Below are 225,988 nucleotides of genomic sequence, written 5' to 3'. Positions count from 1 at the left end.
ACACCAGTGCCTCCCACTCACCCTGTCATCAGGTCTGTGCAATCTGCTGGTGCAGCGCTTAAAGTTTGGGGTTTTAGCTTGTCTCAGCAAGTTTATGGAAAGCCATCAAGAGCCTCCAAACTAAACCAAAGCTGTTGAGGACATGATTTCAAATGTCTGAGCAGCTTAATTGGGTCCTATTGCATGCTTGTCACTGGATCCGCAGTTTGGGTGATGTTTAAGGCCATTAGAGGGATTAGCACCATGTTTATTCTGGGCTGAATGGGACAATTTAATTTCTCTTAAATGTGCTACCCTCCCTGGGGTGTTTTCTCACATGTAGACACTCTGCTAGTGCAGCATCAAAACCCTGCACTCACTTTTTACTGTTTTTTTAATTAAATTAGACTTACAAACAAGTGTCATACAAGCGTAGCGCTATGAACAAAGAACAAGTGCTGCAAATTCCTGTAGCTTTCAGACGTGTTGCTTGTAACAGGCACTGAGTGGTGAGGCAGTTAAAAGGGTAGTGCTTCCTCATGGTGGGCTGAAAAGAAAAAAAAAGAAGTGTTTGTTTTAGCGATGATGCAGCACCCTTTTCTCTCCTTTGCCCTCCGCATGCATCTCAGGGGAGGTATGTGAAACTATGCCAACTGTTTGCCCCGAGGCAGGATGCTCCACTCCTGCTCCCTGGAGAAGATCCAGTTCACACTTAAAATGGCACCTTGGCTCCTCTGGATGCCCCCCCCTACCAAAGCTCTCCTTACAGGGATCCAATGAGCATCCCAGGAGGATCCCAAGTGGCCCAAGACCCTGCAGCACTGCCTTGCCCTATACTTTGCTTTTTCTAGTTACATATTTTGGTGTAGATTGGCAAAACGGGGCCCACTGCTTTTAGCTCACTCTTTCCTGAGGCTGGGTTTTGTGGGAGTGGTGGATACATGGCTTCCCTATACTAAAAATCAGCTTTTCCTCTGCATGTGCTGAATTAATTTTAATTCAGAGCAGCCTGTCCTTGCTCATTTATGCAAGCCACTCCAATCTTTGTGCCAGCACAAGGGAGGGAACAAGCAGCTGGGAGCGGAGGAGGCTTCTTTTGGCAGAAGTGCCAATTTCTGCCAGTTTAGAGTGGTTACAAAACCCTGGGTGGGGCTTTGTGATCAATCGCATCTGATCTGAGGCCACCCAAAGGGAGGAGATCTGCCATCTCTGCCTGTCTGGTTCCCAGCCCTTTCCCATATGTGCAAGACTTTGCAACAAGAGAGAATGTGGGGGTTATTTTTGCAGTGTTAGGGTTTCAGGGGAGGTTAATAATGGCCAGGCTCCCTGATTGCTTTGTATTTTGAAGCTTTTGCCACCATCTGCACAAAGGGGTTTATTCCTACAGGCTGGCTCTTCCCCATATTCCGCTACTGAATTGCTTTAAAAGGCCACTAAACACACCATAAATAATTTACTAAATCTACCTTTCTGAGCAGGCAAATCATGGGCTTGCCCCGGGGATGTTATTTGATCAGAGCTGGGACAGGCATAGCTCCCTAACTGCAATGGGAAGTGAGACGTCCCAAGGGACAGCTTCTATTTTAAATAATTTGAAGTTGATGATTGGTTGCTTTTATAAAGTTCCCATCATGGGAGTGTTTAGAAGGGAATAGCGTTGTGCTGGTACAGCTACTTAGCTCAGCTTTTTTTTCCCAAATTGTTTAAAAAATTATCTTAGTCTGGATTTTTATCTCCTTTGCAGACTTGAGGTTCTGTTATGGTTTTGTTTAAAGTTACAAGGTTTATTCCCTTAGGGAAGGATGAAATTGCTCAGAAAACAGACTCCTTAAGGATAACGTCCATGTAAATGACATTCTCTGATTGTGCACTCAATTGGGTGGATACAATTTGTGAATACTCCTGATTTGTGTTGGTAACAAGGGGCCATCTGACTTTCAGGATGGGACGTGTGCCCAGTGGGTACAGTTCAGGTCAAAGAAAGTAATTTAGGGGATAGGGACTAGGATCAGACCTAAGAAAACTGTCTCCTGCTCTTGATTTGCCCCTCGTTTCCAGGAGGAATTGAGAAACTCCTCCTCCAAACGTGAACCGCCCTGAAAGCTGTCCATGAAACATTACAAAACATAACTTGCAGAGCCACTTATGCCTTTTTCTTGCTTAAGTAGAAGGTGCAAACTCCTGTGCCCAGATGATGTCTCAAAATTACCCTGACTGCAGCAGCTATTTTGCTTTGCTGCTGCTGCAGCCTTACCGGCACATCTAACACACAACAAAGGCTTTAAATGCGGGACTAAACTTGCCTATTCTTGCAGGAAGCTGCAAACATCTAGGATTGCCTGCCCTACCACAAGTTAACCTCTGCAGCTTTGGGACTAGTTCTGCAAAACATTTTAAACAAGTACAGCAAAAATATGAGAAAAAAGGACTTGCAAGGCTGACCTGTGTAATTAAAGTTTCCTTGCTGGAGGTGGTTCTATGGGGTCACCAGGAGATTGTCCATCTCGTGTCTGCAGGTACAGGCTGTGGTGGTGGTGGTCTCTGGGCAGATACTGGTGATGGGAGAGGGCAGAGATGGGCAGGGGAGTCTGGCTGGGCAGGGATCACAGGACGGGGGCAGGGGATGGCTGGATAAGGCTGGGATAGCCCAGGTTGGAGACAGGGGATGGGGGAGTCAGACCAGTTTGGGATGGGGGCAGGGGATAGCTGGGTGAGGCTGGGCAGTGGACAGAGGATGGGGACAGCTGGACCAGGCTGGGCTGGGGGCAGGGGATGGCTGGACAAGACTGGACAGGGGATGGGGACAGCTGGATGGAGACAGCTGGATGGGGCCGTGCTGGGAACAGGGACAGCTGCAATAGCCCAGGCTGGAGGCAGGAGAGGGGAACAGTTGGACCAGGCTGGGATGTGGGCAGGGGATGGCTGGATGAGGATGCAGAAGGAACAGGAGATGGGAACAGCTGGGCCAGGCTGCGCTGCGGAGAGGGAGCAGCCAGGATAGGCCAAGCTGGGGACAATAGCTGGGGACAGTTGGGACAGAATCATAGAAATCATAGAATCATTTAGGTTGGAAAAGACCCTGAAGATCAATGAGTCCAACTGTAATGCTTACAAGCAAAGTGAATATCACCACCCCATCAAAGTGCAGAGAAGTTTGTCATGTCATTTCCTGTGTGGGTCAGTTTGTTACTCTTGAGCTTCACACACTTCACTTTTGCAGGAAAGTCCTCTCCTGTATTAAAATCCTTCCCAGTTGTGAATTCAGTTGTAGATTCTACACTTTTTGTAGATTTGGCACTCTTACTTGTGATGATGAACAGGGTATTATACTTCATTTTGTTATAAACGATAACAATTAAAACAATTTTATTTGGGGTTCAATCAATTTAGGTTGAGAAACAATAAGCAAAAACAGCGCTGGGCGCGCAGAGAACTCAATTAGTTCCACCGCAGGCACACCTGAGTCCTAAAAGCAGTGTCTTTTATGCCCGGATCTTGGCCAATCTCTTCTTGCCAGATGTTCGTCCCGCTCTTTCCCCACTGGGTCGCTAGGGTACACCTTCTCCTCCTATTGGCTCTCCTTTGGCGTGCTTTTTCAAATCTCAAGGTCTTTGTCTCCTCCGGCGGGCTTTCGCTGGCCTGCCTTCCTTATCTCCCTTGGCGGGCTTTTCCAAGCAGCGATTGCCTCAGGGGAAGCCATCACATTGTCTCAAAGGAGAATCACACGTGCCCACTCACCACAACTGCGATACAGGTCCCAGATTTACACAGAGTACAACAATTGCACTTATCACACCACATTCTATTTTTGACATGAATCATGACTGCGTTTATCACAATTTTAATTAGGCTGGGTTAGGAAATAAATGTGTTTTACTTACTGATATTGCTTTTCCCCCCATTTATTTTGAAATGCTATTGTCTTTATTTTCAGCAGGCAAAATGTGAAGTATTGTTGCAAATCCTGACTTTCTTCTGTGGTTTAGATTATAAGCAGCTGCTCAGAGCCAAGGCTTGTGGGGTTCCTTGGAGCTGCTGAGTTACAGGTGGCCTGCTTTTCTGCAAACACCACGTAAAGAGCTGTGTAAAGAGTGGCAGCTGCATTCAGTGGGCAAACCTGGAGGTAAAGTGGCATGCCCAGGGTTACCTGGGGCATCGCTGCTGGAGCCAGTGCTGGGACCAAGTAAGTGGTTTGACACCTGCTTCTGCTCTAATCACAAGCCTTATTTCCTTTCTTTGTCCTTAGTTTTTAAGCACATGGCAATTTTTGCTTAATTTTAAAGTTCTTGTAAAACTTGGTGATGGCACATTGATGTAAGCATGTGCTGGATCAGCATCTGTTCTGTTGTGTATGTAGGTGCTTATGCAGCTGTACGTGTTTTCCATCTATAGGCTTCTGCAGCCCAAGGGAGAGATCCTCCCTCCCTGAGTGCAGATATCATGGCTGAGGACAGTATGGGGACAGCCACACTGGGCTGGGGACAGGAAATCATAGAACGGTTTGAGTTGGAAGGGACATTAAAGACCATCTAGTTCCAACTAGCTGCTATGGGCGAGGACATCTCCCACTAGACCAGGTTGCTCAGAGCCCCATCCAACCTGGCCTTGAACACTTCCAGGGATGGGGCACCCACAGCTTCTCTGGACAACCCGTTCCAGTGCCTCATCACCATCACAGTAAAGGATTTTTCCTTCTATCTAGTCTGAATCTACCCTCTTTTAATTTAAAACCATTCTCCCTTGCCTTCTCACTCAGGCCCTACTAAAAAGTCTGTCCCCATCTTTCTCATAGGCCCCCTTTAAGTATTGAAAGGCTGCTCTAAGGTCTCCCCAGAGCCTTCTCTTCTCCGGGCTGAACACACCCAACTCTCTCAGCCTTGATAGTAGAGGTGCTCCAGCCCTTGGACAATTTCTGTGTCCCTGCTCTGGACCTGCACCAAGAGGTCCATGTTCTTTTTATGTTGGGGTCCCCTGAGCTGAATGCAGTGCTCCAGGTGGGGTTCTCACCAGAGCGGATCAGAGGGGCAGAATCCCCTCTCTCAGCCTGCTGGCCACACTGCTTGGGATGCAGCCCAGAAGACAGGTTTTTAGGCTGCAAGCACACATTCTTGGGCCATGCTGAGCTTGTCACCCACCAGCACCTCCAAGTCCTTCTCCACAGGGCTGCCCTCAATCCATTCTCTGCTCAGCCTGTACTGATGCTGGGGGTTGCCCTGACCCAGCTGCAGGACCTTGCACTTGGCCTCACTGAACTTCATGAAGTTTGCACGGCCCCATCTCTCCAACCTGTCAAGGTCCCTCTGGATGGAATCTCTTCCCTCCAGCGCGTTGACCACACCACACAGCTTGGTGTTGTCGGCAGACCTCCTGAGGGTGCACTCGACCCCACTGTCCACATCATGACAAAGATGTGGCACAGCACCAGAGCCAGTACTGACCCCTAAGGAATGTCGCTCATCACCGATCTCCACTTGGTCATCGAACCATTGAGCGCAACTCTCGTAGTGTGACCATCCAGCCAATTCCTTATCTATCGAGTGCTCCACCTGTCACATCCATGTCTCTCCAGTTTAGAGTGAATGATGTTTGGTGGGAGAGCATTAAAAGCTTTGCATGGTGACAAAATGGGGACAGCTGGATTAGGCAGGGCATGGGACAGAGGTTGAAGAGAGCCAGGCCAGCTCAGGCTGGGGACGGGGGGCGGCGCGAGCCGGCGCCAGCCGTGAGCGGAGGCGCTGGGCGTTGGGCCGGAGCCGGGGCCGGGCTCAGGCCCCGCCGAGCCGCGCAGGCCGTGGCTGCCCCCGTTGCTAAGCGACGGCCGCCGCGGCTGCGGGCGCCACGTGACGCTGCGCGCTCACGTGACCGGCCAACGGCCGGCGCTGGGTGATGACGTGGCGGGGCGGGGGGTGTGCGGGAGCGCTGCGGGGATGGAAGAGAGGGAGCAGCTGTGGCGGCAGATCTGCCAGCTGCAGGGTACGGCCGGGCCGGGGGAATGGTGGGGCGGCTGCTGTGAGGGGACACCGAGTCTTGGGGGAGAAGAGGGCGGGTTGTGAGGGGAACAGGGGAGGGGGAAGAGGGGGAGGGGCGGGCTGTGAAGGGAGCCGGAGGGGGAGGGGCGGGTTGTGAGGGGACCCGGGGGAGGAGGGAGGAGGGGCGGGTTGTGAGGGGACCCGGGGATGGGGGGGAGGGGCGGATTGTGTGTGGGAAGAGCGGCGTGTTGTGAGGGCTCCCGGTGGGGGGAGGGGCGGGTTGTGAGGGGACCCGGGGGGGAGGAGTGGCGGGTTGTGAGGGGACCCCGTAGCCTTCTGGGGGGGAGGGGCAGGCTGTGAAGGGGACTTTGGAGTCTGGGGGGAAGGGACAGGTTTTGACGGCGGGCCTGGGAGTTTTGTGGGGGAGGGGAACGGAGAGGAACCCGGAGTGCCGGGGAGGGGAGGGCTGAGGCTTGGTAAGGGCCCAAGAGGTGGGAGAGGGGAGAGACCCCCGAGTGCTGGATGGGCCAAGGCAAGGAGGGAGGAGAGCACCGGAGGGGTTCAGAGGTCCCCGCGGTAGGGAGTTCCCCCATGTTGCTCGTTCTTATAGGGCCTGTGACCCTCCTGGCTGGGGGCTGGAGGTGTCCCCTCCCCCATGTCCCCCGGGGCTGGTGGCACAGAGGTGGGATGTGCCCCTCGCCCTCTGTCCCTTGACTCCTCGGCAGGGTGGATGAGTGCAGGGGGGATATATTTGCGTGCCCTTTCCTACCTCTGGTGAGCATCAGTGCTTATTCTTAGCACTCACTCACTATTTATAGACCCCAAAGTAATTTTCCTTCATTAGTAAGGCTGGAAACTGCTTGGGCCTTGTGGGGGATCTGCCTCTGTCCAGGAGCTCCTACGTGGCAGGGGTGTAATGAGAGGGAGGAGAGCATGGTCCTTGCCTTTTCCAGGAGGGATCTGCTGACGCTGCTCTTTTGCTGGCTCTGTGACCTCTTGTGTAGAAAAAACTTTTCTATACTGACGTATCCCTAAAATATAAGTATTAAAAATCCTTTGATAATCCCTTTTGCTGAAAGGTTTTTCCTAAACACTGAGGCTTAACAAGTGCAGACCCTCCCTAATTGACATGTATGTATTATACAAACAACTTTGTTAGTAGAGCAAAGCACCGGGGAGGTGGAGTGGCTTGGCAGAAGGATGTGCAGTGACTCAACAGCAAAACTGGGGCTGCCTCGGAGCCTCCTCATTGCTGCTTTGAAGTAGAGCAATGAAGCTGGTGAAGGGTCTAGAACACAAGTCTTATGAGGGGTGGCTGAGGGAACTGGTGGCGTTTAGCTTGCAGAAAAGGCTGCTCAGGGGAGACTATCACTCTCTACAACTGCCTGAAAGGAGGTTGTAGTAAGGTGGGGGTCAGTCTCTTCTCCCAAGTAACAAGTGATAGGATGAGAGGAAACAGCTGCAAGTTGCTTGTGGGGGGGTTTAGATTGGATATGAGGAAAAATCTCTTCCCTGAAAGGGTTGACAAGCATTGGAAGAGGTTGCCCAGGAAAGAGGTTGAGTGACCATCTCTGAAGGTATTTAAAAGATGTGTAGATGTGGTGCTTAGGCACATGGTTCAGTGGTGGGCTTGGCAGCATTAGGATTAATGGTCAGACTGGATATTAAAGGTCTTTTCCAACCTAAATGATTCTGTGAGTCTATGCTTTGTGTTTGGGGCTGGCAGTGGCTGTGCTGGACTACTTGCAGGCACTCAGAGACTGTTCTGAAAAGATATCTGGAAATAAAATTAACATTTTTTTTAAAAATTAGTCTCCAAAACCAATAATTCACATGTCTGTTTTGGCACATAAAAAAGATTGTTTAAGGGGCAAAATGTGGCTGACAGCACTAGTGCAGTGTGTTAAGGGTGTGTTGGTGAATGTGATTCAGACCTGCATTGAGCTCTCCTGCAAAATCACTTTTGTTGCTGACTTTTGTGAGGATTGAGGGAGATACTTGTTTTAAGTTTTTCCTTCCAGCACTGCTTATGTGAAATGTGGCCTGCGCAAGACTGTGTGGAGTGATTGTCCTCATTGCAGCACAAGGAAAACCAACGTTGTGATGGTGCCAAACTCCTGTAGGAATGGTGATTAACAGTCCCTGTCTTCTTTTCCTTAGGTCTCATAAATGACCATAAAAACACACATGGGGATGCACCACGGCCGCTGCCACCTGCACTGCCGAGGTGGAACAACCCCCACCAGCCTGCCTTCAACAGGAGGGGGGCATTTTCAGCCAGGTACCCCCAGCAGGCTTCCAGGGATTTCCAGCTGCGCCAAGGTCACTCCTGGAGGAAAAAATACTCTCTTGTCAACCGGCCGCTGGGATCAGCATGTGAGGTTGGAAGTGGTGGAGGTGCCAGCACATCTTGGGCTTTTGGAAGCCATGGGGACAGCCAGGCATCTGAACCACCAGAATCGTCTCCGGAGAGACATGTGGACTTAACCACAGATGGTAATATAGTTGTGGGGATCCAGCTGCCACAGAGGGCTGGCCCATTTGTAGATATGAAAGGCTTTGCTGATGTGGGTTCTTATTGTGAATTTTCTGGGCTGAAAACGGTGGTCAGTGCTCCAAGTGACAGTAAAAATGTGCAGAAATCTTCATACACAAGCCGAAGTGAAGAGAGAAGACCCTCTCTCTCAGTTTCATTTAGTTCATCTCACCGGTTTGTGAGTTCAGCGTACGTGAGCATGTCAGATAAGCCTAGAATGGTGCGTCTGTCTGGTGACGTGGCCAGGAGCTCCCTTGCCTCCTGCGGAAGCACCAGTGAAAGCGCTGTGACACTGAAATCAGAGCCACAGCAGCCTTTGGTGTTGCCAGATCGCGAGCCAGCTCGGCACTTGGTGCAAAGGAAGTCAGAACCACCAGCTCCAGGGCAGTCTAGTTGTGAGCAAGTCAGAGATGCTTTCGGAGAGCCGAAGCTCCTTGGAAATGGCAAGACATGCTCTAGATCTGCTCAGGCTGCGACTTTGGTGGTTGGGATGACTCCAGTGATGAGCAGTTTTTCTGTAGTCCCCAAAGCTGCTGGTCTCCAAAGAGTTGCCTCAGTATCCATCTCCAGCAAAGCTCCAAAGTTCAGGAAAACTAATTACACGTGGGTTGCAAACCCTGGCAAATGCTCTTGTACTGTGAAGAGGTGGGTCAGCCCTAGAGCTTCTGAAAGTGCTAAGAAGGTTGCTGGTGGAGCGGACAGAGGTGCTAAACTATCACCAAAAGCAGAATTGGGAGTAAAGCTGAAGAAATCGGGACTGCAGTCTAAACTAGGTGTTTCTCCCAGCAAGTATAAGTGGAAAGCCACCAGCCTGCAGACCTCACCCTCCACCTCCAAGTCAGCATTCAGGTGGCGATCTGAGGATCAGATAAAGCCTCCAGCTCCAAACCTCCCTCGAGCTGGTGCTGCCCCACCACCTCAGAGTGCTGCCGCTGTTGGTCTTGGTGGCGCAAAGTCCTCTGGTGATGCTGTGCTCTCCAGTTATAAAGTGAAGAGTCGGACAAAAATCATCAAGAGAAAAGGAAACTCGGGGTAAGTTGTTGGTCATCTTCAGAGTGGTGTCGTCACACTTGTTGGGTTTTGTGTTGATTGGCAAAGTTGTGGCTATAAGTGAAATTCCAGTGAGCACTGTAAACTGGAAGGGTATATGTATGTGCCTTTTGCTTTTGAAGTGTGGTGACTTTGTTCTGTCTGGAGGCATCCTGCTTTCCAGGGTTGGAAGGCTTCAAATTTTAATTGCTTTTGCAGGCTCTGTAACTATGACTTCAACCTTTGAAACAGAGCTGGGTTTTCTTCTTAGCTCCCACCCCTGTTCTCCAAAGACTTCTGCAGCACTCACGAGACTCCTCCCTGACCTGAATAACAGACTAATATTCCAAGGGAAGGAAAGAGCTGTCTCGATTTATTTTCAAACTTGCATAACCTTGTTGCATTGGGGGCTGGGGAAAGGAGAAGTGGTTTGAATTGCTGTATCATGTACTATCTGTTCCTGTAAAGCATTGTGCAGACCCTGGGATGGAGCAGGGATGGGAGGTGAGTTGTGCACGCTCTACTGTAGAAGAAGTGCTATCTGTGCTGCTCTGCTGGTACTTTCATCCCTTGGGTGCCATCCTTTTGTGCTATCCACCAGTAACCCAAAGTGTCCTCCCTGAAGGCTCTTGTTCTTCCTTCTCCTTGTCAAATCAGTGACAGATCTGTGGCTGTCATAGCTACCTTGGGAGCGTGTGGTGTGCCAGATCAGCAGATACTCCTGGGGTATTGTGGAGCAAGTTCTTCCCCCTGGCCATGTCTGATAGGGACAGAGTACAATGGGACGTTTATAAATGAAGCTTGGCGGAAGGAAAAGGTGTGTGGGCTGAGTTATCTGTAAAAAGGTTTTGCACCAGGCTGGGAGTCCAGAGGAAACAGATAAGAGATTGGGACCAAACTTTCTCTGAAAGCAGGTGTGTCGTGGAAGTGCTGCAAGGGCTTAGTCACATTGTGCTCCCGGTGGGAAAGCTGTGTTTCTCAGCAGGGCCGTATGCAAGCCCAGCCTGTGCTGCAGGGAAGGGATAAACAGGAGGAGGTGAGGGTTGGTGGCACAGCTGTGTGACCTCTATACCACTGAACTTAGAGATACCCTCAGTGTAGCGGACACGTGGTTGGCTCCTTTCTCACTACAACAATGCCAAGCTTGAGCTCTTGAAAATTGAGGGCTGTGGCCTAAATATTTTGAGTGATGCAGTGAGCTGGTAAACGGCAAAGACTGAGAATCTGGTGCCTTGATTCCTGCTTCTATTTTCAAGATCCTCTGCTCAGTGCTTCATCACAGGTTTCCATCCCTTCCTTGCCCTCCTGGTTTGCTGGGTTATGTGGCTGTGGGTGGATCATTCTGGAGCAAGGTGCCTGGAGAAGCTGGGGTTGTTTGGGATTTTTTGGCAGTTGGGGAGATGAGCCCCCCCCCCATCTTGCTAAAGACCAGCACAATTAGAGAAGTGATTGTCCCCCTGTACTTGGCACTGGTGAATCCTGTGTTCAGTTTTGGGCCCCTCACTAAAAGAAAGACATTGAGGTGCTGCAGCGTGTCCAGAGAAGGGCAACAAAACTGGTGAAAAGGTCTGGAGCACAAGTCTTACGAGGAGCAGCTGGGGGAACTGGGGTTGTTCAGTCTGCAGAAAGGAGGCTGAGGGGAGACCTTATCACTCTCTACAACTGCCTAAAAGGAGGTTGTGGTAAGGTGGGGGTCAGTCTCTTCTCCCGAATAACAAGAGGAAACAGCCTCAAGTTGCACGGGGGGAGGTTTAGATTGGCTTTTTCTTCAGAAGGGTTATCGAGCACTGGAAGAGGCTGCCTAGGGAGGTGGTGGAATCACCATCCCTGAGCATATTTAAAAAATGCATAGTTGTGGTGCTTGGGGACATGGTTCAGTGGTGGGCTTGGCAGTCCTGAGTTAGCGGTTGGACTCGATGATCTTAAATATCTTTTCCAACTTAAAATGATTCTATGAGTCTATCCTCTCACCCACATCCGCTGAGCAGAAAGCAAAAGGGAATGAGTCAAGTTAGGCTGTCAAATACCTCATTTTCCATCTGTGCTTTGCCAGAAATTCATTACACTTGTCTATTTACTTGCAATTTTCTGTTCAGTGCTTCTTAGCACCCTTGGGTAGGGGACCAGTGTGGAGCTTGGTGATCCAGCTTCTCCTCTCAGTGCTAGGAAAGGGGACTGAGTACATTTTGGTCACCTCTCTCCTTTCTTCTAACTGTGTGGTGTTCCCTTTCACAGTTCCCTGACAGATAAGAAGAACAGCTCCTCACCCACCGTGCCTCTGAAAAGCCACTTCCATCTCAGGAAGAAAAACTCTTTGCGGGGGAAACCTTCTGTGCCACTGAAACGCTCCTCTCCCAAGGGCCTGGTACAGATCTCCAAGCACAGGCTCTGCAGGCTGCCGGTCCCTGGGATGCAGGTCTCTACCAAGGAAGGTAGGAACAGCTGTCCCAAGGGATGACAGTGCTCGCTGACTGCGAAGTGGTTCCAGGGGACACTCTTGGGTTTGGAAGTGAGTTACAGAGTCCTCCAGGAGATGTATCTGCTATTGTCAGTCCTGGACCAAACACTGAGGAGAAGTTTGGGTGGAGTAAAAAAATTCTGCCTTACCTCAGAGCTGTCTTGTGCTTTGACATCTCCTGACAAGGCCATTTTAAAGTTGCTTCTTGCTTTTAATGTGGTTTTGCTGGACTTGCAGGCATCGTACAGGAAGGTGCTCAAGGAAGGAAGAGGGTAGCAGAGGCAGTAATACTTCTGTGAGACTAATCTTTCTTTTTGCACTGGGTAAAAGCTTGTGCATGCTGTGAGACACCCCTCTAGCAACTATAGACCTACCTAATGCACCTGTTTCCCAGTTCCATGTCTGTGGGCATCTAGGTTTTGTATGAAATTTGCTTAAAATAGCAATAATCAGAGGAATACCATGTCCATTTTGTTTACATCCATGTGTGCTGGCTTGGGCTGGCAATGGTCAGAGTAGAAATCAGCTACACCTACGCGTGCGTGAAATGTTTTCGTGATGTTTCTGGCTCAAAGTCTGATTCTGCTATTCAGTGGCCATTTATGTGGACAAGTGGCTCTGCTCCCCTGAGATTGTTTCCTCAAATGTATTTGAAGCATGTTTTGTTCCTGTGCTGTGCTTGTTGATGTACGGCAAGGTGGCCAGTGACATTGTGGGTAGGCATTGCTTGAGTTGGGAGGGCTGTTAAGGCCGTGATGTAGCTGTGAGCTACCTCCAAAAGTAAAAGCTGTTGAGCCTCTGTTTTCAGGAAGACAGAGCAGGAAACCACAGAATTTCCACTAGTGAGTTTACATGTGTGATTATAATTAATTCTTATTCAGACAAATCACTGCATTGAGATGTTACTGTGTTTTGATGGATGAAAAGACAAGAATGGGGGGCTTGCTGTTCAGGAAAGGGAAAAGCTTTTTGTGAGAGGAGAATAAAGGGATTTTTCCCTTCATGTGTGTGTTTGAAGATGGATTTGGAGGGATGGGAGGGATGCTGGGAGCAGAATTTTCATTCTGGTGCTTTAGGAGGCAAGCAGTGACTCACGGGAGAGGCTTAATGGCAACTATCAGTATTTGAACAGTCCATTGATATTTTTGCCATAATTTACTCAAATTACTGCTAAAATTTTCCTCTGACAAGTTCTCTTACAAAACTATTCTGTATTTCCTCATACATTTGCCACCTTCCAAGAAGATCTTGGGTTCAGGAATAATTAATGCAAAACTAATGGGAATTTATTAAACTAGAGGAGTTTGGTGGAAAGTTAAATAAACATAGGCTTCCTAACTAGAATAAAAATGCTACCATCTGATCTCAGTGCAGGTTGTGAAGAATATGATTTCTCTCAAAGGTCTCCCTTGACAGACACCTAAGTAAAAGGCAGTTTGAAACACACTGTAAAGGGCAATAAGGAGAATAATATGTGCATTTGTGCAGTTGCATTGATGATCCAGCATTCAAGCAGTTGCCTGGCTTTGGGGCTGAATCTTGCTCCATTTAAGGATGTCAGCCAATCCTTTTGGTGGCTGGAAAGGCACAAAGACTGCACCTCCAGATGCTGTGTTAGAAGTTTTCATGCAGTATGTGAAGGCAGCATGTACTGTTGGAGGTCTTGGTCATACTTGCACTGTGGTTGCGCTTCTGTGATCTTTGAAATTAGAGGTGGTGGATATAGCATGTGGCCAGACCCAACTGTGATGGTGATGTGGGGGCAACAAGGCTTTTCTTCCTTGGGTGATGTGTAGAAGGAGGGAAGCAGCCCTTCAGTCTCCCCAGAACTGTCCACTGGCTATTCTGGGGTGAATTTAGGGCTCATATCTCACAAACTACTTGATGGGGACCTTTCTCCAGTGTGGCATATCCAGTACAAGTAATTGAATAAATCTTCATGCTGTAAAGCTCTTTTTTAAAGAACGTACTGTGCTTGCTGAGAGCCTGATGCTAACACCTCTACAGTAGGCTTTGGAGAGACAGAGAAATTTGGGGTTGCAAAGCATTTTACCTATGAGGAAACTGAGACCCTGCTGGTTACAGGGATATAAGCTGTTCGGGTGATCCAGGAACAGACCTGAGGTTAAACCAGATCCTTGTTCTCTGTGTGGCTTCATGTTTACACCTGGATTTGTGCAGAGCAGTGGCCTCGCTGTAGTTTGGTCAGCTGTGTGTGCCATTGAGGAGATCACAGTGCTCAAGCTGCTGCCTTGGGAAGGCTCCTAGCACCCATCTCGCTTGACTTGGCAAACATCTCTTCTTTTTAGAAGCTCTCAGTAAAAACATAAGCCCAGTGAAATGAAGCTTTCACATAGGTTAAGAGTATACAAAATGGATCAAAATCTTCTGCCCCCCTGGAAGCCTGAGTGGCAGCTGCCAAAAGCCTGTGTCTTTTGGGAATGTATTCTGAGTTCTAGCTCCTTGGTTGAAGGTAATGTTCCCATACTGAAAAAAAAAAATATAATTTTAAACTGCACAGGGGTGAAAATATGTAGATAGAGTGGAAATACAGTTGTGCTCCTGGCTTTGTTCAAAGTAAAGTTGGCAAATAAAGAAGTCTAGGAAAGTAGGGGGGAAAAAATGGAATATGTGTCTGGAAGTGACTTTGGGAGAGTGTATAGTTCATTGACCTGTTCAAAAGTGGATCAAACTATCAAACCATTCCTGACAGATGTAGCCAAACCTAGCACAGCCAAAACCCTGACTTCGGAGAGTTGTGAGTTGTCTGCATTGAAGTGACTATGTTGTTTTCTGGCTTGCATCTGTGCACTTCTCAGTCTTAGCTCAGAGATGTGGAACCTGGTATCTGCTTTAATAAAACTTGGTGACCATGCCTTGTGGCTCTTTTTCTTTGCAAACTGCAGTACCTGCTATAAAAAAAGTGTCTTGATGTGGTTCTTAAAATGACTAGAAGTAAATATCCTGCCTGCCTTTTCTGGTGCGTATATCTGGGTGTGCACATGTGAGACTACTCTTCCTCACTTCATGAATGCCACAAATACTTTTTGCTGTGCCTCGCTGTGCTAATGGGAGCACGGACACTGATTCTTTAGATGGTGAATTAAAAATGCTTCCTCACCGTAATTATGAAATGGCTTCTAAATTTCTTTCTTGCTTTCTGTGGTGGAGAGGAATTATACTCTGGTGGATGAGGCATTATTTGGACTGGAAAAAGGACTATCAAGTGGCACTGGGATCCATTCACTGGAAGCTCTAAAAGAACTCCTTAGGCTGCTTTTCTCCTCCCCAGGGAGGAGGGTATAAGGTTATTTCTGCTGTGTTTGCTGCTGCTTTGTCCAGCCTTTCTGCAGAGCTGAATTAAATACATCTTTCTGCTAGGAGGACTTTGTGCAGTTGAGATCTCTTGCTGGGTATATTTCCTGTTGACATGGTGACTATGAGAACTTGGCTGCACATCCCCTTCCTGGAGAGGCTCTGTAAGATACGACACAGCAATGTAAGTTTGAGAATTCTTGTCATCTTTTCTCTACTGTGCTTACAGGCTTTCCCCTTGCTGCTGGGACATAGAGTGCTAAATGCTGATATCATGTGGGTAGATGGTTGCTGGTAATCTAACTTCTGTTGTACTGTTATCTCAGGGGATCCCAAAGGACTTTATTTGCTCTTTCCTGTGCCATTGGCTGCTCTGTGAGGCAGCTGCTGAGTGATGCACATTTGCTTTGCTTCTCCAGTTAGAAATTCAGCAAGAGTCTTGACTGCTTTAAAATTGCCAAATGAATTTTGGCAGGGTTGGTGCTGCTTGCTGGGCATCCAGTTATGGCGAAGGACTAGCAAGGTGCCTGCCCCACACATACTTTCCTCTTAGCAGCAGCCATGCCTGTAGCATGGAGGCCAAGCAACTTATGTCCAGCAGACCTTGACCCTTCATGTTTACCTTCATAATTAGCCTGTGGATTTGCTTCCTTTGATTGGAATTGAGTTTATAGGTTTGAATCCTTTATACCTTAAGGCTTTTCTTTTGAGAGAGGGTTAAATCCTAGGCAGTGTATTTTAGCTTAATGTGTTGAACTCTTCTTATGCTCTGGATTTTTACAGCTGTTGAATTATTGCTGGACTGTTCCTACGTGCATTAGGATTCTTTTTTTTTTTTTTTTTCCACAGGGAGACATGTAGGGTCTAGTATGAAAAAAGGTTGTTAGATGCTGGATGGGGCAAGGATATTTTCAAGGCAGCATTTCGAAGTCTGATAAGAGAGTGTAGCCACAGATAGGGCTTGGAGCAGCTCGGACATCACTCACGTTTTGTGCCTCTAAACATATAATTACATATATAGTGGGTGTCTTCTGGTTTCACAGCACTCCTGTAGTGAGCTGGGAATAAGTCAAGGCTTGTGGGTTCAATTCCTGCCTCTCAGGTTATCAGAGAGATTTTGAGAGGGTTGTTTTTATTTCTCTTTGCTTGTGCAAAGTGGGGATATTAATCAGGTGGTAGATTTTAAGTCTTGCCATTTGTTACTGAGAACCTCTGGGAGCAGAGTAGGGCACAAATGGAGCAGTGAGACTGATGTTCAGTCTCTGGCTTGATGTTGAAGCAACACCCATCGCCTCTCTTGCTGGGAGCAGACTGGTGACAGTCCTGGGCCAGCTGAGTGGCTTACCTCTGATTAGTTTGTCATCTTGAGTCTGAACATGCACAGTTTAGCTAACAAACAGATCAAAAAGCCAGATGGTTCATGCTGGGCTCATGATCCTGCTGGATGGATGTGGTTGTGCTGGAGCCTGGATCCAGTTGGTGCTCATGCCAGTGTGGTGAGCGAGCATCTGGCATGTCTGCATTCCCAGGGAGCTGTGGGATCCCATGTCGGATAAAACCTGTGTGTGTCAGGGCTGGGGACAGAAGGACAGCTGGGGACTGTGCCTTAAAGGTGCACTGCAGCATGAGTGCAAAAAACTGGGTCAGCCCCTTCCTTCCCTGCTGATGCAGGTGGCATTGTGACACAGCTTTGTTGTTTCCTTGTCTGTCCTGTTAAACAGGCTCTTGGGATACATGGCATGAATTCTGCAGTACGTACTGAAGTCATTGGTCCTGCCTTTCCCAAGCATGTAACGCAAAGACCTGTCAGTATCCTGACTCTACAATTCCCTTTTTGGATCCAAATGGACCCGTTTGATCTTGCGCAGCAGTGCGGCTGTGCCAGCCACTGCTGAGACTCGGTTTCAGATTGGTGTTTGTGATGGTCTGTATTCAGAGGCACTTGGCTTCTGTGGGAATCGCTGTGTTTTCGTTTAAGGATCAGTGGTCATACTAGCAACAAAATGGAAAGTGGCAGACTAGTAGCAGTTCTCTTGGGATTATTTGGGCTGCTCTCATGATGAGTGTGATATCTGTAGCTGTTACCATTTAACTCCAAAATACTCATTTGGTTAAATGGAGCATTTAATAACTGGTCAGAAATTGGGATGTGTCCCAAATGGAAGTTCCTCAGATGGGGTGGTAGAGTGGTGAAGCATTTCTAATGCAGTTAGCGGTCTGTTCATCCAGGTATTTTAATGCAGATCTTGCGCTGGGACAGAATGCCTGTGTAGGATGAGCTCAAGCGCTTGACCAAAGCAAAGAGGAATAGAAAATGTTCTGTTGCTCAGTTTAGCCAAATTGATGTTGATAAAACAGCCTTTAGATGTTGTACTTCTTGACCACTTAGTACTTAATATTAATGTGCCATTAATATTAAAGACTGCCTTTTTCTTTTTATTCCTTTTTCCCATTTAACTTCTTAGGCTCTTTTTAGAGGGAAGGAGAACTGGGAGATAACTATTTTGCCAGGAGCTGTGACTTCACTCAGGTAACATGTCCCTGCTTTGGGCATGGTTGTGAATCTGATGAAACTCATCCCCTTGTTTGAGCTGGCTTCACAACTTCTGCAATGGGGTCTGCTTCATCTGGCACCTGCATATTTCAGACCCCTGTCTGAATGTCAGGTTTCATATATACATTTATCTATAGAAGTGGCAGATCAGGCTGTCTCACTTGCCTCTGGTGTAGGCAAGACAGTTTGGATCTGAAGATAAGAGGGATAAAAGGCAGCAGTTACTTCCCTCCTTATCCAGGGAAAAGCTGGAGGAGCAACAAAGATCATCAGGCTGCTGAATGTGGTCCTCAGACCACTGGTGCCTCTGTGTTGCACAGAAATAATACAGCCTGTTTAAATGCAAGCTGAAGTTAACTTTGATTCCTATTTCTTTTCTTCAAATTATATATTTTTATATATTATGTATTTTATTGTTTTTATTTTAAATTACTTGCTATAATTGGAAGTGCTCTTACAGCCTGAATTTTTAATTCCTGTATTAACTGTGTGGGAGTCACAATGGCGAGATTGCTGGACTGCCCTTGTACTTGAAAGCCCTAAGCTGCAATCCTCTTTCTGGATGCAAGAAGCAGGGGGAGGCGAACTGGTAATTAAGATGTGGGTGGAGTTTTCATGGATGGCAATTCCCCCAACCATCTTATTTTTGGCATCAGAACCAAAGGATTTGATTTGGAGAATAAATACTGGGCTTTTTGTCATTCGCCTAGTAACTTTCCTGCCAATAACGTATGTTGTAATTATGTTGTCTAAATGGCAAATGTCTATCCTGAATTGACTTTTTGTTGCTTATTTGTTACAGCAAAAGGGCAATACAATCAAACTGTGGTGCGTATGCTGGGACAACACAGTTTCCTGCAGTGTTTTTTGGCCACGTGCTGTCCAGTTTAGCTTGGGCAACCTTTATCCACTTTCTCCAAACTGGTGATAGTTTTTTTCCTGAAGGTGCAGGGGTGTGATCTTTTTATCACTGGTTTTAAGGGAAAATACCAACTTCAGAGTGAGGTTTGACTGATCCAGATGCAGCAACAGCGGGATAAGCCTGCTCCTCCAGTGCTACGAGTCCTGTGCCAGCAGTGCGGATGTGGGAATGCCCCATTTTCCAACAGCCATTTACTCCCAGTTCTAGCTGGTCACTTATTTGACATCTTGCAGGATGAAGCCCTTTCTCAACTCTTGTTTTTGATGAAAGACAGGTGAGCACTTGCAGTTGTGAACCTTTCCTCACCCTTGCAAATAATCAATGCTGTTGCCCTCCTTGGCTGCTGCAGCTCTTGTGCAATGCTGCTGTGCTGGTAAGTGTTCACCCTGCTTGGGCATTCGGCATGATGGTGCTGCCATTTCTTATTCCCCTGGCTTTTTCTTTGGGAAAAAACTAGAAGTGCTTAAAATTAAGATATTTTTTTTAATATACTTTTTAATTTTTTTATATATACTTTTTAATTTTTTTAAGATTTCTTTTAATGTCAAAGATATGGCAACTCTATGGATGGGGAACTGCACCATGCCTCTTCGCTGTGTGTTTGGCACAGGAGCAGAGAATGGGATTTCAGGGAGTCTCTCGGGCCACCCTTCCTTCCCTGCAGCCCTGCAGAGGGCACTCGTGCCCCTCGCATCTCCCCAGTCCACCTTTTTCTGGTTATTGATGGCCTAATTTCGTCTTTATGTGAAAGAAAGCAGATATCAAGTAATTTGCAGCAATAACCTGCTAATGCTGGGCCAGTATCAAAACTCCCATGTTCATTTCAAGTGGCAGATAAAACACTAATATATAATTATCCTTGCAAATTGGATTGTTTTAAATAACCAAAAGGCTATGGCCAGGAGAAAACTATCCCATTTCCCTTGAGTTACTATTGCAGTGTAATTGCTGCGTTCAATCAATTTCCTTGGCATTAGAAATTCCATCACAATCAACATTAAGCTTTATTCATTGTGATGGCTAAGAGCCGGGCCATTTCTCCTCTTTTCCTTAACTGGCAAAATTAATCAGGGAAAAGATTTTAAACATTTACCCGTGCGAAAGAGGTCAGCTCTGCCACTATATTGCTCAGCAGATAAGGGGGCTAATAAAAAGAAAATTGAATTACTAATGATCGCCAGGAACAGAGTATATAAAACCTGGCAATCGCCCGGTTCAGGAAAAAGGAGAATCAATTTTCTTCGGACAAGGTGCGCTCATTTTTTATTTTGGCGCATATTATCAGCAATTTAATTTGAAAGCGCATAAACAGGAGGAAACAGTTAGAAAATAATGAGCCTGAAGGTGTAAAATGCTGCAGGATATATGCTGTACACAATTTATTTGGCACAACAGATAATCACTTTAATTGAATTCAAAACTGCATTGTTCAGCAGCAGTGCGGGCTGCCCGCCTCGCCCGAGGGGATTGCAGAATATTACAAAGATGCCAGTAAGAGGCTCCTCGATGTCTTTTCCCCTCTGTAATGTCCCCTTCCAGGCAGGACTTCTCAGCCGTGTGCCCGGGATTGCTTAGGCACAGTCACAGCTGGCTGAAAGCAGAAGATGGAGAAAGTGAGAGGCAGATTTCTCTAGGGACCCTTCTTTATTGTATTGCTATGTATATTTGTTTCTTAAATAATTTGATGTTTGCTGGGTTTGATGGTTCAGTGTAAGATCATTATGTAAGCATGAAGCGCTGAAACCAGTCATGTTGTCTTCTGCCTCAAGTGAACTTATTTTGCTGTGTCCCAACTGAACCTCCTGAGTTAAAAGGCTAGCTACCTCCTGCTTGTAGCGATCTCCTGCTTTGCTTATCAAACTTGTTTTTTAGTAGTAGCTTTTGGATTATGCCTGGGAGAGGTGGGTGGTGGGACAGAAGCTTTTGCTGCTGCAGGTCAAGCACAACTGCCACGCGAGGAGCTGCACTGCGAGGGGTGTCTTTCCAACTGTGCCACAGAGGTTCTTCATCCTCTAATTTCTTTTGTTCTTTGGGTTTGGAGAGTGGAGTGGACTTGTGCCGGGGTGGGAATAATACTGTTACTCAGCACTTTGTTCAGAGCACTTTGGAGGCATTAACTAATGAAACGGTGGTTTGGTGAGGTGGCACAAGAAGAGGCCACATTGCCATCCCTGCTGTACACGTGCCTTGGCAAAGAAAGCCAAAGAGATGGGGAGCTGTGGCCACGATCTGTCTGTGGCCATGCAAATCCATGGCCAGAGCAAGAGTGAATTGTGAGTGGATCCTTTGTTGCACCCACTATGTACGCAGCTAGGAGGCTATTTTTTGTGTTGTCTTCCTTCAAAATACTCCTTTCCTGCTTATTTTTTGCTTTTCTCATGCTCCAGGTTGAGGTAACACAGCAGTTCTTGTTACCAGCTTCTTGCTTGTCCTCTGTTGCCACCACCAGCATTGAAGCTGACTTCTGTGAATGTGCTGAATAGAAGGAAATCCTGTTTGTGTTTGCTTCTTTCCAGAGAGAGATTGGGTTTTGTAAGACCCCCTTCACCCTGCCATCTGCAGAAGAATTTCTAAACGCCTTAATTTTAGTCAGTGATAGTCACTTTCCAAAAAATTCCCTAAACCCTACATTCTCTTTCTGCTTGCTCAGTAACATGAGCCGTGCAGTGTGAGGGTGTTGGGACGGGCAAGGGGAAAAAGGCTGGCGGCAGAAGTGGAAGGAGCTGGTTTGCATTACTCGTGCCCAGGCAAGTGCAGAAAGTAAACGGGGTGTAAATGGTGAGGAGTAAGTTATGGCTGGCATCTGAATGCTCAGCTGCTGTTAATTTTATTGACACTGGGTGTTTGTATCCCTCTGGCAGCTTTGAAAATCTCAGCAATGGGTTTTATACCCTCTTCTATTTTTTTTTTCTTCTTCTACAGTGAAGGCCAATCAGGAAATATTTTGAATAGGGAGATTCTTGTTGGGCCATTGTAGTCTGGGATTTATATTTTTTTAAGCTGTATTCCTTTCTTTGTATTTTTTTCAGTGAATTGTACAAGGTGTTGCTGGTGACATCTCAGATTACGTTACATATGAGTTAAGCTGGTGCGACGTCTCTGTTACATCTTATTAGAAGGAGTCAGAGGTGGTGATCCCTGCCCTCAAAGGAAGCCCTAGTATCATGCATGGCTCAGGACCCCTTGGAGTTCCTCACGTCTCTTCTTCTCTGCTCCGTCATTAGTCTCATCTTTCTGAACAGGTCCTTCCTAGCTTATCTGAACCCTTCGCAGGTTTGCTGCTCGAGGCCAGAAAGGCTAATGCCATTACACTGTCATACGTAGATTTGACCTTGTCCATAAATCATTAGGTTGTCAGGTCTCTCTTCTCACTTTTGCTGGCTTGTCCTTGGGAGCCAGGCGTGGAGTGTGCCTGATGAAGTGGCTGTTCACTCCTTCGCAGTAATTGGGAAAAGTTCACATACTTGGCTTTTTGCCGGCACCAGTTACGTCAGTGTTCGTAAGCAACAGTTTTGGGTTTCTGGCTTTACTTGGCATTTACAGGTGACTTGTCCCAAGCTGCAAGAGGAGCTGTAGGCAGCCAGCAGCGGGGATTCTGTTTTCAGAAACCTCTTTTAAAAATAACAGGCTGCTTTGAGTGAGGGAAGTCAGCCTTGCTAAATGAGGAGGTGTCACCGTGTAGACAGCCTTCTCCTCAGTGCTCAGCTTGAGCACTCCAGCATTTCGATTTGGGGTCAGGGTAAAACAGTGACTGCAATAGGGGGAACATCCAGAGTGAAATGCATTGAGAGACATGATCTGGAGGTGATAGTGTGCCTCTAGATAAAGATGAGTGTAAGGTGAGACCTGCAGGTAGACCTCTGCCAGGGTAGAGGTGCAGACTGAGTGATGAGGATCTGGGGAACAGCAGACAAGGCTTATAAAACCACTCTGCTCTTCACATAGAGTTGCTTTAAATTATTCTTAGTCTCTGTCCATTCTTTCTCCCTTTTCCTGCAGCATTCAAACTGCATGCTCAAATTAATGTAGAAAATCACCTCTCAGTACCACTTTTCCCTATTTCAGAGACTCTCCGGTACCCATGTCCTGTGCCATTTGATTGTGGTATTCTGTTAGTAGCAAGCAGCTTTTTGGGGAGTAGTCTAGTTATACACTAATATGAAAAATATTTGGCTTTGGGGATGCATGACATCCGTTCATTGGCTGTGACCCTTGACATTTTCAAGTCCATGGGGGGCTTTTCTAAGAATTCAAACCTTTCAGGGACAGTGCAGTGCAAAAAACAAACAAACAAACAAAAAAACCCCAGAGCAGTGGGTCTTAGCACCGTGGTATGCACTTCTCACTCGTTCCCCTGGGACTTGCGTCATGCCACTTCTTGGTGAGTGCCTGTAACCTGTTGCTCCAAATAGCACATCCTTAAATCAGGGTGGCATTGTGTAATTTCAGTCACTGGTGCTTTCTTGTTGAATGTTGGATGTGTCGTCTTGCTGTGACTTTTTACGGTGAAGCCTTGTATTCATTGCTGGAAGGGCAGAGAGTTGTTAAAAAAGAGTCTTATTTTTATAGTTTGTGCTACTAGAAAACAGGCTGGATGCTGTTGCACTGACTTCATGAATGCATAGCATGTAATTTCTGTGCTCTTTGGGATATTTTTTTTGTTTGTCGTGTTTGAACACTGCAAACCTTCCTTGTAATTTTGAGCTAGATTAGTCCCTTGCTTGTCCCTAGCAAGTATTCACGTGGACGGATCTGTTTGCATGTGTATGTTCAGGCTGCATAGTGAAGCTTTTAAAATAGTTTTCAATCCATCTGGCTCTCCCTTGTGCTCTCAATTGTGCTGGATTTCGGTGCTCCTGCCTCTTATCCCCTTAGTTGTCTTTCCTTGGGCTCTTAAGGTAAAAATAAGGAAAATAAAAGTGGGCATTTAAGGCACTTAAAAGAAATATGAATGCCTCTGTAATCTGAAGCTTGACAGTTGGGGCTCTTTCCTTTTTTCTTTCTCCTTTTGCTGTTTCCTTTCACCTAATACACAAACTGGCTGAAGATATCCCCGGCACAGTCACAGTTGAAATTACTGGTATTTCCTGTGCTGTGAACTGATGCCTGAATGGATGATCAGAGTATCTACACAGTGCTGTCAGGACTCCCCAGATCCTGCCCCAGCAGATGCTCAACTGGCTGTAAAACCTGGGCAGGTTTCTCTGATCTGCTTTCTGCTTCCCATTCTTCTCCAAATCCCTGTTTACAAGGTTTTTTTATTTATTTTATTTTATTTTGCAAACACTTCCCATTTGATTTTCTTAGTAACAACTCACAAGCTTTGTATGGCGATTCCTCTGTATTTCTGCTGAGCCGAGTTAGAAGCCATTCATTCAAGGACTTGCCTGTTCACTTTTTGTGCTCTACAAAGCGATATAAATGAGTAACAACCCTCAGAATATATAACATGCATAAGTGCACATGGGGTAAATGCTTCATGGACTTGACAACATCTCATGAGTCCTACAAAACTGTACTGTTGCAGCAGCATTTGCGGTTTCAAGTTTCTGCTTTAGTTTAAGGGATGGGGAAACGCTTCTACTTCACTTGGCAATGGGAATTTTGCTATTGCCTCTGGGAAATTTGAGTTTGAGGAACGTTTCATCCTCCCTTATGCCTCTGTATAATCCACACACGTGTGTTTTTTGGTAAACTTCTATTTTGGATTGTGCTTGGAGTTGTTTTGAATAGTATCAAGGAAGGGTGTTGTGTGAGTGTATAGACAGGGCTGGTGAGCTGTGGGTCCAGATCAGTTCTCAAAACCGATCCTGTGTTCTATTAGCCCTTAAGCCTGCCCTTGGGGCTCTCTGATGGAAAAGGGCATGAGCATACTTGGAGACTTAGTGTGGGCTATTAACTCCTGTATTGGTCACAGTGGCCAAGTGTGTGCTGCTGTTGTTCACTGTACTGGCAAATGTCCTGGGATATCTTGTTCTTGGGTGGGACAGAAAGTGATGGGCAAGTGTGTGTTTGTGGATGTGACATGCACTACAACTTTGTTTTTTCCATGAAATACCTTCCCAAAACGTGTCTTGTGAGGTCTCTGTGTTAAAACAAACAAGTTGGTGTGTATTGGCACCCCATTTGTAGCCTGGGTAAAAAGCAAAGAGCTCTCCTGAAAAAAAAAAACAAAAAACAGTAACTGCTGAGCTTATTGAAAGGTGCAAGACTGCTGTGTAACGGGTAGCTTCTGGTCGTAGGAGAGCAGCAGCCACATTCTGTGGAGAAATAAGTGAAGGTCTAGCTCAGGAACTGTGTTGAGAAGGTCCAGTGTGGTGCCAGCTGTCTTGGGGCAGCCTGCCTTCACTGGAGGGGCTGTAGAGCTCTGTGGGCCACTGGATGCTCTGGTGCATCTCCTAGTAACCTTGGCTCTGAGCTTTTTGGGGTGACGTACTTGAGTGAAAGGGCCCAGGCAGAACAGCTGCAAATACTGCTTTTTGAAAAACAAAAGAGATGAACTCTCTTTTCTTCTTTTGAAGATGATGTTTGAGGAAGAGACCAACCTCTTGCCCGAAAGGTGTTCTTTCTCAGCTGGGTCATTGTGATTGGGTTGATTGGTGAGCTTAATCTAGTGATGATGACTTTGAAATGGTTTCTTTGTGAGGTGGTTGTTTGCTTCGTTATTGGGAAAGCAAGATACTCAGTGTGGAAGTATCTGTTATCACGAGAAGAATCAAAAGGAGATTTGATGAGGGAAAAGAGTTCATCAGAGATACCACTCTGTGTATATATATGTGTGTATGTGTTTTTAAAATAAGATTTACTCTACTGTCTCAACGTTAACTGGGGCATTTTACAGTGCTCCCCTTCTGTGAGCTTCCACGATCCATCATTTCCCTGCTAGCGTGCTGTAGCGGCTGTTAGATTTTACTATGCCAAACACTGTAAAAGGGCATTAGAGCAGTTAAATCTGAAGTCTTGCTTTCATAAGGAAAAAGAAAATGCTGAATTAGGCAATGGAAAAGGCAACCACAGCGATACTTTAATCTTGCATAAATTATCAGAAGAGTCAGAGGCTAGCAATTTTATGTATTGTTATAGCTCTGCTAATTAATTATTCCAGAATAATCGATGTTTAGAGGAACCAAAGTTTGGTCCTTTTCTGTCTTAATGAATATTTACTTTCAATATGGCAGCTGTTTTTTTGTTTTTTTTTTTTCTGCTGTGGTAACACTTTAATTTTACCCACCCAACAATGGGGTTAATGCACTAGCTTTCCTCAATATGTACAATCTAAATGATAACCAGATGGGGAAATATTACTCCACAAATTTTCTGTGGGTCTAACTCAGCATTGGCTTTGGAGTGAGATGTTCCAGATGTCCAGGGAAGGCTGAGTCTCCACCATGACTATATGAAAGATGACGTGCTCTAAAGAAGCAGAGGAAAAATTATTTAAGAGGCTATAAAATGGTCTACAGATTGAGATGAAATTTGCTGAGGAGATCTCTGCAACTGGAACGAGTAAGTTGATATTTTTTAAAAATAGATGGTGAAATTCTGGCCCCATCGAAATTGTCTGGGCTTAAACGTCTGCCCTTATGCTTCGTGGTATATACATTTTAAACCCTAATGTTTGCTCTGGCTTGTATACTGGGGCTGGAGTAACCATGTGTCACGAGTTTGTATCTCTGTTAATAGATAGATAGGGAAGTGGGCAGGGGAATTTGGTAAACTGTGTTATATTATCATTGCTATGTTAACATTCTGTTAATCTGACAGAATTTATGACATCTATTAAATTTCTGAGTTAGGGATCAAACTAAAGACAAATTCCACTTACAGAAAACTGAAGTATAAACCTTTCAGAAGTGGAACGGTGGGACTTGTGTCATTTAAATAATTTCTTCATGGTTGGATTGTTTTCTTAATGTCATGTTTTGTAAAGGGTAAGTAGAAAATCACAAGACAAGAAGAGGTCTCTACCAGCTCCTAAAAAATGTTTTGCCATTTTAGCATGCTTTCTTCATGCACTTTGGTATGGCTGTGGTATAGCATGGTATGGCACTGAAGAGGGACTACCTTGCAGAAGGGTGGTGCTGACCATCTTGGAACACTTCCTTGCCTCATCCTCTTCGTCAGAAAGAGGAGTGAGACAGCTGAGGGATGCCTGGAAAAGAAAAATACAGATGGGAGAAGAGGATCAGGACTGTTATTGTTGAGATGTAATTAAGTATTTAGTATTTAAATAATGTCTGATGTTTGCCTATAATAGTTAAGTCAGGACACTTGCTTTGGAAAAGTATATTGAAAATAGTACTTCGCTGTGCATTGCAATGTAGGGAGCAGTTGAGCCTGCGGCTCGTGCTGATCCAAGTTTCTAGACTTGGCAAGCTATTACCAACTTTGTGCCTCATTTTGAATATTCTCTTTAATAGAAAGATATTACCTTCCTCTGAATGGTGGAATTGCACAGAGCTACACATCGTGTTCATCTCTTTCTGGAGAGTTTGGACTCATTGTTTGCAAAGGACTTCAGATCCCTGAAAGTGCCCTTGAAAGACTTCCAGTGCCCTGAAATGGAGCTTAGGGAACCTGTAAACACTGGAGTCTCAGTGTCCTTGGATAGCATGCCCCTGACCCAGTGCCCTGGGAGGCAAATGGTTCAGTAGTGGCTTTGCTAAAAAGGGTCTGGGGCTGTGTTGGACCCTAAACTGAAAGCACCCAAAGTGTCCTCTCATTACAAATAGAACATACTGGATTAGTCTATATTAAGAGGAACATGTCCAGTAGATTCAGAGATGGTATTAACCCTCTTTGTGGCACTAGTGGGGCCATACCGGTAAATGGTGACTGGTTTTGGGCATCCCCATTCAAGGATGTGAAGAGATGGTCCAGGAGGAGAGAATTTTGGGATTACCTTGGGCACGTGACCTAAAATAAGAGGTTGAGGGTGCTGGGCTCATCTCAAGTAGCTGTGGAGTGTCTGTTCTTGGAGGTATTTCAGATCTGGGCAGATGAAGCTGTGACTGTCCTGATTGGGTGTTCGTGATGCTCATTCTTTGAGCAGAGGGTTGTTAAGGTGGAGATCTCTGGAGATTCCACCAACCATTTCTGTGATTCTGGGGAAGTGACTTATGGTATCTGCTACAGTGCTGGAGTTTTCAGTCTAAGCACCAAAATCCCTATGCAGCTTACTAGGTTTTGCAATGTTTGTGACTGGCAATGTCAAATTCAGCCGATAAAAACCATCCAATTCCTGTCTAACTGTGAAGAGTTTATTGCTAAGGTTCATGCAGAATTGCCACTGTGTACTCACTTTGCACTTGTGTCCGGAAGGACTTTGCAAACTACACAAATGCCAGAGATGTGGTGCCAAAGCCCTTTTATTAATCTTTTCTGAAAAGAATGAAAGTAGTTGTAAGAGTCTCAGTATTAGGAGTTGATTCTGAGCACCGTCATGAAAAAAGAAAATTGCCTTTGCAAATGATGATGGTACCATGTTCTCAGGTGTGAAGGTAAGGACTGAAGCAAGAACAAATGTAATGACTTTATTTCACTGCTTGAGAGGACCTTTAATCTCACCAGTAGGTCTATGTTAACCTGGAGGTCCCAGACCACAGCAAATGAAGATCTTTTTTTATGGCTTCAAACTTCTGTTCACAAAACTGAGTGTTCCAGTTAGCACGATTGCCTTGCAGTAGCCCTGCTGTGGCTAGGGCTTGCTTTATTTTGCTTGTGCTGTTGTTTGGTGCCATTATTCATGCAGTGCCAAGACTGCAAACTACCCTTTAGAGTCATGAAAATGTGCCAACCAATTAGTATAACTGATGTTCTGGTGATTGAAGGAGTGTGGGAAAAGAATGATGCAGAAGAAATGCTGGCTAACAAGCAATGATGTTGGCTTGCGAACAGGTAGGATTTGCTGTGATAGGCTTCTAAAGATTGTGCTTAAGCTAAAAGATACTGTAAAGAGAATAAAGGACCATCCATGCCTTGTTACAAAAGCAGTGTGTCCCCAAGCTTTGAACTGGTGGTCCATCGAATAGCTGTGTGACTAAGTTGAAAGTGTACCTGTGCCTGGATTGCACAGCTTGATGCAAATTTGTCTTTACTTTCATTTATAAAAAGCACTTACCCAAGTGGATGATGCAGTGGCAATGTACACTTGCAGCCCAGAAAGCCAATTATATCCTGAGCTGCATCTAAAGCAGTGTGGCCGGCAGGTCGAGGGACAGGAGTGTCCCCCTCTACTCCCACTCCGGTGAGACCACCACGAAGCACTGCGTCCAGTTGTGGGGCCTCCAGCACGAGAAGGGCATGGTCCAGTTGGAGCCAGTCCATAGGAGGGTCATGCAGATGATCAGAGGGCTGGAGCACCTCTCCTATGAGGACAGGCTGAGAGAGTTGGGGTTGTTCAGCCTGGAGAAGAGAAGGCTCTAGGGAGACCTTATGGCAGCCTTCCAGTATCTAAAGGGGCCAACAAGAAAGCTGGAGAGGGGCTTTTTACAAGGATATATAGTGATAGGACAAGGGGGAATGGCTTTAAGCTAAAAGAGGGTAGATTTAGATTAGGTGTTAGGAAGAAATTCTTTGCTGTGAGAGCGGTGAGGCAGTGATGAAACACTAGGACTTTGGAGTTCGAGATTGGATCCAGCACAGCTGGTTGTCCATCAGCTGTGCTGTGGTCAGGGTTAGCAGGCAGATCTGGATGAAAGAGCCTCAAGTTTTGCCTCTGCCCTCCATTCTCACCATGAAGGTGGTGAGGTACTGGAGCAGGTTGCCCAGGGAATCTGTGGGTGCCCCATCCCTGGAAGCGTTCAAGGCCAGGTTGGATAAGGCTTTGGGCAACCTGGTCTAGTGGAAGGTGTCCCTGCCTGTGCCAGGGGGCTTGGAACTAGATGATTTTTAATGTTCTTTCTAACCCAGGCCATTTTGTAATGCTGTGAAAATACTCAAAATTTCATTAGGGGTGAATGCTTTTCATGTGGCTTCACTGCCAGGAGTGGCTCTGCATTGTGCTGGTAACAGCTGTGTTCCTCCTATGCTGCAGACAGCCTTTAAGTGTGGAGAGAAGTCACCTGCTGCTGATGGCTCAGAGTCTTTCCATTTACCCTCCTGGGAAAAGCAGGAAAGGGCGATGGATTCTGCATTATTCCCCGGAGAGGTTTGTGCATGGTTTATGTGGGAAAGCGGAAGAAGGGCAACATACCTGAGAGCGTGTTAAGTAAATGCTTCCAGTGTTCCGGAAACTGATTTTTCTTGTTCTAGGCTCTTTGTAGGGGTACCAAAAAGCTGCCTTGCTTTTTCTGGATTTTGCAAGGCTGTGTGTAACCTTTCTTCTGGTGCCAGAGTAGCCTGAGGATCACTGTAGAGCCTCGGCGAGGATGTGGAAATACCTCTTAATATGTGGTTTTCTGCTCCCCCTTCCCCAGCTATTGGTATGCGGCGCATCCATCCCCTGTTTCCCGAGTGTCCTTCCATGCTGTTGCCCGTTGTTCATGAGGAGTTTTGACCTGAAAGATGCTGTATGTGCCTCTCTGAGATGAGGGCTGGTTCTTGCTGAACCCTGCTACATCACAAGCCAGCAGGGATCCTGCCCCTTGCTGCTGCTTTTGGACGTTGCTGAGATCAGCAATTAAAAACGTGGCTCTCCATGGGCAGATCGGGCTTTGCTGTTTCTTTCCAGAGCTTGGGAAACATCTGCTTTACGGGTTTTATTTTCACTTCTTAGTACATCCATCCCCTCCTCAGCAAATTTCAGGGTCGGCAAGGATGTGTGCTGCAGAGGACAGGTGAGGACAAGGCAGAGCCGTATGTGAACAAACACTTGTTGAGCTGAAGGAGTTAGAAAAGTCAGGACGTACAATGCCAGTAAAGTGATCTCTGCTCCTGAGCAATTCCTCCCCCTGTACCAAGGGGGTGCTCATCCCCAGTGACTCTCCCACTGTCACCACTTTCTTTCTGGGGCTGGACAGGGTGTGGGTGACATGCCATTGCCTGGACATAGCTTGGGGAAAGCAGGTTTGTTGAAAAGTGTCCTAAACTTGATACCCGTGTTTATCTCTTTGCAGGCCCTGCCTGGCCCCTCTAGATAAACAGGTGCCAGTGCACACAACTGCCAACAGCCACTTCGCTGCCTGAGTAACACTGAGAGCAAGTTGTGTGTACGTAGGGTGTTATTCCTGCCTCCCTTTAGGGCTGGAGCATCCCGAGCATCCCTACGCAGGCTGTGATGCTGGAAACAGCCCCAGGACCTGGAGTTAGCTCAGGGAGGCTTGTCCTGGAGGTATCCATGGCTGCTGTCACTCAAGGGCTTGCAGGGTCTTTATTTTGGAGCAGTTACTTGCACAGGCAGGCTGTCAGGCCTGTCCAAACTGGGGGAGGCAGTGTGTCAGCTTTCTAATAAGGATAAAATCTCCTTGCTGTACTGAAAAGATCTCGTATATGGCTCGAAAGGGTCCTCTGACTGACAGCCCTGAGGCTATTATAGGACAGTAAAAACTCCTCTGTTAGTGCATTGTAATCCTCTGTAAAATGGGTTGTTTGCTTCCCTCTGTTTCTAGGCACATGTAAGACAGCCCAGCTGCTTAAACTTGTTGGTAACTTAAAAAAATACCATTCTGTGACTATTATTTTGCTTTATTTCTTCTGTCCATGCCCTGTGAGGTTCCCTGCTGCCTCTCCCTGTGCTGGCTGAGCACTCATGTGGCTTGCCTTAGCATGGTGAAGCCACAGCACCTCTCTCAGGTGCTCTCAGCATTTGCTCGCATTCCCTGAGGTGAGCTGGCAGAGGAAAAGTAATGCCCTGCTGCGGGGTTGTTTAGTGTCTCGACTTGAAGACATTCCTGAATGAAACCCTCTGAATTCCCACCTGAACACTGTGGTAGGGACATAAAGCCCAGTAATAAAACGTAATGAAGAATACCAGCATGAAATCAAGATGTTAAACCTGTGCTGGTGACAGGCAGTAAATCTGCAGCTTGATGTTTTCCTTTGCTTTTTAATATATATTAAAGTGGGCAGCTTGTTTTATGTCTTCTTGTCTCATGGGCTCTTAAGTAGAGCAGTGCTCAGTGCTGGGTGAGCAGGTCTTTTTCTGTTCCCTTCCCTCTACTCTATACCTTGCAACTTTGGTCTCTGACTTCAATGATTTTCCCTCTTGGGACTTATGGCTTTTGGAAGAATTGCTCTATGGCTCCTCTGTATTTTAAAGGCATCGGTGTGTGGGAGCTTTCCTTGTTGCTGCGTGCCAGCTAAGCTGCAAGCTTCTTTTCAGAGCAGTGAATGGCGTTCGATGTACTTTGTGACCCCTTGCACACTCTCTTTATCTCAAAGCCTGTGCTAAGCAGTAATGGTTGGGAAATGTGGACATGCAACTTGATTTCTTTTTCAGGGTAGTTCAGGGTTTGGGTTTTTTTAATTTCTTAATGCAGTCCCAGATATTTCAGGCTTTCTGGTAATACGTGGTAGGAAACATCAGTTCGGATAGTTTTTCTCTAATACGTGCTGTGTCTTTGTGATTCCTGGACAGTTTTACCTTTAAACTGAAGGGACATTTTTCTCTTTATTATGTTTCCCATAATGGACATTCAATGTGGATCCACTTTCTGTTGCGTGTCAGTAGCTGTGTGTGCCGAACACATTGCTGAAAGGCTGGTTTCATACTAAGTGGTGTGGGAGAGGACCTTGCCTTTCCCACTCCATCCTCTAAAAAGAAAAATAGCCCGGGCATCACACCAGCCACTTTGTGTGTGCTGACACTTCCTTTGTCCTGTCCTCTCTTCTTGAAAATATTAGTGCACATCCTGGGCTGCTTGGCTGCCTAATGCCTTGCTTTTTCTCTTTTAAATATTCATGTGAGCAGAGTGGCTGGGTTACTTAATGGAGCAGCATGGTCTTTCGAATCCGAAGCAGAAGTGAACTTGTTGTCAATAGCTTTTAAAAACTTTTCACTAATCCGGCTGATAGCCTGTCAGATTGACATATTTCCCCTCTTTTAAAGTTTAAATGAATTCTAGTGCAGGAACAGTTGCTGCTTACAAATGTGGCCTTGATGTGCTGCATTGGGAGGACAGCCTCCATAAAGGAGAGGAAACTACTGATCCCCACTAGGAAGGAGATTTTCTGCTGTCGAGAGGATCACTGACATGCCTGAGGGATTTTTGGTGAGTTGCTTTACCTGTACCCTGGACAAGAAAGTAGTCAAGGTAGTAAGAAAGCAATTCAGAGGAAGAGAAAGTATAGTTGAATGTATATTACAAATATCTGCAGTGGTGTGTTTTAACGAACCCTTGACTGAAGAGGGGACTGAGCTCTGGGGCTGTCTTGTCTTGTGTAAACTCCCTGGAGAAAAGTAACTCATCCTTCTTTGGAGAGAATTTTCCCTTTGCTTTCTTCCATCGTTTCTCTCTGTGGGGTCTTGAGATGATGTCCATGCTGACAGATTGTCCGGTTCCGGTGATGTCTCTGTACAGTGTAAATGAGATGCAGTATTTTTGGGGGCATTTAAGTGCTCTCGTAGCATGAGCAGTCATGTCCAGCTCTCATTTCTATCCAGATTTACAGTTCTCTGTATCTTTTTGCAGAAGGTGAGGGTCTTCAGCACCTCACTCCCTTTTTAAGGGTAAAACCCTTCAGCTTTTTCCGCTGTCACTAGGAATTCACTCAAGGTATCTGCAGATCGAAGGAGCTGAATGCTTTCTGTTTTGGTTGGGTTTTTTTGCAGCTTCAGCACTAGCCACAGGTTCTCTATTGGCTCCACTCACCAGTCACCCATACCTTGTTGTATAAGTAAAAGATTTAACTCTCCTGGATTTGTCTGATGAGTGAGAAGAGTAACATTATGGTGTAGAATAGTAAAAAAGGTTGGGATGGACCTAGTCTCTCCCCAGGCTGTCTAGTCTCTCCCCTGCTCAAGGCACAGCCACTGATCTACATCATTCCTGCCCGGTGGGCATCTCACCATATTTGAAAGACTTCTAGTGATGAAGCTCCACATTGTCTCCAGGTAACTTACTCTAGTTCTTCTTTGGCTGTCACAAATGCTTTTTGAGCCGAATGGAGGTGAAAGATTACAACTGGCTTTCTTGTTTATGTATCCCACTCTGAAGTTTGCCTTTGTGCAACTGCATGACCTTGTCAGAGCATGAGCAAATGCTGAATGACATAGTGACAGAGGATTTTCACTTGCTTTGTTGTTTGTTAGCACTTCCTACGCAGCTCTCATGGCAAAGGAAAACTTTTGGGAATGGCTCAGCACTGGTGGCCTGTGGTGGTGCAAGGGCTGAGGCACCAGGTTTTAGATCCTCAGATAGCTTCAGAAAGTTTGGAGAAAGGATGGGGGGAGGTGAAGTTAGAGGGATTAATAGGAATTAATGCTAATAGGTGTTTGGTGTTTTATTCTCTAGATTACTTGTTTTAACTGGCTTTAAGCCTGGCTTTTATCCACTGGTTTGCTGGGGGCCATCTCCTGTGCCTCTGGGCTACAGAATTGCTGCGGTGGCAGTACCGCTTAGCGTGTGTGACTGGTCATGCCTGGGATGTCAAAGACCAAACTGATTTTTTCAGCTCCAGGGAAGGATTTCTCTTACATGTGCTGGTCAGATAATGTGAAGAAGAAACCGGCTGTGGGCTGTAGCATTCGGACCTGCTCCGGGGAGGTGTAACAGCCTCTCGTTTTGCTGTTTCCCATCACAAGAGATGTTTCTGCAGGTGAGGAAATAGTCTCTGTGACTTTTCCTTCTTCTGAGCATGCTGGGCATGTTCCTCTAAGTGACTGAATGATCAAATGCGTTTTATTCTTTAAAGTCATCAATTCTTGCTTCTCAGAAAGGATAAAGAGAAGCCACTGCAAGGAGCTAATGAGCCTAGAAAAAAGGATACTGAAGGAAGAATCATCTCTTCTTGTCAGACAGGACTATCTCAGGGAGGACCAGAGTTTGCTCATGGCTCTCTAACTTTTGGCGAGTCATGTAATCTTCATGCTTTATTTTTTTCCTGCTTCTTTGGGAAGGCATTAATAATACCTTTACAGTAGAATTGGGGCTTTATTCAGTATTTGCAGCTTGCTTTGAGGTGCTCTAGAATATTGCTTGCATTATTTAAGAGTAAAATAACATGCTGAAGGAATGTCAGAAATTTTTCAGGGAATGTTTTCATTTCTTACAGCTCTGCCAGCCAGTCTACTCCCACTGCATTCAGGTCACTGGTAGGATGAGGGCTGGAAGTCTGACTCTCCTGCTATTAAAATAGCTTGTAGATTTAGGAGATCATGCCTGACACATGGCCTGGAGAGCATAATTTGACGTGGCAGCTGAGTGAAAAATGCTGGATGTGATTTTTATTTTCAGTGCATGCAGATGCATGAAGTTTGGTGTTTGTGTTTTGGTTTTGCTTTTTTTTTTTTTTTTAAACAGCAAACCAGAAACAAACCACAAAGGAAAACAAACCAAAACCAAAACCTACCACCCCACTCCAAAAGAAAAAAACAAACCAAAAAAGCAAACACTAACCAACAACAAAGCTTTTATATTAAAATCAGCTGGGGTCAAAAGGGGATTCAGACATGACACTAGAAGAGCGAGGGGGATTTCTTGTCCCAGTTCTGTAATTCTTATGGCCTGAAGAGGTCTTCTCTGCCATTTGGTAATACTCTTAAATTTGAACACCAAACATCCCTGTAAGACCCAGGGAGTGTCCTTCAAATACATTTAGAGTTGATTAAAACCAAACAGCCTTCACTGCCACTGGACGGACTTTTATAGACGATGCTGCAGGCTGCATCAGTGGAGGCTAACAATTCCTGGCTGGTGGTGTTGCAACTAATTTTCAAGCCACTTTCAACCTAATTTTCAAGGACAGAAGCAGGCATTTCAATTACCTGAATAATTGGAGGGAGGGGGAAAACACTTGTGTGGGGAAAGGACCCTGATAGAGCAGGCTAAGAGCCAGGACACTGTTATTAATATGCACTTCTTCTGCTGATTCCCTCTGTGACCTTGGGGTAAATGCTTTTAATGGTGTACCTCGGTTTTGCTGCCCGTGTGATGGGAAGAGCAAACCCTTGCACCGTGAGATCTGGGCAAAACAATCACCTATGGAACAACTGTTGCTGATATTCTTTGCTAAAGATTTTGCTGTTTGCATCTTGGCTAGCCAAAGAAGGTTTTCTGTAGGCTCCTTACTAGCTCAGAGGGTTTTTGAGGCTTTATTCCCTGGTGTGAACCTGATGCCAGGTATGATGCTCTACTGCAAAAGTCAGAGGTTTGGAGTTCAAGAGTTCATCCGTTATGGCTGGTTGTCCATCAGCTGTGCTGTGGTCAGGGTTAGCAGGCAGATCTGGATGAAAGAGCCTCAAGTTTTGCCTCTGCCCTCCATTCTCACCATGAAGGTGGTGAGGTACTGGAGCAGGTTGCCCAGGGAATCTGTGGGTGCCCCATCCCTGGAAGCGTTCAAGGCCAGGTTGGATAAGGCTTTGGGCAACCTGGTCTAGTGGAAGGTGTCCCTGCCTGTGCCAGGGGGCTTGGAACTAGATGATCTTTAATGTCCCTTCCAACTCAAACCATTCTATGATTCTCCGGGCTGATGGATGGGTTGAAGGCTATGGTGATGTTCTTAGCAAGCAGAGCAGTTCCTTTTCCTAAGACTGTGTGGTTATGTGGTGGAGGAAAGAGTTAAGCCTGGTCTTTCTGCCCACCTGGAAGACAATGGTAGGTTTACAGGACTGCCTGGGGAATGCTGAGGTTGAAAGGAGATGCTGAGCCAAGCTAATCTGAGACTTGTGCAACTTCAGATTTAGTCTTCAACTCCACAGCATCTAAATGAAACTGGCTACTCCTGTGGGAGCTGACTTCCCTGTGCCTTCCGTTTCTGAAGACTGGAAGTACCTACAGTGCCCTGGGTAGGGTGCTGTGAGGTCCAAAACCAGTGCACGGTTTCTAAATAGTTCACTTCCCTCTAAGGCTGGTCTGGATTCACACTTGTGTTGCTGGAAAGGGACTTAATTTTCACGTAGTCTTGTTGAGAGCAATCGGGTCATTGCAGGGACTTTTTTCCCCATCCACTCTGAGCTCTCCTGCCCTGGTGGTTGGAGAGTTTTGTTGATTACGCAAGTTATTAACTTGCAGAAGATACAAGGGAAACTATTTGCAGAAAGCTATGAGAAATGTTCAACTGATGGGGTTTTCTGCTCCCTGCCTGCTCCCCCCTGCCCTCCCCAGGGGCTGTGGTGTACTGGCAGTCAGGTAGTGCAGCTCAGCTCATGCACAGTAAGTCATCGACCATGGTATTTCATTGCCTGACTCGATGGCAGGAGAGGATTGGGATGAGTAATCTTTTGTTTTAAATCCTGCAGTTTTAAAACTGCAATCTGAAATAGCTATAACAGCATAAAACCTTATGTGCTGGTCTCATTTAAACCTGGATTGGGTCTATATGGGAGGTCCAAAGTCTTAACATGAGGATAAACAGATTATAACTGTACCTGCATGAAACATAGGTGCATGCCAGCTCTGAAAGCGCCAGTGCTCTTAGGAATTGGGCCTGCAAGCACTTGCTGACCTGCTTCAGCCTGAACGAGCTGGCTTAGCATAGACGTGGTATTTAAACAGTCTCAGTTATCGCGGCTTATATTGACAGATGCTGATTAAGGGGTGCTCATGTGAAGGGGAAGGTAATTTCAGATGCAGGAGGGATGGTGCTGGTTGGTAGCTGGGAACAGACAGCTGTAGCTGCTTGCAGGTAGCAAAGCAAGGTCTGAAAAAGATGCTGAGCCTGTTCCTGGCCTACTCCTGAAGATGCTGCTGCAGGGGAGAGTTTGGGGTTCCTTTGCCTGGTGTTGGCCGCTGAGGCTGGAATAAACACAGTTACATCAGACATGTGTCCATGCTCCAGCTCTGTCTGCTAAAGAGCTTAATGTTCCCCGTTTGTTTTTGTACTTGTCTGATCTCAGACAATATCAACAGATGGACAGAGGTGGTGGAGATGATAAGTTTCTAAAGGTTTCATAGAAATCTGCTGGGCATGGATAAGTAGCCTGATGGGACCGATTAGTACCCTGGAAAAGCAAAGAGCTGTTGCCCTTCTCTGTGGACTGCCTGGTCCACTTAGGTCCAGCATCAGGTCACCCCGTGTCCAGCCAGCATGCCTGGCATGGAGTGTTGGGGTGAGGTATGCTTAAGAGGGGCACAGTGGGTGCTTGGAAGGGACGCATCTATTTTGAGGTTACTAAATGCCTGATATTCATCAGACTCAGGAACTCATTCCTCTGTGCTCTTGCTCCTTCCTGGGTCCCCGCTTGTGGGTGTTGTACCTATAGGTCTCTGTTCCTGTAGGGTCAGAGGGTTGTTGGGGAGATAAAGCAAAACAAAATGGGGAGAAAACTAAAGGGTTGTGGGGATGGCAAAGGGGCATGGATGAGGGCCAAAGAAATGGGGAACTGGAGGCAGATAGACAGTGGCAAGTGTCTGTATGGGCTTTCAAATTAACCTGGAGATCAAGCTGGCCCATGGGCTCACCACCAGTCCTGGTGAGAAGGACTTCCTCAGAAGCATGTTGTGCTTGGGTGAGGAAGGGATGAAGTGTGCATGAGCTCCTGGATGTGTTTCTGAAGAGTGGTTTTTAGTTATGTTGGTGGGGATGTCCTGCAGGCTCCTCAGCTGGTGGTGTGATGGGGCTCTGAGAAGCAGCTCTGTGGGGCTGGAGGATGACCAAGGACTTTGGACCAGTGCTGGGGTGAGCTTGGTGAGGGCTGTGTCAGTGAGAAAGAAGAAGCTAAGGATATCGCGTGAGCAGGTTTTTAAGGCGTGAGAAGAAACTTGGAAGTGTTGCACTTCAAGAGAGGTGATCCTCCCTCTCTACTCTTACCCTTATGAGGCCGTGTCTGGAGTACTGTGTCCAGTTCTGGGCTCCTCTGTTCAAGGGAGACAGGGAACTGCTGGAGAGGGTCCAGTGCAGGGTGATGAAGATAATGAGGGGACTGGAGCATCTCCTTGATAAGGAAAGTCTGAGAGAGCTGAGAGAAGACTGAGAGCAGATCTTATCAATGTCTACCAGTATCTTAAGGGCAAGTGTTAAGAAGGTGGGGCCGGGTTTTTTTCTGTGGAGCTTGGTGACAGGACAGGTGGCAACAGGCACAAACTGCAACATGGGAAGATCCATCTGAATATGAGGAAAAACGTCTTTATGTTGCGGGTGACAGAGCCTGTCAGGCTGCCCAGAGAGACTGTGGAGCCTCCGTCTCTGGAGACATTCAGAACCCACCTGGACAAGATCCTGTGCAGCCTGCTTTAGTAGGGGGTTGGACTGGATGATCTCCACAGGCCCCTTCCAGCCCCCACCATTCTGTGATTCTCCAAGGGGTTGCAGGTGTGAGTAGGGGAGCCCAAGCAGAAAGGGAAAGCATCAAAATGTGTGTTGCTTTTTTCCTCTAACTTTCTCTTGCATTTGGAAAGTTTGCTTTGGAGGCAGAACAGGGGAGCAGCATTCTTCCAGTGTGTAGTGGTGTTAATTGTTTTTTGTTTGAAATATTTACTGGATGGGAACATCAGTGATGATCAACTCTCCCTCTAAGTGCACCTGAGGAGCAGGCATTGATGGGTGACATTCCTGAGCAGCTAAAAGTCTTTGCAGTACAATTAACAGTGTATTTTAGAAGTGCTGACATAGAAATAAAAAGCTTTATGTATTGGTCTAAGTCTTGTCCAGCTCTTCTGTTTTCTTTTGGTTTCTGTGGAAATGTTTCATAAAAAGCTTTATGTATTGGTCTAAGTCTTGTCCAGCTCTTCTGTTTTCTTTTGGTTTCTGTGGAAATGTTTCATGTGAACCATTTAATATTTTTTGATCTTGGCAAGTTTTCTTGTTAAGGCTAGTTCATCTAAAATACAGTGCGAGGTGTTTTGATAGCTGTAGAAGTCCATAAAAAATATTTTCCAGCTTATTTGTCAGTTGTAGTGCCAGTGAGGCAGGAGAGGAGAGAGATCCTTCCTAGGTGGTGAAGATGAAAGATGGATTTGATTTGCTTCAGGCTCCTTGGCAACATTCATCACTATCGTGTTATCCAATCCCTTTGCAAGGGCTAAAAATTTTCTCTCAGAATTTGGGAAATACTATTTTAATCTGTTGAGCAGGATCTGACAATAGGTGGGATCTCTTTGTCCCAGTATGAGGAGGTATGTTTTTTAGGGGCTGGTATGTGTTTGGTACATGTGCTAGCCCTTGCAAACAGCTGAGCAGTACCAGAGGGCAACTGTGACCCTGGAGGTGCTGAACTGTGCATGACCAGATGCTGTAAAACAAATGTGACAGGCAAGTGTGCACCTGAAGACATGGATACCTCTTAGAAAAGCATGTTGAAGGAAACTGTAGTCCTCTCATTTCTCTTTTAGTTTGCAAGTGTAGCTTTTTTTGTCCTGGAGTTCAAGGTTTCCTAATTTTCTGAGAACCTGGCTCTGTAACTCTACTAATTGCTCTAACACAGGGTTGTATTTTGCACAGATCCCACAGCTGCAAAGTGTGTGCAGCTGTTTAAAGCAAGCAAGTCCTTGCTGAGAGGTGCTGGAAGCTTGGTTTTATAGGGGCTGGGCACTGAGTTGACATAGAGGAATGATGTGCTGGGGGTGATGGGGGTGAGCAGGCAATGCCACTGCCCAGCTGACACCAGGGAGGAGCACCGCTCAGGCTGCACCCATCTCCAGTGAGTGCATGTGCCTTCTCAAGACTGAAGGGGTGGGTACCAAAAGCGAGGGCCTGGCCGGGGAGGGGGGATCCTTGGAGCAGATCTCCTTCTTGCAAGGCCCCCAGGGCTTTTCTTGTCTGTGCCACCTGGCCCGGTGCTGTTGCACTGCCTGAGTTGTTTTCAGCTCTGGTAAGCTTGCTGCATGTATCCAGCATGTTCCTCGGGAATGTGGTAACCCCATTCCTTGGGAATACAATTTGAGCTATGACATAATCCCTGGAGCAAGTGAGGAGCCATTAGCAGCTTCTTCCTTACTGCAGTTGGTGGAGCAGAGCTGCGCGTCTTGGGATTCTGCTCATTCCTGGATATTTTCTCATGCTCCAAACACTAACAGGTGGCACCCTTCACCAGGGAATGGGTGGGGGTGAATTATGTTTTAAATCATTCAGCACCTCGGCATGGCTTCCCCTGTTTGTCTGAATTATAGCGTTGACCTCCAGAATTCATTATGAATATGCCCTTAATGTCAGCTCAAACTTGAGACTGGAGTGCAAGAGGAGAACCCTGTCGTGGAGCATGACATTACCTACGTCCCATCAGCTGTCTGAAGGAACCCATCTTGGCTGTCTGAGGAAAGACAGAATTGGGATAAACGTGAATGAGAAGGAAAAGGAGCTTGAGATGGTTGCAGCTAGAATTACAAGTTGCAAGTGTTTAAAACCATTTATGGAGAAGAAGGTCTGGGATCACGTGCAGTGTGCTCTGTAATGATGGGTAGGGTTAAACACATTTAGGTGCCGGTCTCCAAGTTGATGTGCTGTCCTGCAACACCTTATGTGCCTGTTAAGGTGTGGATCCAGGGGTCTGTGCTTGCCTCTTCTCTGTGCCCCCATGGTGAGCACCACCTCTGCCTGTCTAGCTTTTGCTTTGACAAATCAGGCTAAAAATAAATTACTTTAATTAGAAATGGTAGTGGAGGATCTCAAAGCATTTCACAGGGAGAGCTGCTGGGTTGAAAGCAGAGGTGTGGTGTGGCATCAGGAAGGGAGATGGGTTGCAAGGAGCAACACTACTATTTTCCTTTTGAACTGGGAAACAGTTGAGCTTACATAGTCAAAATGCTGCTTTTCTCAGCTGTTCCTGCTGCCAAACGGTCTCTTTCAAGAGAGAAATCCCATTTCTCTGAATTCCCTTCTCTGGAAGCAAATACCCATTTAAGCCCTGAGAATCTGTGTGCTCAATCCGTTATTGCCCCATTCTTGAAAGGTTTTTTTGGTTGGTTCTTCCACAGAACAAGAGAAGAGGGATGAGATTTATCTGATTGTTTTAAAGTTTATCACTAAACCTCTTGGCCAGTGGGTCTCAGCTCTGTGCCCAGAGAGCAGCAGGTTGCTTGGGAAATGCATATGGGAAGTAAAGAGCTTAAGATAAAGGTCAAGGAGAAGAGTCAAGTGAGATATCCATCTGTAGTATGCTGCCTGCCCAGGTTTGCTGCCTGCGGGACGCTTCCCTGAGTGGTACCCTGGTAGTGGAGCATCACTGGGAGCTGGCATAGACAATGGGAGGTGGAAAGCAGCAGTGCCTCTGCTAATATTCCCTCCCTTGCTATCTCTTGGAGAGCTGCCTCTGTGGGTGAAAGGAGGGGGAATGGATTAAAAATACATAATTAGTGTAGCTAGAGCTCTGCTTTAGGCTCCAATGTGCATTAATTAGTTGTCCTCGCAATTGTTGCATTGTTAGGAGAAATAAACTCATTAAAAGCTTTTTGTTTTGTGTTTGTTTGGCACCTACTGTGATGGGATCCTGGACAATGACCACAATTCCTCTGCGCACTGATATTGTAGGCAGAAAGCACTAGTGAAGGATGGCAGGCAGGACTGCTGAGAGCTGCAAGCAGCCTGAGTGATCCTATCAAAGTAATTCCACCATAAAGTAGACCTAAAAACCTTGCTGCCAGGACCAGAGTGATTATTTTTATTTTTGTGTGTGTGTGTGTTCGTTTTTTAGCGTCTAGCAAGGCCTTTTAAAACCTTTTAAAAAGGTGATGCATATGGGGAGACAGAACCATCTAAGGATGCTGCCTCGTATTTGTCACCTTCCCCTTTCCCTGCCTGCATTTCTTGGAAGAATTTGTTCGTAACTTGTAAAGCTTTACATGAAGCTCATCTACCTTCTTTAGAGTTGGAAAATACTTACATCTGTTCTCTGATTTTAATTCCGGCTCTAAAGACTGTCCCGGGAAGTTTTTCCTGTTGCTCCCTAGAGCATCCCCAGCTCCTGCCTTGCTGGTGGCAAAGCAGTATCATGTCATCACCCCTCTGCACAGGCTGCCTGAATTATGACTATTGTGGTTTAAAGAGAAATATTAATAGAGCATCTCCCTTTTAATACCGTACTTCTCCCTTAGTTTTCTTTCTGTGAATGTGCTCGTGTTTGTGCGGGTCTCTGCGCTGTCCCTGCAGCTTTCTGAGCTGGGTTTTGGTGCTGAGCAGTGTGATGGGCCCGGGCTGCATGTGTGGTGGCAGCACCTTCACCCCTGTTAAATGCAGTTCATTATCTTTGTTTGCTCCCAGATCCTTTCTGCTCCAGGTCACTGCTTGCTTCCCTCCCTGACACCTCCCAGGGAGCGCTCTGCCCGGTGAACAAATGAAACCGTATGTTGTTGGCTAACTGTTGGGGGGACAGCCGCTCGCTTGGAAAGCTATGAGTATTTTGCACCTATAGTGGGAAAGTGATATGCACTGCTTTCTCAGGTCTTGTGGGATTTCAGGGGATTTTTGTGTGGAGGGGGAGCAGGGGTGCAGCTTGGTGGAAGCAGTGTTGTCTCTGTGGGTGCTTGCTGTGACTCCTTTGGATGCTGCCGGTTGTGTTGCAGCCAAACTTTGATATCTGTAGTAGTCTGCCCTATGTAAATATCTGTGTCTGAATTTGGTCCTGTGTGAACAAAATGTCATGTAAATAATTATTGTGATTTACTTATTCATTACTTATTTCCAAGTTGCCAGTTTGGCAAACTAGGAAACTAAAGCCCTTGCTTATGCACAGGATGGGTAGAGAGAGGTGAGGGGTGCAAACTAGCACATGCTGGAGGGTCAGCTCAGGCATCAGCTCCCCCGAAACTGATGTGATCTTGGACAAGACACTTGTGGCCAGATTTTGAGGGTATGTTGATATCTAGTAAGCCTATCAAAGGAGGCAGCAATAAAGATTTAGATAATTACCTAATTAAGGCAGTAAGGTGGTGTCCTAACATGTGTTCAATGCGCTGAGACAAGGAGGTTGCAGGAGGCAGCAGATGAAGGCTGTCCTCCTGGAGGGATGTATTTAAAATCTGTGCGTCAGCATCTGAGATAATAAAAAAACCTCGATTTCTTCCACAAATTCCTGGCTGGTCATGCTTTTAATCCAGAAGTTTGCTTGCTGAAAGGGCTACATGCATTCACCCTCTGCACAGGCGGAGGGTGTGGGCAGGGAGGTAACCTGTGGTCACACATGGATGGGGACAGAGCCAGAATTAGAATGGGCATTCCTGCCTCTCAGTCTTTGGTCATACAGCTCTCCTCTCTCTGGCTCCAACTTTGCCCTTTGTTTGGGGAGTTGAGGTTAGGCAGTTTAGACACTCAAATTACAAGTTTTGCAGCAGTTTGAATGATACAGCTAAGACCTGGATGCAATCTGCAGTAGACTTTTCTCTGCGTGGGTCAGGCAGTTTGGAGGCAGGGTGGTTCGTGCCCTTTCTGCTTAGGTGAAGTTCGTGGTACACCAACCAAAAATATCCTCTGCCCTGGGATAAAGAGCCTTCTCTACCTGGTGACGTGCAATTTAGTAGTATATTGGATTTTTATCAGGACTTTTTAGTGCATAACGAATTTGAATCAAACTGAGGCTTGCTTTGGTGCTGGATGACTGCCAGGGCCCCTGAAAGGAGTGTGCTCATGGGTGTTACTTGCTCAGGGGTTAAATTGCCACAGGCAGACCCCCGTGATACTTGCCTTACCTCTTGGTGCTAACTCTGGTCCCTTTCCAATGCTGTGGCTGTGACCCACATCTCATAGTCCTTTGCAGGTCCTTGGTCCTCCCAGGGCTGCTGCCTCCTTTTTGCTTGTTCTAGAGCAAAAAGTTGGTCAGTGAAGGGCTGCTCCAGCAGTTTGTCAGGATATTTTTCCTTCAGATTTTCCTGAACAATACTGTAGTCCTAAATAGAGATGAAGGAAACGGAGTTTGGGCATATTTTTTTCCTCTTTGAGGGTGCTTGAGCATCCGTGGGGGAAGAGAGCTGGGAAGGGATAAGGGAGTGTTGTGGCTCAAAGTATTCCTTGCGTTTTTGTTATTTATATTGCTGAGGCAGCGTTGGTGTTGCAGATACACAACCCAGAGCATCCTTGTCTCGGAGCATTTACAGGTTTGAACTGTGAAACGGCAGAGTACAGATGGATGTGGCAGGTACAGAATGGTGGTGTAAATCCTTGTAGGAGAGGCCAGGCCTTTCTCTTTATTCTAGCAGTACTTAAAGTAGTTACAACTCTTTCTAATTAAGATATTCCTGCCCCCTCCCTTCCCCCTGTGCTATTCTATATATTTTTTCCAACTGAAGTTGTCCTACATTCATGGATGCTGTTTTCTATAGTTTGTATGTCACAACCAGTAAAGAACTTTTCAAGAACATCACACATAGATTTTTTTGAGGTGACACCTGTGGTTCTTACTCTCTCGAGATGACACTTGTACATCTTCAGCAGTGGCCTGGGATAGTGGCTGGCAGTGCCACTGCTCTGCGCAGGTCTGCTCGTCTGCAGTCACCCAACTCTGGTGTTGAATTGGCCCATGGGGAGTGAATGAGGAATGTCCTGAACTGCTCCTTCACAGGGCTGTGTTTTGGGTTCGACTCCTGGAAGGTGGTTTCTGCAGGCTGTGGTAATGTTTCAGCTGAAATCCTTAGTGAAAGCACCTGCTCCACCCATTGCCTTTTCCCTTTTCTATCTCTTGCATCTACATATAACAGCAAATGCTTCCAGCAAGAGTGATGAAAATTACCAATTAACTGCGTGTGAGAAAGTGAGGGAACGCCAGCTGTGAGCAAGCCACTTCTCTCTCCCCAGGCTCACAAGTAACCCTATCCCCTTCCCAACTTGCCTCCCAATGTCCCAGAGGATGCACCCGACCCAGGTGGGTGTATCATTAATGGGGGAGAACGGGAAGAAGGCACACGAGTAAGAAGGGAGACAGGGAACAAGAGAAACTTCAACTGAGGGTTTATTCTGATGCACAAGAGCTATCTTTACTCATCTTGGCTCAGGACAGCACTTCCATTTGTAAAGCCCCTACAGAAGCATCCAGCTTGGCATCTGACTCATGACAGGCATGTCAGCCCTGGCTTGGCCTCCTCGCCACAGCTTCAGGAAGCTTCTTGCTCCCTTCACAGGTGCCTTTCCAATTTTAAGATTTGGTTTGAATGCATAGAATTGATGGAATTTGTAATTGAAAGCTATAGTCAGATGCAATTACCGTAAATTAAAAAAGCATCCAGGGCTGGCACAGAGAGCTGTTGGTGTTGGGGGCCTGGAGACTGGGGCTCTTGAGGCCAGCAGGGAGTAGTGTGGTATTAAAAAGCGATTCGATGCCTGACACCTCCCTTGGTAATTTTTGCTGTGATGATCTCACCCCAGTCCTCTTGTTGATTTGCCACTTGGCTCATCTGATTCCTTGTGTCTTGACCCCCTCCCCCCTCCTTGTCCATCAATCTGCATGGGCTGTGAAGGGTAATTAGTTGCAGGAGCTGTGTTGGAGGGCATGGTGTTACTGCTACAGCTGTGCTCCCTTCTCCCTTTCCCTGCTTGCTATCGGGTTGGTGGCACTGGCTTTCATGCAGGTCTCCCTCAAAAATCAGAGCTAGTGGTGGGGAGAATCACATGAGGTCGTGCCACCAGTGCCAGTTTGGGTGCAGACATGTCCCTGCGGTGCTCAGAGCTCCTTTTGGGCTCCTGAGCTTGCATGCAAGTCTGCTCCATGCCTGAAGGTGGAGGAGTTTCTCCTTAGGTTTGGACCTTGATCTGCTCCCTGCTGGATGTCTCAAGAACTGGCCTAAGGGTCTCTGCTCCCTTCCGTTGGCTACTTCTGCCTTCTCTCAAGTAACCCTTGAAGATCCTTCTTTTGAGTTAGGAATGGGCTGTTTCCATCCTGCTGTGCCTTCTTTCACCAAAAATTTCTCAAGGCTCTTGGCACTTCGGGTTGCCTGTGGACTGAGAGTTTGGGGCGGAATTGGGCCAGCGTGTCCAGGTATCCCAGCTCTTACTCTCATTTTACCATGCAGATACATTCAGCACGAGATCAGCCTCACCATCAGAAATAATGCTCTGGAGGGACTCCTTTTTCCTTTCTTCACTCTCAGTGTGTCTGCTGGAGACGATTCTGAGGCTGGACGTACTGGTCCAGTTTGGGTACTGGCTGCTTAAAGCTCTTCCCCCTTGCTCCCCAGAGTAACAAGGACTGCTCAGGTGCCCTCTCCCAAAAGCATGTTACCAAGCCCTGAGAGGCAGTTCTCCCAATAACGACCTATACCTGCAAACCTCCCCTTTTTTGGGAGCCTAATCCAAAGCTCTGAAACAAATGGGAAGCTCTCAGTCAGCATCCGCAGCTGTCTGTGTGCTAAGCCTGGCAGCTTGTGATGAGCTGCAGCTTGCAGGAGGCAAGCGAGTGGTGTGGGGTTGTTTTTTTTCCCTCCCCTTTTGCCCTAGGGAATGCAACAGGGCTGGACAAATCCAGGTGTCTGATTAGCCACGCTTAATTAAGAGCCCGGTATTCTGGAGTGAGCCTGATGGATTCAACAGGGCTCAGCAGAAGGGAGCCTGGAGGAAAGGCTCAGCTCATCGCCCACAGGCACGGCAGATCTGGACTGCCCAGCCCTTTGGGATTACCGTGTCCCTGATCTTCCCAATTTGATGTTTCCTTCGGAATAAGCAGTAGTGAATGGTTATCACGAGAGGTTGGGGAAGTGGCAAAGCACAAGTTATAGCTGGCAGTGGAGCGGAACGTTTCTGTGCCCCATGGAAAGTGTGGCTGTGTTGGCTGTGCACTGGTTTGTGATTTGGGGTACAACAGGGTTGCTGCATGTGCAAATACAGTGATTTTTTTTTTTTTTGGCTTCTCAAATTGCACCAGGAAAACACTGTCTGCCCTGCCTGATGGTGCATTTAAAGAGAAGCAAACACCCCCCTCTCCAGCCTCGAAAGCCCCTCTGTCAGTCTCCTGTTGGGATATTCGGTTACTGTTCCTGCTTGCTGTAAAGCTTCTCTGTGGTGCTGCTGTGTGCCCCAGCCCCTCCCCGGGATGGGAGCCTTCACCTTGGCAGCTCCTTCAGGCAGGAGCAGCTTCTCTGCATTTTATTTCTCTGCCTCGTTGACTCCCCATCTGTTTTCAGCTGCTGGCTGCAAACGTACCTATTCCTTTTGGCATTTGCCTCTTTTTCCCCTTTCAGTTTTTGTTTTAATTGTAGCCATGTTGTTTAACTCAGCATGTTTCCAGTGCTGAAACACGGAGCAGCAAGGAAGAGGTTTGTGAAGGGGAGGGGTGGGCAATGAAGAAGCACTCCCGGGGTTCGCTTGCTGGGAGATGGGCTCAGCTGCCCCTGAAGGCAGAGGGGCTGCATTGGAGGGGGTCAGCCCAGGGGACAGCAAGAGTACATCCTTAAAGGCATCATTTTTTGGATGATTTTTAGAAGTACATGGGCTCAGCCCAGCAGCACCAGCTTCCCCAACCACTCTGGGGAAGTGAGCTTAACTCCTTGTATGTCTCACTCCAGCAAAAGCAAGAAGGGGTGTTTTCAGTGTGTTCCTTGGTTTGGGATCAGTCTGGGGTTTAATTACACATATACTAATTGGAAAGGAAAATTCCGAGCAATACATAGCTACCCACAGCCTGTTCTGCAAAGTTTTATATTCATGTATGCCTTTCTCCCCTTCTCTTTTCAAATTCTTTATGTATAATGTATTTTATAAAGCATATTCAGGCACAGGCATGCAATCTACAGAAGGAAATGGCCTTTTTTTTCTTCCCTCTTTTTTTCCCCTTCGGATTTTGAAAAGCAGATCCGAAGCCCGGCACACACAGACCCTCGCATGGCGTAGACCCTCACGGTGCCGGGACTTGGGGCCGTACCCTCTAGGGGGCACGATGCACCCGTGTTTGCACCACGCACGCTGCCGCCGTTGCTGGTTTTGCAGAGAAGGATGGTTGTTTTTCCTTTTTTTTTTCCATAGGAAATAACAGTAGGGAAATGAACTGAGAGTTACAAGAAGCAGCAGATTATCCATGTGTTCAGCGGGAATAGAAGCCTGGCCAGAGCTGGTGGGTTTTTACCCATCACTGATACTCTTAGTAATTTTTGCAGTGATTTAAGATGTGAGGCTTGCAAATGCTTATGTGTTTGGTTTTAATCTGTCCTGGAGGTTTAAAAATTGCCCATAAAGCAGCTGCATTTTGAAGCATGGTTGTTTTAAACCAGCAGAAGTATGAAGGACAACTTTTAAAAAGCCATGTGCTGCCAAATTAAGGATGTGATTGTTTAAAAGTGCTCCTGCCCCTGTGAGAGCTTCGGCTCTGGTGCAGTGAGAGATGGGGACAGGCAGCTACATCGCTTGCACAGGAGACCTTGAAAGGCTCTGGCTAGTCCAGTGTTTTTAAGACAGGCAGCACATGTGTGATTTCTGAGCTGGCTTGATGGGACTTTACATCTTTCTTTTAAAGACAAATGTAATTCAACCCTTCTAGTCCCAATAAAGTGAGTCCTTAACCAGGCAACGCTTAGGACCTCCTCTTTGGTTAAACACCCGTGACTCACTGTGCATCCAAGATAACTTGGGGTCTGTGTTGAGGGTCAAGAATTTAATTTAAACAATGTGTTTTGTGGTTTGGTTTTTTTTAAGTTTTTTTTTTTTAAACTATTACGTAGCCTGTATTATTGAGCTGCTAGGCATGAGAGCTAGTAGCATTAATACGCAGAGAAAATTACTCTATGCATGGTAAAAACCGTTCTGAAGTAAATCCTGTTTTCCAGTGCTCCTGTAATTACCTCTTGCCTTGCTGTGTCTGATTACTGCATTACAGATAGAGTTGCGTTGCTTTTGTGCTGCCTCTGTGATGTTTCTATATGGAACACTATATGGTGCTGATTTCTGCCCCGTTAATTGATTCCTAATACCAGTGAGTTGACCGGTCACTTTTATTTGATCGTATTATTTCAATAAAAGCCGGCACCCTGCCTTCCCATGTGTTCGGGAGTGTCACTTAAAGTTGTCACTCTGTCTTCTCTACTAGACCATGATTAATTGTTTGCTGCATTAATTGCTGTACCAGGCAGACAAGAGATGGTGTGGCATCTCCGGACCCAGCAGTGAGGAGGCTCCGGTGCCGTCTGTACAGGATCAGTACTTGAACACAAGAGCAGAACAGCAGAGAGGAAGGCTCTGCTGCTTAATTAAATACATCTTTGCCAATCGGTCCCTGCCGACCTGGACTGCCTCAGATTAAGATGGCAAATAGCTGTCTTCGTGCCAGAGATATTTAGTGACTCTGAGTTAACGGGCTAGCAGAGGGCTGGCAATTGTTCCTGCTTGTCTAACGCCGCCTGCAATAGCCCGGCAAATACAGTTGTGTGTGGTATAATTCCCACAGGCAAATCAGTGGCGTACAGGATGGTGCAGATAAACCTGGGTGTCTGGACATCTTGCTTTCTGGGTCTGTAATTAGACAGCAGTAACGACGCTGCTGGAAACAGCCTAGGTCTTTGTTATCCTTGTGAACATTTTGACAAAGGTGCATTCCTGAGTAACGAGATGCACGTAAGAAGGGGAAGATATGCAGCCACCTCTTTTCAAGGGCAAAAAAGTGGGATTAAAAATATTAAAACAGTCTTAGAAGTATAATTTCAGTAAGTAAATTTAGCAATTATAAATTTAGGAATTTTTTATAGCATAAAATTCCTTCAACTACAAAACAAAAAGCAATCCCCAAAACTCCTCTAAACCCTCACTTTTCCATGAAGCATCCTTTGGTTGGGATTTTTTTTTTTTTTTTTTTACTTCCTTTCTCTTTTATACTTTCCCATGAGGATTTTGTTCTGGAGAAGAGGATAGCGAGGCACAAAACTCTGCTCGATCCCGACACTGCTGCATCTGCCTCCTCTCTGATGCATCCTTCTTGACTTTTTCTGCTGGTTCAGTTTTTCTCCGGCTAGTAATCGTTTTAGCAGATGGTGGGATAAAGTGATGCTGACCAAGAAATTACCTGTAAGATGAGAGCAATGGTGCCTTTATCCATCACAAAACACCGAAAATCAGTTTTCAGCACTGCTTGGCTAGTTTAAGGAGGGCATGGAGTTATGGAAAGGGTGGGAAAAGCTTTCCAAGCTCTTTCCTGGGACTGTTTAACAACATGAGGGTTTCTTGGGGAAAAGGCAATAGTGGTGATATGAGACTGCTGTAGTAGCAATTTAAATTGGTTTTGATGATATGCTGCAGTGCAGTGTATGTTTCCACAGGGCTGGATGCTTCCATGGCTTCAGGCACTAGGTACTTAGTGTGGGAGAGTGAGATCTCTGGGAGATTCCCAGAGGAGCAGGACAGACCCTTTGGGATGTGCTGTCCTACCCAGTGGAGGACTCTGTGGAGCACATTTCTCCCATGATTTTAGCACCAAAAAGGGAAGGAGGTGAAAGAGTATTGCATGCGATTAATATTTGCCCCCCTCCTGCCCTGTGCCCCTTTTTAAAGGATCAGCTGGGCACATGCTGCTGTGGGTAGATGAGTCTGCTCCCATCTTCCAGGTGCCTGCCCCAGGCTCAGCAAAGCACGGTGAAAGCTTGGGCAGCAATGGCGGTAACGGGGCGTGAGTGGTGTAGCCAGTAAGAAAGACACTTGCCGGCTCACTACATTGCGAAGTAATGAAGTGGAAATGAACTCCCTGCCTGGTGAGGGGAAGGGGGGGGGGAGGATTAGCTCCTGACAGCGGCACTCGGCTGTGGAGATTGATGGGATGTGCTGACGTCGGGTACCAAACACGACCATCTCACTTTGGCGAGCAATTAATCTAGAGGTTCGGTGATCTGTCATCCTCTCCCGCTCCCTAAGAGCTGGGAAATTTGTTAGGAGAGTTTGAAAAAGAGCTTCTACCTTGCGTTTTTTGGCTGGCCACTGCCTCCCCTCTCTCCTTCACCCTATGGGGAAACAGTTGAGGCAAGATGCAAAGGCATCTTCTAGCTCTGCTTCACTGAGGCAGGTTCAGGGTGCAGAGCTTTTTTGTGGGACCCCACATCTCTGAGAATGTGCTTGGGCATGTTATAAGTGATACATGTGAGTCTAAATGTGCTCAAGCACTTGGATGAATCTGCATGCGTAGGAACTGCTTGATATTTTAAAAACATTTTTTTTACTATTGATTTTTTTTTGAAGCATGGGGCTGGAGTGGAAAACGGCTAAGGAAATATATAATCTCCCAACTTTTTACTGTTCCCTTTCCCTTTTGAGGTAGCTGTTGGGGTGTAGTACAGTCATTCTCTGCCATTCCCAAAACATTTCACGGACCCCTGAAGATCTACAGACAGCAGGTTGAAATGATGGGATGAAACATCACTCTGCAAGGTATCCCCCTAACTCCAAACCCAACCAGCTCCTTGTCCGTGGAGACATGCTCCTTCCAATTACACATAGAGTTTGACATCTCTTTTTCACTCTGCACTTGCCGCAGCCCTTTGCAGGGCATTTTTCCAGCCATTGATTTAAAAATATGCATTTAATCTGAAGGCAGGAAGGTTGGTGACTGCAAAAGTGATGGCTCAACTGTGCTCCCAGTACCAGGCTTGTCTGCAGGGTGAATAGCTAATGCATTAATCCGCTGTGCTGGTGAGACCGGGGGGGATGATTTAAAAGCAGCCAGCCCACTGCTCCGCTTAGGACAGTTGAAGAAATGTCAAAGCAGCTTTGGAAGAAGAAAAAGGTTAGTTTGGGGTTTTTATTTTTGAGTTTTATCATTGCTTCTGCTGTTGAGCCCTTTGTCTGGTATAGGAAGAGTCTATTTGTCTTTCTGCACCCCAATTTTCTTGTCTCTTAAGTGGGGAAAACAGTTCTGGGAGGTTGAGGACTGATATTAAAAAATTCCTCTGAGATATCTGAAGGGGAGGACAAAGTATTCTCCATTGCACTTATCCTTGAAAGATACAGTGAGAGAAGGTACCTTGGGACAGTAAAAGCTTTGAAAATAATGTGCAGGTGTGGAAAGATTGCTGAAAACATAAGAAACGGAGGGGGGAAAAAAGAAAGAAAAAAGTTGGCCCTTAAGTTCAAATATCACTTTTAAACTAGCAATGCAGGGTTGATGCACAGGCGCTACCTGAGCACACATGGCTTTTTGAGACCAAGATCTTATTGACCAGGAGTGGATTTAATGGCACCTAACGTATTGGTGGCTATTAGGGACCGCAGAGGCATTGCCTTGCCTGTTCAGTTGTTGCCATGGGCAAGCAGGCAGCTGCCGGCACTGAGATGGGTGCCCCAGGTGATCACTGACTGAGTCTGTGTGGTTTTTGCTGCCATGCTGAAACGCTGCCCCTGACTTTCTCTTTGTGTGCTGGGATGAATCCTGTGATTTTTGTGCTGCAATGCTTGAGAGCCTTTCTCAGTTTTTTTTTGGGTAGCAATTTGATTTTAGGATGGGACTGAGGGGAAAGATGTTGAAGGATTATTGATGTGGGATTAATTTCTCATGTGGTTTTTGGTCCCAAGTTAAGTTGGCACTACCTTTTAATCTGCATTTCAGCTTGGCAGGGGCTAAAGCACCTTTAAAACTCAGCTAGAGGTTTTTCAGTGCAGGTTTGCAGCAGAATTAAACCCAAACTCTGAGTAAGGATCCAGATTAACCATGTTTTAAGGGCAAAGCCTGAGCGGTGGAGGGCACAGCAATCCCTAGAGCCTGTGGCTTGGGCTGGGGCTTGTACTGGTATTGATAAAAGGGCAGCACAGTCGTTGGTCCAGGCTTCCTGCACACAGTTGCTACAAATCCAGAGGCACAACTGGCATGCCACGTTAATGTCCCAGCGTTTAACCCCCGCCCTCAGTAGGCAAGGATGCCTCACAATATTAATAGCTGTACAGTTTGTGAATTTACACGGCTGTACTGAAACCTGACACTGGCTGCTTTCCCACATGTCACCCTGCAGATGGACAGAATTACTTCAGAGAGACGCTGTGAGCCTGAAAACCCAACGCTGCTGTTTCCAGTGCCGCTGCTGTTTCCAGTGCCGGCAGCCCTGATGGGAAGTGAAAACTGCAGCTCTTTTGTTTACATCCCCTTTAATCCTCCCTCCTCTGTTTCAGACCCATGCATGGTCAGGGGAACGGATGTTAAATTGGAGCAAGGAGAGTCCTGGAGATGAGGACATCAGTGATGTCCTCTGCTGTTTTTTTCTACCATGGCTTGCAGCAAGTTGTCTTGGCCACCTGCTGCCTCAGTTTCCCCATCTGATCAATGAGGCTATTGCCTTAATATGCTGAGAATAAAGCCAGTAACATGCTGTAAGCTGTTCTGGTTTTGAAGGCAAAGGAGCCTGCCGGGGTGAAAAATCAGCTCCATGTGTTGCAAAGCAGTGTGGTACTTCAAGGTTGAGCCCTCCCTGCAGCCGGGAGGTTCCTTTCAGCCTTTGTAGCTCTGATTTCTCCTGCCTGCGATGGAGGCAGCGCTCCCTTCGTAGACCCTCTTTTCCCAAGTAGGTGCCCTGTTCTCCATCCCTTGCTCTGGGTTCTGTTCCCAGAGGTGAGGGAGGACCATACCCTTCTTCCTAATCGCTCCACTTAATTGCTCCCAGGATGCCCTGTGCTGCATGGACAGAAGAATTTCTCCTTCCTTCAAGAAAAGGCAGCTTTCTTCAGGGGAGCTGGAGCGCCGAGAAACAAGTCTATGTTGGAGATGGGTACAAGTATCAGGTGGCTGAAATGCTCCTTTGTAGTAGCAGATGGGTGGGTTGACACCTCCATGTGGCCCCTTTGCTGGGTGCTTGTTTCCTGCGTGGGTTCCTGCAGTGCAGCTGTCCCATGCGATTGCTCCCTGAGCTGTTCTGTTTGCTTCAAACCTCCTCAAGCTGCAAAGCCCATGAGGTCCTCCAGCGCTCAGCACTTGGGCTCTGTGGGCTCTGCTGCGGCCTTTCTGAGATGCCACCATAGCCACGTACCTTGGTGGTCCTGAAGTTTAAAAGGAGATCTTAACCTGCATCTTGAGTAATTGCTATTTATTGATCTCTGGGCAAAGACACCCCTGCACACAAAGCCGGGGTGGAAGGTTGCTTTGCCTCCAGAGGTACTCCTTAGACATTATCTCTGCAAATTCATATTAATTTTCCTTTTTTTCTTTCTCAGCTGGCTCTGCAAATCGCCATGTAACAAGAACTCAGACCTACCTCAGCTTTTATGCCTTTGCTGCTGTACCATTAATGCTGAACTGCTTGGACTTTGCAGTTTTAAATGTTGTGTGATTGCAATGCCCCCGTAATAATTAGACACCATTAAGAAATTGTGTGTGTTTTAGGGTGATTTCAGAGAACATACCATCTCAAAAACGCAGTTGCAAGAATGGCTGCTGAGTTTGCAGAAACCTGTTACTACTGCCTCAGCCAGAGGGAAGGGTTTTTGCTCTGGGAGAATTGCTCGTCTGCTTGGGGGAGCGCTGTCAACAGTCCTTGCCCATATGGCATCAAGGGGAGGGAAGCAAGAGCCATTTTGCAGCTGGGCAAAAACTTATTGCATGCCCACGATGGCGGTAATAGCAGCTGTCAACCTGGTCGTGGCTGCTCTCAAAAGCTGTGATGATAACTTCACACGGGTTTCCCTTCGATGGGAGCAGGACGAAAAGGGTAAGCCTGTGTGGAGGATTGCATTAGGAAAGCTGGCTGGTGAGGGCTTCCTTGCAGAGTGCTCCTTAGGAACCTCATCATTTCCCATATTTTCCCTATAAACTTGGCAAATGGAGGGCCAAGCTCTGCTATTTTTTGCTACTTACTTTGTATTGCCTTGTGCCCTGCTTCTCTTTATAGAAATAAGTATGCCAGAGGTGTATTTTGTCAGTGCTAAGTGTTGCCATTGCTTTGCGTCAAATGTGGTGCAAATTACTGAACCCTGTATTAGTAATTGCTTCCCAGCTTGTAATAAATTTCCATGTAGCTAAATATTGATATTCCACTCCAGCTTTATTGATAGGCATCCTCCTGGGCTGCCATATTGTTCCAGATTTTATGAATATGAAAAATCAAAGGTGGTTTATTATTTTAAATAGCTTCGAGCTGGGTTGTATTGTTTTATGTCTGAAACCACTTGCGTTAATCAAGGGGGAGGTTTGGGCTTTATTACTCTTGTCATCTGAGAGCTTTCGGTACGTGACATTATGATACCGAGCAGAGGTGGCGAGCTTGCGCAGCTGAGATAACGGATGGTGTTATCCATGCGGGGATGCAGAGCGATGCTGATAAGCTGCATCGCAAGTTAACAAAGAAGTTCTTGAGCTCTGAAGGGGGCATGGATGTTTTTGCCCACATGAGACCAGCTTTTACAACTTGCTGGGAGCCTGCAGGCACCACGTACTGTTTTGTGTCATCCTTGCCTTGAATCTGGAGGAGCTGCTGGAGGGACTGGCAGATCTCTGGGTGCAAACGAAGCTCTGAATGGAAGGTGCTGCTCCCCAGGTACCTGTTCCGGCATGCCTTGGGGCTTCTTGCTGAAGCAGCTGGTGATTCTGCGGGCACCCAGGCGTCTTCCCTTCTGATGTCTGCACCTAGCAGGAAGGGAAAAAACTAGAGGCAGAGGGGAAGAGGAGGAATCTGCCTTGTGCTACTCTGCTCGCTCTTCCCAGCCTCTAATTGCTTGAAGACATGGCACTGGTGCTGTCTGTTCCTGGGAGCCACTGCCCTGAAGGAAGCACATTGCTTCCCCAAAGAGCCAGCTGATATCTGGGGACCTCTCTGCTGCTTCTGGGACTTACATAGGTACATCAAGAGGAGAAAATCATCTCCAAGAAGCATTTTTGCAAGGTTTTGCTGAGCTTGTAGGAAGATTTTGCTTAATTGAGTGTCTTTTGTTATTCTCTAGTCTGTTTAGCCCCCTCTGGAAGACTAGCTCGTTGGACTGGAGCTTACAGAATGAGGAGTTGGGGCAGACACTGGGGACAGCATGCTCTTGCAGAAAAACAGGCAGCTGGAACATGTCATCCCAGTGCTAGAGGTACAGCGGTGTTGGTTTTGCCTGCCATCTAAGGTGCAGTTTCTGGGCTACCCCTAGGTCTGGCCTAACTGAGCAGTTTTGCTTTGATTGAAGGTCAAAACTCTCTGGCAACCTTTTCCCTCCGGTAGAGAGACAGCAGGCAAAGCCCAAGCTGGGGTGTTTTGGCTGGCAGACAAATCAATTTGACCCTTGTGTCTGTCTACCATCAGGCATGACTGCCCAAGGAAGATTTTTATGTGAGATTGTGTCACTTTCTGCCTTGAATGCAATAAAGCTGGTGGTAAAGTTACCATGCACTTGGCTATTTTTAATCAAACCTGACTTTTTAGTGAGCTGGGCTGCCGTGCATCTGGTTCCCAAGTGCAATGGCGGCTCTTTGAGCTCTTTTAGCAGCCACCGAGGTGTAATTCTCATCTTTTTTTTTTTTTCCCCCCTCTCTGTTAATTGTTATGATTATTTTTAAAACTTGGCTGCTGATAAGGGGACTAGGTAGACACAGTGGCTAAGTTTTGTTACAGAACCTGCTGTTGCTAAAGAAGTTGTTTTTGCTGAAGGCTTGCATCAAACTGCTGAGTCAAGACAATGGCTTGATGGGATAACATCTTCCCTGCTACCTTCTGTTCAGACCCTTGAGCCCCATTTGCCTGGGTAAAGACACTGAGTTTCTTGGAAGGAGGCTTGTGTTAAAGGAGCCCTCAAACAAATATGGCAAGCTCTTGCTTGTGGAGGTGGCATATGTGTCTATAGTTTGAGGATTTACCCCAGATCTATGCATGACGTACCCCAAAGCTGGGGGGTGCTGTAATGCTGCTGCAAGTTGGTCCCCCATATTGACCAATACTTGGGGTCCACAGAAAACGGCAAGTGGTTTGACTTCTCCACTGATTTTGGGGCTGATCAGTGCTTTCCTCCCAGAGATGACACCTTGAAGCTCAGTGCCTGTGGTTAGCTGCTCTTCACTTGACTTTTCAACCAGGGGTTTGGCCAAAAGGTTATGCTGCTTGATGGAGCCATCCATGCTGGCTGTGCAGAGAGGCTTTGAGGGGGGGTGCACGGGGCTTACACAAAAATAGTTACGCATCAGACTGAAATCATTAATGCCCGTTGCCCACGGAGACTAATTAAGGAGGGCTGCAGCTGTTTTTGGAAGCACTTTGTGGGGATTACACAGTGAGCACATGCTGGAGGAGCTCTCGGAGTGTGAAACATTAGGCAAGGCGTTTCGTGCTGCTGCGTGTGCAAGCACTGTGCCCCGAAGAGCTGGCGGGGGGGCTGCGGGGAGAGTGGGACAGAGTTTCCTGAACTGTTTGCTTGGAAACGGTTTTGCTTTTGTCCAAACAACAGGCTGTGAGTGGTGACAGCCCAGCTTAGGTACTGACAGATCATGAAGCCTGGACATGTAATGAAAAAGGCTAATAAGGTTTCCCCCCTGCCTCCCCCTAAAAACCTCCTGCCTTTTCCATTTGCCATGTGCAGGCACTGGAGCCAGCAGCCCTGTGCGTGTGGTGGGGCAGCTCAGGGTGTTGCGGCTTTGCTGTGCTTCACTGGTGTCTGTGAATACCTCATGGGAAAGACCTCGTGTTTGCTGTTGCACGTCATCTGCCCATCTGTGTTAGGACAGTGCCGAGATATCTGTGTGCTCAAAGTGGGGGGTAAACAAATCCACCTGAGCTGGTTTTGCCCCTGGAAAGTCAATGCCTCATGCCTGTGGTGTAATGCCAGGCTGCTTCTCCACGCCACTGGCTGCAGCTGCCATTTGAAGCCTCTGTTGCATGTTGCATCTGAAGAGGTATTTCTTCACCTGCAGTTGCATCTCAGCAGGGCTTGGCTGCCATCCCAGGACCGTCTGGGACTGTGCTCCTGTGGCAGACCAGCTTGTTGGTCCTTGCAGTCCTCTGACACCTTGGTTTGTGTACCAGCAGGTGGTTTTGCCTATCTTAAAAGGCAAAGAAATGTTGTGTGCTGAACTTGTGAGTTCTGTGTCTGAAGAACACTCTGCTGGTACTTGAGGACAAGGGACTATTAAAGCTGCCTGGGTATTCAGCATAGTTTCCAGTTTCAGTCACTTTATCATAGAATCGTTTACATTGGAAAATACCTCAAAGATCATCAAGCCCAACCGTTAACCCAGCACTGCCAAGCACACCACTAAACCATGTCCGTAAGTCTCATCTCATCTACACATCTTTTAAACACCTCCAGGCATGGTGACTCTACCAATGGCCTGGGCTGCCTCTTCTGATGCCTTTCAATGAAGAAATTTTTTGTCTTAGTAGCCAATCTAAACCTCCCCTGGCACAACTTGAGGCTATGTCCTCTTGTCCTGTCACTTGTTACTTGGGGGAACAGACTGACCCCCACCTGCCTATGGCCTCCTTTCAGGCAGTTGTAGAGAGTGATAGTCTCCCCTGAGCCTCCTTTTCTCCAGGCTAAATACCCCCAGTTCCTTCAGCCGTTCTTCATAAGACTTGTTCTGTAGAACCTTTACCAGCTTCGTTGTCCTCTGGACACCGTTATTTTAGAGCCAGAGTAATGCAAGTGCCCTGCAGATCACCCAGGCATGCTTTTGAGGGTGCTCTGCCTCCCAGCTCAACCCTGGCTCCTTGTTGTTGTTACTCAGTTGCTTTGTTGGTCTGCAGAGGTCCCTTTCATCCATCGTTCATCTTGGAAGCATTAGCAGCACCTGGAGCTTTGCCGAGCCTGAGCTGGGCCCAGCAGCATGTGGCCATTGTTCGCCCATCCCCCCTCCTGGCGTGCAACTCCCGATGGATTTAGCTAGCCTGCAAGGGCACAACTCAGCCTCATTTCGAAGGGTGGCTTATGTTTGCTGGAAGCCCTCTGTCCCATCATGCTTAAATTGTGTTGTACAAGACTTCCTTTATTCCTCCTCTTCAATTATCTACTTGTGTATCTTGACTTGCATAGGATTGTGTTTTCTGCACATGAGATGTCCTACGCATTTAGTTCTCCAAGACCACTGGTTGCATTGGGTTATTGTAAAAGAAATGATGAGGATGTTTTGTAAAAACTTGTACCAAGTTGCTTGGGACTCCTGAACTTCACCTGAAATCTTTCATTCCTTGATTTTAAACCCTTGCAAAACAGCACAGGGTTTTTCATACCGGCTTAGATCATAAGGCCGTATGCTTTGGCTCTGTGCCTGAGTGATAGCCAGTGCACAGTTCTTCTGGGAGCTAACGTGAAAACTTTGGGAGGTGTTATGAAGTTGAGAGTCGGGTTTGGAGTCCAGCTATTCACACGCCTTGGGTGAGCTGCCTGGTGGCATGCACAGAATCCCTATAGCATTGGGGATTACAATGTTATGGTTTGCACGTGGGATTTGCTGTGAGCTCCTGGTTCTTTTTATAGAGAGACTATTCTGGGGGAATTTCAGTGAGGGGATTTCTGACCTTTGAACAAGAAGCCATCACGGCGTGGAGCAGTGCAGAAAATCTGAAGTGACTTTACTTGGTGGTCCTTGTTAGAATTCAGCCCTTTCCTGGTCTAGGATGTTGCTTGTTGGGGGGATTGTCATTGCTGTATGCTGCAGATGTGCCAAGAGGTCTTTTGGTGGGGTCACCTCTTGGTGCATTTGCCTTGCATCTTGGCATTGTCAGAGAGGGTGCAAGAGCCCTAACGCCTCTAGGAAATTGTTCTCCTGGAGCTTGCCAAGAGAAGTGCCTTCAGGTGTACCTGAATTGGTAAGAGTCCTTTGCAGAACAGTTATGCTACAGGCCAGGGTATTTGGGAGCATGGATTTGCGTATTGATCTGATGGGACTGGCGGTAAGTCTAAAAGAGGTGATAGAAGATGAAGCAGGAAAAAAAGCATGGGGAGGGTTATGCAAAGAAGTAACCTAAGTGATGGAGTATTTTATTAACTAATAATACTCGTCACTGATTGTCTTTATGAGACTGTGCAAACATTAATTAAGCTGCTACCTACCACCTGTGAGGTAGGTAAGGAGGAGTACTTGGGTTTATGTGCCGGAGACCCCAATGAGTTTTCATGATACTAAAATCTCCAAAAAGTCGGAGAGCACTGAGGAGTCCCATGGGTTTTGGCTGGGCTCTTTGCCAACATCTGCACGAGATGCCCCAGGTGATGCATTGCCTTCAGATTGCCTTCTGATTTTTAACCAGATATGGGACTGTTGGTGTAGTTAGATATTTATGAACCATTCGAAGGTCAGTTTTGAAAACAAACCCACAAATTGTATGGTTTTCTTTTCAATTATAAGCATCCACATTTTGTACCAGAATGGGATGTTGGCATGACAGCTTACTGTGCTTCAGCAAAGCTGCCTTGTTCTGGGGGGATGCTGTAGCGAGGCTGTGAAAACTGGTTTCATCAGGGTGGGAACTGGAATATTGTCTGAGCTGAATCAAAGCCACAGGAGCAAGGTGGTCCATAGGGTCCATAGGAGCAAGGGTCCATAGATGAAGAGAAAAGGAGGGCTTGTTCAGGACTCCTGGGGCTGTGTGGCCAACAGGTCAGAAATTGCATGTCAACTTCTTCTAGTGGCTTTTTGCAGGAGGAGGATGCTAAGGAAAAGTATGGCAGGCAAATAGTTTGGCTTTTCCCATATTCACTCCGAACTGGAGCTAACACTGATGTTATCAGGAGAATTGTCCTCCTCCTTACAGTATTGTCTCTCTGTCTTTTGGTAGGTGGGAGATAAGGTAAGGAGTACGAAGCTTCCTTGGGAAAGGTGGAATAAGGAAAGTATTTAAAGCTTTTTAGGAGATCTCATGCTGGAAACATGCATGTGTTTGCCTGTATGATGTTCCCATTAAATCTCTCTGGAAATGGAAAATGTAGGGGAAGTGATACTGCAGTAATTCAATGGATCTTATTGCTGCTGTTTAAATTTTGTGCATATACCCATTCTCTTGGCTGTCAACAAATGTGATGAGGCTGTGCTGCTTATAATACCATGACAGTGCCAAAAGGCCCCAGGTGGGATTTGAAGAGGTACCGTGTCTCAGCCAAAGTGGAGAGAAGACCTGAACAGGCTGTCATGGTCATCTTGGCCATTGCAGTGTGCAAGTGCTGCATGGGGACATCCTGGGGAGCACTTGTCAGTACCGCAGCAGCACATCTTCCATGACATCCCTCTGCATCACCCAGGCAGACTGCAAGAGGATCTTCTGGCCTGAAGAGCTGAAACCACCTTTCATGAGCTTGGTGAATGTCAAGAGGCCAAGGATTCAAGTCATATTTTTGGACTGATACATATGAAGGAGAAAGGAGTTTGTTTTCATAGAAAGATCTGGAGAAGGGAAGACCCGAAATAACTGTGCTGTGAACTGGGACAGTTTGTTGCTGGAACAGCTAGGTAATAGTAGGAGGCTGGTCTGGGAATGTGGAGAGTGTCACTCCTGCCGTGGTGTCAAGTTGTTGTTTGTTAGTATTTGCCTTTGCAGCCAAGTTTCTCTTCTGACTTTTTGGATGAACTTGGTGTTAAAAGTTGGAGGGTAGGACTTTCAAAAGCAGGTCGCTGGGGGGTTTGCTCACTTGCCTCTCACAAGCTTTTTAGGAAGCTATAGCTGTACTCACTGATAGGTTGTCACTGAATGTAAGATGTCCCACCTTCTGTCTTCAGTCTTTTACTTAACTTCACGATTTGAAAAACACAGCGGACAGTCACAAAATAGAAAAAAATAATCCAGCAGAGCTTGAGCTGAGCCCATGCTGGGGAGCAGAGGGCTTTCTTGGATCTGCTGCTTTAGGTGCTGCTGATTGGAGTGGTTCCTCACCAGTTTCTCCTTCCAGGCGGTTGTTCCCAAACCTGCTTCTTCCCAAATGCTGAGAAAAAATAACTTGCTAATAATGATTAAGCTGAACTGGATTGTCTTACACAAGGCCGGCAGCAGATTGCAAACACAAACAGTTATGTTATACATCTTGTACAGATTTGTCACGGCAATGTCCTAGTACTGGTGAGATGCAGCCAGAGCATCTCACCATGTCCCATGCTGCTATCCTTGCCACTGAGCAGGGCTTAGCTACTCCTATGGGTCCAGAGACTGAAGAGACACTGCTGCTCCAAACTGCACTGTGGAGGCAGTTTTCTCCCAAAAGGCTGTAGAAAGGCTGGTTCTGCTACCTTTGGTATGGAGGGTGTGTGGTGTAAGGTGCTCCTTGGCTTAGGAATTGCCCTCCCCTTGTAAATTGTCAGAGAGAGAGAGAGGTTTGAAAACAGTATTTAATGATGAAATGGAGACCTGGCTGTTTTACGTAAGATTCTTGCAGTTTTTTCTCATTGGCACTGTTATAGGTGGTATTTCTGGCCCTACTTTAATTTCTTTTCATGGATCGAATGTTCATCGGACTGGGAAGTTGACACCTTGGGCTTCTGTCCGTGTGACCTTTCCCCAAGTGCAGTAACGGAATAGCAAGGAAAGAAGGGCTTTAAGGAAAGACTCCTTAAACTTAAATGATCTTCATTTATCGATTTAACCAACACACAGAGAAACTGTTTGCCCTCTCCCTATAAAATGGGTCAATATTTCTTGACCTGCTTCAAGAGAACAGTGAGATCAGAGGATGCTATCATTTCTCTTTGGAAATGCTTTTTTATTTTTCCTTTTTGGTAGTCCTTCCTTTTCAAATTGTCGATGCTGTCCCTCTGCAAGGCATGGTAGAGCTGGGTGCTTAGGGACGTGGCAATCAATGAGGCTACCGTGCACTTAAGTGCATGCTGCACTGCCTCTGTGGAAGGCAGTAGGGCTTGGTACCAGGATGGGGCCTGACTCAGACCTAAACAAATCACGGGAGCATGGCTGTTGGTGTTAGCAGGACTTGCCTTCACCCATCTCTTTGGACTTGAGCAGAGGTTTTGCTCCATGTAATGTGGAACATTGGCTTTTTGGCTTGTGCAGGGTGCAAAGAAATAACAACCCTCTGAAAAGCAGTAGTTGTGCCTGTTCTTTATAAATGGTCACGGTTTTTTTCCTTCTGCTTGTCTTGCTTCTGGGGGAAATTGAGCATTGTCTGTGGCTGCCCATACTCCTGTCCTCCTTGTACCACTTCCTTTAGTGAAGAAGCAGGAGGAGGGAGCTAGCTGGCATTCATCTTCCCTCCATCATCACAATCTGATGGTAGCACATGTCCTGGGTCAGGATACAGGCCCTTGTCCCTTGCAGGCGAGCGTTGTGCTCGAGGATGCGGGTTGGTGTGACTCCTTGCATGGCTGGGAGCTCGATCCAATGGCCTCACATGGTAGTTTGGGAACCACCACCGAGCTGTGACTCCGGTGGGTATTATTAGAAATGATGTGGTCACACTTCAGCCACAGAAACGTCTCTTGGCATTTGAGTACTATTCACTGTAAAATTATCCCCCTAACACAGAGAGGGAAGCACGGTTGCTTGGGTGGTGAAAGGAGACCCAGAGCTAGCGGTGGTTTCAACTCTGGATTTGTGCCGGGGAGTTTCCAAGGACACTGCATGGTGAACTGGGCTTCCATGCAGCTTGCGTGATGTATGGAGTTACGCAGGACTCATATCTGGAGGATTTATTTGTAGATGGAGGTGGATAGTAGCTGTTTCTCCATCCAAAATATGTATTTGGTTTAATAACAAACAAGAGCACATACCCTTTTCCCTGAGACTACAGAAAAACCCCTGTAGTGCTGTCAATAAAAAGATTACCTGACAGCCTTGGAAGAGAAATTAAAATTTATCAAATATTACCACCTGTCTAGGATGGCTTGTCAAACTCAGAGGCAGGAGAAGCAAGATTTCTTGTTCTTCTTTCCCTCTCCCACGCTGACATCCCTGGGTGATCCCGAGGATGGTACAAGGAGAACATTCTGCTCACCTGTCACTCAGGGTTTAGAAAATGAGGTGTTTATTGGAGACAGAATCTAGGCAGTGCCAGAGGTTTGTAGTCACAGAAGAAGATGCTATTTCCTTCAATGTGTGCTGTAGGAAAGGCTGGGATCACTGCTCTGGGCTGCAGGGATGGATACCTGAACAGAAAGCACTCTTGATGGAGGCTAGAGATGGGGTTATTGCCATGTCCAGTAAAACAACATTTGTTTCCAACTGCAAATGGAAACTTTTCTTCTCTATTTTGTTAGCAGCTTCAGCTATAGCAAGATTAGTTGGGACCAGCTGTCTTGGAGGTCTGAGCTTTCCTTATTGCAGTGTCTCTAACTTTATTGTTGATTTCAGGAGTCAAGAAGGCACCTCTTTGCTACCTTTCCTAAAAAGCTGGCTTGGGGTTGTCTTTGTGCCTTTATGCTAAGGAATCATGGCTGGAAGGACCTTGAATCAAAATTAATGCACAATCTCATGTGGTGTGGTACTTATTTCAGATCTCCTAATGAGGAATGGCTTGCTTGAGCCACCCAAGTAGCCAATGGAAATTTCTTTCTTGTAATCCTCCCTTATGTTTTCAATACCATAAATTTAGATGACCATAAGCCCCATGTGGTCTTCAACCAAGCAAAGGTCTGGTCATCATGTTTCTGTGGTTTAAGCTCCCTCTCATTGCACCCACCTCAAAGAGGGCCGTTTATTTGGATCAGACCCGTGAGAAGTTTTCATCTCTGGTGCAGGAACAGTGAGTTTGGCTCATTGGGTCCCACAGGACCTGGTGGTGTCAGTTCCTGCAGCTCTGACCATGGGATGGGGTGGTGGGGTAGAGTTTGGGTGCCTCTCAGTGCCATGTAGCCCCACACTGAGCATCCAGAGCTGCATGTCAATGGAGTGCAGGAGGGTCCTTTCTCCTCTAGTACAGATGAAACCATGGTCTTTGGGGAGGTGGAAGAAGTGGATGTGTGCCAAACTCACCCAACTGTGCACTCAAATGGGCAATCCAAGCAAATAAACCACACACACTGATGCTTGTGCATAGCTTAGGCTATGAAAATACTTTATAGTAACTTGACAAATCCTGTAGCTGCTTTAAGCAAATTAGGGTGTTTCTTTAAAGCAACAGCAGTGTTCTTCCTCCTCCCCTCACCCCTCCAAACTCTCCTGAAGTTGTAGTATAAGAGTTAACACATGTATTTAATGCTGCTTGTGTGCAGGTGGTGGCATTTCTGAGTCTCTGGTGGCAAGCCACACATGTACTACTTCCAAATAACTGATGGCAAAGTGGCCCCAACCTTGGTTTTGAGAGTGGAGTTTCTGAGGAGCAAAATCCTTGCTTACCATGTAAGCTGGATTTGGGAGCAGCATCTATCCCCAACTTTGTCTATTGGAAGCAGCTCAGATAAAAGGGTTTTTCCCCAGTGAAATGAAAACTGAGTTGGAGAGAGGTCTCCTTGGTGAACATGCAAGTGGGGATGTTGAGAGAGGTGGGCAGACACAACAACAAACTAGTCTTTGTTCCTTGGGAGAGAGCTCCTCCTCTTCAACCCGTTTCCCTTGGAACAGCTGAGTCCCTCCCTGGCTCTTATCTTCTTCCCTTCGTGCCTCTTTTTATGGCTCAAAAGTAGCTTCTCATCACCCTTGGACTATGGTTCCCTTTCTTTATGCCATTGGGAATTCAGTACCACATCCCCAGAGTGTCACATTCACTCGGGACTGTGCATTTGTATTCTAGAAGACTTCTCTTTGGTGCCAACCCATAGTTTTGTCCAGTCCTTCTCTGGGAGCAAAATGAACTGAACTGATGGATGATGTGTTAGATGGAAACAGGTCCCAGTGCAGTTTATTGGCTGCCTGCAGCAGCAGACATCTGCATGGACAGAGATGCTGGCAGTACTTACATCTTATCTCTGTGGTTTTTTTGGGGGGGATGGTGAAAAACAATGCAATCTCAATAGCATCAAGTGGGCACGAATACTTCCTCCATTATGATACTGCAGCCGGAGATGCTGGGTTTTCTGCTTCTTTCCCTAAATGCAGAACTTTGACCCTAGGGAAGAAGGGAAGGACTTCACATGGATAAACTGATGCTGAGCTGGCAGTCTTGCATGTCGAGGGTGCCTTGGGCTGCTACCTGCCTCCAGGATCAGCGTTGGGTGATTTCTGCCTGTCATAACCCCCTGATTTGTTTACGTGAGCATTTCCATGCAAGGATGTGCTCTTGGAGCATCATTCTGGTGTTAGGTGCTAGTTGGGATGATCTGAGTACGGCTTATGTGCTAGGAGATGTGTGAGCTGGAGGAGGCATGTTGGTTTTCCCAACCAGGGAAACACCCTACAAACAATAAACTTCCAAAAGTCACTTTGAAGGTAACGAGCTGGGATGGAAAAGGCACCTAAGTGAAGGTGCACACTCTCGTCTTCTTCCTTCCCATCCATTCTAGGCTTTGTAGAGCAATGGGTAAAAGGGGGCGGGGGGGGGGGGGGGGGGGGGGAACAACCCACCCACAATAATCTATAGCAACTGTCACCCAGCAAACTACTCCCATTTCATACAGATAGGTTAGGTGTCAGTGCACGATCGATGGCTCTCGTACAATAATTATAAAAACTAGCGGGTTGTGTTGCTTGAGTGAGTTTAAGAAGAGTAGGGTCTCAATCTTTCCTCTAATAGGGCTTTGACAGTCCGCAGCGCAGAGGCTTCGTCTTAGTCTGACAGTGTTGTCATTAAACACCAGGTAGCGTGGAACAACAGAGAACACGGGTTCGGAGCGCCAGGGAACATGCGGCTTTGACAGGAGTTATTTGTCATCAAGGAGCTGCCCAAACTCCTCAGCCTGCAATACGGACGGCTGCTTAAAGTGACTTATTGCCCCTGTCTGTGGCTGCAGTTGTGATTTGATAATCGGTAAATGTTTGTCAAAGATGAATTCCCTCCCTGATTCAGTGCTGTGCTGGAAAAGCAAATGAAAAGCAGGGAAAAACATATTGAATGGATTAAAGACTGGGGCAGGATGAGGATGACAGAAACAACAGGTTTCCCAGCTAATTTGCCCTCCTTCCTTTAGGGAGGTAAAGCATCAAGGCTCGGGGTGCTGCTGCTTTGCTGGTGTGGTGGGATAGAAGCTTGCTGTCAGCACGGGCATGGGGGGACTGGGAGAGCTGCATCCATTACAAGGGTGGTTTTTGCAGGTTTTGCAGTTCCTGGAGCTGCAGGATGCATTCCTGTGCTTGGTCTCAAGGAATTGCAGATGGGTGGGGAGCAACGGTCATGTTCTCCTTTGCTTAACCGCATCGTGGTGTCTCTGGCTTTGGCTCTGTCCTTCTTTTGCTGGTCACTGTCCTGGAGGTCTGAAGAGTAGTTTTTTGGTAAGGAGAGCAAAGTCTTAATTCTTTCTTTCCACCCATGTGGTGCTCATCAGACCTTGGCAGAAACTTCCTTTGGCAAACATGTGTGCGCATACTCAGTGGGTGCAACAAGTTGAAACCTTTTGTTTCTTGTTCAGATGGATTTGAGGCCTGCCCGTTGCCTGCTTTATACAGGAGTTTAGAAAGGAGAATTAAAAGGACCTTAAAAAACTTGCTGCCTGCAAAGTTTTCCTCTGTTCTCACAGAGTTTATACAAGTTTCTCTGCTGATGCTGGAGTTAGGTCAGGGTCTTTTTAAATGGATAGTTAGCAAAGGTAAAAGCTGGGTGGCCTCTGGTTTGATAAGTAGCTTTGAGGGTGGGGGAATACCTAACAGATTCAAATTTCTCCTTGTTAAATTAAAAAAAAAAAATAAATTAAGTCAATCCTAAAGCATGAATGCAAATGGATTTCCAGCTCGACAAGTGCTCCCTGTCGTTTCCTGAGGCAGAGCCACCTCTCTGTGCCACAGCAAGGCATTAACACGAGATCCGTGAACCCATTTGATTATAGCTGGGGTTTTTCTAGTGTCTGAAGTGCTGAAAACGATCAAGAGCAGGAAAAGTGGAGTGATTTATTAGACTCATAAAAATTCATACTTTGTTATTCCAGTCGTCTTCCATCTGCAGCTTGTTAGAACGAGAACCCCTGGCAGCTCCTGCCGCGAGGCCGGGGGGAGGAGGGCATTTATCAGCCTTCCTTCTGCCATCCCGCTCTCATTTAGAGAAATGGACCTGGCTCCTGGAAACACATTAATAATCATTCACTGAAGGAAGGGGGAAAAAAACCCCACCACCCTCTTTTGTTATAATAATAAGGTTTGTGTTTGAACAAGGTCCAATACTCCAGAGACCCACTCAGGCTCTTTAACATGGGCTGTAGCCAGGAAAAGTGTTTAGTGGATTAAACATGACCACCTCTCGCTGGTCCCATCAGGGAGGTGGATAACATGGTGTCTCCCTATCCTTAGCAGGCTCATCTGTTCCTCTGGCATTTGGACGGGACCACCCTGGTGCTTCTTGGCAGCGGGGACGGCTATGCAGTGGAGCTGAGTACCAGTGGGTGAACCCCAGGGTAGGGATGTGTTGCTCACCCACCAGCTGCTGAGAGTGGTAGCATGGTTTCAGGATCATGCACCTTCTTGTGTTACTGGGAGGCAGGTGAACAGGTGATGTGTCCACCTGTTGCCAGCAAGACCTTCTTGAAGTCCATCCATCTCTGCCTCTCTCTGTATTTTCTGATCAGAGAGAATAAACCTAGATATTTGCTAGTGTTTCTGTTGCAGATTAAATATTGATACTAAAATTGTAGAACTGAGTCAAAGACACTCTGTTCTGCCCATTATTCTCCATGGCATCCCAGATCACCTGGCTGCAGATGCTGGTGTTGCTCTGAAGCCTGCTGACCCAGACTTCTTTGGAAAGCAATATAGCTGAACCTTGCGTGGGTAATCAGGCAGGCTCGTGGCAGCAATTTGGGACAATGCAGGTAGCCATCATGGGGATATATATTACTGTCACTCACTGATGTGTCTGACAATGCTGTAGCCATCAGCTATTTGCTACAGCTTATCCAGTGTTTGCAGATTTGGCTGCAGCCAAAATTAATGTGAAAATCACTGAGCATCTCAAGGAGGCAGGGAGCTGTGGAAGAAGCACTTGGTGGCTCCAGAAGCATGGCCAGACTCTGGGAAGTGATTTCCACCTTGCCTCACTGCACTTTTGATGCAGGCTTCAGTGTGACAGTGGTCCTCATGGGGCTGGCCTTATCTTTATGGACAGAGGAATGGAGATACGACCGCACATGGCTGTGTCCCAGTCCTTCCCTGGAAAACTGGAAAACTTAATCCTTAAACACAATCCTACCGTGATTGTGAGGGATGCAAAACCCTGAGAGCAACCAGATGGTTTCCTGCTAGCTGGAGGTAGGGGAGTGTAGCCGTGATGTATAACATGCTGACAATTGGTGTGTAATGGGCTACCAATCATCAGTAGAGATCTACCTGTATTAAATCAGCGTTAGCCTTTCCAGGACCAGGAGACATACATCATGAATCTTCAGCACTATGTGCAAGATTTAAATGCCTAATTTAGTATGATAAAACTCCCCCGTGGTTTGGTACAAGGGAATGGTAGTGACAGTGTCACAAGCAGAAAGTCTTTTGCTTGTTAGGTTTTTGTGGTGTGCTGGTTTGGCTAGCATAGGGCTTGTGGCAGCTCCCGAAAGCAGCACCAAGGACTTTGTGCTGCTCTTCTTGCCAGATCTTGCAGCAACGCACTGTGTGACACCTTATGTTCGGCAGCCCCAGTGAGTTGTTAGCAATTACCTTTCCTAAATGGAGATGCTGGCCCTGAACATCTTTAGTCTGGTGCTGGCAAAAACCCCCAAATGAAACCAGACTCAATAAACCTTTATATGCAGCATCTCAGCTGTGGATGGAAATGGGGACAGGAGGCTGCAGCCTGTGCCTGGGATGGGAACAAGCAGACACTTGCTGTGCTGCTTGCAAATGTGCAGTATTCCCAGCACGTAGCAATAAAAGTTTGCATTTCCCCCTGTTCCTCTTAAAAAAAAAAAACACGTCACCAAAAAGCCAACCTGCTGAACCACCAGAAGTATTACATTCAGGCGACAGATGATTAGCTGTGACGCTTTTCTAAAAGCAACACCAATATTGGGTGGGCCACATTGGCAGATGGGTCACAGAGGGCATGGGTGGAGGAGACAGCAGAGGAGTTAGGGTGGATGAACCAGATGGGTGGGTTGATCAGAGCCTGGTAGACAGGCTGATCAGAGAGGCAGATGAGCTAATTTTCTCAGTGTGAATGTGTGTAGAGATGTACAGTACAGAGGCAGGAGTCCCAGCTCCCAGAGATGCACAGTGATGTCTTTTACCTTGTGCTTTACCTTGTGCCGAGGAGGTACTGTGATCCTGCTCCCTAATCTCAAGAAGGGATTACCAACTCTGTGCAATGCTGGGTGGTTTCCTTCTAATGAACTTGTTCAGCATTCGCTGCAGCAGTGGACTCAAAAGCCTTTTGCAAGGCTGATCCTGAGTGTCTTTTGCAGCAGCGTTTTTCCAGGGAGCATCTTGGAGCTCTCCGACGTTCATGTCTGCTTTGCTTTCTGCTGCCTCCCTGTCTCTCCTGTCACACTTGTTGCTGATGTTTCCTCGCTGCTAGTATTCTCTTTGCTATGCTATCCCCTGCTTTTCCAGATGTTCTCCTCCTCGCTCCCTTTCTCTTCTTTTTTCTCAACAGCCAAGGGATTGCCTGGTTCCCCTACGACGTCTCCACACATGGTGGGACTTGCCTAAACCTTTGGATTATTTCTAAATAGGGAGTGAGAGATGCTGTTTTCTTTCCTTGTGTTGTGCTATAAGCTTTGTCACTGTCTAACAGCCTTTAAAGTAATCCCAACGTAAACATCATCTACATTCTGCTTCAGAGCATCTCAGTGTTCACTTGGATTAGTATGATGGGTCCTGGCCAGCAGCTGGAGAAGCTTTAACCATTGCCACGTCCTGTGGGTGGTATGAGATGCTGCACAAGCGATGCTGCTGGTGGGTTCTTGACGTGGTGAAGTACATTGCATCTGAAGAGGAGGCTCAAGGAGGGTCTTGTCAATGTCTGTAAGTACCTGAAGGGAGGATGCAAGGAGGACAGAGCCAGGCTATTCTCAGCAGTGCCCAGTGACAGGACCAGAGGAGACTCCATCTGAACATCAGAAGACAGTTCTTCACTGTGAGGGTAATCAACCACTGGCACAGGTTGCCCAGGGACATAGTGGAGTCTCTGTCCTTGGAGATACTCAAAAGCCATCTGGACATAGTCCTGGGCAGCTGGCTGTAGTTGGCCCTGCCAGAACAGGGAGTTGGACCAGATGATCTCCAGAGGTCCCTTCCAACTTCAACCATTCTGTGATCTCTTTTCAAATAATTTTTTTTTGGATTCACTAATCACAAATCAACCACATTTTGAGAAAGTAAGCAATTAAAAAAAAAAAAAGGTTGAACAAGTGGGAAGATAGGGACAAGCTACTGAAGAGTCCAGCTGTTGTGATGAACATGAAGCTTGTTCTCCAGCACTGGAATTTCTTCAGAGCAACACTGCCCAACCCTACCTGCTGGTGACAGTGGATCCAGGCCCATACCAAGGCACATGGGTGTCAAAATGTATGGAGAAGATATTGGAGAAACGTGGAAGCAGCAGTCACCCTTCTGCCCTGTGATGGACACCACTGCCAGGTCTATCACCTCTCATCCATAGGTCCGCACCCAGGCAGAGGTGGCAGGATCAGCATGGGGTTTTGCTCTGGGGAGGTGTATGAGGCCAATGAGCTCTCCCCGGTCTCGGTGCAGGGGTGTGCACCCCCTTATTCCATACCATTTACATTGTGCCACACTTTCCAATGCAATCTCATTAACACTATCACCCTTCCCATACTTTGATATAATACACAGACATCATTCACCTAGTCTATGCACCACCCCTGTAAAAATGTCTATAAAATGTCCACAAATGTCCACAGAATGTCTACAAAATGTCCATTGAGTTTGTTTAGTCTATGAACACGATCTCTTATGGTGGTCACTCAGGAGAAGAGGGGTTGAGTGTTTTATGGGGTTATCAGGCATCAAAGCCAGCTCAGGTTGGGTCACCGCTGCACTTGCACTGCTTGTCCTCCAAAGGTTCAGGTGGTTGCTGCTATAGTCATTCCTATAACGTGAAAGTCAAATCATGGGTTAGAACAATTTAAAGGTATATCCATTACAATCTCCAGCCCTGGTCCTTTCGGACCACCCCATAGGGTTTAACATTGCAATGAACTCCTCCCCTTGCCCCTGCTCTGGCTTGGACTTACCCACAGACTGCAACCTGCTCCAGGTGGAGCCTCAGCTACGAGTCACAGTCTCTCCAGGGGTATCCCTGCTGCGGCATAGACTCATCCACAGCCACAGTCACTTCGAGGTGCATTTGTTGCAACATGGCCTTATCCGTGGGCCGTGACTATAGACCTGTTCCAGTGTGGCCTTACCCACAGCCACAGTCCCTTCAGAAGTAAATCAGCTCCAGCATGGCCTTATCCCTGGCCACAATCCCTTCAGGGCTGTACCTGCTCTGTCTTGGGTTTATCCACACACTTTGAAGTGCTCCAGCATGACCTCACACACAGCCACTGATGCTCCAGGGTGTACTTACTGCGGCACAGACTGATTCACAACCACAGATGCTTCGAGGTGTACCTTCCCCAGCGTGGACTTGTCCTTGGGCCACAATTCCTTCAGAGGCATACCTGCTGCAGCACAGACACAGCCATGGCCACAGACACTCTGAGATATACCTGCTCAGCCTTGGACTTAGTCACGGCTACAGGGGCTTTGGGGTATCCTGCTCCCACTTGGACTCATCCACAGGTCACAGTCCCTTTGACTTGAGTTCACACTGGAGTTCCAGCCTGTCCAGTACAGCAGCACAGAAACAGCAGCGATGCCCTGGCCATCTGGCAGCCCCAGCGCATCGCCATGGCTGTTATCACAATGTTCCTGGGCACAGCACAGGGAGATGATAAGCAGTACAGCAAGCAGCAAAAGCAAGAAGCAGCCACTAACGAGCATTAGACTAATATACAGTAAGGCAAGCAAGCCCCATGGTAAGCACAGAAACCTGCCCCTGAATAGCTAAACAGCAATAAAACATTCCAATCAAATCTGTTGTTACCTTGAACCCTTCGTGCCCCACGTTGGGTGCCAAAAAGGACTGCCATGGTTTAACCCTGGCCGGCAACCAAGTACCACACAGCCGCTTGCTCACTCCCCCTCACCCAGAGGGATGGGAAGGAGGATTGGAAAGGAATGTACAACTCAAGGGTTGAGATAAGAACAGTTCCATAGTTAAAGCCAAAGCCGCGCATGCAAGCAAAGCAAAGCAAGGAATTCATTCACCACTTCCCATGGGCAGGCAGGTGCTCAGCCATCCCCAGGACAGCAGGGCTCCATCATGTGTAACGGTTACTCGGGAAGACAAATGCCATAATGCTAAATGTCCCCCCCCTTCTTTCTTCTTCCCCCAGTTTATATACTGAGCATGATGCCATATGGTATGGAATACCTCTCTAGCTAGCTTGGGTCACCTGTCCTGGCTGTGTCCCCTCCCAATTTACTGTGCCCCACCCCCAGCCCTCTCGCTGGCAGGGCCCAGGAAACTGAAACATCCTTGATGTATAAACATTACCGGGGAACAACTAAAAATGTCAGGGCATTATCAACATTGTTCTCACATCATAGCCAAAACACAGCACTGTACTAACTACTAAGAAGAAAATTAACCCTTACCTCAGCTGAAACCAGGACAAGGGAGAAGGTGCTTGGCCTGACTGTGTGAAGAGGCAAGAAGGGTTGATGTTCAGCAGAGAACTGGAAAGTTTTTAAGAGTCATGATGGTTTTGAATTGGCTCTTGAGTTTCTCAATGAACCATGAGCTGTGTTTCACTGGTGATGATGAGGTTTGCTTTGACATCTGGAAAAAGCCATGCAATCAAATGTTATTCCAATTCCTATCATGGAAAGATTTTGTTCCTTTCCTGGTGTGTGCTTCTGCCATTCTCTGAGTCAGTCTGTTGCCAAAAAATCCTGATGAAAAGCTCCTAATAGTAGTTGATTGGGGGAAGTGTTATTGCTTGGTCTGTGCCCTGCAGCTGGGAAAATGAAATTGTTCTCATGTTTGTTTAAATTTCATAATGAATACCTTTGACTGACCACTGCAGCCTTTCTTGGGAAGGTGGACATGGTTGCTGCCATGACTTGAGGAGGAAGAAGTAGGCAGTCTGATGAATGGGGAGAATAACGTTGTTCTAATATGAAAATAAACTTTTTCTGAGAGCTTGGTAGGGTTTGGTTTTATTTGCCATTTCCAGAACAACAGGATGGGGTTGGTGTCCTGCGACTCTGAGCTTGTGTGTGATGAGAGCACAGGAACAAGGCTTTGACGACTCGTTGGGCCTAAGCCAAGCTGGGACGTAACTTTTAATTCTCCTTTAACCATGTTCAGTGGTATTTCCATGCTGAAATGTTTATTTTCTGGAAACAAGTTTCCCCAGAGTTATCTCTAGACTTCTAATGAATTAAAGTTAAAAGTTCTAATGAACGATGTTAGCTTGGTGAACTTGTGATAATTGTTGAATTATGCAATGGTTTGGAAGGGACCTTTGAAGATCATCTGTTCCAACTACCCTGCCCATGGCAGGGACATCTTCAAGTTGATCAGGTCACTCAAAGCCCTGTGCAACATGGCCTTGAATGCTTCCAGGGATGGGGCATCCACAAGTTCTCTGGGCAACATGGTTCAGTGTCTCACCACCCTCAGTGTAAAATATGTTCTTCTTTATGTCCAATCTAAATCTACCCTCTTTCAGTTTAAAACTGTTACCCCTTGTCCTGTCACTACAGGCCTTGATAAAAGGTCTCTCTCCGTCTTTCCTATAAGCTCCTTTTCTATACCAAAAGTCTGTAAGGAGGTCTCCCCAGATCCTCCTCTGCTCCAGGCTGAGCCCCCCCAGCTCTCCCAGCCTTTCTCCGCAGCAGAGGGCTTCCAGCCCTCGGACCAGCTCCGTGTCCCTCCCCCGGCCCCGCTCCAGCAGGTCCCTGCCTGGCTTGTGCTGGGGACCCCCAGCTGGACGCAGTGCTCCGGGGGGGTCTGAGGACACACGAGTAGAGGGAGAGAATCCTCTCTCTTGACCTGCTGGTCACATCACTTGATTTTTCACTTGAAGCTGGGCAATGCTTTCCCCATTGCTCCCACTCTATATTTCCAGGAAACAGAAGTCCTGTTCTTTTTGTTTAAGGAATTTTGGGTACATACCCAAACACATGCAATTCATTTGAACGCTATATGTGGCTTTTAATACCTTGCCTGCTAAAATGGGTATTTCCTTACAGTTAATCTCTACCAAGTGCCACCATACCAATGCAGTGTGGTGCCTGATGGATTGCGTTAACTTTCTTTTCCTGTGGTCCATTCAGCGTAGAAGAATTAGTGAAGCAGATTTGCTATTAATTCCCCAAATGTTCCCAGCTGAAAGTGGCTGCCGTGCTAAGCAAATACTGCAAAGGGTTTGGAGCCCACTAAAACATTTCAGCTGCAAAGCCTGTGCTTCTCTTGTCCTCTGCGAATTGTACAGCCTGAACAGCAGTCTTGCTTGGGGTCACAGGTAAAGCACTTTTGATCAATTGGATTTATTTCCTATTAAGCAGCAGTTCATGATCATAAACCATCGTTTACATTCTGGCATAAATAGTCGTCGCTCTTGAAAGAGCTCAGAACTGAATGAGTTGAAAATTAAATTCCCCTCTTAAATCGAAGGATGGTCCTTTTGGAAGCTGATTCCAGTAGCAATATAATTAACCTCTTGCTGTGCCATTCTGTGTGAGCATATTGAACACGCTCTGTGATAATCATCTCGTAATACTGGTGTCTGCTTTCACACTAAATTCGTAACAGTATTACAGTAATCCCAAATCCTTTTGTTAACTCTAGGGACTTGGCCAAGTTGGTAGCCAGAATAGAAGGCATTGGAGCTGTGCAGCTCAGGGCCGACATCTTGCAGGTTCTTCTGGTGTAATGGGAAACACTAACAAAACAATTTGCTTTTGGGTGTAGGAGCTGTGGTGATGAAACTTGATTCAAGTTCACCCACAGATTTATCCTCGTTGCAAGGTCATTATAATCTGTTAGTAAAACTCTTGAAAGATCCATGCATGAGTTGGGTAGGTCCACAACTACTTCTGGAGCTGCACAGCTTTTTTTTTTAAGCTCACTGGAGGCAGGCTGAGCTCTGCTGGCTCTTTGTGACTCTTAGCTTTAATTTGCGGGACCTTTCCTTTTCCTTGCAAAGTATGCAGTGTAGTTGCTACTATACACTTTCTGCTTCTGTGTCCAGTCCTCAAACCCAGCTGCTGCCCTCTTCTTTTAGTCCATCTTCTCTCTGTCTTTCTCAGTTTTTTCCTCCATTTGCTGTGTCCTTCCCATCCACAGTATTTCTCACCCAAGGAAGCATGTGGTGTTTGGGACAGGGACATCCCCAGGGGATTTGGGTGCCAGGGTTGCTCTGCTATCTCTGTACCCAATGATAAGGAGAAGTCTCTCAAAGAAAACAAGGCTTGGTGGAAGGATCAGTGTTTCTTTACATCTCTCTGTGTATACCATGGTAGTTCACCCTCCTGGTTTCAGGGAGGATGCTGTGGACATTGCTATTTTATTGGTAGCTGGCATCAGTGTTCCTTTTCATGACACTCCTCAGCAGCCCTAAACGTGATGCCTGCGGCATGGGACTGGCAGGTTGTGCAGGCACAACACAGCTCACAGCATCCGAATCAGCACAGAATCATGGAATCATAGAATGGTTTGAGTTGGAAGGGACCTTAAAGATCATCTAGTTCCAACCCCCTGACATGGGCAGGGACACCTTCCACTAGAGAAATTTGCTCAAAGCCCCATCCAACCTGGCCTTGAACACTCCCACGGATGGGGCATCCACAGCTTCTCTGGGCAGCTTGCTCCGGTGTTCCACCACCCCCATCGTAAAGAATTTCTTCCTAATACCTGATTTAAATCTTTCAGTTTAAAACCATTTCCCCATGTCCTGTCACTACAGGCCCTTGTAAAAAGTCCCTCTCCAGCTTTCTTCTAGCCTCCTTTAGGTACTGGAAGGCTGATGTAAGGTCTCCCCAGAGCCTTCTCTTCTCCAGGCTGAAAAACCCCAATTCAGCCTGTCCCCATAGGAGGGGTGCTCCAGCCCTCTGATCATCTTCGTGACCCTCCTCTGGACTCATTCCAACAGGTCCCTGTCCTTCTCATGTTGTGGGCCTCAGAGCTGGACTCAGTATCCAGCTGGATGCATGCTATCCTTCAGCTGCTGTTTGCAAAATACCTGCTGCTGGCTGCAAGTCCGATATTGGAAGAAGACAAAGATGCTGCCCATCTTAACAAAGGAGAGCAAAACTTAAACTAAAACCAGATCCAGCCATGGAGATGTGCTTGCAGAGCTGGCTCAGATCTCCCTGGTAAGACTCCAGCTGTTTGTGTCACTGCAAACCCCATAGTTCCTCAGCTCGGTGCTGCTCTCAGTCTCAATCATAAGTGCTAAAATATTTGGGATTGTGTTTTCTTTTAAAAAATAATGGAATCCCTAATGTGTGAATGGCACAACGTTTTAAAATTCACTGTGTTAAAGAAAAAAAAACACATGGCACATCCTGTCTTCAAAGTGCCTTGCGAAGTTTTGTTGCAGACCCTACAGCAAAGCCATGTCTTTGTATGTTATTTGGTTTTCCCCACAAGAAATTGAATTTAAGGTAGGCCTCAACCAGACCACCTATTTCACAGCTGGGAAAACAGCAATGGGAGAAGAAGGTGGGATGTAGGTTTTTTAATTCTGGGACTTTTAGCTTTCCTTCTGTTCCCACAGTGTGACATTGCTTCTCTTTAGAGATTAATTTTATGGCAGAAATCAAGATCTCAAGTCCTTCACTAATGAATAGTCACTGAGAAAGCGTTGTTTCTGCTGCTGTAGGGAAGCAGATACACAAGTCTCTAGACTGACAATAAGGGCAATGCTTGGACCCCTAATCCCTGTAATCTGCTGTTGCAGCAGGATGGGAGCTGATACCTCCTTGCCATCGGAGCTTCCTATGGTGCTTTTGCTGTTGAGGTTGCTCCTGGCTGCAAACACCTCTACTTCTACCAAATCTGCCCTTACCTGCTGGTGTGGGCTCACCATGGGGGTGATGGAGGGACAAGGGTCATGCTTGGGATTTTCCCTGTATTTTTGCTATCTCTACATGCTATTTTGATGAGAAGTGGAGGGGTGGTGGGTATCAGAGCTCCAACATCTGAAGCTCATCTGCACAACTACCCTGCTCCCAGGAGCCAGCTGGATCAAGGCCTCTCAATGGCTCTGACCCTGCACACCCCTTGTCCTCCCATTGTGCTGCATATGGTGCAAAATAGCTTCTTGCCCAGACTATCTTGGGAGTCTACTAGAGATCCCTCCTGAGGCCATTCTTGACAAGATGGTGAGTTCCCAAGGCTTTTTCAGCCTGCAGAGCCTGTTCTGGGGGTGTAGTGGAAAGGTGCTGGGCTCAGTGGGGTGGTGACCACCTCGGCAAGGCTTAGTAAATCATTGGCTTGCAACATGAATGAGGAAATTTCTGTCTTCCTTGGCGTGCTCTTGTTAAACTGCTCTTTGGTAGCACTGCATGTGCCTCCAGTTTACCTGCAGTTAGGCAGTTTTGGGGCAGAATGGCTGCAACCAGCTCCTTTCGTGCTGGAGAAGTTTCCTGCCTCTGTTGTGGTTTTAAAATTTCCTTTCTCCTAATAGTCCTTGATAACTTAAGCTGCATGTTTCCATTTCCCAAGTATTTCAGATACAAAGGACTGAGGAGTTTGCTGTGGATTTCTGTTATTGCTGCCGTTGTCTGGATTCTTTTTGGTTTATATTTATCATCCTGATATTGAGTTGTCCTGAAACTACACATCACTTTTTAGAACAGAACAGTTCAGTTGGAAGGGACCTATAGTGGTCATCTAGACCAACTGCTTGATCACTTCAGGACTGACTAAAAGCAGATTATTAAAGGCATTGTCCAAATACCTCTGAAACACTGACAGACTTGGAGCTTTGACCACCTCTCTAGGAAGCCTGTTCCAGTGTTTGACCACCCTCTTGGTAAAGAAATGCTTCCTAATATTTGGTCAAAACCTCCTCTGATACAGCTTTGACCCATTCCTGTGTGTCTTGTCCCTGGATCCCAGGGAGAAGAGATCAGGACTTCCCTGTCCCCTTCCCCTCAGGAAGCTGTAGAGAGCAGTGAGGTCACCCTTCAGCCTCTCTCCAAACTAGGCAAACCCAGAGTTCTCAGCGGCTTGTCACAGGACATGCCTTCCAGCCCTTGCACCAGCTGTGTTTCCTTCCTCTGGATACTTTCAAGGATATTCACATCCTTCTGAAATTGTGGGGCCCAGATCTGCACATAGTACTCGAACTGAGGTTGCACCAACGCTAAATCTGGTCCAGTGCTAGTCAGCAGTTGGACTGGACAATTGTTGTAGGTTCCTTCCAATTGGAACTCTTCTTCCTTCTTTTTCTTCTTCTTCCTCCTCCTTCTTTCTTCCTACTTCCTTATCAATCCAAATCAATCCTCTCTTTTGACCACTGGTTCTACTGTGTTTGATGCACGCCAGGGTGCAGTTCGCCCTCTTGGCTCTCAGGGGACACTGCTGACTTCTATTGAGCCTACAGCCCACCAGTACCTGCGGGGAAATGGCCTCACCCCCAGATCCTTTTCCACATGGCTGCTCTCCAGCCACTTCTCTGCCAATCTGTACTTGTTCCCAGTGTTACTGCACCCTAGGTGCAGGATCCGACATTTGTTCTTGTTAAACTTCATGCCATTGCCCAATGCTCCAGTCTATCTAGATCCCTCTGCAAGGCCTCTTGACCTTGTAAGAGTCAGCAGCTCCTCCCAATTTGGTATCATCATCAGATTTGCTAATGGTACAATCAACTCCTGCATGTAAACCATTGATAAGAATATTGAACACAATTGGCTCTAGGACTGAGCCCTGAGCGACACCACTGGGACCGGTCACCTGCCAGATGTAGCCGTAGTTACTAAAACCCTTTGAGATATGCCATCCAGCCAGTTCTTCACCCATCGCACCGTGTGCCTGCTCATCACAGTTGGACAACTTGTCTAGGAGGATGCTGTGAGGGACAATATCAGAAGCTGTATCAAAATCCAGAAAAACTACATCCACCAGTTTGTCATCATCCATGAAGCAGGTGACCTTCTCATAGAAGGATATCAAATTAGGACATAATCTTGCTGGGGCTTTACAAAAAGGAGATGCAAGGGGCTCGCTCCGTGCCTTGACGCTGGCCACCCTAGCCTCTGTGTGCTCCTGCAGTGTTCTGCTTAATCCTCTGCTTCCACACTGCTTGTTAACGTTTTAGTTAATGCTGCATGGTACAGGGCAGCTTCCCAACCTGTTTCACAGGTGTGCTCGCAAATAGGGATGCTCCTCATCTCTGGGCATGCCAGAAGAGCAAGGTGAGCTAGCAGCCAAGTGGTCTTGGATCAGAGACGGCTTTCCTCATGGAAAGGAGAGAGGTTTGGTCCCATGCCATCCCAGAGCATCACGGCATGTGGGTGATTTTCCTGCTGGTGCAAGCGCCTACTGCTGCAGCGTGGGTTTGCTTTGAGTAGCAGGTGAACAACAACTTTGTTCTGGGAGGTGAGGAGGAGATAATCGTGGGTTTTGCTGAATCTTTACTTCCAGGCCTGGAGCAAATCCCGTGGTAAGGGTGCTTGTGGGATTCTTCTTCATGTTAGAAAGTGTTTGCTTTCAGAATACCTTTTGGCAGATATTTTCGGCTCTTCTTGGAGATGTTTTTAGTTTTGAGTGCATGCTTTTTAAATCTCTGCTAGCATCAGAGCCTGTATCAGGAGTTATGACATACTGGTGGCATCCTTTGCACATTACTAATAGTCCTTAGCCCTTTATTTTTCTTCCTAATGGCTTGCTTTGAAAAAGCAGTTCAGTTTTATCAGAGGTTTTTGGCCTCTGCTTTCCTTTTTTTCTTAGTGGACTCATCCTGACTGAGTTAAAAGGGTCCCTTAGGGTGGCCCTACTGCATAGCTTTGCATCCCCGAGGTTTCCTCTGGAGCTGGGGACAATACTGGCATCATATCAAAGGCACAGCTTCTGCTCCCCAATTTGCATTCGTTCCCACTCTCATCTCATTTCCAAGTGCTGGAAGATCAATGTACTTGTCACTCACCACTTCCCTGGCTCGCCTCGAATTGGGGTTTAACAGTGGCAGTGGCAGCAGCTTGGCATTGAGCTGCCAGTGCCCCAGCAGAGGCTCATGCACTGTGAGGATCATGGTAGCCAGTGATGCAGGGTAGGGACCTGGTAGAACTCAGGTCATGTCATGGCTCAATTACTTCAGGTTTTTTTTTTCACATTCCTGTGCCCTTATGGGAGGCTTTTTCTATCCCATATCCTTTTCCAAAAGCAGCAATAATCTTGTGAATTTGGGAATCTGCACTCCTGAATTTACCTTTGCTTATTTAACTTCTTTTTTCTCAGCAACAGGTGAACAAGATTTACTCCACCAATACTGCAGTTTCCCTAATCCACCCTGAGCAGCAGCATTTTCCTCTTGCTGCATGGACTTGCACACTTGCTTGTTAGGGCTTGGTTGGCTGGCGATGCTGGCCCATCCCTGGAGAGCTGCCGTAACGGCACAGTCACGCAGACATAAATGGCTCAGGGTGCAGTGTTCCCCACTTTTGCATGCCAGCCCTGTGTGATTGTAGGACTGAGACTGTTGGGTCTGGTTTGATTGAGAAGCAGGCAGAGTTAGCTAATATCTGCTTCCTGTCTGCTCATTTTTTGGCAGAAGTGGAGGATTCTGATTTAATGAGAGCTTTTAAGGATGAAGGATTTGGAGTGAGTAACAGCAGGTCAGTGTTCCCCCTCCCCATTTTTCTTTCCAAGGGGGTAAATACCTGTTTTTACAAAAAGGTTTTACTTTTTTTGTTGAAACTTCCTTGCAAGTGATCTTAATTCTCCACCTTGTATTGAGGTTGGAAAAAACCCATAACTTTTAAATGTTAAAACGTCATTCATTTTGAGGAGACACAGAATACAAATAAGAGGCTATTTGGAATGGTTGAGGAATATAAAGCTTTAAGGTGCTTATATGTTTTAAGGATGCTAGAAAGCAAGTCAGGCTTTGTGTTATTTCCAACTTTCCTGCAGACATCCCAGGAGCCAGCCCTATTTTTGCCCTCTGTTTCAGCTTCCCCAGGGGTTCGATTCCTCGTACCTCTCACAGCAAAATTTAAGGATCCTCCTAACCATGTTGCATTCAACCCCTTCCCTAAAGGATGTGTGCACTGGTGGGTCCTGGATCCCATCTGCTTGAAACACTCTGGTAAGAGGGTTTTGGCAGCAATTTGCCAATCTCAAGGTCAGCATTTGAGTTTGCACCAGGATCTTTTCTGCCGGCACAGTAGGTGTGAGCAATGCCCAGGGGAAATGCACGGCTCCAAATAAAGCACCAACCTCAGCAGCGCATGGCCCGTTGCAATGGGCGCAGGCTGCGAGTCCTGGCTGATAAATGATGCTCATATCCCATTCAAATATGATGCAAGCAGTTTTTTTGTAGTTTGTCTTCCATTGCGGTAGTAAAGTTTTTAATTAGGAAAGCTAATGAGATCGATTAGTCATTAGAACTGACCTCTGGATCTCTGCGAGGAGTGTGCGTGTGTGTGCTGGGCTGATAACAGGGGACGCTGGGGTATTGTTTGTAATAAAAGCGTAAAGTGTTTGATTTGAGTGAAATGTGCCACGGGGAATACATCATGCGGAGAAAAAAAAATTACAACCCTGGGAGCCTGTAATGAAGGGAATTAAACCAACATCCTGTCTAAATAACATGATTATCTACACAAAACCCCTCAGCTAGCAAGTAATAATAGAAAACTGAGCTCTTCGGAGAGTCTCTTTGAGGAGGTGGTTAATGCTGGAGCCGTGCACGCAGGCACTTTCAGAAGAGCAGCTTCGGCATGAATACACCATCCAATTACTGCCGGGGAATAGAGTTTACCAGGTGCCAGCCCATTTGTACAAGGAGGAGGGGGGACGCCTGCAAACCATGACAATTTGGGACCTCTATTTCTTGTATGAGCTTGAGGCAGGGGATGATGTCAGGCAGGAGTTTGATGAGGTTCTGGGTTGATTAGTGGAAGCTAGAGCTTGTGGGGGGAGGATGGAGGGAGGGGAAAAGTTAATAATGTATTCAACAAATTCCCAGCTTAATAATTTTGTAAGGTTGGAGCAGCAGAGGGAAAGGGTCAACTTGCGCTGTTGCTGTCTGGGGAGGATGCGTGGTTGTGGCTCTCATCCCTTCCCCAGTGCAAAAGAGCTGCTTTGGGTATATGGTTGATGCTATTTCCATGAGAAGCTGGGTATGTCCATGCCTCCTGGGTGACAAAAGGGTCTCACAGTCGCCAGCCCTCACCGTAGCTGGGATTTCATCGTGTGTGTGCAGCGTTGGACCATGCAGGGGTTTGCATGTCTGTGCTGTTGTTGTTCCCACTTCGCAATCCTAAATACAGTTCTCTGAAGCAAAATGCTCCAATTTTGCCGATGCTTGTGAGCAATTATAATTGTAATTAGAGCTTAAACCTTGCAAAGGGCTTTAAACCCCCCTGTGATGGTGCAGTCACTTCCCTGAGGAATTTGGTCTGATACAAAAAGTCCCAGGACAGGGAAATGCGATGAAAACCCATTTTCAGTCTTCTTCCCTCTCTCTCTTCTTGCCTCACCTCTAAATCAATAAGTGTCTGCAATTGCTCTGGTCATCAAATCATCAAAGGTTTGGATTGGAAGGGACCTTTAAAAGTCATCTAGTCCAGCTCCCCTGTTACGGGATTCCACTGGATCGGGTCACTCAAAGCTTCCACATCTTCCGCTAGATCAGGTCCCTCAAAGCCCTGTGCAATGTGGCCTTGAGCACTGCCAGGGATGGGACACCCACAGCTGCTCTGGGCAGCCTGGGCCAGTGTCTCACCTGTCTCAGTGTAAAATATGTTCTTTTTTATGTCCAATCTAAATCTACCCTCTTTCAGTTTAAAACTGATGCCCCTTGTCCTGTCACTACAGGATCTACTAAGAAGTCTATTTTTGTCTTTCTTATCAACACCTGTAGGCACTGAGTGGCCGCAGCCGGGTCTCCCCGCAGCCTCCTCTGCTCCAGGCTGAGCCCCCCCAGCTCTCCCAGCCTTTCTCCGCAGCAGAGGGCTTCCAGCCCTCGGACCAGCTCCGTGTCCCTCCCCCGGCCCCGCTCCAGCAGGTCCCTGCCTGGCTTGTGCTGGGGACCCCCGAGCTGGGCGCAGTGCTCCGGGGGGTCTCCCCAGAGCGGAGCAGAGGGGCAGAATCCCCTCCCTCACCCTGCTGGCCACGCTGCTTGGGGTGCAGCCCAGGAAACAGCTTTCTGGGCTGCAAGCACACATTGCCGGCTCGTGTACAGTTTTTCATCCACCAGTACCCCCAAGTCCTTCTCCCCAGGGCTGCTCCTGGGGATTGCCCCGACCCAGGCACAGGACCTTGCACTTGGCCTCATTGAACTTCATGAGGTTGACATGGGCCCACAAAACATCTGGGTTTATTTTGATTTCTTTTATTTTAATTGTTACTCCAAATCAACAGAAGCTCTGTAGGTTTGCTGGCATAAACTTCCTGGGTTTTTTAGTTTGTTCAACATTGACTGGTTGACTTAATGCACCCTTACTAGGAGTGTACTTTGTAGCACTGCTGGTTTTACGGATGATCACTGGTTGAGATGACATCATCAAAAGTCTGCTGCTTACTGCAGTGCCGCAGAAACTAATTTGCATGCTGGCATTATTTTGATGCATAAATTCAGCAGAGGTCCCGTATAGGAGTTGGAGGGATGTAGAAGAGTCTCTCTCAAAATAACACTTTGGTGTGAGGATGTGGCTTCAAGCATGATGCTAACAGGGGTTGGAGGTCCCATATGCTGCAGTGTGGGCAAGAGCAATGCCAAGTTAGAGCTGGCTGGGCTATTTGTACCAAACACCTTCCAAATTTTATTGCAGCCATATAAAAGAGATTATTTGCGTTGTGTCGTGAGCGTGCTCAGGGCTTTATAGGTGGCGCTGAAAGCTGTGAATCCCTCCATAAGCTCCTTGCTCCGTGATCATTTATCTTACAGTATAGTATCGAGGAGCATTGCAATTGTCATCTTTATTATGAAAATTTCCAGTGATTTATCTCTCATGGCAGAGCCTGCTTTTCTCCTTCCACCCCCACCAGAAATTGTAACTCTCTGGCTGAGTTTGGGAGTGGAAGTTTGTGCTGTCTAATCCTGAACCCAACACGAGATGCCAGCTTGCTTGGGAATGCACAAGAAGGAGAATATTCTCCGTATTAAACTGTAAAGTCATGGATGCCGTTACCTCTCTGCAGGGAGATGGAGAAGCTGCTCGCTGTGCTCAAGGGAATGCGATCGGCTCTAAAATGCATTTCCCTATTTTTTTTGTTTTGACACAGATCCAGCATCCTGAGATTACCAGTTTACTTGGGAAGCAACCTTATTCTCCCTTCTCTTGCAGAGACAAACATGGAGACGGTACAACATTTTCAAGGGAAATAATGATTCTGCTTTTCCCCTCTCAACCTTTCAATAATTTTAATTAGAGTATCTCCAAGAAAAACAGTCGGCCCTTTAAATCAGTTATAAAACCAGACGACTTAGTCTCAGCATGTAGTGTCAGCTTTAATTATCTGGGCAGTTATAGCTGTATGTTATAAAAGTTGGGCAATTAGATGCATTCCTTAAAGCCGTGAAAAAAATTGCTAGCTATCAAGTGGAGGAAAACCAGAGTCAAACATATAACTGTTAATTGCATGAAACATTCTGCAGAACAAACCAGAGTGTAGATCATCCTGCAAAATATGATGAAAATGGCAATGATTAAATGTGTAATCTGTTTCCATGTAGATATTGGGGATCAAGGTATTGTTGGTGAATACATAATTCACCTGATGGAGTTTTGTTCGGGGCTGGTAGAAACCAAATGCCCCCAAGCCCATCAGAGCCTTTCTGTTACCATCATCCATGGTGGTCCCATGCCTAAAGTGCCCCACGGGTCTTTTTGTAGGTGCTAAAGAACTGGGTGTATGACCTACATTGATGAGGTCCTTCCTGTCCCATGCACCCCCAAATTTCAAACCCTTTTTTCCATTTGCTTTCTCATAGGAGCTAATTTGCACTTCTTAAGGAGCCCCCCTGCTAACAAGGTGATAAAGACACGCTACAGGATAGTGAAGAAGAACGTGGTGTCACCAGCCTTATCAACCTTTGGCAGCACTGCTCCCAACTGGAAGACGAGGCGCCCTGTGACATCCAGGTAATTCTTCCATTCCTTGCATGCAGCTGGTTGGGATGCAGGAGCTGAGGGAGTTCCCACGCTGGCTCTGCGTTACAACTATTGCATGTTCGTTGCTTAATTTCTCTATTTGTTTAGCTGCTTCTACACAGGGTTTATTGACTTAAAGTGTAAAATTGTATTACTAATCACGTTAGACTGAGTTGGCGGCCAACAGCTTACTGAAGTCTGTGGCTTTGTATTTATTCCCTGTTTTAATTAATTGTTTCCATGAAGCCATTAAATAACCTGTAAGGAAGATGCAAAAAACACACAGAGCTTTTTACATCAGACCTAAGTGAAGTTGCTGCTTCTTTTGGAGATAGATGTGGCCTGTTAAATAAGGATGGACAAACCTGCTAATGAAGCCAGACCTTCCCTCTGCTTTATAATATTAATGTGTACGTTGGTGCTACAGAGGAGCTTATTGAAAGCATGTTGGAGGCAGGTGCTCCAAACCTACACCAGGAGGTAGGTGCAGGCACAAACTTGCTTCTTCCCAGGTTATCTGGGTGTGTGGAGCATCAGCCCATCCCTGTAGCAAATAATTTGGCGTGCCAGCACCCATGTGAAGAAAGGTGTCACTGAAGGATGGTGCCCTACCCTTGAGCCTGAGTTTTCCTAAATCAGTTATGCTGACATTCATATTTCAGCTACAAGCAAAGTGCAGCCTTGTTAGCTGCTGGAGATGTTACCAGAGAACATCTCAGAGGCCAAGACAAAGCCTGAAACTTGTGTGTAAGCAGAAAAGTCCTTATGGTAATAGATGCTCTAAAAAAGGCACTATTAGAACTGATGGTTTTGGTTATAACCCAGATTCTGGCTATTCTTAGGTTGAGAATGACTTCTCCTCCCCCTGAAATGCTGGTTTGCCACTATCACAGGCAGTATTTTGGGCAAAGAGAGCCAGCTCTTCTCTGCTATGGGCTTGTTTTATTATTCATTCCAGTGTAATGAACCTGAGGAGCTGAGGGATGCTGCGGGCTGTCCCCCACCATTGACCCCTCTGGCAGAGCAGTGACATGGGGCAGCATCAATGCCCTTCTGTGGGTGGTTTCTTCCAAAAGTTATTTCCCCCAGCAATGCCCCAAGGGTTGGTGGCCTTTATGGTGGGTGCTGTGGAGAGACAGCTGTGGAGATGGTGTTGATTGGTTTTAAGGCTTCACTTTGTGTGATTTTTCCCTATAAGAAGTGAATTTGGCTTTGAGTTTCACAAATACTGGTATCTGAAGGGAGGGTTGGTTTTGGAAGACTTCAGGGTGATGGGCCAGAGTACCAGGTAAACAGGGAGATTTTAGAAAAATCTGTTTACTTTCAAACTATTCTTTAAAATATAAAATTAGGTCTGTTATTTTGTCTTGGTTTTTTCAAGCTTTTGGTTGAGAAACTCCTCATCTTGTGTAGTATGCTGGCCTTAGTTTCAAAGTCCATGTATGGAAACTGTGGGATCCTTTTGGGCTAATGGCTGATTTCCACCCAGATTTTTCACAGTCAATCTTACCTGCGCTGCCTCCTTTTTCTACACATGCTGCTTTTGCCTTTGATGTTTTCCCATGTGTTCATGCCCTTTTATCAAGTCCTGAGATCCACATGCCTCCCATTTACCCCAAAGGTGGCTGGTTTGCCTCCTCCAGTTACTGCTCTACTTGTAGGTGCCACCTCCATTTGTATGTTCTTGGGGCCAGCTTCTGGCATTTCCCTTTCCACAAACAAACCATACATTCTTTTTCTTGCTCCCTCATCCTATGCTTTTGCTGAATCAAGGCAGCATCTTACCTGCTGGTGAGAGTTATTGCTTGCTCACTGCTCTCAGGCTGCAATAGAAAGCCAGACCATCAAATAAGTAATTGTTGTGATTCTTCTTTGGCCCCAAAAGCAGCTTCTTTAAAATATTACTATTAATTTCTCAAAGTTCTCTTTTGCATTGTGAATGTACAAGTATGTTATGATAAAATCTTAAATTGTATTGCTTCGTAGAGGTTCATAATTTGCTGCTGGTAATTACAGCACCAGGTATTTTGTGTGCAGGTGATGATTTGTTTCTTGTGGCTTTAAATCTCTTGTTTCCTCCTGTAGTGTTGGTGTAATGCTGACTCTGGTTCTGGTCACTCCTGTAGCTGCAGTTGCTGATGTGCAACTCAGATTGCCCCTAATGAATGCATTTACACCCACAATGACATGCTTCTTGCCCTTTCCTGTTCGCAGCTCAGTTTGCTGCTGTTTTGGTCCTGAACCAGCCATTTTGAGCAAATCTCCCTCCTTTTATTTAGGTGGAAACAGCTGCTGCTTTCTGTTCTTGTTATAGGCAGTCCTGTTCAAATGACCCTTCTCTCTCTGTCACTGCCCTCGCTGCAAGTCCTGCCCATTTATCGGAGAGAAGATTGATTTTTGTTTCTAGTTTTTGTGATGGTGAAATGTTCTGCAACGAATCTGTTCGTTGTAGTAGTAGTAAAGCAAAACTACTGCTTTAGTGTCCCTCCAACATTAATGTGCCTCATCTGGGACCTTGAAAGAGAAAATGTGAGCCAGGCAAGGCTCGCCCTGCTCTGTAATTATCCCAGTTTTATTCCTGGGAGGGGAATTTGTATCTTGTACCTACTGTCTGTTGGTGGATTTGGTTCTGTAATGGCTTTCCCAGTGAGTGAAACGTGATGACGTTTTTGCTACTTGATGCTCTTTATAGCGAAAATCATCATGTCGTACTGTGACATGATATTGCCCAAAACTATTATCCCATTGATGTGCGAGCCTGATTTGTGAAAATCTTTCAGGCATTGGTTGTAAGGGAGGGAGAGATGGGCTTCTCATAGCCATATCAAATTTAATCTGGTGCCCCTTGATGATGTGCAGATGCACGTGTACAATGCCATAATAGATGACTAATGTGGTTGTGTAGAAAGGTGGTAGATGTCCCATCCCTGGAAACATTCAAGGCCAGGTACGACGGGGCTCTGAGCAACCTGATCTACATTAAGATGTCAGGGATGGACTAGATGACCTTTAAAGGTCCCTTCAAACCCAAACCATTCTGTGTTTCTATGGAGTTCAGCCTTAGCTAACAGAAAACAGCTTGTGCTCTGACTATTTGGCTCAGGTTCTTCCCTCACAGCTTGTTACTCCAGATCCAGGGCTGGAGCATCTCTCTTGTGAAGACAGGCTGAGAGGGTTGGGGTTGTTCAGCCTGGAGAAGAGAAGGCTCCAGGGAGACCTTATAGCAGCCTGCCAGTACCTAAAGGGGGCTACAAGAAAACTGGAGAGGGGCTTTTTACAAGGGCATGTGGTGATAGGACAAGGGGGAATGGTTTAAGCTGAAAGAGATTCGGTTTAGATTAGGTATTAGGAAGAAATTCTTTACAATGAGGGTAGTGAGACACTGAAGCACGTTGCTCAGAGAAGTTGTAGATGCCCCATCCCTGGAAGTGTTCAAGGCCAGGCTGGATGGGGCTTTGAGCAACCTGGTCTGGTGGAAGGTGTCCCTGCCCACGTCAGGGGGTTGGAACTAGATGGTCTCTAATGTCCCTTCCAACCCAAACCATTCTATGGTTCTATGATTTGGATGGCTGATGGATGGAGGGTCCACGGTGAGAACTGAGGAGGGCAGGAGCTTCAGGCAGGGGATTCAGGCAGGGTGAGAGCAGGAGTCTCCAGCTGTGGGGTGGTGGGTCTTTCTCAGCCGAGCACTGATTCTGCAGAGGAGCAACCTGTTTGTGCTGCCATGATTGGCTGAGAGCTCCCACTTGTAGAATAATTTTATCTGTATTAATCTCTGATTTCATTAAATTATGTAGTTTAGATCTTACAGCTGTTTCAGACAAATCTTGACAAAATGCCATCAGCAATTTAAAACAATTGTATTTTAAAGAAGCAATAAATCTCTTACTCACTCTCCCCGTTACCTTCTTTGTGTGTGATCAGTCATTTGGACTGTCTGGAGGAAGCATGTGGCAAATGCTTCTCCTCTAGTTTTTATAAGTGTTTTTGTTCCATCGTTCATAGCATCCTGTTGGACCTCTAGCAAGCAACAAGCTGGGAGCTGCTTTCTGGTGCTTTGCTTTTGCCAAGAAATGGGCAGCTTTGGTGGCAGTGGAGCACACTGTGCATGCCTGGAGCACTGGTTTAGTCACCTCCTCATATTTATCTTTTGGTGTTCATCATGCTGAATGGTCAATTATTTTTTTTTATTTTATTTTTGTTTCCTTTTATTTTTTTAAATTTATTTTTATTACCCTTTTCACCTTAAGCCAGAAGTGTGATGTTAAAAGGCTGGTGGTGCTACAGTCAAATGCTGCTCCCAAATTGGTTTCTAGCTGATGCTAAGGAGAAATTCCTACTATGAAATCAGGTTTTGAGGAGTCCAAAAGTGATGTTCAAGTGTTTTACACAGTTACTGATTTTTTCAGATTTAATGTGCTGCCATAATAAACTTCCAACAGGACTTGTGTTCTTCTCTGTCTTGTGAACTTGCTGTCGTTAAAGATGTTTATGAGATTCCCCCTTGTCTTTTTGAGTATCTGTGCTGTAGTTTGCAGCAAAAACCCTTGCTGGGGTATCCGGGACATTGCCCTTGTTGCTGAGAAACTCCCCCAAATCCGCAGACTAAGATGAAGAGGGTTGTGCCTTTGGGAAATGAGTGACGGGGAGAGTCGCTGCACATCTGGACGTACCCGGTGCTAATCCCTCCATGATGAGTTGCGTTCTCCCCTTATTGCTAGGTTGCATTAAACTTCGCCCTGCTGCTGACTTTTCTTAGAGGCAATAGATGGGAGTATATTTTAAATTAATTTTACTACACTTTTTGTAATATTTTTGTTTTAAACAGATTTATAAGCAACTTGGGGGCTATTTCTCCAAATTTATGAAGATAATTTTCACTCTCTTGATAAGGTTAAATTTACACCTGCTATTTCCATATTAATTCACATTGCTAAGTGGATCTAATTTTCTTCCGTTCTTCTATCTAGCAAGTGTGGCCTTTCCTAATGCAATTTCCCCCTCACTAAATCACTGTGATCAGGAGTCATGATCGAGTTAAATTAACTTAAATTAATTTACTTAATAAGAGCTCCAGATCATTGTGAATGAGGTTAAGATTTATTGATTCTCCTTTTCACTCCTCCCCCTTATCTCTCTCTGCTTTGCAGGAGTGCAGCTCAGAAAAGCTGTGATTTGCTTGTCTTAAATTTCATTTGCTCCTATTGACATTGCGGTTGGTCATTGCTTAGAAATCGTGGGGGGATGCCCTCTCCTCCTGCAGCCTCTCGCCACCAGGAGAGGGCTGAGTGAGTTGCTTTGGAGGAGTTGAGATGGATGAAGTGACATGTTGAGCGACAGCAGCAATGCTGCTCCTGCTTTCAGCCTCTTTCTGTGGTTCATGTGGTGTCAGCAGATGCAGCCACCAGTAAACCAGGATGTCCAGTTTTCACAGACCTTGCCCAGAGTCAGCCGAAGCCTTCTGGTGTTGGGTGTGCTGTAAGATTGTGGAAACTGCTAGAAAGCTAAGTAGGGCATCTGCTGGTGTGGCTAGGATCCTCCACCCCAACACACCTTGGCTGGAAGGAGCAGATGAGGATAACAACAGGAGGATGCTCCTGGCCACTGCAGATACCCTCTGCTTGCAAATCCACATCCTCCACCAAAGGGACAGTTTTCTTGCAAGCAGAGCAGGATAAATGGGGCAAACCCAAATGTCATTGAGCATCCATTCCAAGACAGCAGTGGAAAATATCCATGTCCCTGTACAGGGGATGACGTGCCTGTGATGGGCTCAGCCAGGAAGCACAGAGCCAAGAGCATTGGCTTGAAGAAGGAGGATGCACCAACGTCTGCAGAAGACACCAGCTCACCCTCTCATGGAGAGACAGAGCCATTTTAAGACACATTTTTGGAAGCAGAGACACCTGTGCGTAATGGCTGATGTTGTGTTTATAGACCCCCGATGAGTGAGTTGAACACTGACCCACTTTGAAGAGTTTTTGTCTAAAATACTGATGCATGTGTTTAAAAGAAAAGTAATCTGTCTACAAATAATAGTCTGGCACTGATGGAGAAGCTCAGATATTTCCTTCAGAAAACTTAGCAGCACCTCTTGAGGGACAGTTCTACCCCTCCAGCACTATAAATAAGTAAAGAACAAGATAATACAACATTTGTCAGAGAAATGCCTGTTCAGTAGAAAACACTTGTCAGCAGAGGATACACTTGTGTGGCTTAGTTTTGTTTTCTTCTTTTCTTTCTGTTCCTTGGCCTGAAGCAGATTGAATGGACTAAGATGGAAGTGAGAGCTTTCTGGGCTTGATTTGGGTCCTCGCCACCCATTCTCCTGCAAAGCCTTTAGGCTTTTGCGCTGAAAGGTAAAGTGGGTGATGCAGGTTGTGAAATGGGCTGGTGCTCAGCCACAGTGCTGGGTGCAAGTGCCACTTCACCAGGGCAAAGGGACATATGGTTGAGGGCCCAAGAGGAGGAGAAACCACTGTCTTTGCCAGTCACTGTCTCTTCAGGAGGTTGAGATACTGTGTGCCAGGTGGCGTGGACACACCAACCTCCCTGTCTCATCTCTTCCTTTTCTTCACAGTGGGCGAGTTGTTGGTTTCTGATTCTTTTTGCTCTCTTACCAATAGTTTTCAGAGATCCATTTCCAGCCAGTCAACCCAACTCATCAACCAGTTCACAGAATCATAAAATGGTTTGGGTTGGAAGGGAGTCCAACCCCTGTGCCATGGGCAGGGACATCATTCACTAGATCAGGTTGTTCAAAGCCCCATCCAGCCTGGCCTTGAACAATTCCAATGATGGGGCCATCTGTTGCTGGCTCTCTAGCTTCTGCAGACCAGCAAAGATACCTGCTGAGGGTGTGTGGAGGCCACCAATTTCCAGGGCTGTCCTGATGCTTGGTCTCCTCTCTTGTGCAACATCATCATCATCTTTTCCCCCAAATCCCACGCTGAGGTGCTGAGTTAATTTCATGCAGCCCCTGCCATCCCCTCCCCGAGAAGCCCTTCAGACTTCCCTTGCTCTGTGGTCCCATTCTGCTGTCATATCTTGAGTCCTGTTACATGTTTCCTGGCAGAAGTGAAATAGTAGTTTCACCTCCTTGAGACAATGATATCGTGTGATCAGGAATGGTGCTCGGCTTCTCCCTCTGCGGTGGAGTGTTTTCCATGTCTGACTGGGGCAAGTGGAGCCACAGTGCCGGTCTTGGTTTGCTGTCAGCATGTAAGTTAACTCTTTCTGCCTAAACCCTTGGGGAAGGGACACACAGCTGAAGTAAAGCCTTGAGTTGCAGGACAGAAGCACGTGCACTGCAGTGGGTCCGTGCCTGCACGGCTTTCCCAGATCAATTGCTATGTCTAATTCCTGCAGAACGCAGAACTCTACGGTTGCCTTGCCATGAATACTTGCTGCATGGCACGAATGTGAAAACTCAGTATATCCTCTCTTTTTCTGTGGGGGAGACCATGTCCTTGTGACTTTCCGGGGAAGCTGTCTCCTCCTCTCTGCGTGCCTCCCATTGCATTGCAGATCAAGGTGATGCAAAGTGGCCGAGCCACCATGGCACAGCACTTTGAACCCAAGTTTTACAGTCTGCACAGAGTCGTTTACCATAATCCAGGCTGATGGGCAGTAACATGTTAAGCCGCAGTAATTCAATTGCTTCTGAGCTTTTTGGTTGCACTCTTAAGGTTCCCCAGGAAGTCTGTCCATTCTGGCAATGGGATGGATTTTTCCAGGTTTTGTGACATCTTTGGAAACTGTTGAGAAGTGTTTGAGATTCGTTGGTGTGTGTTGCTTGTCCTACAACCCAACATTGAGTAGCTTTGCCCATGCTGGCAATTAAAGAGCCAGAGTGGTGGCCCCTTGGGGGAGTTGATTCAGGTCTGGTTTGGCATGGTTTAGTCCTCATCTCACCAGCCATTGTTAGGGGAAATCCCTTCTCTGCTTCATTTGCTTTGCTGGCGTGGAGTTATGATCACCACTATGGCTTGGAGCTTTCTGGGGAATTCTTTTTAGCACTTGTGGAAGATACTGCTGTACAGGGTGAAGCACTATGGGACATATTTCAGAAGGCTCAAATGATGAAGAATGTCCTTCTGCTTAAAACCCCCAACTTTTGGGAGAAAATGAAGATGCCTTTTTAAAATTAGCTGTTGGCCAAGAACTGGAGAGAGCAGGGGAAAGGGCAGCCCCAGTCATTGTGTCTGCTGTGCTTTGGAGGCCGTTGGGATGATGATCCCATGAATTACCTTTATGCTGACAGCTTCTTCTGAAAAGGGACGTGAGGATGGCAGCAAATGTCCTAATTCCCCTAAACAAGACCCAGCGACCATTAGAAGGACAATGCTGAAGCATCCCATGTGAGAACCACCTTGATAAGCCACCACTGCAAGGTGTTTAGTCTGCAGGATTTTATGGTACAAGACTTTGAGAGCAGCATCTACTTAGAATTATGTTAAATATGTACATTTGTAAGAGACATCTCCCTGGCTGTCATTCTGCACTTTCCTGTTTGAGGTATCTATACCTCTTCTCCAAAACCATCTGGAGTTGGTGCCTGTGGAAACCAGCTTAGTCCATGAACCATTAGTTTGGTCTGGAGAGGACTTTTTTTTTTTTCTTTTTTTTTTTTTTTTTTAAATTTCTGACATAGCTGTGAAAATACAAAATCTGGCAGTGGCACACTATTGCATGGAGACCAAAATGTGCATTGGTTTAGTGACAGGTGGTGGAATTAGTTAGAAGCAGGCTGGCAAAGTAGTTTTCAGTGCCAGCTCTGCCCATGGTGTGCTCTGTGCTTACAGGATCCTTCTCTCTCCATCTTTAACCGCTGTCTCAACAATCTCAATGTGAAGAAGCCAGAGGCAAATAAATAACACCTGATTATTTCTCCATGTTGCTAAGCAGACACTGCTGTCATGTATTTTCTCAACACATCTCCAGGAGAAGACATCAAGCAATTTTGGAGAGCGAAGATGCTGCTCTCCATGCGTCTTCAAGATGATGCAGGGTCTAAAGGTGTTTCTGCAGCTCTTCAAGAGGAAATTACGTTAAATCATGGCATGTTCCTAATCCTAGGGGGTCAGTGGTTGGGGTTGAGAGCTGAGGGTGTGGTTCAGGGCCATTATGCATGATGGATGGAGCAAATCCATATTTCTTCGGTGCTGGGGCATCATATTGAAAGTTGCAGGGAAGACAGAAAACTGTTAATGTGGGCTTCGACTGTTGATAATTGCTGAGTGCTCAAATGGGGGGAAGCTTTAATCGAAGTTATCATATATTGTGAGTAGACAGGGATGGTGTTTCTTTTAAAGATCTCAGCAAAAGCTGTCTTCTCTCCTTGGTCCGTTTATTTTTTTTGCTGGTTGATACCTTCACTTCAGTGGGGAGAAGGGGTCCAAGAGGTGGGATCCCAGCCTCCTGCAGACCAGTTTGGAGCACAAACTGGACTGATGCTGTTGTCGAGAAGCTGCTCTTCAAGCTCAGAGGAGCCTGCGAAGACCAGACTGCAATCTCCAATTTTTTGGGGGGTTTATGAGTTATTTATCTTGTTCAGATGATGCTCTGGTGGGGTTGTGCTTCCTCTGCTCCTGGTGCCAAATGCTACTGGATCTCCGAGCACGCAGGTGAAGGATCATGAGCATCATAACCCTACGGGCAGAGGTTGGGGTACCAGGAGTTAATTTTATTTTATCAAGATGATAAAATACCCCTCTGCCTCCCCGGCTTTTGATGCATTAATCTGAAAAAGGAGTCGAAATGTGACTAATGTCCTTAAAGTTCCTGTCAATTTTTTTCTTCCCAAATTCATTTGACATGAAAGTGAGAAGTAAACAGAAAGCCTGTGTTTAAGCAGATAACTTGGAAAGCCTTTTCCATCACATTTAAAAACGGCCGTGTCATGGATTCTGCGAATTGGCGGGTTCTATTTTGTTTTATTTTATTTTGTCTGTGTGGTAAATTTTCTTTTAATAATCTCGACGTGGTTTTACGAGGTTTAGGGCTAAGATTTTTTTTGAAGGGATGTTAAACCATTCTCCAAAATGACATCTCATTAAAGTGAAATTCATCTGCTGGGATTGGAGACATTATAGGCAGGAGGAAACTGTGGCTCCCATTTGAAAATACATTTTTTTTTTTCTTTCTATAGGAAGTACTTTTAATCTTTTTAATGAGGATGGTATGAGATACACAACCCTGTATTGTTTCTGAGAAGCCCTGACATCTGGCCTAGCATAATCCAGTTTCTGTTAGGAACTAGTTTAGAGGCTTTAAAAAACAATGTCGCTTCTTTTGGGCAAAGCTCGGGATTAATCTTTCATATGCTCAGCACTCCCCCCTTGCAGAAAGACAGACACTTTACAACAGTCAGTCTTCTTTCTTTTTTTCCCCTTTGTGTTCTTTTTTCTATATCTTCTTTCCCCCTCTTTCGCCTTCTTTCCTCCTCTTTCCCCTCTCTTTCCCCTTTCTCTAGTCTTTCTTCTTTCCTTTTTTCCTTTCCCCCCTTTTTCTCCTCATTTTTTTTTTTCCTCCTAGTGCATTCCCCCCAGACAGAGCTGATGGCTGGGTGCTTTCCCAGCTAACTGGCCAAGCAGCACATCCCAGCTGGGCAGCTTTGCAGGGGGAGACGGGGGCTGCACCAGCCTGCTTCCTGCCTGGGCTGTCCCCTCCATCCTCCCAGTCCCCCCAGTTCTGTCCTGTGTGGGGGCAACCTTGTGCCATGAAGTTGTATTTTGTGCTGCTTTTGCGTGAATTCAAGGCTGCTGGCTTTGGAGGGAGCGCTCCGGATTCCTCCTCAAAGGGTTGGCCACAGTAATCGAGCTCTACTTTGGAGGAACTAATGAAAACAAAATAAAAACGGGACTCAGAGGTTAACTACCAGCTTTAAATGCATATGAACATACTTAAGAATAATGGGATTTTCTTTTTTTAATTTTGGTTAATGGAGTAGTCGAGTTTTGAATGGATTCTATTAAAAATAAAACCGTCACATTCGAACCTGGGGAGGCAATGATGGGTTATTTACTTGACAGGGTGTTGTATTGATCTTGGATCGGCACTTCCGTGGAGCCTGGAGCATCCTTCTTTGGGGAGCCCACCATTTCCCAAACCTGGATCTTTTCTTGCTGGGAGATCTTTCAGCTTCATCACCTGCTTGGAGCTGTGTTGGTTGTGAGCAGATAAAGGAGATGCTTAACTAGTTTGGCTGAAAAAATGGGCAATTTCTGCTTTTTTCCCCTCCCTTTCTGAGTTTGTGAGGTATAGCTATAGCCTTTGCTTTACATTATTTAAGGGAAGTGCTTTGCATTTCCTGCAGAGGTACGGATAATAAAGTTTTTTTCATGTAGCCAAAAGGCACCTTGGGGTGGTCTGGCTTCTTATTTGGCTGTTGAAATGTGGCTTTAGATCTGTAGCCCAGAAAACATCTTGTGCTCTGGATTTAGGAGAGGAAATGCAGAAAGCTGGGTTTTGGTTATAGAGAGATTCTACAGACATGTAAGCGATGAGCATAGTTGAGAATAAAAGCGACATCTCATTTAGCATCATCGGGGCATAGTTTTACTTTTGTAATACTTACCCCCAGCCAAATACAGATGTCTCCCATAAATTAAAGATATGTAAGCAGTGGTTTCCACCACCAGGTTCCGTACCAGCATCCGCTGAGAGCCATCCTCCTGATGAACTCCCAGCCTGGCACTGGCTTTCTGCCATGTGAGATGTTGAACTCTCCTGCATCCTTTTGGCCTGAGGTGCTCATGATGGATGGAAATGAGTGGGAAGCCAACCAGTCCATAGCATGGATAATGTATAAATGGAGGATCTTCCTTCTCTTACCCCGCCTCCCCCAAAGTGTGATGGTATAAAACCACTGTAGAAAAGCATGACACTGTCCCTTGTAGTAGGCATCAGTTGCATCCCCAGCATTATTTTCATCTGGGTCAGGGCAACATTTTGAAGTTGGTCTCCTGAGTGGAACGTCTCCAGTTGCTGGGCTTCAGGTGGCTTCACAGACCAGTCTTGGAGGCTCAGACTCAACCCCTTGTAGATAAAACCAGTCCTGAGGATGTTCTCTAACTGCTGGTGGGCACTGGATCATCAAAGCCAGGCAGGAGCAAAGCAAAGGACATGTTTTGCTGAAATGAAAGTAATTTGTAGTGTGGAGCACCAGGTTGCCTCTACAGATCTACTCTGAAGGGTCCAAACTACTTACTAGAAGAGACATGGCTGGTGTGGGTCAGCAGTGTGGGCACCAGCCTGGGGCAAGATTTTGGATCTGTGATGGGGTTTGCAAATGCCTGTTTGATGCAACCTCTTTCTGTTTCCAGCCTGCCACCTTTCCTCTATCTCCCTGTGAGAATGAATCCTTCATGCTGTGTCCTGCTGCAGGGCAGAGAGGAGGCTCCCTGGACCAAGTGGTTTCAACTGTCAGTGTTTGTTCAAATGCCAATTCATAGAATCATAGAACGGTTTGAGTTGGGAGTGACCTTTAAAGATCATCTAGTCCAAACTCCCGGCCATCGGCAGGGACATCTCCCACTAGACCAGGTTGCTCAAAGCCCTGTCCATCCTGGCCTTCAACACTTCCAGGGACAAGGCATCACAGCTTCTCTGGGCAGCCTGCTCCAGTGTCTCACCACCCTCCCAGTAAAGAATTTCTTCCTAATATCTAATTTAAATCTGTTCTGTTTCAGTTTAAAGCCACTTCCCCTCGTCCTATCATTACAGACCCTTGTAAAAAGCCCCTCTCCAGCTTTCACATAGGCCCCTCTAGGTACTGGAAGGCTGCTATAATTCCTAGTGAGCTGAGCAGACTTGCAAGCCTCACATAGTTGTGCACAAATATGGAGAGCTATATTACACCCATGATGCTCATTTGACCAAAGGCTCCTATAGAAAAGAATAAACTAACACAATAACTAAGCTGAGAGAGAGAGAGAGAGAGACAGACAGACAGACTGTATATCGGTAAGGCTGCAAGAAGCACTCGTTTTGAGAGCTGCAAGGAAGTGACCGGACGCTTGGGTCTTTTCACACTGGGCCCACCATCTCCAGTTGCATCATGGTGCTGTGGGGGCGTTATCAGCTCCCAGGGCTGGACAAGCCAAGTGGAAAGCTCCCTTAGGGACTAACTAAATCCAGCATGTAGGGCATTGCCTACGTTGTATAACAGTGCAGACATGCTCGCAAGTGGTTGTGTTGCTTCTCAACGAGCTACTGCTCATCATCAGTGTCTTGCTGACTGGCTGCTCCCACCCCATGGCATATTAAGCTAATATGTTTTACTTAGTGTTTATAATAGACAGAGAGCACACGCACAGTCGGTTAGTAGAGGATTTGCTGATGAGTGGTAATTCATTAGCTGGGATTTTTTTTCCCCTCTTTTGTGACCACTTCTCCTTGCTTTCAGAGTACAGCAGCTATCAAAGAAAAGCAGAACATCCTTAGCAAGGAGGTTTATACAGATTAAAAATTGGGAGTTTTCAGCTGCAGATCAGCAGTTTTGAGTCGGGATTGGATCAGCTGGTGCAGGGACTCAGGTGGGAGACATGAAAGTTTGTGCCCAGACAATCAGAGAGGTCATCTCCAGTGTTTGGAAGCCCATCTTCAGGTGCTGAGACACCAGACATGAAATGGTCCTCCCCATGCTATGGTCGGTCTCTCATGTCATCTCTTGGAGCCTCAGCCCAGCAGCTCTTGATGCTTTGGGGTGGCTGTGGTCTTTGCATGGTGAAGGCAGCAATCGCTCCCTTCCTATAGGTTATATCCAAAATACTCTAAATGTGGTGGCATGTACATGACCAGTAGGTCAGGGCTTGCCCTTCCTCTTCATTTACTTGGGAGTCCACAGTCAGGATCTTGAAATGCAGTGTGGAGATGGAAAAAGCACTTTGAACTCAAATCATTAACTCCAACAAAAGCACAGGAAAAGCTTTAGTAGAAGAATGTTAATTATGGATGTTATAATGTGATTTGTGGATTAGTGTGCAAGTCCTAGGATGGATCCTAGGCAATCAGGGCAGATGCCATCTGGAAGAAAGCAGAGGGTTGATACCCTCCTCGTCCACTCTTGGGGACATATCTTCATCATGCAGGGATGAAATGTGGTGATGCTGGGAATCGAAGCAGGTCTCCAAAGCCTTTTAACCTCTCTCAGTGCTGCTTACTCTCTCTTAGGGCATCTATTTGCTCCTGCCCAGATGCTCCAGGATAAAATATTTCATGGGATCACAAGGTTTCAGGTACTGCTGTTCCTTTTGTACATCCAGATTCCCCAGATGCCAACTGTGGCTTAAAAAAAAAAATAAATACATATTTTAGATGGTAGTATTCACCCTTTCTAACGCAGGCTTCAGCAAAAATGTATATTTTTTATGATAGTATTCACCCTTTCTAACCCAGGCTTCAGCAGCAACTGAGTAGTCTGGCCAGATGAAATCTGCTTGGGGATATGGTTTTCCAAATTGCACATATGCCATATTTAAAACTCTTTTTGAAATGGTTTTGAACCTTTGGAAGTGGTTTTTCTAAGGCTAATAATCCCTCCTAACTGCATCCGATTTTGAGAATATTTTTCTGGCACTGGGTATTTACACAGTCACCGATTTTTCACCTGACAGTGACAGCTGCAGGAGTGAGTGATGTATTTAATTTCTAAATTTCTACCCTACTAAGAGATTAGTAATGGCAGAACTTCTCTTTTCCCACCCTTTTCCCCAAATATCTTTTGCTACAAAGGGCTGTAACTTCTCCAGCCTTTTAGCAGCTTGATCCGAGAAGTTTTCCTGTGGTGATTCCAGTGTGAAAGTTGATATTTTAAAAAAACAACAAACAAAAACACAAAAAAAAAAAAGAGGAAGGGGGGAGTGCAGCATGGCTGAATGGCAGCTCCGTGCAGCATAAATGACCCAAATTGCTTCTTATCAGCTCCCAGTGATGGTAAAATTGTGATACCTTCGTTCAAACCTCGCCATGAGCTGGTGCACTGAGCTGAGTCCAACTGCTGCTGGCATCTGGGCTGCTCGCGTTGGGCTGTGCCCGGGCAGGTCTCGGGGCTCAGGGAAAGAGCGAACCAGTTTGTGGGGGCAGAGAGGTCACTTGGCAAGTGCTTGAGCATCGTTTTCAACTGATTAATTCTTTCCAGGCTAAGTAAACATTTAGTCTTCTTTCAGGCTGAAGGATGGATCCATCTGTTTCTTCCTGGCCTGAGAAATAAAACAAACCAACAACAAACCTCTTAAAACGCTGGAAGAAACTCTTGGATTAACGAATGCAGAGGGATGCGTGCGTCTTGGGTGCCGCTCCTGCTCTGAGCAAACCCTTTGTTGGCAGCAATCAGGCTGCAGAAAGCAAAGAGCAAGCAGGTATCTTGCTTCATTAATCACCTGTCTGTTAAAAGTGTGGCTGTTTGCATGTCCTTAGAGGTGACAACTAAGAGATAAGATGATTTAATAGGATATGAAAGTCAAGTTTGGAGGATGGTGTGGGGCTGGCTCAAGAGCAGGACTGACCCTTCATAAATAAGAACTCCAAGAGCTTCGCTGGGCAGCAGCAGCCATTCTCCAGGAGCTGGGAATGCAATGGGGAGAAGGAATGGAGGAGGGAGATGCTGTGGTACCAATGGCAGCAGGCTTGTTCGTCTCTCTCGGGGTAGGTCAGGTGTGTTTTGCCCTTAGGCTGAGATAGTGAATATTGCCAGTTGAGTTTAAGTGTGTTGTACTCGATATGGAGGCAAATACCTAAATAATGTTATATTCATACCTTACTGTATACCCAAACCCTATGTAATCAGCTTTCTCAATACCTGGGCATTTATTTCCTTCTGCTGCCTTCAAAATAATCAGAATTAGCTCATTTAGTACTGAGTAATACCATTCCTGCCTGGTTATCTTCCCCTGCCAGAGGACTGTGGTTTCCTCATTCTACACCCAAAATCTCTGTCTGATGGAGGTTGCTCTGGGATGAAGCCGCAGTGTTTCCTCCAAACCATGAGTTTTTTTGTTAGGATGTGTGTGGTTTTCATATTGGATGATCTTTACCAAGCACAAGTAACACAAGGACTTGTAAGAAGTGCTTTGGATGTCTCTAACTGCGGTGAGGAACTTCTAAATTAACTTCTTTTACCATGCCTAGCTACTGTAACATAAAGTCGGGGAAGTAATTTGTGGATTTATCCTCTGCCTTTGTTACTGTCTTGCTTCTAGGTGAAGCAAGAAGTGCTGGTTACAGCTGAAGCTTTGCAAAGCCTCTTGCCTGCTACCAGGCAGGAGCATACTCCCCTTGGCTCTCCCCAGGGCCTGATTCTGGCACCCCTGTGTGCAGCAGAGCTAGGATTCAGTGCAAGGCCGGATTTGCGCCCGCTCTTGGCACAGGTGCCCCTTCGTGGGGGCTTGTGGTGAAGCCGACCATCTGCGCCCGGCAGCTTCCCTGTTCCCCGTCTGTCCGTCCGTGCATCCCCAGGTGCTGACTGGGCACCACAGCATCTGCAGCTTGCACTGCCTGCCGGGCTCGCCTGGAAGGAGGATTTGCAGAAGGATATGGGGAGGTCTGAGAGGTCACAGCTGTTAAAGCTGGGAAAGTGGGAAAAAAAGGGCAGAGGCGTTTCCGAAATTGGCACAAGTGCCGTAGCCACCTGTCTGCAAGCATCAACGCTTTTCCAAGCTGAAATATATTTTGATTGCAAATAATTTCCTTTAATTCTGCCCCCCCCCCCCTAGATTTAATAATTGCTTCTTGAATTATTGGTAGTGAATTCAGATCAGTGCTGCCACAGGTGTTCCTGCCATCCTCTGATGTGGAAAGGAGTGTGTAAACGGAGGCAATGAAGGAGAAATCTCTGGGGAAACCCCAAAGCCATTCCAGCTCAGGATATTTGACATGGAAAAAGGTTTTTTGACTCGGTAAGGAGGAGCAGGGACCTCAGAAGACAGCATCCCTGCTTGCTTTTAATTCCTTTTTAAATGCAAGAATAAAAGGGGCAAAGGGGAAGGTTATTTTTGGCACAGGAAGGAACTTTCTTTGTGGGAGTTATGTTCTTGAGACAGCAGGGACATTTTCCTGTTTCCTCCCGCTAACAAATTCCTGGCCTCTTCTGCATTTAAAATAACCATGTTTCAACCCAAAACAGGGCTCAACACTGCTGTGGTGGGGAACAGGGCATGGAAACCTGCCCTCGGTTGGGTAGGAGAGATGGGAAAATGCTGGGAAGCTCCAAGCATAGAAGTCCAAAGCAGTGAGTATGGGGTTGTCCCCCCTGCTCTTCATCCATATAAAACTATACATGGGACAGGGCAATGGCTTTGGTGAAGTGAGCTAAAAAAGTTGCATTTCTATTTTTATAATTTATATGAGGTAAAAAAAATCTCCTTCTGCTGTTTTTGTTAATACTTGACAATCCTGAAAACTCCTTTTAAGAGTAAACAGAAAGGGTAGGTATTCAGGCAAGCAACTGAAGGTGCTTCAAAAAAGGAGCAAAGCTTTGAGGATTGAAGAGGAAGGTGCTTGAAAAAATAAAATACGAAAAAAATATCCATCCAGGTTGCTTCTGAGCACTTAACAACCCCCATCTTGGGCCTTTCTACAGGAGGGAATATTTTTACATAAGAGTTATTTCTTTTTGGTGTGTGTGAGCAGAGCACTTGCATTGCTTTGAACAGGGAGGGGTTTAGTGATGGAGATGGTGGTGGGAAGCCAGGGCTCTCATCTTCTGCAGTTGTGGGATCCACCACTTAAATGTTCTTCAGGAGCTCAGAATCATAAAATCATAGAAGGGTTTGGGTTGGAAGGGACCTTAGATGATTGTCTAGTCCAACCTCCCTGCCATGGGCAGGGCTGTCTTCCACTAGATTAGGTTGCTCAAAGCCCCATCCAGCCTGACCCTGGTTCTCCACAACGTAAGATGATGGGTGGACCATTTTCTCCTTGGTGGAAGTGTTGAAAGGTAGCCTTTTTATGTGGATGTGAGTGTCTTGTATCTAAGGTGCTATAGAAGTGTGTTTTCTTTTAGTTGTACTTTTGGCCATGATGCTGTTTGGAACTCTCAGGGCTTTAAGAATAAAAAGAAACCCTAATGAATAAGGGGGAAGAAATAAAGACCTCCTTGGACAACTCATGGAACTGTGATTAGGAGTAACAAGGCCCGCTGTCCCAGCGTGTAATCATGGAGGTTAATACTTTATTATCGATGTGTTTGTGTATGGACAGGGTGTATGTTAGGCAGCGTCACTCTTACCCTGGACCTGCTCTCTGGTCCCAGGTCATCACAGTGGGCACCTGCCCATGGATCTGCACTGTTCCCACCTCTGCGCGGGTTACACAAACCACCTTTCAAATGCAAGGGAGGGCAGGGCTTGCGTTGGCTGTGTCCAAAGCTGTGGCACTGCACCACCCAAAACGCTCCAGAGGCTGAGGTCTGGTTGGGATGGTTTCCATGTGAAATCGAGTAGGAAGCACTTTGGTGAGCAGCTGAGAGCATGCTGTGTGCCGGGGGAGTGGGGCTTTGGGCTGCTGGGAGACTTTTTGCCTGCGTTTGTGAAACTCTCGGCTCCTATTTTGCTTTTTTTCTGTTGGCGATGCTGAAGCAAGGCTTCCTCCGGCAGGTTTTTTAAAATTTTATTTTATGAGAACAGTCGGTTATGACTCCCCAAGTGCCGTAAAAGTTAATGTGATAGTCGCTCTGCGCCTGTGCTCATTTTTATAATTTTTTATTTTATGAAACAGGACAGGGAGCTTAGTGACTTATTACTATTCATTTCGTTTCAATGCAGTAAATATTGATTCAGTTGGGGGTTTTCAATTTAAACCACTCGCTGATTATATAAAATATTACTAGCCTCTGAAATTATGCTTACCGATCCCTTTGGCTGCTCATTAACGAAGGAGTGCAATTTTTAGATCCCTTTGCTTTCATCATTCTAATAAATGGGCTAAGCTCCCTTTTCGCACGGAAGGTGCTGTAGACTCAGCTAGCAGGGGCTTGACAGCCTCGATGCAGCTCTTAATTTGGAGCCAGTTTCAAAGGATTTTGTATTTTATTTTTTTCATTTTGAGACATGTAGTCCTCTTCCTCTGATTCTTCAGCTGTGGCAAAGCTGGGTAATGACAGCTGGGATAAATGGGACTGGTTCATCCCCACACCTTGCAAAGCACCTGGACTTCTCCCACTGTTGGGTCCTCGGGTATTGCCTGAACTCAAAGGACCTGTTTACACATGTTGTGAGGAACAAGATAAGAGGTGTGGGAAGAGGGAGGTGGGGAACAAAGCCTGACCAGCGTAGTTAGCAATGGTAGAAAGGTCTCATTAGCTGTGAAGAGACTGGTCACTTAGGGCTGCCTACGGACAGTGGGTATTCTCATGGCAAAGCTCTACATGAGACCAGCTCAGTCAACCCAGAGTGTTGCTTCAACATTGTACGAAGGTGTTGAAGCATATCCTTGTAGGGTTAGGGTAAAATAACCTTTTATTGTTATAACTGGAAAATTTATTAGATGCCACCAGGGGCTCGGTTACGAGCTGGTTGTGGTCAGGCTGTGGGCTGCGGTTGTTGCCCATCCATATATCAGTCCATTTGATTTTTCAGGGGCTTTGACTTCCTATTCTTGGACTTTTCCATCCCCACAGTCTCCTTTTGAGCCCTTTGGATTGTGAGCTCCTTGCCATGCTCCTCCTGGCATCTCCTCACTAGAAGGATATGAGACTGTGATGTCCACATGCCACTTGCCTTGGAAAATCAGGGCAAGCTTCCTCTCCAGCTTGCCTGTCCTGAGGTTGTGGAGAGCAGGACAAGGGCAGATGCAGGATGTCCCAGTGGGATTTGAGAGAAACTAAAATATTGAGACCCAAGGGAGCATCACCCCATGCAACAGTTGAATGTTAACAAATTTTGGGGTTAAAGCAGCTGGGCAGGAAAGGTGAAAAGCGTTAATCAGTGGGGAAGAAACAAGCTGCTTGCTGCAAAGTGCCTTTAAGATGAGAAGAGGGGAAAGCTGAGATTGGCCTCAACTCCTCTGCTCCTTTTAAATGCAACCAAGAATATGCAGTGGGCAGGAAGAGACTCAGAAATCATCTGGTTTAGCAACAGCTGCATTAATTGGATCAATGTTAATATGTGATTTAAAATACATTGTCAATGGAGCAGAGTATTTGGCTGAGAACCTGGTGTGACGGGTGAGTTACGATGTTGTATCTCTTGGGGCAGAGACATTCTTCGTATTGTGCTTTGCGCAGCACTTAACCCGTGGTGGACTTCCCCAAAAATAAGGGATGATGTGGCCAAAAAGAGCCTGGATGAGACTTCAAATCGGAAAAGAAAGAACTGAAACTCCACTGCTGTGCACGCTGCCATATAGCCAACTTACATAATTAAACACTGTTTTAAATACCACTTTTAGGCCAGTTTTAAGGGTGGTAGTAAACTACCTTTACAATAATCAATAGATTTTTAGACTGCTTGCATATTTCAAACTTGCCAGCCCAATCTCCCCAAGTCTTTTAATAGCTAATCTTAATTTGTTGTAGTGTGATCGAGGCCGTTGCAGTGAAGGTGACTGCAAATGGCTTTGCCAGAATGCCTTTGTGTGATTGGATTTTTGTCTGCTAAATTCAAATAATTTATCCTTTTTTATGCAAACCCTGAGAGTATTATGCTCATCAGATCATGGGGTTACCTATTGCTGAAGGTGAATGTGTATTATTTTAATACTAAGATTGAAAAGGAGTTTCTGATGTCCTGCTTGAAGTATGCCGTGCTGATATTTGGGGACTATTTGTGTGTAACAATATGATGATGATGTAGCATCGCAGCACATGGCATGCACTGGGAGTTTTAAAGAAAGGCAGAGCCTCCACCGGAGACTGACAGAACGTCGGTACTAGCTTCCCCAAACATCCTTGAAGTCCCCTCTGTGTGCTTCAGCCACTTTAGGGTTTTTAATTGCTTTGTAAAGTCATACACTTATTGAATCATCAAATTATATGGGTTGGAGGAAACCTTTGAAAATCATCTAGTCCAGCTACCCTGACATGGGCAGGGACACCTTCACTAGATCAGGTCGCTCCAAGCCCCATCTAACGTTACCTTGAACGCTTCCAAGGATGGGGTGTCCACAACTTCTCTGGGCAACCAGGTCCTGTATCTCACCATCCCCATTGGAAAACATGTATTCCTTTATGTCCTTATGCTCTTTCAGTTTAAAACCCTAGCCCTTTGTTCTGTCACTACAGGCTCTGGTAAAGAGACTTTCCCTGTCTTTTTTATCAGCCCCCTTTAATTGCCGAAAAGCTGCAACAAGGTTTCCCCAGATCCTTCTCTGCTCCAGGCTGAGCCCCCCCAGCTCTCCCAGCCTTTCTCTGCAGCAGAGGGCTTCCAGCCCTCGGACCAGCTCCGTGTCCCTCCCCCGGCCCCGCTCCAGCAGGTCCCTGCCTGGCTTGTGCTGGGGACCCCCGAGCTGGGCGCAGTGCTCCGGGGGGTCTCCCCAGAGTGGAGCAGAGGGGCAGAATCCCCTCCCTCACTCACTCGGGGTGCAGCCCAGGAGCTGGTTGGGTTTCTGGGCTGCGAGTGCACGTTGCCAAATATTTTGGTCTCTTGCAACAATGCTAAATAATATACCAGTCAGTTTGCGTTCTGCTGGTGTGGTTTATCTCATATGCCAGGGAACCGATGTGGGCTTCCCAAAGTGAGGTAGCAAGTGGGAGTTTTTCCTTAAATATTGCAAAGCCAGGTGGTTGCTCTTCTTTGTGCCTCCCAGGAACCCGATCCTTATATTGTGCTGGAGGCTTGCGAAGTTGTTTGTCCTTGTTGATTGAGTATTTATGATGGGAGCTCTGGATGGTGTTTCCCTTAGATTGAATTTCAGCAGCTGGCAAGAATTGCTCCAGTCCTCCCCGTAGGTCACTTTTTGCCTGTCCAGAACCATTGCAGCCCCTTACCTGTTTATTCTTGTCCTTTGATTTAATTCCTGGCCATAGGTACAGCCTGAACATGAGGATCTTTGGGCTTTCTGTACTGCCCTGTATGTATATATTGGTTTTCTCCTCCCCTTTTATTTTTTAATTTTTTTAATGCCTGCTCAATATTCAAGGAACATAAAAACATTCACCACTTATCATGAGCTGTTATCACAACAACTCTACACAATTATTAATAATAGTGCTTAGTTTCGTGTATTGCTTTTCATTATAGCTCTCGAGGCAAATAATAGATGCAGGGAAGTATTGCTAATGGTTGAGTCGCAGGCTGGGAAGCAGCAGAGCTGTCATTGCCTCTTTGTGAGTGAAGGAGAGCAGGTTTTGGGCTATTTCTGTGGTTCCTGGTGGTCATCTACCAAAGCTCTTAAACATGCTCCTCTGTACCATGCTGTGTCCTCCTTACAGACTGTGATGCCGATGAAGGGCTCTACAGGCATTATGGTACCCACCTTGCATGGGGTGCATGTTTAGGGGAGGAAAGGGGGTAACTGTGAACCATCTGGACTTGATGATCTTAAAGGTCTTTTCCAACCTAAATGATTCTATGAGTCTATGATTCTAGGTGACGATGGACATGTCCTGGTGCAGCTAAGTCCTGGGCAGGTGATGTAGCCCAGTCAGTCCCACCAATGTGCTAGGGAACACCAGGACCTCCGAAGCCCTTGGGGTGTGATCTCTCTCCTTGGAGGTCCTAAAAAACCATCGATACATCTGTGTCTGGGTGGCCCTGCTTGAGCAGGGGGGTTGGACCAGATGACCTCCAGAGGTCCCTTCCAGCTGGAACCATTCTGTGATCTCTCAAGACCTCTGGGCACTGCTTGTTGCCGATTGTGGCACATCATATGTTGCAGCACCAGGACATCCAGAGGTATTTGAGACTTCACATCAAAAATTAGCCCTGGGCAGGTGGTTGGACTCACCTGCTGCAAGCCTGAGATGACTTGATCTTGCATGAACCCTGGTAGACCTGGCGATGGTGATGGGTGAGAGAGCTCTTGATTCCATCTTTGCTCTGCAAAACAGGGGTTTCCAAACACACCCTTGAATTCTCCACCCTATGCTCCTCTCTGCTCCCTGGTTTTCACTGCAGGGTGGTGGTTGTCTGGAGCTGAAGTCCAGAAAGCAGTGGGCACGCAAGGCTTGAGTGATGAGTACTGTGCCACTGGGAAAGGCAACTTGTCTCTTTTCTTCTGCAACTTAGTGGTGTTTTGGTTCCCGTACCTCCCCCGCCCCCCCTCCCCCCCCTTTGTTTTGGGGCTTGTTTTTATTTTCTCTTTTCCCAACTCAGCAAGGTTCAGCGGTTTGGCCTTGCACACCACAACACATAAGAAACACCCGGTTTAATTTGCGGTTAGATATCTGTTAAGATTGCATCCACTTCCCCAGTCAGCACTTAATTGGCAAGTCGCTTGATTTAACAGCGTGGGAGCCGGCACCGGAAAAATGGCTTGAATAAATCACTGCCTGACGCCAGAAAATAGATATAATCTCAACATTAACTACATTAATAGTAGCAGGAGCCGAATTAAGAAAGCCATAAAGTATAGGCAGGAGAGTATAAATTATAGCCATCTCTCTGTCTTCTTCTTCAGGCTCTGCTTTCTTTCCTCCCCCGGACCCTCGCGCCACTGGTGGCATGCGGTCGTGCCAGTGTTGTCTCTCACTGGGGACAAGTTGTGGTTGTCTCTGTTGGGGACAGGGAGAGGAGCAATGCCCCAACCCCACCTCTTTCCCAGTTTTTGCCATGTCTTCAGGAGTATCACCGGAGTTGGCCTAATCAGTTTTAGTGGCTTAATATTGATTTTGAAAGGATCCAGACCGGGAGGTAATTGCTCTGCTGTTGCGATCATGCATTTCATTTCTTCCCTCCTTGGCCCTGGCTGTGGCCATGTGGTCTTTTATGGTCCTCTAATCACATATATTTTAACGTGATTATTTTGGGCTGGGCAAGGGGAAGCAAGATGTGGAGGGAAATCTTTGTTAGGATACCAGCTTTGTGCATCTGCCTGGGGTGAAGTGGGTGTCCCCCCAGGTCATGGGAAACCCATTGTAGATCCTTCAGCTCTTTGCTTTTGGGTGTCCGTGCCATCATTCCCAGGCTGTTCTGGGGAAAGCTGTGACTTTATTTCCCATCCATGAAAACAAGGGAAAGCAGCTCAGGTAAGTGCTGTGAGGACTTGTTTTCCCTGATACTCTGGGAGAAGGTGGCCTTCACAACTTCTGCTCTTCAGGAAGGCCTGGTGAGACCCAGGGAAGGCGTCCCTCCAGCTTTGCATGCTGTGAGGTACGAAAATATCTCAGCTCTTCCAGCTGTTGCTTTTTCCATTTGTGCTGGTGTCAGAACTTTATAAAGTTGGAATCACATCTGTTTGGTTGTTTCTTTTTCCTTTCTATCAGGCATTAGGTCCACCTTTGGTTTGAAAGATGATGGTTTTCGTTTTTTCTGTAAAAATAGTGGAGATACTTGGGAGTCCTGGGATGGGGGTGGTAGCTGAGCATCCTTGCAAGGACCAAATCCTGAGTGGAAAAATGAGCTAGAGTTGCTGAATTGGTACCTGCCTGCTTATGAACTTGTGCCGTAAGAGCATCATTAAAATCCTTTTTTATCCACCTTTGCACAGAGGCGGTGATGTCGAGAGGGGAATGATGGTGCCATGGAAGCGATCGTAAGTGTGAGTTATGTCTCACCTTAACACGTTTGTAGAGGGTTCTGTCAATGCTGTGAGCTAAACACCAGTTTTGGGTTAATTTAGGAAGTTTTCCCCATTATTATTTTTTTTTGGTTTGGAGTTGTGAGCTGCTCTGAGTCTGGTGCCAGCAGAGGGAGACAGCTCTGTATGAGTCCTGTGCAGGAAAGGATGACAGCTAATTTAGTTTTAATGAGGGAGCAACAGTAAGTGTGTTTGGTCTTCGTGTACATGTCGAACACACGCACATCGCTTTGCAGTGCCAATATGCTGAAATTGGGGACCGATGGATTTTATACCTCAGAGCCCTCAAAATCCTATATAACAGAGTGACCTTATTAGAGATGTCTCTGCATCCTGCATCAGGAACTGATGTGCCATGTAGGTTCACAGCCTGTATTTCCCAATAAATGCCACAAACACTTGGCACATCATTTCACTTCTGGGCTGGACCCCACTTTTCCTGATATCACTGCACAGTCCCTGATTAAGAGCATCTCTGGGCTGTTTGGATGATGCTCTCACTGCTGGGGCTTTATCTAGAAGCCGTGCATGAGCGACGGCTTCAGTGGGAGCTCATCCAAACACCTTGGACACATGCTGAACATCTGCGCTGCCTGTATGACCAACGTATGTGCTTTTATTCTTAGGTACCTGAGAAATCGGTACAAGAGGCACACAGAAACAATGTGGCTGTCTTGGCACCTATGGAGTTGTCACTGTGCTGAGATTTAGCATGCTGACAGCTCCGTGTGGATGAGGTTCCCCAGCAGACTGGTAGATGACCAGTGTGGCTGAAACATGCCATGCAGCTGTGGTTTTTCTGCAGGAGGTCTGTTTTAAGTGCTCTAACAAGCAAAGCCATGTCAGAGCTGGTGGAAACACTTGGAAACTCCTCTGAGCCTAACAGTGAGGTTTGCTCGGGATGATGCCATAAAGCAATTGATTTTAAAAGCTGGATCCTGAGCCCAAGGGGCAATTTTCATACTAATTGGTATCGGTTTTACTATTTCTCTGGCCTGATATAAGGGGACTGTATGTTTGTAAATGGCAAGCTTGCACGTAGAGATGCTGAGTGTTGTCAGCAAGATGCTGTTACATGGTTATGTACAGATGCTTTTTCCTTATTGCTTCCGTGAAAGCTGGAAGGAACAGCACTTCCCAAAGTAGGGGAATCTCTAGGAAACATCCACATTAATCTAGGCACGGGCTGGACTCTGGCTTATGGTCACTTTGGTGTATGAGGCAGCAGGTGCTGGAGGGCATCTTGGCATTTGCTGTGCTTCGCTCAACCAGCGTTGTGATTTTTGGTGCTGGTGAAGCCTTTCCCTTGTGTTGGATTTTGCCCAGCGCATGCCAGTGAGCTGCTGCTCTATACCGATAGACATATAGTAGATATTTAGATTTATGCCTCATTTCTGATCACAGGATGATTGTTGGGAACTCCAAGAATTGTTTTTTTTAATGGCGTGGAGACCATACCCTGTCTCACATCTGCCCTGCTATGTTTGAAGCATGGTCCTGTGTTGGGGAGAATAGTAGAATCATGAAATGGTTTGAGTTTGCAATCTTCAGACCCCTTCAAATAGTTCAACCCCTCTGCGATAAGCAGGGACATCTCCCACTAGGTCAGGTCACTCGAAGCCCTGTCCAGCCTGACCTTGAATACTTCCAGGGATGGGGCAACTACAGCTTCTCTGAGCAACATGGTTCAGTGTCTCACTACTCTTGTGGGAAAACATGTATTCCTTATGTCCAATCTGAACCTATGCTCTTTCAGTTTAAAACCGTTGCCCCTTGTTCTGTCACTACAGGCCCTGCTAAAAAGTCCATCCTCATATTTCTATCAGCTCCTTTTCAGTACTGAAAGGCCGCTATGAGGTCTCCCCGCAGCCTCCTCTGCTCCGGGCTGAGCCCCCCCAGCTCTCCCAGCCTTTCTCTGCAGCAGAGGGCTTCCAGCCCTCAGACCAGCTCCGTGTCCCTCCCCCAGCCCCGCTCCAGCAGGTCCCTGCCTGGCTTGTGCTGGGGACCCCCGAGCTGGGCGCAGTGCTCCGGGGGGTCTCCCCAGAGCAGAGCAGAGGGGCAGAATCCCCTCCCTCGCCCTGCCGGCCACGCCGCTCGGGGTGCAGCCCGGGAGCCGGTTGGGTTTCTGGGCTGTGAGCACACATTGCAGCTCGTGTCCAGTTCTTCATCCACCAGTACCCCCAAGCCCTCCTCTGCAGGGCTAACATGACCTTCTCAACTTCTTAATTTCCAGCCTTTTGGTTTGGTTGCAACCTGCTTTACAGAGTCCCAATTGCTCCCCTTGAAATGGATTTTTTAAAGCGTCATCTTACGGCGAATTTTCCTTTCCATCTTGTTGTTTATTAGGCTCTTAAAGGGAAAGCTTGTAATGCATCCATTGATCGAAATACCAATTGAATAGATGTGAGCACATAAAATAGTCCCGACCCTTTAATAATGGAGCAATATCATTTGTAATGTAGGCAATGCAATTAGTATTGCTAACCAATACACTGCCCCTTGATGGGTGCCTTTGAATCATTTTTATACATTACAATATATACCGAGTCCAAGCAGACTTCCTTTAAGTGTCTGCCTGGTGAGTATCTTATATACTGATGCTCTCAGAAGTGTTGGACCTTTTTTTCTTTCACTTGGAAGTAGATCTAAATTCTTTATATACATGTATTTATAAAATATACATGTATACGTTTATAAAATATATATGTGTGTATATATAAGTATATATACTTATCCAGGCAGACACAACACTTGTATTAATATATTTACTGCCTGGATCGTTTGATTACAGGAATGCCAAGAGTTCATGCTAAGGAATCAAAGCTGAAAATGCTGCTCCAGTTGTTTTGTGGGTCAGCTTGTAAAAGATGCCTAAAGGCTGCTATATGGGGCATATACATGGATATGTAACGACTTTAAAGTTAGCCTGCTTTAAATTTAGAGAAATAAGCCTGCAGTAGAAACATGAATTTGTTACTTGTTCCTTAGTAACATAAAGGCAGCAAAACCAAGGCTCTATGGAAAAAAAAAATCAGAAGGGGCACTTATGCACTGTTCTCTATATCTTAGTAGGTAAATTAATTTTAATACTAGTTTTGCATTGCCATGGATATATATCTATCCCTAGTAAAAGCCCATATATCTGTGGGCACGCGGCTTTCCAGAGCTGGCCAGGGGCTGGTGTTTTCTCAGCAGATAATTCCCTTTAGCACAGCCTGCTGAACTTCTTTAACCTCTTCCATGCTGAGTCAGTGCCTGGCACATGGTTTTCCATTGAGCCCTGCTGCCTGACTGAGATATTAGTTTGCTTTAATTAAAATATATCAGCTGTTCTTGCTCTTCTTAGTATTATTACTATTTCCTGCAGGAGAAAAAGAGCATTTAAAAAGAAGCCATCTCTGGAAAAAGCAATTAGGCCAGGTATTTTTGGAAAGCGAGCAGGAGGGGAAGCCACAAGTGGGATTTGGCTATATGTCTGGCTGATTATTTTGGAAAATATTCGAAGTTGAGGCTGTTTTGAGTCTGAAGGTGCTGTCCACCTTCAGTGGCTCTGTCCACCTCTGACTTAGCAGGCAGTGCCACCGGCATGCCATTGTGGGTCATGCATGGATGCAGTGTCGAAATGGTTTTGATCCTCAGCAATTAGCCTTGGGGGTTGAGACTGTTGTTTAGGATTTCCAAATTCAGCTTATGCTTTCCACAGCATGGCTAGAACTTGATTGTCAATCTACTCGGTAATGCACAATGTAGGAAACGCCCACTGTATGGAAATGCACAGTGTTTCGACCCGAGCAGGGATGGTGCTTGGAGTTTGCACAATGCTTCATACAGATCTGTGTGTTAGAAAAACAAGCAGGAAGGTGCAATATTGCTGCACTTGGAGCACATCCAGAGATCTGAAATACAATTTGCTAAGCTCTGGTATGAGCAGATGAAGGACTATCTTCTGTGCTGGGACAGAAGGAGGTCTGTGACCTACCCTCGCTTTCCTTCTAATTGTGGAGAGCCCTGGAGCCCATCACTGAGGGTGGTAGGATGCTGCCTCGGAGGGATTAAGCATTAATATCCTGTCCCACGTGGATGTGGGATGTGGTGCTGCCCAGTGTCACAGCCAGCGTGGGTGCCTGCCTGGAGCACGTCTTAGGTGCTAAAGCCGGTAACACCTGCCTGTCTTGTATGCTGAAAGAGATCCATTTCAGCTAATCAGAATTAAACCGTAATGAACTTTGTCCAATCATCTGAGCTAATGGGGGTAAAAGGAATCTAATTAATGGGACAATGGTCCCCGGTCTTCCTGTTATAATTACTGATCTGCTGCAGCATTAGAGCGGCGGGTTGGAAAGCTGTGTATTAGGGGTTGTCAGCATTTCCATTCTGAATCTTAGCTTAAGCGGTTTAATGGGACGCTGTCATGGGTTTTAGGCTGAAAGTTGACCTACCTTGGAAACAGCTTCATGTGGGCAATTACGTCTTCTAGAACAGATCTTTGTTTTTTCTCCAGGCCAGTGCTGCAGTGGAGTCATTTTTGTAGTGTAAACTTTGCTGCAGAACTTGAGTAACTTTGAAATGTTTCTGAAGATCTTTCTGTGGGTGGGATCAGACCCCTCGCTGGAGGGGAGCCAAGCAAGGTGTTTTCAGGTTGGGCTGTCAGATGAACTGGGAGTGAGCAGAGCTGCTTTAGGCTGGGGTTGGTCAGAAAATAAACTTCTGAAAGATGGGGAGGAGGTATCTAAGCACCTGGAAGCTCTGGAGAAGAGGGGTGCAAGACCCTAAGCACAAGGAACTGAAACAGCCAGGAAGATGTAGGATGAAGGGAGACCTCAAGGTACGGATTACATAGGCAGTATTGTGGGGGTTGTGAAGAAAGGCATGTGCAGAGACAGAGGGAGCAATGAAACGAGAGAGAGTACCCAGCAGAGCAGGAGACCTCAGCAAAAACCTGCCTAGTCCCTACCTGAACAGAGGAGTCCACTGAGCCATTGGAGTAGACACAGTCTTGGCCAGAAGCAATGTGTAGAAATCCCAGTGAAACTAAAATCCTGGCAAACAGGCTGAACGCCGTTGTCTTGGCCAAGACCCTCTGGTCATGAGGTGGCAAAATAAACCGAACTGTTGCTGACCATGGGAGAAGGTTGTGGATGAAGACAGAAAGTAAGAGGCCAGTGTAGTGCCAGCCACCCATTAGGAAAGCGAGAGCCACAAGAAGATGAGTGATTGAGACTGCAGCAGCTGTTTGCTTTCAGGAACGATGATGAAACATTAATTACAGGCAGAAGCGGCATCCTGCTGAGAGTAATACTGTGCTACTGGCAGCTCAGCAAAGATACATTTAACTGGCAGAACTGGGCACCTTCTCGTGGGTGAGACTGATGTGATGGGTGTGCAGAAAGCGCAGAAGGAAAAGCCGTGCTGGGGCTGGGTTGCAGGTCTGGGTTTATGTCAAGAAGCAAGAGAGGTGGCATAATATCTGTCAGGGACACATGATGTGGAGGGACAGCCAGCACATTAGGGTGGCTTTGGTCAGTTTCTGCTGCTTCGGAGGTCTCAGAAATTATAAGATTCATAGGAGAGGCCAAAAATGATTTTGAAAGACTGCTTAATTCAAATATATGCCTGCATTCCTGTAGTGCTGCTGGATGGAGATCCTCCCCGCGCCCCCACTTTTGGCGCGGTGATCTTAGCAAGGCACATCCTTGTGCCAAAAAGCCCCAAGGGAAGGAATGGACAATCCTCTCTCCCTTCTCCCTGTCCTTGTGTTGGGATGGGAAGAGCCATAGCACTCAGTAAATCTGCTGATGCAGTAGCATGCATGGAGGTAAAATTATTCTGGAGTGGAGACAGTTGTGTTTGCACAATATAGATGAAATTCACTGTTGTGCTAAGGCCAGGACAACCCCAGCACACCAGAGAAATCTTATTTAACCTTGATTTAGGGACAGGTGTTTCAATGCTTCTGGTAACAGTTATGATCTTAAATTAGTTCTATGCCTGTATCACCTGATGGCTTTTTTGTTTGTCCCTCTGTCACCAGCATCTAGTTACACAATTTCAGTTATGTTAGGAAAGAAGATGCCCATTAAACTTGTGGCATTAGCAAAACTTGCAAGTTTTAACAGGAAAACTCTGTTAATCCCCAGATAATTAAACCGTCAACATCTGTCTACAGTGATCCCCTCTGACTGTAACAGTTCTGTGAGTCAGGAAACTACCAGGGGGAGCAGTGTTTCCTCCATGGATCAGCTGTGAGCCACTCCACTTGTGTTGGGTCAGTGGCCAGGTGATGTTGTAGAATCATCAGGTGGCTTGGGTTGTAAGGGACTTTTAAATATCATCTAGTTCCAACCCCCTTGCCACAGGCAGGGACACCATCCACCAGACCAGCTTGCTCAAAAGCCCTGTCCAACCTGGCCTTGAACGCTTCCAGGGATGGGGCATCCATGCCTTCTCTGGACAACCTGCTCCAGTGTCTCACCACCCTCACAGCAAAGAATGTCCTAATATCTAGTCTGAACCCCGCCTCTTTTAGTTTCAAACCGTTACCCCCTCTCCTATCACTACACTCTGTAATCAAGAATCCCTCCCCATGTTTCCTGTAGGCCCCCTTTAGATACAGGATAGCTGCTATAGGGTCTACCTGGAGCCTTCTCTTCTCTAGGCTAAACAATCTCAACTGTCTCAGCTTGTCCTAAAAGGGGAGGTGCTCCACCTCCTTGATCGTCTTCATGGCCGTCCTCTGGACTTACTTGAGCAGGTCCATGGCCTTCTTATGCTGGGGCCCCCAGAGCTGAACACAATACTCCAGTCTCATGAGAGCAGAGTAGAGGGGGAGAATCACCTCCTCTGAACTGCTAGTCACAATATCCTGTATAGTTTCTGAAATATCTCATCACCTCTGGGCGAGGCACTCACTGGCCCTTTCCAGTGTCATTAGCTGACCTTCTTCTAACATCCCCTCATCTGGTGGTCTCCTGCGTTTGGTCAGGGTGATAAGCTGTTGTGCTTGGACCACTTTCCATCATAATTCTCACTGTTATCAATGGGGTTTTCTTCCTCTCATCTTGCTATCCCATTCCACCCTTCAGTTGTGAGCTTGTTTATGCTATACATCTCTTTCTAGCTTGAGAAGAGAAAAAATAAAACTAAATATTGCTAATCATCGGAGCTGGGAGGATGGAGAAATGGCAAACATGGAGACTGGAGCAGATGCAGTGCCCTGAGCCTTTATATAGCCTACTACCCCTTATTTGCATTGGGAAACAAAAAAATGGTACTAATTAACTAATCCTTCCCAGTCTGTAAACCTATCTCCCAGACTGGCAGACTTGGGATATCTCCCAGACTGGCAGACTTGGGAAGGGGGGAGTGCTGCTGGATAAAATTGTCCTGCAAGATTTTTGAAACATTTGTAAATGTAAAAGGACCCGTCTTATAGGCAGGTTTGTAACTTTACCATAAATTGCCTGAACACACAGTTCAGGCTGTGTGTGACACTGCCAGGAGCAGGAATACCAGCAGGAAGATTGCAGACATGGTAGCTAGCCTGCTGACATGCTGTCTTGTGTAATGGTTGAAGATGAAGGTGCGGGAGAGGAAAGGGCAGTCGTAGGAAGGCTGAACACGCCATGGGACATTAAAGATTATTTGCTTTTTTCAATTTGTTGCTGCTTAAGCCATGAACCTCTCCTCTGTTCTTTGGCTGTTGTTGACCAACAACTGATACTGTAAGCAGATACAGCCTCAGGGTGGACATTGGTGCTCAACTTACCAACTCCTTTCTTTGATCTTCCCTGCAAAAGGGGGTGAGACATCAGGTAAGGCTTACCCTACTGTTGGGTATGACTTGTTGCTAAATCACACATTTGAGGTTGGGCTACACAAACAATTGGACCAATTCAATTGAAGCTGGGATTTTTAAATCTATTTAAATGGAGAGGGGACATCCTAAGCTACTTGAAACCCAGCCTGTGTTGCATTTCTTCCTTTGTGTGAAATCTATGCAAATCATTTTGGCTTAATTTCGGTGGTGTGCTAGTATTGGTGATTTTGAGGTATCTGTGTTAGTTCACAGTGTGCTGTGCTGTCCAGGAAGGCTCTTGGTGCTTTGACTTTGTGAATCTAAAAGGTTTTTTTGCAGCCTGCAGCTCCAATAGGCCCTGGGTGAATGTATCACTTTCAGGGTCTGGGGCTTAAAACCCTGAAAGCACAAACCCACTTGCCTTTGGTTTTGTGTGCTCCCTTGCAGTGTCTCCCACCAGTCTCTGAAAGCCATCAGGGGTTGATGGCAAGGATGTGGGATGCTCTCGTTTGGTTTCCTTGGTTAATTAAGTAGAAAACATTTGGCCTGTGTTTATTAAAGTCCCACTTTTGTCCCCTGGGTTTAATCTAGTTTATAGACAACTTCATCTCTTGCGCTTACAGGAAGATGTTTGCAAAAGAAGATGGCCATGCCTGTTACCTGCTCCTGGTCCTGGGCTCTCATATCTTGCATGCTCACTGCTGTCCGGTGTGTAGCTCAAATGAAGCTACAGGAGGAAACCTTCTCATGAGGACTTTTGCTGTCCTTCCCCATGCTGTGACTCCCCACTTTCACCCTCTTCTGAATGAGCATCCCACCACACTGCCTACCCAGAGGAGTGATGGAACACCAAATAATTTGGATAACTAGATGTACAAAAAAGGAAGCAGGACACAGTCCACTGGGACGAAAAAGAGACTTTTAAAGTCTACCGTAGGTGAAACAGGCTGTGTGCTGGCACCACTTTCAGTGCTCTCCAGACCACCCTCTGGATAGTCCCAACTGGTGAGCTGCTCTGAAAGGGGCTGATCCATCCCTGCCCTCCCTGCTTGGCTATGCCAGGGCTTCAGTGCAGCAGGCCACAAGCCAGATGCTTTCCACCATTATTCATGCATATCATGTGGAGCTGGTTTTGTGGCCAGGCTCTTCATCTCTTTCTCAGGAATGAATGGAGTTGCAAACAGTAGCAGTGATTTAGCAAAGTGAAGTGGTTTGGGGCAGGGAGAAGAACTCTCCTCTGTAACACTATTGTAAGCTCCTTGAGGTGGTAACTGTATCTCCTCTGTGTTTTGTATGGTCTTGGCCAAATTTAAGTGCTTTCCCTGGCACATGGATTCACCCTTGACAAGCGACTGAGACTGTGAGCCCAGTGCTGCAGGGCTGCCAAGTGCAGTGTGAAGCCTTCTTGGTGACTTTTAGAGGCAACTGAAAAATGAAAGGGAATGCCAGCATGGGCCTGAAATGCCTTCAAGAAAGAAATGGCAATAAATCCAGTGGGAAGAAATAATGATACACTAGAGGGAAGAGCTGGCAATGAGAGAGCCATTGACAGGCTTAAGGAGTGGCCAGTGTGGACCTCATGAAGTTCAATGAGGCCAAGTGCAAGGTCCTGCACCTGGGTCAGGTCAATCCCCAGTATCAGTACAGGCTGAGGATGGGTGGCTTGAGAGCAGCCCTGGGGAGAAGGACTTGGGGGTGCTGGTGAATGAAGAATTGGACATGACCCGGCAATGTGTGCTTGCAATTATATCCTGAGCTGCATCCAAAGCAGTGTGGCCGGCAGGTCAAGGGAGGGGATTCTGCCCCTCTGCTCAGCTCTGGTGAGACCCCCACCTGGAGCACTGCATCCCGCTCTGGAGTCCGCAATGTAAGAAGGACATGAACCTGTTGGAGCAGGTCCAGAGGAAGCCACGAAGGTGATCAGAGGGCTGGAGCACCTCTCCTATGGAGACAGGCTGGGAGAGTTGGCGTTGTTCAGCCTGGAGAAGAGAAGGCTCCGGAGAGACCTTACAGCAGCCTGCCAGTACCTGAAGGGGGCTTATAGGAAAGGCGGAGAGAAACTTTTTGGAAGGGCATGTAGTGACAGGACAAAGGGCAATGTTTTTGAACTGAAAGAGGATAGATTTAGATTGGACATAAGGAAGAAATTCTTTACAATGAGAGTGGTGAGACACCGGAGCAGGTTGTCCAGAGAAGCTGTGGATGCCCCATCCCTGGGAGTGTTCAAGGCCAGGCTGGACGGGGCTTTGAGCAAATTTCTCTAATGGAAGGTGTCCCTGCCCATGTCAGGGGGGTTGGAACTAGATGATCTTTAAAAGTCCCTGCCAACCCAAACCACTCTGTGATTCCATGAAAGACACTCATTTGCGATGTTTGGGCAATGAAGCCCCTTGTGTGAGGACAGCACAGTGCTTCCCTGTCTCATGCTCCTGGTTGGGACTCTTAGGGAAAGGAAGACCTGAGGTGGGTCTTGGCTTGCTTATGAACCATGTGTAGCCCAAACTGTATCTTTTTCTGCAGGCTTAATTAGACCTTTTTACAAGCTTAATGTTTCTGGTTTTAATCCCCAGCTTGGAGCAGGATTTATGACACTGGGGACATTTCTGCCTCTGACTCTTCTGAGCTGTGTGGGTGGTAAGGAAAGACTAATGTGGGTCTTGCACGGAGCAAAAAGCTCATGTAGTTAAAGCCATGGTCAAAATTGTGGGGTGTTGAATGAGTCTCACAGCCCAGAGGGAACTGCCGCTGGCTACTGGAGGTTGTTTTGGGGTGGCTGTAGAGGGAGCCTCCTTTGGCTGCTCTTCAGGCTCCACGACTGTCCCCAGACCATCTGTGGGGTGAGCTCATGGGTTTGACTGTGCACTGGCTTCTCAGCCTGCACTGTAGGGTGACCCTGACAGTGGGGTGACAAGCTGGAGGCCTGTGGAGACTTGTCAAATCTCACCTGTCAGAATGCAAAGATGTAGCTTATGGAGATAGGTCCTGCATCTTGGACACGAGGACTCTGCATGGATCTCATCCTTTTTCTGGTTCTTCAGCTTCAAAGGAGGAAAAGGGTCCAGAGAAAAGGATGAGAAAAACTGGGGAAAAGCAGGCTGATCCTAGAAACAGGACAGGAACCCCAAATAATTTCTGCTGTTCTTCCTTTCTGTCAGCTGTTACTAGCCCACATCAAAGGCTTCCTTGGTTCAAACCATCATCTCTACCTGGATCTCTACCTGCTCTCATCTGGGATGGTTACTGACTGGCTCCTGGGGATGGGGGCTTCAGGGCTTGGCTTTGCCCCAAAACACTTACAGAGCTGCCTGCTCAAAGGCGGGCATAGAGGTACCCTGTGGCCATAGCCTCGGGGTGTCAAGCTTGCATTAGCTGTTTTGGGGTTCACCATCACTGTAATTCCCCCTTGCTGAGCCATCAAGCCTGGACCTTTCCCAGAGGAGTCCCATCTCCTTTCTCAAACCTTGTAATGTTTGAAGCATTGGATGTTGTCGTTTCTGCCCCAGTGCTCACACTCCTGCAGCTAGCTCAGAAATGCCATTGTCCTCCCATGGCCTGGTCTTGCAATGAGGATTGATGTTGCTGTGATCTTAATGTCATTTTGAGTGAGCAACTGGAAAAGATTGAAGTCTTACAAAGACACTGGACCAGGTTGGCCAGAGAAGTTGTGAATGCTTCATCATTGGAAGTGTTCAAAGTCAGTTTGCATGGGGCTTTGAGCAAACTGATCTAGTGAGAGATGTCTCTGTCCATGGAGTGCATGGGGGTGCTCTAGATGATCTTTAAAGGTCCCTTCCAACCCAAACCATTCTATGATTCTATGATTTATCACAGGGTTGGCTGTAACTTTTAGAGCCCTTTGAGTAAAGCACTGCAAGAAGACTGGGATGTTATTTTCATACCTGGATCTTTCTGTGTGTAATTATTTGAGGAGATAACTTCTCCAGCCTGTGCAAGGATTGGGAAGAGGTGTCATGCCTATGGGATGTGGAAATTGGGGGAAACCACAAAAAAAACCCTCAACAGCCCTGCATGGCACGTATAATCCTATGTTTCTTACACAACATGTACACGGAAATGCAACTGCGATGGTTTTGATTACAGGATGAAGTAATGGCTTGAACTGTGAAGAAGAAATCCATTTAGATAGCTTTGATAATAGCATTGGCAACAGCGTGCAGGAGAGGCTGAAAGCTTTTAAACAGATGGAGAAAATATTAAACATTTCAAAGGCAGTTTGTATTGTTTGCCAATAGTTCTGCTGCCTTTGCTGTTGGTGTTACAGCTTCTACAGCGATGAGCATGGCAAATGGAAGGATGCTTGTGGCCAGGGGAGGAGAGTGGCCCACGCCGCTGGGGCTGCTGAGGGAGGTCACCATCTGAGTCTTGCCAAAAATGGTACAAACTGACTGTGTCATGGTGGCTGGTCATCTGCTCTTCCACTGTATCACCATCATACATCATCACTGCCCACCAAGTGAGCGATCCCATCACCATTATTTCAGCCCTTCACACGCATGTGGCCACATGGCACTGTTGCAGCTCACTGTGATTTAATTGCTGGGGTTAATTAGAATTTAGATCCAGAAGATGGAAACTGTTGATTTCAATCATCAGGTCTAGTTCTTCATCTTTATTTACCAGCTGTTTTTCTGGAGGAACCTTTATTCTTGTTGGTTGATAACTATTATAATATACCTGCAACAGTTTTTCTTTCACAAGTCAGGAGGATTTATTAGGTAGGTACATCTTTATTTAGGCAATTAGGTAGCTTAATAGGTACTTAGGAGGTTCATAATTTTTTCCCAGGTTTTGAAAATGGTAAATGAGATCTGTGCTGGATTATTTTTTTTCCTTGAGATTAACGTTAAGCTGCATTTGAATGGAAATTCACATTCAATTGAACCAAATTAAAATAGTTTTTGAAAGTGTTTGTTTCATAATTAGAACTAGTGTTAAAGTAGAGAAATGTGTATGGATAAATTAACAGATGATAGCTGGTCACTGTGTATTTAAAACCAATGGAACCCCTGTATTTATGTTTGTATATTGGAAGAAGACACATGCTTTTCTATTTTTCAATTTCTGATCACTTTTTTAACCTTGAATATCATAGTCAGTGAGCTGAGTTATTTGAATAATCCAAATCAGGTTCTTTAAATAAATCAAGTCTTAAAATAGAAAGAGTTTATTTGAGATTCGACCTTTTATTTTTTTAAGAAGAAAGCAATAATGTTGATATAAATTCCGTAAACCAAATATTTTAGTGGAGTTACTTGCTTTTTTTCTGCTGATTTGGTGTCCTCAGGCAGCTGGTGGGTGGGGATAGACATGTTATGGGAGATTGGAGCAGCTTCCAAGGGAAACTGGTGCAGCAACTCGGGGGATCGCTGATAAGTTTGAGGAGCACTTTTAAGCCTAAATCGTGTGTTTTGTTATGCTGCATGCTAGGGAACAAGGATAGTGTGGGTTTGGGGTTTTTTTTTAATGTTTCTCCCAAATGAGGATTTTGCATTGCCATCTGGGAGGCTTGGAGTGGATGAGGTCCCTCCTGCCTCGCCACTCCCTGTTGCTGTCCAAAACCGTTGCCCGGGTTATGATCCTCTCTTTCCTCGGGAATCAAATGCCAGCATGCAAATATGATTTCTTACTATGTAAGGATTACTTAAAAAAAAAAAAAAAAAAAAAAAGCTAAGCCTAAAGAAGATATCTAGTAGTAAAAGAAAACCATCCTTTAAGAGCCATTTGTATTGCCGTCAGCGCCAAGAAATCCTCTCCGTTTCAGCTGGCTGAAATGCCATTGGGATGCTCTTGCTCTGCTCTCAGTTTTGTGTTTAATTTATATACATCAGATACTGTAGATGCATTTATGGAGGTGTTTGTGTGGGTTTTTTGGATCAGATGGTCTGTGCGTTGAGTGCACACTCGCGTGCGCAGTACAGCAGTGTAGTATCTGAGCATCTCCTACAGGTGTTGCTGCATGCTCAGGTGAGTCATCCTTGTTGCTAAGGAGAGACCTTCCATGTTGGCTTGGAAATCTCCCTTTTATTGTTTTTGCTTTTCATAGATCAATTTAAGAGGGATTGCATTTTGGTAGTGTCACTTGCTGGCTCCTGGCTGAAGTTTCAGTGGTCTTCTTCCATTCTGAGCAGCTTCGCTGTGTTTGGAGGCACGGAAGGCACGTTGAGCTAGACATCAGCTGACTGTTGACTCCACATTGTCTTGCTGAGCCTTTTTCTCCCTCTTGGTCCAGTTTTTGCTTTGAGTTTACCAGTCTCCTGGAAGAAACATTTCCATTTCCCAAGTGATGAGAAGCTGGTCTTGGAGAAAAGGCTAGAGGAAAGACCCAGCATTTCTAGTTCCCAAGTGATGAGAAATCAGTCAAGCAGAGAAGTCTGGAGGAAATTTTCTATCAGAAACGGTGTGGCCAGGAGGACCAGGGCAATGACTGTCCCCCTGTACTTCGCACTAGTGAGGCCAAACCTCGAATCCTGGTTTCAGTTTTGGGCCCCTCACTGCAAAAAAATATTGAGATGCTGGAGCTTGTCCAGAGATGGGCAGTGGGGCTGGGGAAGGGGCTGGAGCACAAGTCTGATCAAGAGTGGCTGAGGGAACTGGCGATGTTTAGCCTGGAGAAAAGGAGGCTCAGAGGACACCTTCTCTCTCTCTACAACTGCCTGACAGGAGGTTGTAGGCAGGTGGGGTTGGTCTCCTCTCCCATGTAACAAGCAATAGGACAAGAGGAAATGGCCTCAAGTTGCGCCAGGGGAGGTTTAGATTGGATATGAGAAAAAATTTCTTCCCAGATGGAAAGGGTGGCCAAGCATTGGAACAGGCTGCCCAGGGAAGAGGTTTAGTGACCATCCTTGAAGATATTTAGAAGACATGTAGATGTGGTGCTTAGGGACATGGTTTAGTGGGTGACTGTGCAGTGCTGGGTTAATGGTTGGACTTAATGATCGTAAAGGTCTTTTCCTACCTAAATGATTCAATGAAGGACACAGCAGCTTGATGTTTAATCATGGGAGAGTAAGAAAAGTTAGACTTGGTCAACCTGAGCATCTATGAAGCACCAGACTCAGGCAAACTTGCTGCTGTGTCAAGGGATGCAGAGGAAGACCCCAGACCCCAACCTGCAGAGTGTTTTATTAGCCCAGGTCCTCCCTCTGTAACATTTTTAGCACAAGACTTTGATCTTCCCGTCACGCTTGGCCCTGGTATTGGTGTTGGACCTCCAACAGCTACGACACTGTTTTTAAACATTTTTATAGCATTCCTCTTCCCCCTTTTCATTAAAAATTTTTCTTCCCCTGTCCACCCCGGGGGTGGGGGAAAGACAACCCTCAACCTTGTGTAGTCAAGGTTATGGCGATAAATTCTGTAGCATTGTCACTTCTATTCGGAGTAAATTGGCTGGCCGCTTTCGGGCTGAAGGGAAGATAATTTGCTGTAGTATTTCAAATGGATTAGAAATGGATTTGAAGGGAAAGTTCATGCCTCCCATTACAAAGGCTAGAAAGAAGACTATCTTAAGGCACTGTTCACACTCTGGCCTTCATTATCCACGCTTAATACCTTTCCTATTTTCCAGCGTTAATGAAATTTCCTGCCGGAGCGGGCCTTCTGGACGGACAGGAGGACTCTTTAGATCCGCAGGCTTGTGCAGCAGAAAGGGAATTACAAGCCCCTGATGTCGAGGGGCCGGCGTATTCTTCAGGTCCTTGGCCTGGCTATTATCTCATTAATTTTATCCTCTTTTTTTCAATACAGTTCATTTCCAAAGGCCGTCCTTTCCATTAGGGTAACAATTCAACAGAGAGCTGTGACACCGCTGCCAATGAAAAGCGACTGGGCGTTTGGCGCAGCTCCATGCCCTCTGTTACAGCCATCCTTCCCCTCGCCCTCCTTGCTGGTGGCTTTTCCCGGCCAACGCCGGGTTACAAGTCACTGAGAGGGAGGAGGACGCACAGTGGGTGTGTTGGGGCTACGCAACCACTTGGGAACAACAGCTTGGCTTAAGAGGAAAACAGAGGTTTCCTACGAATGAAGTTCCCCCCTCCTGCTCTTCTTTATGAGCTCAGGTTCCACTGTGATTTTTTGATATAAAACATGTTTTACCTTCAATTTTAAATCTCTTACAGCTCCTATAGTATACATAAATTTAATAAATAAAGTAATAAATAATACTCTATAAATAACAGATGTGGGCAAAGCTCAACCCAATGCATGTGTTCAGCTGCCAAAATCCCCCCGCGAAGCATCACCAGCATTTCCCGGTGCGCAGCATCTCCTCTCCTGTTGTGTTTGCATCGGGACTCCCCACAATGGTGTGAACATGTGTGGGCAGGGGGTCCTACCAGCCCCTGTCTGCATCCCCTGGGCTTACTGCTCTGCAAAATTGCACCTCCAGTTTCTGGGGGGTGAAGGGCAGAGGAGGAGACCTCTGGAGTTAAAGGGGAATAAATACAAATAGAAATAGCAAAGTGCCCTGGGAAGGTGTTTAAGGTGGGTTGTTGGGGTTCTTCCCACCCCGCAGTGGGGATAACCCCCATTAACTTTGACTTTTTAGGTAGGAGAGTTTCCAGGTGAGGAGCTGGGCTGGTTGTAGAGCCTTCGTGGAGGCTAAGGGGTGCTGAGGACATCCCTACTTGGACACTTCCACCACCTGGAATATGGAAATAGAGATGGTCAGGACTCCAGTGAGCTCAAATTGAGTCCCTAGATGAGACTTCAGTCCAGTAGCACTTGGGCCTGAGCAGATGTTCTGCAGAAGCTTTGCTTGGAGGCCACCTAAGATGGTCATTTTTCTCTCTCAAAAATGCAATGACTACAAATTGGAGGAGGTTCAACCCCACTCTTTTTGCAGGTGTGATCCTTTTCAGTGCTTTGTGCCATAATTCTTGAAAAATCCCAGTGGGAACATCCCTAACAGGAGACGTGACACCAGTAGTTCCTTGTATTTGGGGCCTGACCATCCCTAAGGACTGCCAGGAAGGAGAGTGTGCTGCTGTGCACATCGCTGCTCTGTTCCTTTTATACCGGCTTTTTCTTTTTAATACTGCTTTATAAAAGTATAAAATGTTTTATAATCTGCAGCTGTTGCTATTTGCTCGGCAGCTGCTACCTGCTTGCTCTCTACTCACATACCAGGGGTCAGATGCCACTGGGTAATAACTCTTGATAAATGGTGACTTTCGAACAAGGAGCGCCAGAGTGTGCAACCACTTCAGTGGGTTGAGTGAGTGCAGCAAAGCAAGAAAATAAATATCCTGAGGATCTGGGTGATTCAACCAGCCAGGCTCTTAAACTGGTGCTTAAACCAGTGCTGTTTAGGCTCAGCCAGCATGAGTAGCGCCTGGGGCTGTGCACGATGTTGATGTTACAGACATAAGAGGAAGGTTCGTTCCACCCCCCCCCCCCCCTTTTTTTTTTTAAAAAAAAAAAGTCCACTGATGATTTTCCAAGAAAGTGCACTGCGGGTAGGAGCAGTTCTCTGAAGCAGAAAACCCTGCTCAGGAAGGTGTGCCCATGCCTGGAGAAATGGGGTGGATTTGGGGTGTGTGAAGCCCAGGCTGGGGCTGGATATGCAAGGAGAACTGAAATCCAGGCAGCAGCAGGAAAAGATGCTTCTCTGGAGCGTGCTGTTGGTGTAGCTTTGGTGCGCCGTGGTTTTTAGGATTGGGATATCTCGAGAGATGAGACCTGGATAGCATTTCTCATATATGTGTGTGTATGTCTATACAATAATATAATCTATATTATTAGGTATATATAAAATCTTACTTTCTATATACATTGATATATTAACTATAGATGATATCTATAGATATATAGATTCATATATAGGTACCGAGATGTCAATATAGACATATGATAGAGACACAGATATATGTCCATATAGATACCTCTAGAGGATATATATTTCAATCTATATCAAATAAATTTTTATATAGATTATATATTAACTATACAATATGTATAGAGAGATATATAGATGTAATCTCTCTATAAATATATAGATATATTGTATATAGTTTTATAAATAACTTAGATATATGTCTATATATCGGTATAGTTTATGTATGTCTATAATTTTATATAATTTATAGATACATAAGGTATATGTCTATCAACACAGGCTATAGATAGTTTTCTATAAATATTTTTATATATAGTATATATTTATAGATACAGATACAGATATAGTGTATATATATAGATATTTATAGATATCTATAGAGTATATATCTATAGATCTCTCTACAGATATCTCTATGTCTATTGTTACATATATATTTATGTATGTGTGAGCATATATACACACACACAATGCTATGTCTCTGTCAAATGCAGAGGAGACAGAAGGGCTTTGCTTGGAAACTTTGTGTTTAGGGCAGGAACAAGTTTTTGCTGCCGGTGGAGCTGGGGCTTTGGACACCCTCCCCTCCATGCCCTGGCTGTGTGGCTGAGCCTGGGTCTTCTTCCCTCCCCTCTGACAGACTGGAAGAAAACATTAAATATGTATTATATGTAAAAGAATATATCTATTATCTCCAGATATTCCTGAATATATATAATTCAATAGCTATTCGATATATCTATTCAATAATATCTGAATAATATAAAATACTTTAAATGGCAGTAGTAGCTGGGCCTTGTATCTCTATCAATTATCTCTAGATATTATTGAATATATATTGAATATCTCTAGGTGTTATTGAATATATATAAATCCATATATGTATTCAGTGTATATATTTAATCATATCTAGAGATAATTGATAGGTAATAATATAGAGATTTATGTCGAAAGGTATCTCTGTATATTATTATATATAATGTATAGAGAATATATTTCAATACATATTCAGTATGTATATTCAATACTATGTATATTTATATATATATACATGTTTGTATATATGTCTATATATATTATCAAGAGATAATATATAGAGTATTCCACTACATCTATAGGTTTATATGTATAATTATATATTTATTATACAATACATATTTATAATATTTATGTGTGCGCACACACACACACACACACACACACACACACACACACACACACACACACACACACACACACACACACACACACACACACACACACTTACTTACTTACTTACTTACTTACTTACTTACTTACTTACTTACTTACTTACTTACTTACTTACTTACTTACTTACTTACTTACTTATATCCAGGCCTCATATTTCAGCTTTTGGTAATGTTTTCTACATGTTCTGCTGTGTGTTGAAATCAAAGCAAATGCATCTCTGGTCACTAGCTGTTCCCCTGATGCTGCATGTATTGGGGGATTATAGATGCAGCCAGCTCTCTCTCAGCAAGCAAGTGCTCCATCCCTGACTGTAATTCTGACTGTCCATTGCAATCAGCAGCTCTGGCTGTTTCTGTCCCACAGACCTGGAAGCTTTCAGAAGGCTTTTTTCCAGCTGTGTTTTCTGAAGAAGACTTTACAGAACTTCCTTGAAGGGACTGATGCTTACAGCTCAGTGCCAGGCAAAACAGGAGCCCAAAAGCCAGCAGCACTGCAGTCGCCATGTATGGTGGCATGGAGCATCCTGGTGACCTCCCAGAGCTGTATCACCAGGAGGAAGAGGAGGAGGAGAGCTGAAGCTGAGCTGAGTTGTCTTGTCACAGCTGTGGCGGTGCTTTGCTATATTATGACACCTTTATTAGATTTACCAAATGGCTTGGGTTGGAAGGTACATTCAAAGGCCATCTAGTCCAACCCCCCTGCCATGGGCAGGGACATCTTCCACTAGAGCAGGTTGCCCAGAGCCCCATCCAGCCTGGCCTTGAATGTTTTCAGGGGTGGGGCATCCACAGCTGCTCTGGGCAACCTGCTCCAGTGTCTCACTACCCTCAGTGTAAAAAATGTCTTCCTTAAATCTAGTATGAATCTACCCTGTTTTAGTTAAAACCATTCCCCCTTGTCCTACTGTTACAGACCCTAATAAAAAGTCTGTCCCCATCTTTCTTATAAGCCCTCTTTATATATTGAAAATCCACTATGAGGTCTCCCCGCAGCCTCCTCTGCTCCGGGCTGAGCCCCCCCAGCTCTCCCAGCCTTTCTCCACAGCAGAGGGCTTCCAGCCCTCGGACCAGCTCCGTGTCCCTCCCCCGGCCCCGCTCCAGCAGGTCCCTGCCTGGCTTGTGCTGGGGACCCCCGAGGTGGGCGCAGTGCTCCATGGAGGTCTCCCCAGAGCGGAGCAGAGGGGCAGAATCCCCTCCCTCACCCTGCTGGTCATTAGGTACTTGATATCATTTTTATTGGATGCATTAGAGACCATTCTCCATGTCCTGCAGCCAGTGCTGGCTGCAACCTTGGACTTGCAAAGGTTTGCTGGGTGGTCCATGTGTGGCCCTCATGTCCTTCCTGCCATTGGTACCTTTACACAACAATGCCACTGCTACGGCTCATTGCAAGTAACCTGGTTTTGTAAAAATTAAGACATGATGCTCCTCTCTGGAGCAGTTTCATGAGGACCAAGCCCTGGGGAACCTGGAAGCAGGGCAGCAGCTTCTTTATGCAATCCCCATCCTCTCCACAAAAATCAGGCAGCAATTCTCCAAGCTCGGTAGCCAGTGGCAACAGCCCGATGAAATGAATAGGCTGTCACGCTAAGCATTAAGAAATGTAACTATTACATTTTACAGTTCTCTTTTTCTTTGCAGCACATGTTCATTTAAAGGTAATGCTCTCCGGGGTTTGCATTCTGCTGATAGGATAGCGGGATCTTAATTTACAGATATTCTCCAGTAATGCGCGGTTTATATACATTCTGCTAATAGCATTATGAGCATAGTTTGGACTAATACAAAATTAGAGCTCTAATTTGCATAAACAAATTACTGTTTGGATTAGTGCTAAATGAGGAAGACGACTGATATTTGAGGAGATTTGATTTGGCTGCAACGGCTCTGTTTGTATAACAGCATATGTACAAAAATGAGCTGGGTAGCTCCGCATGGGCTGGGAGGGAGTTGGGATGATGCAGAAGATACTGGGTCATGAACTGGAAGGTTTTTTGGTGGCACATGAGCCCCTCTGAGACATATTTGTCCCTAGGGTGTCACTTCAGAGCTTACTGATTGTTCAGAATAATCTTACGAGCAACACTAACTGGATTGCAGCTCATGACCGATCGCCATCCCGCTACCTCGCTACAGGGTTTGTGGATGTGGGGGAGAGATGGGGGGGGGTGAAGGTCCCCAGTGCCTCCCCATCTGCTTAACCCTGCTTGGGTTCCAGCACCTGCTAAATGGTGGGTGACAGTGGTCTCGGGTGACTCGTCCCCTTCAGGGATGTAGCAAAACGCTTGCAAGAGCCAGATTTTATAGGAACATAGAATCATTTAGGTTGGATCATCACTTAGATTTAAGATCACCAGGTCCAACCATTAGCTCAGGACTGCCAAGTCCACCACTAAGCCATGTCCCTAAGCACCACATCTACATGTTTTCTGAACACTTCCAGGGATGGTGATTCCACCGCTTCCCTGGGCAGCCTGTTCCAATGCTTGATACCCTTTCAGTGAAGAAAGTCGTCCTAGCATCCAATCTAAACCTCCCCTGGCACAACTTGAGGCCATTTCCTCTTGTCCTGTTGCTTGTTACCTGGGAGAAGAGACTGAGCCCCACCTGCCTACAGCCTGCTGTCAGGCAGTTGTAGAGAGTCATAAGGTCCCCCTGAGCCTCCTTTTCTCCAGGCTAAACACTCCCAGCTCCCCCAGCCACCCCTCATCAGACTTGTGCTCCAGCCCCTTCCCCAGCCCCGTTGCCCATCTCTGGACATGCTCCAGCATCTCAATATTTTTTTGCAGTGAGGGGCCCAAAACTGAACCCAGGATTCAAGGTGTGGCCTCACCAGTGCCCAGTACAGGGTGATGATCACTGCCCTGGTCCTGCTGGCCACTGTTTCTGGTACAAGCCAGGGTGCTACTGGCCTTCTTGGCCACCTGGGCACACTGCTGGCTCCTGCCCAGCCGGCTGTCAGCCAGCACCCCCAGGGCCTTTCCCACTGGGCAGCTTCCCAGCCGCTCTGTCCCGAGCCCGTAGCGCTGGGGGGGGCTGTTGTGCCCCAAGTGCGGGACCTGGCACTGAGCCTTGTTGAACCTCATACAACTGGCCTTGGCCCATAGGTCCAACCTTCCCAGATCCCTCTGCAGAGCCTCCTGCCCTCCAGCAGATCAATGCTCCCCCGTAACTTGCTGTCATCTGCAAACTTCCTGTAAGTGCACTTGATCCCCTCATCCAGATCATCAATAAAGATATTAAACAGGACTAGCCCCAGTACTGAGCCCTGGGGAACAATATTTTGGGGGCAAAATAGTAACATAAAAGTTATAGTACCTAATAGCAATGCTACCAAAAATACCAAAGCTTGTAGAGCTCCATGAATTGGCTCAGCTCAGGGGAGATCCCACATTGCTGATTCCCTCGTGGGACCGCATCCACGTTTCTTTTTATGTTTGCTGCTGGGGCTGGAGCTGCAAGCCAAGGGTGTGAGATGAGGCATCAGCCGTGGCTGTGTGGCCTCACCTGAATACTGTGTTGGATGCACCAGGCTGCCTATTCAGAAGTACATACCAGCAGTGCGGATCAAAGCTGTGCCATTTGCGAGGCATTGGGGCCTATAGGAAACACCTGCAGAGTTTAGGGACAAACACCTTTGCTGTGTCCTAGCAGGCTGCGGTTGGGCGTGGAGTTGACCTTCAACACGTGGTCCCTTCTGCAGCACTGCTGTGGGTGAGCTGAGAGAAATAAAAGGCTTTTTGTTGCATGGGGGAGGGAGTATCAGGAGGACAGTCCTTGAAGTTGTGGGGTTTTTTGGTGTAAATCACAGGGGATCAGAGCATCTCCTCTGTCTACAGCAAGAGCATCCCTGGTTCCTTGCTGCATCACCTCCATCCTCAGATAGCTGAGGGTTTGCTCACGAAGCAGCAGCTCCTTGCAATATCATCCATAGTTTGGGCTTACCTTGGCTTATGTTTTCTTGTAGATCCCCGCTACTGAACCAAACACGCCTGTCACCTCAAGGCGGCAAGTCCCAGCACGTGCAACAGAGATGGAGGAGCAAAGGCTATTGCTGCATTGGTGGGGTGATGTACCGAGTATCGGCAAATAAACTCTCCAAGACTTCCAGCACCCCTGGCCGGGGCAGAGACCTGAGCACCAAGAGCCCTGGCAGAGCAGGTGAGCAGCAAGAATTTGTCCCCATCTGCGTCCAAAATCCATTGAAGTCCCAGCTTCAGCGTTCCAAGTCCTACAACCAGAATTAACCGCCACCCACAGGGACTTTTAAATGCTTATTCCCAGCCCATGTGTTGCAACTCATCCTCTGGCCTTGCAGGAGCCCAGATGCAAAGGTGATGGATATCCCATCGGTGCCAAAGTGCATCCCCCAGCTCTTCTTGCTTTACAAAAGCACTGAAGCTTTTAGATGAAATGAAAGATTTAAGAAAGTGGAGGCTTTTCTTCACTCAGGCTTAGTTTAAGCTTGTAGAGATGCACCATTAAACTTGTTTCTTTTTTTAACTTGAGCAAAATCTTGGGCGGCTTCAGGTGCCACCACAAGATTAAACCTATTTGAGATGCTTATCAAATTACATTCAATATTGACCTAAGAAAATCTGGGAGGATCATTCTGCAGATAACTGTGAAACAGGCATTTTGACACAGTTACCGGCTTTACATTTAGCTTCAATTAAATTTGTGGTTTAGCTCCTCCTGTACTTGATGCCTCAAGTGTGGCTCTTGGGAAAGACCAGTTTTTTAACTGTGCTCAAAGTATTTTTTTTTTAAATTTCTACTTGGGGTCAAATATTTTTGCTCCATAACTACTTTATTGACAAATTTTGGGGACAGTTAAACTGGGAAAGGCAAAGCCAATGGCTTTGTGCTATTGTTTTTCTTTGCTGGAAGGACGAAGTGTGCAGAGATGAGTATGTTCGTGGATGATGCTATAAAGGAGGCAATTTAATGCCAAAGTCATTTTATGTACGGTGGGAAAGTGGATGAAGAGAGGCAATAAATAGTGCAGTGTCGTTGAGAGGTGCAGCCTCTGAAACCACCTGCACCCCAATTGATGTGAGTGTTATGGGGCGTCCTGGGGAGGTTTAAACCCACAAAGAACAGGATTAGGGAGGGAAGGAGCTTTCTGCAGACACAAAAATCCCATCAGCAGGAGAGCTGAGCAGCTCTGGGAAGTTTGAAAAGCATGAGGAAAATTAGGAGCAAACAGCAATATCTCAATAAAGAGTAAATAACTCCCCCCTGACGCTTGCACACAGCCGGAAAGTGGAGAGGGAAACGAGAGGCAGCCAGAAGAGGGACGGCCAGTGATGATAAATCCTTACTGCACATCATTGCTGGCAGGGAGGAGGGCAGAGATTTAGCTTAAACCGCGGATTAGCTGCCCTGGCCACCCAGGGATGGGAAACGAAGACGCCTGCAGATGATGGCAGAGATGAAGATGCTGCGGTGTCCAAAGGGGCGCGGAGCCGATGGAACATTACTTTCAGGTAATCTCCCTTCTGAGAGCATTAAAGGGATGCTTGGCAGCGGTTTGAGGACAGTTTGCGGGTGTTTTTGCAACTCAGCTCTGCTCAGGACAGATTTTTGGTGGCTGACTGGCCTGTGACATCCTCCTTGTTGCTGGCTCTGCAAATAAGTATGTGCACACTCATGAGCTTGCGTCCATATGGTTTGTTCTGGAGTCTGCAATCCTACCTGCGAGCTGTTACATCCTTGGCTTTGGTGCTGCATCTGGAGGAGGATGGGCAAGGATCAGCCTTTAGAGGCATGGAAAAAAAGGCAATGAAGTGAGCTCAGGGGTTTGTAAACCAAGCAAATCCTGATGTCAGCGATGTCAAGACCTTTGCTAATGGCAGTGGGATTTTCCGAAGTCACTGTAGTCAGCTGCACAAAACCAACTCATGGGTGGTTCTGCCATAAGCACCATCCCCATGTGTTGAAGGTGTCACTGAAGGCAGCAAACATCTTGCTGGAGTGCAAGAAAAGGATTGAAACCTAACAAGAAAGCGAGTCCAGAGGAGGGCCACAAGGATGATCAGAGGGCTGGAGCACCTCTCCTATGAAGACAGGCTGAGAGAGTTGGGGTTGTTCAGCCTGGAAAAGAGAAGGCTCCGGGGAGACCTTACAGCAGCCTGCCAGTACCTAAAGGGAGCTTATAAAAAAGAGGGAGAGACTTCTTAGAAGGGCCTGTAATGATAGGGCAAGGGGGAATGGTTTTAAACTAAAAGAGGGGGAATTCAGACTAGATATTAGGACATTCTTTGCTGTGAGGATGGTGAGACACTGGAGCAGGCTGCCCAGAGAAGCTGTGGATGCCCCATCCCTGGAAGTGTTCAAGGTCAGGTTGGACAGGGCTTTGAGCAACCTGGCCTAGTGGAAGGTGCCCTTGCCTGTGGCAGGGGGATTGAAACTAGATGATCTTTGAATGTACCTTCCAACCAAAACCATTCTATGATTCTACAAGTCTTATGAAACCTCCAAGACATGGGCAGGGAAGATACTAGATCTGGTTTTTGGGCCAGATTTTGGGACAGACTTGGACCACTGGGAAGGGTCCAGGAGAGAAGTGATGGCTGGAAGGACTGGAAAGGTGGAGGACCTGGGTCTGTGCCATCTGAAGAGGTTGTGATGGAGGGGCTGCAGGTGCCCAAGTTCATGAAGAGCTGCCAAGCAAAGGGGAAGGATGTCTTGTCCATGACAGCCAAAAAACCAAAGGGTTTAAACTTTTTCAGGAAGGGTGCAGGGAGAGCTTTCAAAGGATGAGGATTATGAAGTGCTGGATTAAGTTGGCTGTGTTGACTCTGAAATTTCCATTATTGGGATTTTTTAAAGAACAGTTCGGCGAGGATACAGTTGGAATAGGACCTGCCTTGCAGCAAGGAGGTGGACTTGACTCAAGCTGCTGCCTAATTTGTAGTCAACACATTGGTGACTTTAATTTGGGTGCTAGGAGATAGTGGGAGGACTTGACTGTCCACCTTTGTGCTTAAATCACTATTTCTGCTGCTGTTTGGAGCACCGAGACAGCCTTTCCCAAGCCCAAATATTGCACATTCCATATTTAAAATGCTTTCCAGGCTATTGGTTTTTTTCATTTATCTAAGTGCAAGAAAGTCTCTAAATTTGTCTGGTCACTGGGAAAGAGCAAAGTCACGCACAGGCAACTCAGCAAAGGCTGATGGATTCAGCCTGTCCATGTATATCCACCGCTGGGCTGGGACCAAGCAGAGAAACACTAGCTCAGAGTGCAATTTCTGGAAGAGCAGTTGAGCCAGTGGTATGACAGGAGGATTTTTGCAAATTCAGGCATCAGCATTGCTCTTGGGGTTTTGCTGGGGGGCATTTGGGGTATGGGGAGAGCCCTGGGGCTCAAGCCTTGCAAGGAAACTGTGATGTTTTTCAAGGGATTTAGTTTGCGGAGGTGACCTAAAGCAGCTTTAAGAAACAAAGGATCAGTAACAGGCACAGGATGAGTGTGCACCAGCAAGCACTGGGTACTTTTATGGATGCTTTTCCTCCTTTTTGATCTCAGTTTTAAAATGATACTTTCATGGAGATGTGCAGTTGCCTCAAGGTTAGCAGGTCAGACCTCCTGGCTGGTGGTGAGAAGGCAGCTGCTCCCCATTGTGGTTTTATCAGGGGTGATGGGGCACGGAGCAGATGTGATATCCCCACATCTTTTCTTCCCCACTGGTACCACGTCCTTTAGCAAGGTCTTGTTTAGAGAAACAGGTTTAATTAGTTCCATTTTGGGACAGAAGGTCCCTTCCAGGGTTATTTTCTATAAAATAGAAACCCATCTCATTAGTTGTTTTTTTTTAAGATACTTCTTCTTTTGCTGTAGTCTCCTTCCCCCTGCCATGCAGCACATTGGGTTTGTAACTATAAAGCCCTAGTTAACTGGTATGTGTCAGTATTTTCATGTCATCTTTCAGCTCTTGATACGATTCATCCTCCTTTGCAAGGATGGATTCAACAGATACTGATGTCTCTTGCTTTACAATAACTGGGGCTGACAGGGCAGAAGATTTGTGTGTGCTATTGGGTATGAGCCTTCACATGTTTACTCAATGCTCTGTGTTTTCAACACTTGACAGAGTTTATTTAAAAAAAACAGCTTTTGCTTTCCCTTCCAGTGCCAGACGCTGTGTGTTTGGGGTAGCAGAGAGATGGGAAACACTCCTGACAGTTTAATAGCTTGGAGTTTACTTACAGTGGGTTATAATTCTGTTGTTTGCCTGAATTTATTGGGTTGGTATTTTGTCTCTTCGTGGCCCAACTACAATAAGAAACATGATGCTAGTCGCTGCAACTGATCCATCTGCACTGTCATACCATCCCCACCAGCTGATTTACTGATGGATGCTGGTGGTGAGCTAAAATTTTGTCCTGTGGATGCATTTCCTGCAGCCCTGTGCTGTATTGGGGTCAATCCTGGGGCTACCAGGAGCAATAAAGCAACTCATCCATCTCCCGGAGCAAGGGGAAGAGCAGGGGTTTTGCCATGGTTCGTCTGCAACCTGCTTTATTACTGGTGGCATGGCATGGGGGACACTTGGCTTGGGGGCAAAGAAAGCGTCATTGCAAACCCAGGAAAAGTTTCTGAAGGTGTTTTGAGCATAAAGAAGCTCCCCGGAATGGTTCGTGTTTTGGGGCATCGCAGTGGTCCATGCAGCTGCTGAGAACTGTGCTCTCATCACATGTGTGGGTCTGCTCCCAGAGGGCTTGCTGGAAGTTCTGAGCTTGTCTCCTGAGCACTGCGGATAAAATGTGGAAATAAAAAAAGACTTCTTGCCTTCCTAGCTGGCCAGTGAGCCAGTGAGTACCTCAGTACTCAGATGTACCAGTACTCAGTGTACTCAGCTGCTTGAGCAAGAATGGAAAAGGCTCAGAAGAAGACATCTACCTGCAAACGCAGGGCTCCACCCCTGCTCCTTGCCCCTGTACAGGACAAAGATGCAGTATCAAACATGGAAAAGCTCTTTATCCCTGGGATAACTAGTATTTCTGAAACAACGTATTTTTCACTTTGTAGAATTATTAGAAAATAGGCAGCGGCATGGTGTGGAAGGTATTCGATACGTTGCAATTAATTGAGCAAGCGTAATAATTGGGTTTCTCTGCTCACAACAATCCTTTCCTTCATTTCTTTCTACAGCTGCTAAGATGTTACTCAGGTACTTGAGGAATTTCTATGAAATTAGGGAAAGAAGCAAAAGGTCCTGGCAATAAAGCATTTCACAAAGAAATTCAAAAGGGAAAATAAAAAAAAAAGCACAGCCCTGTACAAGATTGAAAGCAGCAGAAACCAAATTGAGGTTTGACATTGTCCGGAAAGCAGCCCTGACCCCAATCTAGGCACGAGCCACCGCTGCTGCAGTGAGAGGTATTGCACACCCTGGTCTGGGGCTGCCTCCAGTGGCGTTTTGCTGGTGTCCAGGCTGCTTTCCATGGGCAGATCTTCACCTGCATGACTTTCTCATCCTCCGCTGAGGTTTTACCTCCTGGGAAGCCTGCAGGAGCCCCAGTGGGACAGAAGGCTGGTGGCTTTGGGGACACTGTAGTGTGCCTGGGCTTCACCTGCTGGGGGAATGCTCACGGGTGGCAGCCAGCCCCTCAAGCGGTGTGATTTTATTTATTGGTAGTTTTCAGTTTTTCTCTACAACGGTAGGATCCAGAAGTCTTGGAGACAGCCATGGTTGCTGAGCTCTTAAAGGTGGGGGTTTAAGAGGAACCTTTAAGTTCTCCTGAGCTGCTAATGCACATCTCCCAATACGGCTGCGATGGTGGCCCTGACCAGAGATGAGCAAATTATTTTGAAACACGTGTTTAAGTTCAGCCTTCCATGGCTGGGGGTCTTTCTTTGCATCTAAACACACTCCCTGTCTCCATCCTGCTGCATAACAGCCCCTCCTGCCTCAGTTTCCCCACCCTGCTGTGACAGCATCTAGTGTACAGCTGAGGAGACTGAAGATGCGAGCTCCTCTGCTGCATCACGCTGAAGATGGATAACTGATGCTCATGAACATGATTTCAGATGCAGTGGGAGAACTCCATGCTCAGTGAAAGGAGAAGGAATATAACCACGGCACAGGGAGCCAAGCACTGCAAGAAACTGCGCTCTCGGCTCCTTGTTTACCAACTAATTTTAGAAGTGCTGAGCGCCACAGAAACACACTTTTCACGTTTGCAAGGATGATAAAGTGTTCAGCTGTATGGTTGGGCTGGCTGCGGACTTGCGTAAATGATGCTTCCTGTTCTGAGCCACTCAGCTTTTTTAAAAAGGAAAGGAGGGATTTAAGATTGGAACATTTTCACCACCCATCCTCTGCCACCTCTGCTTGGTGGCACTTTTAGTGCAGGTGTTCAAAGAGGAATTGGGGGGTGTTCACCCCGGTGTGCTATGCTTTGCCTCTTCCCCCAGTCTGTGGCTGTTAGAGCAGCTCATCTGGCACCTGGGAGCATCCCAATCTGCAGTATTGGGATCATGCAGTTTGCTGATCATGGCCTCAGCTTTCTTCCTTTCTGTCTGCAAAACACCTGGAATGTGTTGGGACCAGGTGGTGGCAGAGTAAGAAAGAAGCTGGTGGAGGAGAGGCCAACCCAATGCACCAAGGTGTGAGAACAGTGAAAACTGGAGTGTTGCTTTCCTCAGGTTTCAGCTGGTTTTGGTGTCACTTGTGCTGGGGCTGGCTTGTGCTCAGTCCCCTCAAACTGAATTCCCTGGTTTGGGGATTGCCTGATCCTTTGCCCTCCTTGAACTTAATCCCTTGGTCCCTTTTGAACTCAGTCCTTTGGCTTTGGGATTTCTCAGTTCATTACCCCTTTTGAGTTTAATGCCTTGACCTCTTTTGAGCTCAGTCCCTTGTCTTTGGGATTGCAGAATCCCTTGGCCCCTTCAATCTCAATCTCTTGGGTTTGGGATTGCTCAATCTCTTGCTCCTTTTGAGCTCAGTCCCTTGGTTTTAGGATTACTCAATTCCTTACCACTGTTGAGTTTAATCCCTTTGACCCCTTTTGGGTTTAATTCCTTGGTTTGGGTATTGCTCAATCCCTTGGCCCATTCAATCTCAGTCCTTTGGTTTTAGGATTACTCAATCCCTTACCCCTTTTGAGCTCACTCCCTTGGCCCCTCAAGCTCAATCCCTTGGTTTTGGGATTGCTCAGTCCCTTATCCCTCTTGCATTCAATCCTTTGGCCCCTTCAGTCTCAATCCCTTGTTTTTGGGATTGCTCAATCCCATACCCCTTTTTAGCTCAATTCCATGGTACCTTCAGTCTCAGTCCCTTGTCTTTGGGATTGCAGAATTCCTTGGCCCCATCAACCTCAATCCCTTGGTTTTGGGATTACTGTCCCTTTGTTCCTTTTGAGCTCAGTCCTTCAACTGTGGGATTACAGGTGCTGGTGGGCAGGGACCAGATGTCCTTGAGGAGCACCACTGGATCCAGCACTGGTGTAGACCAGAGCTTGCAGAGCTAAGAAGATGCCCCACAGCAGCCACTCCAGGCTCCTTGCAAGGATCTGCTCGTACAACAACAACCAGCCTGGAGTGTGCTTCATTAATTGAGGTTGGTTCACTAATAAAACACTCGTGACCGCCTGACCCAGGAACATGCATGTTCCTGTTAGGAGCTGGGGTGTGATCAGACAGGAAAACGTGAAAAGCTCCACTCGTGTAGTGGCAGCTCATCCCTTCTTTTGCTGTTACCTTCTAGAGAGTGAGGGCTTCTGCTGTCCAGTGAGGAAAATAAATTACCCCCAGCAGCTGCTAGTGCTGATCATCTGAAACAGTGGAACCCACTTAAATGAATAATAATTAAAGAAATAAATTTCCCCGAGTGCCAGCCTCAAAACTTTTTGTTCAGCAATAAAGCGGAGAGCCTCACAAAATGAATCGCTTGGCTGTTTCTGAAGTAGGCTGCTGTGCCGTGGCAGGCGAAGCGGGGCTATAATGGGACCCATTAAAGGAGCCGGCATGGTTAAAGGAAGCCTTTCCTGGGTGCCAAGGTCATGTTGAAACAGGCTGAGCTGAAGTGAGTGCAGCTAATGGCAAAACCCCTTCCCTTGATGAGCAAAAATTAACGCAAGCTGGGATGACCCTGTTACGATCATCCTTGGGTTGGAGCACTGGCCGGTAGAGCTGATTGCCTGCTAGCTGCTCTCACTCGGGCAAAGCCCTGGTTATTTCTCTCCCTGTGTAAGATTTCCATAAATTATCCTTGGTTTGGGGAAGTTGAAGCAGATGGGCAGCAATGGGTTTGGTGCTGGCCGTCACTCTAACAATGTCCTAACCCTCTTGTGCATCTGCTGGCCCCAATGCACTCCGGCTCTGCAAGTTCTCTCTTTTTTTTTAGGCTATTTCAGTTTTCCACAGCCTTTCCACTGTATAAAAAATAAATTACTAGATAAGATACACAAACAAACCTTTCCACATGATGAGGTCCTGGTCCTTGAGCTATGCCCTAGGAGCAATAAAGTCCTTCCTAAATAATTAAGCAGGTAATAATTAACTGCACTCCCTCCCTGCGATATTTGCAGCCGATTTTTAATGGCAAAGGAAAATTTCAAGTGTTGTTTTCAGTGTGCATTTTTTGCATCGCAAGCCCTTGGGTGAGAGAAGGCTGAGCAGAGGTGTTGGAGCTGGATGGAAGCATCCCTCTCCCCACATAGGCATGCTGGAAAGCACCAAGCATTGCTCCCAAATGCGGTTGCCAAAGCAAATCTCTGCCAACCTTTCCCTGGAGGAGAAGGATCAGGGTGCAGGAGATGGACAGCCTTGAGCCTTGAGCTGTGTTTTGGGGGGGGGGGTGGGGGGTGGGGAAGTCCTAATTAATGTACAGATGTTGGTGGAGGGGTGCAGCATCTGACCTGCTCGTTTTAAGCACTTGTAGTTGTGGAGCCTTTGACAGGGATAAATTGTGCCTCTTTCCCCTTTTCCATCAAAAGCTGGAATTTCAAGCAGGAGGCGAACACTGCAGAAAACACCATGGGACTGCTTGGCTGTGGATTCCTTCAGAGGAGCAGGATGAAAAAAAGGAGTTAGACTGTAGCCCCCGCTATTAATCATAGCTGTAATCATGCATTTAATGAACATGACAGCTCCCGCTCCCTCCGGAGAGATGCGTTGAGTCTCACGACTGGGTTAGGTACAACAATCACTTCTCAACACTCGCGCTTGATAACACCGAGAGCCGCCGGAGCAGCCAGTGTCAGGTTGGGATGATGCATTAAGAGAAACATCCCCATTTGCACGGGCTATGTATTTCCTTACAGATGATGCGCTTCAAACCAGCTAAATCATTAAGAAGGAAAAGGAAAAAAAACGCAGAGAGAGAAAACCACCTGTCCCTGATGCAGGGTATAAAATATCAAGCCTGATGCCACTGTGCTGTGTGTAATCTGTTAAAAAGCCCTTAATGTGCAGTTCTTGATGCTCTCACCAGCAGCTCTTTTTTTTTCTTTTTTCCTTCTTTTTTTTTTCCTACCCCTGTTGTTCCCACTGCCTTTGAGCATGCACAGGGGAGGAACTTGCCATGCCACTTACTTAAATCTCTGCAGCAAGGGACATTTGCAATACACAGGAAAGCATGATGTGGGATGTGCGAGTTGCTCTCCTGATCCGACAGCACTGCTCTGTCCTAGTCCTGATGCTCTCTCAGTTTGGAGAGTAACTCGGGAGAAGAACAGGATGGATTTGGGGCTGGCATCTGACCTGCAAAATAAAAACGTGTTATGTCTGGACTAAATGAGATTCCCAGGGATCAGTCAAGCTCTGGAGGCATCGTTTTGGTTTTTTGTTTAATTTAGTCCAGACTGCAGCAAATTTCAACTCCTCATTTTTTAATTTAACCCTTATCCAGTCCTCTGGTGTCTTTTGCCCAGCTCTCGTTTCACGCTGCGTGGGTTACTTTGATAATATACCCTGAATACACACTGAATATCCTGATTCAGATACACTTGGAATCTCCACTGTCTTCAAAATATCAGATGCTGTGTATTTATTAATGCAGATCTCTTGGTAGCTGTTCTGTGGTCATCCTCGAGTTGGTAACCACTCAAAAAATCAAAACATGGGCTCTTTGGACCTTCCTAAAAGTCTGAGGCATCAAATCCGCTCTCCTGCATCTCCTGCCTTGCTTCTTTAATGCTCACAGAGCCTGGCTTGTATTTAAACTTCTTTTTGCACAATGCAAAAGCTTCTAAAAATACTATCATGCCAGAGCCTGAGTTTTCACTGTAAATCCCAGTTGATGGCAAAATGTGTAGTTATGGAGCTTCTTAACCAGCAGCGTTACGCAGCTGCTGGGCTCTCTCCTCCTGGGTAAATATTTAGGTGGTTTTCTAATAGTTCAGGGAGGATTTGCATGTAGGGTGAGTAATTAGGTGGTGGGAAAGTGTGGATGAAGAGTTTCTTTGTCAGCTGCCAGTCTGATGCTTTGCAGGACCTGGTCAACATGTTGGATGGCTGCATCTTGCCCGGATTTTGCTGTGGATGGGACTGACTCTCTCGGGCAGTTAAACTGCCTCCAGGCTGTGAGTTAATTCACAGCAAGAGCCGGTAATGGGAGATGTGCATCGCCTCTCCATGTATAATAGCATAACTTCTTGCCAGAAGATAAAAGCTGGGCAAAAAAACATTATGATATGGATGTATTTTTGCTATATAGAAATTAAAACCCAGTGGCATGCGGCTGTTGCACCCTTTATTTATTTACCTCTTTATTTATTTCTTTAGAGATTCCTCCTTTCTGATAACCAAGATGTGGTTATCAGGCCACTTTAACTAAAAGGGTGGCACACAAGCATGGGAGTGCGTTCATCCCCGAGAGTCCACTTTTATGCCTGGGTATTAAATATTTAGAGAGATTGTCTGCTGCCCTGGGGAGCCAGCTCCTGGTATAGCCCATCCTGCTGAGCTTGCTTTAAGGAGCATTAAACATAATTGCAGAGGGCTGGGGGATGCTCTATCCCTACCCTAATGGTTGGACTTTAATTTGGGTCTTTCTCCCTGCATCAGCTTGGAGGTCAACCTTGCTCGAATGCGCTGGCCTCTTAACCTAAGTCCTCGCTAAGAGATGCTCTGCAGCATCTTCGGAGCGACCCAAAGTTGACGTACATTTATTTGAACGCTTCAAACTAGTTAAAAAAGATGCTCCTACAGCGAGACAGCTCTGCAGTGAGGGGGAAGCCAAAAATAAAATGCAGAAAACCCCTCAGTTGTGGCTTAAATGCCCAGTTGATACTTGACATGCTTGCGGCAAGCTGGAATGAGCTTCCAGCAAGCTTGAACACGCTTGCCAGTGAGTAGCACAGAGCTTGCTCGATGCCTCTGATGGACAGGCATGTGCTGCCCACACTGACACTGCGCCTGCGCCATCGCTTTTATTTGCGGAAGGAACAGATGGGGCTTTGCCGATGCCGGCAGCCCAAGTGACAGCTCGCACGCGGGGAGAGCACGCTGCCGCACTATCAAATTCTGCTCACTCACTTCCCAACACGCCCGGGCTGGCAGGTGAGTGACTGAGCCGCTCTCGTACCACCTGGAAAGCTGATACACAGCCTTTATTTTCAATTCATTCTTTCCTACGCCAGTCAAGGACAATTTAATTATGTGCATGCACGTATTGGAAGCAAGCGCTGGGCTTCCCCCACTGGCTGCAGGGAGCAGCCAAGCCAAGCGCGGAAATTTTCTGGACTGATAGCACAAGCGTGTGAGTTGCCTGGAGAGTTTTTTTGGCATGTTTGGGTGCCAAGGGGAAAGGTCCCTGTGGTGTTCAGAGCTGGCGAGGAGCCCTTTTACCATGGCGGCTCTGGAGGTGCCGGCAACATGGAGGTCTGTAAAGAGCATCCTCACCTGTCTGGGCTCTGGGAGCTGCTTGTGTTGGATAAAGCAATAAGATCATAGAATCTCGAATGGTTTGAGTTGGAAGGGACCTTTAAAGATCATCTAGTCCAACCCCTCTGCCATGAGCAGGGACATCAACTCGATCAGGTTGCTCAGAGTCTTGTCCAACCTGACCTTGAATGTTTCCAGGGATGGGGCATCTACCACCTCTCTGGGCAACCTGTGCCAGTGTTTCACTGCCTTCATCATAAAATATTTCTTCCTTTTATCTAGTCTGAATCCCCCCTCTTTTAGTTTAAAAGTATTCCCCCTTGCCCTATCACTACAGGCTCTGCTAAAAAGTCTGTCCCCATCTTTCTTATAAGTTCCCTTGAAGTATTGAAAGGTGGCTGTAAGGTCTCCCCAGAGTCTTCTCCAGGCTGAACACTCCCAGTTTTCTCAGCCTTTCCTCATAGGAGAGGTGTTTCATCCCTCTGATCATTTTTGTGAAATTAAGATACTGAGGGCTGTGTGAATTCCTGCAAAATTTCTCGATTCTGAGGAAACTACTTACGTTTTCTTTTCTGTTTTCAACAGCGAGGTTGCATTGTACGCCTAGTCCTGGCTTTTCTCCATCCGGCTGCCTGAACAGATCAGCTACAAGCCGATACTTCGCCAGGTCTGTACTTGCAGGGAGGAATAGCGTGCTCCCCCTCTGGATGCTGCATGTGATTTATGCTCAGGAGGGTGTCAAAAGCATGAGACGTGTGTATTTAACTGGCTGTTTATTTGGTGAAGCTCTTGCCACTGCTTTTCCCCCAGCCTCTGCTCCAAGGGGGTTGTAAGCTCAGCAGAAAGCTGTGATTTCAGCTTCGAAAGGGTTTGAAAGGTTATTAATGGATAGCAACACCTTTCTGCAGGCAAAGAATGCCAACTCCTGCTTGGAAAGTCCCTTTTAAAATCAACTGTAGTGTTTTCAAGGGGTATTTTGTTTTTTTCCCCCCAGCTGAGAAGCCCTGAAATTTAACCCAGCAAAACTGCAGTTTTCCTTCTCTCTGTCCCACCCACAGACCGGGAATTTGCCATGTGGCAACTGGAAAGCACCGTGTATGGGAGAAAGATGGCACGTTGTTGGTGTTCAGAGCCCTGCCAGCTTTCTTCTTGCCTTTTTTTTTATGCTACAGTTGTGCCACATATCATTGTGTCCTTAAGTATGAGCATTTGTAGACAAGTCCCTCTTAATAGTAGTGCTCTGAAATTTATTCCTGAAGTGTGTCAGTTCCAGATGTCTGTATACAGATGTAATGCCAGATTCTAGCTCTATTTTATCATGTCCTGCCACTAATATAAACTAATTAAAAATCTGCTATTGGAGTTAATTGTTGCTGGAGTCCAGCTTGCAAGTGCTTTCTGTGCAGGTCGATGTGCTGGTGACTTGGCCAGGTATCACAAGTAGCAGAGATGTTGACTAAGGGAGAGCCTTTTTTCAATATCATAATTTTTAGCAAAGAAATATTCTTTTTTTAAATGCTTACCATACTGTATCATGGCTTGCCTTGCGGTCACCTTAAGTACCAAGAAGCAGTTTGTGGTGGGGCTTGGTATCCCCCCAAGCCATTTGTGATGAAAGAGGTGGTGACATTTCTGATGCTGAAATGAGGCTTTTGCATTCAGCATTTTGGCTATGTGAAGTTGTCTTTATCTTATTGCATTTTAACCCAAGAGCTGTAGACAACCAATAATGACAGAGGTAAAAATACATGTTCCCCCCTAAAGTAGTTTGCCTGAGCCAGTATTTGTCATGGGTAATGCTATTGTGACCCTTAGACCTGTATTTCTTCCACCAGGAGGACCAAGACTGTGGAAATACATAGTATTAGATAATATTTATATATTATACATGTATTAAAGTAATTGTATATATAAATATTTATCCTTAGTCTCTAAGGAAGCAAAACATACGACTACCCAGAGAACCTAAGGTGAGCGGCTTGCTTTGCCCCCATCCAGAGCAGCGTATCTTCTGCAAACTTGAGTTAATCATGCTGTATCATCTTAATTATCTGCTCAGAGACATCAAACATGACCTCCATGGTGTTGAATTCAGCCAAATCTCAACACTTCCCCCTCTTCCTCCTGGTCCCATATATCTCTATAGCTGCTAGGTAATTAATTACCTCTTCATCTGGAAGCTTATGAAAAATGTGTGCTAAGCAGCTTTCGATATCCTTAAGCAACTTCTAGGGTACCAGGCAATCAATAGCAAGTTTTTCTGATATTTGGTGTTACCTTGTGTTCCCATGGCTGTCACATAGGCCCTCGCTCACTGAGGTCCATAAGCAGGTGCCCACTTGAAGGACTTGAATAGCAGCAGGCCAGCTGGCAGGACACATGCTGCAGTGCCCTCTGAGTTGTTCAGCATTTGCATCCTGTGCTGCATGAGCCCAGCATGGGAGAGAATGTTTTCTGCCTCACTAAAACTGCAGGAAGCTCTCTCCATGCTCATAGAATCATAGGAGAGAATCATGGTTATGGAGGTGGGAAGGGATCTCTGGAGAGCTGTTCTTCCTCCTGCCCCAAAGGGCCTCTTGTCCTCCTAGCATATGTCTCTGAGAAGGTCTGGTTCCATCTTCTCCGCACCATCCCATTAAGAAGTCATGGAGGACAGTAAGATCCCCTTGGCCTCCTCCCTGCTGAGCCCATGGCCTCTGCTCAGATGTCCTGTGCTCCAGCCCCAACCATCTTGGTGGCCTGCGCTGAATGTGCTGCCATCCATCACTGTTGTACTGGGAGCCCCAGACTGGACCCAGTGCCCAGCTGTGGTCTTGCATGTGCCAAATAGAGGGGTAGGTCCCCTCCCTCATCGTCCCAGCTGTGTTCCACTCATACAGCCTAGGATGTGGTTGGTGTCATCACTGCAAGGGTGCCTGGCTGACTCCTGGGTGCCTTGTTGTTCCCCAGGGTTGTCTTCTGCAGAGGTGCTTTCCAAGAGGTTGGTCACAACCTGGCCTGCTGCATGGGGTGATTGTGTACCTAGTGCAGATGTTTCCAGGGAGATAGGCCTCATCTTGAACATTTTTAAGATTCAAGTTTAAGCTGGCCAAAACTCACAAAGACCTAAAAGCTTAGGTCCGGCACAAGCTTCCTTAATATCGCACTGTCTCTTCAAAGTGAAACTTGGGCTCCTCTGTGATTTCAGGTGCTGTTGGCCTGTCTTCTCTATGTCATTGTTGCGTTGAAGTTGGAGATGTTTCCTGACCCTGTCTCTCTTTCTCGTTTAGCCGTGCTGTTCAGCGGAGTTTGGCCATCATTCGTCAAGCTAAACAGAAGAAAAAGAAGAAGGAATACTGTATGTACTACAACCGCTTCGGCAAGTGTAATCGTGGGGAGAGTTGCCCCTACATTCATGATCCGGAGAAGGTGGCCGTCTGCACCAGGTATGGATGGACACAGCAAGTGCAATGCTTTGGTCTGTCATAGTAGGCTGAGCCATTGGTTGGCTTTGGTGCTTGCTCATGTGATACTCCCCAGGGAAAAAACCTGATAACAGAGATGTAAGACCATGAGGACAGCTGTTCTGGGTCAGGCCTGGGGTCTGCCCAGCACTGTTGGGTTGGCAGGTACCTACAGGAGGAGAAGATGAGGAACACAGTGAAAGGCACTTTCGCCTGGCTGGGACCACTCAGCTTCTGGCAGTGAAGCCCTGCAGCCTAGCAGGGTTTGCATTACAATTGCTAGAGTTTGCCACCAAACCATCATCATGTAATAGTCAGCAGTTCTTTTTCTGGGGTGAACTTATTTAGTCCTTTCTTCAACACATGGTATTTATGGCAGTGGGTTGCACAACTGGATTACGGACTGCATGAAAAGTGCTTCCGCAACAGACTGCTCAACTGTTGTGCTGGGTGCCTCCTCGCTCGTGGCTCTTGAGACGGATGGAAAAGTCATTCCGTGATCACCGTCTAGGCACCATTTGTAACTATATAGTCCTCCCCTCTCTGTCTGAACTTCCCAGACCGGAGGATCATTGTCTATTTAATCTTTTATGATAATTTTTCTCTAAATTTACACAGCAGTTTACATCTATTAATGCTAATAAAGCATTGCACAACTAGCCTCCAAGTTAAATACACGCATTTTGGTTATTGTGGACAGACTGTAGGGATTACAGAAATATTTGTTTCACATTTTGGAGGTGGATACCATCACCAGGATGTTTACAGGTAGAAAGTATCCTTCCATATCATAGTACAGAAGCTCTAAAAAACCTAAAAAATCAGAGTAGTGTTTAAAGAATTAATAATAAGATCAAATCAACTTTGCTTAAATATAGCCAGAATAATAGTCCTTAGTGATGTACTTACTGCTGTCAGGTTGAGGATGCCATCAAGGTTTGCCACGTGGTATTTAAAGGCTAAAACATTTAGCCAGTCCCCAAAGGCACCATCTAACTGGAATGATTTTGTGGGTCGTGGGTATACCTGGTACAGATACCAGCGCCGTGCAGATCTGAGCTGAGTGACTTGAGAGCCTGCCCTGACCATGCACCGGGTGATTTCTTCTAGCAGCATTTCTCAGATCTGCTCGGATCCATGCAGCAGCTTTGAATCCTTCAGCCTGTGATGCCATGCAGCTACAAGACTCACTAATTTATTACAGGAGAACTGATTCATGTTGCCAGCTCATTATACCTGCCCAACAGTTGATTAAACTATATTATTAGTCGTTTAAAAAGTGTAGAAAAGCCAACTCCACTGATGAACTCCTTGAGTAATTTCTCCATAAAATTGCTGCTGTGCTACAATCATTTGGAGGTTGCACAAAGCTCAGTGGGAGACCATACAGGAGGGAAAGGTGATTTATTGATTTTTTAACTGATTTCACTTGCTTTCACATATTCTTCCCTAACACATCTTCATGAACACTGAGGCTCGTATGTCCAAGGTATCTGGTCAGGATTATTTCTGGTGATGTAGAGGACAAGGGATGCTAACTACTAACTCCTCACTTTGAATCCTTACTTCTTCTTATGTTCATGACAAAGTCTGGTTTTGGGCTGTGCTCCATGTGTGCTTTAGGAATTTCTGGTCCCAAAGGTCTTTTGGATTTCCATCCTGTGCCATTTCCATGAGTCACTAGAGGACAACGTTCATTATCTTGTGTCTTGTTTTTCCATCAACCAGCTGGTTTTCACGTCTATATGTTCCCATTTATACTTTTTTCAAACCAATCTGAATTATTTTTATTTTTTTTAATGAATCTCCCCATGCTCAGCTCTAAATTTACCCAGATTTTATAAGTAAAGCTGGAGGCATATTCTGTGTTCCAGAATCTCCCTGCAAGCCTGTGCAGCTGAGAGCATGTACCCCTGGAGTCTCCTTTGAAAGGGTACAGACCAGCACTCTTCCCACGATAACGTGTATTTTATTAATCTGCTGTCACACTGGTAGCTCCTAGGAAAACTTCTGAGTCCAAACATCCTCATGTGCTTTGGGATCTTAGTTTCTCTTGTGTGCCTGTCTCTGCTTCTCCTGGATGTTGGCCACTCAGACCTGGAGTTCCTCCTTGTACTTCATTCAGCATCTGGTGTAATCAGGGCTCTAGGAAGAATCTTTCTCCTTCTGGGAGCATCATTTCTGAACCTCAGGGTGCATGCTTTGCTCTACCTACTAATAAGCAGCCTAATATGATGAAAGAGCACAATCTGTCAGGAAGCATCAGCTACTCTGTGATGATTCAGGGTGTGAAATGGGCTTTAACAGTGAGCTTGGCAGCAGTTAGGTGTATTTGTGGCCTTGGGGCAGATGTGGTAATGGGGCAAGGCAGATGCTTGGTGTTTAAAAACCCGTGTTGTACGACCCATCTCATGCTTGACCCTCTCCTTCTGGTGTATCTACAGGTTTCTCCGTGGCACGTGCAAGAAGACAGATGGGACCTGTTCGTTTTCCCACAAGGTGTCGAAAGACAAGGTCTGTATGGCTTCCCACTGATCCCGGTGTGGCTCTGTGAGCAAGCGGACCTATGCTGGTGGTTGCGGGGAAGTCTTCCTCATTGAATGCTTCCAGCAGAGTTCATTTATAGTTTGCTTGCCGAGCTGTTCAGGCATATGATGGGGTTGTGAGAGCAAAATGTGCCTTTTGAAACGACATAGTGAATTGGTATATGAATGCATTAAACAGTGAATTGGAAACCAAAACACCTAGGGCTGTGTTGGGTGACGTGTTGGGTTAAGGAGTGCTTAAACTCCAGGGACTGAAGAGAAAGAGCGTGGGAGTAACGTTTAGTTGCATCTAATCCTTAGCTACCTCCGTAAGATCACCCTTCCCTCTAAATCACCCTGTGCTGGTGTCGGAGGAAGAGGAGGATGTTTTAACATACAAGAGCTTGGAGGTATAAATTAACCTTTCTAAAAAGCCAGGCAGTGAAACTGGCTAGTAGAACGGCTTTTGAGTTCATCTTCGTTTTCAACTTCCTTTATTTGGGTCTCTGTGGTTTTATTACACAGACCGAGGTGGAAAAATAATTAGGTTTTCTTTTAGTGATTATCAGTTGACAATTCAGCAGATTAACCTCCGTTCAGTGGCTAGGATCTCCAGTCGGACGTAGCTTTGGAGACCTCAAGCGTTGAAGCCGAGGCGAAGTTGGTGCTGAAGGTTAAGTGTAGCTGTGGGTCCTTCGCTTAGCTGGGATGTGCTTCAAGCACATATTTACATTTCAGCTTTGTTGGACGGATTTGGAAGATCATTTCTCTGCTACAGACAAAGGATCACCCAGACAACAGCAGTAAGGTTAATCCCACCAGGCTATTAAACACCAGCGAGAGCGGTGTCACTGCATGGGGAGTGGTTTGGGATCGGCTCTGGTGTCAAGGCTCTGCTGTCAGGATGGAGGTGACAGAAAGCGGGATGCGAATGAGGACTGGTCTTCCTGGAGAAGCCTGTAAGGCTCAGTCCTTCACTTGAGGAGCCTGCAGCCCCCCTTGGCTGTATTTCTGACATGTCATTTGTCGAAAGCAGCTTTGTCAAAGCTTTCACAGCTGTGCCTGGGGCACGGCAGGGACTGAAGCTCGCCTGAGCCACATCTGAAAGCGCTGCTTTTAATTATTCAAGCTTTGGTTATTTAGCCTGTGCCCTTTGAATTGTCCTTATAGCGTGTTCTTCTCCCCACTCCCTTGAAGTATCACCTTCCTCCATTCCCCATCCACAGCATCACATAGGTAGTTACAGTGCAATTACTGACCTGTAAAGGATTTAACCTATGGGACATCGGCTCTCCTCAGCATCTGGGACAGGACCTTTTCCAACAGTGTTTGCCTTTGGGCACAGTTTTCTTGTCTCCCTTTTCCTCCGTTTGCCTAAGGCACGTTCGTTGTCAGTGGGGAGCTCATAAGTTATCCTTGCAGTGAGCAGAGTCGCTCTGAACGAGACACAAAGCACCATATGCTTTTTACATGTATCTCTCTTCAGAGTCACTTAATCACGAGTATATAAAATAGAGGAGATAGACTGGGGACAGCTGTACTCCCTGACTCATGGCATGTCAAAAGAGGGATGAGGATGAGAACTGATTGAAGGGAAAAAAGCTGTGGCTTTTTTTTCTTCCTATAACATATAGTTAGACTTCAGAAATCCAGAAGCCAAGAAAGAAGAAAGCTTTTAAAAGGACTGGCTGTTGGTGTATCTAGAATTGTTAGAATTAACGCAGATTTGGAGTGGATACGGGGCCAGCAACTTCTTTTCACCAGAGTAAGTGATACGCAAGTGCTAATGGGAGCATGCAACCGTGCTCAGAGCCTGTGGCTCCGAGCCGAAGGATTGATATCCATCCAGACTGCATGGGACTGTTGACTTACATCTGTACTGGTGAGTTAAATGGTATTTCAGCAGGTACCAGAGCTTGTTTTTGGTCCCAGGGCAGAAACCTGGGTGAGACTTAGGAGTTGGAGATGGCCAAGGAACTGTTGCAGTCAGTGACTTGGCAGCAGCCGTTTCCACTAAAGGATGCAATGGCTGGATGCAGATAGGTTTGTGCCAACTGGTCTTGGTACCCAGGAATATTCTTCAACATGTTTAATTTGCTGGTGGAGATGTGGCCTCAGTTTCCCCTCCAGAAGCACCAGTGTGTCTTGGTGCCTCAAGGAGGACCTCAAGCTTTTGGCTTCTGAGCTCCATTTTGGGTGGATAGATGGAGAATGATGGCTGCAGCATGGCATGGAAAACTCAGCCTTTCCCCCTTAGCAGCACCTTGCGAGTTAGGAATCGGGCAGTGATAACGATAACATCATTGTGGTACTAAAACTGAATTAAAAAGGAGTGGCTGTGCTGACGCTTGTTGCAGAAGAGCTGGTTTGCTGAGGGGGGCAGAATCCCTGGAAAGGGGTCCCATGGCGTGCAGGTGGCCTCTGGCCATCTCACCTTTTTCCTTAGCAGTTTGCCACTACCATAAGTATCATCTAAGCCCAAGATCAGTCATTAAATTAAGAAGCCTACAAAGGAAGCAGGCAGATGCAAGCTCTCTTGTGTGCCTTAGAAACAAATGCTTTGAGAGAACGTGTTTCTGGCCACGCATGTTGCGCTCTGTGGGGAAGGAGGATTATTTTTCATAGGCCTGGGCACCTCAGGGGTGGTTCAGAGGTCTCCACTCACTACCTTGTCGTCAGTGTGGGCTAGAAGAGAAACAGCCTCCTCTGCAGAGTGCAAGCCTGTTTCAGGGTGATTTATAGCTGCAGGGATGCTGCTACCCAAAGCGAGAGGCGACTTTGCTTTTCAACTCCTGTAGCTCCCTGTTAACCCAAGTGATTACTAGCAAAGGTGGTGTTAGCCTCATTTATCAGTGGAGGAGAAAGGCAGGTGAAGGCAATCCGCAGAGGAAGGCAGCAGTTTCCCCCTGCTCGTGGGTATTTTGGAGCAGATCCCACTTGTTCCTTGGATGACGGATTATGGGGGTCACTTGTTTTTGGCTATTTGAGCTGGGGGTTTAATGCAATGAATTATTGTTTTTTTCTTGTGGTTAGTGATGACGGGGTGTCAGCTGTGGTTTGGGGGATTCCTGGTTTTGCTGATGCCTCACTAGTTGGCTCTCAATTTCACTTTGTGGCTATGGGGGACACACACCTCACAACCTCCTCATCAGAGAAGCGTCAGGTTATTGTTGTTGTGTATCTCACTCCGGTGGGATGTCATTGGAGATGGGGCTCCATACCTGGTCCACGAGGTGAAGGACCAAGGGCTTGTGGGGCTTAACTGTTGCTTTGAGGACAAAACTCTTGCTCAGCATTGGGATGATCCTGTGCCTCAGTTTCCCTAGTGAAAAATGGGGACAATCCCTGTTTTCTGTAACAAACTTGCATGGGCTGAGCTGTTGCAGCAGCAGGGAGCTTTTCTGCATCCTAAGCCGTAAAACCCTTGCTCCAAGCAGCGGATGATCTCCAGGGTGGAGGGCTGCTCCAGATGGACACAATGCTTTGCAGGTGCTCTCAAAAAGCAAACTGCCCCTCTGGCCATGGAAAAAGGGGCCTGGAGGAGAGGGAAGGCTGGCAGTTGGGGAATTCTGCTCTTGCAGGTGATGCGGTGCGAAGCCCTTGGCTAAGGAGCATCTGTCGAAGTGATGTGCAGGGAATTTCTCCACAACGGGGCAGAGCCACCGGCGCATCCTGGTGATTGAGAGAAACTGGTAAATCTGAATGAATGGCTTTGTGAGTGAAGGTTAGCAAGAGGCTAGGACTCGGGCAACCGCCTGCTGCTGCTACAACAGCTTTTCCCCTTGAGGAACTCGAAAAGAATCAGCATTTTTCTCCCTAATAGAGCTTCAAAACTCTGTTGTGAGCAATTTGGAAATTCACGTTGAGTTTCAGGTTCATTAGCTGCTGGCTCCAAAGCATGTACATAGTCAAAGCTGTCTAATACGGACGCACCGCACCAGTGCCTTGAATTAATGTTATTGTTATTTGTGTGGACGTAGTGGGGTGCAAACAAGGTTAATTGAAATGAGAGTGCTGCTTCCTCTTGATAATGGCTCAGGCTTGACAGCTAGGAGGAGTTTATTTTTGTAGAAGAGCTGCCTTTATTATCCCTTTTTATTAGAGCTAATTTGGGCTCTATATCAAAAACTACATTAAGGGAATCATTTACGGTCACACCACCACAACCAAAAAAGATAGCCCCAGAGCCCTGTCCTTTATGTTAATGTCGGCAGTTAAAAGACAATTAAAAATAAACTCTTCTCTTTTAAAGGACCCTTTGTTTTCTTTCCTATCTGCTTCCCCCTCCTTCTCTCCGTTCCTCTCTTTGCCTCAAGTGAGCCAATTTAGTTAAAACCCTAATGTGCCCTTCAGGGAAAGGGATTTTTCCAGATAGCCTCAGCTGTGGTTATTGCAGAATTGTAAATATTAGTTTGGGGATGCTCGAACTGGTGGGGCTGAGATGCTACCGGTGAACAGAGAGATCAATACTGTGCCGAGCCGGAAGGAGATCTGGCATGTAGGTGGTCACCAAGGGATTGAGCAGGAGGAGCTGGACCGGCGCGATGACTTCGGGAAGCACACGTTCCCACTGGCAGCTGCCTAGTCGGGTCGGGAAGTTGCCTGCGGTAGCCGGTGAGTTAAGGATGCTGAAATATCACAGCAGGCTGGTAATTTGTTTTTAATTATAACAGCTGGCAGAAGGTGAAGTTTGTGGTTTGAGGACGATGAGGATCCTTGCTCGTTTGCTTTTCCCCATCGGCTGTCATGCTGCTAAAGCTGAATGCGGGAGTGGGGCTCTACGCCATGTAACCAACCGCTCACGGCAGGAGCCCAGGCTCTCCTCCTCCTTTCACTGCCTCCTGGAGCATCCTTCCTCCAGCGCACAGGGACAGGCATCATCACATCACCTGCCACCCTTGGGGGGTCCAGGCTGATGCCTTGGCATGATGCAGCTCCCCCAGAAATGCTTGCAGAGGTGCAAGTGCTTGTTTTCCCCCTTGCTATAACTCATCTTTTGGAACCTTTATCTAATTACGTGCTCTGTATCCTCCAGCCAGCTCCATATCCACGGAAGAGCCAAATAGTGGGGAGCACCCCCAGAATGCTGTTGTGGCCTTTGCAATGGCCAAAGTTTGCCACAGGAGAGTGCAGCCAGGCTGGGGGTGAGACCTGCGCTGCTGTGCCCATCACAGCTGCTGCACCACCCCTTGGGAAGGGTGTTCTCAGTCCTTGGTCGTGCAACAGTGCACTCGGATTAGTGCCTTTTATGAGCAAGGAGCCTGGGGAGCAGTCACCCCTTCTCTCCTCTTCAAGAAGAGTGTCGGCAGAAGATGTGCCTGCCATGTGCATCATGCCAGCAGAGCCCTCGTGATAAAAGAGTTTGTTATGATTCCCCAATCTTTTCCCCGTGCTGTACAGAGGCAGTTTTCTTTCTGGTGGCAGTTTCATGCTTTTCACCATCCTGAGGGATGCTAAGGCAAGGGTGTTCACCCCTTGTGCATATATACACCAGGACCATGTAATGGTCAGGGAGCTGCGTTGCAGGAGACCAATAGAAGAGCTAAAAATACCTCTGGGATCAGTGGCTGGCAAAAGGCATATATTTATTTTACACATGTTGTGATTTTATTTCAGTTCTGGGTGTTGGAACAGTTCCTAATCACGAGTCGAGGGGAGTGCTAACGTGTTTCTCATCCTCTGCCCTTGCAGATGCCGGTGTGCTCCTACTTCTTGAAGGGGATCTGCAGCAACAGCAACTGCCCATACAGCCATGTCTATGTGTCCAGGAAGGCAGAAGTGTGCCAGGATTTCCTCAAAGGCTATTGCCCCATGGGAGAAAAGGTAAAGAGAGGACCAGCTCTTGGGGTCCCGGGACAGATGCGCCTTTGCTGAAGCCACAAGCTGTTTTTCACTTGAGCTACGGCACTAAAGGGAGTCATAGAATTGGAAGCTGCTGAACACCTGGATGTGATGAATGGCAATCCTGTGCCTTTCCAAAGGGTTATGGGCAAAGTGGCTTGGTTGCCTTACAGGCAGGAAAAAACCAGGAAACAAATCAAAAGCTGCAGCTCGCAAACGTCGTGCTGGTGTTTCCCCAGGAAGACCCTCTCTGGGGTGCCCATGTTACCGGAGTACGGTGCCTGAACTGATAGCATCTGCCCTGAAAACTGCTCAGTTAAATAGATGAGAAGTGAAGGAAGAGGTTTATGAGTCCCTGTTTTACATAGAAAAACCACAGACATTAATGCTTATTTTGCATACTGGCTCTGTGACAGGTTAAAACTCAAGCCCTCGATCTTGTGGCTCAGTCTTAGCAGCAAGACCACCCTTCCTCACTTAGCCTGCAGCAGCTAAACCTCAAGCTGTGCCTGGTTATGTGCCTGGGGGCTTTGTGGGGCCCACCTCCAGGTCCTGGGGGCTCTCTGGTTTAGATCAATGCAGTGAAGTCCTACATGGACTTTATGTGCACCCTCAGTAGATTTACAACCTCGTCTGCGAGCTTATGGCACCCTACGTAACATGCAGAGCTCGAGAAAGAACAGCTTTCCTGGAGCAGAGCCTGGGGCTGGCTGCCACTTGCTGGTTTCCAAAGGAATTTTAGGGCCGTTACGTGCAAAAAAAGTGGAATTTGGGGGTTTATCTGGCATGTTGTGGCTCCCCACTTCTTTGTAGGCAGTGGGAGAAGCGGGTAGCAGTGAGCTCAGTTCCTCAGTGGCACGGAGCCATGCTGCAGGATCTCACCTTTCCTTGCTTCGTGGCTAAGGGTGGGGGTTGGCCATGCTGGTGTTCCCCTGGGAATCAAAGTGACCATCCTATCCGATTGCTGTTTTCCATTAATTTAATAGCATTTTTGCCTCAGTGTGAACGACTTTTTTATTAGTAGTGCATGTAGTTTTCTTTTGAGTTCCATGAACAAGATACAGGCCACCTTCACTTGGTTTCTCCAGCTCCCATCTCAAACTGGCAAGAGCAGTGATGCTGTCACATCAGAATCCCTGAGCAGTCAATTTGCCGTCACTTTTGAATAAAGGAAAGGTGGACTCTCAGATTTATGGAAATTATATTCTTCTGTAGTGGTTCAGAGCTGCCAAGCCTTTCTTACTGGAGGTGGGTTATGCAGTGGGATTTTTGCTCATCCTTTGACCATGCTCATCCTTTGACTGTGCTCATCCTTTGACCATTGTGCCCAGCAGTTCAAGGGAAGTAATTTTCCACCCCTCCTCTGCTCTGGTGAGGCCCTCCTTGGGGCACTGTGTCCAGCTCTGGTGTCCCCAGCACAAACCATACAGGGACCTGTTAGAGCAGGGACACAGAAATTATGGGAGGGCTGGAGCACCTCTCCTATGAAGAAGGGCTGAGAGGGTTGGGATTGTTCAACCTGGAGAAGAGAAGGATCCCAGGAAGCCCTACTATGGCCTTTCAATACTTAAAGAGGGCTTATAAAAAAGACGGGGACAGACTTTTTAGTAGGGCCTGTAGTGGTAGGACAAGGGGGAATGCTTTTAAACTAAAAGAGGGTAGATTCAGACTAGATAGAAGGAAGAAATCCTTTACTGCGATGGTGGTGAGGCACTGTCATGGTAGATGATGCCCCATCCCTGGAAACGTTCAAAGTCAGGTTGGACGAGGCTCTGAGCAGCCTGATCGAGTTGATGTCCCTGCTCATGGCAGGGGGGTTGGACTAGATGATCTTTAAAGGTCCCTTCCAACTCAAACCATTCTATGATCTTATGATAATGATTTGCTGTGCCATATTGGCCCACCTCTATGAACCCAGCTGGAGGATGGGAGCCATCCTCTTCTCTCAATCTGCTTCTCTCTGGGGATTTTCATAGTCTCTTCTATGACACCTTTGATATGGAAGAAAACATCACATCAGTGTCCTGGCTTGGTTCAGCTGCTTCTACAAGCCAACAGTAACGAATTGGAGGAGACAGAAAGCCTGCTCCTTGAAATGGAGACTCCAGGTACCACACTGAAAACGTGACAGGAACTTTGCAAGCACTGCTTTAGATTGGCTCTTTGGCTGAAAAAATGAGCTGCTAATGAAACAATCATTTTCTTTGCCTCAAGTCTGCCAGATCACAGGGTGCCATCCGAAATATGCCCCAGCGGGCCTATGCAATATTATTTTATTGCATTTAATAGATAATGCATGAATAAATGTCTGCCAAGGCACCGTTTTGCTTAGACTTGCTGCTCCTGGAGATTCTTAACTCCCTTGTGATTTTGAGTGCTTTTCACCGGGGAAGTCACTGGGATGAGCAGTCAGATGCTTGGATCCAGATGCTGCTCTGGACTGGAGCCCCAAAGGTCTCTTCTTCTTTTCTCCACCCCTGTAGCTCTCATTGGCAGAGGTACAACCCAGCAAGTGAAGCCGTAGGTGCTCAGCACCCATCACCGTAGCATCATCGTGCAAAGCCACCAGCCTGTCCCAGAAGACAAACACAATGGCGGATGGTGCCTTCTGCAAGCAAAGCCATCCCTTCTTGAGGAGAAACTGCTACAGAGCAAAAACCAGGCAAAGGGAAAAGGAAAAAAGCTCAAAGTGAGAGCTGTAGGGAAAGCAGGGTATCAGCAGCAGTGGAGGGAAACGCTAATAAATTAGTCTATGCCTAATTACTTTTTGTGGCCAGTGTGTGGAGGGGGCTGCATGCAGGATAAGCGTTTCCTCTGAAGGAAAACACAGACATCCTGCCACCTCCCTCCAGCACAGTGCTAGCCACGCAGGCAGGGTCCCTACAATTATTTGTAAAATATTCCAATTTAAATGAAAATATAAAAGAGATATTTAGAATATTTATTCTATTAGTAAAAGTGCTTACCGTGTCACTTTTAGAGTGTCAGAAAAGCATTCTCCTACAGATGATGGATAGCAGCCTGTAATTATATATGGGGAGAAATTGCTGAGCAGGCCATATTTAACTGGGGAGGAGAAATACCAGCTTGGGCCATTAAGGGTTAATTTTATTCTCTAAATAATATAAAAAGTGCTGAGTCTGTGCCTTTGCTCAAAGTAGAAAGTCCTCAAATGGACCCCGGAGAGTTTATAATATTCTACTGAATCAAGTAAAAATGTTAACCTTGCTTCATAAAACGATGGCTTGTTAAAGATGCGCAGTCCCTTTTCTTTTGAATAATTTAGGCCTGGAGTAAATCTTCTCTCGTTCTGCGTTTCCCTGTCCGAGAAACGGTGAGAGCTGTCTGCCTGTGGTTTGAACCACAAAGGGCACAGACAGCAAAGGTGTGTGATGCTGGCGTAGCATCCCAAAGAAGGATGGCTGGTAATTAGGGATTTAGGTTCTTTTGTGCTGGGCTTTGGCACACTGGACTCTTTTCCCAGTTGTGTTTTCCTTTTTGTGCTCCCCCGAAGAAGCATGTTTTCTGATTTTTATCAGATCTTCATAAAAAATGTCCCATTATTATCCATAATTTATGATGTGTCGTTGGCAGTGTCATCTCTTAAGTACTTTCTAGAATGTCTTGCAGGATGCTCAGGCCAAGCTGATCAACCCTTGACCCGTCCCATGGGCTGTAACTCCAACTGTGTGAGCTCTTCATACAAACAATGCTGGGATGCTCTAGCTTCATCAGGATCTTACTTAGAATTAAGTGAGAAAGCTTTAATTTTGTGTTGCCAAGTCCCTTCTTCCAGAATGTAGACTGTAGAGGATAAAGGTCCCTCCACTCTTGGGTTGAGGGGACAACTCCTGTACAAGAGCATGACCACATCCTTCGTTAAGGAATGTTACCCCCAATATTAGTCGTTTCCAGGAGGGAGCTGGTAGCAAAGCTAGGACCTTGATTTCCAGCATTCTCACCGGTTCCTTGGTTGTAGGTGAGGACGTTCCTCCACCCTGTGTGCACACATGGGAACCTACAGCTTCCTAAAGGGATTGAATGGACCTGCAAGTTCAGCTTCATGAAGCAGTAGGTGACATACAGCTCCAAATAGCTCTGTGACGTGCATCATCTCTAAACACAATGTCATAAATGTCTTAGCTAAAGCCACAAAGCTATGCCCACCATGGAAATCTCCTTGCCGCCTTGCCTGGAGCTCCCTGACCGTCTCTGGCACCATGAAATGGTCACACTGGGTGAGGCTGGTCCCTCTGGGCTGGTCACCTGCAGTGGAGGAAGCCCGAAGGGGGAAGTGGGAAGAGAGGGAGAAATGGGGCCTCTTGCAGGTGCTCCCCAGGGTTTTCCGAAGACATTTTAATGAGCTGCTCTATAGTAAAAGTTCCTCTCTGGTTCCCCATCCCTCCTCCCATATGGGTCCTCATGCATGCATCTTGGCTTGGGGCATGAGTTCACTAGAAGAGGATGGGGTGAGGCTGGTGGGTGCAAGGGATGAGGTAGCACCAGTGAGTGAAGCTGTGGTAGCATGTTCCCCAGGGTTACAGAGAAGCAGGAGGAGATGTAGTCATGAGTGGCTTGCATGACCAGCAAGCCTGGAGAACAGATGCTCATCTTGTCTGAGAGGTGATTTCTCTGCCAAGCCGCTCTCCTTGCTGTGCTCACATTTCACTCCTGAAATAATACCCAAATAATATGAAATAATACGAAATAACACTTGGCCCAAAGGAGCCTGTAGGGTGATAATGGGTTGTGTGTCAGGCTGCTGTTGTAATATTTGATGGCTAACCATGGGCTGAGATCTCTGCACGGCTGAGCACTCATTGCATTGATTCACAGTTGGACTTGATCTTAAAGGTCTTTTTCAACCTAGATGATTCTATGATTGATTCTATACATCCATAGGCAACACCAATGAGCAGGTGCCTTGAGATTTGCTTCATGGGCACAAAACATGGCTTATTGGGGAATAAACTGTATGTGTAAGAATTGTGGCAAGGGTCAGTTTTGGTGCGTCCTCCAGCCCTTGCAGCAAAGGCAAGCTTTGTCAGAGCAAAGGCAAGCAAGTCAGCCCAGTCTCCTCTAACTGCTGCATCTGTAAAATTGTTTTGTATTAAATAAGCTTTTCCCCATGGTGTACATTAGCGAGTGTGCCGCATTAAATACCTATCTTCATATTGTTTCCATCAGCTGCTGTGAAGCCTGTGGGTAAATTGTTCCCCCGTGGGAACTGTTAAACAGTAAGACACTGAGATTAAACATCGAGGCTACTGTGATATATTTATGTACTGGAATAAATCATGGGTAAGCGGGGACTCTGTGCTCCAGTGTTTGCTGGCAACTCATTGCTCCTGGGGACCCCAACCGGCACGACCAGCCCAGTTCCTGACAATTGAAGCTTGACTGCCACCACAGCAAGGATGCTCATGGTTGACCTGCACTGGAACTGCCCATCCATCTCCTAAAATCCATCTTTTCAGTCCTGCTGAGTTGCTTGGCCAACAGCCTTTCACCAGAGCTCTGACTTACACCTTACCCATGTACACTGTTGGCAAAGCTCATGCTAACGAAGGCAGGTCTAGTTAGCATGTGCTGCCTGAGGAAGTGCCGCTTCCTTAGAAAAATAATTTTCCTCCCCCAGGTGGATTGTGGTGTTTTTCACAGTGGCAGCTGCTTGATTCTTCTGTAGAAAATTCAAACATTGGGACTTTTTCTTAGCTGACGCCTTGTTCTTGTTTGTGTTTCTGTAGTCTGATGATGTGCTTGGTTGGTTATTTTCTCCTTTTCTGGTGGAAGTTTAGCACGTTCCCACCATAAACTTATGTGTCTGATACTTAAATCTAACACTTTTTTTTTTTTAAGAAAAGCCACATGAACTGTGTTAGTAGCAGCAAACAGTTAAATGTCTTTGGGATTTTCTCTTCATTATCCAGTGCTCAGTTTGCAATGGAGAGTGGCAGAGAGGTCCTTGTTCCCCTTAATCCGTTATCACAGAAAGGTGAAGATCAATGTTGTTCATATTGCGTGTTCTCAGCTGTTTTTTGTTGCTTGCTGGGTAAAACAGCTTTTTTCTTTCCTCACAGCCAACAGCCATCAGGTGTTGGTCTTTCTGGGTCTTTATTCCCCCTCCTTTGGTCCCAGGTTGACTCCCAGCAGGTTGACTTTCCCTTGAGCACACACAATCATTGGGGAACCTACCTGTGCACATTCATCCAGGTAGCTGTTGGCCGATTCCCAGGTCTGTAATTGCACTCCACCCCCATCTTTCATTGAGTCATAGAATAGTTTGGCTTGGAAGGGATTTTTAAACATCATCTAGTCCAATCCCCCTGCAATAAGCAGGGACATGTCCCACTAGATCAGGTCCCCCAAGGCCCTGTCCAACCTGACCTTGAACACTCCCAGGGATGGGGCATGCACAGCTGCTCTGGGCAACCTGTGCTGGTGTCTCCCTACCCTCACAGGAAAAAATTTCTTCCTTGATGTCCAGCCTGAACCTGCCCTCTTTCAGTTTAAAACTGTTTCCCCTTTTCCAGTCACTACAGGCCCCGGTAAAATGTCTCTCTTCATCTTTCTTATAATCCCCCTTTCCATACTGAAAGACCACAATAAGGTCCTCCCAGAGCCTCCTCTTCTCCAGGCTTCTCCAACCTCAGCTCTCTCAGCCCTTCTTCCTAGGAGAGGTGTTCCAGCCTGCTGATCATCCTGAACTTCTGTCCCAGGTGGTCATGGTGGCCACCACAGCACCTGTCACATATGGTGGGGAGTTGAAGGACACTGGCTGTCCTTTTCCTGCAGCATTGAGAGACTTGTGACAGCAAAAAGCTTGGAGGTGCTTAATGGTAGAAGCTTCTTGAGTCTAGCAAGTATAAGAATCACCATGAATTTTTAAGCTGCATATAAATCCTTTAAGAATGATTTCTTGCTTCTCCATGCTGCTGCTGTGATCAGTTGTGCTCCTTCTTCCTGAGGTTGCCGCTGCTGTGGTTGGGCTAGTGGTGGGATGTGAGCTGCTCTGTGCTCACTGCTGCCATTTCAGAGCTCCAACATCTCCCTTAGAGGAGAAGCATGTGGACAAATCTCTGGATGAAAAGTCCCTTGAGGGTTGTTCAACATCTTCTGGTTGTGGAAATCCTGAAGGCCCAGGCTGCTCCTTGATCTCATCCCTCCAAAACTGGTACTGGCTATGGCCAGAGGGGCTGTGGGAGAGGTTTTAGATGTGTTGGGGGTTGTGAAGGGAAGCACCTCAACTTTACAAACAGCCCTCTCCTTTCCCTCCAGGTGTGCTAGCACTGAGATATTAGCACCTTGAATCCTGGGTTCAGTTTTGGGCCCCTCACTACCAGAAAGACATTGAGGTGCTGGAGTGTTGTCCGGAGATGGGCAGTGAAACTGGTGAAAGGTCTGGATCACAAGTCTGATGAGGAACTGGGGGAGTTTAGCCTGGAGAAAAGGAGGCTCAGGGGAGACCTTATCATTCTCTACAGCTCCCGGCAAGGAGGTTGTAGGCAGGTGGGGTCAGTCTGTTGTCCCAAGTAACAAGCGACAGGACAAGAGGAAATAGCCTTAAGTTGTGCAGGGGTGGGGTTTAGATTGGATATTATGAGAAATTTCTTTACTGAAAGGGTTATCAGGCATTGGAACAGGCTGCCCAGGGAAGTAGTGGTATCACCATCCCTGGAAACTTTCAGAAAATGCATAGATATGGTGCTTAGGGATGTGGTTTAGCGGTGGGCTTGGCAGTCCTGGGCTAACGGTTGGACCCAATGATCTTAAAGGTCTTTTCCAACCTAAATGATTCTATGAGAGATGTTTTGGAGCTGAGTTTCTTGCAGGTCAGTTTTCTGGGTGGCAGCCTTGTTCCTGTAGGTCTTCACCATCACATCAGTGGGTCAGCAAAGATTTGCTCCTCTCCTGGAGACCCTTCAAATACTGTGTGAGACCTTAAGAAGCTCCTTCACATACAGATGGTTTCGTGCATGCTTTTCATTTCGGACTGACTAAGAGGTTTCAAATGCAGATGATTTTTCTTTCAGATCACCCCAGGGCTGATACTTGGAGACAGCCACCTGTGGCAGGAGCAGGTTTCCTGGCTCAAAGTGCTCATCTCCAAACTCCATGACTTTGTTATGCTGAATTAGATGCAGTCAAGCTGAGAAGCTCCTCCGTGTCCAGCTACCAGGGGGGCTGCTTGAAGTGCAAGAAGTCTTAATATAAAACCTCACCTCTTGTTATTAGCATGGGGAGGGATACAGAAAAGTCTAAGCTTTGAGACATCCCAAAATTTCTATATTTTGGTCATACCTCCATCTTACTCCTTTTATGATTCTATCAGAACTGCTTCCAGTTTCTTCTACCCTTTGATTCAGAGAGAGGTGATGGCTGCAGGACACACTAATGGTGTTGGGTAGGGGAGGACAGGATCTTATAGGTGTGCAGGATCTGACTGGACTGGAACAGAGAGGCCATGGGGAAACAGCGATGTGATCAATGGGCCTCTGAACATGAGGAGGGGCTGCCCAGGAGGAAGCTGGAGCTGATGTTCATGAAGGCCGTAAATCCATGAAATGAGTGAGCTGATCAAAGGATGGAGAAGAGGAAGAGGAGAAAGACTTGCATGATTTTGCTGCTCAGAGACTTATCACTTTTCCATCTCGGTGAGATCTTTAAAGGTGACCTACATGAGGATGGGCTTGCTGAGACCTGATACCCTGCATCAGCTTCCATGTCAGCAGACACACCATGCTCCGGCTCCTATTAGAAGAGTCAAACAGATTTAACCACCTGCATTCATGAAGGTTGGGCATTAGGGTCTGGACATCAGCAAATTGCTTCTTTTTAAGAGATGACCCATTGTATACACTTCCAGCAGGACAGGGTATGATGAGGAGGTGTTGCATGAAAACATCTTGGCAGCTTCTCCTGCCCCTTCTCTCAGTCCTGTGTGGGAAAGAGCCATTTAAGATTGAAATTTATCTCTGTCTTGGATGCAGCTGTTTTGGGCTCAGATGGAGGGCAGGTGGTAGAAATGCCCTCACAGCTACAGAAATGCTGGTTGTGTGCATGAAGCTTTGTATAGGGCTGGTTTTAGAGGTTATGAACCCTCTCCAGGCTTTATCAGGTAAGATGTCAATAGGTTTGCAGGGGGGGAAAGAGGAGAGGAGTTTGCCAGGTGGATGCATCAGCATCCTTTTTCCTGGTGCTGAAGCAGGCACGGCTTGGAGAACTACCTGGTTATGGCTCCCTCACCTTCATTTTGACCCAAGTCTCGTTGGGTCTACTTGCCAGGAGTTTTTAGTGATATTTTAGGCATATCTGTAGCAGTGTCCACCTGTTCCAGCTGCAGGTTCCTGGTGTGCTGAGTGGTCCTCACCTCTCCTGCTGATTTTTGTTGCTTGCAGTCATGTCTGGGAGACACTGGACATAACTCCTGGGCAACAGGGCAGCCCCTTCTCTGGGATAAGGTATTTGTGGCTTACCTTCTCCCATTGTTCAGAAATAGCTGATGAAGAGCACTGCCTTTGATAGCTCTTTTATGGTCCACTGCAGCTGTATGAAAATCAACTACAAAAGCAACTTCATTTTGTTTATTTTTAATTTTGGCTGTGGTTGACAGATGTTTCCTGGGTGCTAGAGTTGCCTGCTTGGTTTGTTTTTTTTCCTATAATGTGTAGCAGAAGTCATCAGTCAACACACTGATTAGTAAGTAAAATCTTTACTAAAAAAAAAAAAAAAAAGGTGGGTAGGCTTGGTAGTGGGTCTGCTCATAAGATCACGAGTGGTGGCCAGGCTGGATTTGAGCAGGCTGAAATCTGACTGACTGGGAGCATCCCGTTGGCTTGCTGGGGACATCAAGTCCTTGTGCATCTCCTCTGGGCAGTGATGGTTGTGCTGCTGATAGTAAGGGGTAAATCTTGGTACTGGCGATGGGAGCTTTCCGTTGAAAACACTTGCTGGATTGCAGAGGTTTAAAACTAATCAGGCTTCTTCCGTGTCCAATCCTACCCATGTATCGGTGCAGAAATCTTTGTAGGTTTCCAGTTGCATTTTATTTACCGTACTCTGTAATGGCATAATGAGAGTTCTTATTGCTACTTTAATTTAGCTGTAGTATCTTCAACAGCATTCAGATGCTTACATTAAAGACGTTGCTTATCAGGGCAAACTTGAACTGCTTGGTAGTCTCGGCTAGTTGATAATAGTGCCTATATAAATACCGGGGTGTGATTTTCTCTCTTGCACTTTAATATCTCTGTAGAAGGAGGTGCATCGCAAAACATGAAAATTAGGAAAGTTCAGGGGAAAAGCAGTCACTGAATCATGGCTATAAAGTGGGAATATGCTGATGAGGCAGGGAGTTCTTGATTTCAACCCGAACTTCTGTACAAGTGAACACAAAGAGCAGATTTTGTCTTTGCTTCCCGTGCTGGAGTCTCCCTTTGTTCCCATCTGTTCTCTGTTGTTGGACAGTCTCTGCAGCCTGAGAGCAGTGGCTGGCACCTTCCATGAGCCACCTGGAATCATGCACATGGTGGAGCCCCTGTCATACCTCATGCAGATGACACTGTAGGGGATGTCTGGTGGATATCTGGCTTGCTCCACCCCTGACGGTGATGATTTGGGGTTGGTGATCACTGTCAATGGGTTCCCCATGTGAAATTGGCTCCGTCTTGGCTTTGGGGTGTGATGGATGAGATTTTGAGGGTCATGGAAATGGGGTTCTTCAACAAAGTGGTGTGGGGAGTGATTGAATGCTGTAGATATTGCCATACTGCAGTGAATGCCAGGTTGGGGATTCAACTTCTGGATGGACATATCCAAAGAGTTATAGTCAATGGCTCTATGTCCAAGTGGAAGCCAGTAATAAGTGGTGTCCCTCAAGCATCTGTACTGGGACCAATACTGTTTAATATCTTCATTAATGACATAGTGGGATTGAGTGCACCCTCAGCAAGTTTGCAGATGACACCAAGCTGAGTGCTGCCGTTGAATCCCTTGAGGGAAGGGAGGCCACCCAGAGGGGTCTTGTCCCGCCTAAGGAGTGCACCCATGTGAACCTCATGAAGCTCAATGAGGCCAAGCACAAGGGTCCTGCACCTGGGTTGGAGCAATCTCAAGCACAAATACAGGCTGGGTGGAGAACAGATTGAGAGCAGCCCTGCAGAGAAAGATCTGTGGTTGCTGGTCGATGAAAAATGGGACATGAGCTGGCTGGCAATGTGCTCTTGCAGCCCAGAAAGCCAAGTGTATCTTGGGCTGCATCCAAAGCAGTGTGACCAGTGGGTCTAGGGAGGGGATTTTTCCCCTCTGCTCCACTCTGGTGAGAACACCCCAGAGCACTGTGTCCATCCCTGGGGTCCCCAGCACAAGCCAGACAGGGTCCTGTTGGAGCAGGGCCAGAGGAGGCCATGGAAATGGTCTGAGAGCTGCAACCCCTCTGGTATGAGGAAAGGCTAAGAAAGTTGGGGTTGTTTAGCCTGGGGAGACCATCTTGCAGCCTTTCAGTATAAAAAGAGGACTTATAAGAAAGATGGAGAGAAACTTTTTTACCAGAACAAAGAGTAATGAATGGTTTTAAACTGAAAGAGAGTAGCTTTAGATAGGATATAAGGGCGAACTTTTTTTCCAGCAAGGGTGATGAGACACTGGAGCAGGTTGCCCAGAGAAGTTGTGGATGCTCCATCCCTGGAAGTGTTCAACATCAAGTTGGATGGGGCTTTGAGCAACCTGATCTAGTTGAAGATGTCCCTGCCTATGGCAGGGGGGTTGGACTAGATGAACTTTGAAGGTCCCTCCCAACCCAACCCATTCTATGATTTGTTGATTCCTCCTTATTTCTGTGACTTGGCTTTTGTGGTGGTTCAGCTGGTCCTGGGTGATTCGGGATTGGAGTAGGGCTGCACTGGCTGGTCTTCCCCTCCACCCTCTTGGCTTGCCTTGTTTCTTTTATTTATATTTTGGCTTACACTGTCTTCAGGCGTTGTTACGAGTTCTGTGGCTGTCCTCCAAGCTGATTCAGGACACGGTCAGAAACCAACCCTGGAAAATCCAACTTCTGGCCAGTGTGACTCCAAGCAAGGTGCTCACCAGTCGCAGGGAGCTGGAGCAAGACCTGACAGGAAGCAACTCCCAAATAAGATAGTATGTTTAAATAAAAAATAAAAAAAACGGAAATGCTCAGTTATGGTACCTCTGCTCCTGCTTGGAGCTGAAACCTGGAGGTGTTGCTTATGTGCATGCTGGAGAGATGCAGTGCTCTTTGACATCATTTTGCTATGTGGGAAATTTCAATTACAGAGGAAGTAACATGTCCAAACCATGGAGAAGAAAGATGAGAAGTAACAGCTGACGGGAACTTAGAGGAAGATGGCAAGAGGTGGCAGAGAAGGGATGCAAAAGAGAGCCCCATCCGTTAGGCCATTTCAGTTTGGGCTGGACCATGCTGGAGGAATGGATGCTGCAGGGACAAGGCTTTTTCTTGGCCACTTAAGTCTCCTGCAGCTATTTTTCTGCCTCTTCCCAGTGAGTTTAGAAATACCATCCCATTCTTACTCCAGCTCCGGAGGTATTTTAGCTCAAATGCTGTTTTATTGCCTGCAAATACCAGGGGAGAGGGTTCATGGCTTTGCAGTAGATGCTAGGGAGCATTTGGTAGATCCCAGATACTAATGAGCACTTGGAGAAGGCCATCAGAAGTCATCGCTTCCCTGCAAGCATTTAGCTCAGATCACCAAACTATTTTGAGGGCAGAAACTCATTTTGGAGCAAATTCCTTAGGATAATTGTGTTGGCTAAATTTCTCCATCATTATTCCACAGCCTGGATGATGTTTGGATGTATTGTCCTCCAGGTTTTAATGACAGGGAGCTGGATATTTTTTTTTTAAGGCTGCTTCCGTCTGCACCCAATTATAAAAAAGCCATGAAAAAAAAGCTATTTACTGGCTGTCAGTTCAGAGCGGTGTCAGAAAACAGCTCCACCACCTCCAGCGGTAGCTTCCCAACAGCTGCTTAGCACTGAGACATGGTGGGTAAGAGGGACATTAAAACAGCCTGACATCAATCCACTCGCTTAATCCTGCACTTGGCGGCGAGGCTACCTGTAATAGTTCCAGTGAAGCTGCATGGATGTGCTTTAAAAAATAGAAAGTACTTGAGTTGAGGCACTTGTGTTTTGGGGATTAACTTGTGCTTTTAATGCTCCCCTTCCCCAGAAGGTCTGCTTGGTGCTTTTGTCACCACATTGTGCTGGGTTTCCAGGAAGGAGCTGGACTCGGGTCCGTCATGGTGGATGGAGAGATAAACACAAGTCCAAGGAGATAGGAAGATGCTCCAGCACTTTGCCATCTCTTGTCTGTCTGCTGGTCCCTTGTCACCTGCTGTTGACTGGTGCTGGAAAAGTAGCAATCAAGCAGGGGGTGAGACAAGCCTGGAGATATTAAAGAAGTTCAACCTGGGCAAACTGGTGGTAGAGCAGAGCTGGAAATGCCAGGCTGGTCATCCCCACCCTGTAAGGTCAGTGGGTGGTTGTTAGTTGGCCCAGTAACCCAGCTTTGCCTTCTGCCCTCTGCTGCTTCCTGCCAAGCTCGTTCGTGGAAAATGTTAATTAACGTCATTCCCAGGGCTGAGCCGGGACCTTTCAGTTGCTGCCTCCTTCTTTGCCAGGTCCATGCTAAAGAAGGCTGTGCCCTGCAAAACCCCCTCATCCCTGTTCCGCTCCCCCTGCACTTCGGGGCCTGTTGGGCCATTTAAGGCTTTGTAAGTCGTTAACAGCACCTTGAATTTCACCCAAAGCTGCCTTGGCAGCCAGGGAGGAGTCCCGACCACGGGGGCTGCCAGCCGGGCACTGTCCCAGCGCTGGGCACCGCTGCCGGTCTCCTCCAGGCAGGCTGTGGGGGGAACCCCAGAGTGAGGAGACCAGGATGGGGACGACATCAGTGGGATGATGACATCTTCATCAGCACCCGATGGAGCCGGGGAGGTTTATCCCCAGGGCTTTTTAGGGCTGCTGTGAGTTTTCCGTTGTCTCTCTTGGAAGGGATCAGAGGTTTTTTTCTCTTTTTATGATCCAACCTGTGGGCTGGCAGGGATCCCATGGGGGTATAATTAGCCACCCCAACAGGTGGAAGGGATCAGATAGCCCCCAGCACGAGGTCATGCCCGCCACCCCAGCATGGGCTTCACCCTGGCTGACACACAGTGCGCAGCAAACCACCTTACAGCAACCCAGCCCCAGCATGTTTGCTCTGGCATGCAGGGCAAGAGCAGAACAGTGGCCATAAATAAACAGAAGGGGCTTTTCCAACCACTGAGCCCAGCAGGGAGGTGATCCCAGCCTCATCATCCCAGCCCTGAAACAGCAATGATGCACGGGGCGTTACGGAAGAAAGGCCGAGCTCTGGGAGCAGCGTGGAAAAGCCATTAGAAACCGGAGCTGGGGACATGGCCCTGGGATTAGTCGCACACGGTTTGTTTTCTTTATTAAGTATCTTTTTGCCATGGAGCCAATAAACATGGTCTGGTACAGTGATTGACTTGGAGGTTGGTGCTGGTGAGAGCACTGGGGAGGTGCCATATCCTGATCCTGGCACCCAGCCAGGACCACAGCACCATCCCTCCCGCAGGGATTTGTAACTGGTCCCTTGGGTGCCCTGCTTGGAAGAAACAGCCATGTTTCTTGGCTTTTCCCCAAAATAGCATCATTCCTCGGCATAGCAGCATCACCACCAGCTGCAAGGGTGAAGCATCCATGTGGCTTTTTGAGACCAGGGCTCTTTTTTTCCTTCTCTTCTCCTTTCAAGTCCATTTTGTCCTGGAAACTACTCTACAGAAGCAGATCTCGCATCCTTGAGGCTCTGAAGAGCTGCTGCCCTGACAATGAATAGCAATAATCAGCATCAGGTGGGTTCATAATTAATAGGAGGCTTTCAGGGTGTCACCATCATCACAAGGATGGAGACCCAGAGGTGGTGGTGGACTAGAAGCCTTCCAGCATGCAGTAGATCTGATATACCATCAGGCCAGCTAGCCATCACATGGGACTGGTGCCGTTGAACTAGAGCTGGCCCCAGCTATAAGAACGATATGGGAATTACTTTGCGTTGATGCCGGTCAGAAACATGATCACACAGCCCAAGAGCCCATCCCTCACTGTTTTGCTGCCTGACACTGTACGGAACCTGAAATCCTGAGGTTTTGCTCATGCTTCCCTTGGGATCCACTTGCCCTGTCAAAGTGAGCTCAGCAGTTCTGCCTGTCCTGTGCCACCGGAGTCGTATAAGTTTTAGGCAGGCATTATCATCCATCACTGCCCATTCAATAAAGAATGGCTTTGGGCAGAGAATGTGGGGAAAAGGGGAATGAGAAGATAAACCACAAGCGGTTGCAGGTTTTCTCCATGTAGATGGTCTCAGCTGGCACCGCGCCAATGTGGCTTTCAGCCTTTCCATCTCTCCATCACCTGGCAGCAGCCCCTGGGTTCATCCTAGCCTTCAATCCTCAACAGGCCATGCCTTTAGTTTTTCTCTCCCCTGATTTTGTTTCACTTACTTTTAAAGCAGTTATCAGGTTGAGGGGTTTGCTTCTCTGCTCATTATTTTTCATGACAAGGACTGCCCTTGAAAGCTGTCTTGTCGCTGTCTTTTGCAAGCATTTATTCTTGATCCGGGCCATAGCCCGTCTGCAGGTGGAGGTGGCCAGACCAGCACGAGTTGGGAAGAAGGTAGAGGAAAGTGAAAGCTGTTCTCCCAAACCTCTGCTTGATTCAAATTTCTAGGTGATTTGCAAGGGAATGGCTGCTTAAACACAAGCTTTCTGTGCTGAATGTGATGGTTTTCCCATACCCGCTCTGGAATGGCATACCCAAAATAAGCATCAATGCTACTGCTAGCTCGGGGCAGGCAGGAGCTGGCCTTGCCTGCATGGCTGGGATGCTCTAGTCTCTAGTGATGCTTTTCCAGTGCTTGTCCGTGAGCGGAAGAGAGCAAACAGTCTCCTGGGCTGCATCTGAAGCAATGTGGCCAACAGGTCTAGGGAGGGGATTCTGCCCCTCTGCTCCACTCTGGGGAGACCCCCCTGGGGCACTGCACCCAGCTCGGGGGTCCCCAGCACAAGCCAGGCAGGGACCTGCTGGAGCGGGGCCGGGGGAGGGACACGGAGCTGGTCCGAGGGCTGGAGCATCTCTCCTATGAAGACAGGCTGAGAGAGCTGGGGTTGTTCAGCCTGGAAAAGAGAAGGCTCCGGGAGGGAGACCTTAGAGCAGCCTGCCAATACCTAAAGGGGGCTGATAAAAAAGACGGAGAGTTTTTACCAGGGCCTGTAGTGATAGCACAAGGGGCAATGATTTTAAACTAAAAGAGGGTAGGTTTAGATTGGACATAGGAAATGAATGTTTTCTGGTGAGGGTGGTGAGACGCTGGGCCAGGTTGCCCAGAGAAGCTGTGGATGCCCCATCCCTGGAAAACTGAATGGGGCTTTGAGTGACCTGATCTAGTGGAAGGTGTCCCTGCCCATGGCAGTGGGGTTGGACTAGATGATCTTGAAAGATCGCTTCCAACCCAAACCATTCTGTGATTCTGTTTCTATGAAACAGGATTTTGGAATAATGGCAGACCCTGGGCACTGTTTAGAGATCACTCTAGTTTCAGGTTGCCCATTGGCTTGTAGACTTACTTACCATTGAAGGTCCTTCAAATTGAGGAGGAAAGTCGTAAACTGTGGGTTTAATGAATTTTTATTGGAAAAGCGGTGCTGTCACTGCACCGTGCCCCCCATCGAGACAATGGCCATGCGTCCATCTGGATCCCCAGCCCTCCTGCTGCTCAATGCCATCCCCAACCTCCAGCAGACAAGCTCCTTGCTCTGCTGCTGACTTCAGTGATCGGCCCCAGGCAGCAGAGCTGCTGAACCTTTCTGCCCTTTTAAAGAGAAGCTCCCACAGCTCAGCAGGGCTGCTGCTTAATCCCAAAGGTCAGCATGGGGAGCTGCTCCCGTGCCCCCAGAGTCAGGTTGCATTAAAAGGGCAAGAGCTTGCCTACATCCCACATTGTTGGGAAGATGCATTTTTATAAACAGGTGAGAATGATCATGCTAAAACCCTCACTGTGTTTCTGTTCCCCTGGGTTTGTCTTGTTTTGCCCCAAACCTGTGCAAAATTTGAGCAACTGTGCTACCCTGTAGCAGGGAGGTTTGCAGCATGGGCATCCAAGTGTGGGAGGACCCATGTGGGGAAAAAGCAGACTGCATCTTTGCTCGTGGAGACTGTCAACAGGGGAATGGATGCTGGTGTTGTGAACCCTTTGTTGCGCCGTGTGTCTTGGATTGCCTCTCTCCATGGGTATCATGACGTGGTGCATGCCTGTGCTTCCTGCAAAAGCCAAGCTGGCTGGGATGGGAGAGAGCACCCTGGGTGGGAATGGGTCCACCCAGGGCATCATGGGGCTGAGCAGGGCTCCAGGACCTGCTGCCACCCTGCATCCCTTGGGATACACTGGGACAAGCTCTCTGGATTGCTGGGTGTTCTGTCATGGTGTTTGGAACAGTTAGAGATTAGAGAAAAGCTGTTCTTTCTCCCTCCCCCCACCAACGTTCTCAGCCACCCAGACAGAAATCAGATCTGAAGATGTCTCCTCTGCCCTGCCTGCGTTTCTTCCTGCCTTTCCCACTGCCAAAAAGTGCTGTTCCACAGCAGAAAGCCTTGTGCAGGGGAAGCTGTGGAGCACTGTTGACATCTCCATCCCACTAGCACAGCTGGTGGCTGCAGGGACAGCTGTGAGCATTGCTGCAGGGAGCTCCTGAAACGCTGGGCTGGGAGTGCAGAAGCACTTTTAGTGGTGAACATCATGCTGCCCTGGTTTTGCCAGCCCTATGCCATGGCCACGCTAAGCTTCTTTGGTCAGACGAGCATCAGCAAATCTCATTTCCAAGCCGTGAGCAGAGCGGGTTGAACTCCAGCCCTCAGCCACCTTCGTCCAGAGGGTGGTCCAGGCAGCGATCCCAAAATAAGTCTAAAAGGAAGGTCTTTCATGCCTGGTCTTCCCTGCTCCTCCTCAATTGCCAAGCATGTCTGGGACAAGAAAACCTTGTGTCTTCTCCAAACCCAGCTTCTCCAGCCCAGTTAACCTCTTTGGAACCTCCCAGCATCACCCCCTTGGGGGCTGATCATTGCTGTTAAGACTTTAGAGGTTTGGTTCCATAAAATCGGGCGCTTGGAAAGCTGTGGGTGAGTGTGTAGTGTCTCCCAGAGGAGAGTATTATTTTTAATAGTATTTTGGAATGGAGTGGTATTTTGATACTGAGAAGGAAGTATCAATACATCCTTCTCTTTAGCAACATGTTGGTGCCATCTGAAGGAGCCCTGAAGGGAACCTGTGCTCCCTGCAGAGGTTTCACTGCTTTTCCCAACATCACTCTCTTTTTCCCTTGCAGTGCAAGAAGAAGCACACGCTAGTTTGCCCTGACTTCGCCAAGAAAGGAGTCTGCCCCAGTGGTGCCCGGTGCAAGCTGCTGCACCCACAGAAGAAACGCCACCCAAAAGAGGCAGAAGATGGGGAGCGCAGTGAACCCCCCTCCAAGTGGAGACGAGTCTGGGAGGAGACAGGCAGGTAGGAGAGAGCAGAAGAAATTCACTTTGCTGTTCTTAAACAGCTTTCTTCCTAGCCTGCTCAAAAACATTTCCTCTTCCAGGTGTGTATCCATCTGTGTGCTGGTTTGTTTTAAGATGTTGATGATGTGGGTCATCGTGGTGCCTTCTTTGTAGAGTAACGGGGTTGGGCAGGGTCCATGCTCAAGGGAGAGGTCCCCAGGCAGAGCTAATGGAGAGAAAACGTAAGATAGCTTGCATCTTGCTACCTGATGTGTGCCGTTGGAGTGTAGCTATCTTCACCCTTAGAAATGTGCTGCCCAGGGCTTTGGCACCTCCAGGTCTCTTTGAGGCTTTTGTAGACCTTCCTCCTGGGAGGTGGAGGAGCCCTGATGGAGACCCTACTGCCAAAACCAGGTACAGTTTATCCATAGCTCTGTGAGAAACTGAAAACCATCATCCCTCTTCCTCTTCTTGATGGCAGAGAGCAGAGCTGAGCTCTTGGTGTGGCATGGAGGGGCTTGCCATCAGGGCTGGACTCACTGCCTGAAGAAGCAGAGATGGGGACAGACATGAAGATACAATAGGCTTTGTAAAACTATTTGATGCTGGGCTGGGTCCTTGGTTAATCCTTGGAAGCTCTCTGAGCTCTCTGTGGTACTTTTGGATGCTGGGATCTGGGATGGAGCCACAGACTGATGATGAACACGTTGGTCCTCGTCCTCACAGGGAAACAGATCTTCTCAAACTTGGCACATTCTTGCCTTCTTCTGCCCTCACCCCTGAGCTCTGCCTGTAGAATGACTACATCCCAATGCAATTAAAATTAAAGCCAAGTTGAAATCTGGCTTTAAAAAATGAAATCCAGAAGTCCTGGTTAGCAGGAAGAGAAAACACCAGCCTGGATGCTTGGCTCCTCTGTGGCAATTTGCAGCAGGATGTGGGGGTGAAGGTGGAATGGCAATGGAGGGACCTGGGAGCCGTACTGGTCTGGTCCATGCTCTTGCCCAGTCCTGAGCCTCATCCTGGTCCTGCCTTGTAAGGTAGCAGAGGGGGACAAGCACGCAGCGGGCTCTCTGAACTTATTCCGGGTGACAGAAGAGCCTTGGAATGACGCAGAGCTCACGTCCCCAGTGTGAATGAGGTATGAAATAGCTCCTTGCTCTTTTTTAGGTAAGGAGGCATAAGCCCAGGGCTGAGCAGTGGGGGGGCACCCTCCTCCTGTCCTGGGGCCGGCTCCTGGCATCCTCTGCTAGGAAGGGAGCACACCCAAGCTTGGAAGCTGCTCAGGAGGTTGTTTTTTTTTTCCTTTATTGGCACCGTCATCAGAGATGTCGAATGAGTTGAAGTGTCATATTCGCTGGGCTCGGAGGAGGGTGGCAGGGTTGGGGCTAAGCCAAGCCCAGCAGGACATCTCCAAGCCATCCCTGCTACCCATGCCCTCCATCTCCCCTCCTCTCTGCTTGCTTAGCCCAGCCGGCACCCAAACAGCCCATCACCTCCACAAGCACACCTGAGAACTGGAAACCTTGCAGGGAAGTGCGGGGCAGGGAATCCAGCTGGAGGGTGAGAAACTCTGTCTAAATCCAAGCCAGCTTCTGGGAATTTAGAGATACAGAGCAGCTTGGGATGGAGCCCAGGGAGCCTTCATGTGTGGCTCTGGTGGTTATCCCAGCCTCTTCCATTGCACGTGATGCCATGCCCATCATTGCCAAGTGGGATTGTTTTATTTTTCTGTATTAATTTTCCCCTGTGCCTCCTTCAGGAATGATCCAGCTCAGCTCTGTGATGATGGGGAAATGCCTGGACCCTCCAGTGCGGAGCAAGAAGTTAAGTTTTGGAAAGAGACAGACACCTCGCCAACCAACTGGCTGCAAAAGCTGCCGTCCTTCATCTCCCTCCAGTCCTCAGCATCCCCCAGGGACGAGGGCTGCAAAGTGGAGAAGGATGAGGACGAGCCAGAGGATGAGCCAGGTAGGAAGTGCTTGCTCTGGTTTTGCTGACGCATGCTCTGAGCTGCTCTGATTCACTGTGCGGGAGAGTTATTTCCCAACTGCTCTCAGTGGGTTTTGGTGGGATCCATGTACCTTGTGAGATGCCAAGCCATGGGAGCCCAAAGTGGGATGGCAATCAGGACTTGTGTCTCTGTGCACACAAGGGCACATGTCCCTGGCTCTGCTCCTGAAACCACGCAGTAGGATTTTGTCCCCATCTTTTATCATTGTCCCCTTCTTCCTTATCCTTTAAATTATCTGATGATGAATCCAGTCTCATTCCAAGGACGGACCTGCAGCAGTCCCTAGTAGAAGGGTGTTTCAGAGGGGTGTAGTGATGCTCTGCCTTGCTGCTGGACCCACAGAAGGACCTCTGGACTGTTCATCGCACATATTTCCCAGGGTGAAATAGCTTCAAAGCTTAAAAATAAAAACACCCCTGGTGGGAGGTGGGGTGACGTGTTTGCAGGTTGCAAGTTCAGAGGAAGAGCCATGTTAATCTGAGATGATCTGCTTTATTCTTTTGCTAAAAGATGGGGGAAGAGGGTTTGTAAATCAGTAACATTTTTGGAAAAGGCTGTTTTAGGATGAGCAAAACTTCTTAAAAACTCCGACATGTGAGAACAAACAGCATCTGCTTCAACATTTTTTATTTTTGAAAAAATTCAGGGAAATGTTTCAATTGTTTGAAACGGAACTGACTGTGGGAATAAAAGCAGGGGGAGGTAGCTGAAGTAATGAGAAGAAACGTCTTTGTTTCTCCAGAGTGGCTCATGGTGGACGTTAGCTACATTTCTGCTTCTCCAACATTTTCCTTGCTTCTTCCTCTCCTAAATCAGCTCTGACACTGGAAAATCCAGCACTTTGGGGCACTGCAGGGATGCGTCCGCAGGAGCAGAGGTGATGGAGGTGCCAAGGCAGAAATCATGTCTGGTCCTTCCCAGTGCTGGGTGGGAGGTTTTTGGCCAGGTGATACTTCAAGCTTTCCTTTTCATCTCCTGTCCTTCACTGGAGGGATGTACAGCAGCTGCATCTCCTGAGCACCTTCGTGAAAAGGGAGGCAGCATCTGGCTCAGAAAACAGAATATTTTGAGGCAGTAATGATGAAATCCTTGGCTCAGTATGAACCAAAGGGCTGGAGCATCCCTCTCTGTCTTCTGTCCCGTGCCACCTCTGACTGAGTATGCAGTTGGAACAGGATCCCATGGGGAGAAGGGATGAATTCAGTACTGAAAGCCAGGCTGGGGCATTTGCATGGTTGTCCGTAAGCAGGTACCAAGGATTTGCAAGGCAGTGCCAGGCTTGAACACGGAATGCTTCAAGCCAGGGAGGTCTGAGATGCCTTAATGGTGTGGGAAGGAAAATTCTCGGGATTAGCCACATATTCCTGAAGTCACAGGCAAGTGAGTGTGCTGTCGAATCACGGTGCGGCGGAGACAGCAAGGGACCGTTCTGGCTGGGAATGGCTCCTCTCCGTGGCATGGGGTGAAGTTCTCCACTTCCCTTTCCAGGGATTTCTTCCCCTGCGTGCCTCCCTTCTTCCCTCTCCTTGGCTCTGGTTCAACTCCCTTTTGATCTCAGTGATGCAGCCAGGGAAGCACTCCCAAAGCAGTGGCTTAATCGTTTTTTTTATCTCTGTGGTGAAGATGGAGCAATTAATCTGTGGACAAAAAAGCTGTCAAAATGCCCTGGATTGCACTTGGCAGCCTGGAGTAACTCGGTCGAGAGGGCAGAGGCATCATCCTGGCAGCGAGGACATCCTTTTCCTCTTAACTCCGGTTTGCACATTCAAGGGAGGATGATTTCAGGTGTTTTGGGTGGGAGGATGAGTAGAAGGAGCTGGTTCAGTCCAGGGGTGTTGGGAGGAAGGCTGTGGGGAGCTGGTGTGTATGGGGCTGGGGCATGCATCCCTCCATGCTCCTTCTCCTTTGCCCAGGGAACACTGGCATCAGGAAAGCAGATGCCAGAAGATCAGAGGAAAGGCAAACCAGGCAGGAATTGCAGATGGCTGTAAAATCATCTGATGATGAAGCAATTTCCCTGCCAAAGGGATGCAGTGTGGTGAGTCTGGGCACGAGAATGCTCTTCAGTGCCTGAGTTTGCCCATGCTTGGCGCTGTGTTGCAGTTGGTAATTAATCTCAACACACATCAACACACATGGTAATCATCTCAACACACAAACAAAGAGGCTCAGGCACAGCAGAAGCTGGGGACCCCCATAACCTAATGGGAGAGAAGGTGCCCAAGCCACTAGTGAGCCGTCATCCCGAAAGAGCACAGGGTGGGGCTTAGGTGCTGCTGAAGGACCAAATGCTTTATGGTGGCCACATCACCAGAACTGGTGTTTATGAGCTTGAAGTGCTGTTTTGAGCTGAGCAGGTGGTCAGGATGAGTCTGCGTAGCTCTAGGTAGTAGCTGGGGTCTGCAGTGGGGCTTGGGGGTCTGCGCCTTCCCCGCTGTGGATTTCATACCCAGGATAATATTGGGTTTCTGCTTGTAAAGCCTGAAGGTGACACACAAATTGGTGGGGTAGTAAATAAGGAGGAGGACAGGTTATTATTACAGAGTGAGCTGAATTGCTTGGTTAAATGGTTACAATTTAAGAAAATTCTCTTTTAAGACTGGTAGATGCAGGAGGAATTAAATAAAAACACAGGCTCTCTGTGCAGGAGGGATGGAGTGTGGGTTTGGAGATGACGTTTAAGGACAAGTGTGGGCAACAGTATCAGTTTGTGGGGTCTCAGTGGGGGTCTGCAGCCTCTGGCCTTGGGATATAGAAAAGGGGAACTGGAAAAGGAGTGATGCGGTCTGCATGTGTGGAGCAGAGCCCGCTGTTATTCTTCAGTTGAGAGGGTTCCCAACCTGCAAGAGGAGCCTTGTAGTTTGGGGTCAGAGTGGTAGTTTGAGGCCACTGGTGCTTTCTGAGCACCCTCCAAAAAGCCTGTCCATGCAGCATAGGGAGAGCAAACTGCTTCCAGCCAGGCATCCCAGCTGGGAAGGGTGGGCTTGGTGGCATCCTTGTTGTGTTCTCCATCCAGGAGGGCAGAGCTGGAGGGAGCAGGGGCTCCCCTACCCCTCCAACACCCGTTTCCAGGTAATGGGCTTTTCCATATTTCACCTTCCAGTTAAATAGCCTGTGCTGGAGCCTAACTGGCCTCCCCGCGCTAATTGTAAGCAAGTGCACCAATGCAAACCATTCCAATCGAGTGCTAATTTAATTAGAAAGCACCCATTTTAGTTAATTTGTTCGAGAAGATCACTGAAAACTCCTGGAGAGAACAGATGTTCCCCTCTCCCCCGATGAACATTCAGGGGTTTGTAAATGGCTCCACTCAGCCTTGTTTAGGAGAGAAAAGAGGATTTTATAGCTGCAAACAACCCTTTCTGTAAACATTTTACAGCTCTCTGCACGTTTGAGTGACGATAAACCCCTAGCAACTCGGCGGGCTGCAAATTTGCGACCATACGGCTATCATTTTATTGTCATATTTCACGGTCGTAACGTTAATGGAAGATGCTCGCTACAGTCTTTTTTAACGGCTCCGCTGAGCACGCTCAAACGCTTTGGCTTTGGAGGAATTCACGGAGGTGCAGCGCTTCTGGGTTTGTTTACAGCTTTCACTTCTGGAGGAATAACTTTGCAAATGCAAATCTCCCCCCTTCTCTGCCGGGCTGGACCAGTGCTTGAGAGCCACCCCCAACAGGGCATGTGACTGTGGGGGTGGGCAACCCCTTGGTGCCAGATCCTGATCCAACCATGCCCAGCTCCTGGAATGTAAGAGAAAGCTGGTGCTGTGAGCCATCCAGTTGGATGTGGCCAGACCCCCTTGGCTGCACTGAGGGTCCCATGGGGTCTCACATCACCTGTAGTATCTCCTTTAACCCTACTTCTGACACCAGCTCTTTGATCTAAAACTTATTTCAGCAGCCAGGTGCGGCAGCCAACCCTTTTGGTCAGTGTGAGCCAGCAGCAGAAGATGCCCTGGCGCTTTCCAGAGAGCATCTGTGTGGTTGGGGATGAAGGGCTAGGACATTATCCTGGGATAACAAGAGCTGGCATTCACTGTCAGCTTTGATGCTGGCAGGACTTAGCGCAGTTCGCTTCTCTTGGTAGGATCGTGGAGGAAATATTTCTGTGGATAAAATACAGGGAACTGGTTTGTCTGTGTGGTCACAAACATCTCCTTGTACAGCCTGTGCTCCAACCTCAGTCGTCTTGATGGCATTCACTGAACTCGCTCCAGTATGTCCATGTCCTTCTGTACTGGGGAGCCCACAGAGCTCCAGGTGTGGTCTCACAAGTGTTGGATGTTTTCACAACACTACCAAATTAGCCCAATCCTGAAAAGCGCTGCTAATGAAGCATTTAATGCAGACCTCAGTGCTGAACTCAGACTTTTTCATGGTAAATCTGAAGCCTTTTGTTTATCCAGGGGAAAATTTTTTTATATAGTTTTCTCTTACTGATCTGTTATCTGTTATGCACCTCCATGGAGAGTCTGGCTCCATCTTCAACCACCTTTAGGTAACTGAAGACAAGTAGTTAAAGACAGCAATTCCCCATTAGTTTTCTCATCTCCAGACAGGAACCCCCTGGTTCTCTCTTCTCTTCCATCCAGGTTACCTTCAGGAGGCATCTGAGCCACCTTGGACTTCTTTGAGGATCTTGAGTCCTGGCTGGTGGGGAGCTGAGGTTTTGGCCTTCCTGGTGGGGCTCGTTGCCTCTTTTTGGAAAAGGCCTTGGCCATGATGAAGTCAGGGGCTAAATGCTGCACCTGCAGCCGGTCCACCTCCCTGGCTTCTTCTTTGGGTGGGACCACATCCATGACCTCTTCTTCAGGTGGGGTCACCTCCACGGCCTCTGGATCTCCCACGACTTGGCTGAGGGCAGCTGTTCTGTCCCACACAGTCTTCCCAGCCTTTCTGCTCCTCCTCTGTGTATTCCTCCTCCAGGTTCCCTCCATTGACTTGTCATTGACAGCACCACCTTTCTGAGCAGGGTCCTGGTGCGTCTCCTGCACTGCTGGTGGGGGTGTTATGGCTCACTGTTGTCAGACCTCTCTTGGAGAGCTGGTCACTGGAATGGACCTCTCTTCCTCAGAGTCTGGCTAAGGTGCTGGAGAAGCTCTTTCCTGGGCCTCCCAGCTTTTGAGGAACCTGCTTGAAGGTCTTGGTGCCTCACCCAAAGGCTGGCAACAACTCTTGACTCCGCCGTACCTTTGCTTGCTCCATGCATCCTGGGTGCTCACAGCAGCAAGAAACCCAGCAAGCTGTGGAGCCAGATCAGTGGACCATCTAATAAGGGCTATGGGACAGTGGATGGTTAAGTGGCTTGTGACATCTCAGGATTGCTGTGATGTGTGGCTGGCTTGGTCACCTGCCAGGTTGGGAAGAGTGAGGGGGTTGATGGGCTGAGGACTGCTTTTCATGTGGCTTTTCACTTGTGGAGAGCCAGGGAACTCTGCAGAGCTGCTCCTGGTCCTCTCATAGGTTCCTGGGGCAGATCAGATTGATGGGAGATGGTTACAGATCATCTGAGATCTTTGGTCACAGTAGTTTTAGCCTCTGCAGGCAAGGGCAGCAACTGAAATCTTTATGCAGAAACAGGGGTTTTAGCAGGATAGTGGTGTGTGCCTCAGTTTCCCCATTTGCTATATTCTTCTAATTAGCAGCAGCTCTGAAGCTTTATTGGCAGTTTGTGGGTGGCTTGAGGCGCTGCAGGATGGAAACAGCTGGGAGGGTTGAGGGAGAGCCAGGGATGAGTTTAGGTATGAGAGGAGCAGATAAACCATCTCCTTTGTGTTTTGGGGGTCTTTCCCTTCAGCTCTGGGCCATTTTCAGATCCAAGTCCAGGCCTTAGGATCATAGGATGGAAGGGACCTGGGGAGGTCATCAAGTCCAGCCTCCTGAACCTGTCCAACCTGAACAATAAGGTCCAGCTCATCATCCAGGTAGGAGATGGCAGGAGTTGGTGGAGGCACTTTGATGGTGATGGTAAGAGCTCATGAGAGTTACAAGACCTCCCAGATCCTCAGGAGATGATACCAATGGGACAAGGAAAAGTTAAGGAGAGGAAGGGCAGAAGGACACCAAGCCCTGAAGTCTGCAGGGAAAGAAAAGGGAATTAGGAGTGTGCTTGATGTACCTTGTTGTCCTTACATCAGTGTTACCATTGCTGTCTTTCTCTGAGGCACTCTAGTCTCACAGGATAAATTAACAGGCTCCACATCAGGCAGCAGGAAATCTCTGTCTTCCTTCCTGATGGTACCCATGAACCAATCCCTGCCTCATAGCTTAACAACCTGGAGGGCTCCAGGACAGTGTGGACCTTGGTGGTACCTTCCCATCTCTTCTCCTGGCATTTGGCAGATCTTTCTTGTAATGGAGAGGGTGTTCCATGCACCTGGCAGGTGGTGATGGGATGTTCCTGTGCTCATCCTGATCTCCTCCTTTGCTGTGTTATCCTGCTGCAGGTGAATGCTTCCTTCACCAGCTTCTCAGCCAATGCCACGCTCCATCAGGCATGTAGGGAGAGTTTAATTAGAGAGCATCAAAACTCTTTCGTAACTGAATTAACAAACCTTTAATAGAATTGCTTTTTCTAATGCAAAAATCTGTTGAGCTGCAGGTAGCAGGCTGCATCCACCCCTTGGACAGGACAGTGCCTAGCAGTCTAATTGGTTTCCTCTTAATGGGCTGGATCTACTTGGGTCATTAGCAATTGCATCTTCTCCTCCTGAGTCAGCAGGTCCCTACAGATTTGGGGGCTGTTTGGTGAGTGTCTCTGCAGCGGGGTGGGTTTAGGTTGCTTTCATACACCGTGGATACTGGTTTCAGACATCTTCTTGGTCATGAATGCTTCCTTCCCAGCCCAGAGAAACAGGTAGACTGATACTCAGGCTGATGGACCTCACCAGAACTCCTTGGTGGACCTTGCGTTAGATGCCTTGTATCTGGCAGCCCTTGCCTCTGTTTCTCCATCCTTTCATTTTCATCCCTTACTAAAGCCCTGATCCTGCTGCAGAACACCACCAGGTTTGGGGTACCATCAGGCTGTGGGGTAGTGCAGATAACATGGCTGTTGTTGAAGGCTGGAATTGGATCGCCGCATGTCTTGGTGGCTCTGGGAAGGTCCAAAAGTCAGAAACTTTACTGCCATTTAACTTCCTTACTGCAAAGGAACCAGTGTAGTTGACACTTCCAGTAAACCTGGTGAGTGCAGTGACTTTTTCTAATTGGGCTCTCGCTCTGAATCAGAATCATCATTTCTTAGCCCACAAAAGGCTGTTGGCAATACTGTTCTCTGATTTACTTTCTGCCTGGACTGAGCCGCCTGCACGTTTGCAGTCCTCTTCCCTGATTGATTTGCAGGTGACTTTCAGACCTGCCAAGTCTCACTCCTTTGCCAGGACTGAAATCTACTTCTTCCATATTAATTTGTTACCCATTTTTTAGGGTCTTGTCCACCTGTGGCAGAGAGTCTGTAGACCAGGGCTTTTAGACTTGGCTCAGGATTTCTGAAGGCCCCTCTTGTTCAGCCTGCGGCCACTTGGCAGCCATGTTGTTCCCCCCCAGGTTATTTAATGACCAAAAAACTGAAGCTGGAAGAGCCCTCCCAGGTGGTGAAATCCCGTCTTCTTCAGGGTAAACTTCAGCTCACCAGTAAAAGACAAACATGGTGTTCACCACGCATCATCAAGGCCATGTCAACATGCACCACCAGAGCACAAAACATCTCTGCCATGCCCGACGAAGCCCCACTCCCACCACTGCAGCTCATGGCTAGTGTTCCGATTGCTTTTTTCCACTTAAAAGAAGGAATTAAGGAGAAGAGACATGGAAAGAACATCCTGGCACAGATACCCTGCTCTGCAAGCATGGCAGGAGACAGGCACTACTAGGCAGCAGTGGGACATCACCCCCAGCCTGTCTTCGCTTCGAACATCCTAGTTAGGAAGCAAGAAAATATCTGAGCATTTTTCCTTCTGGACAAAGCTTCTCATGACATCCCAGCCTTGATGCTTCCCCCATATGAGGGGCAGAAGGTCTGGGCGGAACAGCAGCAGGGTGAGGTTTTGGTGCAGGTTGTCTCACCAGATGGATTAATGCAGGATCGAGCCAAGGAGATCCAGCCCCCCAGCTGCTTTTTCTATATGAAAAATAATTTGTGGAAAATTCTGGGGCTTAACCCTTGCCATTGACCTTTCCATCCTGCCTTTGGTTCTTGGGCTTTATTTAAAAATATCAATAATAATTTCAATTTATTTTTTAAAGGCATCTCCCAACCTACGTTTCTCTGGGAGCTGACTCAGTGAGTGCTTTTGTTGAGAAAGGAAAAGCCATTTCCAAGGCAGATTCAGCCTCTGGGCTTCCCCAAAGTGGTCAAGAAGGGGTTAAAGTGATATTTTTCCTTTGGGAATGGGGGAAAAAAGTGGTTTGGGGGGATAGGGAGATTTCTCCTCACAGTGTTAAACTTGGAGCATCCGGCAGGGAGATGCTGGGATGCATCTCGGTGCTCCGAGCCGTCAGGTGGAAACTTTTGCACCCCCCTTTGCTGTGTTAATAACCAGAGCATTAGCTGGCTGGTTGTTAATTGTAGCCACCTTGTTAGCCCGCTCTCCTTTTAGAAATGGGAATATATTTTTTGTTCGGGGCTATTGCACACAGTCAGCTCTCAGGGAGGAGCAGGTGGTTGCGGGTATCATGTCCCACACGAAGCCCCTTCCTGGAGCCTGGCTGGATGCAGGAGAGGACGAAAAACACTCAGGAGAGTGATGGAGACCAGACATCCATCAGGTTGGAGGTTGGTCAGGAAGGAAAAGCATCAACATAACTGGCTTTCCCTCCAGCAAAGCTTTTTATAGCTGGCTGGTGGAGTTTGGAAAGCTGCAAGCAAGCCATCTTCCCGTGCATCCCCTTGCTTTGGGGCTTGGGAATCTTCCACCAATGATGTGGGGCAGTCTCCAGCTGCCTCCCACCCTCACAGCTCGGAGGGGAACAAATTTATTTAAACCCTCATCGATCAGGAATGGTGGGCAGGGAGAGAATCTGAGGACAAGGATGAGACCCTCCTCCTTTCATCCCCCATCTGAGGGGTTTCCCTACTTTTCAATCCCTTTAAAAAAACCTGTATCAGCATCAGGATGAAACAAATTTTGTTTTAACTTTCCTGTCAGCTGCAGCTGGAACTGCTCGGCTCGGCAGCGTCTGGGGGAAGGCCAGGTTTTATTGAAAAATATAATGGTGCCACCTGAAGCGTGATTTACTGCACTGTCCACTCCTCGGACTTGATAATATATTTCTATTAGATTTCCTTCTTTTCCCTCCCTTCTCCTCGTGAAGAGTGGCAAGTTTTTCCATCTGCCTGACACCTTCTTAGGTTTAGGCAAAATAAATGTTGATTTTCATCAGGAGGAAGAGCGCTGGAAGTCCTAATTCTCCAGCGAGGCTGACAAGCTCAGCAAAAGCTGCCCGGCTTTCGATGGAGAGCTTGTGATCCAGCCCTGGTTCTTCTCTTTGGAAGCAGTTCAATCATCGTAATGAAAAAGGGGCTTCTTAGCCCGGCTTTCGCTAACTAGAAATTATATACCTGGTTCCTGGAAGATGGATTGCATGGCTGCCGAAATGCAGGGAAGAAGCCGGCGGGGGGAGAGAGTGAAGGTACACAAGATGCGACCCAAGATTGATCACGCCATTTGCAGGATCTCCCATGCACAAAAGCAGAAAATATATTTTCTTTTGCTGGGGTGGGTTAAGTGACACCCCCGTTTTGTCCAGGTCCCCCCTGCCTCTGGTTTTCATGGTGATGTGGGATGCAGTGTTTGCCCATCCCCACTTGCTCTGTGGGGTGAAGCATCCACTGCTCCATGCTTTCCAGGAGCAGCATCTCCCTCCCTCCAAGGTGAGAAACTGGACTGGTTTAGTCCTTTTACAACCTCTTGTGGTTTTAATTCATTATTGCCCTCCTCAGTTTTTTGAGGAATATGTTGGAAATCAGACATGGATGCTGTGAAATCATCTCGGCTCCGTGCAACCCTGTACTGAAGTCAGGAAGCTAATTACAGTTGATTTAAAAATCATCCTTAATTTTTTTTCTTCTCTCCAAAAAGAAAGAAATCTATTTCTACTTCTGTAATCATATTTGCGTTAAATCGCAAAGCATGGGTTTTGTGCCACTGCATGTATATTAGCTAATGAAGTTTTCTCCAGCTCATCCAGGGGAAACTGAGCTGTTCCCATCGTTCCCATTGGACTGGGGCGGCGGTTGCTGGTGGGGCAGGAGGAAGGAGATGCTAATTTTGACCCCTTGTGGTTGATGGATAGCAGCTCTGCTGGACCCTAACTACAGCAACCAGGGTGGGATTTGGAAATCCCAGGCTGGAAAAACCATCTGGCTCAATGCAAAAGAAATACTTGGGGTCAGCTGGAAAATTAGAAGGGTGGTCAGAGGCTGAGCAGGGTGTGATGGGCATCTGCTTGGTGGTGCCGTTCCCCAAAGCTGAATTTGGCTGCGTTTGCCAGTGACTAATAGCTGAGTCCATCATGGCTGCTGTGCAGCCCTCTGATGTATGGGTGTTATATTAAGGGTGGAAAGGTGCTAAATGAGCCCTCTTTATTTTACATAAATTAGCTCAAAAGCTATGTATCACTGCCACTACGGCTTAGGCTCTGAGCAAGTTTGTTTACCCAAGTTTAAAAGCAACAAAAAACTCTTGGTGGCTCCCTGTTGTTGGATGCTGTTTGGGCTCCTCACCCCTCCTGCTTCCCCTGCCCCCAAACCTCCTTCAGGCTTTCAAGGCTGCTTGAAGGTGCCCATTGTACCACATCTGTGTTGGGCATCATTGTTTGGGAGGTGCGATGCGGGGTGCCAAAGCTGGGGTTTTGCAGAAATACGGTTAAGTTGTGTGGTGCTTATTCATCTGGAGAGGGTTTGGGCTGTATTCCCTCCATCTTCTCCATGACCTTCTCCACCTGCTGTAATCCCAAGTGAGAGGGGACTTTTCCCACTAAACCTCATCACTCAGCAAGCTGTGGGTCCTTTTTTCTGGGAAACCTTCTCCTTTTCCCATCCACATTCATCTCAGTGTCTTCTTGCCCAAGTGGCCACTGCTCTCCTGCCCAGTCTGGTAGGTAAGACCCCATGAGCACCTCTCCACATACTTCAGCAAGGGAAAATAGGAGAAACTCCAGTGTTGTGGTTGAAATGGAGGGGGGCTTCATGCCATCCACCCCAGTCCATGGGCTGTGCCTGGATTTGTCGTGTGAAGATGCCACCTCCCAGAGGCACTTCACGGAGTTTTGACTCTGTATGAGCATCTGGGACCCGTTTTGGGGGAGACACAGTGCTCCAGCAAGGAGAAGTAATCACCCAGCACATCCTGGGGGGACGCTGGGGGTGGCTGAAAAGTTTGATCCCCAAACCTGGAGTGGCCAGAGCACCAAGTATGAGTTAACCTCTTGCTTGCCAGTGCTCTGCTCTTTCCTGCTCCAGCCCAGCCCCAAAGCAGGTCATGATGCTCACCTTGTGCTGCTGTTTGGAGGTTGACTACTTTTAAATTTCTTTTTCACCCATAACTTGGGGGTTTTGCAGCAGACTTGCTGCTCTGCGCCAGGAAGGGACCTGCAAGTGCCTCTGTCCTGTACTACTTCCAGGGGGCTGAGGGTGCTCAGGGATTTGGGGAATCCCAGCATCCACCTCCATCCCAGCAATGGCCAAGGGAGACATAGGCTCTGGACTTGCAGGGAGACATGTCCCCACCCCAAAGGGAACAACTCTGCACCAAAAGGCAGGGGAAAGGGCTGCAGGGCAGCAAGGCCAGGCTGAGCACCAGATTGGGGACACACGTGTTCCCACCAGCAGGCTGGCAGGGTGGTGGGGGAGCCACAACCATGGCTGTGGGCTTCAGGATGGGAGGCACAGAATGCAGTTAGGTGCACTCATTTATTTTTCTACATTTGCTCACTAATTAACCCTTCTTGTTGGCGGCACTGTGCCCTCTGGGGCAGCTTTTACTCCCTTTTCCCACTGTTAAGGCATGAAGCACCAGGACTGCAGGAGCAGCAGAGGAGCTCAGGATGCTCCTGTGACCCAAAGGATTTCCAAGGTGACCTGAGTCAACCTCAATGACTTTCTCCTCTTCCTTTCTTCTCCCAGGCAATGAGAAAAAGAAGAGGACTTTGCCACCGTCATCCTTGCGGGACTCTGAAAACGCACGTCTGGAAGAGGGCGGCAGAGGTGAGGCTGGTGGGTGCTAGTGGGGTCAGGTGCAGCTGGGGCAGGGGACCACCTACATCCCTGCTGCCTTTGCCCATCTCCAGTGTGTTAACCAACCACAGTCAAGCAAGGAGAAGCCCAGGGGTGTCCAGACACATGGTACCCCCCTCCCACCATCACCTTTGCCTTTCCTCCCTCCAGGCAAACAGCTGCAGATCAAGCCCCGGCTGTAAGCAAGACCCGATCAAGCGGCAGCTGACCAGCTCAGGAACTGCAGAGCCGGGCATGACCTGGCACCTACCTCAGGATGCCGTGGCCAGATGCAGCACCCCCTTCTCATCTTGCTTTTCTGGGACATCATTTTGGCAAGGAGACGGATGGCAGCATGGGGAAGCACCACCTGTTGCTGCAGGGGAGCAGCTTTGTTTGAAATACATTAATTTGACAATAGATTTATCTTTTCAGCCAGTGTATTGAAGGCAAGCCCTGCCGTCAGGCTCCCTGCATGCTTGCAGAGCTAGGAAGAGGCTCCCATCCCCATCGGTCCACTCACAGATTGTGGCTCTGCTGCAGTCCCAGACACAAGGTGATACAGGGACCTGAGGAGCTTAATGCCATCACGTGACATGCCTGCATCCAGGTCAGCCACTATACTGGGGACAAGTGTGGCCAGTGGTTGCAAGTCACTGTGCTGGTGTGTAACAGGGTGTAGAACCCCAACTCAGCTCAGCCCTGATCTCTTCGTGCCAAGAGACCACCTGCATCCATCCCGCTCTATCCCTTTGCTTTTGGGAGATTTCTTGGAGTGGAGCTATGTGCCGAGAGCATCCCTAGTGGAAACGTGTGTTCGGAGCAGTGCTGAGCTCCCATCAAATGCTCCTGCAGCATGTCAGTGTCTCCCGTGGCCAGTTGCACCCTGACGCCCACCTCTTCCCATCCCAGAGGGGGTTTGGTCCCCCCTGGGAGACCCAAACCAGCTCTTACGGGTTTTTTTTGGAAACTCCCAAATCTAAACAGGAGCAAAACACAGGGGGAGCTTTGTGCCGAGTACTCCCAGCCATGCAGCTGCCAGCACATTGGGTTTTTGCATCTGTGGGTACAATTCCCACAGGGATTTCGGAGTGGTGGATGCTGTTCCCCCACACGGATGAGGTCCTGGGGACGGCTGCAGGACTTCCCTTTCCCAAGAGGTGCAGAGAGTCAGGGTTAGCCATGCGGGGTGGCAGGCTTTGCTCATCCACTGCCCTGAGTCGCAGCTGCAGGGAAAAGGCATCAGCAGGGATGTGGGTGAGCCCTGGGGCTCCCAGGGGACCCAGCACCCAAGTGTGCTCAGCAGTGGGGTGGGTGGTAGAGCTCGGCAGTGGGCTCAGGGGCACCACGGCTCTGGCAAGGGGCTGATGGCTGCGTTTTTTCCCCCTGCAACTGGGTGGTGTGGGACCCCACAGGGGTTTCCCTTCCCTAGGTGACCCCCTTGGGTGTTATCACCCCACATCTACAGACTGAGATGCTCTCCCCGGCTTGTGGAGGTGGATTTATCGCCTGGCTCACATGACTGTGGGCACGGCATGCCACCAAAGGTGAGACGTCATTAATGCCTGTAACCTCCCTGGGCTCCTGTTTAGAGATGCTGCCCACTTCTGAACCAAGAGCTGGCGTGGGGGTTAGTACCACTTGGAGACCAGTTTGGGGAGGCCACGTCCCCAGCATCCTCCCAGCCATTGCAAGGACCAGCAGGTCCCCCACTCCGGGGCTGCACTCATACCCCAGCGTGTGTACAGTGAGCAGTTTTTTAATAAAAACTTCATTGTCTCCGTTGATGTTAAATGTCTTTTATTAACCCATGTGTTTTGATATGTAAATAAAGAGTTTCTTCCCTAGGATGCCTGGTCAGAGTGTGGCTTTGCTCTTTTTTTCAGTGATACCACATGAACACCCCCTCAAGGAGCTGGCTAATGCCGGTGGAGGGGCTTCTCTGATCCCCATATTTTTTGACATTTGTAATTATTATAACTTTTCCCCCTTTTACCTAGAAAGGATGTTTCTTCATGTGGTGGTTTCCTAAAAAAAACCCAAAAAACCCACCACCTAAATTCACTAAAAATCACCCTGGAGGAGATGATGATGATGCAAGTCCCCAGGGATGGCCAGTGCAGGGTGACAGTGGCCGGGAGCTTTGGTGTTTCCCATGGCTGTGGCTCCCTAATGAGCAATCTAACTGGGATTAAGGCTTGCACTGCACTAATTGAGTGAGGCAATGAGTAGCTTGCCCACGGCTCCGCCGCCCACCGGTGCCGCTGCTCCCTTCCTGGGGAGGATTGTAATTTATTGCTGGTTGTCATTAAAGCATTGCTTGGGGGTGATTAATTTCCAAGCAGGGATAAACGCAGCCCCGGGAGAGGTGTTGCTGAGCCCTGGTGGGTTCCCCCACTGCCACCAGCAGCCGCAATGCCTGGGTGATGGGCCCCAATAGGGGTTTATCTGTCCTCCCCATGAAGCTGGGGATGCTGTGGTAGTGGGTGCATGGCCAGGCTGTCCCAGAGCCCCAGCAAGGACGTGCCTTTGCTGGAGGGGTGCCACAGGGCAGTGTTTCTGGAGGGCACTGTAAACATTTCCTGGAAACACCTGCCACAGCGGGTGCTGCTGGCACAACTGTTGGTGCCTTGCCGGGGGGGCAGGTGCCGAGGAGGTGTCAGCCGCTGGCTCGCTTTTCTGCCTGTCATCAGGGTAGCTATCCCCTGCCCTCCTCCTCCTCCGTGCCTGTAGCTGGTCCCACCATGGGCACCAGCCTCATTGCTGGTGGTTTTTCTTCCCCCTCCCAAAATGATTTCTGACCCTTCTCTGTGCAGTGACACCTGGGTTCGTGCTGCAGATGCTGGTGGAGCATTGCCAAGATGGTACCATCAGCTCATGGGGTGCATCATGGTGGACACCACCTTTGCCATGGGGTGATGCTGCTATGAGGGCTTCCCAATCCAGCAGCACCCCAGACTGGGTGCTGCGCACCATCACCCTATCACCCTGTTATCAACCAACTGGGGAAACTAAGGCAGCACCCACACGGTTACCCAGCCCCGCTCGAAGGGTTAAAGGGGCACACAAGCTGCCCACTCTAAAAGCAAAAGGTGACGCCATCCCACCGCCATCCCATGGCCACCAACCTGGTTATGTCACTTGACCGCCTGCAAGTAAACTTAGATGACTGGTTCAGCGTGGCGGGGAGGGCTGGGGACATGCTCCCCCAGCTGTGTCACTGTACCCAGCCACCCCACTAAAAATACCCAAGGGGGTGTTGTGGGTGAGCGACGTCCCTGTTGGAGCCCGGCCCGTTCCTAATCCCTTGGTGGCTGCTGTCCCATCATGGGTGGCAGCTGCTGATGGGGGCCGGGTGCCCCCAAGGTGCCAGCAGCTCCCAGGAGGAACGTGGTGCCAGGGTTAGGGAGGTGGCATCACATCCCAGACTCCCCACCCACACACCCCTTTCCCAGTGTGGGACCTCAACATCCCACTGCACAGGGACACTGATGCTGCATTTGGGGTCACATAAGCAAACGGAGGTTGAAAACACTCTATAAAAAGGGGGGTTTATTGCAAAAACATCCAGAAGCCCTTTTTGTCCCCTTCTTTGTCCCCTCCCTCAAGTTGGGGGTGAGGGATGGAGGTGTCCTATTATCCCCTGCCCAAGTTTGAGGTCTCCATTATGGGATATCTGTGTTCCAGGTTATCCAATATAGGTTAACTTCCAGCATCACCAGGGTTTTGGGAGACACATGTGGGGCTTTGCCTGCATGTGTGACCCTCCCTGGGGGGACAAACACACACACACACACACCCCTCTGCCCCAACTCAGTTTTACCTTGATGGGAGCAGATAGAAGGGGACAACAACCTCCAGAGGCCTGATCCAGTAAGAGAAATGATGTGAAGTTTTAATTGCTGGGGATGCAGCGGGATAAGTGGGTTTATCCCCCCCAAAAAATTATTTTCTGCAGTAATTTGGCCCAAATAATCCCTGCTTCTGAATGGTCAGTTAGCACCATGGAAGGTAGTGTCCCCCAACCCCAAATCCCTGAGCAGGGATGACCATCAGCTGGGCAAAGGGACCGTCACCGCCCACATCCCATGGAGCTGCCTGTAAGGTGCAGAGGGGCAGGATGCAGCCAGGCTGGGATGCAGTGGGACCGAGGCTGCATCCTGCAGGTGATGGAGACAACCCTGAGTCCTGAGGGGGACTGCGGGTTGGTGGGTGGGTATTGATAGCCTCTGCAGGATGAAGCTGGTCATCCTTTGGGGTTTGGTGGGACAACTCAATGGCAACTGCCCTGTGCCTCAGTTTCCCTCAAACACTGGTGTGAGGAGCAGCTGTGCCCGCAGCCCCGCAGCTGGGACCAGGCTGCCATGTGCTCCATCCCTGGCCTCAGCACATTTCCCCATGTGATCCCTGAGCCCCGGGGTGCTGTCCCTGACCCGCTGCTCCCACACTGACACTGACCCCATGGAAGTTAATTCTTATTCTCGCCTGGATACCCCAAACATCCTCATCCCTCCCGTGCTGCAGCTGCAGCAGCCACGAGGTGGCAGGGCTCGGAGCAGCGCAGCCACATCCACACCATGGGTCTCATCCTGCGGTGGGCTGAGCACCCCATGCCCCACTCCCCCCCACCCCTCACCCCCAAGCTGCCGATTAGTGCCTGTGATGCCTTTGCCGTGTTGCTGGGATGGTGGTCCTCAGCCTCGAGCTGGTAACGCTCCTCGCCATGTGCCGGGGCAAACGTCACGAAGCCAGGGGCAGCGGCTTAACTGGTCCAGCCCTGATGGAGCACGTGGAGTGTTTCCCTGGTGGATACAGCTGCTTCCTGACCATCAATAACTTGTGAAAACATAAAATAAATAAATAAATAAATTTTATACATATATGGCTTTTTGCAAGGATGGCAAGCCTTTCCAATGACCCAGGAAGGATGCTGAGCTGTTCCCACCTGGGGAAACTGAGGTGGGGAAAAGGCTGCACCCTGATGTCACGCCTGGCACCTGCAGATGTCCTGGAGGCCATGGTCCCCCAGCAACTACTGCATGAAACCTGATTTGGGATCAGTAATCGCCGCTTTGGGATTTTCTTGTTTCTTTGGGAGAAAACTATGATTTCTATTTTTCCCCACTCCTTGCTCAGTCCGGCTTGGGCCCAGGGTGGTTGGTAGAAGCTGCAGTGGTGAAAGCATATGGTGGTGCTGGGGGCGCCTGTGGGGTGCAGGGGGGGATGCAGGGGAAATGCCCGGGGGTGCAGGCAGGATGCCTGTGCTGATGCCTGGGGGGTGCAGGGGGGTTGCCCGGGGTGTGCCCAGGGGGTGCAGGGGGGGGTGCCTGGGGGGTGCAGAGGGGTTGCCCTCGGGTTGCCAGGAGGATGCCCTGGCCACTGTGCCCCCGGCTTCTCCTCCGGAGCGGCCGCCAGCAGCGCCGAACCCTCTCCCCGCGGAGATTGACAGCTACCCCGGGGCGTTACCGTGGGGATACACCAATCAAGGCGAGCTACCGCCGCGCTGATAGGACAGAAGCGACTAGTCCCGCCCCAGAAGGCGGGGCCCGGCCGCGTTGCCCCGTATATAAGGCGGCGGGCTCCATTCAGCCGCCCGGCAGCGGCGGCGGCAGCGCCGAGCACGGGCAGGGAGCGGGCAGGGCTGCGGCCCCCGCCCCCAGGGCGCCGTGCCCGTGCCCGGGGCGGGGAGGAGCGGAGGCGGCGGCGGCGGCGCGGGAGGTGGGGCCGGGGCAGGTGCCAGGGGGAGGCAGGAAGGGGCGGGCAGGGCGCTGCCTGCTCCTTGCCATTGGGGACCGGCCGCAGGCAGCGGCTGGAGCCTGCCGGGCAGCGCCGTGCTGGAGAGCGCCGGGTCCCGCACCCACGGGGCTCCGCGTCCCACCGGCGGTAGCGGCGGGGGGGGAGCGCGCCCGGCCCGCGGCGCCCGGCGAAGGCTCCCGCGGGAGGCTCTGGCAGCGAAGCCCCGGCGGAGGTGTCCGCCCGCAGCCCGGAGCAGGGTCCCGTCGGAGAGTCCAGCAGCCCGGCTGAGCCCTGCAGCGGAGCCGGGCTGAGCCCCGCCGTGGAGGCTGCCGGAGCCGGGCTGAGCCCCGCGGCGGAGCCCAGCCGAAGCCCGGCCGTACCCGGGAGCGGAGCCCCGTCGGGGCAGCCGGTTGCAGCGCGGACAGAGCCCCGGAGCCCGCCCGGGGGAGGCTCCCGCAGCCAGCGGGACCTCCAGCCCTCGGTGAGCGGCGGCGCCCGGGGATCGCCCCCCGGTCCCTCCATGGACTGAGATGGCCTCGGAGCTGGCCATGAGCGCGGAGCTGCCCACCAGCCCCCTCGCCATCGAATACGTGAACGATTTCGACCTGATGAAGTTCGAGGTGAAGAAGGAACCGGCGGAGGCGGAGCGGCTGTGCCACCGTCTGCCCGCCGGTTCCCTCTCCTCCACCCCGCTCAGCACGCCCTGCTCCTCCGTGCCTTCTTCGCCCAGCTTCTGCGCTCCCAGTCCTGGCGGGCAACCGGCCGCCGGTCCCCCAGCTGCCGCCGCCGCTTCCCTGGGCTCCAAACAGCAGCTGGAGGAGCTGTACTGGATGTCGGGTTACCAGCATCACCTCAATCCCGAAGCTCTCAACCTGACGCCGGAGGACGCGGTGGAGGCGTTGATCGGTGCCCCTCACCATCATCATCATCACCATCAAGGTTATGAGCCTTTCCGACCTCAGCCCTTCGGTGGCGAGGAGCTACCGCCGGCCGCCCATCATCATCCCGGCCATCACCATCATCATCATCACCACCTGCGTTTGGAGGACCGCTTCTCCGACGATCAGTTGGTGAGTATGTCGGTACGGGAGCTGAACCGGCAGCTGCGGGGCTTCAGCAAGGAGGAGGTGATCCGCCTCAAGCAGAAGAGGAGGACCTTGAAGAACCGAGGCTACGCTCAATCCTGCCGTTACAAGCGGGTCCAGCAACGGCACATCTTGGAGAACGAGAAATGCCAACTCCAGAGCCAGGTGGAGCAGCTCAAGCAGGAGGTGACACGCTTGGCCAAGGAAAGGGATCTGTACAAAGAAAAATATGAGAAGTTAGCCGGCCGGGGCTTCCCAAGGGAGCCCTCCCCATCCGCCGCCCCCAAACCCGCTGCTGACTACTTCATGTGAGCCGCATACCTGGGGTGAGGGGTGTATGTGTGTGTGGGGGGGTCCCTCGCTTTTTTTTCCTCACCCCCTCCACGTGGGGAGAGCAAACCCTCTGCTTGTATTAAAAAAAAAAACCCACAACTTTTTTGCCCACTGAAATTTTGGAGAGAGTTGAACCCCTCAACAGCCGGGACTTGGGGCTGGGGATGGGGCGGGGGGGCGGCAGCGGACCTGGAGCCAGCCTGCATGCGGGACGTGTACGGCGCGCAGCCACCCCCCCACCCCGGGAGCATCAGCGCCATCCAGGTGGCTTCCCCCCCACCGCCACAAACATCACCACCCCCTACCCACATACACCCCCCCACCCCTTATCCTGTGTGTTTAACCCCCGATTTGATTTTCTTTTTCGAGGGGTCTCCACGGATCGGCCGGGCGGGTCGCAGGTAGCGCTGCACCCTGCCCGGCCTCGCCGCCCGAACCCCCCCGGCCGGCAAACCTGAGCCACATTTAACTTATTCACCCTTGTAAATATGTAGAAATTAGTTAGTTTTCTGCTTTTTTTTTTCCTTGAGCCTATATTTTGCTTGGTGATTTACGAAAAAAAAAAAAACCCCACAACCCAAAATCCTTTAGAAAAGAAAAAAAAATACACGAGTCTTAAAAAGTTTGTATGTAATAGCATGCAAATAATATCGAGTTAATTTAATGATGTTGGGAAGAAGCCGAATGCACTATATACAGGAATCAATTGGGTTAAATAATACTGTTTTATAGAGATTTAAAATTATCTATGCTCTTTAAAATAGCGGGGCGGGGGGGAGGTAACAATTTTAGGGTGACCTGAAAGGCAATATAGTAATATATGGACTGCAAACGGTTGGCTGCTATCTCACTATGCACCAGATTTATTTATTAACCCTCGGGAAACGGAATATTATTTTAACCTCGATGTTGAAAGAAGGAAAGAAAATGCACATTATTTCTTGCAAAAAAAAAAAAAGATTAATTCGTGCAATTGTGTTTGGAGCAAAAGCGGGGCCGATCCTGCGCGGAGGAGCGGGGTTTTTTTAACAAGTTGCTTATTTAAAAAAGAAAAACCATTAAAAAAAAAATATGGGGGACAACACAAGGGTCTTGCGGACAAAGCGAGCTTGGGAGCCTGGTGCATTTTAGGTACTGATCGTGCGAAGCGGTTTTTAACGACCTGTTGTTTCGATTTGTGACGGTTTTAACGATGTTGCATCAAGATAAAAACTTATATTCAACTAGAGCCTGGGTCGGGTTTTCTCTCGAGCGGGGGTCCCGCAGCATTGCCTTTTCGTTTGGGGTTTGCTGCTGCTTCCCTTGGAGTCCTGGGACTGATGCAAAACCCTCCCCAAGCTCCCGCCCGGCGACGGGTCGCGGCGCGGGGGGCTCGCCGGGGCGAATACGCTGTTATTCATCACTTGCAAGCCAGGGACCACCACCGGCTCTGCTCCACCGAACTCGGGCTTCTCTCTTTTCTTGCCTTTTGTGGTTTCTTGTGTTTTTTTCTTGGTGGTTTTTTTTTTTGGTGGTATTTTTTGTTTATTTTCTGTTTGTTTGGGGGGGTGGTTTTGGTGGTTTGATTTTTTTTTTTGTTGTGGGTTTTTTTCTTTTCTTTTCTTTTTTTTTTTTTTACCGGCCGGGTACTGTGTTTTGATTGTGGGTTTCTGGTTTTTTTGTTTGTTTGAGTTTGGTGGGTTTTGTTGGGTTTTTTGTTTGGCTGTTTCCCTCCGCCCCCGGCCAGTGTGGGTCCCAAGGTGTCCTGGAGACCTTTGTTCCCGTGGCTGCCAAAAAGTCACCTTCACCCCAGCCCGGATCCAGTTCGGTCCCAGCTTGTCTGACACCGTCCCGATGAGCCGCTGGCTTGATGTGAAATGGTAATAAATAATTTTTCTTTCCCCTCTTGCCTTTTCCCTTTTGAGTTCTTAATTAAGGGAGGGGGGAGGGGGAAAAAAAAAAACCAAACCAAAAAAACAACAAACCAAAGAAATACATACCTTCCCTAAAGGAAAGCTTTAGGGTTGGTATTTTTACAAATGTTTAGGGGTTTTTCGGGACTTTTTGCAGGGATTTATGTCCCCGGCAGCTCTGCTATGTGTCGCTGAGAAGCCCGAGCTCAGCTGCCCTGCTTGCAGCTATCTGGTCTCGGTGGGGCAATTTGCAACACAGCCCTTGGCCCAATGTATTTCTGAGCATGTAATATATTTTATATATATATATATATTTATCTTTTCCTCCTATATCTCTGGACAGGCTCAGCCATGGCGGGTCCTCAGCCAGGAGGTGCCCCGGTACACGAGCTGCCCCCTGCCGCCCTCCATAAATCACCACTGTGCTGATGCGACCCCCTTGGGACCGGCTGTCCCCAGGCTTTGCGGGGTGTGTGTGTGGTCCCAGGACCTTCTGGTTCTCCCTCCCCTGCACCCCCAGACTTGATCCCCCTGTTTTCTTCAGCTGCTTCAGGCTTGTTGGTGTCTTATTTTGTGTGTGGAGCATTTTGAGCAGCCTGAGCTCAGCTTGACATCAGGCTTGTTTTTTTGGGATGGGAGCTGGGATGCATAGAGGGACCCTTGCCTTGTGCCTGATGCAGCAGGACTGGGCAGAAAGCAGGGTTTGTGGGGCATTTCATTCCCTATTATTTTTATTTAGAGCTGGGGGAGCTTTGCAAACCTGGTTCTAAAAAATAAGGTGTCCTGCTGCCTACAGAGTCTCTTGCAGGACATTGCCTCCTCTCCCCACCTTGTGTTTTTGGGGAGTGAATCGCAGCTTCCTGGTGGGTTACTCCCCATCTTTTCCTCCCAACATCCCTCTCTCAGCACATTTTTTTGGGGGGGAAGAAGTGTTTCCAGCCACCTGCTCTGTGACTAAATAAGGAGAGTTTGGGGAGGAGAAGGGATCTGGGGCCAGTGCCTTCACTAAAACATCCCAGGGACCTCAGTTCCCCTCCCGCCCCCATCTATTTCCTTGCCTCTGGATCTTGCCATGGTCAGTGCTCCCTGTGGGCATGGTCCTGGGGGGCTGCTGCCCCCTCTCCCAGCTGCGATGGGGCTGGCTGGAGGAGCAGAGCTGTCTTTGGGGCTGTGTGGGGTTTTGGGGGATCTCACCTGGGGTCCAGTATGATGCTCTGTGATGCCTGTGAGGCAGCTGCAATTGTTTCCAGCCCTGCGATGCCTTTCCCCGCTGCCTTGGCAGAGCACAGCAGTGGTTTGGGGCTGAGGATGCCTGATTTTCCTCCTTGCCTTGGTGCTCAGCACTGTTTGGCCCCTCTGTTTGTATCTTCCTTGATTATTTTTTTTTTCTATTTTTTGGGGGGTGCAGCAAGCTGGGGAAGGTGTGACCTGGGTCTCACCAAGTTGCTGCCCCGGGAACAGATTATTTTGGTGATTGTGATGTTACCCCTTCAACCCTGATCTTCCGAGGGCAGCTTTGGGTAGGGGAACAGGCATGTGACCCCCAACTCCTTACATTGCTATGATTGTTGGTTTTTTGGTGTGTTATTTGGTTGTGGGCATTTTTTGTTTGTTTTGTTTTTTTGTTTCCCACTCTTTTTTTTCTGGCACCTCCTGGAAATCCCTCAAGCAGGGGAGTAGCTGGAGCAGGGCATGGGACATTACTGCCGCTTGTTAGTGGTAGTCCTCCATGGGGGACCCCATCCTACAGCCGCTCCTTGGGGAGATCCTGGGGAAGAGTTGCACCCTTCTGCCCTGTTGAAGTGTTGGGGTGCAGCTGGGGACCCCTCAGTGATCCCCATCATCCTGACTTGCTCTGGGCTGCTGAAGCTCCTGGTGCTGCCTGGGTACAGCTGTCCTGGATCCAGCTGTGCTCCGGTTTGGTGAATAAATAATAAAAAAGCAGTTTATGTGAGATGGGGCTGGTTTATGACTTGTCTCCTTCTTGGGACCGGGAGGGCCAAGCCCCCTCCTGCACCCTGAGCTGTGGCAGGGTGCCTGCGTGGTCCCTGCTTGGTTTTGCCATGTCTTTTTGGGGTGGCTGCGGTATGCTGACCTTTGCTGCAGCACCATGCATTTGTGGTGTGTTGTGGGTCTGTGTGTGCATGGTCAGAGCATGCTGGCACATGTTTTGGGCTGGGGGGGCGTAAGCATGTTGCCTGTGCCGCAGGGCTGCAGATGTTTGCAGGGTGCCACGTCTGCATGTTGCAGGAAGGGTGCGTGGAGTTTTGGCTTTCTCTGACTTTTTTTTTTTTTTTAAGCTTTTTCCTATCTCTGAGCAGGGCTGGAGCCATTTCCCAAGCCCTGTTTGGGGGCTGCACAGGCTTGCAGGACCTCGGGACGCTGCATGCTCCCTCCTGTGAGGATCTGCAGCCCCCGCACCCATCCTGGGCTTCCCTGCACCCCAGCTCCAGCCTGACCCTGTGCTTTGGGAGGGTGAAAGCAGCAGCCTCGCAGTCTCACCCCAACCCTGCAGCCAAGGGGTGGTTGGTTTTTAGGGTGAGGGTGTGGGGACAAGCCTTGGGGGTTGGCACATAGCTCCCTCCACACCACTTCTGCAGCGCTTTTTAAACCCATTTTCAAGCTTTGCTTGCACTTTGACATGTGCTTGGAGGTAGCAGGAGCATCGCTGAGCCCATTAACAACTGAAACTCCTCCAGCTGTCCCCGTTGATGGGTTTTACACCCCTTTTCCACTGAGCAGAAGGATGATTTTGGGGGATACTCGGTCCCAAACACAGCAGCACTCCAAAGTGCCTTGTGCAGGCACACACGGGTGCCTGAAACCGGTTACAGCTCCTGTCAAAGCCACCGGCTAACCAGTGCTGGGCGCTCCATGGCATCCCCAAGTAGTGATTAGCTGCATCATTGCAGATAACCGGGTTTCTGCAAACAGACAGAAAACCGCAAAGGGCTGATCAATGCGGCATCGCCAAAGTAACCGTCACTTCTTCCTCCTCAATTATTGATGCTAATATCCCGCAGGTTTGCCACTGAACCGCTGCAGGATGTTCCACACAAGCCCTGATATCTTGGTAACATAACTCCAGCCCCGGGATATTAAATTGTGGTTAGGAAGCAGGGTGGGCTGCTGGGCATGCACGAATTTGGGGCTATCTTCTCTCAAAAAGCATGAATTAATTAAATTCCTGGCAAAATAAATCCCCCAGTAAAACAAAAACTCTGGCGCTGACTCCAAGAGGCTGTGAGGGATGAGCTGGCCTCGGGGCTGCCCAGCTGCGAGCCATGCCTGGGCTCAGTCTGGAGCCGATATTTTTTGGCTTGAGTCAAAGTTTGCCTTTTGCACATTTCCTCCCTCCCATGCTCCGGGCCCGACTGCATCCTTGATGCTCTTGCATCTCTGGGAACCGAAAGCTGTCCTGCTCAACATATATAAAAACATATATATAAATATATATATATTTAAAAATATAAATACATACATATACATTTCTCACCTTGGCAAAACAGAGCTCATTTGCTTCTGCCAGCTCATGGGTTTGCTTGCTTCGACACTTACACGGCTCATCCCTATGGCTGTGATTTATTCACAGTGAAGTGCAGAGCCCTCTGCCTTCCCTCATCCCCGTGGCACTGATATTTCCCCTAACCTCGGCGGGGGCTGAGATCCTTCCTGACAGCTGGCACGCAGGAAGGGAATTCCCCACACATACAGTGAACAGGACCACAGCTGGGTTCTGATCCCAAACTCCTTGCTTTCGGTGGGACTGTGTCGCCCAGGGATGATGATGATGTGGGATGCAGGATGCAAGGATACAGCACATGGGATGTAGCGCAAGGCAGGATGTGGGTGTGGGATGAAGGATGTGGGATATAGGATATGAGATATGAGATGCAGAGGTGGGGTGGAGTAGGGGGGATGTAGGGTATGGGATATGGAATACAGGAGGTGGGCTATGGGATACAGGAGATGAGATGCAGGAGGTACAGATACAGGACATTGGATGTGGGATGCAGGTAGTGGGATGCAGAATATGGGTGTGGGATGCAGGAGGTGGGGTATCAGATACAGGAGGCTGGATGCAGGATATGGGATGCAGGAGGTGGGATGTAGGAGGTGGTATAGGGGATACAGATAGTGGGATGCAAGAGAAGAGATATGGGATGCAGGAGGTGGGATGTGGGATGCAAGAGGTAGGATATGGGATGCAGGAGATGGGATGCAGATGAGCGCAGGGAAACCAGCTGCATTGCCAAGTGGGAAACATGCAAGGACAGTGTCAGTCCTCAGGTCTGGTGGTGATCAGGTCCCATCAGCCACAGCCCTTTGCTGTCCCAGCTGCCTGCGCAGTGCAGTGTCATCACCCTCAATGCCCAGGTGTCCCCTCATCCCCCATGCTGACCCCACAGCTCCCCATCCCTGCCTGCCAACCTCCCCAATTCAGTCATCAGCTTAGTGCCTAATTACTTGCGTGGTAAAATTCACTACTTGGTGGTGGGTCTTTTTCCTGCCTTCCTCCCTTTCTGTGGATGAGGGGGAGGGGGGGAAGAGGGGGAAGGGGTAAAGCATTCTGCCCCCCCAGCCCAGCACCAGGTTATTTATTCATGTAACAGGCCAGGGCTGGAGCGCAGCTCGGTGCAGCCCTGGCAGCTGTCTGCTCCCTGGGAGCACGAGCTGTAATTTGCACAAGCAAAAATAAACTAATTGTTATTTTCAATTTACATAAAGGGAAAGGGAGCGAGGTGGGGGAGGTGGCTGGGAGGGTGACAGGGAGCCTCGCGTTTCCAATCTCTCCTGGGCGGCATAAGGTGTAGAACCAGCTCCTCCCCTGCTCCCATGGGTCTCATCCTGCCTGTCTGGGGGATGATGCTGGCAGCTAGAGGAGTCAACAGCTATGGAAACGGAGGATCTGGACCATCATCATCCTTGCCATGGGGACAGAGCTGCTGGCCCGCTTCCAGCTGCAAGGTGCGAAGCCTGTCTCAATGCAGGCACAGCCCAAAGGGAGAGGACAACTGCTTTCATTAGCTGGCTAGAAGGAAAGGTGTGCTGGTGTAAGGCCACTTTGGGGGGGCTGCGTAGGTTTATTTGTGGTTTTCACTTTGGCTATTGCATATGTGGATCACAAAGAAGGGCCTGGTCAATGGCAATCACAAAGACAAAGCAGGAACTTGAGCTGTGGGGACACCTCACGTGTTCACCATCCCTCTTACTTCTTAGTGCAGGTCCTTTGCTTTCTGAGGCCTTTTCTGGTTGGTTTTTTTTTTTTTTTTCATGGCCAAACACCTTTCACCCCAGGAGTTTATTTCTCCCACTTCTGCTTAGCTGATCAGTCTCATTGCTTAGACACCAACAGTGAGTCTCTAGCCCTTGCTCTTACTGCTCAACTGATGGGGTGGCTGGAGGGGCCATCTTGAGGGTCTTCCTGTAGGAAGACCTTAGACCTTTGAGACTTTCAACCATTTTCCCAAGCAAAAGGTGAGGATGTGTCTGCTGGATCTGGGCTTGTGATGGAGATGAGCATGATGCTAAATAGCAGAGGGGGCTGTGAGCACTCCTCTCATCAGCTTGGGGCAGCCCAAGGACTCCTCAGGCCAGAGGAGAAGAAGAGGAGGAAGAGGAACACATCCAGGGTCTCATGCATTGGAGGGGGTGGAGACTGGAGGTGCTGGTGCTCACTGTCTCCAGCAGCAGCCCCACAATGTGGCACAGGAGACCCTGCCATGCTGGCACATCCCAGGAACCTTTGTCATAACACTTTGAACGAGATGTCACGGGCATTTAATTTAGATTTACACCGACAGGTTCTGTCTGTTAATTAAATATCAATTGATTGTTCGGAGAACACTTCCTTGGGTTTATCACATTTCTCAGAGACAAATCAAATTGCCATGTCATTAACTTGCAGCTATACAATCCATACATAATTACTGTCTTATTAATACCTTCGAGTTACGAGGAAGTTTTAGGCAATTAATATTTGTGGGATAGTTTGTATCAAGTTAATTCCGTCAGGGTTATGTTAATAATGCAGACATCTAATAAGCTGGATAATTAACGTCTTTCTTGTTAGCGTCTTCTCAGATGCCAGTTAAATGTTGGACCAGCCTTTGTGGCCAGGCTGCGTTTAATTACACGTTATTACAGAGGGACTTGTGTCTATTACATGTGAATAGAGCCAGGTTGGAGCAGTGTGCAGCTCCCACCCTGCCTGGGCTGTGGATGCAAAATGGGTTTGGGGATAGTTTGGAAATGGGATTTGGGGGATTATTCACAAGCCAGGATGCACGAGGAGGCATTTTTTATATTATTTTTTTTTGCCTTGCAGGAGGGTCAGGATACTGCCCGGATCAGTGTTGGTCCATGGTTGCTCAATTCAGAGCAGGGCTGGGTTTAAGGGCTGGTCTTCTAAAGAAGTGGGTAAAGCTGCAGGGTCCCTGATGTGGACATGGGCACAGTGGAGTGGGCAAGGTAGGCCAGCATCGGTGACCACATTTCCCCAGTAAGCTCAGCCTTGGCTGCAACTCCAAAAATGATCACCATGAAAATTCAGGCAAATCTTAGGCTCAGCTTGAGCCAAAAGGTGGGGGTTTTTGTCGGGTTTCTTCCTGGGCTGGCAGAAAGTTTGTTTGTATGCCCCAGCCTTGGGATCATCTCATCCCACATTGGTTCCCTGGGACTTTCATGCTGCCTCATCGCTTGAGCTGGTGCCACGAGGAACATCAGCAGGGGAATGTGGCTGTGTGTCCCCATGGCAAGAACTGGTAGGACATCTCCATCTCCTGATAGAGAACCTGCCAGGATGCTCCCAGGACAGTGTTGTGCATTAGCTGTGCAAGAGGCCATAAGATCTTCACCAGGAGATGTCCACAACCCAGCTGAGCCTGGATCTCTCTACCCACAGCCTTCCCTTCCCCGATGCTCATGAATAAAAGATTGACCCTATCTACCTGGCCTGTTTGTCTTTGTGAAATATTCATCAGTTGCTGATTAAGTTTTAAGGAAGGGACATGTTGCCCAGGTGGGTTGCCATGCTCCAGCTGCTGAGAGGCAGTGGGTTTGGGGTAGGAAGCCATGGGGTTGGGGTTTGCTCTGGGAGAGTTTTACTCCTTCCCTGCTCCTGGCTGGGGCCCCTGCAAGAAATCCTTGTGGGATAGTGGGAGGGGGAGGACCTGGCTGGGCTCAGCTCCCATTTGGAGAGGTGACTTGATGCACAGTGAAGCCCAGCACCTCCAGAGCACACCAGAAAGAGGTGAGGTCAGGAAAGGAGGCACAATCCACCATGACCACAGAGGAGAAAAAGGTCTTGGGTGACGTCCACCATCCCTGGCAAGCGTGGTGGCTGCAGAGGTACTGTCTCCTTTCAACAGCGAAGCCTTCCTGGGACAGCATTGCCATTGAGAAAAAGAGGGAATAAACAACAAAAAAAAAATTGTGGTGTTTTTTTTTTTTTTGTGGTTATCCATAGTTCCTAGAATAAGGCTCTGCTGTTTATTGCTTCCCTCCCCTCTTCTTATCTCATTGCAAGGACAGACAGGAGGCACTCAGGAGCTCATTTTTAATTGCAATTACAAGTTCAGCTAATGCTTTCCCGAAAAGGGTTCTTGCTGGGGGTGGCTCTGTTGTGTTCTGGGGCAAGCTGGGGAAGGAAAGAAGGGATGGATGCTCCACCATCCAGTGTGCTGGGGACCATGCTCACACTGCCTATCACGGGCAAGGTTGCCCCATGCAGCCTCCCTGGCCAAAGGTTCCTGCTCCATGAATATTTGAGGAGCCAGTATGGGGGTCCAGAGGATCTCCTGAGACAGGACATTAGTACCGGCTGAAGAAGCACTGGACAGGCAGATGAGGAGTGAAGAAAACTGCAATGAAAACCAGGTGAAAGGCTGCCAAAGCCACAAGGTCAGATGTGAAATATTGATGGGGTTGTGCCGTGCTGGAAGGGAGGTGTGGAGGTCCTAGTGAGGCTGTGCTACCCCAGGTCTGACTTCCTTCTCGTCCATCACAAATGCACAGCCAAGCAAAGTTTTGGGCAGTGGCTGAAGTTGTATAAGCCTAGTTTTCCAACAACTGGACCCATCTGGCACCATGACTCCCTGGTGCTCCTCTCCCATGCTTTGTAAGAGGTGGGTGGTGGGACTGAGAGGGGAGCCATGGTAGCTCCAGTTGTGAGTGACATTGGGCCCTGTGGAAAGCAGGAACAGTGGATTCTGGTGGTAGGGTGGTTGGGTGAGAGGGATGTTCCACAGGGTGGAGGTGGTTGGATGGGAGAGATGGGCAATAGGATGGAGGTGGTTGCCTGAGAAGAAAGAGCAACAGGCTGGAGGTGGTTGAGGTGGGAGAGATGGGCAATGGGATGGTGGTGGTTGGGTAGGAAGGATGGTAAATGGAATGGTGGTTTACCAGGAGTGGGCAATGGGTTGGAGGTGGTTGAGTGGGAGGGATGGGCAGTGCTCTGGGGTTGGTTGTGATGGGAGGGATGGAAATGGTTGTGTGGTAGGGACAGGCAATTCCATTGTGTTTCAGTTGAAGGGATGGGCAACAGGAGGCAGGTGGGCTGTGAAAGGAATGGGCAATGGGATGGAGGGATGGAGCCTTCAGGCAAAGGCCTGTCTCCAGATGGGGACTACGTTTCCATTTTTGGGGCGGGTGTGTATCCTGTTCGGCTCCTCCATGCCCTGTCTGTATGAGCAGCTCAGAGGCAGGGCTGCTGCCTGCAGGGTGTGTGCCAGGCATCCTTCCCAAATCTACCACCACATCCAGTAGATAAATCAACCCCATTCCCAAGGACCATCCCCTTCCTACCCTGCTGCTGCACCTCCTCCAGGCAGCCCCTCCCCAACTAACCCAAAGATGAAGTTCCCAAGTCAGTGTTGAATCAACTCTTCCTAGAAATAACACCCCATCAAGAGCTGTATTTTCTTACACAAATGATTTCTTTTTGCCTCCGTGCAAGCTCATTAGCATTCCTAAATGCGACCGCGTGGATCGATGCAGTGCCGGGCGAATGCACGGCAGTCGATTCCTGTTTGCCAGGAGACTTTACTTCCCTGTCTAATCAGGTAGGGCCCAGCTGATGGCAATGTCTTTCTCTCTGCTTATTGCTCTGGTATTGGTCACCTGCTGATTAATTTCCAATGGGTTAGTTCATCAGAGAAGGAGGCTCTCTGGTTTAATTAGAAATGGATAATATGAGTGCATATTATCCTGCAGCTGTCCAGTGGTGGGTTATTGCAGAAGCGTGCTGGGAGTTTCAACTTTTCTTAAAATAAAATAATAATAATAATAAAACCCCTTGGAATAAAAGGTTTCTGGTCTTTATGCTTGTAAGGACACCGTCCCGCTTGGGAGCTGATGTAAGCGGCTTCATTGCCACCTGCAAACCTCTCCGCAGGCAGCTGCCTGTCTCAGGCATCTTGTCAGGACGCTGTTCCCAAGCCGGTGAGTGCCACCAGATATTAGAGGACAGAGCGGCTCTTTGCTGTGGAGCCTTATGTGACGGCAGGGTCGCATCTATGCTGTGCATCCCAGCGCCAGCCTTCCCGCCATGCCGTATTGTCCCCCCCAGAGCTCTGTGGCAGGAGGGCCGGTGCACACGCGCTTGCTCCTGCTGGCTTTGCTGGCTCCAGGTCTCCTTGCAAGGAGCTGCCGAGTCAGCAGCCTGCACATCTGCAGCGCGGGATCCACCGGAGGACGATATTAATCAGTGTTTTTCTCCTGGACTTTGGCAGCCTCCCTGTGCTCGCAGCTGTGCCTGCGCCCTGGGAAATAAGCTCCAGTGCCTTCCTCGCTGCCTGCTGGGGGCTGCACCCTGTCCCCAGGTGCTTTCGGGGCTCTGGGCACAGATGTGTCCCCCTCCAACAGGCAAGCTGGAGGGAGGGGAGATGCTTCTAATACTCCAATGATGACGGGTGCTGCCCTGGCATCCCTCCTCAGGCATAAAGCAGCTTAGTCCCTGTCCCTTCTCAGAAATGCTGGTGCTCCTTGTAGCATCTTTGGACATTACCTCCACCAAAGAGTGCATCCTGCACGGCATTTGGTGCTGGACCATGCAGCATTGTCAGGGTCCCAAACCCTTCCCATGACGCTTGGAGCAGGGAATAAGGTGTTATGGGGCATGGGAGACTTACTAGGATGGGGGTACCCATGCTGCTGGCTGCACCCACCTCCAAGCATGGGGTCCCAAGTAGCATGTGCCACTCGGCCATGCTCTCATGCTGTCACACAGTCATGATCCAGAAACTAGATGAGGCCACTTAGATAATTAGGATAATGCATTGTTCTAAGGCAGTGCTTCCCCTGCAAGGCAGTGCTGAGCTCTTTATGGGCACTAATGAATTTAGCCTGGGTGAGAATGGGTGGGAGGTGTGGAGGAGTATCTTCTCCCAGTAAGGACCTCTAACCCCGTTCTTGGAGAATAACCTTTCTCATTGCCTCAGTTTCCCTGGCTGCAAATAGAGGAAGGGGCTGTGGTTTGGCCCATCTAGCTGAGGGTTTTGTTATATCGTCCCAGGGACTTTCTGGGCAGGGACTGCCATGTACATGTGCTTTCAACCTTGTTTTCCACTACCTGGATTTCCAGCCTCCTTTCCCATACATTCATTGCAGAGATTGTGGTCAGGGGGAGGCAGTGCTGCCAAGGAAAATGGGGGAAATGGGATACGGGCACTGGGGAACTGCCACCCTCCGGGCATGGGGACACTTCGGTGGCAGGGTTAAGGACAGGGTGGGTTTGCTCAACCTTTGCTGGCCCTACATGTTTTGTTCTTGTGCTGTTTTCTCTTCCCCATGGGCATTGGCTCTGCAGGGGTTGGAAGCAGGAGGGGTACAAGGGAGGTGGGCTCGGTGCAGGCTGCTGCTCAGTTGTGATCGCTTTGTGTTGAGGTGTAATCAGCACTCACTTATTCTCTTTGATTTTTTTTGGTCTTTTTGTTGTTATTTTTCATGTTTCCACCTTGTCGGCAGTTTTCTCCCCCATCCCTGCCCAGATCCCCCTTCCCCTGTGTTACACCAGAAACATGAAACCAGGAAAAATTCAGGTTGCAAAGGACTGTTAGTGGGTCACTGGTCTCCTGCTGTGGCATCTTCCAGCCAGCTTCCAAGCTGTTAACCCTATCGAAGCTGCAAGAGCAATCCTCCACACATCCTCCTTGCCCCCATACAGATCCCCATGCAAAAATGCCCAGCAAGCCTGAAACCCACCAGCAGAAGGGCCAGAAGAGATCAGTTTGGGAGACTTTGGGCTGAAGAAAATGGCTTTGCAGTCTCTGAGATGTCAGACTGGGGATGATGGATGCTCTGCTAGAGGGGGTGGCCAGGAGATGTACTGCCCTTTTTGGAGTTTGAGGTAAGGTGGCTGCAGTAGCTGTGGGGGGAATGGGAGTGGAATGGGACTTTGGAGGATGCTAGGGTAGGTTTGTGGGTAGCATGGCACGATGGGCAAGGTATTCTGAGGCTGTTGGTAGGGTTTTAAGCACCAAGGTACTCTGTGATACTGAGGGCATTGAGGCTTTCGTGGCAACAAGGTGGGATTGTCCCATGGAGTCATAGTAGTGCCTTGAGCAGCAGATCCTCCTGGGATGCTGGGGACAGACTCATGGGCATCAAAACATGGAGGAATATTGGAGCAGGATTTGGGGCATGTCTTTTCAGGGCCAGAGGTAGAGGCGTGAACAGCTGGGCAGCACTGTGGTCAGAGACGTGTTTGGGGGTAGCAGGATTAGACCTGTTGGCCCATGGCTGTAAAGGGACAGCGGGTGGGACTTGGGGCACTAGGGCAATCTGGGATGAAGGGTGGGGTGGTAGGTGTTCTGTTGGTATCAGATATTGGGTATGAAGGGCTAGGAAAGAGATCTACGCTATTTTCCATCTGGATAAAGTGAAAATAGGCTATAGAATATTAGGAAAAAAGCAAGGAAAAGAAAATGCATAGTCTTGTTTCCTTGATGGCAAGTCCCAGAAAAGGACTATATTTGACCTTTTCAGTGCAGGGCAGAGGCTGAAGGACTCTTCCATGCCAGAGCCTGCATGAAGAGCCTGCACCTTACTAAGTGCATCCTCAGAGGTGGCCTGGGCAGCACCGGGAGGCTCTCCTTCTTCTGGTTGCACCCTGCCTGAGTAGTGTTAGGGGAGAACATGGCATTTCACTTTTTTCTGGCTTCATCCACATGCCAGCGAGGAGAGGAGAGGTTGACCTGTTTCCTGCTCTCAGCTGAGCAGAAGATCCCAATTTCTGCATGGCAGCTTGGGTTTGCTCATTGAGGTTATTGGCTTTGCTCTCCTGTTCTGGTGTTTCCTTTAGAGACCATCTAGTAGGGAGAGTCTGGACACCTCCATCACATCCCTTAGTCCTTTTTGGGGTGCAGGAGCCCTTGCATCATGCTGAGGGCTGTTCCAGCTGCACAGAGCAGGTTTTTGGCAGAGCCCACATAGGTCCATCCTCTCTGACTGCTGGATGTTGCTTTGGTCTTGCCTGTTCTGACTGGTCCATAGGTAAAATATGGAGGTGAGAAACTGGGTCCAGCACAGAGTGAGAGAGCATCAAGATCCTACAGCATGCAAGTTCAGCTGTGGATGGACAACAGTGACCTGAATTCATCTAGCTACACAAACACCAGGCAGGTGTGGTCTGTCAGCCACCACATCCACTGCCTGTCCCCACCAAGCATGCTCTAGGACTCCCCACAGCCCATAGAGGAAAGCACTTGATTTAGACTTTTTCCACCACTCCCCAAGGTGAGGGGCTGCTAAGGAGAAATAGCACCATGAGGATATGAAAGTGACTTTGCAAAAGCAAAAAAAATTAATCATGAGTGTAGATGGGCTGGCTGTTCTTCCAGTATTTGGGTGTGTGTGTGCTTTGCTCCTTACTTATTTGTCACCCGAGGCTATCAGGAGCACTCAATCTTAACCTTTTTGATCTTTTCCCAAAAATTCATCGGAGGATACAGAAAACTGGATCAGCTTCTAAGCGCTGCATCGAGAAAGTTGCCGTTTGAACAGATTTTATTTTATTTTCCCTTCTGATGGTGAGTGGGGTGTTCAAGTCAAATAGGTATTAACTAAAACCAACACACAGCTGTTAGCTGTGTGAACACAAATCACTGGCCCCTGTTCTGTGCTCCTTGACGATATCTTTCCCTTTTGCATGGTCCTTGGTTAACCACTGGTGCTTCTAGGAAATTTAAAAATATCCCCAAAAGCATAGAACAAGTCAGAATTATGGATATAATAAGCAAATGGGGATAAAATGATGTAAGATGAATCTCAAGGCTTCTTTAGCTACCACAGGTAAGATATCCAGTTCTGAGGTTTCTCTAGCCCGGGTCATGAAGCAAGAAGAAGTGCAGGGACAGTTCTCATGACTGAATATTTGCTGATGGTTTTAAAAGCAGCCACTGTTTACACAGAAGGCTCCTCTGCACCTCATGGTGACACATGCATCGTGTGGCTAAAGAGTCCCTGGTCGCCAGGGTTGTCAGTCAGGCATCTTCTAATGGTGTTAAATTCACTTTGAAAAAAAAAAAAATACCCACAAAGAAGAAATATTTAAGCAACCAAAACAAAACCTGGCCAGGATCCATAAAGCAAAGAGCTGAACAAACTGGGGCAATTGTCAAGGGAGGTCAAATCTGTTGCCTGTCAAGGCTGGCAGTTTCCTCTAGAAAGGACTTGATGTAAATCATCTCCCCGTAACATGTGTGGTATCCAGGGGCAGCTCTGGTTTCCTAATGCACATCGTTTCCATGGGGCGAGTTTTGCATACGCAGCCGAGGCCGATTTTACATCACACTGAGCATTTAGCACCGACTCGAGGCTGCTCTTGTCCTGCTTTTTTTCCCCCGGTCGTGCTGTGATTTGGTTCGATTGCACTGGGTTTGCAGTCAGAGTGGTCTTTCCCAGTTGTGTGGGAGCAAGGGCCAGCAGCACAGGACTTGGGTTCAACATCTTGCTCTGCACTGACATGCCAGAGGGAAAAGCAGCGTAGTGATTAAAACCATCTCCACCTCAAAAAGCAGCCACGTAGCTCCTAAGGACACCTAAAACTTCCTCAAGAAGGTGCGGTTTGGCTACACCCCTGCTGCTAAGCTCAGCAGGCCCACAGACCTCTGGTCCTGATGGGGGCCAGCATGGCAGGACTTGTGTCCACCCAGCCAAATTTAGCTGCAGAGTGGGGTGGCCTCATCCAATGTGCTTTTAGTCCCAGTGTGCAGGAACATTCCCTGGCACAGTCTAATTTACTAGCCTTTGCATGTGCATCTCTCTAAGCCCACAGGATGAGGTGGCCATGCTCCAGCATGTCTCCGATAATCCTTCCTGTTACGGTGGTGGGCCTGCGGGAAGCATAGGGAGGTCTTGGGCAGAGGAAGGGTGAGATGGAGTTTAAAATGAGCCTACCAGCAATCTCCATGGTGGTGTCTAACCCCGTTTCATCTCAGCTTGTATCTTGCCCCAGCTCCTACACAAGCCCTGAATGGTGGCTTGGAGAGTGGCAAAGCCCAGAGGCACCATGCGTGTGGGTTCAATCCTGTGTGAGCCAAAGCATCTTCATCTCATCCCCCAAGGGCTTTTCCAATGCTGTGTCAGCATGGCTGAGGTGGAGGTGCTCAGCAGCTCTGCACAAAGATCCAGCTCTTGGTGCCTCCCGACTGTCGGATTTCCAGGGGTGGTTTTTAGGATGTGCTCACTGCAGTTTCATTCCTGTTGTGTCCATCATGTCTTTTCCTCCATGAAATAACTAACACTGCTTTTTGTGCTCCTTCCAAGCCCCCTTCTTTCCCACTTCTCAGCCTCCCCCATCTTGAAATGCTGTCAGGGCTCTCAACATCTGCTCTGAGTGAGGTGTTTAGAAATGAAAGTGTCCAAGTCTGCGTGCTCCATTAAAATCCACTGGAAGTACCAAGGATGCATCTTAATACAGGTCATTCCAGGAAGCCAGTGCAAGAGGCAGTGCCTCCTATGGACAGTGAGCAAGACTTGAAAACAATCTCTCTGCATCAGCTTTCACAGAAGTCTTCAGGGCTTCTGCCTCACTGCTGGTGGTGCCCGCGTGGAGGCTGGCTTTGCAGAGACAAGCAAGCTACACAGAAGTCAGAGTGAAGAGCCCACAAATCCCAAATTTCTCACTCTTCCCAGCCGACCTTGCTTTCCTGGTGGGAGAATTTAGCATGGAGATGCTGTAGGTGGATTTGCTGGAGGTCCAGTTGCAATGGGTGCAAACTGCTGCCTGGTGCTGTGGTTGGAGAGTTACAGCAGATGGCAGGGATGCAAGACACATCCTGTCCTTTGTCCCTCATGTGTGAAATTGTGCCCATGAGGCCGTGTGCTACCTCTCATTTGTTTGTGCCTGTTTGGTGTACAAGACCTGCTATTCCTGGGCAGTTTGGCAGAGGCTAATCCATATGTGCCTGCTACTGTAAGCTACTGTGAGCCAGTGATGAAGATACAAAAAAAAATAATAATAATTGACTGTACCACCAGTGGAATAAGAAGAGATGTGCTTGAGGTGAAGTAAATCCCAAGCAATTAAACCTCAACCTAAATTTCCTCCTTTCTTTCCCACTTGTGGAGCTGATGGAGACCCAGGCTTGTGGGGTGGCTGTGTTACACTCGGACGATGCTGCCTGGTTGGTGGTCAGGTACTGCAGGTTTCATCCGATGAAACATGAGCATCTTCCCTTGGGTCAGGCAGCCTAGGTCATCACTGGAGAGAGTCACCAGAGGTTCATTCAACCTAAAGTAAACACCTATGTTTGTTTGGATGAATGCACTATAAAAACGCTGGCTTTTCTCTCTGAGCTATGAATGAAGCCACGGGTACGCAGCTTAGATGGAGACATGTACAACAGAGACATCTTAAATTTAAGGGAGATGCTAATGCTTTTTGCTGAGCCCTGGCTGTCAGTCCTATCCAGCTTTGGTGGACATAACATGGTCTCTGCAGCCCATGTTTCCATGACCTGCAGACATGGTACCTCAGGAACTCAGAGCTGAGGGCCAAGCACGGTTTTAAAGGGCAGGAAAACTATTCTGTGCTCAGGTCAGCTTGTTCATTGCTTTAAACCAGCTCTTTGGCTCTCAAACCCTTTGAGCACTGGAGTGTGATGCCTGTTGAATTAACCAAGCTGCCATCTGTATCACATCTTCTGGGTCAAGGTGGAACTTCGGATGCTCCAATACTAAAATAAAAAGGTCCATGACTACCTAAGACAGGGGGGTGGCTAATCACTGCTGTAGGTGTGGTGGGCCAACCATGACTTCAAAGTTGTGCTATGCAGCCTTATGGTCCTGAGAGGGCTCCAAAGGTTTGGTAATCACCAAGACTGGTGATGTGTAGGGTCTGTTTCCAATAATATTGCCTTGTGATGGCTGCTGTGGGTAGAGTGGTGCTATGGAAATACTGTAACCCCCATAAATAGGCTTGCAGGGCCATCAACCACGTATCATCCTTCAGAGCTTGCGACTGTCTCCTAGAGGATGTCACCAGAGCAGTTAGTGCCCTTGAGGTCTGTGCTGGAGAAGACCGAGACTGTGTGAGGATAAATGGCAGTGGAGACATGGGCATCCCCTGGGTTGAGAAGAAGAGGAAGTGAAGATGTCGGTACGGGAAAGAAGAGCAGCATGATCCTTTTTGCTGATGAAATGGAGGAGTGAAGCTTTCAACACTCTTTTCAGGCCATTTCCTCCCTGTCCATTTCAGGTGCGCATACAAAGGCACAACGATAGGAGCAGCACCCAGGGCTGAGGCCACCATACTGGCTGCCTCTCCATTCTGATTACTTCATAAGGCAAAGCAAACTGCCAGACATTTGAAATGCTCAAGTACAGTGGCTAAGGAGCTGTGAAGCATTAACAGTGATGAGAGCTTTGTCTTGATTAATTCTTTATTATTTTCTTTCAGGCCAGCAGTGAGTTTGTAGTGACAGCCAAGAGGGAGCTGAGGTCACCCCACTGCCAAGGAGACTGATGAGCTGGACAAGTCCTTGGAGCCCTTGTGCTGTTCACATGGAGGAAACATCTCCAGCAGTTAGGGCATTATTTGCTTTCTCCTCCTGTGTTGGCCTCTCTGCTGAGGTTGCCAGCAAGGGCTGGTGTTCATGACCTGCCCCAGCACATCACGAGAGTATGTTGGTGGGTGTGGGTTTCATGCTCCAGCTAAATTGTGATGATAGTGCCTAAAAGCAGCCATCTTGCATCCCTTCTACTGCAGCTATGTGGTCCTGCCCTGTCCCTTGGACCAGCACTGACCATGCTCTGAGCCCATGGAGAGCTGGCCCAGGGGTGCTCCCCAGTACGGAGTGCATCACTTTTGTTGTAAGATGGTTTTCTGCTGGTTTAGCTCCTTCAGTGGGGCTGGATGAGCTCTGGTACTAGGCCACATGAGTGGGTTTGGGTACAGGGTAGAGGGACTGCCTCTCTGAGTGGCAGCCAGCTATTTGACTGGCTCCTCTCCATTGCAAAGCTGCCTTCAGGAATTGGGATACTTTTTTCTCCTTCTCTGCCATCAGTTCCAACAAGCTGGATCACTCTGAGGGCACTGAAACACCTTCCCAGAGGACCTACAGCTGGATGAATCATGTTCCTAGGTGGACAACTCAACCAAAGATGTTCTGCCTGTGTTCTGGGGCCATGTTACCACCTTGTGTCAATGCAGGTGTCCTTGGGACCTGCCCAGAGCCTGTCCCTGGGGTGATTTGCACTAAAAAGCTAACTTCTGAACCTTCTTAAGGGTGGAAGGGGTCTTCCAAGCCCCATTCCCAGAGTCCTTGGGTCTGACTTAGGAAGTGTCCAATGTTTCTAAGGCAGAGACATGCCAACCCTGAGGTAGCAAAACATGGCTAGACCAATGATGCTGGCTCCAAACTGGCACCCTGGAGCTTTGGACATGGAGCCACCTTACCTCCTACATCTCTAGGCATGCAGTAGGCTGATGGGATACCTGTTACAATGTCCCAGCCTCTTCTTCCTGCCTCCAGCTTATCCCTAAAATCTCTTTTTCACCAGTTCTTTCCACGTTATGATTTGCTTGTTTTGTTTTTCTATGTTGCTCTGTATTTCTGTATTGTGATGCAGTTGTATTGGCCCATTTAGCTCAGGATCCCACTTCCAGCACTGGGCAGCTGTGGAGCCTTAGGGATGGAGCAAGGCAAGGAGAAAGCAGACCTGAGCTGAGCTGAGCACCCTTTGCAGCCAGGTAATTATCATATTGCAAAGTGCAGAGTAAAACCCAATGATTCAGAACTGGAATAGCTGCCTCTAAGCCATGCAGGGCTACGTAGGGCTGAGAGGAAAAGTGGACCAGAACTGCGAAGGTGAGCAAGTCAGAACTGTGGGGCAAGCTCATAAGCATTAGCTGTGGTGCAGCCAGAGATTGTTTCTCAATGCAGCAGAGAGGGAGCCAGGAACCTTGCTCGCTCCCCGAAGGGTTTCCAAGAATTATCGTGGCTTTGAATCAGGCCCTATCCTCAGAAACGACTGTGTCTGCACAGGCCTGGGGAGCATTTAGCGCAGCAACTGCTGGTGGCAGCAGACAGCACAAAGGAAGTTGCAAGAAACTCCATGGGACTTTATGAAACATAATGAGCTTGGGGAAATTTCTCAGTTCCCCTCCTCACTCAAAGGCTGGATTTTGCCTTCTCCACCACCCAGGAGAAAGGAGCCCTGAGTGCTGCTGGCTTGGGGTGAGACTTGGAGCCAGAGCCTGGTCTCTGAATGCAAGCTCAGCTTTGAGGGAGAGAAGCTGAGAGCTCAACAATGCTAAAGACCCATTATATCATCTGCTTCATCCCCAGGAGGGGCAGCAGGATTGTCCCCCTGAGGTGGCTGGGATGGAAATGCCTGCTGTTGTGGGGTTTTCAAGGTGGTCCTCTGGGAACAGCAGCAGGGCCCAGCATGTCTCACTGCCAGTGTATCACTGTGAAATTTCTAATTTTTGCTTCTAGTTAGTGCAGCCTAAGCCTACCCCTTCTCCCAGGGGACCTCTGCCCTCCAGGTACAGGAGACCCTTCTTCCATCTGTCTGTCTACTGTGGTCCCTGCAGCATCAGTGCCTACCTGCAAAGGATGTTTCTGGGCCTTTGGGTCTTGCTTGCCCCTAGGGTAGGACAAGATGCAGCAACAACAGTTGAGTGAGTGGGTCCAAAGAGAAACAGTGTCCAAGGAGGATTGTCCTCACTTAGAAATTCCCCCACTGAAACGTATCAGGCAATTTCATCTCTCCACACCTGTGAGTCTGCATCCTCCTGAGGCTGGCACCACCTTTCCCAAGCCATGCATGAACTGAAAGTAAGCACTGTTCCTTTCCCTGTGGGACAGCAGAGGCTTTTATGTATTTTCATCTAAATGGATGACCCATGCCACTAAGGGATCAGGATGGAGAGCATGTTTCAAAGTGGAAGGCTGAGAACAGGGACTAGGTCAGAGCGGGGATGGTTCAACCCAGCAGCCCAGTGGATTGAGAGCTGTGGGGAGACTGGGATAAGAAGGACTGTGGTTCCCCTGATCAACTAGGAGAGATGAGCTCTCTGCAAAAGGGGAGGGAAAAAAACTGCGAGGCCCCAGGTGATGCACCCTTCGATGTCTGTGGTCTGTTGGGTGGATACTGAGTTTGCTGAAAGGCTTGGAGAGCTGTGCAGAGCCGGAGGAACAGGGACAGCGTTGTTGGTACAACACCTGTGCACATGGGCTCACCGTGCAATTGCCAGTTTTGCCCTGTATTGGAGACAATGCAGTAGCCAGCCTATGTCTGGCTCTGCCTGGTCTGGGAAGGAATTATTTCTAGTCAGACCCAGAGCCCATCAGAGCTGGTAGAGGTCTCTCCACCTATGTGAAAGCTGTTCCCATCACACCTCCTTCCACTTAGGCTCCCCTGACCAAATGACCCATGTTCAGCATGATCATTGCTTTGCTTAGACATAGAAGCCATCCCCTCTGGTCCAGCAGCTCCTGTGCTGAACGTAACCAGACAAAGAAGAGAAAGCTTCATTATTGGAGCACTGAGTCATTACAGCCTGGGGAAAAACCCACACTCCAGAAATAACCAAGATGTTATTTATACTGTGAATGTGTGCAATCCAATTTAAATTGTAAAATGTTTAGAAATCTGGCTGCTGGCAACAAGGATCTGTCCTTTTCTGTCCATAGGTTGCACAGAGCATGGTGAAGGCCTGGACTCCAGTGGGATGGCCAGGTGCTATCACACCAAGTGTTACAAGGACAGCAATAACTGACCAAAGCACTCATGAAGACCTTGGAACAGTAGCCCTGAGGGCTCCAGAGGCTGTTCATGTCCCGGAGAAGGCATGAATTCAACATGGGGCAACCAATACATCCATCAGATCCATGACAATTTGTTGTTCCCAGGTCAAAATGGAGTAAAATTATCTGATATGTTTTTTTTCAGTGCAGTTTGCTGCTGAAGCAGTTGAAGAACCTCTTAGGAAGGTGACTTTCTGAGGGCAAGGAGGGCAGAGAGGGGTCTTGCACAGTGCTTTCTGCACTGCTTGGCACCCAGCTCTGGTGGGCCTGGGTGGGCGAGCCAGGTGCCTGCATAACCCATAGTGCCACTGAGATGGATTCACGACCACTGTGCTAACTCCCCTAGACCTTCGCGCTGGCTTCTCCGTCTGACCTCGTCATGGGCATACTTAAGCCTCTCTTTGCTCTTGCTGCAACTTCAGCCTCTAAAGTGGAGGAAGCTGCAGATAGTCTGCTGTGATCCCAAAGCCCTAGAGCCATCTGCCATTTGCCCAGTTTGGGTCCTGCTCCCATTGCTTGCTGACACTGGTCTTGGGCTGTATCTGCCAGTCTTGTGCCATTGGCATCACATTGCTGATGAAGGAGCAGGATGGGGCAGACTGTGGGAGGGACAACACATGGTCTTCCTCCTCTATAATGACATCCTTGCATCAAGCATGCTGGCTTTTCTCCCCAGCCCACGGGGCAAGGTCTTCCCAGCTTCCACCATCCCACCGCAGTGTTTTCAGCCTTGCAAACCTTCATAGTTAACCTGGTGGCATCCTCCTCCCTCTGCTCCTCACCCTACCCTCCTCTCCCCTGTCTCAGTGCTTGCCCCCGCCAGCAGCCGGCAAGCCTCTTTCAGGTTACCTTCGAGGTTTAATTGAAAGCAGCCGATGCTGCGCGCAGGTGGCACACAAACACGCCGAGACCCAGGAGCCACTCTGAAGCCTGACTCAGGTTGGAGAACCTGCCGGCACGTCGCGGGGCCGACAGATAATTAAAGTGACAATCGATCATGCGGGAGGAAGGGAGGGGGGGATGCAGTGGCTACGGAGGCTGCAATGCCTCTCCCGAGGAAGTTGTGGCAGCATCAGCAAGCCGTACCAGGCAGATGGCCTGGATGAAACCCCTTTTGGCCACCTTCAACCCATCTATGTGGCCACCTTTGCCCCCTCACCACCCAGCACAGAGGGATTTGAAGTCCCCTGGGTGCCGCTGATGTGGTACAAAAAGGCAGGGCTTGATTGTTGGAGTATTGTAGTGTTTAAAAACGTGAGCAGGAGTGAGACTTATGTGTGCGCATAAAGACAGATGGGCTAAAACTTCCGAATGCTCATGAAAGATTCAGGGGCGTCACTTGTTAAATTTAATTGGGAGAAACCCGACTCGGTGCCTGACTGCACGGTTTGCTGGCTTTTGCTTAAGAAGTCAACTGACAGGCTTGTCGTATGTGTTGGTTTTTTTTTTCTTCTCTCTCTTTCCCTCTCTCCCTCCCACCTCCTTTCTCCAGCTCCTGCCACGAGCTGCATCGTGAATAATTTGGGGACCATTACTTCCTGCCTCCTGTTGGGGTGAGCACTGCTCCCAGAGTGGCAGGTGCATGGGGAGGACAGAGGTGGGCTTTTGGTGATGCTGTCAGCTTGGGAGCTCAAGTGCTGTCTCTGCTGCAGGTTCCTCACGTCCCCTCAAGCCAGTGATTTTGATCCAAACCCAGGAAGGGATATAAGTGTTTCAGTAAATGTCAGGTACCAGCATACATCTGGGCTGTAATACCTCTGTCTACCTTTCTTCCCCACAGGAACACGCAGTGGGAGAGAGAGGCGGTGGAAAAGCCCCTCTCCTGGGCAGGTCCTCTGGAACTGAGATTTCCAGGGGGTGGAGGAAGCCTGCATGCAAACAGGGGTGACAATGAAGTTTGATGGTTTCTTCTCATGGGGGATTTTGAAAGTGATGGGTGTTTTCAGTGAGGAAGTGCATGTGCTACTTGATTCTTGTTTAAAAAAAAAAAAAAAAAAGATGCCAGGAGGGACTCATCTGTCCAAAAGCAGGGATCTCTGCTCATTGTGGCTGCCTTTGCTGCCAAAGAGAAAAATAGGCCCTGCTGGAGGGGCAATTCATCTCATCTGAACTTTGATGTCTGCAGAAAACTAGATGAATCGCACCTGAAAATGCTTGCTTCTCCTTAACGACTCCAAGAGAACCTGGTGTGACTCCCAGAGGTGTTCTGCTCCACAGATATCCTTGGAGTGCTAATGTAGACCCTCCCCACTCATATTTAGGTGTGCGATGCCAGGTGCTCACTCCAGCCCCATGCCTGGACCTGGCTCTAGATTTACACAAGATCTCCACATCCTTGAGCACTTCCAGGCTGAGCGTACATCCAGCCACAGTGCAGTAGGAGCAGAGTTTTGGAAATCATGTAACTCCAAATGGTCTTTTGCTCAAGGTGGGCTGCTGCTGGCTGGCAGCTGTCATGTTATATTTCATACCTGAGTGCATCTCAGGCATAGCCTTAGCTCTGGGGACTAGGAGCAGTGACAGTGCTCACTAGGGCTGGTTAGAGGGCATGGGAGCTCCTAGGCCCAGTGTGGGGGCAGTTTGCAATCTGCCAGATTACCTGGTCATCACTTGGCATGCATGAAGGATGTGGAAAATGACCCCTTTTAAATGGGCTATGCGTTGTCTGGTGTGATCTATGAGCCTAAGTGGAACTATTCACACCATTAAGATTTTGCAAAATAGAAATCCAAACATCTTTCCATCTGACTATTCATTGTCTCTCAATTTGTCCTTCTGTTCATCCATCCGTCCATCCATCCATCTTTTTCCAAGGCTGACATTTAAGTATCTCAGTGTCAAATTCTCTTTCCCTTCCATGCCACAAACTGGCTGGGAGATGTGTTGTCCTCCCCAGTTAGGTTCACACAGCTTGTTGTGTCTCCAGAACCTAGCAGTGCAGCACAAGACTACTTTTTGTCTGAAGTACTTCAGTACATTTGGGAAAGAGGATCTGAAGCCCTTTGTACTCCAGGGCCATAACAAAAAGCTTCATGAATATTTCCTAATCACTCCTTTCTCTTCCTGATGACTATCAGAGTGTCAGCAACGCTGAGAGGTCAATTCCTTGCCATAGTCGAAGGTGTGTTCAAACTGACACAATGCTCCAAAGACAAGAGCATGGCAGAGCACGGAGGCCCAGAAGTGTTTGCATCCTGTTGCCCTAGATAACCTGTATGGTTCTGTAGGGCTCACTGGTTCAAGCTTTGCCTCTCTGCAACCTTACTGGCCATGCAGCCTGAAGGCCAAAAGTCATCTCTGCTTTGGGAACCATCATCCCCCATGGACTCAGTTGCCTCTGCATGACACCTGCACATCCTGTGACCAAATAGCATGATGAGATCACTGTTATCAAGAGTCCTTTGGTTCTCTTTGAAGGATTTCCTGTAGATGGAGTGGATCAATTGCTTCCCTGGAGTTGGTTTATGGCCCCGTTGTTCTAGCTGATAAATCACCTGCAAATAGACAGTGATTTTTTTCTTTTGTGTGTCTCAGTCCATGTTCATAGGGTCAAAAGGTGGCTTTTGTTGAACATCTGGACACACTGGAGTGCCCCTGCACAGAGACAAGACTGAGATTAGGGCACAGAGTTGTGCAGGGTAGATCTTCACTAGGCTTTAGGTGCCAAACTCAAGCATTTCACTGGGAGTGAAGTGTGTTGTATCTTCTACACAAGGTTGGTAGGACACTTCAAAGCAGCCATCACTTCATTAAGAACAACATGCTGCTCTCAGGCATGTGATAGAGGTACTACAATTTAACATTTTCTCATTCATTGGTTGGACTGTGGTAACCCCCTGTCCTTGAGGATCTCAGCCACCAAAACACTTTAGTGTGAATAATGTCAGTTAGGGCTTAAGTAAAACCACAGAGATGTAGGTGAATCAGCTGCTGGTGGGTAGCTCACTAAGCAGCACTAACACAGTTTTTTTGGTCATCTGCCCTTGCCATGAGCTCCCTTGAACACATAACTGCTGGTTAGTCAGGACCATCTCATGTATAGCAGTATCCTCAAAGGCTGAAGGGACAGTAATAAAAGTGCTGCTTCCTTCTTGCCACGGTTTATTACCCCCTTCATTAACAACCTGCTGTGCATCTCCAGCATGCATTGGTCAGGCTTTGCCTTCGGCTGTCAGATCTTGCAGACTTTGTCTGCTCTAAGGTAAGTTGTATAAAGAAACCCAGATGACAGGGCATAGCCAGGTTCCCACAGCTCCACGATGACTCAGTTGCAGTTTCACACTGATTTGGGTTCTGGCTTTGAATTTCTCAGGATAGATACACACATTTTAAGTAAAAGGAGAGAGTGAAATTTGCTAATCACCACAGCTACCCTGGGGGGAGTTTATTGCCTATAATTACAAAACTTTTGCCGAACTTCCATGGCACTTGTGGTGTCCAAGGGACACACTCCCTGGCTGATTACCTGAAGTGACACTAAGTGTAATGAGACACATGGTTGGTGACAGAGCAGCAAAAGATTGAAACCTCTGCAGGTTCTGCAGTCACTGGTGACTTCTGGTGATTTCAGTGACAGAACATGAGACTCTGGTGAAGGAGGTGAAATCTGCTCTGAACAATGAGAGAGATGTGCTTGCCCTGCCACAGCACTCCTCTTTCCTGTGGGACTTCCAGGGAGCACTCTGCTAAACTTCTTGCAGTGATGAAGCCTCTGAATTGCTATTCTGAAGGCAAAACACATAACTGTAAAAAAATAAAGGGCTAGTGCAGCCCAGAGCATCTCAGCCAGCACCCTGCCTTTGGAGAGTCTCAGCAGCAGCCAGAGATGCTCCTTCCTGCAGAAAGGGAAGCATTTCTGTGCAAAATCTCAAAAGAAAAAGCAACCTTGACCACATTTCCTGCTGGAGATTGCCTTTATGTTTGCCTTTGGTTACTTTTTTTTCCTTTTTTTTCTTTTCCTCCTTAAAAAAAAGCAAAACCAACCCCCCTCCTTTTTCTTCACTAGTAAAGGAGGAGGAAAGGGAGGAAAAATAATTATTATGAAAGGGGGAAAAAAGAACTCTACAATAGAAAAATGCTCCCCATAATTTTTTGTGCTGAAAGTGAAATCTCAAAAAATCCCCTACTTTGCTTTGATGCAGTATAAAAGATATTTGAATGACAGACATTTTTGTATTGTTCTGTACTCTATTTTTCATTTTAAAAATGCAACAGAAGTGAGCAGCCTTTTGATTACTGAGTCGCAAACAGGGTCTATCAATCTGACATTCAGGCCCATCTTGCCAAAAGTGGTCCCAGAGATGTCACAGGAGAACAATGACAATGCTTTGCTGTCAGCAACTGCCCTGCATCTGGTTCCTACACTGTGATGATCTGGTGGGGGAACATGCCCTGCAGATCTCTCATGTCAGCAGTATTGTAGTCCATGTTTCAGACCTTGGCTTGGAGGCTGTTGGGAAGGAGCTGGTGGGTGAGCTGTGGAGGATGATGGAAACTTCCCATGGGGGTCCTTTGCAATGTTTGATAGATGCCTAGCTCTTCCGTTGTGCACATTGTGCTGCCAGCGTTCTGTGGACTCACTGCACAGGTTTCTCAACACTGTGTGTTCCCACCCAGGGTATAAAGATCCGTGGTGGAAGAGACAGACTCAGCCTGGAGCTCAGCCTCTGTCTGTAAAAGAGTCATCGCTTTAAGAGCTACTTCCAGCACGGATGGTGCTATTCAGAGTTAAGTTTTTCTGCTTGTCTTCCAGGACCAACTGCATCCTTTAACT

At 47.8% G+C, this 225,988-nt stretch overlaps 2 protein-coding genes across 2 annotated transcripts; both read left to right on the top strand.

Moving 5' to 3' along the window:
- The first annotated feature begins 5,882 nt into the window (after positions 1–5,882).
- On the top strand, positions 5,883–192,764 carry ZC3H3 (zinc finger CCCH-type containing 3). Its single transcript, XM_055798664.1, has 13 exons — positions 5,883–5,952; positions 8,109–9,516; positions 11,749–11,945; positions 86,756–86,906; positions 134,420–134,613; positions 146,876–146,957; positions 149,560–149,715; positions 152,178–152,247; positions 157,950–158,081; positions 176,522–176,697; positions 178,441–178,649; positions 190,825–190,905; positions 191,086–192,764. The coding sequence occupies exons 1-13, from the start codon at positions 5,907–5,909 to the stop codon at positions 191,115–191,117; spliced, it is 2,934 nt and encodes a 977-aa protein (XP_055654639.1). The 5' UTR covers positions 5,883–5,906; the 3' UTR covers positions 191,118–192,764.
- Positions 192,765–196,632: 3,868 nt separating this feature from the next.
- MAFA (MAF bZIP transcription factor A) lies at positions 196,633–199,296 on the top strand. The gene has a single exon (XM_005235805.3). The coding sequence runs from the start codon at positions 197,181–197,183 to the stop codon at positions 198,045–198,047; it is 867 nt and encodes a 288-aa protein (XP_005235862.2). The 5' UTR covers positions 196,633–197,180; the 3' UTR covers positions 198,048–199,296.
- The last annotated feature ends 26,692 nt before the right edge of the window (positions 199,297–225,988 follow it).

The sequence above is a fragment of the Falco peregrinus genome, chromosome 3 (assembly GCF_023634155.1).
Source record: "Falco peregrinus isolate bFalPer1 chromosome 3, bFalPer1.pri, whole genome shotgun sequence".
NCBI lineage: Eukaryota > Metazoa > Chordata > Aves > Falconiformes > Falconidae > Falco > Falco peregrinus.
This window is presented reverse-complemented; position numbering and strand designations above follow the sequence as displayed.

Coding starts and splice junctions, on each gene's coding strand:
- ZC3H3 (XM_055798664.1), top strand. CDS start 5,907: ATGGAAGAGAGGGAGCAGCTGTGGCGGCAGATCTGCCAGCTGCAGG. Junction 149,716..152,177: donor AAGGTGGCCGTCTGCACCAG/GTATGGATGGAC, acceptor GTGTATCTACAG/GTTTCTCCGTGGCACGTGCA. Junction 176,698..178,440: donor GTCTGGGAGGAGACAGGCAG/GTAGGAGAGAGC, acceptor TGCCTCCTTCAG/GAATGATCCAGCTCAGCTCT.
- MAFA (XM_005235805.3), top strand. CDS start 197,181: ATGGCCTCGGAGCTGGCCATGAGCGCGGAGCTGCCCACCAGCCCCCTC.